The 235156-nt window shown below is 45.6% G+C and overlaps 1 protein-coding gene across 5 annotated transcripts; it reads right to left on the reverse strand.

Annotated features, from left to right (window-relative positions):
• Positions 1–18604: 18604 nt before the first annotated feature.
• On the reverse strand, positions 18605–153893 carry LOC114869440 (cell adhesion molecule 2-like). 5 transcript variants are annotated; one of them, XM_029173686.3, is made up of 11 exons: positions 153424–153893; positions 63361–63387; positions 55844–55993; positions 46091–46243; positions 43205–43342; positions 36008–36169; positions 35712–35802; positions 35448–35626; positions 33349–33462; positions 24396–24518; positions 18605–23795 (listed from the first exon to the last, which is right to left on the reverse strand). In XM_029173686.3, exons 1-11 carry the CDS (start codon positions 153482–153484, stop codon positions 23677–23679), a joined length of 1317 nt encoding a protein of 438 aa, XP_029029519.1. In that variant the 5' UTR covers positions 153485–153893; the 3' UTR covers positions 18605–23676. The 5 variants fall into 5 exon arrangements, with proteins under 5 accessions (XP_029029519.1, XP_029029522.1, XP_055370399.1 ...); XM_029173689.3 differs by lacking the exon at positions 153424–153893 and adding an exon at positions 132503–132604; XM_055514424.1 differs by lacking the exon at positions 153424–153893 and adding an exon at positions 124136–124157.
• Positions 153894–235156: the final 81263 nt, after the last annotated feature.

A 235156-nucleotide genomic window follows, 5' to 3' on the forward strand; every position in this document is an offset into this window, starting at 1 on the left:
CAACACTTCTGCACCACTGCTCTGCTAAGGCAATGGCTTTCAATTAGTGTGCGTGTACAGTTCCCCCACAGTGGATTTATCTACCTGCTTTACCTCCTCCATCCTTATGTGCCTTTCTTCCACGGTCCCCATCATATACTGCAGCTCATGGCATGAAATGACACAAAGTATACAATCAATATCTGAATCCGGATGTAATGCAGGAAATTTACCAGGTTCATCAGTCTTAAACCACGGTGGGGGATTTACAATTCTGGCAGAGACACTTCCCCAACTGGCCTTAGAGGTAAAACGATCCATTGTATTAACACCCAATGTTTTCTTCTAAAGGTGATAAACAATGAATATTGACCTCAATCTATTGGCTCTCAGACATGCATTTGTATGAGTCATTATGGCTGCGCAGGGCGGCCACAGCTTAAATCTACTGTTATTACTCTGTCATCGTGTGCAGGCCTTTTATGGTTTTCTATTACTGCTGCCATGTTACAGCAACAGTGGAAGACTGTGTGCTGAGATTCTGTCTGTCGTCCTGATTCACAGCGAGCAGATTTAAAGAGAAAAACCCTATGGAACTAAAAAACACAAGCAGCATCGTTTGTGTTGCACAATATTTATTCACAATAAACAGAAGCAGAGCAGTAAAGTCATTCAGACATTACTTTAGTAGTAATAGCTGTGCAGCTGTTGAATGATGGATTATAGGTGCTGCTCCCATCTACATTATGGCAGGAAAAGTAAAGAGAAAAGACCTGATTACTTTGGTAAATGAAGGTCAGCTAATCTGAGAAATCTCCAGCACTTTGAACGTATACCCCGGTGCAGATGCCAAAACCATCAAACTCTATGATGAAATTGGTTCTCATGAGGTCCGTCCCAGCAGAGAAAGAACAGAGCTACCTCCGCTGCTGAGGATAAGTTTATTATAATTACCAGCTTGGGAAAGCAGCGGTGTGCAGCCCGTCAGATTAAATGCCTCTCAGAGTTCACAGTTTGATAGAACAACACACAAGAAGTTTGGGATGAATACAATAAATATGTACATTTATAATTGCAGTGAAGCTACATATTCGCTCCCAGCTGACCTGAGTCTACCCTTGGGTGACATTCATCAGCCCAAGAGGCTGTTTAAGCATTCCAAAACGTTCTTCTAGTTCACAGTAGCAGCAGCTGCCTACAAACACCTCCGTACTTCATGTCCGACCAGAAAATCCTCCCCGCACGCGTCGTAACTCAGCCGACTCCAGGACCAGCTCTCCGCTCTACACGGAAAATACAGCGCACCGGGCCTGTAAAAGGAATGTGAGCGCGGCCAAATCCTTTTAGATGCAACTAGGACAAACACACACGAGTGGTGCTCGCTGAATATTTCAGCTGCAGTGTGTTAACCAGCGCACATAAGCTAAATACAGCCGAGGAGCAGAGGCAGCACGCTTTCACACTTATGGCTGTTTTAGAATTTATTTTGGGGCGTTATTGTCGTAGAGATTGACGTGGATGGATGTACTGTGCACTCTTCATGACCCACAGTGGGGCGGTGGCGATTAGGTGGAGGGGTTTGTGTATAGGATAGATCCCTATCACAACACATTCCCTTAATGTAGAGAGGCCCACTGGCGTGATCATATATTGCACAAACGCTCTATATATCGTGATGGACGCAAAGAAAATGGACTTCTGTTCCCTGTGGCAGAACTGGATTTACTGTTACTATTTAAATGGCCGCACTGTTTCAGAGGTTGGTGTTTCCACAGCTGAGCCCAAGGGTGTTAAGATTCATCACGCTGTAAAGTAACCAGACATTTAACATAAGCCGAAGCACAGGCGGCTCAGTGAGTGGAGGGAATCGCTGGACTCACTCTGCGTTTGAACTGTTTCAAAAGTTATGATTGTTGAGTTGTTGAGTTGATTTTGATCACAATTCAAATAGCAATTCATATAGTATGATACTTTTGTCGTAAAAAAACATTAAAAACACATAATATTATATATATTATATAATATTATTATTACATAATTAAGAGAACTGAAGCATAATAATAAAAAAACAAGATACTTTTACTTCAAATAATTCTGCCCGCGTACTGGCCCAATACTGGTGCATCTGGTGGCTTCACTGTGTGTGTGTGTGTGTGTTCAGGATATGATGAAATACAAATGAGGCCAATTAATTCAGCCTACCACATGCTTGCTGACACGAGGCATGGATGAGCACCTGTGATGAATCAGCTGCTTGTTGTTGCGGAGGCTGGTCTCAACAGGCCCAGAGGCTTAGTCAGGACCAGAGGCTATGACTGGATTAAGTTACCCATGAGTGTCGCCCAAGTAAAAGACAAGCTCAGGAAAAACTGTTCAGGGCCTCTCTCCGACTTCAAGGAAGCCTCCGTGTCTTCACTGCAGCCACAAATTCAGGTGTTATATTTGCAGTTTAGAAAAATCGTATCCAGGCTCGTTCAGCGTTTCCACATCCAAGCGGCTCAGCTGATAAACAGGGATGCGGCGTATCAAACAAAGGGAGATGGCATTAGATTCTAAATTCTCCCACAATTAGGCAAATCCTAATTGCCAGTCACTTTGATTTGTAATCCTAAATGTATTTAATGAGCTCATTTAATGGTGCCATGGAGCATGATAGAGTATGGTAATTGGTTTTTAGAAGCAGCGTAAAAATCAAGGTGGGCCTGTGAGTTGGCTGCTGCCATTTACTGTGTGATATTAGGAGAAAGTTTTCCACAAGAGAAGTTTAGGAAAGTGTCTCAAAATCCCAGCTGTAGTCCTTCAGTTAAAAATAGACACACATGGAGTTTTGAAGGGAGATGTTTTGGCGCTGGCAGCGCTCTTCTTAATGATCATCCCCCCGATGATGATGTGTTTATGTACATCCGTCTTCAAGGGGGAGAACGGAAAAGGTAGAAGCGCCTGTAAGAGAGGACGTCTCACTCTCCAGCCTTTAACAAGGTCGGCGCTGTCAGGAAAGAGTGAGGCCGCGGAGCCCGTAAACCGGGTCCCGGAGCCGGAATCATCCCTCACACACACACACACACACACACACACACACACACACGCACGCACACGCGAGAGGAGAGGGAGGACGGGGGAGAATGGAAAAGGACAGATTAGGACAAGTCAGACAGGGAGGACGGTGGAAAGAGGGGCAACGGGATATTAGAGAAGTGGAGCAGAGAGTGGAGGATGAAGAGTGGAGCGAAGCCCTAAAGCACTGTTGATATGACAGTTGTCTGAGGCCAAATCTGAGGCCAAGTCATTCTGCTGATAAACGCCCGTGGCGCTCCCGACCTTCACTCCGAGGGGAGGCGCGCGCGCCGCCGACACGCGGCCTCCACCGGCGAGCGCCGCGCTTTCATCAACCCTCCAGTTTCGATCTGATCCATCATTATGAGGGAGGCCATTAGCGGCGGCTCTGGAGCATAATTTATTCCGGCGCCGTGTTCTTGCTCAGCCTTTATCTGCGTGACATTAGCGTGACTCAGTCGCGCTGACACCGGGCGCCGGCACTCGTGCGCTCTCGCGTGGCCCGCTTATCATTTCTGTGTTGAACTGGATGTGTTTGGCTAATGGCTAATAAATACGAGTAATTAAGGCTATGATAATGGAATGATAATTTGACATCAATTACCCGCTCGCTGCACAACTAGGACGCCTGTATTTCAGCGAGTGAGTGGGGGGGCGGATACCTTCAACCGCGCCGCCTCTTGCCTGATATGCAAATGTTGTGGGCATTATCTCACTACGCAATGGCGCCATATCAAGGCCGGCGAAATAACAAGGTAATCAATTAAGTTAACCATGCAATTAAGTTAATTAATTGCTTGTATGCCCCACGGTTTCCCGGGGCCCGTGCCGTGGGCCGCATTGCGACGGTGGCCGGTGATTTGATCACAGAGCTGGTGATGCCATTTGAGGCGCGGGCGAGAGAGGCGCAGAGTGGATCACCCGCCGTCGAATGAACAGCGGGGGGCGCAACGCGCGACCGCACGAGCTGCGAATCCAGGCGAAGTTGACTGCTGCGGACGCGGGCTCCCGCGGAGGGAGACGCTCCGGAGTTGAATCTGCGACGTGATCTTCGTGAAAACGGCGTTGGCGTCGCTGCGTTGGTTTTATTTGCTGAGGACAGGTTGGATCTGGCGTCTAGAAACGCGCTTCAGACGGTTTGCTCGCTGTGCGCGGATAAACAGCGGACGACAACAACCCCAAGCAGCACGTGCTGTATGACTTTTTACAGCCGGATCCCTTTAAAACTGTCTCGACTTCCAAACTGCAACTTTACGATGATGTCGTTTGTGTTGAACAAACAGATTAATTTTCCCTTCACCGCTCCTCCGTTTCCGCCGCTCCTACGCAGGCTTTGAGCAATTTGGCGAAAAGCACCAGAACTACAGTAATATTAACATATTCAACACTGTTGTTTACTGTGTTTGTGCTTTTCTTAAATCATGTTGACATGAAAAAGCTCAGTAAGCTCGGTGATACTGCTGAGTATGCAAATCAGATGCGTAATTACTGAAAGCCAAGTAAACAATTACCCAGCATCCCCTTCTCTTTATCAATTTGCTTCACTGCCATGTTGGCTTATTCCAGACTGAGATTAGGTGTGACTGAGCATTAATGAAAGGATTCTGGGCTCACTCTGCTGTAGCAGAGTTAGACTCCATCCACAGAAGCTCGTTCCGTGGCTGCGGTTATAAAAGCTGAACCCTACACTCGCCTTTTACGCGCCTTTTACGCATTTTCTGGAGTGGACACGTTTCCTTTCAGCCCGGACACGCGTTCAACCTGACGCGCGCGAAACACAAACAATCGATTTGCGGTCCTCTCTGTTTGTCCCCGTCCACTTTCGCTGCCCCTGCGTCACCGCGCCGCGTCCGGCGCCGGACGCGGCGGGTGGGCTCGAGCGCGGCGCGGCGCGGCGCGGCGCGGCGCGGCGCAGCGCGGCGGAGCGGCGCGCGTCTGTCCGTCCGTATCATAACGAACAACGCTGACAGTCAAATTAACATGGTGTCAGCGCGGCTTCGCGGCCGCACAGCTGTGTGGCTGTGATAGCGCACCACACTGTTAAAGGATCACAGCGCCGGTGTGACACGAGGGTGTGATGGTATGTAGCGATGGGGGATGACTGCTCCTTCATTTAGATCCTATTATTGTGGGCCGCGGCTCGTTCTCGCAGCCTCCTTGTCCTTTTGAATCACTTGTTAACGCTTTAGGAGCTTCTTTCTTCAGCCACTTCAACCAGGAAACGCACGGACGGCGGCGGCGACTACATTTCAGTTCGCATCAGACTTTAATGGCTTGTAATGTTGATGCATAGAAAATCAATAATGCATTTGAGGTGCAGAAATGTGCAGTTATTTGCATTCAAAGGACAGCAGTCGCTCCTCGGTCTTCGTCTGGACACACACGGTACAGTACAAAATGTTCATTTTAATTCAATCCCCCCCAGAGTAAGTGTTCACCCGTCACTCACACATGGCTGCTATTTTTAAACACAAGCACGCACACAAAGCGTTGCACTCTTTAATAGGCTCCCCTGGGTCATAACGTTGTTTATTTTTATGCAGGAGACACAAAGACGTACATGATCAAATTCACATTGTACACACACACACACACACACACACACACACACACACACACACACACACACACGCTGGACACTGGCAGACCCACAAACAGGTGCTCCTCTCTCCAACACGCTCCTTCTCTGTTCAGACACATGTTCCACATCCGCAGTGTGTGGATTGCGTTGCACGAGTCTATTCAGAGCCTGACGAGTATTTAAGCTGTAACTGTATAAATCTTTACCTTTTGCTCTGCCAGAATGAAGCGAGTTATTAAAATACTCGAACGCTTTCAGGCACTTCGTCTTGTCCAGTCAGCATGCACTTAGCGAGGCAGTAAAAACCCGAGATGCTGTTAGTGTCTCATTTCTCCCCATCTGATTTATTGCAGGAGATTTGCTGAGGAAAAGTGCAGCTAGATTTCGCAAAGTTGTATCAATAAAATACTGAGTTGGGGCGACTGACTTTGAGCATTTTTGACACCAGTGGCCAGATGCATAAAAAAGATGCTGATTCATGGATGCATGAAACCAGAAGGACAGAAAAAAACGTTGCACAGTGTCTCAGCTTTGACGTCTTAGAAACTACGTTACCCACAGTGCAGCAGGTGTGAGTGTGTGTTTAGACTGTGTGGCCTTTTGAGGGCCTGGAGAGCTGTCCAGGCTGTTATTCCTGTTGTCATCCCTCATTCTAGCTACTACTGAAGGCACAGGCGTGTCGCACACCAATCAGTGCACACAAGTCCCCCTGTTGACTTTGCATTTGTTTCATACGGCACCTTAAGCCTTCCGTGTGTTCATTGGGATTAAGGCGAGCTGCATAAACACTGTGTAAAAGCCTTGTGTAACGTAGGGAGGAAACCTGAACTGTTAAAAGCTCTATCAGAGCCTGAGCTTAATGGTCTTAAATCATACAGTATTATAATGGACGGTGTGAAGAGCAGGCCACACGTGATCACGGGACACAATGGAAGCAGGACGGTTCCGCTTTCAGGCACCCCTTTGATCAACACTGGTTTCATTGTGAGTCTGTCTTTGAAGAAAATGTGTTTGGTGTTGCTGTTTTTAATGAACTGTTTTTTTGAAGTGTGTGTTTGTGATTTTGTGGATTTTACTGTATTCATTTTATTATTTTTGAATTGCTGTGGCTTTGTTGTCGCACTGATGAAGTTTGCATGTCCTCCCCTAAGACGTGATGCATGAACAGCTGATCTGCTGCTTTATCCTGTCGGGCCCTATACAGTATTCACATTCAGCTACTGTAGCTTCCAAACCGTGTTTACTAATAAATGCTGATGTAACGGTCTTTATTTGTCAACTGACCTCTGCCAGTAGTTGCCCCAGTGATGTGCATTTGGATCTGACTATTATGTGAATTGAATCCATACAAGAAGCTTCAGCTGTTTTTTCTAGCTGAGACAAGGTCACAGATTCCTCCACTTTATTATTGCACAATATTGTTGACCCCTGCTGTGACCCTTTCTAATTTGCATGTCCCTCAGACAGACGGACAGATGAGCTAATCATTTTTCTCTTTAACAGGCATCAGGAGGCCTATAAAACACATCTAAGACTAGGCTGCAGCCATTAACCATTAGTCATTACTATTCATTCTACTGACAGATTGGAAGAAGTAGTTTAGGCTGGAAAATAAAATTACCTTGAAGACTTTTTTCATTTCTTCTCTCTAGCAGAGTGTGTCTGCAGGGAAACCTGTGCACACTAGTCGCTAGTCAGGTGCTTAAGTGCAACACGTCATTATTTTCGCATAAAGCAGCAAAACGTAACATAACTGCAAAACCAACCTCATTACAGCTGGATGCTGAGTCTCAACGATTCTCAATGGGCTTTGGCTTTTGTAACAGTTTGTTATAAACAAAGCCACGGTGAAAAGCACTAACGTGTAGGTTTTAGTTGCAGCCATTTTTCAGTCGTGAAAAGTGTCATCGCTTTGGCTCGATGCCCATTTTCCTATGTGTTAATCATGTTTTCAGCACAGATTCTGGGATGATTCTCCCTGTTAAATATGATAGGTTGACGTCTCTCCACAAAACTGCCAAAATAAAAGTTCTTGATTAGGTAATTACTAGATTGTGCAGAAAATCAAGCCGCGGCGTCTTTCTAGTAGAAGAACAGGGTGCGAGACGCCATCTAATTTAACCATATGGCGCTTTAAAATTCATGCTTCACAACCACGGAGTCAAACGAGCTCAACTAGCACCGAAAAGAGAACAGGTTGTTAGTCTTTGCATACAAAGTACTATAAGTGCGACTGTAGTGCAGCTCTCAATTGAACCCTTGCTGACTTTACTTTTGATTGTTCTTGCTTCTTGATTTACATGCAGCCGTGTACGTGCTTGTACTGACATGACTGGAGCGTTTTCACCGCCCCGCGCTAATTATGCGTGTGGGGAAAAACATGGAAATCCCCTGCTTTACATTCATTTTGCACTTTACATCTTTTGCAAAGAGCCGTCATTACAGTTTGTCTAACCGTATATTTACATACTTGAGCTGGTATCTTCCCGCTGAAGACATGAAAATATAGTTTACACACACAAAACTTAAAGTAGAAATACAGAAACCTAATCAGGATGGAACTTAATATACAGGAGCATTGGGTGAACACAAACCACTGTGATGGTTGCTTGAAGTACTCAGATAAGGGTTTTTACCTAATCTGCATTTTTCTATAAGTTTTAAATTGCATTTTATAGATTATATAAAGGGGATGGAGCAGAAAGTCCAGCAGCCAAGTGGAAAAGTGGTTAAATATCCACGTTAAAGCTGGACAATATACATCCACTGGTGTTTACAGCTCTAAGTGTTGCACCTCTGTTTCATGAGGCTCTGGTTTTATTGCTAAACTCACGTCTTTCCTACCGAAACCTGAGGCTGTGACAGGCGACACGACCCTGCATGATGCTGGAGGAGAGCTTTAATATATTTGAACAGCACGTGTTTGCTTATGGTCTCATATGTGGTGCTTTTGGACCATTTTAATGTCACATCTATTAATAAATATTTCAGAAACGTGACATTTCCATGGCGACAGACACAGACGTGAGGGATGAAAACAAGCCAGGTATGAAGTACGTTTGGTACTTGCACACCGGCAGACGAATTTAGTGAGGACGCGTCTGATGGACGACTGGTACCTTTTTAAAGCCAATGAATGCAGCAAAGCTCAACACAAGGACCGTTACTTATGTAAGATCATTAACAATGCAAACAAAATGCTGGGGAGTGAGTGAGTGAGTGAGTCATGTTTCAGCTCTGACTCTGAACTAAATGCCTCCTCATTGTCGCCATTATTTGTTTATCCACATCCACATGACATTTTTTTAAATAGCTGCCTTTATTAAATTCTCTAAGAATGACACATCTGTATAGTGCAGTGTAAGTGGAGCCTGATGTGCTGCTAAGCATTAGGGGGCAGTCCAACTCTACTGAACTGAACGGAGCGCTGGGTAAAAGGAATCCCGACCGGATCACGTGCGCCCAGGGCTCAGAGGTGACTGGAGCAAACGCACAACTGGTGTCGAGCGCGGAGGACTGTTGACGTCGCTCTCAGATTTTGAACAAACCCCCCCCCCCCCGAAGAACCGTGGTCGCAGCTTTTCCACGTTTACGACAGCGAGTGCAGTAACACACTAACGCTGATGTCAAACCACACCCTTAACGAGACGCTGGATGTGATGTGCAGCGCTGAGCCGAGCGCAGCAGTATTGATGTGCGTGCTTCACACTTTTCCAGCTCCGTTCCTTTGGCAGCCTTGGCTCAGGACACTCTGTCCTCTTATAATGGAAAAAAGAAAGGCTTGGAACCCGGTGTGAGTCGCCACCATGGAAGTAGATAAGAACACAGCTGCTGTAATTCTTTAAACATGTTGCTATTTACTGGAAAAGGATCTGGTTGGTGAAACTATGGTTGTCTTTAAAGAAAGTAGTTCACCAGGAGAATTGGGTCAACAGGACTGATTAAAAAAAAAAAAAAAAAAAAAAGAGAAAGTACCCTGTGTCCTGTAGTATAACGCCCCTTCAAAATAAAGCGCTTCCTCATTTTATGAGCCCCATATTGTCCCATAATCCCACGTAGCTGCTTTAGCTGCTTTAGCGTTTTTCTGGTACCATTTAAAAGCCTTTATTATGACCCTGCAGGATTCATTAAAATTAACCTGCATCTCTGATTATTTTTAACATCTGGTTCATATTATAAGACGTGCTTCCCGGTCACAAACCGCTGGGGACGTTCTCCCCCGTGACGCTTAGATGACATTTGACCATGAAAGATATATTAATTAAGGCCTTTGCTGCACAACATCCAGGCTTATATGAAAGCTAATTTTCATAATTAGGGAGTTTAATATCCTGTCTGCAGTTTAGTGCTGGCAGGTGATGCACGCTTGTTCAGGTTCATGATTCCCAGGCTCTCCCAGTGGTTTCCCCCTTGGAGTTGTGCCTTATCTCCTTTTTATAATTTCACTCCTCTCTGGAGCCCATTGCTGAAGCAGTCCAAGTCCGCCGACCACCAGCCAATCATCATTTATGATACTTCCCAGTTTGCGCCTTCATTTTGTTGACGACATCTTGATTCTCATCCCTAAAAACATGTCGTGCAATTTCCGTTAAGAGGTTACTGTCATTGTCCAGGAGATCGCTCATAAATCTACTCGGTGCCGTTTGACGCGGGTGTGAGCGAGCTGATTGACAGAACCAGCCGTTTAATGTCTTATCTCCAACTTTCTGACGAGAGTTTCCACAGCCAATACATTTCTTTTTGCGGCGGATGATTCCGCTTGGCCATTAATCAAGTCATATCAGTGAAACGTCTCAAAAGTTTGCTGAAGCTAAATGCAATTCATCCATCACATTACTGAAAGGCTTCATATGCATGTGATGTAGACATTTTTCTTCTCTATTCCTTGTCAGCGGGGGATATGATCTATATGCAAAGTCTGGTTCTCCCACACTACATTAGTTTGTGGGGTCCTCCGGAAGGAGACGGGGTGAGAAGCCGATACGCGGGTGCAAGTGGAATGAAGGGAGCGAGAGGAACCGTAGAACCTTGAGGGGGGGAAAAAAGGAAGGTGGAGTGTGAGCGGGACATTGAAAGGAAGACGGATGAAGGGGCGAGAGGGAGATTGGGTTACTTGCAGATAACATCGCAGTGTGATAGATTCTTGTGGAGACTAAATTGGGCTCCTGGGCTGAGAGGGAATCAGTCTAAGTCCTGAGTGACAGGCAAGTGGAGCGCTTATCAATGACTAGTGGGGGGAAACTGGACATATCCTGAACGCTCTCATGATAAAGCTGCTCATTTCAATGGTACAACGTGTGCTAATCGATGGTTCCTGTAGATCAGCGCACAATTATTTCAGCCTCATCATCCGTAATGAGAGGCGTAGATGTTAGTCGTGCCCTTTGTGAAACGAACAGCGGCTTAAAGATACTAAATCCAGGCTGTAGCTGTTATTTTTGGACTGACTTCCTACAGTGCATCTCTGTTGAGTTGTACTGGTGTCAATAACGAGGCGACCACTGCTCTTCATGTGACTGTGACGGCTCTTTGTCTCTGCTGAGCCGCCGCTCTTGTCCCCACGTTCACCTTCTCCGCCGCCCTCCGTCTCTTTCCGTCACCGCTCACCGTCCCGCTGAACTGGCTTTAAAAGCTACGACCAGATGGCTGAAGAAAATGAATTGCCCGGCTGGCGTGTGTGTGTGTGTGTGTGTGTGTGTGTGTGTGTGTGTGTGTGTGTGTGTGTGTGTGTGCACGTAGTGACAGATTCAGGGTTAAGAGGGACATTAGTGCAAAGTGATTTTGACACCCCATCAGGGAAAGACATCTCTCAGTCCTTCACCTCATCCATTCATCTCTATCTTGGTATCTCTCCTTCACTCAGTCAGTCTTTGCCTTTGCTGTCTATATTTTGCATGAGCATCTATTTAGTTCTCAAACGGGGCTATTTGAAAAGTCAGCGCTGGGAAAAGCACGAAGGTCATAAACGCCTCATTTTACCAGCTTTTATTGAATAAGTCCGGCGTGGAGTTGCTCAAAAGGCAGGAAGACGGCAGCCGTGTTGTTGTGCGCGGTGTCGTCGTGAAGACATGAAGAAAGAGATTTGATTGATTTGATGGACGCGTCGCTCTGTCGCCTGATTAGGACAGAGCGCACGCGTCCTGTGCGCGTTTTGTGGCGCAGCCCGCTTTGATCGACTGTGTTCCACGAACACGCGGTGGATAAATGCTCAAGATAATTCATAATGCATAATTTTGACCGAGCGTTTTCCCGCTTCCGCTATGTCACAGACATATTAATCACCTCAGGGAGGAGGAGTGACAGCGTGATAGTGTCATGAATTAATAAAGCTCCCGCAATACAACAAAGCCTTCAGGTTCATCCAAATAAGGCCATAACTCACTTACATTTGTTTTCAAGCAGTCACACGTGTATGAAATGAACCCCCCCCCCCCCCCCACCACACACACTGCAGCATTATTCATTGAGGAGATGGCGCAAAGTTAATACTTATTATTCAGGAACAGTGGGGAGGTGTCGAGCTCAGCAGTCGGCCCCTTCCCTCAAACAGCAGCTCTGTGCTGAGCGAAACCATCTCGTAGCCGCCGCGTTTGTGTTTGTGTTTGCCTGAAAGCGAGGCGCCGCCGCCGCCAACCCGCCAGAACAGGGACGCGCCGTCGCTAATTAAAGTGCAAGAATCAAACGTTCTAATTGGTTCCACGTCGTGTCCTGGCGCCCTAAAAAAACGAGCCTTTCGCTTCTTCGCCTTTGAATCGTGAACACTGCGAACCGCCGACTTTCCGAGCGAGCGGCATGATGAAACACTTCATTTGCAATTGTTCCCGCAGACGGAGGCGCGGCGCCGAGCCGAGCAGCGAGGAGGTGAAACCGGGAGCTAATTCAGTCCGGAGCAAAAAAAAAAAAAAAAAAAAAAAAAGGGCACTTTTAGAGAACGTTCAACAACTGGAAAAGTATCGCAATGAGCTGCAGAGCCGGCGACGGCGCTCACTCTGGCCTCCACACACCACACGCAGCCACGCATCATTAGAGCAGGTGTCCGTCTTTAGGCTTCAGGCGTCCGAGGAAAGACATTGTCTGCCATTTTCACATCACTGGGGTCACATGATTAACTTTCCCTGCGATTGTCCTGTTGCCTTCTGCCTCTGAGAAGAACACCCGCAATGTAAATAAACTCCATCATCTCTGTGATCCACGCATGGAAAAAGCCCATCTTCTGTATAAGTCTGACACTCAATGTAAATCTGTTGAATATTCATGATCCGAAGTACCGATGACTTCCCGCAACGCTCCTGGTTAAAGGTGACATAGTCGGCAACAGACCAGTAGCATTTATAATTTATACAGACATTTTAAGACCTTAGTCTCTGGAGACAGAAGCTTATTATTTATTCAGGTGTTCATCAAGGACATTATGATACCTGCACATCGGAACCGCGGTTCTGGGGGGAGACGAGCGGTTCGCCTGTAAATATTTGCAGGAGAACGAGGCACCGAACCTCACAGTGCGAAGGCAAACACATTATAGTGAAAGTCATCCTGAGGTCGGGCGAGTGCTGCAGGGTGTGATTTAAAGTCGCGGCGGTGCCGGACGTTCGGGGCTCCGTGATTAGAAAAACTCTGTTTTCGTCTCTGTAACAAATCCGCTTCCCCAGAAGTCGAACATCGGGTTCTGGAGGTCTGTGCTCGCTTCAGTCGGGCAGGAGTTAAGAAGCGGAGGCGAGATAATAACGTTCATCTTTAATGAGCACGAGACAAGAGGCAGGTCCAAACGGACCCGGCTCAACATCAAACGTCATTTGCTAAATAGGTTTCGCCAGCAACGCGTCCGGTGTTAGTTAATGATCGACTTGGCAGCAGACAGTGTTTTTGTTTGATAATTGTATGATAATGTATCCTCCATTATTCCTTAGCAGCGGCGTAAAGCTGGACGCGTGCTGTCTGCGCCACCAGCAGGGGGTCCCAACAGAACCTGCAGCATTTAGTCAGCTCTGAGAGGATCCGACACGCGAATCCCTGCAGGTCTGCAGCATCTGCTCGACTCTGACCCGCGTCCCCGTCCGCCGGCGGCAGCCTTTGCCATAACATCTGTTTAAAGGTGACCCTGACCCCCGCGCCGCACCTGGGTGTGAAGCACAACCCCTCCCTCAACATGGACCGTTACCTCTGGCCAACCCGGAAGAATCCGTGTGCGGCGCGAGGAGCGTGTGGAGTCGGAGCGCAACATCTGGTTGACTGTGACCCCTTCGCTCTGACCGCTGACGGACTTTCTCAACTTTGCCATTCGTGCGGCAGATGAATGGTGGTTTGTGCCCATCGGATGCTGACGGGAGCTGACGTATATTCTAGTAGTGCGATATTCAGGAAGTTGGGTGACTTCACCGCTGTCATAACAACTTCATAACTCTGCAGGCTGCTTAAAGTGGGTTACAATTATTCCCATGACACCGGAATGAGAACTTAATAGTTCCCATTTCATGATGTTGGTGAAATGTGAAGCCACCTGCACGTTTCTTTCTCTGTGCTCCACTAAACTACAGGAACCCTCTGCACTCTTCAGCCTGTTAACATCAGCAGCACACCCTTGAAACAACAGTGAACACATGACTGTGAGGTTTATGTGTGAACTCTTCCTGGTATGAAGCCATGTTTCATCACGTCACTGAGATGTGGCCTTTTTCCTGAAGTGACTGAAGCAGAATGCGCTGAAAATGTATTTACACATAAAAGGCCACGCTCGTCCATTTCAAACACGCGAACAAAGCGCAGACGGAACCAGAGTGATTACTGCGGCGTGAAGGAAGGTTTGCTTTGTTTTTGGTTCTGCTTTGTACTTAAAGCTATGTGCTGTGTGTGTGTGTGTGCGTGCGCTTCTGCATAGCTTTTACACTGTATTCAGGGAAAACAGGCTAAAGCAGGAAGTGTAATGTGATCCACTGTAATAAACTGTAACTCCTTAATGAGCCATCACTGTTCAGAGCACACGAGCACGTGGACGCTCCAACTGCCACAGAATCCACATTCACCGCTGCCTCCGCATCATTTGGAGCTCCGCCGCAAACTGCATCGTCTGCAATGGACGAACCTGAGGCCTTTTTTACATCCTCCATTAGCTGTGCAGCAGAAATAAATTAGCGGTATCGCTGCAACCCCAGCAGTATCCAGCGAAAGTCCAACTAATAGTCTGCAATCCTCCATAAAGCTCACATTCTACCGTGATGCACTCACACACTGGTGTCTCAGATAAAATGAGCTTCATAGGCATTTGGACAGACATACAGTGAGGTTTGGCTCTGTGCCGTTATTACTTTAGATGTGAAACAGCACAGCTGCTATTACTTTCATACCCCGGCTGTCACCTTTAATGGATATGTTCTTCGACACAAAATGAGAAGCCGGAGAACTTCTGACACATTTTGTCCGTATTACGGCGCAGTGCAGCGGGGCTGAGAACAGACCATAAAGCACAGCCGCTGATGCGCCGGCTTTTTTGTGAGTGGAATACGTTTCTGTGCCTTAAACGTAGATTAAATACATTAAACCTACTTTTTTTGTCCTATTTGATGCTTTGATCATAGGCAGGAAGAGAAAATAAGAAAAAACGTCTAACCAACAGGAAACTGCTTTGATTGGTGTCAGATGAAGACAAACTGAACTGAATGGAACTAAACTGCTGCAGCACAAAGACAGTTACAGTATTGGTGTTTGATTGACAGGTTTCAGAACACAGTGAATCATCAGCTTTTTTTTACACAACACAAAGGTTTTTAGTGGTTCCATGGCTCCTGAAACATGGTTCTTAATCGGATTGTTTAACTTTGAATGAACATCAGAGAGGATGGATGAAAACTGGAGAAACTGTATAGATCAATTTGTCTCTCACGTGTGGAAGCGGAGCAACAGAAGTGAGGGTGATTTTCCTAGTTCCACTCATACTTATAGAAATAGAAAAGTTAAGGAAAGGAACATCGAAAGTCCAAACTGAGATTTGCTTTAGATGAACACATCACTTCAACATGGGGACATGCTCTTAGTGGACAACCTGATTTGGAGTCCTAGAAAAATAAAATATAGATATTAGGTGTTTGATATTTTCTATTCTATTTTATTGTCCAAATGTGATGCCACAAAATGCTGCTTTTTCCAGTGAGTCCAGACCTGCATCTCTGCCTTCATGTCTCCACACCACGTGGAAGAAGCCTGTATTTGCTGCGTGTCTCGGCGACATGTCCCTGTAAAACATCTTAACCGGAGGTCACCTGCATGATCACCTCTGGTCTTTGGCTGCGCTTCAAAAAAAAAAAAAAAAAAAGAAAAAGACGCGCCACAGAGCTCCAGCGTGAGCATCTCGACATGTCCGTGGGCTCATGTGGGGAAAATTCCCTCAAAGTAAAGCTTGTAGACATCAAAGCCTCTTTCTACACAAATTCCCTGTGATGGCATCTTGAGGCCCAGCAAACGGGTCACGGTGTGTGCGTGGGTGTTTGTGGCTGCACATGGTCAGCACAATTACTGGACATCAAAGGCTACTAACATCTCCGCTGTCATCCCCGGTCGATTCTTCCAAAGTGAATCCTCCTGCAAGGTAAACACAGACCTGGCTGCTCGGACGCCAGAGGAGGAAGACGAGGGGGGACATGAAGATGAGTTAAGAGGCCTTTTTGAAAGCAGGCCACATAATGGCGGAAAGTGGCTGAGGAGAAGATTAGGGTTGATAGAGGGATGCGGCGAAGTGGCTGCGGATGAAGGACGGAGGGAAGGGGTGAGCGGAGATGTGGGCAGAAGGAGCGTCATAAAGGAGCAGGGCCCATTTGCATACGGAGCAGCTCAGGCCTGCGAGACAGCTCCAGCTCTCACAGCTGGCAGAGTGACAGCGGCAGGCAGGTGTGTGTGTGTGTGTGTGTGTGTGTGTGTGTGTGTGAGCGCGTGTGCACCGGGAGCCATTCATCTTAAACAGCCCTTTGTGCCGCAGCCTTCAAAAAAATGGACGTATCGGTCTGCGTCCCTCTTCTTAATTGCCGTTTCCTTCTCTCCCCTGTTTTTCAAGGGGGCGGAAAAGCGCTCCATCGGCCGAACATTGAATATTCACTGGACGAAATCCGGACGTGTCTGCGCTCACCACGGATCCAGGTCCAGTTTCATTATCTCCGGATCTCGACATGTCCTTCATGAGCTCGCTTAAGCCGTCACTTTGTCGGAGGCGCTCGTCATCCGCAGACCGTCCTGCACGGACGGCCCTGAATGAATTGCATCCATCAGAATTCCCCGCGGCGTCCAGTCCGGCGTCTTTGTGCCGCGTCATTTCACTGATGGCGGCAGAACGGCCGAATCTAAACGGGCAGCGCAGATTGGGAGGAAATGGCAAAACATATTAGCCTTAAATTTGCCAATTTATTCCAATGTTTTGCGTTATGTTTTGAGTTATTGGAAATAGTCACATTTGACCATATTAACAAATCACTTCAAATTTCAGGACATGGTGTTTGAGTGTTTGAGCAAAATGAGCAATTATCTGTATAAATCGAGGATCTTTGTGACTCCAGCCTGTCGATGAGCCCCGGTTGTGATTGCGAGTTTCACATATTCCACAAAAGACAAGCGTGCTTGGATAATAAAGTTATGTGGTGTCACTATTCATATAGGATTTTCCATTACATTTAGGGTGTGATTGGCCGTGAAGCATCATGTTGACAAGGTGTTGAATATAGGTGTGTAAAACCCCAGTGGCTGGATTGGATTTTGTGACAGATCAGTGGACAATGATGTGTGGGTTTTTGTCACGTCCAGCGCTGCCTGTCCTCCCCCATGTCTCCTCCGTCTGGTCTGGAAATCTCCCACATTATCCACCAAAGATGGAAAAGCCTGACGGGAGCGTTGGTGGAAAAGTTAGGAAAACGCAGGAATTTCCTGACTTTAAAATCTGCCCTTTAGGAGAAGACATTTTAATAAGAAAACAACATTCATGCTAAACAGCGTTTGGCCAAAAAAAAAAAAAAAAATGCAATTTCTGCTTGGTCTTCCTTGACCTCCCTGTCCCAGCTCACAAAACTGCTCCTGATGGATTGAGAGGTAATTGAGTTTTTCACTGACCCCTCACTTTTCATCAGGAGAAGGATCACACCTCGGCTGAAGGAAAGCAAACCTCTCTGGGCCGTATTTATTCCAGACAGGTGCACTGATTGCGGCTGCTTTCTTCAGTCTAACATGACGTCTTATCTCTGTTGCTTAATTCCCCTCCAGTCGCCATGTTCTGACTCCGTCAGGAGGTCGGACCCGTCTCCCTCCTTTGCTGCATCCACGCCTTCCTGGCTTAGTTTTCTTACACGTTATGAGCTTCGTCCCGCGTTTGTGCACAGATTTGCGTCCCTGTTGCTGTTAGAAGTAAAGATTTAAACAGGATTTAAAGGATTCTCCCTTCAGCAAACTTCGCCGTGTCCTAAACTAAAGCCTTAAATCTGAAAGACAAAGAGTCTTTACGAGTTATTTTTGCTCTTGATAGTTTTGGATTATGAACAGATCATGATACATTTGTCAAAACAGAACGTTGTTTTATCATTGTATTACTGCGACTCACATTTCTTCCACATCATCCTTGGAAAAGGTTTGAGGAGTTCATTAAAACTTTTAAGTGTTTCCCCCTCTGTGCTTTTTAGGCTCCACAGTCTGTGACTGCATTCACGGCACCATGTACCTTCTTTGTTTTCCTCATTCGTTTTAATAACTTTACAGGCTGCTGAAAGACTCCACTTGGCAAATTGAATGGCATCATAACGCCGAGCGTAGAGGGGAGCTAAACACATGAATTATTCTGGTTAATGGAAACCCACAAACACGTGTTTGTTGGCAGTGTTTGCACGGAGCCTCGTGAATTTAAATGTTTTCAGAACTGCGGTGTTTTTTTATTATTTTGCATCATCGGTGTTTATCACTCGGTTCAGAAAAGCTGAGGCAAGAAAAAACTACGAATAAGGAATAGAATCAGGCTTATACACATGTTTTGGCAACTATTTATTCAACAATTTTCATTTCATACATGGGAACAAACTAAATTAAATAGAATAAATCCCACAGACAATGGGGGAAAACACCTCCATTATGGTGCTAGGTATTGAATCAAGCTCCGCCAGTGCTGCTTGATATGAAACCCCTTATTTCACCATTGTACACCAGACGCCGAACTAACTCCGCTAGCGCTAATCCTGATCTTTAATGTGAATATTTAGGTTTTAGTGATGGTGCATCACAACCTCTTCCATCTAAAGACTGATATACATAAAGATGTGTGTTGCTACGAGAAAACCAAGAAGCTTTAAAGTGTTTACATACATAAGCTAAAATTAGATGATATTGTGTATAAACACAACTTCTATCGTTATTGAAACCCATGATTATTTGCAGCATTTTTTTTTTTCTAAATTCAGTATTTCAAGTCAGTGATCATATAAAAAAAACATCTTACAGCGAGATGACGGAATTACTGAAGAATCACTGAATAAGTTTTATTAACATCGTGATAGTCTTGAACTCATCAGATACATGGTGTCAGCGCACGGGGACAGAGTGCAAAGTGCTCACAGGTCCCCGCGTAAGACAGAAAACAGCTAAATGAAAAATATACCTGAGATGCAAAAGAAAAGAGACTCAAATGAAAAGCAAAGCGTCGCCATGCGACGGCGTCACACGTCGTCATTGTGACTTTGCAAACTGGGCTGATTGAGTCGAGTGTCAGTATTGCAGAGAAACAAAGAAGTGCACTGGATCCGAGACTGTGCAACACGGACGTACGCACGTATGAACAAACCAGAGGAGGAGCGGAACAACTGGACCGGGTCACGGGTCAACGAAAGCCAATGCAAACAGTTAAAAGTGCGGCCATGGGCTCGTTTCAGTCGGGGGGTGAGGGTTGGTTACTGAGGGCCTCTAATTTCTCCACGCTGGCGACGAGTGCAGTTGATAGTGCAAAGATGGGGCCAGGTGTTTTGTGACTGGAGGTGATTCAGGTGCAGCGCGGTGCAAAGGACGACCGACGGCGGCAGCGGAGTTGCAAGGCACGAAAAGTGGCTGTGGATGCAGTCGGTGGCGTTCTCCCGTCGCATCTTGTTTTATCAGATGCACTTAGTCAAAACTCACAGCAGCTTCGACTATAATACAGTTTGCTTTTAATTATGGTTCTTAGCCTGAAGCGCACACACATACGTTGGCTGCGTGATGCCTTCAGGTTCTCTGGATACAAGTTGTTAGACAGCCTGGTAATTTGTGTCTTTAAAACAACTTTTAAATGCAGTTGAAGCCATTAAGAGGCAGAACTTAGTAGTTTTGTAACTTTATACTGTACTTTTGCCTTGGCCAACATAAAATTAGTTCATGTTTATTCTATAACTCCTCTGCAGCTGCTCAGACGAGGACGGGGAGTTTACTTTGAGCCAAGAAGTTAGAAGCAGAGACGAGTCTAAATAAATTGACTGCAGGGCGACGGCGGTCTTGTCACTGGGATGAAATTAGAGGCCCGCGATGCTGGAGACGCTAACTGTTGTTAATATGTTGGAAAGCAAAGAGGCAACAAGTTTAAAGCTTTGTGTCAGCCGACAGAAGGAACGACGACTAAAAAGTGAGCCCGAGATGCAACGGAGCTAACGTTGATTAAGAAAGCGGAGCTTGATGGCGCCAGGCTGTTAGAAAACAAATTAACAAAAGATTTGTTTGGTCGAACTATTATAAAAAGCCATTTGCAGCAAATTAGCTCATTACTATCATGTCAAAACAAATATTTACATGAAATAAAAAAAAGACAAAAAAAACAACAACATTTCATTACTTACTAAGAAAAATCCATCAAATTAATCAGAGTGCATAATTCACTAAATGGCACCTGTTTCATTTCTAATGCAAACAGTAATTCATCACTGTAGACCTGCTTATTTATGAGTGCTCGTCTAATTTAAATCAGCCTTTCTCCAACTTTAGAACCAACAAACCCATTGGACCGGCTCCCTTGTTTCTAATGTGGATACACAGGCATGACGTGATTGACACTATCACCCAAGACAATGAAAAGACATTTAAACAAACAAAAGGATCACCTCACTGTGGTTAATGTCTCTCCTCACACATGATCCACAAGGGTTCTAAAGCCCAGAGCCAGTCTAGAACATCACACGTGTGTGGTGAGGCCCTAGTTTGTGTATTGATTGAAGTGAAACTGTAAAATATGGAAATTGTGGCTTCTGCTTAAAAAAAAAAGACATTTAAAATGTAACGTGTCGCTAAATCCTACAAATGAAAGAAACCAAGGTGATCGATCGTATGATTCCCACCTTGTGATTCACTCCAGCAGTGAAAGACTTTACTGTGTGACCCTATTTGCATAATGTTGTAAATTGGCCACTGAACTGAAGGCAGCTGGGCCCAATGTTTTATTGCCCTTGGTAATAATTTTCTTGCTATTAGCAGATTAGTTGCCTTTAGGTCCTTTCCTGCCAGAAGCCACAGTGTTGACTGCTCTGTTACGGGAGAAGAGATCAGAAAAATCCTTCAAACTGAAGAAAGATCAACATCGGGGACGTATGACAAGAAGCACATGTTCTGTGGTGTGACGTTTGTCTCAGTGGGTAAAACTTTCTTTGCCTCCAGGATAAAGGTGATGTTTTCAATTCCAACTCGCATTATAAGGATCTAGTGAAGACAGATGCACATTTTCTTGCATTTTTAAAACAAAAGGACACTTTACAGGACGCCATCATTCGTTTAACTGGGTTTTGTTCGGGTTTCTTTCCTGTTCATTGTATTTTAAAAATACTATATTTTCATGTCAAATCCTTCAGAGATGCGGGTTTAAAAACACGCCGCAAACACTGTTCTTTAAAATGAAGCTACAAACACACTTTCATCTTTGTTCCCTCCAAAACTTCAAGTAAATGAAACGTGAAAATGAATGGGGGAAAAAAAAAGATGCTAATGTGTTTTACCAAAGTTTAGTTCTTATAGATTATATACATGCCTTGTGCCAAAAGAAAGATCTCTAAGAACTGTAATGAAAGATGATTGAATTAAATAAAATGGCTAATATACAAATTTGAAGGAATACGGGAATCCAGAATTTAACAGCAATTTTCACAATCAACCACATTTTAGCAGACACGATATACATCTTAGGGAGCTTAGAACCGTTTAAACCAAAAATATTAGAAACATTTATTTTTATATAAAAAAGATGATTCAGCTTACATTTGCAAAAAGATGCACTGTGTTTTTTTTTCTCCAGGATGGAATCAAAGCCTCGTCATCTTTCCCTTGTTTGAATAGAGGAACTATTCCCAAGGCGATCTAGTTGTTGGCAAAGGAACACACTTAGTCATTCACAAATGTTTGTGCTTCTCTGTTTGTCTTCAGTTTTTAGTTTTGGAAAGGAGGCCCCTGCAGATTTATGACCCACACACACACACACACACACACACACACACACACACACACACACACACACACACACACACACACACACACACACACACACACACACGCACACACACACACACACTTTCCTTTTTCTTTTCTTTTTTTTTCCTTTTTGCTTGAAGACCCCATGAAATGGAAATCAAAGTGCTGCTCACGGAGAGCGACTGTGACAAAACTGAAATGAGACGAGCAGTTATGCAGCTGTAGAAGGGGAAGCGCTGCCGTTATCTTCTTCTGTCATTGGGAAACTGTTAGCATCATTATCAGCAAGTGAGAATATGATTGATTACCCATCAGAAACAGAAATTCTCATAGAAAGCACTGTGGAGAGCTGCCTGGGCCTCACGCTTACACGAGGCATCAAAAGGACTTCCTGACGTTCCTGTACATGCGACTGCGGAGCCGTGCACTCGTTTCGTCCGCGGTGACTCCTAATGGTTTGCTTTGCATTTCACAGGGTCGTTGAACCTTTAAAATGATTTCAATGCGACATAAATACAAAGAAAAACAAAATCTTCAAAGTTAAAAGCTAAACTTCACTTCAATACAATTTATACAGCTTTTAGAGAGAGGAGCTCTTTCTGTACACCTGGACCCTTGGACTACGGGAGCTGTAACGGTCAGGACACTGAAGGTGTTGGTGTTTTGCTAAACTGCAGCCTGGATAGTGCAGGAATATACAGACAAAGGTGACGGCAGGTTTAGCAAAAGAGTTTATGATGCGTTGGGTTGGACTCATCGTATGGAATGCTTCTTCTAGCGTCTTTGATATATTTTTGGTGTGTATTCTCTGCTCTAAACAACACCGCACTACCCTTTATTACCCCTACCCTAATAATGAAAACCATACACTTATCTTATCTCGTTACAGTGTCACACAAAACCTTCTGCTTATCTTACACAGGTCGACTGTTTAATTACAAGTCTATTTGGAGGGGATGGGGAGGTGGCGCTCAAAGTACCATATTCAGTGTGATAGGCATGTATAAGGCGTAAACAGCACAGATCTTCATTCAAATAAAAGTATGCGATGCATAATCAAAAGCTGTGAACTAAGCGACGGAATCATGGTCCTTGAACCACCTACGAAGCATTTACATTGCTACAGACAGACGATACATGAAGGCATTGACAGAAGTTCAATGGCGTCTGTATTTTTAGGCACCGTGTTGATGTGAGTTATGATATGTGGTCGCGGACGTGCGTGAACGAAGGGGACATCGAATGCGCTTCGCGTGTCTGGCCGATGGGGAGACGGGGGCTCGTGTACCGTACGAAGCAGTCATGGCAGATATACAGATTTATCAAAGGGGGGGAGGGGGGGGGGGGGGCATTTGGCAGCGACGGCGAGCTGCCTGTGAAAACCGGCTGCCGGAGAAGAAACAACACAAAAAAAAAGAAAAAAGCAAAGGAAACTACGAGATGTGTGTGACAGAAAGAGGCTCAACAAAGGCAGGAACAGGGAAACTCTTGGGGAACCGCTCTGTCTGTGGGTTCCTCATTGTCATGACGGTGGCAGGGGGTCCCGGGGGGGGGAGGAGGGGGGAGGAGGGGGACGAGAAGAGAGACGCACGGATGGGGAGGCGAAGGAGCGGCGCGGCTCCCCCCGCAGTCTATATGAAGTACTCCTTCTTCTCCTCCGCGTGCGCGTGGTTGCCCTCGGCGTTGATGATGGCGGTGTCGGCGTCGGGCGCGTCGTCCGCTCCTTTGGCCTCGTTCGTCAAGTACGTTCCTGAGGATACGAGGAAGAAAAACACACCTATGTCACAGGAACGGAGACGCGAGGCGGCCCCGCGTGACACCCGCGGGCGCGACGCGCGCGAAGCCAACAGCCGCCAGCGGCGCCACTCATCTGTGGGTTCGTGTTTTTAACACTCACGGCATCGGCGGCGGAGGGTTCGTACCTCCAGCTGACATTTCAATTTTTATACGAAAAGACCACAAAAACTAGCAGCAATCCCAAGCTACAGTATTAATTAGCAGACAGCTTTCTTTTAACCGGGGGTCTCGGCTGTTGCCGTGGATCCCAGCGTTTGAAGCTGCTGAGACACAGCCGTGGTGCCGACAACTCCTCTTCTGGGCTCAGTCTGGCCCACAAAGTTTTCAGGGAGCGGGCCAATTATGACGGGGGATCGGGGGGTTCAGATGAGCAGCAAACGGCAGCATCGCATTGCTCATGCTTTCTTTTTCTTTGTCTCTCAATCAGAGCCATTAAAACCAATATGCAGTTAGAGCACACGTATGTTTTCTAATGATCACACACACCCTGGATGGAAGCTTAGGTCAGGATTTGGGTCCTGAGAGTCCTGATCCGCGGGTCTGGGGGTCTTACCTTTATGCCTGGCCAGGTATCTTCCCAGAACGATGATTAAACACAAGGTGACAAAGACCACCACAGCCACCACCCCTCCGATCAAGGCGTGGTCGGTGCTGTGCTGCCCCAAAGCGTTAGGATCTGAGGAAACACAAGGAAGTCAGATGAAGGCAGAGGAACGGCTGAAGGCAACGTCTGCTTTACTGATTGTTCTAAGCTGCCGTTATTGGACCGAGCTCTCGGAGAAGATGGAGGGGAAAGGGGGCGGCGGGCGCCGGACTGACACAAAGAGCAGCTACAGGCAGACACGCTCGCCCTGCAAAGCGAGGGGAAAAGAGCATGAAAGAGGGACCGGGGGAAGAAAAAAAAGGCGTGAATAATTCAGGACCACCCCTGCGGTGCTGCAGGAGTCCCCAACATGCAAACCAGGGCAGCAGTGGAGGAGCAGCACGCAGTAAATAAATCATCAGACACAAACTAAAATGGAAAGATTAATCTCTTTCTGCTCCTCGGCGAGGAAGGATTGTTGTTAGGAAAATGAATTAGGTGTTAGAGACTGGCTACAGGTCCCCAGCTGTTGGAGACGCTGCAGGAGCGATGATCCAGTCACGGAAGAGGGGAGGTTCTGAGAAACCCATTAAAGGTTTCGCTCTCCTTTAACGATAGCTGATTGGCTCTTATCAAATCATTTTTGATCCGACTCCCATTTGTACGAAAACAAAATGCGGGAATTACGTGACTCAGGCAAACTGTATGTGAGTGTGTGAAACCAGTGACAGCAGTGCCTGTATTATTATTCATATCGGTCCGTGACACCTGAGGAATTAGCACGCGGTGACTGTCAGGGCCCATACGAGCCCGTCGCCGTGTGCACGTGGGCTCTGAACAGCGGCGATGGGATGGACGGACGTGTGTGCTCTCTGACGTTGTGCGTTTCCCCTCAGCATCACCCCCCCCCCCCCCCCCCCATCGCATCCACCCGTGTGGCCAGATTGAACAGCTGGTTCGCTCTCGCTCCATAACTCTCCACGGTCTGAGTGACCGGGCCGCCACACTCCACCGCCTCCCAGCGGACACACACACACACACACACACACACACACACACACACACACACACGCACACACACACACACACACCGCTGTTCTGCTTGGTCGGTGGAGCAGAGAGCGGAGGAATGTTCCCCCGGTGCGGCCCAGACGACCGAGGACTCTGCCGTCCAGCTACACACACAGCCGTGTCTCCTGACCTCTATCTGTCAGGACGGTGAACGCTCTCTCGCCATCGTACACACATTGTCTGATTGCCGAGCCTCATGCCCCCTCGTTTCGCGACCTCGGTCCGACGCGCGGCTGCGGCTGCTAGCTCCGGTGGACGACACTGATGCGAGCTACTACACTGTAGATGGGACTCGTGGCTTCGAGGCGCAGCGTATTCCATTTCTGTTTCACTGTTAACGGGGAGGAGGAGAAATTGAATTATCCCCGCCTGATATGTAGAGTTTGGAAACCGCATTTATTGTGAATGATCGTTACATGAAGCGATGGGCGGAGGGAGGGGGCGAGAGGCCTGGGTGGAGCCGACGGGATTGATTCTGGAATCTGATATACTGCTATCTTAGGCTGCACATGGCCCCTTCAGCTTATTTATGATGGTCAAGATAAGTGTTAACTTGAGTACATTGGCTCCTACAGTGTGTTCATGGCTTGTCACAACGTTGCAGAGATGGAGGGGGGAAATGGAAAAATGTACAGATTGAAGGACAGCTGCGATTTCAAAATAATGGGCCTAAAAGCGGGACGGGCTCTGGAGCGGCGGCTTATACATTTTCGTAGCTCCAGAACACATTATCTTTTCATGAGGGCACATACATTCTTCTCTGTGTGATTTAATGTGATGGAGAAAAGTCTTCTTTTAATATTCACCCCGCTCTCCTTGTCGTCTGGCCCCCGTGAGTCGGGCTTGTTTAATAAATGAAAAGCAGTCCGGCGGCGCTGTGAGCCGCTGTCTGGCCAAACTGAAGCCCGAGCGTTGCCTTAAACTGCCCCAATAATTCCTCATCCGATCTGTTTCGCTGATGCTGCCTCCGTATGAGGTCACTGTGAACGGATATGCGATAGGGACACGCTGTGGGTTTATTGAGGATGTGTAGGGGCTGAAAATAGAATATGATCACACTATCTGCTCAGATTAGGTGCCCAGAGACATGATCACGTTTCAAGCGAACTGCACATTGAAACAGAATCCTGCGAGGAATTTTTATTTCAGCCTTTAGGTCGAAGAGCTTGAAAGTTCCCCCCCCGTTCGTCGGACTTACAGTAACTAAACAGTCATTAACCGGGAAGAGGTGACGCGCGGATTAGAAAAGGATGTGCAAAGAGACGTTATTAGTCGAAACGAGAGCTCAAATATTTCATCAAGGGCTCGGCTGGAGCGCGGTGATGAGCACACAACAAAGGAGCGCGCTCATTTCCATTTTATGCTAACCTCATGTGCGAAGTCGTGCATTAAGTGGGGGAATGCGAAGAGAAACGTTAAACACAAGACGGGGGCGTCGCCTTGAAGCCGATCCCGCTGTTAAACGGGCAGCTCACCGTATGTACTGTACGGTGCGTCGTGCGCGCACTTATCGCTCTCCTCGAGCGCCGCGTTCGCCGTCAGTGTCTGAGGAACTTCAGAGGAGCGTGTTTTCCACTCTGTGACGTCTTGTTACAGCGGATCTCCGGCCCAGCGGTGGCGCCGTCCTCCTCCCTGCCTTTAATCTAAACCCGCCTTTTACATGAACAATCTCCGCTGATCAGACGCAGTGCCCTTGAACGCATCACATCAGCACGCTTGTCAAAGGCTGTTTACACACTGTAAACCCCGTGTCTCCCGCTCTATTCCCTTTGCTACTCTATTTTTAATATTCAAATTCGTGCCCTACAGGCATCTTTGCTCGTCTTCGGATTGTGCTTTTTCCCTCTCTCCGCCTTCGATAGAGGTCTGTGAAGCAGTGGCACGGGATGCTCGGATCAATAAAGCACTGGCCAGCTTCCGCTCGGGCTTGTGGAGTTGCAGTGTCCTTGTGTCTCTGCTGTGGGTCAGGGAATCTTTGAGAGTGCATCATTACACTTAATTACTTCTACGTCAGCTATAGCCCAGTCATCTGAAATGGAAGCAACCACGCTTTACCCCAAACACCCCCTAAACAGATGCATTCACCCTCCACCTCACTGCCAAAGCGTCCAGAGTTTGTTCATTAAAGCGTAATACACCTTTAAATACGGAACTAACGTCTCTCCATGCAGTGATGCTGTTATCTACAGATTTTGCACTCTTGATGAGTCAATTCTGCCCAACTTTTTTTTTTTTTTTTGGCTGAGCCTGGAAATTCACCAATCTGCATCTAACACTGGCTCGACTGCCAAGATGAAAGAATCCCTGGAGGCGGGAGCGGAGGGCCGGAGTGCACGTGTGCGCACGCGTCCGAATGCACGCGCCCGCGGGACCTGGACAGACAGCACAGGGGAGACATTACGGAGACACGCGTGCATTTGCGTGCGTCCTTGCACGTTATTACTCGCTGGGTCAGGATGGATTAATTAGATTCCGAAAACAAATTACTTCTGCTAATCATTCAATAAAGCCCACATGTGGACTTGGACACTATCTTGAATATTCAACCGCCCTCTCTGCACGCAGACTTAAAAGAAATTGTGGTCAGCGGGGTAACGGAATGAAGTTACAGGCAAAGCGAGATAATTAATCATGCGAATTCATTAAGTCACACGGAGGAATCAATCTATCAAAGCAGATCCGCGTCCCGCAAAATGCATAACCTCCTCAAAACCGCAATAAAATCCGACAAAGGGACGAGGCAGGTGGATACCGGCGCTCTGACACCTGTGCTAATTCAATCAGGCCCGTGCTGCTGTTTTCCTGAGCTCGTGTCAGCTCACGCGGAAATGAGTGAGATCGGAGGAAGCAGGTGACCACAAGCAAATAAAAGCTTCATGCCTGCAGGTTGGTGTGCGTCTTCGAGCCCGGCTGAAGACCGGAAGGGCTATTACATGTAATTCATAACACAACCTCCAGGATGGAACCATTTTCTTTTTTTTTTGCTCCGCACTTTATTCCAAATTGTTGCTATAACTCTTTCCTAAAGCCAGTTAATGCGGCAGGTCATCAATAAGCTCACCCTGCAATAAGTGGGAAGACCTTTGCATTATGTTTTAATTTTTCCTGTGTGGCTTGGCTGTGTCGAGGGTGGAGGGGAAAATGGAGAGAAGACGGTCAGCTGTTCAATATTTAACCGTTTTCCCCTCTAGGGTGCTGACTTTCTGTTTAAGCGCAGCAACCATCCGGCTCCCTGAGTCAAGGAAATATGTCTTTTGCTCATCACATGGCCTAAACGGTGCCCTCCATTTAAGACGGGATCAATAAGAATGGAATAAAGCAGGGACAGATCCCTCGATGGAATGAAATCACAGGTCTGTCCTCAGCCTGAAGCGGCTCAGGTCGGTGGATGTGGTGGTTACGTTCTAATAATTTCACACACCAACATCATCATTATCCAAATATGTCAACATTGAAACATCCGCAATTATATTTAGGCGACGATTACTTTACAGGTTGTTTATGGCAAAGGTCTCATTGGTAATAATTGCAAGGGACGTCTCAGTTGGGTCATTTTCCAAGAGCAGACAGCTGATTTAACATTACTGGCATGATACAGTACTTGAGAGTCCGGGCTCTGGAAACCACACAGAGTAAGGCTGGACCTGCTTTAATGTTACTATTCCACTGCAGCTTTTTGGGCAGCGCTCACTTGAAAAGAGAGAAAGCTTAGACTAATCCCAACTTTTGAACCCTGACCAATCCCTCGCCTTCACTTTAAAATTCCCCTTGAGTGTGTAGTCCCTGCTATCAACTTCAAGAGCAGAGGAAAGATCCTTTGCATTTTGCATTAGAGGACTAATCATAAAAAAAGACTATGATTATAGCTTGTCATGGTCGACTCCCTGCCCCGCTCACGAGCCCCTTTTAAACTCACAGTCAAGGCGGGTTTACAGCATTGATCTGGTGCCTCAGTGTGGTGTATGAAATGCACCAGGCGAGTGTCAGGAGCAGGGAGGGTCTGCGTGAAAAGGCCAGAGGTGGCGTCGTGTGCTGGTGGAAACGGTGTGAAACCTACTGACGGTCATTGTTAGAACATCTACTGGGGAAACTCAGAAGGGCTTTGATGTAAACTCCAGTACAGTCGTCATGCATCGTGCTGAACACAACACACATATGTAAATAATTACTGGGTTCTACAGCTTCCTCAGGTATGTCATAAATAAATGAATGGCAGACTTTACAGATGAGAAAAAGCCCTGGTGTGACAGAAGGCTGGGAGCCGTCGTTCTGGGGGAGGATGCTTCATGCTTTGCCGAGTGGCAGCGACGTGTTACGAGCTGAGAGAGACACTCGAGACCTATTTAAACGTGCAGATAAGGGCGATCATATGGTTACCTTTGGCCACCAGACTATGGGACAGCTTAAACAAATTGTTTAAGCATCTCCAGGCTTGTTTATTTCACATTTTTCTCTCCTATCTCGTAAAATTAAAGGAGGTGGGTGAGGATCGTTTGAGTTTTTCTGTATTTCCCGCAGAGACACTCGGCATGAATAATTGCTGTCTTCTGGGCAGCGGGCTCCTTTTCTACGGGAGTATCAGGCTACAGGGGCCGGGGTTGGCCACACAAATGCTCCTTATTAGAAGTGAATGGTAAATATTTTAAACACTAAAAGAATCCGCGTGCGCGATTCAACCTTTCTGCTGCACAAGGTCAAAGCTAATTTGCAAGCCATAAAGAAAAGCATTGGGGCGAATTTGAGAGAACTCTAGTGTTGGTAGGGTGTGTGTATGTGTGTGTGTGTGTGTGTGTGGCGGGGGGATGTTAGGTCGAGTGTGTGTGTGTGTATGTAGGATTGTGAAAAGGGGGCCTGATGACATTGCACAGACCTCTGATACTTAGCGAAAGAGTTATTATAGCCATTAAGGCTGGCTAGGCTATTACCAGTATGAGTGTTGAGCATATACTACCTGCCAGCACTTCATTAATATAGTGAATCACTGACCATGGTTATGCATCAGTGGTGGCATCATGCTGCATGGATGAAAACAAAGGGGCTTCAAGCACATCTGTACCCCAGCTATACTCCAAAGGTCAACTGCAGTTATAATTAAAGACATGACTTACTGTCAATTTTACATCTCCCATTAGAACCAGAGCAGAGATCTGCACTATGAAATATTCATCCTGTAATATTCCTGCAAGGTTAAATAAATGCTCCCATTAAATGTTACATTATTGTCTTTGCAGAGCTTAATGCTGACTGTTATCAGGCCTCCAGAATCAAACACATCACTATATGAAATGCACTGAATAGATTCATCCTAGAATATAAAGTAGTTTGCTTATTAATAGAGAAGAACTTTTGCCGTGTGGAGAAAGGAAAAGTGTGGGCAGTCATTTTCAGCTCTGTAGCCAATTTACGTCTGTCTGTCGCCTTCCAGTTGTGGATTCTGCAGGATGATGCCTCGCTGTATGTGACATACCTGTAAACAAGCACCCAAACCTACACTTCTTCCACCTGGACCTTAAAATCCACTAAAAAAAGCGTAAGTGAGTAATGTGACAGAATCACAAGTTACGTAATTGTGCACTATATTTTGTATAGCTCCCCAAAACTTCCCTGAACCAACTAATGATGGATGTGCCTCTTACTGTACAGTGTGTCCTTGCTTTATCGCTGGCCCGAGGTAGTCCTGGTAGTTAACACAGCCTTCTACAGATAAGATCCATAACACCTTCCTCCAGGCTCCCAAAAACACTAATACCAGGAGAGCTTACAATAATTAAAGCTAAGAACTCAACGCTGAAGGTCTGTAAAGCACATGATCTGTTAAAGAGAGAAGGAGAAGAAGAAGAGGAAAGAGAAGAAAAAGAAAAAGATGAAAAAGAAAAAAAAACAGAAGAAGAAAAAGAAAAAGAAGAAGAAGAAGAAAAAGAAGAAGAAGAAGAAGAAGAAAAAGAAAAAGAAAGAAGAAGAAAAGGAAGATTTTGTTTTTTTCTTTCTTTTTTTTAAATCCTCAAATCAGAAGCAGACTTAAATCACACTTTCCAGGGTTTTAGTGGGGGCACATACAGTAAATCTGACACACATGCATCATTAGACCCAACCTGAAGACCTCAGTGTGGGGAGCAGCTGTCCAGGGAGACTGTGTTGGGAACATATTGAACATCCTCCAAGCACTTTAGGAAGTGTTTGGTTTCTTAATCAGATTAGGCTCAATGCAGAGTCTTTCTGGCTGGAGGTGGGTCGCCTTGTTGGGTGATACTTGTGTAGTGTATTTATTTATGCTGCTTTTTAAATTTCTTCTATCTGAACATGCAGACAAAATGTAAAATAATCCTCTACATTATGAGCTAATATTCTGCACTAGAGCTGAAGCTGCAGTGAGTGTTTCCTCTACAAGACAGCTTTATTAAAAAGACAAAATGCCACGAGGCTGGTGCGGCTCCACAGTTGTTCGGTTTCATCCAGAGCCTGTGAAAAGCGTAGTAATAAATCAAGCAGACGCCTGAAAGTAGATAACGTAGTATCCTGTGACTGGAGACGCACTCAAGGAGTCCGATATTTAGATTCCCTGATGATACGCTGAGCAACTCTCCCTGTCTGTGCCCTACGCAAACATACATCAGAGGAGGACTGATGAGGAAAATCCAGCAATGTGTGCAAGGCGGCTCTTTAATAGGGTCTTCAGAGAGATGCGCGGGTAGATGAAGAAGTGGGTGAGGAGGAATTAAAACAACATCTTAGAGAGCAACAAAAGCAGATACTGTAGGTGGGTGTGGAGTGAGGAGCCACAGCTAACTTTACTGTATATGAATGTTAAGTATAGATTTGACTATAAAAGACAAATAGGCTGTACTTATTTATGGTAAATGCTTTATGGAGAATAATGCTCTGTATAAACTGCACTACATCGTTTTTTTCCCATTCTCCACAGAAACCTGAAGACCTGTCACCCACAGACCACAATGCTCAGAAAGTTCACCATTAGGCTCAGCATCACATGCATCACTTCAAGCAGCGGTCGCACGGTGTCAGTACCTCCACCTTCGCCTTCCACCCAACTGCTAACACGCCAAACTACTACGCCTAAAAAAATATTTTGGCAAGAATTCCCAAATTGGTCAGAATGCTGCTTTTTTAACACTACAAATCAATGACTTTAAAGTCAAATTCATAACTTCTCTTTGTATTTTCAGCAAGAATTTTGGGTTGACCTCAGCATTTCATGCCTCCCCAACATTTTTCTTTCTCCGGCTTATTATAGATGACATTCCATTATTCATATTTTACAATATAATGCTAATAGGACAACAACATTCACGCTCCTCAGAGACAGATTCTCTAAAAACACAGAATGTGCAGTGTTGGCAGGAAAGCGTGGAGGCTTCTGTGTTAATGCTGAAAGAGAGCTTGTCAATTTATAATTCTCTAAGATTTAATACATGATGAGGCGTCTCCAGTGGCCAGACATTTTCAGTTCAGGACATGACATTTGCTTCTTTGAGGTTTCAGGGCGCAGAAGTACTGAAGTCTTTGAAATGCCAAGGGGAAAGTGGACGTAGAATTTGAACAGCCAGACTCGCTCTGAATGTAAAGAATTGGAGTTTATGCGTGCGACAAATCTCCGTCCTTGTGAAATACTGTATGAGCCATTGTCCACGCACCCTCTATGTTTACAACCCCGAGGTGATGAAAAGTTAAAGGACTCGGCTAATCACAGCATCAGAATCCTGCAGTTTTCTACACGGGACAGGAATCCGGATCGCTCAGGTGGTGACGAAGCAGGATGGAGGCGACAGAGGGGAAGTGGGAATAAACAGCGGCGCAGTGAGAGAGTGAGGAGATGCGTGGGGTGGTACCGTACCTCTGCTGCCAGTGACTGTGGGGTCTGACACGTGGCTGCCTAATAAAGCAGTGGGATCTGGAGGGATGGGATGTGAGGGGGGAGTGGTGGATGGTGGCAGGGTGGTGGGGTCGTCTGGTGGGGGGGGGGGGGGGACAGACACACACAGAGCAACAGAAAAGTCACATTGAGCCAATAATAAACACAACACAAGGATACGTATTATATGATGGTGGAAATGAAAAAGGTACAGTTATGACAGTTCAGATTCTAAACACTTGATGATTAAAAACAGGCTTTTTGTATCGGGATCCAGGTTTTATTCTAAAGGAGAAAGAAGTTATTCGAAGTTATCAAAGTAATTTGAATTTCCCGTCGCTACGCAAACATCCTCATGTTCCGCCCTCGTGGTTATATTTAACTGATCTGGTCTATTTCTACAGCCAGATAATAAGGTGCTCAAGCAGGTCTGACGCCTGTGAGAACAGAAACCAGGCGATCACATGCAACAGACAGATGCGCAGTGTAACAGTAACTACGAGGAGACTGGTCTGAGCCACGAGTTGTGGCTCCCACTCTGTTTCACTCCAGGGAAACTGTACGGGGCTCTCGTCACCGTCACGTCGGCGCGTCAGGAGAACGGGAAACCAAGACGTTGCGTGGCAAAGTTAATGAGGTCACAGCGTCACCTTGGTTTTTATGTTTATGTCACACGGCCTTTTTTCCCCAGCAAACTAGAGGCTTTTAATTGGCTTGGTACTCGGGGCCAACTGTCCTGTGCGTCTCGGTGACATTTCAGTCTCCGTGTGAATCACTAAGCAGCTAAGTGCATGTCTTCGGGAAAGAGGGAGGAGAGAAAATGTCTCCTCTTCGGAGGAGAACCATTAAAAAGGTATTTTCCAAGAATTATGGTGGCAATTGTGAAAGGCTAAAAGGTGCGCTAATCACTAATGAAGGCTCGAAACAGGCCGGGTGCCATTTCAGAAAGAACAAGTAATGAATCTGGATGGGACTCTTTGACCCACCCATACCCAATTACCTTTTTGTGGTGGAGAATTTGTCAGTTTAATAACATCACTGTCATTACATGCATTGGTTATTCTTTTTGGTACATGTGGCATTTTAAGGAATCGTTAGCTCTGTCTGGAGAGAGGAACACACTAATTAAACCCGAGCGCCGAGGTACGGAGGTCACCGAGGGGTTAACATGCAGGAAGTGCCAGATGAAACATTTAAAGGGATGATCTGGAATGAATGGATCCTCATCAAAACGCTGCGCTCTGGTCCAACATGGCACGTTCTGGCTGTAAAGCGACACGGAGGCCATAAATGCAAAACATCTCATTAATACGTCTGTAAATGTTCTGGGAAAACAGAGCCGGGAGCCGTTCACCTGATGACAGGTGGAGCTCCCTTGCTTTTCATTAGGCTACATCTGCTTTTAGACACGGGTGAGGGCCTCACGGTGCGTGTACGCTCGTGTAATGTGATATTTTATTGATACACTTAGGGAAATTCTCCGCTCCCTCCAGGTTGTGAGGCCTCTCGCTCCCAAAATACATCTACCTGCCTTTTTTTTTTTTTTTTTTTTCTTGCCCCTCATCAAGCACAGCTCCCAAAACGGAAGGAAGACGCGCGTCACCGCTCGACTCTCTTATGAGCATTATTACTTAATGCCATGAGACGAATGGTCGCCGAGGAGACGGGAGAGAGGAGGAGAGATCCGTTCTCCCTGACGCCGAGTCCCTTTATCCTGCGACTCCTCTGGCGTTACTAGGAATGACTTATCCTTCCCGGTGATATTCCTGACAACGCAGCACTAAAATTTGCCTCCCTCACACATTCCTCTCCCGGTGTGTGTGTGTGTGTGTGTGTGTGTGAGTGTGTGTGCAGGATCTGGGGCGCTGGTTTATTTAAGGAAAGGCGTTGGTGGCGTTTGCGTCACCTGAGGCCCTTGTTCCCCGCGTGAGCGACGCTACCACTAATCACTCTCAGCAGTGATAAAGTATGCAGATGAGAAAGTATAATAATCCCCGTTTTTGGAGCACGCGGCTTCATTAGTGCTGCTTTAGAGTCTGGGCGGTCGCCGGGCCCGTGGAGCGCTCGCCCCCTGAACTCACCGTAGACGTAGAGCACATACTGGGCGCTGCTGGTCCCCAGGTGGTTGGTGGCGTCGCAGCGGTAGGTGCCGTTGTCCGTCTTGTTGAGCGAAGTGAAGGTGAGCTCCCTCCCCTCCACTATCACCCGGTCCAGGTCGGGGAGGTCGGTCCCGTCCTTCGTCCACATCACAGGATCGGGCCTGCGGGGCGGGAGACGGCGGCGGGTTACGTGCACGGTTACATAAAGGCGTTGACGCGGAGCGAGGCGGGATTCGAACGACTCACGAAGGGTTCCCTTTGGAGACGCACTCCAGCTTTAAGTACTGGCCCTCCTGAGGAACGGCGGGGGAGTGGATGATCTCCACGTGAGGGGCATCTAGGACACACAATGGGCACAAGTGAAGTTACTGCAAGAATGAATAATGAAAGATACAAACATGAAATAGTGGAATTCTTCTAAACGTGGGTCATATTAATCTGAATGGAAGCTAACAGGTCTCTGTGGAGGTGAAGGCTTAAAAAGCCATTTCCGACCCTTTCCTCCCCCGCCTGCGCCCCCGCGTATGTGTGTGTGCACTCACAGTGGACCTCCAGCACTTCGGTGGCCTGCTGCGGCGCCTGTGCCAGCGCCACGTGGTCCACTCTGCAGGTGTAGGCCACTCCGTCGTCGTTCCGGTCCACGTGCAGCTGCAGGGAGCTGCGCACCGTGAACGTCTTGCCGCTCGCGTTCACCTCCTTGGCGCCTTTTTTGGGGGGAGAGAGATGCACACGGTCACGCGCCGCCCCGATGCCTCCCCCGCTCAAATGGAACGGTCCGACTTACAGTAGATTCATGCTCGGGCAGCTTTTCCTGCTGTAATGACGCACCAACCTCTCCTTCAGATTTTTTCACCCAATTATTTTTGGCCTTTTTGACACCAAAAAAAAAAAAATGTACGAGGGCCAATCGAGTGTTTGCAGCATCACTGTGAACCCAGTGTCCTCAGTTCTCCCTGCGTCACCCGCCATCCAGCTGCAACTCTCACGCTCCTCCAACTTATCTGCTTGTTGTCCTCAGATTTGGCCTGTGATCACATCACTGTAGCTCCTGCTTCAACCGCCTCCTGACTGATATGGGCCCTCGATAAGCCAATAGCACATGACATTTACAAGTCCAACTTCTGATGAAGCGCCGGCCCACGCGCGCCTCATCAATGCTCCAATGGATTCTCAAACTCCCTCATGGATTTTATCCACCCGTTCGGGCTTTTCGCGGCTAATTCGAAATAACATCAGGCTTTTCTGCGATCGCCTCGGTCCCTTCATCACGTGGGACGCTCATCCCCCCGCATCCTTCTCGTCTTCTCCGCCCTGGAATACGCTTCCTAAGCATCCCGCCCCGCTGTCTCCTCTCTCCCCCCGTCCTGCCAATCAAATCCTCTGTTCCGCCGCTTCCCCCGGCCGCGGCGGCGAGCCCGCCTCCCCTGGAGATGAGAGAGTGACAGCTCTGCAGCGCTAGTAGCATCCGTCCAGGGAGCGGGAGAGAGGAACCATGGCTGGATTCCCTCACACGGAGAAAAAGAAAGAGCGAGGGAGGAAGCTGCAATTCTAGTACAACACGCTTTAGTTAGCAGTTGCAAACATTTTCTTCGCGTCCTTATTAGTTTTGCCAGACTCTCAAACCTGCCTCTCTCTCTCTCTCTCTCTCTCTCTCTCTCTCTCTCTCTCTCTCCCTCGCTTGTCTTTCTCCTCAGCGCTTTAAAGAAGATCCTCCCTGTGTTTGTCTCTTTCGCTCTTTGCTGTGAATGTTTCTTGTTGTTGACGTTGAAGTTGGTCATTTAACACTTTTAATTAACCCAACATGACAGATGCGTCTTATTTTTACAAAGCCTCAGTCAAACCCTACAGCGGTTTTGCTGTAGTACAAACATGAACCGAGAATAATAAGTGAGGCATAGATCGGTTTAAAATATTCAAAAGGCTTCTATCAGAATAAGCTGAATGAATCACAGTTTGATTGTACTCGTGTGCTGCTCAACAGAATGTGGGCACTTCCATCAGTGTGATGAGCACTCAACAATGCCCCTGTAGCAACTCGCCCAATGTTCCGCCTCTCCTTAAACTCTTCCTTTTAGTATTCCAGGCTGTTAGACAGGACAAAACAAACAAAAAAAGAGTTTCTCCTCAAAGTTAGTTCAGAAAAATCTTAATAATATTTAGATCTTAGATGATCTTGACTGTGAATGTGCTCTGTGCTTGACGTCAGAGGTCGAGAAACCCGCTCTTTATATATTTCAGCTGTTTGATACGAGTGTCCAAACCTGCCTTGGTGATTTGAATGGACTCTGATTGCCTCAGCGTGATTCAGCTCAAGAGCCCTACAAAGTTCATTAATGTCTTTATTCGATCTAAAGTCTTCAAAGATCCACTTTGAGGACATAATAACAGTTGTTTAATCGCAAGTTATATTTCGCCATTCTGTCATTTTGGCTTCTGCACTGTGTGTGTGTGTGTGTGTGTGTGTGTGTGTGTGTGTGTGTGTGTGTGTGTGTGTGTGTGTGTGTGTGTGTGTGTGTGTGTGTATGTGAGTAGATATAATTGGTCTATAAATATCCTTTAACATTTTAGGGACAGCTGAAATGAGCCGCTGACATGGAGCTGCCATTAAAGCTGAGGCCTGTCAATCAAAAAGCTCATCTACCCATAAAACTCCATCCGCTCATTTGAAAGTTGCACGTTTCTGTTGGCGATAAATAAAAATGAACCGAAGCCTCTGCGTGTGATTTAAAGCAACAATGGAATGATATATTAGCAGTAAATAGTGCTTCTGCCTCCCATTAGTGCGCACTGTAACGCATTTACATGCGCACATCGCAGCGGAACAGCATCAAGGCGGCGAAAACCTGCCCGACTTTTCTGCGTGATGATTTCATTCCAACCGACACGCGAGCAAAACAGCGCATCCTCCTCCTCGCGCGAGATGCTGCCTGTCGTGATGAATCCAGTATTACGATGAATATGCTTCGAATCCAGCCTTGTGTATCGTCTGAACCTGCCCTCTCGCATTACACTGTCATCACATCTCTTTCTTCTCCTGCACAGCTTTTTTTATCCGTGTGCTCATTGTTGAACTGGAGTTTGCCAAAGCTTCACCCGCGCCGGCAGTGACGGACACTCAGCTCCTAAATGCTCAGACAGGTGCTGCTCCTTAACCAGAATCCAGCCACTCGATTGTGGGCGGCCGCTCGGGGCTCTGCGGCAGCGGCGCGAGCCAAGACGGAGCCGCGGAGGATCAGAAATGCAAATGACAGGCACCAAAATGCACAGATCTGACCCTTTAATGCCATTTCATCAGAGAGCGAGGAGACGAGGAGGTGCGACGGAGGGAACCGAGCTGACTGATGCCGCAGGGGTCTAGACCTCACGTTCCCCGTGCCATGAAACGAGAGAACCGTCCAAGCGAGGACAATGTCAATTTGTCTCCTCATGAATAATCAAAATATATAGTGGAAGTAAAACTCATTTAAATACCCTAGGATTCCGGATGCAAACAGAAGGACGCTGTGTGTTTTCCTGGGCTCGTTCGCTGAGGTGAGCTGCATAGCAATGAGCTGCAGCGTCCGCCGCCATCTTCTCACTTCCCCCGCGCCGCCCTAATGGAGCCGGGTTTCACAGGCGGCCTCCTGGCACCCTCCACCCCCCCCACCCCCACCCGTCTGACCCGCCTCGCCGGCCCCACTCCGCGCGCCTCACGGGAGACGGTGACCGGGGGAGAAATGTGAGGAGAGTTGCTATCGGCGCCCGGCAGACACGTGCGATAATGTCCTTTATGGCACGGAGCTCCCCGAGCGTTCGCGGCGGAGCAGGGGGTTCTTCTGTGGATTCACAATGGCGGCGCCCCGGCTCCGAGAGGAGCGCTCGGAACGCTGGCATTTACAGCCGGACGGGTGCTCTGCCCCCGGACTGCTGCTCTTAATAGGCACAGACAGGAGGTGACCCCCCCCCACACACACACACACACACACACTTTTATTCCACGACCACGTCGCTGAAGTCTCACCCGGTTAACCTGATCACACACTTTTGTGCTGTCAGACGCACAAAAAGAAAGAGAGAACACCAGATATCCGTCCTAGGCGCCGCTTTTCATTCTAAAAACCAAATAGACCAAAGCGAGAATGAACTCCACAAAAGGGACGTGAAGGCCTTGATGTTAATTAACGCACTAATCCAACTCATCAGCACAGATCACATTTCAGGCATGTGTCCGTGTGTGCATGCGTTTATGTTTGTGCTATGCATACATAGAGGAGGGGAAAGTAAAAGTGTGAGTGTGAGTGTGTGTGTGTGTGTGTGTGTGTGTGTGTGTGTGTGTGTGTGTGTGTGTGTGTAGCAGAGAGACTTGTCCATGTTTTATTCATGCCACTGGGACTGCAGGAGCCATCTTGAAATTACATCTTTAATGGTCATTGATCCACCCCACCCCAGGGAGCTGGCTAGTATAAATGTAGTCCCAACACTGACTTTTTAAGTAGCGTGTGTGAGGTTGTCTAACACCGCCGAATTGACCGAAAATGTATTTTCTTTTAACCAGAAAACTTTTTATAAATTCCTCAACTTGATTCTTCTCCTCTTGGAAACGGGCCCCTCTCCCCTCCCTCTTCCCTTTCCTTCCAGAGCCAACCTTGCCGGTAATGACGGCCACCTCGGCCTCCCGTCCTCAAGCACAATTACCCACCAATGGAAAAAAAAAACAAAAAAAAACTCGCCAGCGCTGCGCGAAAGGTTGTTCGGCCGCGGCGGCGGCTTGACTGACAGCATATTAAAAACTCCACCTAAAATAGTGGAAGGCGCTGCAGCGATATCTCCTTGTCCTTGACCAACAAGTTTGACAATAGAATAGGGACGTGACCGCGGGCGAATTTGAATCAAATCTCTGTGTTTTTTTCCTTAAGCCCCCTTGGAATTGAGCTATCGCATAACATGATGAAGCAATAACCTCCACAGTTTAGGTCAGAGAGTATGATAATACTAGTCTGATGGAGAACATCCCCACCCTTATTTGAAATAAATATTCATTTCATCTCTGCCTCGCTCGGTCTCCACGCAGCTCCCTCTGGTTTGCCGGTGTGTAAACAAGTGCTACATGTGGTGATATTGGCAGAGGTCTCTCTGGGTTGTGGTGTGTAACTGAGATAGAAATATATCATTACTGGGTGGGGACTGAGGGGGATCTGAGGGACAAAGAGACTGAGAAATAAGAATATTGGATTCCGTTCCACACACGCGAGCTTATGTCCTTACATGCAGGCTGTCTTCTCCATCTGTCTGTTTTGCCCGCGCACACACACAGGCGCGCATGCATTTAGCATAGGGGGCCTGTGAACTGAATGCGAATGGGTGATGGACTGCTCCGGTGGCTCTGCCGGTAATATAATCTTCTCTATACCCCCCAGATCCCACACCAATATGTCGCAATTGTCATTTATACGCGGCTCGGTCGCCCACAATCAGATGGCTTTTCACAGCCAACGCACCCCCGAACCTTTCGGGGTGATGAGCGTCGCAAGTGCGCCCGCATACGCTGTGTATTAACATGTGTTGCCCTTTGTGTTGGCTGGTTTCATGTTTATTTATTGTGTCCTTTTTAAACGCGGCGCTGCCGGAGAGTCACTTGCCGGAGTTCCTCCACTTTTTCCTCCCATTAAAATGCAAGGCGCGGCCTCACATACATTCACAGGCAAACTGTCTGGCAGTGTCGCATATAACGAGTCAGACCGACTGCATCCAAGTAATGATTCACACCTCCTTATTACTATTACTGTAGAAGTCAGCCAATTAGTGGCAGAAATGCATTTATGGGGTGACGAAGCAGAATAAAATGTGTAAATGTGCATGTGTCAATCACAAGCGTGAGAACAGACTCTTTCTTGAACCAAACATGTCCTGAATATGGCTGACAAACGCATCGCACCGAGGAAAGTGCTAATTAAAAGCAGACACCTACTTGTCAAGGAAGATGAGACATCATCAGGAGATCGATGTTTGCTTCACTTTGGGAACGGACGGACATTTTAGCGTCCGTGTCGACCCTGTTGTTGTGTTTCTATGGATGCGTGTTCACCAATCGGGTTTGTTCGGGGTTAACTTTCCGTCCGATCGGGAATTCGAATATGTTTTTCGAGAAGTCTGAGTGAACCTGAGGACACGGATTGGGCTAATTAAATGAAAGGATCACCGTGATACCTGCTTAAACCTGCGTGGGGGACTAGCATTGATTTGGACCTATCTGTTTGCTAATCTGGACCCTGGGAAACCCTAATGTGAGATACCGGGCGGAGCTGTCAGGGCTTTAGATCCGTCCGGAAAAGATATAATGACAAGGGCTGAGAGCTTCGCAGTGAATGAGGGGGCCGAACATCACCCGCGATTGATTGTGCAGCAGCAGATCTGACGAGGATCTGCTAATCTGACATTAGTATAAAGTCTGAAGGTTCTGCTTTGTGTTCTAGGACAATGTTGTCGCGGTTTGCTTTTACACAGACAAAATAACTAGTATTATTACACTATTATTTCAGACACAGAACACACTGACGTCATCAGAGCCCTTAATCCACTAACAGACTTGTACAAGGCCCAAATTAAAGATGGTCATATGCCAATTTAGTGAGAGAATTATAGCATGTGACCTTAATGAGAAGCCATATCCTCGGAGACCATCTACACTCGAAGCCGCCAGTGATCGCTCCGACTACCTGTTAAGTTTCTGTGGTAAATTAATAGCACATTATGTCCTGGCTAAGTTTCCATTCGCCTTCCAGGGAGCTTTTCCCTCAGTAGTGGGCCGCTGGGACACACAATTATCACCCACAGAGACGCAGTGAGCCTGCGAGGGACGCACTCGCGCTGCTAATTAGTGCATGTGCACCATCCATACGCTTTACTGTACGTTACCCAGCTCGGAAGGAGGAATATATTGTGCATCGAGATCTACTCTCCAATACGTCATTTAAGAGAAAGGTTCAAGCAGCGCGCATGCGAGGCAGCGTTAACGAGCACGCGTCGAGAAGGGGAATAAATGTGCAGCAGATGGATAAGAGAGAGCGAGTGGCTGCTGCCGGAGCCACGGCGCCGGCCAAAAACCCGCGTAAAGACGGGCATTAATATGCACGGATCATGCGCGCCTTGGCAAAAATCGTTTTTTGTGCTTTATTAATCCTTTGTCTAAGCAGCGAAATGAACTCTGAAGCGTGTGTGTTTGTGCCGCGCATCCTAAACGCGCCTCATAATGTGAAGTTTACTTCCTTTAATTGGCCATTTAGGATGTGCAACACCTGGCTGCTTGGGATTCTCATTACAGAGACTTAGTGATCTGTTGGGTTAAACAAAGGTTTTGCGATCTTGACAGTGTCTTTCCAATCATTTGCTTTGTTTTTTGCCAGTTAAATAAAGAAAAAAAAGGAACCCGTGATTTCCAATCCCGACTCTTTGCTTACACTTGCATTCATTTAAATGACAAAAGGGTGATTTGCATTTTGCTATTTGCCTTTAATCTGCTTTGTGGAACAGCCCGGAGACGGGTGGAAGTTCTGCTCCTGTGCTGATGATCTCGGACAGCCCGTCCCGCTGGGCTGTGAGCTTTGCTCGATACAGAACCCTCATCCCATCCTCTCCTCCTCACAAACCTTATTTTGTCCCCACCTCTAGTTTCTTCAAAATTCTCCCTCAAATCTCCATTTTGAATAATTACAAGGCGGCTGGAGCTCTGCCAGATGTGTGCCGGTCCAGATGTGGCCTACCTTTGACCTCCTTCTCGTTCCTGAACCAGCGCAGGTCGGCGGCGGGCTTGCTGCCCTGGGTCATGCAGGTCAGGGTGATGTAGTCTCCCTCCTTGGCCGGCTTCGTCAGCCCGTCGATCTCCGGCCTCTCGGGTACGCCTGCAGGTCGGGACGGGAAACCACAGCCATGGGCCCATTTTGCACACAGCGGCGCGTCATTATGCAACAATAATCTAATTACGCCTGAGCGAGAATCCTCCTGCAGTGAGATGAGAGCCGGCTCTAGACAGCAGCAGCGGCAGCGGCGGCAGCGTGAACGCGCCAGGGAGGCCGTTCTTCCCTTTAAGGGTTAGTTCCAGTCTCGAGGATTCTCTAGGTGCAGTCTCTTACTGTGCGCTGAGAAACGCTCCATTTGACACGTACGTATGTTTAGAATAACAAGTTGCTTGTTTCATGTGTGTGTGTGTGTGTGTGTGCGCGCAGACTCCCAGGCTTCAGCTCACACTAATGCTCACGAGGTCGTACAGAAAATGTTAATTACTGGCTTCTCCTGTAATGAGTGGTTTAAGTGTGTCTGCCCTTCTAATGCCACTGAGCAATAAGTCTGCCTGAGGCTGAGTGACTGAAAGGTCTGTCAGTCAATGCCATTGACTGGCCCCGGCCTTGTCTGCCTTAGCACCTCCTCTACTCTTCAGCACAAGTACAGACCTTCATCCTCCTCCTCCTCTCCGCTGACTACCTGCCCTTTTTATATACACATTGATGGAGGAATAGCTTTAAATGACCTTGGAATCATTACACATAGGGTTGTATGCATTTACATCCTCATTATCTTAATAGGTAGCTCTACTTAGCTTTACTGACCTCACAGTAACATCTCGGGACCCAACTGTGCTTTCAGAGTCTCCAAGGCATTTCTATGTACATTTTGCTAACACTCATTATTTGTACATCAGCTGTTGCTCAAGATGCCGCCGTTGCTTTTGTTGAACACTATAATTTTAAGATTAGCAGCACCTCATTAACATCCAGATTAGTCCAAAGTGGCAACTCGTTCATTTGCACATTGTTTGCAGGAGCCAAACACACATTTGTGCTTCATTAATTTCTCAACTTATTAGCATCATTCACCAGGAGAAAAAACAGTATGATAACTTGGGGAAAAAAAGATCACAGATGTTTTCAGAAATTCATGTTTAAAAAAATGATACTATGTCTTCTTTTGTTGACATTAAAAACATTTATAACTTTAATATGTAATTTTTAAAAAGTGTCTTGTGCTGCGATTTATTTCAATGACTGTAAGCAGTTTTTTTCCGTCCTGTTTCAGTTCCCCGGAGTTGTCGGTAAACCTGTTTAATTGGACACCCAACGCTGAGCCGCGCGGCCCTGTTGGAACACGGCCTCCTGAGATGAACCGTTCACCTTAGCTTGTAACAATCACTTTGCCCCGGACGTGTGCGAGCGTTCGCTGTGTTCCGCCTAATTCTACTGCGTGTGCTTTAACCTCGTTTGCCAGTATCACTGAAGTAAAACTTCTCCTTTTAGGTTTTGCCTCCGCGCTTTGCGCCGCTCCTCCTGAGCTAATTGGCCACCGTGCTGTTTGTTTCAGTGTGTGTGTGTGTGTTGAGGCAGCAGGGTTCCCTTTATGCACTAGTTTTGTGTCTTTTGGAATAATAATTCATGTGACATTGCAGCCACCGTGCTGCTGTGTAGCTGCTGCGTGTCCTACGTTGTGGGGTTATAACTTATATGCTGATGATTAAGTTTGGCTCGACTGATGCGTGGTGGTTTTTGCCCGCGCTGAATGGGAGCAGATCAGATATCAGCGTTCCCTTGGGCGGCTGAAGGCTGCCGAGCTTTAATCCTTCCCTCTGTTTGTGTGCGCGTCTTCGCTCGCTTGCGTGTTTTTGCACGTGTGTGCGACCGTTGAATCGTGACCGACAGCGTTTTCAGCACATGAAAGATCCCGCTGGTCATTAGCTCTGTGAGGAGATGAGTCGAGCCAAAATCCAAATTTTCCTGTTTTGTTTGTATTCAGAGAGGACACTTAGCCGCTGTGCATTTTGCGGCGTCGCTCTCTCTCTTTGCTCTATTGCAAACTGAAATAACTATCGATTGGACTGCTGTGAAATTATGTGCACACTCATGACACTGGACGACGTCTAATGATTCTCATATTCTCCTGACTTTCCCCCTGCAGCCGCCGCCATGTTCACTTCAGCGCTGATGAGTCCTTCCAGGAGCACAACCTGTAATGTACTGTTGAATCGCGCGTTTATTATCATTTTCAGTTGTATTCCTCTAGTAGATAAACTCATCTGGAGAATCCCATTACACTACTCATGCATTTAAAGTTTTTATTTTTAGTGCCTTTGTCCAAATTGTTTTCAATTTCACTTATGCCCATTCCCAGTGGCCACTGTCCTGATGCTGTGGGTAAACCAGTGCGTCCCCAGACCATTTGTCTGCTTATTAAATCTCCCGCTGTATTTCCTGGCCTGCACCATTAACTATTGTTCAGCATTGCAAAATAATTTTCTCCATATCCTTATTGAGCAGCAGCCTTTAATGTCTCTAATTCTCAGCTTGCTTGTTAACACGGAGAGTCTGCTAATGGTCCTGGAGTGCTCTTGCATATCTATTAACATTAGTGAAAACTAATTGGCAAGATAATAAGCCCAGTGACAGGAAATGAGACAATGTTTGTGTGAGCAGATGATCACAACACAAACAGTACTAATAGGAGAGAGGGTGTAACAGTAGTATTCATTTGTCTGTATTTAATTTTATTTGTGTGGGCTTTAGAGGATCGGTCGAGCTCCAAGCAACAGATGAGAAACCCTGCAGTTATTGGTGGTGCTTCAGTACATACATGTAGAGGTGGCGTAGGTGGAGGCTACTCACCTAGAACGGTCAGGTAGGCTTTGGCCGTTCTGACGGGCATGGTGAAGAGGGAGCAGGTGTACATGCCCTCGTCCGACAGAGTGACGTCGCTGATGCTGATGGTGAGCTCCGACCACGACGCACGCACCAGCTCGATCCTGTTGTCCCTTAAAGCTGAGCAGAGACGCGTCGCAGTTGTTATTTCAGTACCGTAAGAGTGAAATCTGCACAGTGCATGTCCAAAAACAATAAAATCATTAGAAAACGCTCTTGGCGTTATTTCTAATCAGGCCTTTTCTTATCCACATCTTCTGCCACCCAGGATTAGCAAATCTGCCCATTACGCCTGCAATGATGGACCCGGTATGGTTATTGCTCAGTCAAAACAAGATGTGAATTGTAAATAATGCATGAATAAATTTAAATGGATAAACAATCTGAAATCCTATCAAAAGTGACCTCTGGGCTGAACCATCCGTTGAAACAGAAAATGTATTAATCAGTACCATACAGATATGGTCTCCACCACTGGAAACCCATCATAGACATTTTACTTATATGAAAATGTAATCTTCCAAAAGACATAACGGGAATGGAAATCAATACTGCAATAACAAGCTGAGAGAGAGAGGCCTAATGAGTTTGGCAACATGTGAGAGTTAAAATGGATTTGCTGATACCGATATATCCCACAGTCCTCAAACCAGACTCCAGAACTGTGTCAGATTCAGAACTTTGGGGATATGACAAAAATGATAATTGCAAAATGAATGTCTTTGTGTGAGCGGCGCATGGTGGGAGCCAAGCGCGCGCTACAGGCCGGTTCTGTGCAAACAAATCATTTCATCCATCGATGATGAAGCCGATCTGATGAGGAAGAGTGAAGACAACCGTCAAGCATATTTTTGTCATGCAATCAATTTAACCTGCAAAAGAAACTCCCAATATATAATATATATATATATATATAGAATATGAACAGTCAGTTAAGCTTTTTGGAGCTGGTTCAGACATGATCGCTTCAATATGTCCCTTAATTGTTTTGCCACAGTGCGAGTCTTATACCAGGGCCCAGCGCTGCAGTATTAGCAGTGTTTTTAAGCCACTTACAGTTGTAATTTGTCATTCACGGGTAAATGTGTCTCCCTTGGTGACCGCATGCCGCTTCTGTGTGTGCGTGATCACAGCGCTGACAAACATGGAGAAATGTCAGCGAGCGCACCGTCGGCGGAGGGACGGAGGGCTCTGCTTTGCTGCTTCCGAGCTGAGCACCTACAGTAAATGGCGGCGGAGTCGTAATCAGTTTGGCTAAATGACAGCTGCTCGCTCTCATTTATTTGTGGATTTGTTCTCCCCCCGTCTCCCCCCCCGTCTCCCGCTACACCGGTTATCTCAGCACGCCGTGTGCCGGGCCTGAGCAGCCATGACGCCTTGATACGAGCATGACATATCTTTAGGCTGGATACTGCTGACACCTTCTTCCTGTTTGTGTATTTAGGAGCAGACATGGCCGTCGGTGCAGGACCACTGAACCCAGTTTGCTGCCAGTTCTAATGCTGGGAGTGTTTCACATGTATACGTACGGCCCGTCTCGTCACAGGAGAAGGAGACGACGTCGTTCATACTGAACGGGACGCGTGCATTCGCTGTTGTTGTCGGCAGCTCATTGTGGGGGAGCTGGAGCTGGCGATATGAAACCCTCACCTGTGTTCTACACCGGTGGATAAAGATAAGGAGATTAGAATCCAGACACCCGCTTGTTCTTCATCTGCTCATTTTCTCCTCTCGCGCTCATTTAGATGCCAAAGACAGAGTCGTTCCCTCGTTCTGTGTCCAGTGAAAGGTTGGACATCGACACAGAGGAACGCATCTCTCTCTATTTGTGTTCAAAGAGGCTGCAGTCGTCTGGCGTCCATTAGAGGCCATTAGCGTGTGTTGGTGGTGTCAGACGCATTTGTTTTGTGCAGTAACTACTTATAGAACAATCATATGTTTCGTTTTTCTGTTTCTTCCCTTGAATAAAGATGCACAGGAAGCAAAGCAGTGCTCGTCGGCGTCAAAGTGATCTGGAGCTGCAACAAATGGTCAATACAGCTGATTCAGAGGGAGAGAGAGGCTGCATCCTATGTATGATTGTCTAAACCTGACACAGAAGCGCAGCGTTTGCCGAAGCAGATGCGATGTGAACCCAGCGGGGGCTCCGAGGTCTTTCATCTAATTACAAGTGCTGATGACCGTTGGCTCAGAGGAGCAGGTTGGTGCCGAGGCCCCCGAGGACACGGCCAATCAGATAACACAGAGTCAACTGCCATAACAGCAAAGGCGGAACGCGCTTTGTTCCCAAACGGTGCATTCAGAAAGCAGGAGATCAGAGTGATAAATGTCAGCGACGTCTTCAAAAATAAAAAAAAATCTAAAATCTGCAGAGGCACATCTGTGAAAAGGGAAACTGAGACACGGCGCGGCACAAAGAGAGAAGGTCAAAAATGTCTTGTTACTTTTAAATTGGAAGTGACATTTTTATTCTGAGGGAAGACGCTCAGTCAGAACCGTCTCATTACAACTGACTGAATCGATAAAAATACGCCTCGTGTGATGTTAACGCTCGTCATCATCGTCTCTGACCCCTTAATGAGCAACAGGTTAATATTAACAAAGCGTGTGCAGCCGTTCCATCAGATTCCTTCCTTTCATTTTTATCTTTTAAACCGTCTCGCATTAGCAATAAAACACAGATTACCAAGTCATCCACATGCATTAGAGTGGCTCCAAAGCAGTAACATTCTAATTTATTGGTCCATAATTTCCAACACATTTCTCAGATAGAACTGTGTAATTTAAAACTAATTATAGAGCAAAATGACACTTTTTAATTGGTACTTGCCCAATTAATTACATAACCTAGACTGTTTGAGTCAGTGCACAGCAGGTGGGCCGAGCACACTTTAATAAACGTAAGTTTTTATTTAAAGGCAAGGACGAAGTCATGGTACGAGTCACATGTACATGGATGAGTACGTTTTACAGTGAAGTTTTCAAGCAGATCCCTGTTTCTCTACAAATGTATATACACAAATACAAACATCACATTATTAAAGTGATAGATATTTGCCCTCAACATTACCTGATTAATACCCATTTGTACTACTGATAATCATCTACTGTATCATCTACTATGACAGTGTCATCTGAAGAGAGCGGCGACTTTCTGCTCTTTTTCCTTTCGGTCTTGAGCTCATCTGTGCATTAGACACGCACATTTGCATGCTCGCTGCTGCATTTGAAGCGAGGAGCCAGCTCCGGGACGCCCTCGGCTCTGTGGCTGCTCTGCTAAATCTGCTGATGCGCCGCGCTGCGTCGTGGCTGACCTCATGTGAACCCGGGGTGCAGCAGCAGCAGCAGCAGCGGCAGCTTCTTCTCTCACTTCATAGCTCAACAGTCATGATGCTATGAGAGTAATAATGTACAAAACACACAACCTAGTGGTTCTGAAGCACGTGGGCCGCTAAGTCCTCTTTAAATGCAGCATACTGTGTCCAGAGGGCAAAGCCAGTTATCCAGGGTCCTCATCGTTCATCAGTAAATATATTGCATCTAGACGTGGAATATCTGCGTGTGGAGCGACGTTAATTGCATTTGTAGATTAAGGACGCGTGTTGTGCAAGTGAGTCGTGATTCCCTCCTTTCGCCCCGCCCCCTCCTGCCCTTTCCCTCTCCCGCGCGCCTCCCACTCCGCTCGTCTCTCCCCAGACACCGTGTGTTAGTATAGAACCTTTGCAGGTGTTTGCTCATTCGAGTGACAGAGTTTTATAATGAGAAAAGTGCAAATTTCAGAATATACATTCAACCGCCTGCGTCTGGATGTGACTGTTCTCTTTTCCTTGTCAACAACCCATCTGGGGACTTGAGTTTGACTCTGTGTGTGTGTGTGTGAGTGAGAGAGAGAGAGAGAGAGAGAGAGAGAGGGGGGGAGACTCAAGCAAACAGAATGCAATGTTTATTGAATAGCTTAATGTATATTCTGTATCTCAGCCGTCTCTCAAGCTTCATTACCCGCTGTACCTTCTTCGAGGCTCGCCGGCTTTTAAAAATGTAAAATGTGCCAAACTCCATATAATTATTGGCTCATGGACGTTTGCAGCGGTGACAGAAAGGCTTTTCTTTCATGGGTTCCTACCTGCCACGGCGGGTTCAGTGGGACACCTCCACCAGCCTTACTTCATTAAGTCCTTGTAGAAAGCTGGTCAGTGAGAATACGTCTGCTGCCTGTGAACCACGCTGTGCCGTGCAAAGAGGTGCATTTTCCTCCCACAGCCTGCGAGCGAATAAGAGAAGCTTTCCTTTCTTCCAGGGCGCCGCTATAGCCATCCTTCAAAATGACTTCTGACGGGAAGGGGCCGCCGTTGGCAGAATCCCATTATCATTTTGATAACAGTCAATAATCCCTGCAAACAAATCTTTATTTTCTAATTCTGTTAGAAAATACGACTGCTTTTTCAAGGCTCCCGAACTTTCTTTTGCATGAGAGAAATAATAAGTCTGTCGCCAAGTGTGAGCTAATTATTCCCATTTGCCTCAGGTATGTTTGTTTTTTCTGCACCTTGCAAATGATAAGTAGCTCCACTAATAAAGGCAGTAATAACAGGATCTATTGCTCATTTGACGCTATACGTCGTCTCCTCGTCACTTTTTGACTCCACAGCGAGCGGCGCGAAGCTGACATTTGTCTTACACGGGCTTCGCTGATCTGTAAGCAACACAGTCAATAATAACCACGTACTGTACAGTGTGCAGATCCCTGCTTTTAATCACACGACTCCTCTAAATACAATGCAAACACGCGTAGGTGGAGGAGGATTTTTCTGTCTGATTGAAGCAGAATGAGAACGAAGATGCTTAACGCTCAAGGTCAAAAACAAAGTTGTCTGTGTCTTTGAGAGGTGATAACTGCATCTGAGAGCTCTCATAAAATGCCTCCTTAATTCCTCTCCTTTATCCCACCAAGGCCTACATTCTGTCTCCTTTTTCCGCTATTTCTTCCTCATGTTTTATGGTCCTTGTCTAGGAGAGAGGGGACTTGTTAGGGATCTTTGGAGATTTACAGTCAAGTTTTTTTTCTATCACAGGGAACATCGTACCAATCTTCAGGCCGACATGAAAGGATGTTTCATAGAGGCACTCTTCCAGGAAAAAAAAAAAAAAGAAAAAACGACAGCTGTCTCAAAAGTTTAACTTTCCTGCTAAGATTAAGTTTTGAGAGAAAGTTCTGCTATCTGTTTAATAAAAAGTCTGTCAGGCATTTCTTATTTTGTTATTTACTTTGGAAAACTTTTAAAAGCCTATCCCCTAAATTGCTCAGGCACAGATACTCTGAATGCATCAAAGCTTTCATGGTTGCATACTGGGGAGGTGGGATGCTTGGCATTCCACAGGCACACACACACACACACACACACACACACACACACACACACACACACACACACACACACACACACACACACACACACACACACACACACGTATATGTTCACTTACGAACGTACACGCACCAACACGCTCACACAGCCCCAAACAGCCAGCAAATTGATTCAGACAGCTGAATATTTGACATCTGAGGACCCAAATAGTTTCATATTTAGCGGCTCCAGAGCCTAAAAATGAGCAGTTGGCTCTTAGCTGTTCACCCATAACACTAATCTTAATGTTTAAACAGATTCAATCAATCTGTGGATGGGGACGGGGCAGGCAGACGTGTCCACTGCTGGTGCAGCACCAGCTCAGCAACACACATGTATTATTGCTTGGCATAAACAAGACACAGTACATGTAGAGACACATAGTTCATACTAATGTATGGCTACATACAGTGTGTGTGTGTGTGTGTGTGTGTGTGTGTATGTGTGTGTGTGGGTCCAGGTTGCCGGTTAATAGACGGAATCACTTTGAGCTTTTCGCTGAAACATCGTGAATCATCATCGATTCAACTCGCACCATACTGTAAATGTGGCCTCATATTTTCATTTGTCTGGCAGCGTTTTAAAAAATTGATGTGGTACAGTTAGAGGGATGTTAGACGCTGCAACGGCAGTGGTTCAAGCTATGCTAAGTGAGAGTTTATGCAGTTTTTCATAAAGTTGCTGAAAACAGGATGGTTACAGGCCATCACAGTCTTCTGCCAGCAGCCTCTAGTTTGTTCTGAATTAATACAGTTCAGTGAGGGATTTATTTTTAATGACCTCTGCCAAAGCTATATAAAAACAAGCAAGTGTGCATGATTATTAATGTAAATGCACTGAGTTATATTCATTTGAAAGCACTTCTTTCAACTCATTATGGTGATTAGTTGATTGTCGGTAAAAAAAGAAGAAAAACAACATAAATGAGAAGAAGGATGAACAGCTCTGCAGCTGTAAACAGATGTTTTTAACAGTAGCTCAGCGCCAATTAGTTGTAGGAACACCATGTACAAGTACAGTATGTTAGCTCACACGCTAAACTAGAACACCTTGAAGTGAGCCAGACTGTTGTTGGAACACAATCCGTTCAAATAGTTTCCAGATGTCAGAGAGCGTGAGTTGCACTGAATGAAAATGCAATCAATTCTAAAACAAACCTCTTAAAAAAAAAAAGACTTGACCTTGAAGAGCTGACTAGCATGGCCCCATGAAGCGCGGCATGTCATTGTTTAGCCTGTGGAACCGCTAGATTCTCTCCAGTACGACAAAATGATCTACATCCTAATCGCACGTCCACCCGCTGACACCGGGCGCGAGAACCCCACACCGGCGCTCCCACGCAGCCGCTACCTGCTGCATTGGCCACGTTTGGAGCCCGGCGACGGCGCATTCAGTTCCGCTAAACGCGCGCTACGGGCAAATAGCGTCTGATGCTCACGAGGACGGGCAAGGCGTGATCCTAGCGGGCGCGGACAGATAAATATAAAAGAAGGGGATAAAAAGCTGCTGGAGGTCAGAAATGACAGTGCACGTGGGTGTTGGAGAAGAAATGTGACGAGGACGGGTGAGCAAATTACAGGAGCCGCGTTGAAGAGAGGATTTTCATGTCGTACCTTAGCCAGCGTTCACACATGATGGGTCCTCTTAATAAGCCTGCACATTTAGCCTGGAAAGTAATTACATATACTGTAGGTTCTCTGTAGTATGGGGGGAAAAGGAATAAATTGTAATTATTCCCCACTGCAATATTTCTCCATCCAGGAAATAAAGCAATTACCAAGTCTTGAATAACGTGAAACCAAAAGAGCAATTTGTAAAAAGATATTAGCCTCTTTTGATTCTTATAAAAGAGAGAATCCCTCTTGCTCAGTGCTCATCTGTCTCCCTGTAGCTGTTGAAGCACAGCTTAAGTCCCTCTGTGGTAAGTGATGGAAAGGACAAAATTGGCTACTTTTGGGACAATGACTTATTTGAAATTCAAACAACTCTTCACAGTCCTCGCAGCACCTTGGAGAGTTCCGCAGACAAGAGGAGTCTCTTTCGTCCGACTAAACGTCTCGAGGTGAGCCTCGGCCCTGACATTAAACAACAGCCGGCGTGGAAGCGGCACCACTCCAAGGACTTAATGGAGTCAGACGCCGCGTTTGTCTCCGGCAAGAAATGCGTTTATGCTAATGCCGCGACACACGCGCGCACGCGGCCACGTGCGCGGGCGCGATCGCCTCAATTGGATTTGACCCGTTTCGCCTTGAAAAATCCAAACGTGGAATCTCCCCGCGCGTTGGCATTAGGAGCAAAAACAAGATGTTTTCCAGCTAATTGTAACAAAGCAGAGTGAGCACAAACTCGGTGAGCCGAGACTATTTTTCAGCAACTGTGCGCTCGCCCTAATCCCCGTCCCCTTCTTCCCAACAGGCAGCAGGGAAAATTAATCTGAAACCCACTGTGCTCAAAGGCGTTTGCAGCTGAGACATCTTTCCTTTCTCTCGCTGCCAGTGGCACTTTGGAAACACTCACCATCTCAGCGCTCCCATCAGCATGTGCATCTGAATTTGCCACGTTCAGCAAGACAACTCCCAAAACGCACATACAGACACGCACACACACACAAACCCAAACAGCAATGTAGTTCTGCGGCCTCGGTAGTATCCTTTTTTTTTTGATAATAAGTGAGTCCTTGGCTGCTTTTTCATTTCCAATCTCAGAGCTCTGCACTGGAAATGCCATGAAATAGACCCCCGAGCTCAGCCCCTGGTGTGATATGGAATAACCTGCAGAGAACATCGGCTGTTGAATTTAATGTTCAATGCAGCTTTTTACTGCTGCGTTTCGGAGAAAAACAGGGCTAAGTGAAAACGCGACGGGTCGAAAAAACGACACGCATGCATGTATTCAAGCACCCGGCGTATGAAAAAAAAAACACACACACACACGTGTGCGTGGACCAGAGAAGGAACACACAAATGGACGAGGCAGTCTGGAGGGAGGAGGGATAACGGAAGTCTGCGTAAATCCCATATGTGCTTAATCCAGACACTTACAAGAGAGTGTGATTCATACTCTATTACGCTGCACTAATACAGCAGAGAGACGCACAGGGCGCAATCATTTCAGCAGAGATCAACCAACAAAATAACACCTGTGAATCCTCTTTATGGGGAAATTTACTGAAGAGGCTTTGGAAGGTCAAGAATGAAGCCTGTGTAATTATTAGCCATTAAAGCCTGTGCTCCACCCACCACGTATGTGTGTGTTTAGTGTCTGTGCATGCAAAGATAACAAGGGGCTGCATTAGTTTAATGGGAGGAATTTCTCTGCAGGGCTTCGCAGGTCTCCAGTATATAAACTGTTTATCATACAGAGTTTGGAGCCCTTTTGTCTTATCACATTATTCTCAGGCTTTTCCTTCTCGAGAAGCAGGGTGTGAAGTTCATAAATAATTGTTCTGCAGTACATCACCAAAGTTTCCTTATTTATTTTGCATAATAGCATTTAATAATTAATAGACACAATATTTTACTTTCATTTATGCTGCATCTGTTATCCCTGCAAATCACCAGCTTGAACCTATTGGTTTAAGTAAACGCATTTAATAAAAAGCCAAATCTGATCTCAGGTTTTGTTCCCATGCAGTGCTTCCCAGGGTTCATACACATGAGATGTCCTTTGATTAGAAATCCAACCAGTTACTCCTAGATTGAGCCATTTTTACTTTATGACCGTGCAACAAATAACAAATCCAATGTTTACAGTAATATTGAGTCCACACGAACCCATTGCTTATGGCGCCGTACATGATGCTCACTACTGCTTCAGTTTTGGATTAGCCGTCATATCATCTCTCACTGCCACTACTAACTGTTTACCTATGCAGACTGGTTTGTGTGCGTACTGTATCTTAACTGTGTTCATATTTGTCTGAGTGTGGGGGATGAAGTACAGAGAAGTAATAATAGCCACGCTCTATCCATCCCCAGAGGACTGGCTTTAAAGACCATATGAAGACAGGCTTGGGGATGTGTGTGTCTCTTCCTCTGTACCGTGAATACACTTGCTGTGAAAACAGAGCCCTGACAGGAAAACACAGACACATGAAATGTGGGACAGAAACTATGACATAACAAAGACAGCAGCTTATTCAAGTGACAAACACACAGGAATATGGAAGGTTTCTCAGGTTGCTCTCCAGCTTAAAAAAAAAAACCCTGTTTGTGTGTTTTGTGCATTTCTCATCCTCCAACAACCTAAGACAGGGAATATGTTGTAAGACTCCATCTGTCGTGTGGCGGCTGCAGACTGTCAATCTCAAACTCACCTTTCTTGTCCCCAAAAAACAGGGTCTGCTGTGCTGGGTTCGACCACTGGAGGGAGGTGTTGTCATTATATTCCACACGGCAGGTGAGGTTCGCCGTCCCGCCCTCTGTCACCGTCACGTTCTGAACCAAAGGGTGCTGACCGCTGGCGCCTGCACCGTGACACAAGAGAGAAACGTCTGTGAGGAGACCAGGAAGCATCAGGTGGGTGCAGCTCGCAAGGACAACCTGGGACGTGCACTGTAAACGTGTGTGACCTCTAATTGTAAGGGAGAAGTAGATTTCAGCACCACGGACAGCTCCGTTCTGCAACTGAGTCAACGATGGTGACCAGCCAGTTTTAGCACATTGTGTAGTGGGACCAAGTAAATAATACTACAATATAATCCCTACCGTTGTCCCACAGCACAGTGTGAATAAAGATTTAGGTAGGAAGAGTATCCGTCCCCATGTAACCTGCTACAAGCTAACCACAGATCTGCACAAATGAAATAATTATAGTAACAGACAGGACACACACAAAGAATTAGCAGCCAATTTAGCGTTTTCTTTATTTCAGTTAGTGCCCAGAAAAGATAAACCCATTTCAAAAAAGAGGTTGTCTGCTGGGACTAGCAGGTGAGAGCACCCCCCACCCTCATCACAGACAGACCTGTGGTGAAGGACATGTTGAGTGCAGGCAAGATGAGGTGAAGGAGGGAGGGAGAGGTAAGTCAAGGAGCACGGGTCATTTCCAGTGTTGATTAAGGCCTCCTGAGGTTAATCATGCGTGTGAGAGATGGAGAAGGAAGAGCAGGGAAACGGAGGAAAGATGGATTTGAGCTATGAGAAGCCAGGACTATGTTTTATTCATGCACGTTTTGCATGAGGCACCATCTACCAGAGCTTACCGTTCTCCTGCTCCTGCTCCTGTCCTGGCTTTTCATTTTTTAAATAATTCCCACTTTTACAATCATTCACTTTCTCTTGTTTTTATCACTTACACCGTTGAGCAACATGCACCACGGTACAATGCATTATGCTGGGTTACAAAGGGAAGGCCATGCCCTGACTATAAATGGAAGGAAACGTTTGAAATGACGTATATTATACTGCGTCGCACGTGTCTCTGAAGTCTCACCTGTTGTGTTGTCGAGCAGATGATGAGACGTGCTTTCAAATTACTCAGCGTTTATTGCAGACTGGACACGCATAACGTCAGCATTTGAACTGTCTCACAATAATTAAGACGTATGACGAGGGGGCCGTGTGAGGAAAGGTTTCGATCACCTGCGTTTATGCGGCGTTTAGCGTTTAGCTGAAAACCGACAGAGCGAATCATTTGGGGACAGACTAAGGATGTGATGTTTGCATGCGTTTGTACGACACGGTCGCTTATCAAGGCAGAAGAAGAAACAACATTATACGTACAGTATATCAACACTCCTCTGTCTCTTTTCTCCCTCTTTCTTCTCCCGCTGTATTACAGAAACTACACCAGGCTGGGGATCCCTTTGCTTAAGCCCTGTGTCAGTGTCTGGCGCTACACGTCCAGTGGGATTGAAATGACCACAGGGGCCACCCTGATGGTTATATTAGAACAGTGCAGTGCGCTATGAGTCTAATTGGCCGGTGGAGTAGGTTCTTCTATTCTCCCCTCTGGCCACCCAGGCCTGATTTAAATGTATCTCCTGAGGGAAGGAGGCAGCTGTTCTCTCCTGATTTCCATGTCTAAATTTAGATCCTTCCCTCACTTCAACTCCACTCTTTCTCCTACTTTTGGTTTCTCGCTCTATCTTTTCCAGTTCACATCCATTCTACTCGATTCCCCTCTCTCTGTTCTGCTCTATCTGTCGCGCTTCCTCCTCTGGTTGATCCCTGAAGGTTGGCATTTCCACCGTCTTTGTCTCTCATTTTCATATCCTCCCTGTATCTCCCAGTGCTCCCGAGCCGTTCGAAATTCATCTCCATCCAATCCCCTCTCCTATGCTCAATTGTGCACTGCCTCTTATAGAGAGCGGGGTCAGACTAATTGCCATTCACTTTGACTGACACGCCGAGGCTAAGCCGGGTCAATGTATAGCTTCAAAGTCAATATTTGCCATAGGTTGTTCATTCATGTTGACAACGAGCCACACCCTTCATCCTAAATGAACGGCTGGCGACCTCCAGCTCCAAACAAATAGCAGACCATCGTTGTCCCCAGAGGCTAAACCAGCAGCTCATTCCTATGCTATGCAGCTGCCTCCTACTGTAAGTCTTAATGTGACCGCTTAGTACCCTTCATATTAAGGCTGGTTGAGAAGTTTCCCCACACTATTTTGGACTTACAGTACACCTTCGCATGCGTAGTGTGTTTCACAAGGGATCAAACTAGTACTTACTCCTCAAGCAGGCAGTAGAAATATTCACAGAACACAAAGTCACCTTCAGGAACACAGTGCCAAAGCTAACGACTGAACAAATAACAGTGATAAGACTATCCTGGATGCATTCCGCCCGCTTTCTGACATGACCTTTCAAGCAAGAGCAGCTGAGTCTACCAACCTTTCTTATTTAGGCATTCAAGGAACAGAGAAAAAGAGAGTGATGCAGGCAGACAGACGGACAGCCCGGAGCTACTGACCTTTACACCAGAACCGGAGCTCAACTGAGCTGTAGAGCCGCGATGTACGGTCGGGAATACGCGAGCGCGAAAGCGGACGGAGGCGGCGCGCACTTGATTAGCTGAGTCACCTTTTAAGCCACTTGAGCATAAATGATGAACGCAGACACCGCGGTGAGCTTAAACGCTCAGAGTGGTTCCAGTTAACGCGCTGCGAGCCTTCACAGGTCGCTTCTCCGCGTTCTGATCCGGTGGCGTAGTGACGCAAAATGCTAGAATGAAGCACAAAGGACAGTTTAGCTCCAACCTCGAGGTTTGACTGGCTGCACTGCACAAATTCCTCCTAGTGATGGGAGTTATATGAAAAAAGTAAAGGTTTATACTGTGGAATTGTACTAATAACGACTCGTGCTGCATGTTAACACATCATATCGTGGACCTACTCTAGTACTGGATGCAGTACAGCACTGCAGCGAGAGGAACCCAAATGAGAAGCAGAGGGAACATAGGACGTGGCAGCTTTGCCATGAGCAGTTAGTGTCTGTATGGTCACACAGGTGGCTACACAGCTGGATAGACAGGCGGCTGGCGGTGAGTGATTCCCAGCGTCAGGCAGCAGGGTGGTCTGGTGATTGGACGGACACTTCAAGGTCAAGAGTTTGATCATCTCAGGAGCTGGTGTCAGTCCGTAACCTCGCCACGCAGCGTGTCAGCGTCCCCCGAGGAACGCAACAGCAAAACACAATCGTAACTTCCAGGTGTTTTTTTTTTTTTTTTTTTTTTCATTTTTGTTTTTGTCTGGACAAGAACCAATTATATTTGATACCAGGGAACACAAAATGTTGTTGTTAACTTCCTGCAACAGAAGCCAACATATTTGAGCAGTGCATCATCACTCCTCGCCCTCGCCGTGTGACAGCTTTCACACAAACCCCTTGCCGTTTCTCAGGGAACATGTCACACACACACACACGCACACACAGTCTTGTTTCTTTCTCTTCTGCTTCGACCTATCTCACACTTCCCTCTATCAACATGCATCGCAAGTCCATGTTGCATGGGAAACGTGATTTATCAACATTTTATAACGTTGATACACCTGGCATGAAAAATGAGACTCCTGTATTCACTTTTTTATTAGACTGTAAGTTTGTGTGGAAGAAAAAACACTGTATAGCAGCCAGCAACATTTAAAGGCACAGTCTATGTCCAATCTAACCAGTAGACCCCCCACCCCCATCCTTAACAGGCTGCAATCTAAGATTGAGAAAGACATATTTTAATTGTCATCATTTACTCAGTTGAAGCATGAGGTGATGGAACCTCCGCTCTGTCTTAGGAATTAAATTTGTGTGTGTGTTTTCCAACGTGCTCCTCTGACAGTGATAAGACTCCTGCTGTGAGCAAATTGAATGCAACCCCTGCAGAGGGTGGAGCTACCTTTGTATTCATGGCTGGCATACAACCACCCCAGGACTGTAATTTCTGATCTGCAGATATGAAATTAATTATCCGGCATCAGAGGGGCTGGCTATGGCAGCGCCGCTGTCATTTACATACAGTAATTAGACTGGACAGCTGTTGGTGCTGCCATCGTCCCAACTTAACCCCTGGAGTCACACCAGCAAAGCGCCGCCTGCTTTTTGGTGGAGACGCTAGGTGTTATGTTTAGAAGACAGCTCGGCCTGGAGACGGGAGGAACCGAGGGTGTCTCCAGTGGCGTCTCAGGCGTGAAAGGTGTGAACAGACGTTGTTGAGCTAGTGACAAGGAGAGACGTCGTCCTCTGATGCCGCCTCATTGTGCGTCCGAAACGCTGCAAGAAGCAAACGCGCCACGGCGCGGACACGCTTCTATTTCTAGTAGCGGAGGTAAAATTGCAAACCATGAACTTTTTCCTTTTTCTTTTTTTCCGGTGTGTCACCTTTTATACAAGCCCGCTCACTAATTTCAAATGGGTGACCAGACCCTCTCCTGGACACCAGCATCATGCCCAGTATCCCTGACCTTGAATCAGCCACATCAATTTAAAGGGCAAAGATATAAACCTCTGCCCATTCTCTGTGTGTAAGCCCAGTTCAAGCTCGCTCAGTCCAAAATGGCCAGGGATCTCACTATCCTCTCTAAGCCAGGCCAGAAATCTCATGGTTTTATGACAGAGGTAAACCTGGCCTTCATAAATACTTAATACACTGCTTTCTTCCATCTGCCAAAGGGAGCAGAAGGAGCTGGGAGCAAAAGCGAGTCGGGGAAGGACAGAAGTAGATATTTTTGACAGATAAGTGAAAATAGGGTAAGAGGGATCGGAGTAAACAATGGAGGCAAGTGCAAAATAAATAAAGAAACATCTGAAATGCCTCCTCCACGCGAAAGAGCATGTGTTTTTCACATGGCTGCAGAGGTTAAATGGACGTTTAAACGATGCTCTAAACGATGCACGCGGCCTGTTCCAGCCACTACGTGCATGCGGCGGGTACTGTAAGTAAAGCGAGCTGCGTGTTCTCATCGGTCGCCTTTGCAGAGTATATGTAGCGTAGAATCAAAGCATAATCCCTCTTTAAATAGAAAGCCAGTCAATGGTGATGCCGGATTAGCAGTCGCGTGCTCCTTTTAAGTTCAATGTCGTGAAAGCGGAGGGTCTGAGAAATCGGACTTTTTCGGCTGCCATCCGGCTGATTTGCAGGAGAAACGCACCTGACTTCCTTTTATTTTCAACGGCAGGAAATTCATTTCACATGCTTTCATACAGGCTGAGAGCGGAATGATCTCAGGCTAAGGCGGTATTCATGAGGGAAATCAGAGTAATCATCGCTGCCACCGAAAACCCCCCAAATTCCCCGTATCAACATGACACAGTGTGATTTTCTAATGTGTGCTGATGTCTTGACAGATACTATTCATTTAAGAGTGATTTGGGAAACGGCGCCTCGCCCCCCCGGGGTGGTGGTGGTGGGGGGGGTCTGCAAGACTCACCGAGCAGAAAGTGCCGGCTTTAAAAACAGCTCTCATCGTTCGGCACGTCACGTTTACTTTGCTGATTTGCTCTTTCACCGCAGCTTCCAGTCGGCGGCGTTGACGCTGAAGATCTCGCCTCGGAGCCGCGCTCCGACCGCTCTGACGTCTGAGCGCGTGCGTTTGAAGGAGCCCTAAAACGCGTGTGACAGCTCAGAGTGATGAAAGCGTGGACCGGGTATTTTAGCTGACACGCAGTCACGTCTTTAAAACGGTTTAGGGTTATGTGGGAAAAAATAGATACAACCTCTGTATGAGCAGACATATATTCAGATATATGCGGATATAGTTTGCAGGATTTCAAACTTCATATCACTGTCAGATGTGCAGGGAGATTTCTTACAGATGATCTGTGATGGTTATCTGTTTTTGGTCTGATCATTGAGACTGTAGTTCTTAGAGTTCTCCTTTCGCCGTTTAAGTAAATAAGCAATAGTTGGTTTGGCAAAATGCAAAAGCATAGAACGAGGCTCAGCTCGTAGCCGGCAGCAGAGCTCGGTGAATCCATGGCAACATTATACTTCAGGCACAATAACGCTGAATAAAGTAGAATCAATTCAGAGCAATTTCAAAGTGCACTTTAAGGTTGTGCAAACACACACACACACGCACACGCACACACACGCACACACACACACACACACACACGCACACACACACTGGCGCTGCCATTCGTCTGCGCGCCGTGTTTAATGAGCTCCTTTTTCATGCTCGTTTGCATCTCTGACAGTGATGCCATTATGTTGTCACCTTTTCCAAAAATAACCCCCGACTTAATCTTTTATCAATAAGAAAGAGGAACAGACGGGGAGAGGCAGGGCCGTTAATCCTAGGTGCTGTTACAGTAATTGGCTACAATATGCTTTATATACATTTACAAATGGAGAAATGTGTGCGGCACCATTAGCTGCTCTCAGTCCTTCAGCTCCACAGTAATAGTGTATATCTTTCTTCCTCATGCGAGCACCTATTGATGAACAGGTTCTTTGAGGTGCACCGAGTCTTTATCTGCCCACTGATCAGCATGAATCTTATCTGCCTTGTTATGTTTTCCTACCAATAGCCTCATTATAATGGCGAGAGGCAGGGATGAGACATGTGCTCCAGTGTGATCTACACGTCCTCTGTTCCCTATTAAGAGTGCGATGGATTTCCTATAGCGTCACATTAAGATAGAAAAGGACGCGAGCCCGGTTTGGATGGCGCTTAGAGGGAGGATGTGGCTGATGCAGCCGGATGGGGAGGCGGTCAAAATGAATGACGCATCCACGCACAGGAGGGTGTGGCGTTGATACGTCAGCTGCTGCCGAGGGGGAGGAAATGGAGACAGCGGTGGAAGGAGAGAACTCTGAGTCGACCTCGGGGTTTTATTGAAAAAAGGAGAAATAGGCCTTTAGACACATTGGTTTGTCTTTTAGCGTATATATATGGTTTCATCATGTGCACTTTTATTTTTATTATTATAATTTTTTTGCTCAAGAAATAATTTTGTTCAACACTGGCCTTTCTGATGGTTTTGATTGTAATTTACTGGTGCTGTAGCTCGTCGGCGGCTAAAGGTGACATCACAGGTGACGTCACAGGTGAACAGTGATCTGCTGCTTTTACGTCACTCGAGCGCCTCTGGGTTCATGAGCAACAGCAACGCACTGGCAGCGGCGATTGAAATTCCAAGCAAAGCGTTTTAATGAGCGTTGTTTTCCGTGTGTGGGGTGAAGCGAGTTGTGTACTTCACCGTGTTTACCAGAACACAAAGAAAACCGCGCGTTTGAAAACCGAAATTACTGCTTTTCAGAATCGCACAGAAACATAAACAGACACATTATTTTGTAAATGAAAAAAAAAAATAAAAAAGCTGATTCATCTCTTCCCTCTTCTCTTGTTACTGCACCTTCACAACACTGAGACGTACGCGGACAACTCACCTCGAACTTTGCCTTTTGATGCCATCACTGGAATCCCAGAGCGGACGAGAGGTCAGATGGACGGACGGACGGATGGAGGGAGGCGGATGTCGGAGCCCGGACAGGAAGCGGGACAAAAACACAAGACAGAGCGTCTGATTAGATCAGTGTGGGGCAGCAGTGTGTCTGTATCTGTCACCCACGTGCAGAAACCAGAGGCCTGATCGCTCTACCCTGAAGAGCGTTTGTCACGACTCAGCAAAAAGGACTTTACACAGTTGCATCATTTCATTAGAAGCTTCACATGGTGCACATCATGCAAAGTACTGTAGCTCATTGGTTCTTAATGAGCGAGCAGGAGCCATGAGGACGTGGACATATTGCAGGTATCGTGCTGTTGAGGAATATGAGCTGTGCTTCACTGGGTTTTAACTGAAAAGTCCAGACTTGGAGTTTACAAGGTGTGTTTTCTGTGTGCGCACCAGACGTGGTGACGTGTGTGTTCTGAGTCCCAGGCCACATTACGCTGTGAATGACAGCACTTTAATCAGCGCGGAGGCGTGTGTGCGGACAGCGCCGTCGCGACGTGGCCGTGGACGGAAACAAAAGGGAGCCGCAGCACGCGGCCGCACGGGCGTCTCCGGGGAGCGACTCTTGCGCTTCACACGCGCTGCTTTGCCAAATTGATGGATCTATTGGAACGCCTCCAGTGAGAGGAGCAACGGCGGAGGAGGAACAAAGGGGATCTGTCCGCAGGTGCCGGCTGCGGAAATGATTGTGTTTTCCTTTCCATTACAGATGTGTAAACGGCAGAGCGGTACAGATGTTTCCATTTTGGCCGGTTAGCGCAATGTAAATGGGTTCGTCCGTCAGAGAGAGAGAGAGAGAGAGAAAGAGCGAGAGAGAGACGACTTCCGCCGCCTTCAGCTTCGCTCGTGTCGTTTTGGAAGGAAGCGAGAGGCAGACGAGTCCCTACGATCGCTGTACATTTTCTAACTCCATCTTCTCACGCGGGGCCCGCTGATGTCACATCTCCACCAGCGCCGCCTCCTACATGATACTGATGGCTTTGTGAAACATTCCCTCAGCAACGTCTGACCTCGCTCTATTCTTACCTTTCATCCCTGCTGTCAAGGTACGAGCTTCCTGTCACAACCGCAGCTGTGATCTCTCTCAGTCAATAGCCGTGGAAAGAAAGACACGCGGGAGAAGAAAGGAAGAAATACATCTATATATATATATATGTGTGTTATGAACCACCGTTTACACATAACAACAGCTGAGCGTATATATGGGGGTGGGGGGGAGATACTGTAAAAGACAAGCAGTGGAGAAAAGAGTAAAAAGTGGTGGGAGTCTTATTCACTCCACTCGCTCCACTTGTATTTCTGAGCATTACAGTTACCAGGCAACCAACACAACAGTTGGGTAAGTCCTGGCAAGCTTAAATTGAATAAAACACTTTGGAGTGTGCTCTCCTATTTCCCCATTTTGCCATGCCATGAGCAGAGTATTCCTAATCAATTACACAATGGCCACCTATCACTCGCCGTCAATAGTCCTGATTGGACCGAATTCACTGCATGCAAACTGGATCCTGGACAGAGTCCGGTTCCACGTTTTTTTTTTTTTGTTTTTTTTTGTGAACTCGGCAGCTTCTGCGTCCGCATCGACAACGCGCTAGTGTTTCCGCCCCGCAACTCGGGTCTCTCCTCCCAGAGAGCACTTCGCCCGGCGTCGGCTGAACCTGGTGCGATCTGGAGAGTGCGATGAATGTCATCTCCACCTTGACTTTAACAGCCCGCGTCCTACTGGCATTTTGGAGGGAGACTTCTCTGAGTCAGCTGAAGCCGGATTCGTCCCGTGGGCTGAAAATAGAGGAGCGCTACAGGAAGCGAACGCACCCTCACCCGGAACCCGTGTGACATTTAAACACCAGCTCAAACACCTGCTTGGTGAAGCGTCTTTAAGCTTGAGGCTATTAGGATGAGCATTGTATGCACACACACGCACACACACACACACACACACGCACACACACGCACACACACACACACACACTGACTGTACCCTACGAAAAGCCGTGACTTGCATGTTCTCCGTCTCTGCGACTGTCAATGGGGAGCCGTCATAAATAGGCTGTGTGATAGTTCATACAGACACCACCTACTGTTGACACACTCACACACCCGCAGACACACAAACAGTCGCAGTGATCATAGTATTTCCTTAGGGTGTGAGTCTCCTGGGAGGACATGTGTTCCCTTTGCAACATCCTTCCTGTTTACCTCTCCTTCCCCCGTCTCCGTTCTCCTTTCAACACGCGCTCCTTTCAGGAGTTTGTCTCACCTGCCTTTTCCAATTCACAGTCCTCCACTATTAACCATTCCTTCACCCCCCCCCCCCCCCCCCCCCCGCTCCCCCGCCTCCCCCGGGCTACCTTTTTTTTTTTCGCAGCGGCAGATATATTCAGCGTTTGACATGCAGTAAAAAAGCCTATGGAGATCGATGTGTGCAGCGCGGCTCTCTGAGCTGTCACATGGCATGATGGAGAGTTTAGCTTATCTGTCGTACGGCAGCAGCTGTTTTGCCGTATGTCTGATGTACTCCGGGCCCTTGGAAGCGAACCAATATTCCGCCGGTGAGCAGATTGCTGTAAAACCTTACCACGCGCTTCGTCACCTCATGACTTGTCTGTACAGGGAGGCATGGACCGGTGCAGACACGCGTGAGCATGCGGGATACTTCAAAAAGTCCTTTGTTATTTGTATTCACGCGGGGGAAAAAGATGGCACCAAAAGAGTTCCGAATGAATTCAAAGAAATGTTTGGAAATCTGTTTTGATTTAGCCGCAAATGCATTTAAATCTCATTTGATTTAGCATAGCTCTTGCTAAGGGCCGCAATTCATCTCATGGTAATAAAGGGGCTGGTAAACAGTGTTAATAGATGGAATCAGGCTTACTTATTGCCACCACACTGCCTGCTTTATTAGATCTGTCTGCCACGTCCTTGTTTTCTCATATTACGGGGGGGGGGGGGCACACATCTGTTTGTTTTGTCATTTAATCTAGCATATTTGATTTCCACTCCTTAACACAATTACCCGCGCGCACACACACCCCGTCCGCGGCACAATCATCTGCTCGGAAAAGCCGAACACCCACGGAGACGGGGGGCGCGTGCGCGGCCGCGCGCGCTCAGTAACAGTTGGCTTGTCTCGCTTTCCTGGGCCGTGCTTTTATTTAGAAAATAGCCAAATCTTCTTAGATCTGTTCCCCAGAGCTTAGTTTACTGGTTTGGAGGCGGCAGACGCAGATTCGCCGGGTTTATCGGACGGCAGATCAGCCCCGGATACGGCGGCGTCTCGTGGCTCCTTTGAATGTTATCGCCTCATTAATCAGGACCAGAGATGTGGATTAGCAGGTCCCGTCTCCACCTTGTAATGGGGTCAGTGGGCCGCCATCATGGCCCAGATGTTTGGCTGGGTTTAGACAGCGATACTCGCTTTCAAACAGCCTTTTGAGACCTTTGTGTAACACTGTACGTCCCCTCTGCTTCCTTACGGTGATTATTATTATTAACGTCATCCTTCAGGAGACTATGGGCAGTTCAACTATGCGACTCACTAACTAATGTCAGCCTCTAATGGAAAAGCAACACTCACAGCAAATGATCAAACAATGAACAACAATGTCACATTCTCCCGTGCTTCAGCACTGAAACGCATTTGGTCTGAACATCTGCTACACAATTAGAAGCTAGTCTGTTCTGTAGAGGTGGCAGGTGTGAATCATTAATTATTTATAATAAGTTTTAGCAGGGAACGTAAAACACTTTGTTCTTTTGTTATTATCTGAGAGTCACTGTCTGCTCTGACACTGCGTGTACAGTACGACGGCGTTAACACAACACACAGGTAATATATCCAATACATCAGATGGAGGGTTCGCTGACAGTGGCCCGGTGCTTTTAATGTCAGGACATTTTGTTTTACACCCCCTCCGTCACTTGACTTCACAGCCGCTCCGAGAAAGGTCACAGCGCCGCACAATAGCACAACAACTCCGCGACCTTTCCGTACACAAAATACCGCAACGCGCGCGATTCCACCGAGCGCCATTAGCATACATGTCACGGGTCTAATTTACAGAATGCACACCCGCGCTGCCATACATCACAGCAGCCCACACATCCAGCACGGCTCATCAGAAACAAGTGACACTATGCAGCAAGTGCTCCACAAAATCCTGTACTGATCTTATCCCCACGGTTAGAGGAGTTTCATATATCACTTTAATTAACTGGGACACTGCTAGACAAATGGTGAGCGCGGAACTATCAGTTTTATCTGGATGAAGAGCAGTTCTGAGATATTAAACATCAAAGATTTGACATCCCGCGTGGCAAAAAAACACATTTTATTAAACGGCTTGCGTTTAAACCTGTGGGCTCCCGAGGACGGCGAAGAACCCGAATGCCTCACTCGCACCCGGTTTAAGTGGTAATTGTTTCTACAGCAGATGCGAATGGGACTGAAATGAATAATCATATATCTGTGATTACAAGTTACAACGGTTCTATTCTGAAAAACTGGGAAATCTATTTTAAGACCAGACGAATCTACTGTGACTGTAATTAGTCAACCTTCAAATTGAAGTTCAACTGCTGAGGTCATGACAGGGAAGCTGATACACATCCAAAGCCTCCTCATGCGCAATGGAAGCGCCAACAATTGTGTATTCAAATAATCTATATTCAAACAGTCCAAACGTATATTTGACGAGTGTTTCCCCGCTTAAAAGCTGACACCAAACACATCTCATTAATCCCTCTAAGTCGATAACGACGGCGGCGAGGAATCGCCGGTCCGCTCTCCTCTCATGTTCCTGGGAGTGATGTAGTATGCAATGTTTTTATTCATCACAGCGCCGGGGAAAATCGCGGGACGAGGAGGATGAGAGCAGAAGACAGAAGATAAAAGGCAAGTATAGGCTTGTCTGGGGTGATCTCATAAAAACTGCCCTTTGACTGCAAAAAGCAAACACGGGAACACGCACACGGACGCACCGGCACACACATCCAATAAAGTTTTGCCATTTAAAGCCTTAGAGAAATTCCCCGCGGTCTCGGGAAGCACATTTCAATTTCCACAGAACCACCCGAGGGATATCGAAATAATGAATCTCAGCAACGGGGAAAAACGTCTAACAGGAATTGCTATAGGATAATGGACGCACCTGAATGCAAACACACGCTCACACACACACACACACACACACGCTCGCATGTCAAACAGGTGGTGCCGTTAGATGATGGACAGTCTGGGTCCAGCCTATAACTCAGCAGATGCCTTTTTGTTTCCACTGCTTCTTCAAATGAATAGTTTATAAGGCAAAGTTACATTGTGATAGATGCCTCCAGGGTAACAAATGGCTTCCTTCAGACAGAGCTTTGAAGGGGATGTGTTTGCCCGGTGACCAGCCTGTAATCTGCAGCCATTCGTCACGGGGCGAAGGGACAGGAGATTTCTAAGGAAAACTTTCAGATAACGCAATCTTCATTTTTTACCTTGTTCAGAGGTCAAATCCCTGCAGGATAAGGAGTCGTGTGGCAGCGGTGTGTTCCTCTGCACTGTTTAAGTCTGTGCTGTGACTGTGGACCGGGCTTTATTTCTGAGGGGTTTCCTGCTTTCTGGCTTCAGCCTCAGCGTTAGCTTAGCGCGGCGTCGAGGAGGGAAGCTTTTATTCTGGCGGGAAGGCAACGCTCGGCGTCTGGAAAATGCCTCCTCCCCTCGATGATGAGACTTTGATCAAAAATGTGTCATAGCACTTTGCTCGAGTTGAATTATTCAAAGGTCAGTGAACAAAGGCGTGTTTGTGCTGTGTTGCATTACAAAGGCTGGAATGATAGTAAATTGGCAAAGTGTGCGGCGCGTCTCCGCAGGAGAGCTGACCATTGAGCCCCAACCTCAAGGGACCATTTGGCATCAAACGGGGCAAACTCCCTGTGATTGTTAGCGCCTCAGTCGTCCAAAGGCTGTTACCTTATATTTTCAAGCCATCACCTTTAAATCCCCTTTCTATTTGGGCCATTGTGTTTCTGTGGATTTCCAGCAGCTTGAAGAGAGAATAGACTCCTGACCTGCTGGACTGAAAGACTGAGACTTGTTTATGCTGTGTGTGCGTGTGTGTGTGTGCGTGTGTGTGTGTGTGTGAAGTGTTTAGAAGCAGAACAGTCTTTGCTCCCTTGCACATTTGTATGCAGTGTGTGAGTGTGTGTGCTTTGTAATGACGGCATTAGTCAACCTCTGAGGGGAAAGTGTAGCAGCTGGTCTCAGCGGGCCGCAGGTCCCTTGATATAAAGGATAAGCGAATGAAGAAAGGCCTCTGAGGGGCACAGGTACACCCGACTCTCCACCGGCGCCACTACACTTTCTCGGGTCTTGTCGGTTTCTCCAGACAATCAAGAGTTCTTTGGTGTCGGCCGCTGCTGCAGCACGGGGCTCCTGTGGGAATGGACTCGGCTTCAGCTGAGCAGCTCCTGCGCTCTCGCGCCTCCTGCTGCTGCTTCGTACCGTAGCTCCTGTTGTGATTTCATCTCCTTCTGCCTAAAAAGTACAGTATGGGACTACTCCACTGCTCTTTCCGGCGCCCGTTGCTGATGTTGGGCGGCGCTCGGTGCCGTCGACTCTTCCCCATCGCCGCCGCTCGGTGCCGTCCATCTGTTTTGTCCTTCATTTTGTGTGGGTGTGTTCGCCTCATGCCAAGGTTGCCTGGCGGGAGTCCTGTCAGGTCGTCCTTGTAGTAAGAATTAGCTTGCATTTGTTCCCTGCCGCCCGACCAGTCTGTTTACATCAATAACAGATGTGATAAATACAAACAAAGATTTGCTACAATATAATTATTGCTCTCACTCTTGTGAAAAAACGCTTCTGTTTACGGAATAAAGGCTGAACTCTGTTCAGTTACCAAACAGACATCTGACCTCATCTGGAGCACTTTGAGCAAATTGAACCGGAACTCGTTGCTTTTCAGTGTTACAAGTCAACTAATAAATAAATGAAATTGCAACTTGTTTGCTTTTTTTTCTCCACTAAGTTAACCTCAACATGCTCCAATTATCTCAGATTCAGACTTGAGGTGAGAATCCACATCAGCCATCGTATTAAATTAGAGAAAGGAAAGTCCGTCTGTCTGTCTTTGCTTTGCTCTGTATCACCTCGCTTTCCCTTCTTCTCTTTCTCACCCATTACAAAGCCGTAGATTGGACACAGAAAATTGAACATTACTATCCTGGGATGTAGCTGCCGCCATCTGTTAAATGTCCACCCCCAGCATCACAGTGCACCACACAATGCAGCCATACATCCCAATGCACAATGCTGCACATTTGTGTGGGCGCGGACGTGTTGCAGTGTCTTTTCTCTGTCTGCCTCGCTTCACAGTCTGAGTACAGGTACAGTACTGCATTATTCTGGCTCCTCTGGTCGCTGTGTAGGAAGTGAATCAGGAGGTCTGGCAGCGTTAGATGTACGTGGTTTGTAGCGCTGTGTATTAGAATATTATTACAGGGAATTACAATAACTATACAACTAAACACCTCCCACACGTACAGTAAACAGTCGCTGCAGCAGAACAAGTGAGGTGAGCAGACTGTGGTACTACAGCATGCACAGTCAGACACCTGTTGTGTGGCTATTATACTTCTAACCACCGTTATTGTTCATATACTGTAAGTTGCACCACATCTAGTCACGCCCATGCATCTGCTGGATTTCATCGGATTCCCAAGAAAAAAAAACTCCATTACTGTCCGAGGCAGAATCAGGACGGGTTCCACACAAATAATTTTCCATGTGAGTTTCTGAAAAGCTTTAATGGTCTGCCTCTCTCTCTCTAACAAACACACACACACACACACGCACGCACACACATGTGGCTGATTAGCAGTTGGCATTTTGTCTTGGCTACGTGCTAAATGAGAGCAGCAACATTACCATCTCAAAGATGCTCTCCTCGCCCAGTTAATGGTCAGGACACAATGGCTCCTCAAACACTTGATGGATCATTGAAGAATTATGCCATTTGGCTTCATGCCTTTATGCTCACTGTGTGTGCTTAAACGTGTGTGTGTGTGTGTGAGTGTGGAGGAGAGAAGCACAGACATCCTGTATCCTGTAGGTGTGGACTCCTGCAGCGCTCTCAGCGGGAGCAATAATGTCAAGGAACTGCAATGTCATATCCATCAGAGCTGACTTTCTGTCAGGGCCAGACAAAGGTGTTGACACCACACGGTGAGTGAGGAGGCCATTCAAATGTCAGTTACCGGGCACACAGCCATGCTCTCATAGCTGGGTGGTAACCAGTGATTGTCAGCTGGTAACTCAGGAAAAAGGCCACTGCATGCATAAAGCTCAGGAGGAGCGCTCCACTGGGATTTAATGAATGAATATGTTTTCATCCTGCGAGGGAAGTATTCACTTAGTACAATCACACCTGTCAGCGGCTGCAGATCGGCCCCTCGCGGAGACGATGCCGCCATCGCCACGGCGACGCGGTCGCCGGGAGGCTGACAGCACCTCACGGCTGTCTCGTGAAAGTCAGGTCTCGGCTCCAGCAGCGAGCCCCGAACCCAAAGAACCCTCGTCTCCTACCGTAGATGCAGGGTCCGCTGCGATTTAGCCCGAGAACACGCGAATAAGCTGGAAACCACATGATCAATGTGTGCAACAGCATTAAATTGCCCACGCTGACATACGTGACCTGAATCTGAAGGTCAAGCAAAAAACAAACAGAAACAATAAAATCAGTGCCACTAAATGGAGCCTCTGCTCTTCCGGACCACGTTCCCGTCCCCTCCATCATGTCTAGGGAGCCGTCCACCCAGGTGATGGTCAAGTTTTATTTGTTGTCCATCTAATATAGCAACACCTTCATGCCGGGCTCTTGAAGTGATGTCTTCAGCTCCACTGCCTCCAAGGATATTCTTGTCTTTCATCATAAAATAAAATTCATGTCTGCAAGAAATACTCAGACATGGTTTTACTGCAACCCTTGAATCATGTTGCTGCAGTATACAATCTCTCTGGTTGCTCACAGGTTCCTTATTGTGTGGGATCTGGCTTAAAGCGTCTCTCTCATTGTTCTGCTAGAGTGCCTTCACACTATTCACATTTAAAAGAAATGGCATTTTTACGTATTCTGTTCTGAGCTAATGGACAAACTGTCATGACCGTTCCACATCTGGAGGTTTTGATGGCGCTGACATTTGTGTATATGTAGAAATACTATTGCATATTCACTTAAATACTCATTGTATCTTTTGTCACACATGCTCATACAACTGTTGCGAGTCTGTGTGAACACAAGCACAATGCTGGCGGCCTTGACAGTATGCGAGGGCGGTGTTTTGTTAGGAGGAAATGAAACGGACATACAGAGGAAAACCTCAGGTCCATAAAAATACATGATGATGCTTTAAGCCTTTATCGCGAGCGTGTCTGATGCGTTTGAATGAAACAGCAGACGACCGAGCGGCGCATGAAGCAGCTTCTGACCTGAAACAGGCGCACGTGTGCTGTTTCCATGTGAACCTAACCCGGCGATTTAGACAAAGGCACTGGAAGGAAATGACCAGGAAATCATGTGTTTAATGTAGGCAAATGTCGCATTTTGTTGACATTTCCCTGCGCTCCCCTTAAATGTCTTGCCGCCAAATGAGATTATAATGCCGGGGAAACAAAGAGCAAATTAAATAACGTAAATGATTGTCTGACTAAGTGAGCTGTAACAATATGAAACATGGCTGCAGCTTTTTGAACGTTTTCCAAGGTGAAAAAGGCAAAGAGCTGAAGGTGCATGGAGAATATTCAGCGAATGCAGGAGAGGTCCTGTTTTCACCAATCAAGCAGATGCAACGTTTGCTCGTACCGTGTTGCAACACGGTGATACAAAGCCTTCGAGATGAGAATGAGAACACTGTTGCCATGTTTTCAATACAGAACAATGCATGTCAGCTTTTATTCTAATTATTCACTATAGAATAGCTGAAATATTTCAAGTACACCTGAATGATTCCACTTAGGGCAATAATTTGAACAAAATACTTATTTTGACACTGAGACACTTGTACTGTCTTCTGCTCTGGTTCTCCCTTAAACATATTACATTATTGACAATGTGATCAGTCCATCAGCTGCATTAAGACAGCAGTTTGATTGCGAATCAATTAAGTGTTTCTAAACCAACCAGAGACACAATTAATGTCTTGTTTGTCGTCCATCTTCTGTTTGAAGCAACTTTAAACACAAGTGTAACACTTTTAAAGGCCCATCCGTTGTGTTGAAGTTCTTCTCTAGTCACATGTTTCAGAAACTCAAGGCGTCAGAACTCCACTGGTTCTCCATCGCTGGACAGACAAATAGGCTACCTGTGGACACGCCAACGCCGCCTGCACCGGCAATCAACATTTATGGCACTGCTGTCTCGAAAGAAGGACAACTGGAGGCCATGATCAAATATCGTTCCCGTTTTAATGGGAATGTAGTAACATCCTACATCAGCACACTTCCACTTAGAACCATCAGCACACTTCCACTTAGACTCGCCTGTTAGTCTCACTTGGCTGCTCCTTCCTCCCCCAGGAGAAACTGGGTAAAACACAGGACATTTAGTCAGGGGAGCACACGCATGCATGTGCATCCATGCATGCCCAAAGACACACACACACACACACACACACACACACACACACACACACACACACACACACACACACACACACACGGACAGGACCTAGTGATCCCTGAACTCATTTTTGTCAGAGTGAGACAGTGTTGTTTTAAAAACAACACAACGTCATTCGACGCCCGTCGCCAAATTCTTCACCGTCGTGAAGCGGTGTTTTGAAAGGGAGATGCTGATCAAATATCAGGCCCCGCGCTGCGCTTTGGAGCCCAGATGAACACGGGGAACTCAGGCGCGGGTTAGAGGTGACGCTGCAAAGTATCTGAGTGTCTGACATGAGACTGTACAAATGTGCGAAAACGCTAACAACTGCAAACAGCTCCGTCTTTCTTTTTTTTATCTCTTACACAAAATGTTGGGTGCCAGATTGTCTCGAGCATGCATTGTAAATGCTGGGGAAAATCCTGCCTCTGAGTTGTATTGATTCCAGCACTCCGGTCCACCGTGTGCAGATGATTGCACCAGTGGGTGTTTGTGTGGAAATGTGATTATTTATATTGTCTGTGCGCGTGTGTATGTGTGCGACCTCTGTATTGATCCCCCACTTTGTTCCAATTATCAGTAAGGGTATGTGGCCTAATACTGCTATTCACACAAGCATTAGAGCAACAGAGGCAACTGCATCTGGGAATGGAGACTTAAAGGAGGAGGGGGGGTCAGGATTCAGACCTGATGCAAAGGAGGGGATGTACATGTTTATTATGCTCCGATTTTTGGAGCATGAGCGTCGATTCAGGAATGTTTTCAGTGAGAAGTCTTAGTTCCTTGTGTCAGGGAGCAAAGATGAATTGCTTCTAGTTTTAGAGGTTACGGTGACCACAGGACGACACCAGTGTGTACAGCAACACTGCTGACATTTCCTTAAAGTTACTTTTATATTCTTGCCACCAGACATTAGATTGCTGTGTTTATGTGCATGTTCTCATGCTGACTGGCCTTTTTTCTCTAGCCTGCCCACCCACAGTGTGGATTAAAAGATTTAACGTTGTTACACATTGATTTTGTTATTCCCTTTATATACACAGTCTATCTGTCTAAGTGTGTGTGTGTGTGTGTGTGTGTGTGTGTTGCTGAAGTGACAAGCAGCTTCTCAGCACTCAAGTATAACCCATAAACTTGGAGGTTGGAGGTCATCATTGCTGACACATCGAGCTCATATCGATCCATCCTGTTACTTCAGTGGTTCAGAACAACATGCAGGGCTTCGGAAACTCATACGGAATCTTAAGCTGAGTTACAGTATTATTGCAGCCTTTCACTTGTGGCCTGTATCATCTATCGTGTGCGCTATAATGGAATGGGTAGGGGAGAATGCAAAGAATGGGGAGAAACCCAACACTAGGGAAGGAGAAAATGAGATGCATTTGAGGCAATGAGTGTGTGTGCATGCGTGTGTGTGTGTGTTTGCTAGTGTGGATGAAAATCCCTCTTGCGGTTTGAGCCGCATTGTTTGATTCCACTGATTCCACAGTAAGAGTCGCCGGGGGCTTGTTGCCAAGGTTCAGCCAATTGAATTAGGGATTTGCCATTCCCTCCTCAGTCCAACCCTCCTGACCATTTCCTGTTTCTAGGAATCCCTGAGGACCCTTCCTCTCCATTCAGCTGTGGACTGTAATTGTATTTAGGATGCCTGCGCCGAGCCCGGTGGAATACACCACAACGAGGGAGGGAGCGAGAAGGGGAGAGGGAGAGGGATAGAAAAATGGTCAGAGGACGACTAAACATGACGAGGGAAATAAATAAAAGGAATGAAATGAATGAAGAAAGGAGGAAATCCACAAAGATGGATGTCCATAGAGGGTAGGCATGCTGGTGGTGGTGAGGGAGGGGGAGAAAGACAGACTATCCACCCATCCACATGGAACACAAGGTCATTGTTCTCATTAGGTTTCCAAGCCTGAATAACTTAGGCTGGTTGGAGACAGTTTGGTGTAAGTACTGCAGTACTCATGCTATAAAGAAGGAATCTAATAGGCTATTATATCCACAGACATTAGGGTGGTAGCAAAATGATTTTCCTTCACCCTCTACCCAATTTAGAAGCAGCCATGGTATTATATCTCATAGTAACTATTATATTTCAAGTGCATAGCATTGGAACAGCCTTGGTGTGCTATTAGGGCGCATGCATTGTACTGTGTATGGGCTAAGCCTCATTTCAGTATCAATAGACCCATTTGGTCCAGTTCATGGATGAACTTTGTTATTTCTGTTTGGAAAAAAACAATAATATCATGGTGTTAATAAATCGAGTGGAAGTAATTCACAACATGGGTGCGTTCATCAATATGAATTAAAATACCAATATTTAATATTAACAGCAGGTGTGCTACCTTCAGTTAAATATCACCCAGCTGCTTAAAGGCTTTTTGCTCTGAAGCCCCGGGAGGTGGCCCATGACCACCTACAGGTGTCCACTCCGCATCCAGATGCTGGACACAGGCCATGCTATTAATTCAGTCAATGCACTTCACCAGAACAAACTGCCTTTGTTAATGGCATTGACGTGCAAAATGGAGTTGCTGCTGCTTTGCCACACGTACAGTAATTCTGCAGCTTAGAGACCTAATGCCGCTGCCCACCCTGCTTTGACTGACATATCTGCCAGACAATGAGGCCGAGTGCATTTTGATGAGCTCACATTGCTCAGCTCCATCTCAGACTGTCACCTCCCAGCTCCGGCTGGGGAGGAGATCCGGCTCGACAGACTAAGAGACAGAAGTTCACACTTGCATCAAATAATTTATTCAAAACTTAAGGTGTAAACAGCCCTCGACACAATCGCTGCATTGTATCGCAGTCGCACATTTAATCACACGTTTTTGTTCACACCGCGGAATTTGTAACTCTTCACATTAAACCATTGCAGTTGTGTGTTTCCGTCCGTAATTCATTTATGTGAAGGTGGTGCCCAACAGTTTTGTCTGACATGTGTTGGTCAGGGTCTGTCCTTCTGTTACACCACTTAGATCAAAGGGGGAAGCTACTCCACCCATCTGTGTCACATTGAATTTATCGCCGACCCAACGGGCTCTTAAATGACGCTGAGGGCGACGGGCGAGGCGGCGATGTAAGGTAGCAGGAGACGCCGCCGCGTGCTGATTCAGGTAAACGGATGATCACTAAAGAGAAGCTTCTCCACGCTAGAGCCTGAGCGGCCAAAGGTGAAAGCATATGTCATTAGCGCCTGTCCACTCCTCTCTCCTTTGCTCTAATTCCTTCTCTCTCATCCAAAGATGAGAGCCCTCTTGGTCCTGCTTTGATGACCAGGTGCTCGGCAGGTGGTGTGCGGTGACAGGAGGTAGCTCTGCGTGTGCATGTGTGTGTTTGTTTGTGTGCCTGTATACGGTACGTGTGCGTTGGTGTGATAGAGGAAAATCCATCGCCACAGTAATGAGAGAGCTGCCAACTGCTCTTCCATCTGGCATTGAGAAAACTTTCTCCTGCTCTCTCTTCCCGCCTTCCTTTCTCACCCCCTACACTTCTCATCATCTGTTCATTTGCGTCTAGTTCAGCATCGTCCGATTTGACATTTTAAGATGATGTAAACACTCGACTGCCCACACACTCTTCATCCAAGCTCGACACATTAGACCTGAGAAATTCAAGCTACACCTCCCACTGAATTGGAGATTTGTACACTGGCTACCTACACATGGGGCCAATTGGCAAAAACATCTGGTTACGAAATATATGTGTTGGTAAAATGTGCTATACTGTTGGACTATACTTTCACTAAATAACCAAAGTAAGTAAAATGTTGTTGTTTCAGCCACCTGACAACCTGCCAGTTCCAGTAGGATCTAATGCAGTGGCAGAAGTGTCCAGATCGACAACAAGTTCAGCTGGGTTAGAGGTGGAACACCCACAAAGATGAGTACTAGAGGCCGAAAGGCCGTTCTCTCCACCAAAAGTGCTTCCAGGCAGCGCCAAGCCTTTTCCTGTCAGAACACTTGAGTCCCTACAGCTAACCAAAGGCTGCGCTAAAGCAGAGCATCATTACGCATGCTGATGCAGCGGGATTACAGTGCATTTGTTGAACTCTTCCGCAAACAAAACCAAGAGGCTACAAAATAAATACACAGACTTTGGGCTAAACCAGACTTGTTGGTTGGAATTGTAGTATTCTGCCAGTTTACACGATCACTGCCCAGTGACTCCTATGGGTTTGTGTGAATGACTTACTACATACAACGTCTCGCCCGGACCGGCTAACACAATCACGTAAGACCCCCTGAAAGGAATCTGCACCATTCAACTACTTCAGACTGACTGAAGGGTAGTTTTAACCCATTTTTATTTTTTTTTTAACCCAACATAGCATAGACTATATATATAGACCAGCTACTGTACTGTACAAGGACAGTACCTTGATATCCCATAAATCAGAACCATGAGACAGAAGCAAGAAAGACAGCAACACCCCAGTAGCTTCATATCATGTGACAGGTCCTGTAGAGCCTGCTCACTGCGAGGAGTGAGATCCAAGCCACAAACACATGGGCCCTGCCAATCATACGACGCTCACCCGGATTGTGAGCTGGCCAAAGGACATGGAAGCTGCTGTGAGGACTTGAAAACTGCTTACAATGAATGGAGGCTTCCCTCCCAAACCTGAAGCCTAGAATGTGGGAATGGCCCAGTTAATCTCAAGGTCAATGACAAGGATAAAAGCCAGAGCATCAGTCAGATCAGTCAGGGCATGACAGGTCACACATGGAATATACCATCGATAGACATGTGAAGACTGTGACGCTGGATCTTCACAGACAGTACTGTAGGATGCAGGGTTTCAATGGGGTTTGATGGAAGCCAACTAGAACCAGAACAATGGGTACTAGACAACCAGAAGCTATGATAGATGAGCTCTGAGAGGCTGTAAGAGGAACTGGACAGGTAGTGGCAGGACTCCTCTGACTCGCTCCCACCCCAAGATAGTGGTCAGTTCTAGGAACATGTACCATGAAGACTCTAACTCCCAGGCGTCTGGTTGATCCGACATTAGTGTTGGACCAAAGCTAGAGACAACAGCACATTCACCCACAGTAATGAATCCTTACCACTCACCCAGACACTATTTACTCCACACATACCTAGTCTCTTGCTGTATCACTGTCTCGCTCACACACACACAGATGGGCAGACCGACACGCTTGCATACAACACACATTAATTGACTTTCCAGCTTCTTCCCCGGCATTTTGAGTGACAGGGGCTGCCAGGGGAGATGGGTAATGATGAGGCAGCTGGCAAATGGGCTGACGGGTAATGAGGGACCCGGCGCTAGCAGCTGACGGTTAGATGCTGAATTAAACAGTGTCTACTGTGTGCTAACCATGCTATATACATTCAATATGCCATTCTCTAAATGTGACAATATCAATAGTAAAACAGAGAACATCAAAAAAAAAATCTGCCACTTGTCACGCTGCTGTTTTAAATGAATGCTTAATCAGGATTCCTCCGTTCAGCAGAACTGTCCTTTAAGGCGCGTTCCGCTCAACGTAGGACATCACGGCTCATTCAAAACAGAATCCATGCATTAAGCTGCCACATATACCATTGTGCAAATGCAATAATAGGAGCAGTGCTGATGCAACGCAAGGCACAGCTCTGCCTTCATCTGCTGAAGCCTCTAGTCGAGTCGACTGAGGACGTCCGTTTGCTTCATTTGAACGCAGACTCAAAACAGCATTTATTCTTCAGTGGTCGTTGCACATGCGCATATCCATAAATGTCATATCAGTTCTACTGTATGTTGCAGACCTAAGTGCTGAGAAAAGGAAATAAATACTGCATGAACTCTCCTAAGGTCACAGTGTTTAGTCAGCACAAGCCAGACAGAAGACAGAAAACCTCAGAGCATTTAAAGAAGGTTAGGGTTAATTTTGAGCTACAACCAGTAAAGACTTAGACCTAGACCTTAATGCTTACATGATTCTCCCATACATACTGTACTGCATACAGACTCGGATGCATGTGTACAAACCTGCAGTCAGTAAATGCACCAAAGCAGCTGGGGCATTTACTGCTTAGTCTAATCTAACACTACTGCAAACTAGTTAAACCTCCAGCTCTGGACTTATACTAGACCTTTTCATATGACTCAACTTTATAGTTGTAGATGGTCAGATCTTATAAGACACCACCAGGCGTATTTCTCAAGGCCGCGGGCAGTTAAAGAGATGAAGAAGTGGTGTTTGTTCCTGCCGTGTGTTCTTGGAGGGAGAGTGGCACACACTGTCCATTTGTGATGCCATTAGATGTGATGTATAGGACCATGTTTTCTGCTGACAATAGCAGAGACCTTATATGTTTTCTGTTTATTATTAGCCATTACAGATATTTACTGCAGACACCATCAGTGGCTTAACCCCTGAAAGCTTCCCAATAACCTCTAACTTCTAACTAACTAAGGGCCTGTCTCTGCAGAAAACCTCTGTCAAGACACTGCTGTTAAACTCATTCTTGGCTTTCTGCTGTTTTTCCTTTGAGACTAGTCGCATAGTGTTGGGAAAAAAATGACAATTTATGCCTAAAGGTCCACAGTTTTAATTGCTTGTTTTTGACATTCGGTGCTTACTTACAGTGTGGGCTTAGTCTTTAGCCCCATCAGATGTAGTTAACTGTGATTTCTTTCCTTGCTCATTTCATGCATTGCTTAAATAGCTTAAAAAGCCTGGATATAATGAGCAAACAGCTTTGTGTTTATTTATATTCATAAATACTGTGTTGACGGAAATGTCATCCTGATGCTTCTTTGTGTGTTTGATTTTTAATTGCATTTTATTGATGCAAGTTTGTGTTGCCTAAAAACTACACTGCAGTGCATCTCCAGGACCAGATAATACAATGAACTACAAGCTCACCAGCAGATCCTAGAGCTGAAGGGAGCAAGGGCTCGTTTGCAGTATATTATATTATATTTATACCAGCCTGAACGACTACAGAGCTGTCCCCCTGACGTCTGTGGTCATAAAGTCGTTAGAGAGGCTGGTGCTGAACCTGCTGAAGGACATCACAGACCCCCTGCTGGGCCCCCTGCAGTTCTCCTACAGGAACAACAGGTCGGCTGATGATGCTGTTAATCTAGGTCTCCACTGCATCCTGCAGGGCCTGAATCTCTCCAGCGCACATGTCAGGATCCTGTTCGTGGACTTCAGCTCAGCCTTCAGCACCATCATCCCTGAATACTGCCCCCTCTCCCCCTCACCATCCATAATAACACAGTATTGACCATGGACATATTCAGGTTCTAGGAGTGGTCCCCCCCACACTGTCTGCAAAAAGTCCCACCAGAGGCTATACTTCCTGAGACAACTCAGGAAGTTCATTCCTCCCCAGGAGCTGCTGAGTATATTCTCACAGCCACCATCCATGCAGTCTGTCCTCTGCACCTCCATCACTGTGTGGTTTGGTTCCGCCACCATGCAGGACAGACACAGACTGCAGCGGGAGGTGGATGATCAGGACTGAGCTTCCTTCCATCTAACACCTGTACCGGTCCAGACTCAGGAAATGGGCAGCAGGTACTGTATTACTGCTGACCCCACACACCCTGCACACAAACTGTTTATGCTCCTCCCCTTTGGCAGCCGTCACTGAGCTACAGTACTGTACTGTATTTCCACCACAGCCACCAGACCCCAGGCTGTGTCTGAGCCACACTCACACTCACTCATACAGAATAATGAGTCAGTGCAATGACCGTATGTGACAAAGTGTGCTGTATATTATGTAAATAATCATAATTAAATATGTAAAAAAATTATGTTTCATGCCACCAGAGAGTACAAACTGCATGCAATTCTGTGCAAATTTGGCCAATAAAGCTGATTTTGATACTAAATGGTACCGCGTCTGGTTGACAGTTACCGCATTAGGCAGAGAGTAAAGATGCACATATTGATATTGTCAGGGTAGTTCAGTGCTTCAGTTTCAGACCTCATGACTGCATGCAAGCTAAGAAGCACCGCTGACGTCTGACTACCTGTCAGGGAAAAAAAATGCCCTGATCAAGTGGGGGACAAATGGATATGTTCAAGGGGTTTGAGTGCAACCAAGTCCGATAACAGACCCGTGTCAGAGGACAGGAAATTGTGCACTTACCTGTTGATGAAACAACAGTGGTCAGGTAACAGTCAGGCCAGCAGGGAGAGGAAATGAGAGAAGGAATGAGTATGGATTATTGTTCCCAAAACATCTCAAGAGTAATGAAATTCTATGTTTAGCAAAATGAAAAGGACCAGTGAGGCAGTGAAGCATGTTTAGGGAAGTACACTCAGCGCAGTGATGCTGCCGCTGGTGAAGATGACGACTCTGCTGTCACACAAATGCTGGTCAGAGCGCTCGCTGTGCCATTGGCTTTCGCCTCTGCAATGAATTAGTCACCGAGGTAAAAGCCAAAATACGTCACACGTCAGCGAGGGACGTGGGAATAGACACAGGAGGACACAGCACAGGAACTGGACCCGTCTCTCATTAGAGTGACGTTTAGTGAAGCTCGGTGCTGGAGAAAAAGCACCAATACTAGAAACCAACCTGTGACAACATCAACCTGATTGGTTGCTTTAACTGACTGGAGTGTGTCATATGCTGGCAGCAGCTGTTGTGTTTAAGTCCATTAGTTTTTGGGGAATAATACATCTTAAATGAATTATGTTGTGTAAATGACTCGCTGATCTCCCCCGGATTCAAGAGGAGAAGGATGATAATCCACTCCGCCTCCCCCTTTCTTCACTTTCTCTCCCTTTGTTTACACTAAGCTGTGCCCCCAGAGGAAGGATAAGAGGGTTTAGCGAGGGGTTGCTGCGTGTGATGTCACCAGTGCGGGCGCAGGCTCGCTGCGTGTGCGGAGACACGCGTTTGTTAAAGCGGGGCTGAATTATCGTGTTTGCGTGTTAAAAGAAAAATGGAAACAAATTAATCGCGTGGAAGTGTGGCTAGGCTGGCAGTTACACTACAGGTGATGGCAATTAACACATTTTTATGTGTACATCCTGTTAGGTCCTATTAGCGAGTATTTCTGTGTGCTGCCAGAGCTACAGTAGTAACGGCGACCTTCGGGGCTGTCCACCTTAACCCTGCCCTTTTCCTGTGAGAAATAACACAACTTAGCAGAAAAAGTCATTTCCTTGAGTCTCCCAGGACTATTGTCAGCCTGAGTGGTCACAGCCGGTCTCCTGAAGGCATCGCAGCACCCCTTGTTATGGTAAAATCACGCTGTGTGACTTTCAAGCCAGCGTGAGCCACCATCAGTGTCAAAGTATAAGGAGGCGGGCTACATACGAATGAGCCAGTGCACCAGTCGTCAGGGAGATTATTGACTATTGATTAGGTTTGACCGCTCAAGTCGGGCATCGCTTGGAAACCCAGCGACGTTTGAACGCACCACTAGGCAAACCTCGGTAGCGTCGGTCCCGTGCGTCAGAGGGAAAGAGGAGCTGACACGCAGACACGTTGCCCAAAGGGACAGCGCGGCTCTCATTAGGGACCCTCTGCAGGGCGAACAGCAGGGGCCGGGACGTGACTCGAGCCCCCTCGGCTGAAACATTACTTTGAACCTGAGGCATGTTTAATAGCTGTCAGAGCCTGTAAATCAACATCCAACTTCAAAAGCAGCGTGCTGCAGTGGATTCTACTTCACTCAGACCATAGTGTCCCGGTCGGATGTTCTTAAACTCACAATGCAAGTGTCATATTTGCTATACTGTGACTTATAACTAACCTGGAACCGCAGCACCTGCACCTCAGTAACGGAACGGGCTGATGATTACATTTGGAAAAAGGGTAATAAAGCTAAGTGAAAATATGGCATTCATACAATAATGACTCTCATATTGATTTTTGGAAACATCTGCTGTGTTTGCTCATCGGGCCTAAAGTGGAAGTTTGGTATTGAGTGTAATCAATAGCTTTCTAATTAGAAATCAACCAGGGACAGCTGTTAGTCACTTAAAACGCAAATACAATAAAACCACCAGATGCTTTATCGAGTAGACGCGCGTGTGCGAGCATCTGCGCGTCCATTAGCCGGTGCGGTTCTTCAGCTCTGCTCGGTGCTCGTCGCTTCGCCAGCGTGTAACGTGGCAGGTTTGTTGTTTCGCAGGTGGGAAAATAAAGATGTCGTACAGTAAGAACACAAATAGTGTTTTTCCGGATAAGTGCACCTAGAATATGATGGTGAGGACCGCACACTGTCTGCAGCCAAGAATGAGGATCATTCCCTTTGATTGCCTCTTAGCGCTAAAGGTTCACATGTGGTAGAAAGGTAGAATGTAAGTAATTATCACACACAAAATGCTAACAGTCACAGATCATCTTGTTTTTCGATTATTGGTTTTCCTTGTTTCATGTCTGACTCGAGACGCGCCGCAGCCGCCGCTCTGTGAACAATTAGCAAACAAGCTATTGGCCAGCAATTCCGCCGCGCCGCGCCGCCGCGAAGATAGGAATGCCTCCGCTAGCTGTAGCGCTGAGGTAATGACGGCCGAAGAAAGAAAAGCACATTAAAATCGTCATTCCCGAACGCCGCCGCTTCTCGACCGAGCGAGACTCGAATTAGCGGCTGCTTTAGAAACCCGCGCGTCCCCAATGCGCCAGCGCTCAATACGCAACGAAGAGGAAGGTTCTGAGCAACGGGCTTTGTTTGATTTGCACATTTTTGGCACTTTATCTCTATTGGAGCAGTAAATAACACACTGGGATGCTGTGGCGGGTCGTCCCCGCGCAACAAAACTCAACGCAGCCAATCAGTGTTCAGTCCTTACATTAGTTAAGTCAGAATGATGTGTGAATCAAACGCCGCCTCAGTGTGTGGGACGCTGCCTCAACAGACTAAATGTGTACCAACAAAGAATTCATGAGCACTTTTCCATTCTTGGACCTGCTTTGCTGTACAGATGGTCCGCCTGTTGGATTCCTCATTCATGCTCTCGGTGACTTTCAGGAGAGCGACCTGCCAATATCTGAGCCGAGCTAAAGAGAATCAATTAAATCGAAGATTTGTTGTTCTACATTTAGAATGCGGCGCGGCGAGTGCCACATGCTAAATTTAAGTCCCCTCAAAAGGAAGCCTGTTCGGGAATAGCCAGCCATTCGCCATTAAAGTCACAGCTCCCACCGACGTCAGAAATAATGAGAGCAGTTGAGACGGCGACGGCTCCGTCCCGTTCAGCTCGCTTCCTCTGTTTCACCTCAGTTAACTACTCCTAACGCCAAATGGATGGAATGAGTCCATTAATTCTCTAATTCATGTCCTTCTGTCTGACAGCATAAAATCTAGTACCATTACATCCCATTACAGCCAGTGCTGACATTAGTATCTCGTATACAGTGTACGGCTGCTATAATCGCATTTACAGTTGATGTAATTACAGCTCTAAAAGACTTGATCTAATAGAGGTGTGAGGGAGACAGGATTTACACTGACAAAGGAGATGGAACTTGCAATCATTCATGCTCTAAACAGACCCAGTAGTTGTAAATACCATAATAAATATTTGGGTTCTTGCTGTGTGTGCATGTATTATAGAATTATTACAGAAGCTGATGTCATGCTATAAAACTAGGAATCACTCCTACTTTCCATGTGTGTGTCGGGGACGGTCTCAGGGGACGGGCCGCACTCACACCTAGGCTTCAGAATGATAACTGATGTGGTAATTGCCAATTACGCTGCAAATCGATTGATTTATTCGTTCATCAGACTAAAATGTCAAACAGCGAATGCGAGCGCTCCTCTGTCGTCCGCGGCGACGGGAACCCGACGACGCCGGTTAATGGCCGACACCAACGGGAAGCAAACGCGTGTTTGCTTTGACATTTGCTTTGGACTGTTTTGCCTCTCTGCACGTGATCAGCCGTTGAATAATTCCCAAGGAGCGGTACACGGCGTGCACGTGAGAGTGCACACGGGCAACATGCGGGCCTGAAGGCTGGATGTGCTTACGCCGCGGTGCCGATTTGCCCGGTGCATGACCTGCGTTTATCACAGCGGGCACGTGCATTCAGGTGCACCTTCTCCTGAAGATAAAACTGACATGCACCTTTACACCAGGACATACGGTACCTCAACAGTACAAACCAACAGTGAGCCAAGCTCTCACACACACACACACACACACACACACACACACACACACACACACACACACACACACACACACACACAAACACACACACACACACACACACACACACACACACACACACACACACACACACACACACACACACAGTGTTCATTCATACTGTTCTTCTTTTCCCTACAGTATATAACTTGAAAAAATGCCTCTAACACCCAGTCAGGAAATGTTTTACTGTTGGTTCTATACGAGTGACAATCAAAATAATGGGCACGTCTGATTTGAGGTTTGTTATTGGTGCGGGTTTCCTTTGTGATTCAAAGCTGAGTGTATTAAGTAGTGTCTGTATTGCTGCCGTGGTGCTCAGGAAGCAGAAGTATGGATTGAGACACAGCAGGGAACCCGCAACATTACAGAATGACGTTGGCTGCTGAGGGTGAACACAGAGCATGTAGATTCTCAAACTGAGGCACCTACAGCCTTTTATATCGCTATGGTCATTTCCTTGCTAGCTTTTTATTGGCTTGATGGTCGCGGCGCGTGTGCCGCTGTGAGCCGTTTAGAGACGGCGACTGCGGGCGCACAAAAAAAAAAAAAAAAAAAAAAACGAGTCAGCCAGTCAGACAGTCATCACGGGCTGGAAATGCACCGTGACCCGCTGTCACCTGAGCGCTTGTGCCATTTGTAGGCACAAAATGGGGAAGGAAGCAGGAAGATGGAGCAGTCCTGCCTGGAGTCCATTATCAGTTTCCATTTCTCCCCCATCATTCTTGTCTCTTAGTAGCATTTCTTCCAACTGGTTTCTCTGTGGTGATGTGCTTTCACCCATATCTTCCCTGTGTTTCACCCAAACCGTAGTGCTTTTTCCTCTCAATTTTCTGCATCCACAACCCCTCTGGCCCTCTACTCCCCTACCTCATACAAGACGAGCATCTCAGTGCCTTCTGTTCAATATTTCACCACTGGTGGGAGGATGTTTTATTTACCACGTCTGGGACACCTGTAGTGACTCACGCACGACAGAGAGGCAGCGTGAGAGGGTGGAAGTCAAGGGGTTACAGCGCGGTTGGAGCTCCAGCGCCGTGAATGACAAGCGACGTCGAATATGGAATATTACAGACGGAGTAAAGATGAATTAAACCCCCGTGAAACCGCTCCCAGCGTAGAGGGGCGTGCTGCTACACTTGCCAGCTGGGGATCCTCCGTGTTTGGGGTGGGGTCAGCCTCACGCAGACATTACTAGTAATTGGTGGCATTTACAGTAAGTGGCACCTTTCCGACAAAGGAAGAGGGATTTTATTTTTTTCCCTGAAATCACCACATTTGTTACTATAGTTACGGTAACTCTAAAAACACTGAGACTGCGAAAAGTGTCTGATTTGCTCCCGGCGGATACACAGTGTTTACTCAAACAATTGTGAAGGCAACAAATCAAATGTAAGGGATCAGTGTGTGACGCGGAAAGCAACCGACTGTAATAGTAGTCTTTAAATGTAAAAAGACAACGATGGGAGGAACGACAGCGCTCCATTTTGGGGTTGTAAAAGCCTAAACATACATAAAGCTGCTGATTGTTGTACCTGCTTGAATATAGTTACATAGTTGTTGATGTTGTTACTTCACAAACCTCATAATTAGGCGATTTGTCCATCTTTCTCCAAACACACACTGTGATTTGTTCTTTTCTGCTCGTTTCATACCGTCCCGACCACCTCCCCGCCATTCGCTTCCCATTAATCAATTTAGCGCTTCATTTATTACCTCGCATCACAACATAATTGCAACACAATTACGTTTGCTACGAAATCCCATTTTGAGTTCAGATCCATATAATTGGGAGCAGGCAGGACATCTTTTCACTGCTGCAGCGGGGCCAGAGATGAAAGTGTTTCTATGGTCACACATACAGTAGGCAGCCGGGCCTTTGTGCGCTTTCCCCTGCTCACACGCACTCTGGCAACTAATTCCAGAGCCTATTGAGCCCGGCGTGAAGGAATGACAAAACCTGTGTCATCTGGCTGAAGACATTTACTGCAACTCACCAACGCTCAACGCGCCGACAATAACAAGTGGGCCAAAATTACACAGCGAGTGTGAGGCTGAGAACTGATTAGAAATACTTGCAAGTGCTCGAGCACTTCAGAGCAGCCCACAATGTTTTCCACATTTGTAGGAGAGTCACTGAAGTGGACCATTAATCAACAAATGTGTTATTTTTTGCACTTTCCTGATTGTGGGAAATAAATAAGACTACAACTGTGCTAGTGAAACTATGTCAGCTTTAGAAATTGACCTGTTGATGGCGTCTCATTGCAACAACAAATACTTGTACTGTACTGTATGAGGAGTGTAGGAAAGCAGCACTATGTGGAAGGAAACAGCCATAATATGGACGCGATCAGAATAACAGCATGTCTCCAGGTAAATAATGCTGGCAATGAGCACAGACAATCAGAGTCAGTAGCTTAGCATCCTCCTCTCTTTTATAGCGCTGATCAACAGTGAGTCCAGCTCCAAATGTGCAACAGGAAGCAAAGTGGAACAAAGGCTGCTAATGAGATCAAAGTGGAGAGATGTTTCCTCCCAGCTTGATTCATTCATGACACCCAACAGTCTATGTGTGATATGGTTTCAAAGCGCTAGCCACATGTCACAAATTAGCTAGTGACATGCCTCAAATTAGCCTTTGTTCTGCACTGAACCACAATGACTCGGAGTAATTGGGCGACGGCGATGCAGCGCGAGGGAAGTGCCGGTGCTGTGCATGTGAGACAAAGGCAAGAAAGAGAGAGAGAGGCCATTCACAATTTTTGGTCTTAATCATCAGCCAGCGCTTGGTGGAAACAGCACAAGAAAAAAATACAGATTATTTAGCATTTATCATTCACATTTTAAAATGAAATTTATTTTTCTGTCCAAACCTTAATGTGCAATAGAAGAATAGGAATGGCTGAGGCAGAGGAGAGGCCGAGGAGCAAATGGTTTATTATTAGGACCTAAGCCTGAAGATATGAACTGATGAGAGATCAGAGCTCAGAGGGTGAGGGAAGAATAAAAGTCCTCCAGGTTGTAAATATCACTGACATGTTCAAGAACTGCCCAAATAAAGTCCACAGCCGAGAAGCGATGTTGACCTCATACTAATACAGTGTGTGCAGCTCTCCAAGCTGTGTTTGAAGTCCGGAGGGAGCGAACACTGCACCGACTCCGCTGGATTCTGTCTTCAATCCATTTAACGAAACACAGTGTTGCGTTTTTTAGCCTTTGGATCATTGCATTTAATCAGGTGTCGTCTGATCAGGCACGAGCCCCAAAACCACAATGTTAATCCCACGACCTACAAATGCAAGAGAAAGCCCGTCTGGGCTCGGACCCTGCGCCGCAGCCCGGACCTCGCACCAGCGAATGGACAACATGTCTGCAGAAAAGAGCCGAACGACAGGGAACACAGTCACAACAAACAGGCTTTGGGTTCCTGCTGCGACCCCGACTGGGCTTTTATCGAAACCACAACAATGGCCCAAACGAACGGGGAATCAACAGGAAACGTGGATCTCAACATGAGACCAGGCTATTCTGTCATCTCGTATAACCATAAAGTTGCGGCCGTAGAAAACGCCGACGAGTAAATATGTCGCGCTGTGTGATTTCGTTTTGGTTCCTGCTGCACTTTGAGCCTTTAAAAAGATGATCAGTGGCTCCTCCTGCTCCATTTTCTACCTCTCCATCACCTCTTGGCACTTTCAGCCGACAGCTCAGAGCCCCTTTCGCAAGCGTTGTTTATTCGATTAAACGCAACGAGGTTCTCGGTCCAATTTCTAAAGTCGCATTGAACGAGTGAAACAACACACGTCTCCTGCCAAATCCTCCGACCACCGTTAGCAACGCATTGGCTCACTTGTGCCGCATTTGCTAACGTGAACTGAGCTATTGAGGGAGAATTTCCAGCTAAATGCACACTCATCCATTCGTGACTGCATTCCTTTGCTGCGACAGAGGTGGAGTGAGCTGGGGTCGCCGGTTTTGAGAGGGATTTTAGCAGGGCTGCAGGCAAGAGAGGGATGCTGTGAGAGGACTGATGGGGGCACAGAGCCCCTAATGCACTTCCTTTTAAATATGAAGCTGCACATTAAGCTTTCATAGGTTTCCCACTGCTCCTCTTATCTGGCAAACTAGTGAGCCAAGCTGCATGCACACACACACACACACACACACACACACACACACACACACACACACACACACACACACACACACACACACACACACACTACAATCTTAGTGGCTAATATATGAGGCTTGTTTGACCCACTGTTGTACAATAGACAGATTATTGATGTTTTGGAAAATGTGGTTCCGTGAATATTACGAAAATGACAGGATTCAGTGAGTTTAGCTTGATAACATATTTTTGGAAACTGAATTAAACCTGAATGTTAACCCGTGAAAGCGTTTCTTTCAGCCAGACGGTTTATTTTCTTTTCGTCCAGCGGCCGCGCTTTCAGAATAGGCGTCGCTCTGAATGGTGGCGATCTCATTTTGAAATGAGACTCTTCTTTCAGACCTTCTGAGAATAGAGGTCATTCGGGAGAATCAAATATTAAAAGCGTTGAAAGGCATTGGATTTTATCACATTCCCCATTCCATTTGTTTACTGAAGACTGAAATAACACAGTGGCAGTATTCATTTCTTTTTAGTGGGCACTTTTAAGGGTCAGAGGTTCAGTCAGCTGAGCCTTCAGAATTCATAACTGCTTCACTAGAAAACCCCAGAGATTTAGAGATTTTGAAATATTGATTGTGAGACCAGCTAAAAGAGAAGTGGATAGAAACAAACACAGACGCCCAGTTTTAGACCGGCGCTGATGTCAATAATGGAGGGATGACGCACAAAATCATTTATGATTTATATACAAATACAATCTGTTGCTCTTTGCAGAAAGCTCTATAGCGACTGACCTGCGGACCTGCGGTGACACCGGAGTCACAAAATACAACACATTTGTTCTGAGATGTGTTTCATTTTGTTTGTCTCATTTCCTGCGAGTGTTTGAAGTAGAAATGGGTCTGGGCTTAAATGGGTTAATTTAACTAACAGGTATATGCTGGACTGAACTAATAATGACTGAACTGGTAAATTAGTGTAAAGCTCATTTACTGTATAAACATCTATCTTTAAAAAAAAAAAGATTTATGCCAGAAATGTGTGTTATAGAAGTGAAACTGATAACTGCATACTGTATGCGCGTGCACGTGTTCGTTAGCACGTCATCCAAGAGAAGCTAATCCCGTACGTCCACACATGGAGATCGTGGCACGAAGAAGAAGAAATGTCTCCCGCCGCCTCTCACTGAGTGTCCGCGCTCCTGTTTTATTCATGCTCCTTCTGGAAGGCTCAAACACAACATCAGGTGTCTGGGCGCGAGCGCGCACGTGTGCACGTGTGTGCGCGCGCGCGTGTGTTCAAGCTTGTGTGTATCACCAAAGGGCTGAATTCAGCTTCTTCCAACAGTCCAGGATATAAAAAAATAAACGCGGGGTTTTGCAGGTTTACATTTGTGTTTCCCCAACCAACATGCTGTATAGTGAACAACCCCGGCCCAGATCTCTACCGGGCCACAGAACCCGCCACTTTCCACATCTCATAGCTGTGCTGCAAAGCTCCCCTAACGCCACACAAAAGGCACAGTGACGGCTGCATGTCTCAGCCCGTGTCTCGGCTTTAAAATGGCCGAAACGCACTCGCTGGGTGTGGGACGCTGTGCCTTTATGCTATTTCAAGGCCGACTGTTGTTAATTGGAAGTCCAAATTGATTTTATCGCAGTGTGTCCACTTGAGAGGTTCAAGAGGTTGTTAATGTTAGTTAGCTTCACTACTGTCTCCCTGCAGGACGTTGTGCTCGCTGCGCCAATCGTTTTTATAATTTTTTTTCCAACTCTGGCGTTGAGTCATACAGTAGAATTGGCTGCTTATCCATCAAACGCAGTCAAAAGCATCCTCCAGTTACTGCACGTTTCACCAACGCGCAAGGAACAGACTTGTTAAGTGGACGAAGGAAGGGGGAGGAGTGAGTGGGTGTGAAAGTGTCACCCGCCGTGACTCCTCCTTCCATCATTACAGGGTTGTTAAGTGTGGCCTTCTGGGGGAAGTGGCCTTGATCTTTCTGGGGACGGACGAAAGGGCAGCGCGATAAATTGGAGGCGGGTTTCGGTGCAGTGTACGTCTGAGGCGGGATATTTACTGTTTGTATGTGTGTACAGCTCTCAGACCTGTGTGTACTGCTCCTCCTGGTGTTGGCAGTATACTGTACGCGGTGCTCCTCGAAGCACGAGGAGGAAGCGCCTCGACGCCCGTCTTCCTTCTCCTCGGCGTCCGTGGGAGTGGGCTCGTGTTCCGCTCTCTGGTTCAGAGTCCTGATGTCTCGCGGTTTTGTGCTGCAGCGGATTCCTTCTAGTCTGCCATCTGATGACCAACCTGGAGGAAACGCGCGCGGCCTCCAGTCAGATTCACAACGACTCTCCAGGGTTTTCATCGAAAAAGTGGCTGCTCACGTTTGATTTAAAGCAGCCAGTGACCTACATCTAAATGCTGATGAAGCTGGAGTCATTTCTAGGCGTTGCTTGTTTTAATTAGGCTCAAGCAGTCCGGCCCTCCACTCTATTCTTACTTAGTGATGACTATGATGCCGTCTCTTCAATGACCCCTCTGATGCTTCTCCCTGAGGCTCTGTCCTGCTACTGCGTATTGTCACGACATGAGTCAACACAACATCTGCAAATGAAATATTAATTATCGTTGTGATGCAGGCAACACCACGACCGTGGCAATCAGTGAAGTTCTCACTATACAGTATTAATAGCCTCTCAATAAAAAAATAGAGGTGCAAACGACTGCATTTCAAAAATCATCTCTGTTTTTATGACGTATAATAAATATTCATAAGAAAAAGTAAACTTTTTCCAAGCGATAAGTTGAATGGCCTTTCTTATATAAACCTTTGTAACTCTTACTTAAATTTAGTTTGGTATCATTGTTAACCACAACAAATGTCATTGTTTCAGCAACGCTCTGCCTCCAGCCCACCCCCGTCTCCCATGGCGACGGGTGATTGCTCTTGTGTTAAACCAAAGTGTTGCTGCAACAATTTGAGGAACGCGAGAAGCAGCAAGGCCACGGTGCGGCGCGCGGCGCGACGCTAAGTCATGGAGACAGAGAGACAGCGCAGAAGAAATGAAGACAGAAAAAGACGCGGGGACGGAATGGAAGAGTCAGAGGGCGGCGGAGGGAGATGTGGAAGGAGAATGAGCAAGCGAGCCGGGGAGGGAGAGCGAGGTCCCCACTGAGCTGTGGCTGCTGAGTGCATTTATTTGAGCTGTGGCCTCTCAAGTGAATCCCATGAATGGGAGTAAATAGACAGAAGGCACTACAAGGCAGCCTCGCCTCACATCAGCTGCTGAATGTGGGAGAGGAGGAGGATGGCAACAATGCAAGAGAGCTAACAGGTTCACAGGGAGCCCAGACTTAACAGCACAGCACCACAACAACATGGCAGCGGGCCGCGCGCAAGCGCCAGTGTTTTCGCCGCGGCGACAGCGAGCGGACCGGAGTCGGACGCGGAGGCCCAGGCAAACGCGGCTGTTTGTGACGGCACCGCTGTGTTGGGCCCCCGTCCGCCCTTGCTGTCTCCCCGTCCTTGTCTCCTCGCTGTATAGAAACGTCCTGTGTACAAGGTGGCTGTCCACGCCTCTGTGCCCAAGTGAGTGGCAGTGACAGGCGACAGCTCCCCTCAGTGTGTGTGTGTGTGTGTGTGTGTGTGTGTGTGTGTGTGTGTGTGTGTGTGTGTGTGTGTGTACCTTTGGCCCTCTCTCTCTCTCTCTCTCTCTCTCTCTCTCTCTCTCTCTCTCTCTCTCTCTCTCTCTCTCTGTCTTTGCTTCCTTTTTTATGTGTCCACATTTCAACATCCCCCCAAAAAAAAACAACAACCCTAAAATGATGGCGACAAACAAGCGACGCCCACGAGTCCTCATTCTTTCACTCTTCATAACCGCACATATCTAAACACATCTTAAGCCTGTGGTGTGAGCTGAGGGACGGCCACTGGATGACACCGCGGCTGACGGGAGCAAAGAGAGAGAGGGAGAAATCCAATGAATATGTTATCTGTCAGGAAATACAGAAGGTGAGGCTACCGCCGAGTGTGTGCGTTTGTGTAAACACTGTGTGTTTGTGTCAGCGAGAGCCTGGTCCTGTGTCAGCTGGCACAGACAAGCGTGGCATTAGGCTTTTCAGATTTAGCTAATCTCAGAGCGGTCGCTCTTTTTAGTTGCCAGTTCAGCAGCGCGGCGGCACAGTGGAGCCCCGCAGCTGCCTGTTGAAGACGCTGCCGGTTCCTCCGTGTGCGGACAGGGTTCCACGCGGCCGCGGCGCGTACGCCGGCGCTGGACGGCGCCTTGTGCAGCCATCGCATCCATCTTCGTCAGAGTCATTGTCTCAGACAGCTGTTTCACAGCCCAACACTCACAGAGCACGCCGCTCACCCACCTGCTCTCACACACACACACACACACACACACACACACACACACACACACACACACACACACACACACACACACACACACACACACACACACACACACACACACACGCGTCTTCTCCACTATCGCTGCACCAGCCTCGCTGAGCCAACAGTCCTCCTGACCTCGTCCTAGCTCTCCTCGTTTCGTAGCATCTGCGTGCTACAGCAGGTTTTTTCCAAAAAGCCTGCTCAGTTATCGCTGCCGCACTCGCTGCTCATTTTATTTTTGTTTCACTTACTTGCATTTCCGAGCCTAATCTTAAAAACGTTTGCGTGGCTGCGGAAGGAGAAATGACTTGTTCTTGTTCTATTTTTTTATGGCCCATTACAGAAACATACTTTATCACCATGTGTCATAATAAATTCATCTTGACTTTTGACTATGCAAAATATTGCAGGAAACAATTCATTCAGAGAGAAAGGAATTAGGAAAGTGTTAAATATGTGCCAGAGAAAAAGTGAAGCAGAGTAAGAGTAGACATGGAACTATATAACATTTGTCGGATAAAGATTAGTGTGCGTCTTTAAGTAAGAATAAAGAGATTGAATAAAGAATAAAGAGAGTCAGTGGATTAAGGCCCAGCTGCCAGACGGGCAAACTGAGATTAGCCCATGCTTAAAGGTCACATAGCTTTACAGGAAGCAGGGACAATTCTTAGGAGGGATGCATTGCTCTCACTTCTAGAGCCGAGTAAGTGAAGGAAGTGTCAAGTGAACTCTCCTCATGCCCAGGTAGAAGGTCTGCCTGCTGAAATAATGACTGTTAAACCACATAACCTGCTCAAATTGGTGATACGGGCAGCTGAGACTGCAGTTTTGCAACGCTGGTCACTGACTTAAAGGAAAACATTCAGTTTAGTTATGGACATTTCTTTCTCTCTGACAGATGCCTCACTGCTCATATTTATTTTATTGCCCTTATCTAGATTGAAATTTTTTTTTTTTCATCATCCCTTAGTGGTTTTAAAGTCACCTTTGGAAACAGAGATGTTGAGTAGCGTTTAACAATTCCAGATGTGCACAGATGTGAGACGTCTGCATCTCCTGCATGCAGAGAAACTGCCTGCAGCGTTGCCGCCTTTCTCCAACTATGGGTCCCATCAATCAAATATATACAATTTAAAATATGAGAAAGCCAGACCAGCTCATACGCTCCTCACTAACAGCGTTGGACATTTCCACTCCTATATTCCCTTAGGATGCCCCCGTTTTTCAATAACACAGACATTAGAGTATTAAAAAAGCAGGAGTCTCATGTAGAAGGGAACATTTCTGAGGTTTGCTTCAATAAAAGCAGCTGTTCCGTGACTATTTATAAAACAAATGTTACAAAATCGAAATGAGAAAAGGGGAATTTGACATACAGAGAATTAAGCTAATTCTCACGTCAAAGTTTAGGCTTTGACCTTAATACAGTATGAACTCTGTTGTTGATGTGTGTACTGTACATCTGTCTCTAGTATCAGTGTATTTGTGTGACCTTTTTGCCTAAATCTTTGCACAAATACCTTCTGCCACCCTCCCCAACCACCTCCTTGAGACGCTGTCTCTATAAGAAATGCTCTCCTTTATTCTCTCAAAAAGGAAAAACAAAAACGCTGCATTGGAACATGTGCGTTACATTCCTCTAAAGCATAAATGTGTTGAGCTGAATAGGAGTGTCAAGTTTAGGTCACATGCTTGGATAGAAAATGCGTGGCGTGATTGTTCTACCTTAATTACTTTTAACAGTAGAATTTATGAAATGAAGCATAAGGCAATAAGTCCTCCAGCTCCTGCAAATGAAAAACTAACACAATATACAGAGTGTATAAAGTTGATCTACTTGGAGCTTTCAGTTTTCAGCATGGAATCAGAAAATGATTTGATATGTTGTACATCAAAATGAAAACGGACAATATAAATTGAATTACACTGAACAAAGCCCATACTGAATGTATAGAATTTGGAATAAAATAAATTCCCTCATTAAAAATGACTGATGCAACAGGTGTCGACTGGGTGCTCGACTTGTGCAGTGGTCTGAAGGCTTAAACGTGACCTCGTCAGTCCCTCACTCCATTAAAACAAGTCAATCGTGTACAGGTTCCTACAGATGTTCAGCGTGTTCTGCAGATTGGCTGCTACAATGACCGTGAGGCGACTGTCAGAACCAGGATGCAGAACAATAAGGAGAGGATTATTTCCTATAAGAGACGAGAGAAACGCGCTTCAAGCGTGAAAGAGGACAGAGAATGAAACACAGCTGAAGTGCAGCACTTGGAGAACTGAGTATAAATAATTATACATAATGTATGTTAACGTAAAGAGTACTGAGTACGCACTCAGATGCCCATTGAAAGGTCTGACGACATTAAAAGCTACCATGCAGAATAGACCACATTCTAGTAGCATGGGTTATTTTCTCTGCTCTATAATGTACTGCAATTACTGCATACAGTAGATACTGCAGTGATGGACAACCTGTGTCTGTATACACACACACACACACACACACACACACACTCACACACACACACACACACACACACACACACACACACACACACACACACACACACACACACACACACACACACACACACACGGTTGGGAGGTCCCCGGTGGATCTAATTGAAGAGATTAGATGTTATCCTGATATATCCCAGCCAATTTCAGCCCATAGCCAAACATAATGCCTGAGAATTCAAGGGTTACAGCAACCTTCACACACAGCATCGCCGTTCCCTTGGAAACAACAGCAAGACAGCCCATAACAACATGACTAATAAACTTCCTCTCCTTCCCTGACTCTCTCTTAGCTCCTTAAACCCTTTCTCTGTCCATTTCTCATGTCTGCGGAACTTTAATTCATTTATCTTTTTGTTGTCTGGAAAGGAAAAAAGTTTTAAATCGGCCATTTCTTTTTTACTTTTTGCTTCTAGAAAACACAGTTGTCAGAAAACGCACCCTGCAAAGAACAAACACGGCGGACGCGACTCGAGGAAAAGCTGACGACACCTTTTTTGGGGAAAACGCAGCGCGGGTGCGTCTCCCTGTGAGCGGCGGCCACGCACCCGCTCATCGACGGCCGTGCACCACGCTGTGCTCTCTCTGCAGGACCAATATTTAATTAGAGTCCAAAAATGAGTCCACTCGTAACGATCACCTTGTGTTTGCCTCTGACGACTCTGCGGAGGCAAACACGGAGACGTCTCTGTTGCACACGACGAGCACAGCCTCGCTCTGCGTACGCACACATGCCAATGACCTCTGCACAGGGAGATGCTCTGATTGAATGCAAACAAAGAAAGAGCCGGCGCTCTGGTGGGCTGCGTGTGCTCCTATTGTAAATTATATATTAATATTCATAACTTACATAAGTACAGTATAAGCTTTGCATGTATATTGCAGCTCACTCCCACTCATCACAGCGCGACCTGAGTTTTATCCCACGTGCCTCGTAGAAGGTTAAATTTAATCTGTGCACATAATCTGGGAATAAAGGGAACCAAATGACCAATTAGGGTAATTTTGCACCCTAATGCTCTTATCTGCGTGCTGCAATAACAAAGGTTACAATACCCTTGACACTTCAGACACACACACACAATCAACAACAATAACACTGCCTGCAGGGTTGTGTTTGTTTGCCCGACAGTTTATCTCAACCTTCAGATATGTTCCTTGTACTTTTTGAAGCTGCTAATCAGCTCCTGCCTCTGGCTACGAATGTATCGTATGTTTTCTTTAACGTCTTGGCTTGTGATATTATAAATTAGTAGCTAAGCGAGTTTAACTGATTGCCCCTATGCATTCCTCAAACTGCCCTTTGTTAATGTGATTGTAATTATGGTGAGACTGTGCTTGTTTTCTGTTATATACATACATTTAAGAAATAAATATAAACACTGTTGGAGTTATATAATCAGCTGATGCACAAATTAACACTACCGACTATGGCAATAAATACGTGTTCCCATTTAGGAGTTAAGCTAAGTAGATATGTGTCCAGATAAGCTACAGTACCAGACTGGACTGTAATGAGGGCAAAAAGGCATAAAAATCCATCACCGTCATGGAAAATTCTATGATTACTATTGATGCTGCTCATCAGGGATCTCATTGCCTCACCCAGAATGATATGGTCTGTCTGGCAGGGAGCAGCATGTATGTGGCTGCAGCCTACTGTTATAATAATGTGTGTGCGTGTGTGTGTGTATGGGGGAGAGATAGTGCTGGTCATGTTGCCTTGTGATTAATACTCCTATTTCCTGCTGCTTCTCCCTCCTCAGCCCTTTCTCAGTCCAAGGTTAGTTGGAAATACCTTATGTGGTTCTTTAGGGATATTGGAAGCATAATGCAAAAAAAAATACTGGTGCCTACGTTTAAAGTGACACAAAGTCTAAAATTTTAATTCGGTTCTCTTCAGTATCTTACGCGTTGGTTGGAAATCCCCGTCTTTTTTTGTGTCTAACGCTAAAACGCAGCAGACACACACATTCCCGCACCGTCCGCACATTTAATAGCCTCTAACCCATTTCACCTACGCTGTCGCGCATGAGCATCTCAAGGTTAATTGTTGTAGCATGTGTCAGTTCCCGATAAGCTGCGGCTAATAAATAAGATAATAAGCAACGCTTGATTATGAAGCAGGTGTATAAGAAAAGGCACATTTGCCCTGACATTGTTATTTTTACACAGTTTTCTCAGTATTAATACATTACTGTAAGTACTTGTTGAAGAGAGCTGACGAGAACAATCATCATACAGTAGTCATAATAAAATAGTAAGATGTCCTACATCTATATTAACTAATTTGTAAAGTCCAGTCCCTGAAAATAAACCTTTTTCAAAATGATAGACAGATTATTTTTATTATTATTACATTATTTTCAACACAGTGATGGAAACTGTTAATGACAGATGTACAGTGCACCTACAGTTCGTATCAAGATCAAAACAGTCTTTCTACAACCTAATCAGGAATTTCATCTAAATCCGACTGCAACATCCCACAAAAGGCTGCCACTCGCATTAATTATCCAGCAATTAAGTTGCCTATCATCATCTGTCATCTGTCACACAGGGATGTATTTTTTTCCGCCACATTATCATGTAAATTAACGACTCTTCAATCAATTAACACACTGATCCTTCTCAGTTAGTGCTTTAGATAATCAGAGATAATAAGAATGATCAGAAACCACAATACGCCGCTGTCGTATTTTTACAGCAGGGGCATTTAAACGTTCTCTCCCAGATGGGTTTTAGATTTTTCTTAATAGTATAAACCCATTGTCTAAACTATCTATTTTTAATATCTGCCTGTAATCAGTGTACACACACACACACACACACACACACACACACACACACACACACACACACACACACACACACACACACACACACACACACACACACACTTTTAATACTTTTCAAACTCCTGACAGACTCCATACAGTGTCACACTCAGCAGCACTGCAGAGCGCGTTGAAGAGAGACATTCTCCCTGAGGTTTCAACTGTGTTTATTTCTTTTTTTTTCCCTTCCTCCCTATCTCTATATTTCTTCCTGGTGACAGCTTGATTATGCAGAAACTGGAGGAAAGAGGAGACGTTGGGAATAAATTGATATTAATAACTGTGATTTGGCTGGCAGCATCTTGCCCGGCTATTTTCACATTTTGTTTATATTTGTGACATCAATCAGAAGAATGAACACTTGCTGACTTTAAGAGAAAGGAGATCCACGGATGGAATTACAGGTCTGAATCATATTCAGGACTAATTTCTACAGCAATTCAAATCTGAACAGTGATTTAAATGATTACATACCAATACAGCAATGACTTGAACGGGTTCCATGCCATGCCTCACATGCAGACATTTGAAGGAAGCCTGACTTCTGATCCCTATTAAAATAATCAGCTTCATGCTGGGGCTGTGTTCTTCACCTCCACTAGGCTACACTTTATCAGCATTTCAACCAATGGAGTGATCTGAAGAAGCAGATCCTCCTGACCTCATACAGATCATTGTGATTTTGCCTCAAAGGATCAGGTTCAATTAATAGGACACATCATCATTTAGCTGTGCGTTGGTACTGTACAGTACCAGGATGCACACAACAGCTTCAATCATGCACATACAGCAACAAAGGCACACATTTCACACAATAAGACCGGTCATAATACACTCAATCAATCACAGAAACGGCAAACCAGAACTCACCGAGCAGGGCCTCAACGCCGAGGTAACCGGGAGCTTTGTGCACAGCAGGTAATTAAGAAAACAAATGAGTTTAACAGCATGTCCCATTTCCAAGGCATCTCACTTCATTTCAGTAGTAGTAGTGTGCCAACAGTCACCCAGCACCGAAAACATGAACCCAGGACGCAAACAAGCTGTCGCACACGTGTATTATCCTTGCACTCACATAATACAGTATCTCCATATCAGTAGATATGAATGATAAACACAGGGAGAATGAAGGCGCCATTAATCTTTGAGGAGATGAGGTTTGTTGTAATTAAGGTTGCTGACACACAGCAGACTCCCACAGGGGGGGAGACGGGGGAGCGGCCAGACCCTCCAGCCGAGCCCAACGCCCTCTTAGTGGGGCGCCGGGGTGAACCTTCGCTGTCTGGCACGTCCCCCCCCCCCCCCCACCCCCCCACCCCTCACCTCCCCCCTCCCGTCGTCACCCGCCATCCTGCAACCCTTTCATAACCTACTTTCCCTTTCTCTCTCCCCTCACGCCGGTTACTGTCACTTCCCCAGTTCTTCAAAGACAACACAGGCTTAACAAAGGCGCAGGCAACCTTTAAATATGCAACACTATTGTTATGTTACGAGGAACTAATGTAGCCCACGGGGCAATAAAACAAGCGGTGGCACTTGACAAATGACATAATAAAGATATATGGATCGCTTCCGGAGACAAAGCCTGAAGCGATGAAGGAGCATATTGTATGTGTTCCTCAGACTTTACAGCCCACAACTGGGAAAAAAAAAAAAAAAAAGTTGATCGGAAATGTGCTTTGACAGAAGTTGAACACAGACGATTGAGCCTTGTAGAAACAAGAGGTCTTGAGTGGAATGATCGTCACTCCTCCCATGAATATTCACATGATCCGATCCGCCAGCATGACACAAGACAAGCGCTGTGGATTTTAGCTTATTTTATGAAGCGCCTCTGACAAAAAAAAAAAGCAAAATACAATTTTTACAATCACAAAAAACGTAACTCTCCTGTAATTGCGCGTGTGTTTTCATGGTCAGAAGGTCCCCAGGCGATATGATAATTCGCCCGCCGCGCTGCAAATCAGCGCACTTTGAGGAGCAGGTTGGAACGCGGCGCCAACGCCGCCTCCACCGGACGCGTGTGATTGACACATGAAATGTGATTTGCCGTTCTTACAAACTAAACAAGTGTGACTTGTTTTTTCCGCTGGATAAACGCGCGCGCGGCATCAAAAGTGCCTGCTGGAGTCCACTCAAACAGGGGAAATAATCTGCATGTTTTCACTGGCGCTACTGTGTGTTGATTGGCAAACGCTTTGCTTGAGTTACTCAGTGATGTTTGCCTGTCAGCACAGGAAACGCTGCTTTTTGTTGTTGTTGTTGTTGTTTTGGTTGTTGTTGTATTATCAAACTCAACAGTTTGCGGCTTTGTAGAGGTTTAAATTCGCGTTGTCGCGTCGAACTCAGGCGCGTGGATTCCTTCGCATCCATAAATATGACGAAGCGTCGGCTGTGCTTATGTTCGACGCGGGTCTCGTTTCCTAGGGTGCTGCCGTGAGGATGATTTGTCGTATTCATTGCCTCCTCGTGATCTGGAGAGAGTCCTTATGACCAGCAGCTCCTCTGTGCTACTGAAAGCCTTCACATTGTGTTAATACAATCCAGCCAAACACTTGTCACTGACACCTCTGCTCTTCCATCACTGGCTTCTACGTTATTTTAACACTTCTTTTTATTGCTCCTGATGAGACGACGCCGTCACACAACCTCTCCAGTGTCCTCTCGACCCCTCAGGTCGTTGGAAGTACAATAAAGCCTTTGGCTCCTCCAAGGTCTGAAAGGGCGCACGGGGAGGACGGTGCCTTTGCTGAAGTGTCTCTGAGTCCGTGGAACCGCCCGCAGCGTTAAAGAACCTCCTAAAACCCTCATCCAGGAGCTGGGAAACGCGACCCGGTATTCCACCAGGAGCTTGTGAGGCCACCTGCAGCTTTATTATTCCTCTAGGTTGCTGTTAGCATAAGCAGCCAGCTGTTCGGCAGCAGGCGCCGGTTACCTACAGTGTAAGCTAGAAGCTGCATCACCGAGACTGTGTTTGTTGTGACTCTGTAATATCTGGCTGCAGTGTTTGTGACAGAGGAAAGTCATTTTTCACTTTTGTGCCTTGTGTTTATTGTCGTAACCATGGCAACAAAGGTCCAGGGAAACATAATGACCTGTTGAGCACACTACAAGCAAAGTGCTGTACGGGCCTTATAACCCACACTTATCCTGTCTATAATAACGATTGTTGCAATGATACAGATGTTTGCATCTTCCCTGTTAACGTAAGAATTGCTACTTTTACTTTTAGTATTTATTTTGCAGTGTCTTTTAAATGGAAAGAGGGTTTCTTAGTTCTTAAGTCACTATCTGTGAGAATACATGAATAGAAATTCATACATGTACATGTCATTTGTGTTTTGTTTTGCAATTAAATAGAAATTGGAAATAGTATTCTTCTATTGGCAAAGACGCAACAAAACAGAATATGTTCTAATATATTCCAACCGCGTTGCATAAAGGTTTAGTAGATGCACTGGAGACTCTCCACTGACTAGCATGGATAATGTAAAAACACTCTGTCTAATAAGGACAGACCTTCCATCCCACTAAACATGTCACGATCCCCCTGCCGCAAGTCACTAGTTTCATGTTTAGAGAAATCCGATCTATCTTAATTACATGCATGTCTGACTATATTGATCACATGTTAGTCGGGCAAGACTGACAGCGGGCAGCGAAATTAAAATAGATGTGTGAGCAGCACGTATGAGCTGAGGGACTCCTGCTCCACTTTGGCTGAGCAGCTCACGGGTGCGGGAGCCTTTAAGTGTCATTTTGATAGATCTCTTTACCACGCTCTCTCTTCCATGCACGGTCTGACTCGCAGGAATATGTAACCTCACGTACACCACAGATGTGGTACATAATGCATATGGTGGTGTCGCACGCGGATTTATTGATTTATATCCGCGCGTGCTGCATCTGTAGCGCAGTGAGACCTCATTGTTGGTGAACAGAAGACACACTGCCTGAGACAAATGAGACGGTTGACCAGTCGGGGGCTTGAAAGTCATGCATTATGTGTTACAACAGGAGATGCATGTACTGTACTCTCCACGCCTACACACACAAAATATTATCACACGTTGGAGTGTTTACCGTTCTCACCCTCTACTTACTGTACTGTAGCTTCATCACCATTCCGATTCTCATCCTGTTATTTACTGACTAATTCATCACCTTATACTGCACTGTATCTGATGCAGTGGAGACAAACAGGAGCAGACAGGATGATTGAAAGAGGCTGATACCAGAGTCTGTGGAAATGACCAGGCAAAACATCCAAAAGCTGTTAAAAGTGAGTTTTTGCAGCCACGTTCGGCTACGCTGCTTCTGCACAACAGCCGGCAGGAGACAGGAGCCACTTGTTGTTCCCCAAGTGTTAATGTGTTACCATCCAAACAAGCAGATAGGCGACAGCCAGCTGGCCAGTCATGGCGGGATCATTACACCCAGCTTTCACCTCAGCAGCATATTGATGGCTGAGTGAGACAAACATAGTGTAAATACACCAGGTGTATGCGTGATCACACGTGCGTGCCGGCCAAAAGTGCACACACACACATAGAAGCACACACATACACACGCACACACACACAGGTGCACCCTGTTCCCATGCAGGCACGCAGATGAAGATGCGCCTCCTCAAAATAAACTGTCCGATGATTTGTGTATTTATCATCGGCCGGGCAGCGAAATTGAAAGACGCCACAGAGAGGACGGAGTGGAGAAGAGGGTTAAGGCTCGCCTCTGCCCATCTTTCATCTCCGTTACCAGCAAACAGTGTTTCCAGCGTGTACTTAGTATGGGAGTCACACACAGGCATAGTCAGGGAGCGAACAGGGAGAAAGAAAAGGGTCTATTTTTTGAAATTGCTACTGGGTAGGGTTCAGCGGCAGTGTTGTAAACCCAGCAAGATTTTATAACTAGGTATCATGAAATAATAGGGTTTGAAAATGAGAAAAACAAAGAGAACAGGAGCAGGAGAGTTAAACTACGACGAGTGGATAAAAAAAGAAAAGGGCTGTGGATTCAGCACAGTCTTTTCTCCCCACATACATCACAGGAACTGGGTCAATACGAGCCCATTTGAATGTGGAATGCCGCGCACAAAGGTGCACGTACGGAACATGGAGCGGGGGGGGGTAATGAAAATGTTTCTAGATGAGGTGAGAACTGGTCGGCTCAGTCGCACACTCCCAGACGCGCGGTGGATGAAGGTGAGAGGGTGAATGAAAAAGAGAGGGCTGGAAAAAAAGAAAAAGCTCCTGACAAATTCAATTTGCAGGGGTTCGAGCCGGTGGATGCAGACAGGCTACATTAGGATTACTCATATGATAGAGCAGCCCATCCATCATGCATACAGGCCAATGTAAATGGGGGCAGAGGGGAGGGAGGAGGAACAGTGCATCTAAATAGCCACGACCGTCGAGCCAACTGCGACTTTCAGTCTATTACTTCTGCTCTGAAGCCCGTTTCCTTTAATCTGTTCCTCTTCAAACCATTTTTGTATGCAAATACGTGGGTTTGTGTCAGCATGACAGAGTGTGTTTGTTACCACTGACCTCAGGGGAGAGCGAGATTATTAGAGCTATTGTTTTGTGAAGGACAAACCCGAAGGTTGGAATCCAGTTTGCCTCCACTTCCTCATCCCTTCTGGGGAAGCCGGTGACGTAATGAGCAAGGATGGATGCCGACTCAAATGCATTTTACTGTATATTGCCATGTAGGTCACTATTCCCCAGACAAGCTTCCTTTTCTATTCCTTCTTCTCTCCTTCACACAAAACGCCTCGATCATAAGTCGGGTTACGGCGGAGGAAATGTGTGGTAAATGTGCTTCACCTTAATACCTGAAAATGCAGTAGAGCCAGAAACTGAATACTGGGGAATTGTAAAGGCCAACACACACACACACACACACACACACACACACACACACACACACACACACACACACACACACACACACACACACACACACACACACACACACACACACACACACACACTGCTGACTGAAACATTGTTTTATGGATGCAGTTGTAGGGGGCTGGGAGCATGTTTGACCTTTTTAAAGCATGTGCAGATTTGTAAACATGGAGGATTTGGCCTGTGTGTGTTCCCATAACAGCAAAAGATGGGCACTAACAAAGCGGAAAATGGTTTTATGGTAAAAATAAATATAGGAATAATAAACATAGGTGAATCCTTAAGTAACGCAGATACGGGGAAATGCTGCCTCCGTTTTTATGTTCGGGCTCCACCTTTTATTTTTGCGCATTACTCTGAATTGAATCTATGCAACCGTTAAACACGAAGGAACATCAGCAGATTAAAAAAATGAGAGCTCTTACTAATATGATAAAATATAAAACAAGAAATAATAAAGGGAATAAAAATAATGCCTGGGAAATTGCTCTATTTTAAACTAAGGTCTAAATCGCAGCAGCCGCAGTAAATAAAAGCAGATTTTACGTATGACTTGTGCTGCAGTTGTTTCTTAACATCTCTTGACCTCTTACCGCGCATCCATGCTTAGGATGATGCGTGCTGTCGTCATGGCTACCTAACGCTCTAGTTCACACTGAGCGCCCCCGGGGTGTGTCTGTGTGCATTTACATTCATCCTATATGTGTATTCGTGTATATGTGTGTGTGTGTGTGTGTGTGTGTGTGTGTGTGTGTGTGTGTGTGTGTGTGTGTGTGTGTGTGTGTGTGTGTGTGTGTATAGTTTCTTGACCTCCTCTTTACTATGATCCTCAAAATCCCCATTTTTTATACCTCCCACTCAACTCTATTACCAGTCATCCTGCTTATTCTAGACATTATTGGTTTACTTTCACTGAATAGAAACTGTTCATGCATCTTGCACAAAGACAACTGTGGACTGTCCTATAGAATCCACACATGTCAACACATACTGGATTCCCATGGGCCAGATTGCCTGGACACCAAAATGTCAAGGCCCTCACAGTTCAAAAACTATCACTTTGTGTCTAAACCAGTCTTCAAACGAATCCTGATAGAAGTCACTAATGCAATCAACCTTTTAGCCTCAATCCCAAACCTCCAATCTCCATGCGGGGCGATGCGGGCCCTGATGGGGCAAAGGACAGTATCATCGTCCTTTAACGATTCATGAGGCCGGGGGAACGATAAAAATCAATAGGGAATCCATGTACGCCACCGCGCACCCCTGCGCTGTTATAGTTGAGGACAATTGTTAAACTTTCGATCATTTTCCACCCGCAACACTTTCCTTAACCTCAACCATTAAATCCTTTCTGTTCAACCTATCTCTAACCCTATCAGACTGCTGGCTCTTTTTTACATCAAAGGCTGGTAAATGGTGCTCAGAAGTGCCAATTTCTGGGTTCTCTGATCTTGTCAGCGTGTCACAGGATACTTTGGACCCACAGTGAGATGGAGCGTTGCTCTGTTTGAATGGAGTGTTTCTGACTCTCACTTGGCCCACAATAAATTCTCCCCAGAGAGGCCCAGCCTCCTTCAGGTCAAATTCATATCAGCTCTGTGTTTGATGTCTGGAGACCAGTGCTGCTTGTGGGTTCGTGCTACCCTCCAGATACTCCACAGTTGTCTTTGTGTTTAAGACTGAACTCACCCAGATCTGGGCGTAGGTTTGTGGCAAACAAGCTTATTAGAACCAGAGTCGCGTGGCTTGGTTTTATAGCACATCACAACATCAGGGAGTCATATAACAGACCTACTGATAAGATGCTAGACCACATGTTAAGTCAGTCCAGATGATAATATACTAGTTCTCCTCCAAAGCAACAAACCTCAGTCAATCCTTGTCCTCAGTGCCCTGTAAGATCTCCTCAAAGGGAATCTTTTTTATTTTTAAGGCATGTGCGTGTTGGAAAGAGAGGGAGAGGAATAAAAAAAAACAAAGTTTCTGTGTGTGTGTACATAGTGTGTTCTGTCATTAATGTGTTTTTGTACCAGCGGGCCCCAGAGTGATCTAATACAGAGGCTGGGTTCTCAATTTGTGGTGTTTCTCAAGCCTATATTTAACAGCAACAAAGCCAAGACCCCAGACCACAGTTCCCTCCCACTCAATCTAACTCCATTTTACATCCACCAAAAGGCTCTACTTTTATCTCCAGCAATTCATCTGGGACACATATGGGGACCTTTCTGGAAAATAAATGAGTAGCGAAATAGGCTCTGTACCACTCCCTCTCTGTCTCTGGTACACAATGATTTTATATCCAAAGATATAAAATCTCTGATTTTATATCCAGAGAAATGAAGCGGCCGAGCTCTTTTTCATAACAACCGCAGAGTAAAAATAGAAGCTAAACCAACCTTAAACCGCAATCGCTGCTCTGCGCTTCAATTTAAGATAACTGAGTTCACAGACGCAACGTGCTTTCTGGCTTATCGTGTGGCCAGTGTTCCTGTTTACACAACTGTAAACATCAGCGCTGGCAAATGAAGGTTGATACAGCGTCTATGTATGTCCTTGATGCTGTTACATACAAAAAAGAATTGAATCACTTATTTATTTCTCATTATTCATATCTTTAGGATGAATACATATATGCTCATGATATGCAACACATTCTACAGGCAACAGTGGTGGTTTGGAAGGAGCAACAGTGTGTGTGTCTGTTGTTTTCACCATATAGTGAGGACCAAAAACTGATTTTCCTCACCAAGTGAGGACATTACTGTATTTTGGATTTGTGGGTCCTACATTTTTAACGTTGGGTCAGGTGAGGGTTAAGCATCCAGCAGGCCATGCGCTCCCATAGTTTGGACTTCGCACATTGCACAGACACACTTCCTTCCCGGCTTCCTCCACTTCTACACGCAGCTCACGCCTTCCCGGCGCACAGCATCTAAACACGCTACCAATTAGCCTAAGGAAACAAGAATTCAATTACGCTGTGTTCATAACATGCGTTAATTCAGTGTGCTGATTTACATACTGATTTAAGCACAGGCCACTACACCTAATGAGCTGATGTGAATTTGCATGTGGCTGCACGCAGGCCGCTACTCAACCGTTAACCCTGACTCAACGTGACTATGTTTGTCATATGTTAGGGAACATATGAGTCAAATTTTCTGCTGTTTCCAACAGCTATGGAACAATAAAGCTGCTTGTCTATGTAGTCCCAGATTCTGGTCCGTTTGATGTGTTTTTGGTGCTTGTGGTGGAGGCCAGACCAGTCAACTGCTCCATTCCCATGACCTGCGGGTTGCGCGCTCGTGTGTTGCGACGTCTGCCTGAGCGTGTGTATGTTTGCGCTAAGCTAGCCCCAGCCAGTATGGAGGCTGTTTACACCCCGAGATGTGACGCGTCGCACACCAGCGAAAGGAAGGAAAGTGGAAATGGCACAGAGGATAATGAGGCCGGACACCTTTCGAGACTGTTCTTTGTTTGTGTGATTATATCCCCTGTTCACAAAATGTGCAGCTGTTCCTTGACTTTTGACTTTTGACTGCAAACAGTCTGAAAACTTTTCAGATTTTTTTTTTTAATTAATTGACCAACTTAGAAGACTCCAGTAACCACTGAATGAAAGAGAAACCCAACAAGGTGCTCCCCATTAGAGGGGCAGCCGTGTATCCAGATGAGTAATGCTATGCTAATGCCCAGCAGATGCTAGTGTTTTTCCCTGCACCGCAGCCTTTTTGTGGACGGTGGTTTTGTCTGGCGCACGAGCCAATCAAAGCAAGTCGAGGTGGGACAACAGTTTCACTTTTGCCGAGGCTTCATTTGTTGCTATTCCTGTAGCCCGGCTTACTCTGCATGATCAAAAGTCTGGGTGCTTAATGTTTTAGCAGAGACAGCTGGGAGGTTGTCTGTGCATGTTTGTGTGTGTGTGTGTGTGTGTGTGTGTGTGTGTGTGTGTGTGTGTGTGTGTGTGTGTGTGTGTGTGTGTGTGTGTGTGTGCGAGTGCTTGGTTCTGTATAAGGAGAGTCTGCGAGAGCCTGCTCTATTAATGTGCTGGGGAAGAATGAGGTTGGTTAGGTTCAGTCCAGCAGCTTCATTAAACAGGGTTCGGGGGCGAGAGAGGAGGATGAGAAGAACAACAGAAGTGTGCGGTTCAAGTAGAAAGGGAGGTGAGACTAACTAAACGTATGGTGATTTGAGGTACGGGGCATTGCCAGTGCACGTTTCTTCCCACGCTCTAATCAAGCAGCTGGACATTACTTGTATTTTCTACAGTACATTGACGAGCAGGGGATGCATATTTATTATTAGGTTTTACTGTCCCATGAATCGTGAACTTATTCAAGGGAAGTTCAAACAGCCGCAGAAAGTTAATAAGCATCCGCTGCTGTGAGTTCAGAGAGACCCGGAGTCACTGCCGGTGGGTGAGGAGCGAACCTCAATAATAAGACAACAGGCATCGCCAGCAACTTCTTTATTATCGGCTGACCGGAGCGCAGCAATCAGCATCTGCTGTGGATAAAATTAAATTCTCTTTCAAGCTAAGAACTCGACTAAACAAACACGAGTGGAAAGAGTTTATGCTGGGGACCGGGAGGCTGCGCTGCTACTGCTGTTACAGTAGGAGCTTTAGCTCGAAGCCTGGGGTTTTGGAGGGCTCCCATCGATGCGGTGTCATCACGTCATCGATTAACTCTGCACATGATGAAAAAGCCAATTCTCACATGTGCTGTCGTATTGTGCCGCCCGTCTGAAATCATGCTGGACATAATCTAAATGTCACTGACAACCGGGTTATGATTCAAATCATATTTTCTGCCATTAGGGTAGAATTTACAGTGGTTACTGTGGGACAAGATGCTGTTAACCATAAAAGACACAAAAACAACCACAGTAGGTTTTCTCTGGAATCCAAACACAGATTCAATAAATATATTTCCCCATGTGGCTTCTACATTAGTTACTACAAATGGTTGGTTTTGCCAAGACATTATTTAACTAAAAACAGAAAGAAATACAAGCGGCACCTTTTTTAGGTCATTTAAGAAAGTCTGGTGATAAACAGCCTTTTTGTTTGCCCATAAGAAGGCAGGAAGTCCACCAATAAATCAATACCCGGCCAAGAAAATAGATTTTGGAAAACTGATGCGTGAAGCATCTCCACAAAAGTAAAAGAGCCAAGAGGCAGAGCGGAGCTGCAGTAAGAGGTTACAAGAGCCACATGGCTCCATGTAGAGCCAGTTATTTATGAAGGAATGCAGGGCTTAATATTGTTGACTTAATATCTACAAATATATGCAGTTTAGCGCTTAATTGATTATATTATGTAAAATGGTGCAACTCAAATAGTCTCAAACGTCTCAAACCAACACATTTACTAATGGGCCGTCCTTCATCACATCACATCGCTTCACAAAGGCCCAATTTAATAATTAAATCTCTTACTTAAACAAATAGACGATGTTATCTTGCATTTTAATACCAACATTTTCAGCAACCTGTGTCCTGCTATTATCAAAGAATTTAAATTAGGAAACATGCTCCGAGTTGTACTGTGAGCTCAAGGCGTTTTATTCAAATGTAACTGTATTACGCTGCCATAAATTTCTTGATTACATCACCGGCCGCATTCAAAGTTTAATGAGTTTTTCTCCGTGTCTGCTGTTAAATCCTTTGAGCCAAAGAGCAAAGTTTTCTACTTTTAGAGAAGAACATCAGCAAACAGAGGTGTTTAATGAGGCTGATACTGTAGCAGTCGTGCAGTGCGATATTTAACTTAAATCATAGCTCCAGGTTGAAACCTCTGGACATCGTTCCTACTGTATGTGCATTTTGAACTTGATAGGTTCGATTTTAAGCGCAGCACCCATGACAAGGGCCTGGGCAGAACAAGTTTAGCTGCAGGAGGATGTAAATTGATTCTTGGAAACATAAGGAAGCTGAAGGGAAGGCAGTGCTGCGTCCTGCTTGCTTTTGGGGAGATATCATTGGCAGGAAGAGATGCAGGAAGGGCCTCTTAGGCTATACAAGGGTTTATTTGCTGCTGAGATGTCAAGCTGTGTGCTATAAAATATTGCTCGGTGATCTCCCCTGGTTAACCCATGTTCAAAGAACTGTAATGGTCTCTCCCATGTCTACTAAAAATGTATCTGTGCTGGCTCTGGGCTAGAAAACCTGGCAGAACGACCAGAACTTTACAAAAAACTTGGTGCCAACAAATTCGGTTTATGTTTTCATAGCAATCAAAAATAAAAAAGTCCAACCTGGTTTCAGACTTTGTCCGTGTAAATTAAGAAGAGGCACTAAACCCGTAATTATTTAACTCGCTCATCTTCCAGCGCTTAGTCACCATAATGTCATATTGGTAATGATTGTAAACCAGGCTCCTTACTGCACAATGTGAAATGGGCTGCCATCACTCACAAATCCATATCACTCCAGAGCAGAAGGTTTAGCCATTTATTATTGACTCACCTAGAAAGAGAGAGAGAGAGACAAAGAAGAACAGCAAGGCCAGAGTTAGTGCATCCAATTTCAGATCATTTCACAGAATCAATTTCTCCTATGGAATTACTGCACATTTGCTGTTTTAATTTGTCCGTATTGTATTTCAAAATAAATAAAAACGTTACTGGTAACGTTACAAAGTGCTGAGGCATTCTGTCGGCGAGGCATCGATAAACGCAGGCGCATTCACACACGACAATCAGCTCTTCTTTCCGCCATAATGGAGAGTAAACAGCGAAGGAGGATCAGAGGAAAGACTATCTGTCGTTTCCTGCTGAGTGACTGATAATAGAGGGGGTGGAAAGTGTGTTTATTGGGAAGAAAGGATGCATGTGTGTATATTTCTGTACGCGCGCTTCCAAGTATGTGTGCAAGTAGTGCAAGTGGGCGGATGAGATCTTGGCATCTTGTGAAATGTTGAGAAATGTGCTTCAGTGTCAGCCATCACTGGCAACTCGCTTTTTCCGCTTTTATTCAATGTCATTGTATTTGACTGTATTTCCATCTATTGATGACGAACTGCGAGATGATGACAAGTCTAATAAATCCATTAGTGACATTTCTTGAAAGCCCGGTTCCACTAGCTGAATAAGTGGCAGATGTGTATGTGGCTACGAGGGAGTTGAAGAAAGGGAAAGGAGGGGAAGATCAGCGTTGGACGGAGAGCGAGTGAAAAGGTAATGAGCCCTGGTCTGAAGTCAAAAGCAAAGTGGAGGCTCATCTCCTCCAATCAGATGATGGCAGAGCCAATGAGGCGCGATGAGGGATCAGTAAGAAACCTCAGTGAGGCAGGAGCTCGCACATTAGCTCGGGTCACCGACATAAAACCCGACATTAGACAGTCTGACTCAAGCCGGCGAACGCGGCGCTCCTCAGCAGGTGGACAGCAGTTACTTCTGTTCAGTAAACACATTAACGCGTCTGTGGATCATCAGGACAAACAACAACTCCCAGCTCCCCCTGCAGCTCTCACATTTGTGGGCCCCCGTTAAAGACACGGATGAAGACGCGCCAATGCGTTAATGGTGTCTCCGCCCGTCCAGAACCATCTGGAGCCGGTGCTGACGAGGGGAGAGTGAACGCGTGCGCCGCTCGTGGCACCGGACTAAAAGCAGGCAGCCGGAGTCAGAACCGGCGCCGACGGATGGGGTGAGAGGCGCACACACAGGCGCCCACCGGGCTTCTCCAGATTTGCCCTGTTAAATAGCAGCATTTACACGGCGGGTCTCTGATGGAGAGCGGCTCCCTGCGTTTGCCCGGGTGTGAAGACGATGGATCCGAGGGCCGCTCAGAGGCCTCGGACGCCGTCGCTGCTGTCAAACGCGCGCACGCCCTCGTCTGCTCGTGAAGGAACGATAAATACCTGGACGCCTGCGAGCGGAATAGCTCAGCTGACTGATTGTAAATCTCCCGGATCATTACGTCTTCCAACACGGATCCAGAGTGAGAGAAGGAACCCGATCCAGCTTAAACCACTGTTATTACACAGTAACAGCTCCACCAGTATTTGTTTTCTTCCAGTATATTGTTGGTAATTTAACCGCTCTGCAAGGACATCGGTGTTAATAACGCTCTGCTCTTCGCTTGAAGATGCTCTATTAATACTGGAGGGGCTAATAGACAGCGGCAGAGTAATGGCGTAATTGTCCAGTGGAGTGTGTGCAAGGCTCAGGAGAGCGAAGGGGAATGTCGGCCTCGCGCGCCGCTTCCGATGAAATACGTCGCCCCGGACGAAAGCGGAGGCGTAAAACCGCGGGACGCTTTCGCGGGGGCCGATTTTCTCACCTCTCCCTCCCACGGCTGTTAAGAATAGAGTGGACGTAAAAAAGGCCCCCGGAGACGGCGACGTGCCGAAGCGCAGTTCACACCGCGCGTAGAGTCAAAGCGACTCCGCTCCGCTGGAAGAGCCTTGTTGGATGTCACTCCTCAAGCTGTTTTACCGAACCAGCACATCTTAAGGGTTTTCATTTCAAGCCTTTGATGCAACACAGAACTGTGAAGTAACGCAATGTTAGTGTGTTGCTCTGGTGCTGTTTTGTAAGAGGAATCTATTAGTTCTTCGTTATTATTGGTCCTCTAGGAATTATCTGGCATTTGGGCCTCATCCATCTCCAAATACCTGTATTTAGTCTAAACCAGTTGGATCTTTCTGTGGGCAGTTGCAGGAGCCAGTATTTTATTCGGGATTGTAATAATCAAGAATGTCTTCGGTGCATCTGCTTTTATCCTTCATTGACCGTTTGAGGCGCCGAAGCCTGCGTTTTGCTATTCAGCGGTTTGACTGAAGGTCTGTACAGGTGGCTTCAGGATTACACTCATGCATGTGGAAACTGTCCCCCGCATTTATTTATGTTACACTTTAAAATTGCGTGTCGGCCTCTTACTTACTGAAGCTTGAATGGGCCTTTAGGAGAATCCAAGCACGAGTAAAGAGGAAAAAGAATGACACATTTTAATTGCATTCCTGGTTTAGAAAAAGAAAAACTAACTCTAAAGCCGTCGAAAGATTGATTCCAGGCTGAGAATCAGCGAGTCACAGTAGCGGTAACATATCAAGGAGATATTGGTGAGACAAGCTCACTGGAGGAAAGACTTGCTACACATTACGATCAGCCAAGACTCAATAAGCTCCTTGCGCCACGTAAAGAAGGCTGTGAAATAGATTAGCTTAAACGACTGCTAAACGCTTGTTCGCGAGTTTTTATAGAGTTTTGAGAGGTGGGAAATCTTGCCAAAGCCATTTGTGCCGCTAGACTCCAGTGATTCTTGGCGGATGCTAATGTACCAAACGTTACACAACTACTGTACAACAGTGTGGAGGCGCCGATGCAGCAGATACGTGACGCGTCTTCGCTAGCTAGAGAGTTCGAGTCAGTAGGAACCATCCACCTTACAGTCGTTATAGGCATGTTTACTTCATATTAGCTGAAATGCTGCGATGCCGTTTGTGGAGCTTTCATTCCCACTGGCAGGAAGTGCGTTCCGTGAGCGCGTCCCTGCTCTCTCGTCCGCGCACACCCACGTGGCGTGTGTTAGCCATGTGCACATATGCAGCGCGCTGCTCCGTCTGAAAGTCTTGGTTAATTTAGACCTCGCTGTCTGTGGAGGCAGCCTGAAAACCTCGGCGCTGTTCCAATCAACTCTGTCAGCAGCCAAAGACTAAATTCTTTCAATTTCCACACTTTGTAGTTCGCTGAGTGTTTCTCTGCTCCTCGCCACAAAGGCCTCGTCCCTTTATGCCCTGACACATAAACACTGCAGAAAAACCCGAGACCCTGTTTGCAGAAAATGGGGCAGTGAAGCGAGCGGTTTTGGTTACATTTGATGTATTTTTCTTGCTAAATGTTGTACTGGTAATGACGAGGGATGAAACAACCTGCTGCTGTAGTCGCTTTTGAGCCTCCCTGGTTGATTTCAGTTTGGTGGGTTACATACAGAACCAGCCTCCTGCTGGAACACCAGTGCTACTGGGATTAGTGCTTGTTTCTACAGCTGCACATCAGCCCTGTTCTCCATAAAAACCTGCACCCCAGCTCTGATTTCAGAGGTCAAATAGAACTAATTTACCAGTGTAAATTACAATGTTTGTTCATGTTCTTTTTATGTGTTACTTGCAAAATTGCACATACTAAAAAGCCCCAGTTCAAGCTTTGCATAAACAATACAGTAAATATGGAATTGCATGAAAAAGTTCATATTTGCTCCCAGCATTTTTTAAACAATTTGAGAGAATAAGAAAAGTGAACATAAAGAGGGGCAATGTTAAAGCGGTGCAGTGGATATACAGCAGCGGCACGTTTACTTTCCCCATGTGGGTGGAATTTATTTATTGGCTTATGATTATGGTCGTATTTAGAGTTTTTTCCAGTGCCTTTAGGATTTGCATCCTATTATCAGCGAACGCCGTGCAGAGCAAAACAGGAAATCGCACACTGATAAATCATGGGAATTCCAGGGTCATACTGAGCAGACAGGACCTTAAATGTCATGTCAATGGGTTGTAGTGAGGTTAAAACCCAGCAAAGCCTCCACACACCACTTCCTATCCCATGCATTGCCAAGCGAGCCTTAATGCAGCTGCATTAAAGCGCTTAAGCCATAGTTTCCCGGCTAAAAACGCATATGCCGCTGAAGTGCTTATTGTGCGTTTCAAGGCATACAGCGCATAATTCATATGCTTATATAACAATCTGGAAGGTGTTAGAATCTTAAATTAGCTGGGAAATAAACAGGAAAAAACACCATCTGTGGTGACTTGACTATTGAAAGATTTTCACCAAAGCGGAGTGATGCAATCAGTCAGTTTGCTCGTATTGCTTCAGATACAGCAGACCCTCAGCCACTACAATACTGCTACTACTATTGTCAGGCTGCTACTGTATCAACATGCTGTGACTCTGTGTAGCTGTACTGTTGTATTACACTGTGTATTATCAAGATAAGCATCAGCGTTTTAAAAATCACATAAAATAGTTTAAAATTAATCAGCTCCATGTTGATATTTGCCGTCAATTCGGAGTCGCGGTTTGTTTAAAACCTCCGTTTCGGGACACTTTAAACCTCACCTCACATGCACACAGGTGCCTGAGAGGCACTTCAAACCCAAAATAAATCTGGGGTCTGGAAATCAGCACATTCGGTTCCTGTGTCAAATCACTGCTGCGCTGAATTAATTCAGCTCCAATTAAACCGCTGGCACATAAACACACATGCAACCGGTCCTTTTCTCCACTCGTCTCTGACACACAAGCGCACACACACACGAGCACAGCTATAGACATTTAAACAGAGAGTGTTGGGTTACTGATAACTGCTCTAATATATTTCTAATGAGGCACCTGCCAGGCTGTAGAGCTGCTAATTTACTAGTAGATTCAGCTGAACAGCTAGACTCTCTTCAGCTCAGCAGGAGACACAGACACATGGTGAGACGGGGAGGTTGAGAGAGGATTTATGGAATTTTTGCATGTCAAAAACTAACAGATGATAAAAAAACAATAATTAGGTTCAACATAAAGAACAAAAGGAATGGTTTGTTCTGAGATGCGCTTCCTGGGAGCGTGGCCGGCTGCGAACGCAGTGAGGACGGACATGAAAAACAGGCTGCTCCGAGCCGCCTTTGTGTTGGATATTAAAACATGACATCGGCGCTTAGATTCCTCTCAGATAATAAAAAATTCATCACCTTCCTTGGATTTATTCACAGGTTTTATAAGTATCCTTTTCGTGATTTAACGTCATTTTTCATGTGAAGTAAGCAAAGCGCTGGAGCAGGTGGGGAGCTAGCACAGTCAATAAAAACATATGGCAGGTGCAGTCACAGCCTGTATTTACTTTTCAGCTTAAATGAGTGAACAACATCTTCTTTAATGGCTGTTCCGTCGGATGCATCACATGCCGCAGCAGGATGGTTTTTTTTTTCCAACCTTTAAAGGTGCAGATTAATGAGCAGGAGAAGCGATGACATGTGGGCGGAGATGGGGCTTCTTCACCGCGTCTCGGCCACGTGAGCGCTTGTTTGACTCTTTACCTGCACCTGGATGACTCTGGCTGCCATCCAATGGCAATTTAAGCCCAACTTCACCCGGAGGTGATGTGGCAGACGCAATCACGTTGGCATCACGGCGTGTGTTGATTCCCTGCATTAAAGTGTATGTTTTTTTTTTTTTTTTTTTAAACGTCCCATTTTAAGATGCTCAGCCTTGTTGGTCTCATGGTGATGCTGGGCAGCCCTTCAGTCTTGAGTCATACTCTTGATCCCTATGAGGTCAATGACATGGAACAAAACTTTTTCTACTCTTTCCTCAACACGTTTAAACCATCATAAAGTACCTCAGACACATGTTCCAGCTTCCAGTGCCTTGTATCTAATGATCATGTATGTACAGTAGGACACATCTAATCACATCACCAAGGGCATGGCTGAGAATGAATGTGTTTTTGGAGAGACAGAGAGAGAGAGAGAGAGAGAGAGAGAGAGAGAGAGAGAGAGAGAGAGAGAGAGAGAGAGAGAGAGAGAGCATGTGCAGAAACAGCAAGGGCAGGAGATGTCGCTGTAGCCAGAAGTGTGAGGAGACAGCAGGTTGCTAAAGAATTGATGAGGAGAGTTGGGACATGTTTCACCTAAGACACTTCCTGCTGAGATACACGTCCTCCATGAGGACTTCCTGTCATCAGTATCATTACGTCCCGCTGAGGTGAGTAGACCAAAGGTACGGGATCTGCTCTGTATCCGTACCTCCCGGCTTGTGCATGGATCCGATAAATGGGAATTCTGTGTTTTTAGAAGGCAAGATTTTGACTTTTGAATCTAATATTACAGTATGTTAATATGAATGATCCCAACAAGTTGCCCATTACTGTACATTACAGTTAGAGCAGTTCTAGTCTGTAAATTTCAATACCACACATGCAACAACAAAAGCTCCTGACAGTAAAACAGAGAATAAAAACAATGCAAACTCCAAAAACCTGCAGGTGGAACGCTTCTTTGTTGGCCCTGGAGAAAAATCTACTGTTGTGTAAACCTCCCTGCAATCTGTCACAACATCACATCAGCAGGTGTTTTGTGATGCAGCAAATCATATTTCAAGGAGAGCTTTTTTTTTTTTTTCCTCTTCTCCAGTAGCCGCACTGCTGTCCTGTCAAATCACAGAACGCTCAGCGGTGACAAGAGCCTATCGGCTGGACACCGGCTCCGATTTAATACTACAGACACAAACTTAATCATGGCGGAATAAAAGGAGCCCATTGAGGAGGCTGTGCAGGCAGCCTGTGTAAAGGAGGCATATGTCTGCCAGCCGCTCCGAGTCCACGAGGCCTATCTGATAATAACAACTGTGGAGGAAATGATAATAAGTGAAGATAAGTGGCGTGAGAAATAACAATACTGTAGCATAGTTTGAAGAGGCAGCGGGAAAAGATTTGACATCATCCCACTCTGATCCTCATTGTCACCACTGTAGCCCTCACAAATGTAACAGCTTCTCATTAAAGGATATAAAATATTATAGAGACAAGAGACTTGACATAAATCAAGGCAACATCAGGCAAACAAAATTAATAAGGCGCTGCAGTGTATGCTAATGAGCGCGATAGACTCACGCGTTTGATCGGAGGGAACTTTTGTTTGCACGACCACTTGTAAAGTGCAAAAACTGAATAAAGTCCTCACTGTAACGGGTCATGAATGCATCTGTCTCCCGGCACAGTGCAATACCTGAGGAAAGGGAAGCATGTACTGAGTCCAACGCTAGCCGGAGCGCTCATGCAAACCGCGTCTACTGTGAGCGCCCCGTGAACAAGGCGGCCGCACTGATCGGATGCTTCGCTGCAGCATCCGTACCAGAAACCGTTTTTTAATATTATTATTGTGACAGAAAACAACCAGGATGAGCTCAAAAGCAGTGGCTGTGACAGTGAAAACGCATCTCTAACAGCACTGTATGGCTGCAGCCAGACCACTTAAGGCTATTTAAACAGAGGACGATACTGTTAAGGACACTGAGCCTGACACTGTGAAATGGCAAGTCTAAATAGTTAAGAGACTCAAAGTGTATATTCAACCCTCACCTGCAGCTTACTTTTTTAGTAACCATGGAAACAAGAGGTTTGACAGTAAAGAAGTAGGACGGGTGAACCGCTGTATGAAGACCAAAGTGTTGTATATTACACATAGATGGATGAAGAGATCAATCTAATTATTAAAGTACAGGGTTCAACACAATCACGCCCCTCACGGCTGTAGAGGCCTCACTGACGACACTCAAGGACCAGGCAGAACTCTTGACAAGCCCAAATATGTTATACAGCGACAACTGGAAAATGTCACCCACTGATAGTGATTCACTTGTGTTAATTCAAGGAAGATAAATGGCTTAAAAGATGAAAAATAATATGTGGATTTGACAGCGGCGGGCGTTTGGCTTGGCCTTTAAATGCCATTCCTCTCAGTATTACCTTTATTTTTAAAGGGACAGACACAGTTATTGATATGTCACATGCTGCAGGAAAGGCAGATCTGAAACTGTGGCAATCTGATATTTGAGCTGATTCTGAATTAAGCGTCTGAAGGGGGGGAAACACACACTGAGCTCATTCTTTTACCCTCATCTAAAAACCATCTGTGCACGTTTGTTCTAATTCGTATATTTATGTGGAATTGACCTGATACATCCGCTGCTGATGTGAAATCGCTCACACCGTCAAGGCTGTTGTTTTGCTTCATCAGAGGCGACAATGCCTCCATTTACATTCGTCTTACGTCGGCTTTGTTCTCATCCCAAGCAATTAAAACGAGTGCGGCGGTATTTACCAGTAAACAGGATGTAATGCGACGACCGCCGGTGCCGCAACCTCCAATCAGACACCTCATTTGGACGTCGAAGACAACGAGGCGGCGTCTCGCGAATGATTAGCGGCGAGAACAAGGAGCGCGCATCATCAAAGAGCAGCTCCGGAGCGCGATGCGACGCGGCGGCGCCGGCGAGCAGCGAGGAGGCATGTTATTTACAGACGCTTTTATTAAAGCCTCTGATCTCCCAGATAGGGAAAATGATTTCCATCTGACCGGGTGACCCTCCAGCCCAGAATCAACAGCGCGCTGCTTAGCAGCCTCTCAGACAACCTAACGCGGTGGTTGGCAGCGCTTTCAAGCCGCGGACACCGCGACGCCGGCTCATCAAGCGCGCATAAAAGAGAGGTGAACTATTTGACTGGGGGAGAAGAAGAAGGAGCCGCGACCAAAGAGTGGAGTCGATGTGCGCGTGAGGAATGTGTTCTGTCAGTGAGCAACCGCCCACGTCTGTCCTGGGAAGGCCGGGCCGCACGCTATTAACCCCATCACTTACAGCGGAGTTGTTGAAACTGAGTATCGATAGAGGTCATTGATTGAATAAACACACCAGTGAGATCGCTTATCTCCCCCCCGGCCTGTTCTGACGCTACCTGTAAATACAGACGCAGGCACAGGTAGAAGCTGTAAATGTTCACACCTCAAGGTTTTGCTGGTCATTGTTGTTTGCCTGGTTCTGCCTTGGACAACTGGTATTTACTTTCCCATGCATGCACTGTACTATGACTGTACATCCACTGCTTTTCTGCTCTTGAACAATGTCGGTGCTGGAAAATGTGCCTTTACTTTCCTGCTAAGTCTGTGGAGAATGATGATCTGAGGTGTTGAATTATCAAGGAGACTGAAGAGTCTTGAAAGTCTTTTATTCTCTAACCTCCCTTTAAGGGTCCAATAACATCAGAGTTTTACTTTCCTGAACTTGAACATTAAAACAGGGTTTTGGTGCCTATCCGAGCTCGACGTGTAGCTTGGAGTCACATGAGCTACTGCCTTGCAACTTAGTGCTGCATACAGTATGTGTGTGTGTGCGTGTGTGTGTGTGTGTTTGTGTGACGAAGCCAAATTCCATTTCAGAGTTGTGCTTTCCAAACGGTTTGCTGATTAAGGCATTTAAAGAAAATTAGCCCCGCAGCCACCATAAATCTCTTAGCTTTTCTTTAATGAATACTGCGCATCTCACATTTCATTTCTCATTTGCATATGAAAAGCATCACCTTCACTTCCACTGTCTCTCCACCCCCTAAACTGAATAGCAAGTCGGTAAATCGACGAGCGAAAACATTTAAGTTCTGATATGCGGCGCCGTTTGTGTCAGCATTTGCATATCAATTTGTACCCGACTCGGAGACTCAAGTGGGCCGACTCGTCGGAACCTCGGTGACCTCTTCCTCCTGATTACAAAGTTATTATGCATCTGCAGATGGCAGATAGTCATGATGCTCTATCATCTCAGATGATCCGCATGAACTTAGCACTATCATTCATCTCTTCGGAGGCTAACTAAATATGATTCTAAATGAGAATAGGAAGAGATGATAAACGCAGCCGGTGTTTCAGTTTGATGAATATTTGGCTTTTTGGGTGTAAACAATCAGGCCTCGGAAGGCTGCGGAGGAGACGGGAGGAATAGAGCAACTTCTGTACGGCCCTAACTTAATGGAAGTTTGAATTACCATTTAAATGGGATTTCTTTTGGGGGAAGGGGAGGCGTCATAGGGAAAGATAAATTACATTGTAAACAATGTCAAAACAGTTTAATGACACATATGAAATCAAAGTACACAGCCTGTACTTTCTTAGCTACTGAGTGATATAAAGAGTGGACTACATAAATAACAAGGCAGCCCCGAGGAAAAATGTGACTATGCAGCCTTGTTTTGTGTCTGGCTGGCCTGCACTTTTAATTGACTTGAATAAAAAACTCAATTACAGCACTCTGGCCACCGGAGGGAGAGAGGGGAAGCAACGGGGAGAGCGAGAGAGAGGAGGATAAGAGGGAGGGAAGGAAGCAGAAAGAGGAGTGAATGAAGCATGAGAGGAATGAAGGAGTTATTGGGTCAGAATGGCACCTCAGGGGGGAATCAGGACAGCAGACAAGCTTTTATACAGGCCAGTCTGTCTAGGGGAATTACACCTCACAGAGAGGTAGAAGAAAGGCGGCTAAAAAGAAAGGCGACAAAGGTAAAGTGCTTTGTCAGTGCCTTCTAAGGCTTTTTATGCATTTATTGTCATTTATCCTCTGTTATTCCACAGAGGCCGACCGAGATACTGATTGAAGGTGAGGGGCATTGAATCAAGTGAAATCAGTAAGCACTCCCACTCAGCTGAGACGCTGATTTAGCTTCCACAGAAGTCGACAGGCTTGTACGAGGAGAGTATTAAAGAGAGGAACACGAATAGATAAGAAGGCAACAGAACAAATGGCGAGTGTGATGCAAGGAGAAAGAAACTGGAGATTCTTTGTAAAAAGAAACATCCTCAGCACCGCACATTGAAACTGTCAGCCCGATAAAGCATGACTGATGATGGTTCTATTGGCACGCTGGTGTGTGTGTGTGTGCGTGTGCATTCATTTTTTATGTGAAGGTGTGTTGTGTGGTGCTGAGGAAGTGTGAGTTTTCCAGATATCCTGAAATCAGAAAACAACAGATTCTTTGTCAGCCCACAGCAGTCAATGCATTGTTTGCGGACAGTGAGCCAATATTTCCGCCTTGTGTGTATGTACTTGTGAGTGCGTGTGTGTGTGAGTGTGTGCGCATGTGTGTGTAGACAGCAAGCTGTTGTTCCCATGGTTGTGTGTTATTGATTAGTCATCTCTGTGGGCAATAGGAGCTGTTATCAGGCCTGACATGGAGACAGACGGGGGTGGATGATGCATGGGACGGGAAAACTGCTCAGACGCAAAGATAATGGAGCTACACACACGCGCTGATACATACACACACGGTGCGAAGATGAACGGCCGCACACTGGCACATGTTACCGCAGATTCTTGCGCACACAATGGGCCTATTACACAACTGAGTGCAAATGTATTGGCAGCAATAGATTTGTTTTCAGCACCATGGACAGCACACTAAATCTTAAGCAATGCCTGTGCCCAGTGCATATGCCTAATGATTATCTATTCTAGCACCCGCAACTACATAAAATCAGCCATTACTCGTGGAAGTTAAGTGCAGATGCCCTCAAGAATTGTACTAAATTTACCAAGTGGAACTAAGAAGTGGAGACAAAACTGAATGTTAAATGAGGTAAAGTCCATACTGTGCTGATCAACCCAGTGCTGCTCATAACCATGTCAGGAGGCTGGCACTCACCTACAAGAGAAAAAGAGAAAGAGAGAAAGGTCAGAGTCAAAGAATCACATACAGTATATACTTTATCCCAGTAGCATCACACTACTGCTATCATGACCAAACAGCATAACATCAAATATTCACACAGCGCAGAGAACTCTGCCGGGGTCATTACAACCTGAAAGACATTTATCTATTTAGGTTCACGCAAGATATCTCTCATATCTGTTCGCCGTTTTTCTATCCGTCCTCTTCCTCCAAACTAAGTGAGTTGTGTGTAAATGTCAGCGGCTGAACTGACTGGCCACGGGGGGCCGACCATGAGCACACAGGGAATAGATTGTCATGGCCTGCACTCTACAATCCTTCTCTTCTCCAGAGGGACAGGTAGACTCGGGTTTTTGTCAGTCAACCGTGAAAATACACAGGGGTCAAGCTTCCCACCATGTCCTCCACTATCTGCAATGGCACGGGCAGGGTTAGCTGCAGCCACGGACCAGATACAGAGAAAGTGATCCATGGAAAGGCATTTCCATAGCAAACGCTCGAAGGCTTTTGGTGTTAGTAGAGTACGGCACAATTTGCACTGAAGCTGTTGTGAAAATGGCTGGATATTAAGTTTTACAAAGACAAGACGAGCCCGATAATAAAAATGATTACACCTCATCTTACATTATAAAAATGCCAATAAAGCAGCTTGCTGTATCAGAACTACATGTAGAATTAGTTACCATTTTAATCTCAGCATCTGGAGGAGCGTCATCATCAGGTCGCATTTCCTTGGACATTTGTTTTTCTCTGTTTTGTGCCAAAGCTCCACAGGCGGATAGGTCATTGCTCAAACCAATACAACAAGCTCCGACTACCAATTAAACCAAGAAGCCACGCCAGCTTATTGTGCAAAACAAAGACTGTCTGCTGCCCATTGTCTAGTTTAAAGAGATAATTGCGAATTACTAGTGGATTCTGTGAAAGCCCCATTAAAATAAACAGAAGAATGCCGTCTCCTGACCAGCACAACTTTCCACCTTCCTTGGCTCGCTGTGATCGATGCGACCTGATAGAAAAGTCTGCTAATAACACAAAGCCCAGCTGAGCCAGAGCTCACCTCATTAAAACCACAAAACCAAAACCAATTACACACATTCTGTATAAACAGGTCCTATTCCAACTTTTTCTGTGATAAATTCCCTCAGAAAAGTAGTTGCAACACGGGCCTTAACTGAGCATCTCACTGAATGTTGTTACAGTCGTTTTTTAAAACAGGCTTGTTATTACTGGAGGCAAAATGACACCAATAACTGCAGAATTTCTGAACTCTCTGTGCACATGATTAACTCTGATTTTCCTAATAATCCCTGTTACAAAACAAATCGATCTGAGAACCAGTGCACTAAACGTGATTTATTACATTAGGAAAGGACAAATGAAAAGCAGGAAGCCGTGTCTGCAGGTCCGCTTCTCAGCCTGCTAGCGCCAGTGACATGTACAGCACCCATGGACAACCTCTAACCGGCCTAATGAACACACACCGCAGCTTCCAGGACGGACATTATGGTCTGTCGTGTCCTCACCTAGAGCAAAATGAATGTAGACATCAACGGAGAGTGCTTCTTATTGGACTGTAGTTATGGCACCTGTCCAGGTCATAATGTAACATCACTAATAATCTCGTGTCAACATTATTTTCTTGCAGAACTATTGAGCCTCTTTTTGCTGTCACTGCGATCTAGCCTGCAGTCCAACATTCCCTCTTCCTTATCAGAGAAGAAAAATACATCTTCTCTGTCATCATATTTATAGCCTGCAGATTTGGACTTCCTGTTTGGCGGATGGATCATGTTTACTGTGCATTGCTGCATTACGTTGCTTCTTTCACACCCCGAAACTAAAAAGACGCAATTTAAATCAGACGGAAGAAATAATAATAAGAATAATAATCCAGAAACGTCCACGTCCTGTGCTAAATACTCTGTTTCTAGAACATTATTAAGCATTTATTGTGGAAGTCTGATATGTAATCCACACAAAAGCAGCAGACCTGCTGTGATCCGCTGTCTATTGAGTCCTCGTCTTGTTATTTAACTGTGTTTCTCTCCAAATTCCAATTAGGGGAGAAAGCTGGAAAGTGCCAGCGCACATTACTGTAGGAGAGAGGCAGAAAAGACGTGGTAACAAAGAAAAGGCTGTGGGGGCATAAACATAAATGTGGACTGACACTGAACTGACCCCGCTGTCTCCTCATATACCAAAAAACAACACAGAACTAAGGCAAATCAAAAGGCATTGTTGCTAAAAACAATGGGGGTTATGTAAGAATCTTATTTGAATATTTACTCAATACAAAGGTTATTGAAATGGTATCAAACCTCTAGCGCTCTACTAATAAATATATATGCATTGATTCCTTGAATACGTAAGTGCTTGCATGCGTATGCACACGTGCCAGATTCTGCTGGTGGCTAAATTAAGAGAATAATTAGTTGTAATGGCGGAAGATGGAGGGAGATATTGCATAATCCACTTTGAATCAATAGAGCCTGTTGTGGCTGCTCTGTTTGTGCCAAGCCTCCCTCGAAAATGTTGACTCGCTCATGTGTCTGACCGGAGCAGGGTGGACTCCCTCCACAGCCAGCGTTTGTCCATCAAAAGGAGCAATGAGCAGAAATGCGGGGAGGACGCGATCTGAGAGGCGCGTGTCTTGTTGTCCCTAACGAGCCACGGCGCCCACCAATGGGAGCCCACGAAAGCGTTTGAGTGACAGGTGGGGTCGGGCCCAGATGCCGCGGGGCAGCGGGTCGTGAGCCCGGCCACCTCCGCGGACAGTAGACGCGGCGCCTGTGCCGGCTGCTTAGCAATGACCCTGAACCCTGACTGGTACAGCAAACGGTGGGTGACCCCGTGGCCCCTGACAGCTCTGAAGCTAATGGGACAGACTGTGGTAGTCTAAATACATTAGCGGGGGCACGGAGGTCAAAAAGTCGCCGGCTGAAAGAAGTTGTTATGTGTCTCTACTGTCCTTTCATGGGCAGTGACACCTCAGTGTTTAGAGAGACCTCGCAGAGAAGTGCTGCTGTTATTATATAGAGGTAAATGGCTGCTTTGTACGTAGGGCCCATCCATAAAACATGCCTCTCATTGTGTGTGTGCATGTGTTTGTGTGTCCACATATGCGTGCATGAGTGTATTGATTTTTCTTTGCGCCTCTTTTCTCATCTTTACTTCGCTGGCATACCTGTATTTTTCTATTTGTTTGTGGACATGTTCTCAGAATTCACTCTGATGGAAAATGCAATCCCGTCCTCATCCCCTTACTTTCTTGCTTTTTTTCTAACTAATAGAAATTCTGTTAGTATGTTTGTACGGGGATGAGAGATGAAAATGATTTTGTGGAGAGGAAGAAAGATGGCGGTGGGAAAGGGAGGGAGTGGGCGATAAAAAAAAAAGAAAAAAAGGCAGAGGATAGAAAATCGATGAGAGATGAAATATATCAGAACTCCTGGAGCAAGGTCAAGAGGATATGATCTCTCACGACGCACAGTTGTGCCTCACTGAGCCGGAGGGAGCCGGCGAGATGGAGAGAGAGCGGAGCGAGACAAAGAGAGGGAGGACGAGGGAAGGAAGGAGTCACGGAGAGAGGGAGACGAAGGCGGGGGGGCAGGACAGGCACTACTCTCCCTGAGAGAAGCCACTGTCCATTTATCAAAACCAGCATCCCACTCAAAGCCCGCGTTTGTCCACGAGGTCACGGGTTCTGTTACCACAAGCGGCCGACACGGAGCCCGCTCACGTTCACACAAAAGGACCCGCTCCAAAATGTGGGAATTAATCTTTCTTCAGTCGACTTCCTTCCCACGCCGACTGATCCAGTAGCAAAGTGGCCACAGGGCCCGGATGCTGATGCGCAGGCAGCATCTCCAGCGCGGTTCTGGGCCCGGGTTTCCATACGAGACCATTAGAGCCCGGCTCTCGCCTCCTACGGAGAGCAGAGCTGCATCGCATCTGTCTGCAGCTGCCTCCCCGCAAACACTCAACCAATTAAAGAGCCATTAGTCCTCATACGTGGTGGGTGGTGAGTGGGTCAGCATTACCATTTGTTTCTTGCACTTATTGTCTAGATTGATGCAGGTCTTTCAGGGCACGTGAACTCATTCGTTTACGCGTTTGCCCGCGCCAGGAAACGTCCACCGTGACCTCCGCTTTTCCTCGTGGCCCCGCTCCCCCCTCTATGTAACATTCATTAGCCGCTCCAGTCGCCGTCATACAATTTTAATTCCTAATAAGGATAGAAGTAGGTCATTCGACAAACATGTCACATCTGCTCCATCAAGGCCGCGGCTCCTTTTAGCATCAATGTTTCATTAGCGCCTAACACGAGAACAGAGGCTGGAGGTAGCAACGCGTGAACCGCGCCCGAAACGCAGCTAAACGCACCGCCGGCGCCTCGCGGCCTCGCCGCCGCTTCCGAACGCTACGCGCGCAGGCAGCGAGTACGACATGAGACGCGTGCATCATCACAGCGGCGGCGGTTTCATCTTTTTCGTGGAAGTGCACAAACAAATACCTCCAGCGGCGCTGCGTTACATAAAAGCCCTCCTCTGCGCCGCTCGGCTTCCGCGCTCGGCGTCGAAACGCGAGACAAAGGGACCAGATGAGCCGCAGACGCTCTCAGAGCTAGCCAGGTGTCGACGGCCCCCTGTGGGGTCCTCTGTCCCCCATGGCCGACCCGGGGGAGGCGGCGGGTCCCCAGAGTGGCCCGTGTCTGTCCACCAACTGGCGGAGTAATTGCACAGTTAATGATGATCACACACACACATGCACGTCTGCACAGGCAGTTGTCCTTTCAAGATGTATTTCACAGTTCATTAGCAGATACAGTAAAGCAGAAGCCAGAGGCCCTGGGTTGTATTTATATTGTCTGTGCCTATGTTGTATTTATAATTTAGTGTAACACATTCAGTGCTGTGTTTCCCTATGTATAATGTATTTGCGTTCATGGGTATTTAGTTGTGTATTTCTGTTTGTATTTCTCCCTGTGGAGCCTCGTAGCCCGTAGCTACTCGGCTTTGTCTGCATCCGCTGCTGGAGACGACACGCTGGCTTTTTAAATCTCCATGTCCAACAGCAGCCGCTCGCTGCTCCCGCGCCGCTCGCAGCCATTCGTTTTGGGCCCGGCGGGTCCACAGCGGCGGCGCATATTCAGATTGTCAGTGAACGCAGCACCTACTGTGCAGAGACTGAATACTGTGAAGTTTGAGGGTTGTTTAGAAAGGTTTTCTATTGATATTCAGCTATCCACTCCATTGTTCAATACAGTTAAAGATGCACCGAGCAAAATGCACTTGAGCAGTTACTCTGACTGTGGCTCTGTGCTGCTCAAGGTTGAAACATGAAGAGAAGCCTTAAAGCACAATCTAAGCAAACGCGTCCATCTGAACGACACTCACAGCTATGACTAAACAAAAAAAGTACGTTTCCCAGCAGACTCGCTTTTTGCAAACAACAGAGCTTGATCCAGATGGGGAGCAGAGGAGAAGGGGGGGGGGCACTCAGACAACCGCTGTCTCTTCCACTTACTGTTACAAGTAGAATATTTATACATGCCTCAGTGCCCAACACAAAAACACTGGAAGTCATTCTCTCTGCCCCCTCTCTCTCTCTCTCTGTCTCTCGCCCTCTCGCTCTCTCTCTATCTCTCTCCTGCCTCGCTCTTCCCCTCACTCACTTGCTCTTATGCGTGCGCGCTTGTGAGCAAGTAATGTTGTCCACTTAGGCAAAAACAAAGTAAGCAAGATACTGGCCCTCCACGACACAGCATGTCAAATATTCCTCTCAGAGGATGAATGCATGCCTGCGTTAATTGAGAGGTAAGAGCTTTTGAAAGTGACACAGTCTTCCACTCTCACAGAAACTTCCTTATCAACAGCCTCGGATGCAAAAAAACAAAACAATTACTGCTTCAATTGGTGACAGGAACCAGGATTATGAGTGCTAATGAGCGCAATCAACAACACTTGAACTGTCTGCAAGTGTTGGTGCACATGACTGCTTCTGAGCGTATGCGCCTCTGGATTTCTTCTCTGCTTCTCCACCAGTGACACATTCTAAGCTGGGAGCAAATGTGGATGTGTTGCACAGTGGCCGCTGCAGTGTGTATAGATATGTGAGTGCAATAATGTGTTGCTAAGCGTGCGTGTGAGGGACCTGCACAGACAGTATATTCTCATATATAGGACATATAGAAAAAGATAGAAGTCAGCCAACTTTCTGCACAACCTTTAGCATCAGCCCATTTGGACGATGCTACAAAACAATGTGTTAAAATGCAAGCACCATTCTAACAACATGTATCTCTTGCAAACAAGAGCAACCCAGTCCCTTAGCTGCTCCCGCCTTTGTTCCCCTTTTAGTAGTGACAAGCCCAGACGGCGGTGGATGTGGATACAGGAAGGGGAGCTGCCTGCCTGTGTCCTATTTGTAGCGGTTGCCAGACTCCATAAAATCCCCCTCTAGTTGTGAAGAATATGTCGCCCACCCACTGACAGCCTCCTCAGCTTGACACACTCTGCATAGCCAGTGGGAGATAGTGGAAAGAGATACGCAGCCCAGCTGGGTTAATCCTGTTACACAGTGATACGCAGACCACAGTCTCACCTAGAGACACATACAGAAAGCACGCAATACCTTAAAGAGGAGAACAGATGCAGTTACATCACCTGGAATTGTACAGTTCATGCATTTCAGTTTCCATGGGGTTGCTCAAACACGGGCGGAGGATGTGCGTTATTACCAAATACACATTCATCACCCAGAAAGATTCCAGTCCGAACGCATCAATCTCTTTAAAATGATGTCGACTTGATTAATAAAAATTCAGGAACAGTCTTTTCCAAAGGCCGTGATGTATTCAGCCTCTTAAAACACGCTGCAAGTTACACATTAATATTCTTCAAGCACATGCTTTTATATTGAAAAAGAATGAAGTCTATTTAGAAAAGCAAGTGAGATGGAAACAAAAATTAATGGGGAGAAAGTGACCATACGCATACAATGAATTTCAATTACGTGCGTTTGCGGCTGAGCTTGAACAGCGGCTCTGCGCGGAGGCTGTGGCACCCGGGAGGAGCGTTCAGCTACGAAATTCTATTTACATGCTAGCAAGAGTGTGATGAAGGGTTGTGGTGTTATTTAAGGAGGGTCAGTGCAAGAACCAGACTCGCTCGTGTTGGACCTGCGGCCCAGATGTGTGACCTTTGGGACCACATTTAGAACACAGAACTCATCTTCTTCCTGTTCTATGACTCACTGTTGCAGCGCGTGATCCGACGCCACCGAACCTTCACAACGGGAGCAACGCGGCGGCGGCGGCGACTGCACGTGAGGGAACACGCAGTCAAACCTAAAGCTAGCGAACGGGAAGTGCACTTCAATCGCGCTTCCATTAGTCACATAGCAACGGCGGCCTCCGTCGCCAGCGCTTCCCGAAAGCATCTGTTAAAAGAAGGGGTCGCTGCGGTGGGAGAAACCCACAAATCCCCCTCCGCCGCCGAGTAAAACGGCTCCTGTGTTTTGCTTTGCCTTGACATTTCAGCGTCAGTCAGTATTTACTGTAACTCCGCGCCTCAGCTCTATTATTACATCATTTACCCATTAACACTCGCGTGAGGGGGGGGGTTCATTCAGCCGCACGCGCTCGCCTCCCCGACGTCCCGCTTCGGGGTTTCAAGCAGCGGTGGAGGTGCGGCCCGGCCGCTTCCTGTCACTCCGTCAGCCGGTCCGCTGTCCCGCTCTGTGTTAACATGCGAGTCGCTCTCCGGCAGGCATTAACATGCAGGGCCAGCAGCCACTAGGTGGGCCTGAGCAGAGCCCAAGGCAGGTGGCAGATAGTCAATGTGCACGCTCCTAAATCATTCATGTGACTGGGTGGAGTGTTTGTAGGGAAAGAAAAGCCAGGCTTATATTGATGTTACATTATCAGGATAGAAGAAGCGGAGTGAAACGCCGCGGAAGGCGGCGGCGGCTATAACTCATTTGTGTATTCCTTCTCGCCATATGGGTCCTGTCGGTGGAGCGAGAGAGGGAGAGAGAGAGGGGAGCTAAACAAATGTGGGAAAAAGAAAAAGGGGGCGAGGATGGCGAGCGCGGGGGGGAGGGAGGGGGGGAGGATGGAGAGATGAGAGCGAGGAAGGAAAGGTGAAGCTGACATTCTTGAGAAGGGGCCAGGGTTTGTTAATGAATTAGTATGCATGGCTGGTACCGCACAATGACCTCCAGCGAGCAGCTGACACGGCGCAGACACTAGACTGAAACTAACACTAACACCGCGAATTATTACCTTTTCATTATGGAAATTAGCCTTTCCTTCTCATTCCTCCCACTCTGTCTCCGTCTCGCCGCTCGCACCTCCTCGTTCTCCCGCTCCTCGCGTCGCCTCGCTCGCTCTGCTATACTGAAGGAAGAGTGGTGTTGACTCTGAAAAGCAATTACCTGTCATTTACCTGTCTTTCTCTCCCTCTGATAATGAATTTCAAGTGAAAGGTGAAATCATTATCTTTTCACTCACAGAATCAAAGCTGTGGGAGGGGACAGCCCCTGTCACAATATGTGCGGTGCCATATGGGATTAAAGGATCCTCAGTGGCACATGTGCCCACGTACAGTGTGCGCACTAACACACACGGCGCTAAGTTGCTTTTTGAACTGCATTTGCATGAAGAACACCTCGACATGAGCAGAACTGTCACAGCGGCGGGTCTTCGTGCAACCTGTTGGTGCGCGTGATGCTAAAAGTCAGCTTTAGGTCCGTCGGAGAAACTTATCGGGTCGAGCAGCTAATCACATAGTCAAACACAGGGCCTGTAGTATGAAATCGGTGCCACAGAACAATGAAAAGTATGCAAACGCTTGACCACAAGAAGCATCAAAAAGCAAACACGTAATATACGTTACAGTTCCATTGCTTCATATTAGTTCACAACACAATTATGGTTAGTGTGAGTCAAAGGAAAAACAAATCATGCTTCTCTTGTTTTCTTTGCACTGTTCGTTACACTTAGTCAGTCAGCGTGTGAATGCAAAGTGTGTGTGTGTGTGTGTGTGTGTGTGTGTGTGTGTGTGTGTGTGTGTGTGTTGAGGGATGTTGCTCGAGCTCTCACCGCAGGCAGTAGCTCAATGTGAAAATAGAACGGGCAGTCAGTTGGGGGGGGGGGGGGGGGGGGGGGGGGGACAATTAGACGGAAGGTGGGAAGTGGGTGCGTTTTGGGAGAAAGCGGCCGCTGCTTGTTGCCGCTTCCTCCCTGTGGCGCTTCGAGGGAACAGCCTCGTGCTGCAGGCGACGAGAGAAGGGCTTTAAAAGGCAAACTGTGGCATACGCGCGAGCACCTGCCCCTCAGACTGCAGCGCCGCAGACTGAGTGATGAGAATGAAACACTAAGCAATAGAAATGATTGTTATAATAAATGACTTCTATATTGACCTACATACAGATCTTTGACTATTTGCACATGCATATTTAATCTAGTTCATTTCTTTAATTCTTCCATTCATGCTTGTGCAGTCTAATATCCTACTGCATCAGTGATGCTGGCATCCTTTACTCGTCCCACTGGATTAATACCACTCAGAACTAATGAGCACAGGAGGAATGTTTGTTTTATTCATCAACAGAAATAGAGACTCCAACGGCCTGCAGCAATGCAGCTTATACAGAGAGTGAAGCTGATGGAGCACCAGCGACACAGACCCACAGGTAAAGAGTTGCACGCTGGCATCTGAATATCAGGAACCACAACGAGAGCGACTTAACATTAGACTGATGAGAGGACTCCACGTTGGACTCATAAAAACACGCAGGAAAAGACATATTTACACTCATATACTGTATATAAAGAACTGAAAACATAACCTATTTTGCACGTTGGGCCAATTATGACTCAACACAGTGACTGTCTGCTAGACACCGCACGTTAGAGAGAACTTTACCTTTGTGTTTATCTAATAAAGTATCAGTAGGAAAACAGTCAAAGCCAACTCTTACCCCTGATACTTCCTGGTGTTGAAAAAAATAAAGGAGAAACAAGAAGACTTTCTTTTGAAATCCAAATTCTTGCCACCTCTCTCTCCCTCTCTCTCTCTCGCTCTCATGGCCTATTTTTCCACCAGCAAAAGTTGGTATTATGCAAATGATCAGCAATGCTAATGTTTGAAGGCTGGCACAGGCCTCATTTGCATATGGCAGCACACTCACCCAGTGAAGCAGCGTGACACGCTGACCCTGGTCAGGTTGCCAGGGGAACCCCCCCCTCACCACACACACACACACACACACACACACACGCTCCTTTAGCCTGACTACAGAAATGTTGGTCATCTCCACTGTACTGTACTCCACTAATTCCCAACGAAGGGTTAACGAGCCGGTCCAGCGTAGCATGTGAAGGCCGACCCTCGGTCCCGGGGCAGCCATGATGCCGTGATCCAACAGGCACAACATGTCAGCAGCGCTCGCCGGCTTCTGCGGCTCCCACAGCCACTCAGCTCCCATTTTAAAAACCAAAGCCTTGTAGCTGGATTATCCACAACAACGGACTCAGTCGAGCTTTTGGTTCATTTTACAGTGGAATGAGACGGGGGCTCCGCTCCTCTTGCCGCCGTCTAAACAAACACGCGTTTCCATGTTACTATTCTCCTCCCAGCGACGTACGGACGCAGACGGAGAAGTTCGCGGTGATAGATTCAGGCGAACGCACTAACGCGATCCGTTTCCCCCAACAGAACAATGGCTGACAGGGATGGATGTTCTGGATCGGAGCTGCTTAAGGATTACGTGAATGGGTGTTCTCAGCATACGATAAGCCAATAAGACCTTTTCTTGGACAGCGCATTTGGGCTGCCGGGATGTCACTTTGGAGAATCCTCTTTGCGTCAGAACGTCTACGCACGTATCAAAAGTGACACTTGCGCAAATTTGCTGAGAAAATAAAGAGAGAGAATGAAAGAGTTATAATATGGATGGAGAAAAGGGAGGAGACGAGGGAGCGAGGCGAAGGGAGGAGCCGGTTGCGGATGTCTGACTCCACGGGTCTGTTCTGTTTATTTATCTGCTTCTATATGCCCACACAAACAGGAACCGGCACTCTTTGTAATAGCTTGACACCGTGTACAGTGTATTTTCACCCGGGTTATCATTCATTCAGTCCTTCTCCATCTCTTCACTCCCACGTCGTTTCTGGTTCACCGCCGTTGCCTGACACGTCTCCCTCTATTCCGCTTCTCTTTTGGCAAGAGGCCCGGCGAACGATCGCGACTGGTTGCGACCCAAGTCCACGCCGTCGGTGTTCAGGTTGATTTAAGGATGTGATTCGGTGTTAATGTGGACTGAACCAAGTCTCTGACTTTGACGCAGAGGGTTCGGAAATTGGGCTAATGAAGAAGGATTGATTGCAATCGGAGGCAAGCAGCAAGAACGTGCTTATTGTTTCATAAATTTCTCCATCGTAAAATCAAAATGCAGAGATGAAAAATGGGATGGATGCATGAAGATGAATGTCTTGACTAGAAGAAGTCCCTAAAGAGACAATGTAGAAAGAAATCATCAGCTTCATAACAACATCCATATTATAATTATCACTAATCTGAGCATTGACGTGATAAATAAGTAACTGAAACAATTATTATATTGCATTAGTGGATCAGATAAGTTCTTTTGCCAATCTGTACTGTGAACTCTTATCTGAACTGACTTTTTGACTTGTATATTCATGATGTAAGTGTATGTGTGTGAGAAACGGAGGTGAAGGACCTCGCTTTACAAGGAGCAGTAGCCACGTTCAGCCCACGGGCCTCCCCTGCCCTTCATCACAGTAGATGCCCTTAAGTCCTGCTCGTCCACCCCATGTAAATGAATTTCACAGATTCATTAGCCCTGGAAACCAAGGTTAATCAGAGCATCATCTGGTTAAGAAAGCGGGAGAGAAGCAGCGTCGAGGGACTTCTCCAGTACTTTAGGAGTCAGATGCAGGAAGTCTTCCAGTAAAAACTCTGCCGAGTTACTTTGGACTTTAAAAACAATTGGAATCCGGCTCCTGCATTAGATCTCCACCGTGAGATGTTGATGGCGGCTCTAATTCAGTTTTGTGATGAGGCTCTGGGGAGATGCATAAAGCTTCCGTTATGGCGGCTATGGCTGGAGGCGTGGAGAGTCACAGTCGGCGCTGATGTGCTGCAAAGAACATCCATTTGTTTGTCTCATGTCTTATTGGAGTCTGCAGCACATGCACTTTTTCCATTCTTTCACCCATATTTCTTGTTTATGACTTTTCTTTCATTAGAGTGGCTTTTTAATTACTGTTCCCTGTCTCTTTATGGCCTTGTTTTTTTCTGCTTTTATCGAAGTACTTCTTTGATAGTTTTATAAGTTGCACCAGTGGCTGTGTGGTAAGCAGATTAATAGGAGAGTAATGTCATTAAAATGGTAATGTGCAGACTTGGGCGAGGTGCTGAAAACAATAATACTCCACTTGATTAATGACACTCTAAAGCACAGGCATGCACAACACATCTACACACAGTCAGACACACTAAGTGTTGTCATGACTTTACTTTTTCAAACAACTTATTCCATTTACAAACACTGTTAGGATCAAGTAAGCACCTCAGGATGGTTCCGCTATAGTGTTACAGCACAGGCCGCATTCACAGTCCATTTATCCAAAGCAGAAGCAGATATTGTACTTTAACTGCTACATTGATTTGATAATCCACCTGGAGGTAGAATCATGAAACCTGATCGATCCCTGGAGTGAAATTCACAGGCTCCCCAGCAGCACGTAGGTCATATAAAGTATAAATATTAAATAAACAGATACGCTGTGTTAAAATAAGAACCATCGATGGCTGCTGCAGCCTCACAATGATACACACATTAATGCATTAGTACTGTATGATCCAATGTCATCCACTGATGTGAAATGGCTCATTGTGAGTATTGTGTAACAAGGACGTGCACTTTAAATGCAGGATGTTTACTTTTAGTATTTTTACTCTTACTTTTACTTTACTTGTAGTATTTCCACCACAAAACGTGCACCTTTTGTACTTTTCAATACTTTTAAAAGATTCAGTCTCACTTTATAAAGTCAGTGCGTCAGTTTCACTGAATGCACAGAGAAAAAGAAGAGCGATCACATGTACACAAACGGCACAATGGGCCTGAGATGGCATTATGCAGTGTTGTTGTGGATGGTTGTCTAATGAAATCTGGAGCTGTCTGTCTGCCATAAACAACTCATGGTTTCCAACCACAAAGACAGAGTGGGTGAAAACAAAACAAAATGAAGACAGAAAGCCAGTAGAGAATAAAGCGCTGGGAAATGTTTTGATATATAAAACATGGACAAATCACTGGCTCCTGGCTTTAGTTTGTTTTCCACACTATGGTAGAGAATTACAGTTTGAAATAATAATAAGTTCGAAATGTTTTAGCTTTTGCAACATTAAAAACAATTGCCTGTGTGATGAGTTGAATGTGCTGTTTACACGCCGAGATTGCAAAAATCCTAAGTCGCGAGAGCCACAAGAAAGGAAACCGCTGCAGCTCCAGTTACTGTACGACCCCAGGGTTTAGCAGAAATGTGGTTCAGAGTCCCAGGGTCAAACCGGGTCATGGGAGTTGTGTTTAGAGGCAAAGTGACAGCTTAGAAGCGGTAAACAGCTTTCGATCCGGTGAACTGCACAGTTTGTTGGAGTCGTCGTCTCTATGATTCACTGTGTCTGTATGTTTTCGTAGCAAATGGTCGAATAATGAGTCGCGCTGACAGGAACGGTCTGAATTCATTGTCTCGCTCAGGCTCTCAGCATGCAAAGACATTTTCACAGCCATGTGTGTTGACGGTGGCTCTGTAGGAATAAATCAAGCTCCCGGGTTACTGTACAGCACAACACCCCGTGGTCCACTCCTCTGTAACACACATTTAAGATGAGGACGCATGTGTGACGCCGCTCGTTAACTGAGATTTAACACTTTATGGCTCTATGTGGAATACAAGCATTTCAGAAAGCAATTGGAAGTGGAAGTCGAACATGATCAAATATCCGCTTTCCATGCACACACACTCACACACACACACACCCACCTCTGGGCCAGCCTCCAGGAGGGAGTTGAGGCCCTTCAGCCAGAGTGGCGTCGGGGGAACGCAGCCTCTGATCATGTAATAGGCCTGGTCCCTGACAGACAGCGGCTGCTTCGTCAGCCTGTCAGGGGGCCAAGCTGACCCTGCAGAGCTGCTCTGGCTCAGGCTGGCTGCACGCTGAGCGGCTAAAACAGCAACGCAGCCTCTGGAGCCTCACGACTTCTGTCTCTGTCACTACTGTGCATTATTTAACCATTCATTAGCGGTTTTCATATCAAACGCACACTCGGAGGCAACAAACACATCCAGGGGACCGACAGCGAGAGAGTTAAATCCATTAGGGCTCTGCCTGCACTGAATCATTTATTTATACATCTTGTGCAGCAGTGGGTTCTCACTGATTGGAGACACAGACATATCAACAAACATAAACAAAGACCCAACACAAATCCTGTGCGCAGGCATTCTGCTACGTTGCACCGTGCGGTGCCATAGGCTAAAAAGTCACGCTGCATCTGAGGCACAACAAAAATAGCAAGGAGAGAGAGAGAACGGCTCCTGTAGCCATGAAAAAGGACAGCAAGTCTGAGCGTTTACACACACACACACACACACACACAGGCGAACGCACAATAATGTGTGCAAAATCCCAACACGCTAAAACCAACCGTGAGAACGGGGAGACGGAGGGGGGCAGAAAAAAGAGCGATGCGGCATCAGCAAACGCACCTCAGCATGCTGGATGAGCTCCACACGACCTTGGTTAAAGGTGCGTGTCTGCGGGTGTGAGAGCGACACGCTGATTACATCTGACCTGCGTGTGCCTGAGACACTGACACGGGCTGAAATCAGACACACACCAGGACCTGTGCGTGTGAAACCTCCAGTCAGCTGAGGGTGGGATTAGCATTAAAAACCCTCCGCTTGTGGAAAAACGGTTGATTTTATTTTTATTTTGGTCGGATCTCGTGTTGTTCACACCTTCCATCCTCAACTGAATCCATTTGTTACTGCAAATTTCAGGTGGATGGCGTTTAAAGCAAGGACATCTGTATTTACAGGACTGTCTCTCTCCACTGGTACTGTCCACTTCAACATCCTGTCCACGTTGGGCCGCTTCCATTTCTGCTGATGAGCATCAATGCGCGTTTGCGCTGCAGTACGTGACGTCGGCAGAAGTTGGGGAGAAGAGAGGCTCGGAGCTCAAATTGCTTCAAAGAAAATCCATCTCCTTTTATTAGAAATTGAATAAAACACAGAGCGAGAGCCTGTATTTTACACCCATACAATGCTACATTTGATTTCATTAAAAGCCATACTGTACATGACTGTTGTACCAATTTTCTGCACCGACACGTGTTATGCATTGAAAACTAAATATGGCTCAGCTTTCAAGGCTTTGCCAAAATACACTGGACCAAATCAAACATGATACGAGTCAAACCAATCCAAATGACAATCTGACATATGGGCCGTTCATCTCCTGCTTTGCTAGATCAACACAGATTGGACTAATGTATCACCATAATCCTCGTAGCAGCGAAGCCGAACCGCCGTCTCGTCCAACAGCAAAATGATCCCATTCTGGTGTGTTGAAAATTGTCACATCCTGATTCTCTCTAAAAAGAGTCAGGTTTGTCTCCGCTCGCGCTGCTGGCGACAACCTGTTCCCGTACGGAATATGAAAACTTACAGGCGGATCATGCCTGGAAATTCAGGTGGGGGGGGGGGCAACAGGATGCTGGAGGATGGCGTGGGCGTGTTCATTACAGTCAATGGCAGAAGCAAGTTGTAATGAACACTGAGGTGCTTTATTTGTGCATATACTGTAGTGTGTGAGTAGGAGGAAGAGCGAGCGCACGTGCAATAACTGGAGTAGAGGGCCACTTAGGGCCACCGCATAATAACTATGTTTCCATGAAGGAGAACAGTAGAGAAAATACACACAGACTCAGATTGAGGGGCCCCTCGTTACTCATGCATGACTGGCCCATAATGCTCCACTGTGCTTTCACTCACCGTTGGCAGGACAACAGATTTACTGAGCAAAGGATTTAGAAAGGCAGGATTTGCCAAGACTGTGGGAACAGCCAGATTCCTTCCTATACCACAAAAGATAGAGGCGACGGAGCTCAGCTCGCTCGCACTCACAGCGCACGTTTGCGAGCAGTTTAAGTTTTATTCTCGATCGTATCACCTTCTCCCTCCGCTGCACTGAACGCATCGTCCTGCTTAGATCGTCGGCGTAGCGCTGGCACAGAGAAGAAGCTCGGCTGGAATTTACAAAAAAAAGTATTTTGGCCACAGAACAGACAAAAAGAGATGCTAAATTACTGCATCTGCCAAGTTGTATACCTCGAACTGTGTGTGTGTGTGTGTGTGTGTGTGTGTGTGTGTGTGTGTGTGTGTGTGTGTGTGTGTGTGTGTGTGTGTGTGTGTGTGTCTGCACCTACACAAGTATCCAACTCTGGCTAAGCATTGATCGGTCTGGCTCCCTACAAAGAAGATGTGAGCAGATAACTAATGGAGGAGCTAACCTCAATTAGCCCACTGACTGATGGGAAATGTGATTTCATTTAGTTGTCGCTACAGACACTGTAAACAAGTCATGTTACCACTGCAGGAGACTGAGTGGACGCGCGTTCGCCGAAGGACGCGTGATCATGGAGGGTCGTATGACGCCAACCGTACTCAGATCATGGAGGGTCGTATGACGCCAACCGTACTCAGATCATGGAGGGTCGTATGACGCCAACCGTACTCAGATCATGGAGGGTCGTATGACGCCAACCGCGTCTCTCCCGCTCCGCATCCTAATGCAAAATACAATAAGAGCAACAAGTCCCCCGAACCTGCGACTGACCTCTGTTACAGCAAGTGTCCTCTCTTGTACCATCCAGCAAACACTGGTTACTGCGTATGTCAGCTGTTTTACAATGCTCTTGCTCCCCATTACATTAAATCAGATATTTTGAGTTCAACATCTAAAAGCTGGTGAGTTCAGGTTCGATCAACCTGGACGCATGGATTCTCTAGTTCAACCAATCACATTTGGCATTTCATCCACAGTAGTTGTCATTACCGTTTTGCTGTCTCACACTCACCCACCTCCTCTATTACTCATCATAAGGCAGCCCTCAGACCGGGATTCAGCTCCAAGTCAATATTAAAGCTGCAGTAACTAACAGTTTCACTTTTTATAGGAAACATTTTATGAAGAGGCGGCAGTAACAGCGAGCGGTAGCTATGGATACGTGGAAGCAGGCAATGAAGGTGTGGATATGGTGTCTCTGTGGCTTTTTATTTACCTTTGCAAACTCATCTAAGTGCCTGAAAAGATTCTGTACCCATCTGTCAATCTGTGTCCTGCCATGGTAATGTTGCAAGATAACGTCTGCAAGTGATCTCGACTCCATCAGGGGAATTTATAACATTGAGACATTTTAATACAGGGAGGAACCTAAAATACTCAGACCAGAACTGACGCGGGCCTCAGACAGAGGCTAATTATGAATGCCGTTCGGATGCACGTAACCTTTGTGCTGCTGAATTACCCTCGGTGAGATAAAGCTGAAGCCTCACTTCATTCACAGATAGACAGAGAGGAAGAGAGCGGAGAGGACGCGGAGAGTTAAATCGCGGTTCCATCAGAGGAGCCTGGGTGCGATGCGATGGAAACACAGCACTGTATGTATCCTTCTGAAGACAGGAAATTATATGTCATGCTCTATAAAGCAAGCACTTCATATATTTTCAGAGACAGTATCCTCGCGGCTTAGATCATTGCACGGGGGATGTACAACACTCAGTAATGATGACATCACCTCATTTTAAGCCATTTACTTTCGCTGCCGTAGGAGACGACAGAGGAGGAAGCCACAGTTTATCAAACCGCGCTCAACAAAGTAGAACCCCACCAACGTGATGACAGATCCTTACACGCGCCTTTATTTATCTCACTCATGTCTAATCCTGATGTGATATTTTCCAGACTTGCCGTGAGAGATGAGGCACAATGAGGCCTCGGTAATGATACATTTATGTCGGTGTCAAGCCGACTGTGATCACTGTGCTCTGACATAAATAACAGTAGTATTGCTCAACATATTGCACATTTAACGTAAGACCAGCCTCAACAGCAGAATTCTACCATGAAGGACAGATTCTGAACCAGCTCAAAGCATGTAATTCAGAAAATATGATAAGTCAGTGGGTTACTTAACTTCACTTCAGTGTCTCTGCGTCTATATTCTCCACAGGTACTGTATCAGCAAAGCAATGCAAACGCTTAGTCACTACCTGGGGGCCGACGCAGTGAAAGTTTCATGTCTGACAAGGACATCAACATAACTGTCTCCAAACTTCACTACTTCTTTAATTTGGTCACAGAGTCTGCCTCGCCATTGGTATGCAGTTTCCGCTGCACCACAAACTCAGTGGTGCTTGTTAAAACACTTTTCATATCTATGCAAGTGCGATGAATGGTGTCTGACAAGGGCGCTTGTCTGCCAATTGGAGTATTCTCATAAAGGAAGCGCCCTGCCAAGATGAAAGCTCTGGGTGACGCTGGTGAGTGAGGTGTTGGGGGGAGGAGGGGGGAGGGAGCGAGTGAGAGAGAGTGGAGAAAGTGGAAAAAACTGAGAGGCAAGTAGGAATGAAAACCCCGACTTCCTCTTCACACTAGAGAAATGTAGATAAAGACAGTGTTTTTGACAGCAGGCATTTGCATTTCTATCTGGACGCCAATTCAATCAAGGAGAAACGGGAGAGAAAAGTTGGTATCAGAAGCGTTTTTATGCTATTATGCATCATCCAAAATCAAAAATGTTTACAGGCAGGTTAATTTCCATCTTGTGCCTTTTCATCTTTGTTTACTTTCATATGCCTTTTTTAAATTCTCTGTGGGAATCTGTCGCCAATCTGTCCAATTTCCGGTGTGTGAGCAGACGTGACACAGGAATTCCTGTATCATGGCCCGTCCGCCCCTTTAATTCCCTGACCCTCCCTCACCTCCAATCCATTTGTAGCACACATCCCCAACAATGTTTTGATGCTACCTCCATCCCTGTCTCATCTCATCTTATCACAGCGAGGCCAGGAAGGCACTGGCACAGCAGTGGCCAGTAAGATGTCACTCAGGATCCCAGTCAAGCCACAGATACAACATACACTCACACGATATTTCAAAACAACCCATCACCTCCCCCCGGTGCATTTTCTGCTGCCTTTGTCATCTCTTTCCCTCTTACCTTTCACTTTCCTCTTATCGCTCCTATCAAAAGGTGTTCTCCTTTGAATGACAAGTACCCACAGGGTATCAGGAGAACTGCTGACACTTCAAGGATTACGCTATTAATTTAGCTCATCAAGCTGAGGAAGGGATGGAAGCCGTTGAGGTAACATTACTGTTTGATATAGTAACATTGTATAAAGGCCTAATTTGGTGCAATTTAGCAAATACATGGCTGGTGGAAGTATATTCTGTAATAGTCTCTTTTTTTTGCTTTAGTCTTCTTTAATAGCTGATAAAACATCTGTGGTACAAATTACAATGGAGCATGTCAGTCATTTTAGCTCTTTGCTTATTTTAAGCTGGAGTGTCATTTATTTCAGTGCCGTCGGGGACAGACCCAGAATGTAAAAGCAGCGATATCTCCCTGCAGACGTAATAAACCTTAAGAGCAAGAATCCAAGTCCAACAGCGAGATTATTAAGAGTATTAATGAGAGAACACTGTAATTAATTAAATTCTTTATCTTTTACAGAATATGTTCCAGTTTACTTGTGAGTGGAACTGAATTCTCTAAGATGGTCAAATCTTTCTATGAAACACATCTCTAACAGGAAGCTCTTTCCATGAGATTGTAATGGTTATACTGTAGCTAGATTGTGTATTATTACTTATTATCTTCTTACTATTTGGAGAAGTACATATATATTTTATATCATATCACAGTTAAATATGGATAAATACTAAAATGCTCCATGTCCAACAGAGAAGCCAAGACGCAGTCATGAGTATTAGTCCTTTCTGCTGCAGTTTTCACAGGATTAATTCCCTTCTTTCTAAATAATAATAACAAATTCAGCTCTGAAGCAACCTGAGCTCTCTGATCATTATGCTTATGTGGGTAAAAGGTGGCTACAGGATTAAGGCGTGTGAAGGTCACCTCGTCTCAAACAGGCTCCAGTAGGACCAGCTGTATGGAGGATCTGCTACAGTCTAAAGATATGGCTCCTTTTTGGTTAGAGGCTCACTTTTAATAAGGTCAGGATTAGGGTGACCAGTGTATTACGACAAGGGCTTAGGATCAATGCTTAGTCCGGGAGAGAAGGCTACAATTTACCAGCTCAGTGCAACTGTGCTTAACACTGTCTCATTATGACTGCCGTGCCTGGAGATTTTGGGTTTGACTCTTCAATAATAGCTCATGTCGGCAGCTCCGTGTGTGTGTGTGTGTGTGTGTGTGTGTGTGTGTGTGGGCAGAGGAGCGGGTGTTGGAAGGTGACCACTGCTGGGAGGATTAATGCGTGTCAGCGCTTCTGATTTAATATTTGCGATGTCTTCATTTAGCGTTTTCTTGTGCTCGCTCCGCCGCTATCTCGGTGACAGAGTCGCATGATAATGTCGCAGTGACGCCGCTTCGCAGAGGATTAGCGGCGATTAGCATTAGCGGGTCCATTTGAAGTGGATGCACCTACAGTAGCATTAGCATGTTGGCAAACTAGAATGAAAGACAAAGTGAAATGTATGAAAGCAACATCAACGAAATTCATTTACTGACAAGTAAACAAGTCTTGTTTGTGAAATTGTGTTTAAATTTTTGAGCCTTTGGCACTCTGCAGTTGTAGTAAAGGTAGTAATTTAAGAATCTTATGTGATAAGTGGCCAGAAGGAGAAACAATTTCTTAAAAACAATGATTTCGACACATTTTGTAGAAGCTAAATATGATACAGTCCAATACTAACCGACTGCTGCCAGGAGCCAGAACATGAAGTCAGGATTAGACATGAAATTCAATCTATCAAAACTAATCTAGCTGCGCCTGGTTCAAATCGAAGGTTTAAAATGCTGAAGTTCCACAGCAGCCTAAGAGCTATGTAAGCAAAAAGATGGAAGACCAGGCTGCCGACTGATGAAGCCTAATTATGGCAAAATACAGAAGCAGTGCTGCAAGAGCCCATATCATTTCAAAATGTTTATGTTAAGCACATGAAGGCCCAATTTTAGTCCCTAATGAGTCTTAACTCATTTCAGCCAGTGGAGGCTTCTGACTTGTGGGTATAGCAGAATGATGGACTGAGTAATTGAGTGCACTGTGAGACAAACACTAATGAGGAAGATAAAGGAGGAATTGAGTTAACAGTGTTTCTCTTTTCTAATGATAAGAGATGAGAAGAGACAGAGAGAGCAGAGCGAAGAATGGAGGCCATTCTGCTTCCCAGCACAATGCATCTGCCGTACGTCCAACTTGTCTGCTTGTTGTTGTGCAAAACACAGTGCTCGCTCTACCCAGCCAGAGCGAAGTGAGAGAAAAGCAAATAGCTTTAAGATAGACAGAGAAATTACCCATAATTGGAGACCATTTAAAAACATAATAACTTCTTTGTTTCCTCAGCAGGAGGTTCAGGGCCGGGGAAGCTTTTTGATTAGAGCTGGAGATGAGTTCGCTATAAAACTACTGAGCCAAACCTAAGCCAGGCTCATGCAGCGCGCATGCACGCGGGTTAAACCTGCCCGGCCGGACGCAAAAATTAATCTAGAGGAGGCAGGATTAAGAGGGTCCAGGGCGAGGGACCACGGGGACCAGCTGAAATTACCGTATTCCCTCTCCAAGCAGCCCGAACAAGCAAATGGGCTTGTAAAATCTCAAAGCATCAATGCTAAACACCAACTTACAAAAAATCCAAATGGAGCGTGAAAATATGTATTAAAATCCAGCTGGAAACGTGCCACGGCATCTTTAACAAAGATGTGTGTGCGGTAGCAAATTGTCACCGTTCCACTGAGGAGGATAGTGGAAGTAAGCTTAGGGGTGTGTGCCACTTAGGGTGGGGGGAATAATGTTGTGAAGCATATAATGGATTTGCAATGTGGCAAACAGAGACAGATGGTGCAGAGGGCTGTGTATTTCTCTGTGCTACGTGCTAGCTTGGACACACACACACACACACACACACACACACACACACACACACACACACACACACACACACACACACACACACACACACACACACACACACACACACACACACACACACACACACACACACACAGAAGAAATCCCTAAGGCGCATTATGAATGCTGCCGCTCGCTCACCCAAGCCAAGGGTCTCAGTTCATTTGGTTTTTAACTGTTATAAATTGTCTCACTTGACTCCATCTTCCCTCCCCTCTACAACAGGCCCGGAGCAATCTCCACACAAAGGGAGGGCCAGAATCCAGAGTTAGAACCAATATAGATATTTGGAATATTTATGAAGAGGATCCATGATGGCGTGAAGCTACAGACGACGTAATCCCAACGACAGAGACCTTCGCCATCGTCACCCTCATCTACTTGGATTCCCGTGTTTACAACATACAACAAGGAAACGCTGCTTCCTGCCTGCGTTTGTTTACAGGCCTGCGTGTAAAAACCTTTTTTCAGCAGGATGAAATTTCACACCTGTAGTTCTCCAAAGTAATCATTTAATTACAGCCTTCAAATATAATGTGTGCTCTCTGGTTTCGCTCACAGGAACACCCGCGTGGTCTTCTAAAGATATTGCACGCAGCTCCTATCTAAAGCCTTATTGTTCCTTACATTACCGCTTGCCTGGGAAATAAGAGGCGAGACAACACAGCGGTAAAGACTGCTTTGATTTACGGCGCGCACTAACCGCAGTGGAAGGCCCGGTTTGATTCGGGTTTAGGACAACATCAGTGGATTCTTACTGCATAATTTCACTGCATTAGATGCGTTTATGTGCTCATGCAAAAGGGTGTCTAATAGCTTTCAAAGACCAAATTAAGATGTGGGGGGACCCTCGAGCTGATGATTAGACAAGGGACTAGAAAGTGACTTCTGGCAATAATATGAATACAGAAAAACACACACACGCATACACACTCATGCTCACACAAACACCGGCTCACACAGAAAGTCAATTAACATGAACATGTGTCTTTGGGGAATTATATTTCAATTAGCTTTAGCTACTTCTAGGCATCCTTTGAGACCATTACGCTGAAGCGTGTGTATTTGTGGATGCAGTAAATCCTGCTTTTCAATTAGTATCATACTATAATTCCATATTGTTATTGTATAAATGCATGTTAAGCAGTTAAGCACTAAATCAATCTTTTTTTCGTTTGCGCGATTTCAAATGAGCATTTAAAATGAGGTTTATACGTAAATATCTTAAGTAGATACAGTGAAACAAAAGGGAATCGGCGTGTGAAATGTGTGGACGTGAGCGCAGAGGTATGTGTTTTATGGCACAAAAGTAGTAACTTGGACTAAATATGAACAGTAACTTTGTGGAGCAGTGAAGGCCTTAAAAATATCCGCTCATCAGCCTCATCTTTTTTCCTCCCGTCTTCATTCTGGTTTTGCTCTGTTTCCAGCCTTTCTCAGCATGTTCCCTCACAATTCCCCATCCTGTCAACCGCAATTTGACAACAGAAATAACCCTGTGTGTCGACGTGAACACAAACTTTTCTGGGTGATTAAAAGCAGCAGCAGGAACGTCACAATTTCTAACCGTCCCGCAGTTTTCAGTCCACATTATCAATGCAAATACAGTCTGAGGGAACAACAGACGGGCCTGATGTTTTCTCTGCCTTCTTTACTCTGCTGGGTTTTGTGTGTTCCTGTGTTTGTGTGTTTTTGGTTACGCATACATACAGATGTCGCTCCGTGTGTGGGAACGCTTCAGCGCCAACTATAAGAGCTCCTTTGCTTCGACTGGATGCATTTCTGTCAGGGAACGGACACAGGGTCCCCAAACAATATAACAGTTGGCGCAACAGAGTTGAGGGAGTGGGCAGAGTCACGGCTGTCCATATCTTCACCTCGCTCCGAGAAAATGATTACTGTAACGCGTAGTAGCGAGTCTCCAGACTCGGTCCCAGAGGGAACGGCATGAAAAGGAGCTGTCATGTGAAAGGCCACGCAACATAAAGAGAACATTATCAAGGCTAAGAGTTGTTAAGAGAGGAGAGTGAAAGTGAGCGCAGAGCACATTGGGTTAAATGAAACCACCTCACTGCTTCGTTTTTTAATATTAGTACATGTGTGACAGAGAAAGTGCATAAAATAGAGTCATTATTTTTCTTTTCTGTGTTTGGACCTTTGGCCTTTTCTTCGGCTGGAGCCAACGATTAGCGCAGTTAATTTTGCTAAACTTGATTGTGTTTGTGTCGCTTTATTCCAGAGTGTTTGAGATTAGTGACACATGGCTTGTCAAAGACTGCAGCTTCAGATTAGTCGCTGGCTAATCCTTTGGAATTCAATGCTAATACAGACATCACATATACATGTACATGCACACGTACATGCGTACGCGCAGACATGGCGCCCGCGACTCCTAGCTTGCGCTCGCGCCGCGCCGCTACATGCGCTCGTGTTTCATTTGTATGGGCAGATTAGATCTAAGCGCTTAAGTCGGAGCACAAACAAAAGAAGCTCAGGAAGTCTGCTTGTCACTCAAGATGCTCCAGATACACTGACCAATCCCGGGATTCCCTGTGCTTAGGAATGCCGTGCGACATATGTGCTGCTCTTAGCGCTGCCCAACATGTTTTCCTGTGCGTGCGTTTTCTCATCAGAGCTAATTGTGGCCCAGTGGCCTCGTCAGGGTTGCGGGGCCGACCCCAGCTGCCATTTAGCATTTAACAGTACACTTATTATAACAATAATGCAGCTAAGAAGACAAAACAGGCGAAAAAAGCTCATTTTGGAGCCCTGCTTTTCTCTCTACTCTCGATTCGCCGTGTCTCATTACATGTCTGCTTTCGTTAAATGCATATTAGCTGGTTTCCTGCCTTGCAGACGCACACAGCTGTGTTGAAGCCCCATCAGCTGATCTGCTCGCTGAGCTTGCATACTTACAGTATCCTACCTACTGGGGGGTCTATTTAAGGTGCAAACCCACTGTCTGCTGCTGCAGCCAAATCCACCTGAGGGCCTGTATTCTCAGCATCCTCCATGGGAGGCTGCACGTGATCCCGCTCCTCTGGCTTTGGGCTGCATTTAAACGATGCGTTGCATAAGAGTTTAAACAGGGTCTTTTATGCAAAACTATGAATCTACATTCGTTTTACATGGATAGCATTTAGAACCATGTGGTTCCTTGACCAGGACGCTGCCAGCTCACAGTACCACCACTGAAGGATTCCATTAGCTACAACACCCATTAGCTCAAACACAACATTTATTACTACCGTTCATGAAATGTGACATGTCCATGAATTTCATTTTGTCAGCATAACTGCGTTTTGATTGTGCAAGCACCTGTGCTCGTGTTTGAGACACCCAGCGACTGCATTTATTCTATTTCCAGCAGATACTTGCCAGGATCAGTGGAAGCCGACACTGTGGAGTTCAGTAAACCGAGCGGCTGCTTTAAAGTTCAGGTGACGCGTTTGTGCCCGCACAATGAGCCGAGCTGGAAACCTCAGCGTTACGTGTGAGATCTCAGCAGATGGCATATTGTAAGGCAAAACTCTCGGGAGACACAGTCTTTGTATCAGTGTGTTCAGACTGCGCGGCAGACTCTCAGTGAATCTGTGACTTTCAGGGGTATTTAACAATGAGGACATATTGTAAACACTGAGCTCTTTGGCAGATGTTTTGTATCTGCTGTGCGGGGGGAGCGCATCATCAGCCAAAGGTGAGGCTAGATCTGCTGCGACACCCAATGCACGTCCCCTATTCCCATTCTCAGCGACTGGCTTCCAACCCCCCCCCTCGAGCCTCACTCGTCATGGTCGTGCATCTCCAAGAATCTAATGTGTAGGAGAGTCGAAGGAGGTAATCAATTTGTTTTACTGGGGCAATTGTGGGGACGCGCATTTCCACCGTGCCATGAAGAGCTTGTAAGCTGTGAATCCTACCATGTTCCCCTCCAGCTGCCTCCTCCTTTCTGTTTTAACTTTTTAACACCTGGACTAACAAAAGACTGGCTTTGATCATGGGAAATCCCTTGGCAGAGCAGCAATGAGCCCACAGCTGAGCCCGGTGTGTGTGTGTGTCTGAGTATCTGTGTGATGCACATGGAGCCAGTGATGCCCTATGCTGAGGATTCGCATTCTGAGGCTTCGTGGCGTCGCTATACGCTACGCAACGCCTCGCGCGCGCGCCACTCATCAAAGCGCAGCCATGAACATGAACACATCGCTAACGTACACGAGAGGGAGGGAGAGTGCAAGTGAGCAGGAAAAAGGGAACATCTTGTTTTTTCCCGTGTAATCAGTGGCTCTGCAAGCAAACACACACACACACACACACACACACACACACACACACACACACACACACACACACACACACACACACACACACACACACACACACACACACACACACACACACACACACACACACACACACACACACACACACACACACACACACACACACACACACACACACACAGGCCGCTTGTTATCAGAAGCTTTCCCACGCCGCTGTGGTACAAAGCTCCACACCAGGATGGGAGGATGAAGCGGGGGAGGAATGGACGGAAGTACAGAGGGATGGAGGGTCGGCCTTCGGCAGCTTAGACTCACTGTGGGGATAAACACATCCCTCAGCAGGGGTTTGTATTTAGGCTATAGCAAGATCAGGGTTCAATACGGACGGAGTGACAGAAAACAGACGCAGCGGCTGAGATAAACAGGCATCCAGCACAACAACAAGCAGCGCACATATCAAACACACTGTGGTTGGAGCGGCACAATCCTCCTCCGTGCTTCTCCTCCCACATTACTCTTACATCGACTCCCCTCCTGCAGAACATCTCCCTCTCCCTCCGTCACTCTCCACCTCTATCTCCCTCAGCCCCGAGCCTCTTACGTAACAGGCCCATTTGCATAACGGGCTGTTTTCTCTGGATCGCACGGGCCCGTGATGCGCGCCGGCTAATATGTTAACAGCTCAGCCCTGTTGGCAAACAACAAGCGCCATCCGCTCGTCACATTTGCACTGCACACGGCGCAGGTCTCGCCGGCGGCGGAGCCTCGGCGTCTCCGGGCGTCTTGACGCCAGCTGGCACCAGGACAGAGGGGCTGAAACAGCTGCCATTTACAGCGCGCGCGCGCGCAGACGTGGCTTCAGCGAGACAGACTTCATTCAGGAGGAGGCTGACCTGCCTGCTGTGTGGAACCTATACAATAATAGGTCTTGCACTGAGAGATGACTGTTGAAATCAAGCAGCCTAGCATTATCCTCTTCAGGGTTAGGGAGAGAGAGGAAGCGAGGGAGGGAGACTGATGTGAGCGCGTGCCGTGGACGGAAGCGGCCCCCGCTGATGCCGGCATCCTCGCGCGTTTGCCTCTTCAAACAGGGCACATATTTGCAGGAATATATGCAAACACACACACACACACACACTCATAATGAGTGCGCTGGCCTTAGCACAACACAGAGGATGAGAGAGGCTCGGCGGCGTCAATCAATGTTACAGTGCGAGCTGTCAGATATAACGGATACCCAAAGATGCCTCATTATGCACCACTGAAGAATGGCCTCAATCGCGTCGGGTTATTACGGAAAGAGCTCCCACTCTCACATGTGCAAACACACACGCACTTCAAAGAGGCAGAACAACAAATGATCAAGGGAATCGCACGCAAATCATCTCTTTCTGGATTTAGTCCTGTTTAAAGCAGCAGCCGGAGTCAAGATGACGCTTTTGTCTTCCCTGTTAATGCAACGGTTTTCCGTAGGGTGGGATCCTGTTCGGACCGGACCGGACCGGGCCGGCGTGGACTATGGGGCTCTGCTGTAGCGCTGGAAGTCTCCCCGCCCTGTCGCCGCTGCCACATACAGCGTGGATGCACCGCTCCGAGAGCCACAGACCCAACAAACACACGATTGCTGCACACTCAAGTAGAAATCGAAGTCATGCAGTACAAGTACTTCGGTTGGAAACCCAAACATCACCTCTATTGTTTATTCACTCATTGTTCAGAGTTGTTAATCTATTCCAGAATCCCCTCGAACGCAACAAACTGACCTTGACCCCCAAAGTCAACGCACTGTGTGTTTACAATCGACTCCTCTGTCACAAACACGTCACTTCCAGCTGTTTGTCATATAATTAATACAGACTGACGCTATGATCGTCACATCCACAGTGAGCTTCATCTGTGATCTTCTAAGCTGGACCACATGTTATACATAGGAGCAATTAGTCTCACCCCGAGGATAGGATCTGTCTTTACATTAGCTGGTCTAAAGTTGGAATAGAGGATCCAGTCATTCCTCCCTGTTGTTTCCACAACTCATTTGACAGGAGCCTTTTGCAGCCTCACACAACATACAGTAGCGGAGTAGCGTCTCCACACAACACGCGTAGGTCAAAATTCTGAGAGAAAAGGGTGAAAAGCCAACTGGCACCGACGTGTTCTGCATGTGAGCCGTCTACTCGCGTCGCTGCAATCGACGGCACCACACAGATCCGTGCGTAAAATGTTCCCCGCGTCTCCGTGACTCATCCAAGTGCTGCCAAGTCAAACCGTGCCGGTCGTTTGGTGAGGCGTGTCTTCGGCGGCGCAACACGAGACCACGGACGCAAGTCCGCGTGCGTGCGTGCGCGCGCGCGCGTTCTTGACTTTACAGACGCTCGCGTCACATTCTGAGCGTACAGTTATCCCTCATTATTAACCTAACGCTCTCCTCTCCAGCCGCCCCCCCCCCGTCACGCACATTTGCAGGGACACACGCGCACATCCAACGCACGTACACACATGCGCGGGCACAATTAATGCGCATGAGAATGAAAAAAAAAAAAAACTAGAGGGATCTTTTCTGTGAGAGCGCGCGTTCTGCCCCGCCGCTGGCCTGTAACATGCGCGTAACACACATTATTACGCACAAACACATGCGCACACACGCGCCGCTCGTCCCAGACTCACCTTTCGAAAGAATCCCATAAATAGTGTAGAGGCTGAAAATCAAATGACAGTTGAGGTTCATCCTGTCTTCAGGGTTTCTTGCTCTCGCCTTTCCGCGCTTATTTCTCCTGGCCGTCTCCCCACTGGACCTCGAACCGGACCGGACAGCTCTGTCGGCTATCCAGGTGGACTTGAGAGTGCGCCTTTAAAACGGCGTTCGGACGAGCGACTTCCCGACCGGCTTCTCTCGTGTTTCTGCTCGAATGGGAAAAGCTCGTCTCCGCTAAGAAGCGGCGTTCGGGGTATTTGGATGGGTTCGGAGATGGAGCGGCGGAGAGACGCGAGTCCGGTTCACCGGAGTGTGGACAACAGCAGTCAGCCTCAGACTGAGCGCAGTCCGCCTGTGACAGAGTAGACGCTGCCGTCGCTGTACTATGTGCCCCGCGTTCGCTGTGGCGCACAGTTCACCGTGCGAGGAACACGAGTGGATTGTTTGAGTCCCGCCCATACGCGCTTGACGGACGTAAAGCGGTGGCCAATCAGGGGCCCGAGCCTGAGCCGCGCGGGGGGGTGAACAGGAGGAGGAGGGTGTTAAGGGAATGAGATACACACTGCAAAAATATTACATCCATCTAGTTTATAGATTTTATTAGCTTTATACATTATTAATTATATAACACAGATAAAGGAAAACATTTTTAATTTTTAGGTTTGAAAAGAAGTAAATTGGATCCTCGCAATTTTTATTTTATGCTATTTAAATTGCACATTAACACAATGTATAACATCAAAATATAATACATTCTCAGAGCACAGAAAACACGCTTTAACTGAGTTCTCACATATCACAATCAAAGTAAACGTTCTCATTGGTTGAACTGGGAGACAACCTGATGGGTTTTTGCAGTGTACACAGATGGGTTCAGAATTCAAAACAGAATAAGTTTGTTGTCTGACTTGAGGGACAGACATTTCTGGTTATTAACAGATTGTAAGCCTTTATTGTTTTGCATTAACCTCTTCTATAACAAAATAAAGTTAATCCTAAAATAGCATTGTTTTAATAATTTGTGTAGGACTAAGATGTTTGTGCAGTCCTCATTTGCTGTGTTGATGCTTATGTAAGTATTTAAATTACACAATTAACTGTGTTACTTTACAAAAGCATTCAGCTCCTGTCATAAATAAACAAGGCATGTGCTGTGGAGACATGGTGTCTTCTAGGGACGTAAATCTCCCTCTTTGCGAGATACGAGTTCAATACTATTCATATACATGCACTCTCCCAACTAGATCCATAGGAGGCAAGGTCAAAATCAGTAAGTCGCCCCTTTTGTGTTAACAAGTGCCTGAGCGCTGAGGATTGTCATGCAGGGGACAATCAGACGAGTGGAGTCGTGAGGTGGGACATGATGAGACCGGGCGGCGTTTAGGTGTAGGAGACACAGGGCTCAGCCCTTTATAGAGGACGGTCAGGACTGGAATAGAGGCAAATTCTACGCTCTGGGTCCATGACTTAAATGCCAATAACTGTGTCCAGCAACTTCCTTTTATTTTTCCTTTTAACAAAACTGAAGGAGAAGATCAGAAAACATTCATTTCATTCATTTAACGCATTACTGTATCAGTGAGCATCCTAGAGCCAGATGTGGATGGATTTATACAGTATTTTACTTTTAGTCATTCCTTCACTTCCTTCTTGCGCTGTCATAAAAACACAGTGTCCATCACATGCAAGCTGTACATGCGACACACAGGGTGTCCTTTGTTTTCAGTCAAACCTTTTCATCTGTTAGCGGAAGGCGTTCTATAAATAAACTTGGCTTGTTCTGCCGATCTTATTTCTGGTCAATCCACCCTAAGAGGGGGGTGCAGCACACCTTGTAATGGCTCATTTCACACTCTCCGAATTGGTGTGTGTCACTCCTGAAGGCGCAACGCGGAGCCATGGGGTCTTCTCCAAAGAAGTACTCGGATCCAGGAGGGAGAGAAGTCAGTGGGCTGATAGAAGCAGCGCATTCAAGTTTCTGCTTCACCTGGGACAGTCGGGTTGCTCCAGATGGCAGACGGACAAGTCGCACACACACGCACACACACACACACAAACACACACACACACGCACACACACACACACACACACACACACACACACACACACACACACACACGCACACGCACACGCACACGCACACACACACACACGCACTGTGTCACTAATGCATGCTCTCCTCTCGGAGTTTCGAGTAACCACCACCTGCTCTTGGCTGAGACCATTGTTCCGTGGGCCACCTGATGTAGTCTGACACATGTTGCCGGGTTGTGGGCTGAGCACTTTGATTTGGACAGGAGAGGGCGGGGCACAAAGCACTCACCTCACCTTTCTGCCAAAAAATAGATTCCCAACCATTCATCTCCGTGTATTTGGGAAAGAATTATGCAACTTAGTCACATTAACATTCTACTATCACCACAGTAAAGTGAAAGGAAGACAGAAGAAAGTGCTTTGAATGTTGCCTGCACACATGTGTTTGGAGGTTTGTGGTGAAGCATCTGGACGTGCGTGGGTGTTGCCAGGAGCGCTCCCTCCTCTGCAGCCATTCTCTGGAGTGGAACAAGGACGAGCAGAGCACCACGTCTAATAGGACGGTTCCCGCAGCGTCATTAAATGAGAGGCCGGAGCTCGTCGGCACCGGCACCGGCGAGACGAGACTTTGGGCCGAATGCGAGGAGCGGATCCAAAGCTCAGCGGCAGCGTCCCGATTAGAGTGGCACACCAATTGTTTCACCAGCACTCATTCGGAAAGTGTTTCTAGAGCAGACCCTGAATACAAAGACGGCTGGAGCTGCCCCCTGGTTAATGGGAATGGCATCCGTCCACGTCCATGCGGAGCGCGTAAACGCTGTGTGGACGCTCCGTCTGGATAATATTCATTTCATAATTACATCCTTAAAAATGGCACGCCGATACGCGTGCGTTTCCGAGCATCCGGCGATGGAGCGGAAACCTGTGGCGTTGCCTGGTAACTGGGGTCAAGTTCATACCTGGGCACGGTCGCTCAGCGTCGGCGGCTGCTGTTCGGCCGCGGCCTTTGAAAGGAGCGCGCCGGTGGCTTTGTGCGCTCTCGCCCGTTAACCAGGGCTGTGACTGCTTTGCCTTTTGCTCGGGTTCGCTCCTGCGCCGCTGGCGGACGTGACGGGGGTTTCATAATGGGTTTGTGGGTAATTGCGACAACATCGGCCATTCGGGTGAAGAACTTTGTGATTCTACTTCAAATAAATTTTCAGTTTAAGCAACACATCAGGTCCAATATTGCGTTGCTGCTCAATTCCTTGCGAGGTCTGAATATTGATGTTTCTCGTAGCTGTGACAGGCAAACGTGTGTGTGTGTGTGTGTGTGTGTGTGTGTGTGTGTGTGTGTTTGTTTGCGCTCAGGTTTCACTTTGACTCGTGAAATTAAACTTTAAAAGGTCAAAATGCTCTCCCCGTGTGTTTCGTTGCCTGTGAAATGTCACATTATGTCTTGCTGGTGGTTGAACATAGCACAGCAACACGCGCTTCATTCCGGATTCTGCATATTTAAGCTGGATTTCAAGCGGCTCTGAGAGACGTAGTGAGTCGCGTTGACAAAATGCCAGAAAATTCTAGGCATAAGTCTCAATCTGTCATTCGTATTATTAGTATACAACTAAAATGGAGAATACCAATGTTGGTGAAACCAGACCAGACTTCTTGCATCTAATGGAGAAGTCTCAGCTTTTTGTTTCCTTCCCTTCTATTTGTGATTTCTCAATCTGTCCCCGAGCTTGGACACAATATATATTATAATTCGGTGTGATCCAGCAGTGGTCTGAGGGGAAGTAGCCAGAGCTGAATGCGCCACATCCTGGCAGTCAGATGTGAATTATTAGCCAGCCCATTTAAGTGCATTTCCATGTTTGATTGCCATATTCAGCGGGCCAGTGCCAGCAAAGCCAAAACAGTGGGAGGAAAGCTAAGATCAAGTACTAAAAACAGGCTCCTGATGCTTCCATTTTTCAACCACCCTCTGTTGACGGCAGAAAAAAAGCGATTAAGGCAGTTAAAAGAGGAAATTCTGAATGTAACGCGATGAATAGTGGTCACAATAAATGAATAGTATTTATATGAAATAAATTAATAGAGACAGCCCTCTGATGCATTATCTATGTGTGACAAAGACAGGACAGTTTACAAAATAGACATGTATAAGCAATTACTATATGGAGTCACTGAGCAACTCTATGTATAATTCAAATAAAGGATATGACAAAATTATGGCTTAATATGTATGTAATGAGCCATCGCAGGGAATTTAAACACACACTCACTCACATTTAGACAATATTAATCACATACTGACATCACAAGTAAAATGGAAGACAAAAATATAGATTTATATTAAGATATTTAACTTTCTGAGTCCACACACACACGCATGCACGCAGAGTAAGATGCTCCAACGTGTGTCATTTCTATGTAATATGAGTGTGACCATCCCCAGCTGAGGTATCTAGCTGGGCCAGAGACCCCTCACTCATGCAGAACCGCACTCACACGCCGCACGCGCGCAAACATGCCCACAAGTGCTCTACACACCTGGACGTACACCGAGCCCAAGTGTGGACCCAAACCCAACAGAGCAGAACCTGCACAGATTTCGGGATGATTCACTGGAGGAGTGGGCTCTCGCTCGGCCTCTCGCTCACCGGCGCCGGCCCCCAGGTAAGGGAAGGCTCGCGAAATTGAGTTCACGGTGGTCGCTTAGCAATGTTGAGCAGAGGGTGCGCTATCAGGCCAAATTGTTCCGGTTCCTCTTGGCTCCCCTCAATTCCGTTTGAGTGTTCAGCGGTGGAACGACGGCGCGGTGATCTGGCGGCACTGACATTTAGAGAGGATGAAGGGGAAAATAAAAGGCCAAAAGTGAGGATTTATCAGCTTCTCGCATAAGAGAAGCGGCAACACGGACAAAAGGGAACGCGGCCAAATCGCTCCCCCCTTCAAATGACGTGGAATTAGTTTGGTTTGACAAGTACACCCCTCACGCACCTCCGGATAAACCGGAGAACAGGACGTTTGGTTTGAAACAGATAAACAGGGAAGATGTAACCTTTGAGTTTCTGTTTGTTTTACAGAACATTCCGTCATTCGTCTTGTGTCTGAACCTGTCGAGTGAAACCTGGATTCGGGACTTGGTCACATATGGCTGCATGCTTGCATACACACTTTTAAAGCCTCAGGGTGTGTGTGACTAATTAGCAGATTATTTTCTAAACCTCACTCTCAGCACTTTTCTTCCATTTCCATATTTTAAATAATTTGACCTAACGGCTACAGAGGTAAATATAGCAAAATGGGTAATTTGGCACCTGATCCATCCCTACATCAGAGTAAAGGGAAACAACCTGTACAGGAGCACTTAGACTTTTCAGCTCGTGGGGCAAAGCTGGGTATACAGCTGCTAAACTCTTGGCTAGATGTAAAAATCTTCTCTAAATTACCTTTCACTCCCTAATGTCACCTTCGTGCACTGCCAAAAGGAAATTATACGTGGAGAGCAATTAAACGTGTAGCTTTTACAGATACACAGATGCTTGTGTACGTGTGTGCGCTTTTATTACTGCTGGAGGCAGCTGGAGAACGCGGCTGCTAGTTGAGCCAGATGTTTCGCTCCTCTTGTACCTGTCTGATGCTTGAACGACATGATGCAACGCGTCATGCAACAACGTGGTGCGAAAAAACAAGGCCTCGTTGTTGCATGTGCTGCCAAGTTGAATGTCCAGTAAATCCAGACGTTTTGCCCGACTGATGCCTTTTCAAATAGTTTTTTTTCGCCAATACATATTAATTTGGTTTTCTTTTTTTTTGTATCGTGGGAGTTGGTGGGTAATCACCAGCAGCCGCAATTACAGTAGAGAATATCTCTCTTGATGAGGGTCACATTGTGCTGTTATTGCTGGTACATTAACTGTTAATCTGCTTTAAAAATAAGACCAGAATAATCAAATGCAAGTCATAGACTGAATCAAAATATTAAATATATTTAAAACATTTAGTATGTTACTGTAAGTAACTCAAAAATCATTTTAGACCACTGTTCATAAACGATAGGCTTAGTCAGACAACGTGAGAAGTGACAATGACTGAATAATCTCAAAAGACACGTTCAACAGACCGTCAAATACAGTTGTTTACAATGGTCTCAGAGTTAGACATAATTTTAATATGGTTAATATTTCAATATGCATGTATGATGTTAGGATTCAGTGTAGACAAAGTGTAAAAAATGTTACAGCTTCTGTTAGTTTAGTTGACTTGCTGCAGTTTTTTGTGGCTTCAGATTAGAGACCAGCCCCATCCAGTACAGACCAGCAGCCAGCTACTCACATTAAACTGGAAAGAAATATGTGGGCTGGTCCTTTCACTAGTTTTCAAAATAAAACGTTCACTGACAAAAAGAAAAAAACTTGACTTTAACATTGCAGCCTGTGAATCATTGCAGCGTGTGTTGGATGTTGGATGTTGATCTGAGAGGACACTGAGCTGCAGCGTTTCTATTGATGGGCAAAAATCACTGGCTGCCTGGGACATATAAAGTCATCTTTAAATTAGCCACTGCAGGAAGGAGCTGTACGACTCAGTGCGAACATGAACACTAACAGAAGGTCTAACTGTTGTTTTTACTTCGGGAATAATTAGAGAAAACTGTCATTTACTGCAGTAACGCGACGTGTCACGATGAAAACAAGAGACCAAGTGAAGCATCACGTCACCACATCTTAAGCTGCTGACAAGTGCTCTCACCTCACTCTCAGTTTCACGATGTGATTATGTGACAGCTTCAGTGGCTGCTTTCATTACTCGGACTAACTGTCAAATAATCTCGTGGCGAATGAAAGAACTTTTAACAGAACGGCAGTTATTAAAATGCGAGGCTCCTGATAAATCAGGATCAGATTTACAGGACAGACATTTACACATTTGCATGCGGCCGTTTGTACAGTGGCTCTTAGGAACGTTACATACGTTCACAGGTAAACAAAAGGACACACTACGTGAGAACCAGTCCCAGGTTCTTGTGACTCTTAGGTGCAGTGTAGTTGTTTAGGCCTCGTGTGTGGCTGTAGTAGTTGGTTCATATGACATAAACAAGGGTTAAATACCAAATAAAGAGTCTCTCTGGCTCATTTTATTTTTAAGAAATGTGCTGTCATCATTTAAAAAGTCTTTATTTTGCTTCTCTTTCTATCACATCCTGAACTTTGAGAAGCTGCCAGATGTTCTCCCTCCTCTCTAAGCTGTCAGGGCCTTGTTACTGTACCTTTGCAAGCCACTGTATTGAATCCAAACCCTTAAAACTACTCTCCGCTGCCATTGTTTGTGATGTTGATGCAACCGATCTGGGTACACGTGTGCACCACAGCCAGCTGGTCCACACCATTCGGCTGCCTACACAGGCTGCACAGGGAGCTTATCCAAAACCCATTCAGTGACCTTTTGTCAGAGCGCTAAGCGTTAAAATGCACAGCGTGAGTTGTCACTTAAAGATGCTAGAGCTGTTTTTTTTTTTTTTTTTGCGTGGGTGTTATCACCTTATCAGAGTGAATACGCTGCCAATCCGTGTCCTGCTGTGCTGCAGAACTCATGTTCCTCAACAAAAGCAGCAGTATTGTCACTGTTTGATGACAGTGAGGCAATCACTTGGTAAATTCTTTGCGCGCTTAGAAACATGACTCTCTTCCAAGACTGCATTTGTTACCAGTGTAGTTCTGCCTTAAATAAATACTTTAATATTTAGCTTATCTAGTGATAAGAATCTCCCATTCTCATTCATTCATTCAAAATGATGTATGTACTGTGTATTAAAGTCTGAATGATCCCATAATAAATAGTTTCATTAAATAATCTTACTTTTCCTCAGTATTAAATAATCACTAAAGTTTATTTGTCAATTCCAAAATTCACCTGTTGTGTGTAAAATTAAAATACTGAAATCTAAAATGTACCTTGTGAAACTACAATGTCAAAAATCATCATATTTGTTACACTATGTCAGTAAAACATCATGAAGAATTTGACTTGTCTCATGTGCAGCTTCATCTGCTTCCTCTCCTATGAAAATAAAGGCTATGTAAAACCCACGTGGCCTCAGAGCACAGGAAGGAGAGTGGAAGCAAAGGATGCTCAACATGTGTTTAATATTTTGCAGTTTCTGCCTGATATTGTTGCTAAGGTTCTTCCTGGGTTTGGACTTCCCTCATTCAGTTTCATTACAGTTCTCCGGCTCCATTTACACTGTAGGCTGTTGAAAGTCAAGGTTGTTTTGTCACGTTAAGGTCAGATGTGCTTCCTCTGTGGACTAATTACCATATTAACGAATCACTTCTTTCTAGGTTACATTAAAATAGCTGCTCGTGGGATTGTGTGTCAGGCCGCTGCGTGTTCTTTCGCACGAGTTGTGCTTCCTCATACTCCATTGTCTCTGCTAATTTACAGATTCGTAGAAGTCACAGGCTCCTCACAAACACGCCGACGGGTTGAAGCTGTGCTGCTAAAACTGGTGTATATTCAGGACGTGTGCTTCCGATTAAACATTAAGGTCAAGTACATTAAACAGAATAATCCCCTGTGCTGCTCCAGGCACCTTCCTCCATGTTTCCTGATGCGGGAATCCTTAGAATTGTGTAAACCGGCGTCTCCGTCAACCCGGGACTGCTTTGAATGTCAATGATCGTCCAGCGGCTGCTGCTCAGTGAAAGACGCCTGACTGTAGAGTGAGTTTTGTGCATCATCTCCATCACACCCCCGACCCACACTCCCCGTCTTCATCCAGTAGCCTTCTTTCATGTCGTCTTGATAATTATTCCCACCGATGCCTTTGATGTATGGTTTTATTTCCTGTTTGTTCATCATTCGGCTGTTAGTGCTTCAGCTGCACAGTATTCTTGCCAAGTGACTCAAATTAATGATAGAGCACTTTTACCTTAAAGTGAGTATTTGCCTGCAATGCTATGGCCGTCTCTCATGACGCGGGACCGAACGGACCCGTTCAGCCCGTCTCCCTCTCATCATGCAGCAGAGTGTCTACAGGCCACCATCAAGGCTGATGCTCAGACAAACCATAGAAAAAGCCCCATTTCCTGTAGCTGTAATTTATGAAGACTGAACTGGATAAACGAGGCCGCGCATCCATTCATTCAGTCGTCCAAACACGAGCAGCGGGAAGCATAGCGGCGCCGCGCTGGAGGAGCTGCTCGTGCCGCTGCCGGGTTTGTTATTCTGTAGCCTGCTCATCTGACTCATGTAAACCCGCTGCAGCCTGCGCTCCTGGCGTGGGTTCACTAATTAGCAGGGGCTCTGTTAGCAGCCGCTTTGTGAGGAGGGAACCTCTGCTGCATTCTCTCACTAGGGCAGCGTCTTTATAATTTACAGTAGGTATCAACTCCATTTGTTGGTAATGCTGCCTTAATAATGTATGTGCTTTTGGTTCCTGCTGGAAATTCACACCTCTCTCACACACACACACATGTTTGCGCTTATGTTCCACCTGGATTATTGATAAATGATGTGATCTGAGACGAGTCACAGGCTTAAAGAGCTGTAGGTTAGCAGCTGAAGCTAACAGTGAGGCGAACAGGTGGCCTCTCCTTCTTCTTCTCTGACAATAACGTTGCCCGTGTTCCTCGCTGTAATGGGCGTGGGTGAATCAGTTGCTTCACTGAGGCTGGGGATGAAATGAGGGATATCATAATGCTAATATTATTTAAAGTGTGCCGGTAGATGTAATTTAATTGTGTGATGGTTAATTTTTAATTGTGCATATAAATTGATTATTGTTTAATGGGGTACAGTCCTCTGAGAGGCTACATGCGTGAAAAAAGAGCCACCTCTCCCGTTTCTTGGTTCGACTCCACCGCGTTCATCACTTATTTACCCGTTCTTTCCCTCCCTATATGTCTTGATCTGCCGTTTGTCCGTCTCGGGCTGCGGGTACGTGACACGTAAAGTTCCGCTGTAACCGAGAGGCAGATTAAATGAATGAGGGCTTGTGTCTCAAGTTGAATGTGAGAAGGTGAAAGAGAAGGGCGGGACGTGTTAAACCTCGCTCTCCTCTCTGGGGTCTCTGGTGAAAATGAAATAAGCTCTTCCTTCAATATCACCAATCTGACTCAGCACCACCTTATTGTTCTTTCCCCTTCCTTCCTATGGCTCTCCAGTCACCTATTAGTATTATCCTTTGCCTCCTCTTTTGCCGCAGTGCTGTGCATAGCCAAGGAACTCAATGCAAGGTCCCAGGTTTATCTGTTATTTTCTACTCCCTGAGCCGCTCCCCCCACGCTCCGCCGCTTATGTTTTCTCCCCACGTGTTCCGTGCCGCTGATGGGCCACAGAGAAGTCATTAATTCCCAACACAGTGTGAGTGAGAGCGCACACCAGAGGAGCGCGGGACTGAAGCATTCACAGCTCCGCATCCGTCTGATCCTTCAGCCAAAAGAAAAATATCCCCACGGGCCGCGGTTGTGGCGCGGGCGCGGGCGCGTGCTCGCGGGCGCGTGCGAGAGCCGAGCGACGGCCAACCTGAATCACAGGTATTGTTCCAGAGTGAACTCCTTTGGGGGGAACTGACAGCTATCTCAACACACTTGATAAGAGTGATGCTGGAGATTTTGGGACGTCTAAAGATGTCATAGATCCTGAAAATCCCAAAAAGGCCTGTTCTCAGGAGAAAGGAGGTGTTTTAGTTTGTGATGTGGCCCAGCATAAATACAGACTCACAGTCTATGTGCAGCAAAGTATCTGATACTCATCTTAATTTTCAGCTTTGTGTTGTTGTTGTTTTTTTTTTATAACTTGGCAACTAAGTCTACAAGCGTGTTTTTATCTTTTCATTAGGAGTGCTTTAGTGAGGATTTCCGGTCAGGGTCATTACAAATTAAAAAAATGAGATGGAAAACAAACATTTCACAGTAATAGTCATTGTATGTTTTCCAAAACCTGGAGACAAACTGCGATGCTGGCTGAGTTTCTAACAGTAACGGTTAAACTAATGCAAACTAATCCAGTGCCAGCAGGTAGTGGAGTCAGTGAGAAGCAAACACACACCCAACACATGGCTTTAAAATCCCACACTGACCTTATATGAAATGTTCTAAGAGTAAAAACGACACATGCAGCTGAGATGTGTGAGCCGGCATTTGAACCTTCATTCTGCTGCTTTCATTCCTAATCATCCTTGATCATCTTGTCTCCTCCACTCCTGTTACAGGACCTGCCTCTGTACATGTGTCCTCTAGATGCCCCATGGCTTTAAAAACCTCTGAATATGGATTATATTTTGAAAAGGATTTGCGGTCTGCACATCACCGTCACCATTGGACGTGGATTGAGCTGTGACCGTTCTCCACTAGATCCCTTTAGAGCCTTCTCTCCACCTCCACCTGGTGCTTGTTGTAGTGGGATTTCTTGGCTTGGTCTCCGTGAATCTCTAAGGTCGTGGTTCTTTAAGCCTGTGCCGGCCTCAGGCTGCCTTTTGGACCATTTACAAATCAGATAATAATCTCACAACACAACTTCATTTTCAGCGGCTCTCAGCTCGCTCCAGACTTTATTTACTTGCTCTGTCCATGTCCATGCATAATCTTATTTGCAATTGTTTCCTTATCTCTTGGTTTAACAAGCTAATACAGATCATATTTCTCTGTGTGCTGCTGCTTCCTTGTTATTCACAGCCATGCAGTTCATGAACTGTTTCGAATTTTCTGTCTTGTTGCATGAATGTGACCTAAAACAGAAAAGATTTGGCCAAAGTTTTGAAAGTAGAGATAAGATGACAGTGGCTCCCTTAAAAAAAAAAAAAAAAAACATAATTAACTTTTACATTAGAGTTTGGAAAAAGTGCAACATAGCAACAGCAGCAAGGAATATTACAGTTTTGGTGAGAGACGTGTGTGTGAGCAGCGGAGGCTTCATTTTCCTCATAAACACAATTTGCAAAAATAAGATAATAAAAAATGTCATAATAAATCCCAATAAAATCGGTCATATATGAGCAGAATGAAGGGGCATTAAAATGCAAATGGGAAGGTTTTTGATGGAAATTTAAATATTCTCTCCCAACCACTGATTAGAGGTTGTGGCAGTGGCTTAATTCAGTGTGAAACACGACGTAGTTATTAAAAAGTGCAAAACATTTTAGCAATTTGGTGACTTTATGTTGCAAAATCTGATATTTGGTTTTAGACAAAATAGAAGTTATTACCTCTGAGGAGATTTGGGCTTTTCTCTGTAGGCCAGAACAGAACGTACCCAATTTCAGCGCCGAGCTCAGTTCCACCTCCCAAACCCACACGACTGCTTTGTAGCCATGAATGCAACATGAGAACCTCTGCTCAGCACGATCTTAAGGCAGACCTTGCATTTCAGTATCACTTATCACCACTGGGTTTTATGGTCCATGACCCTGGAAACCACAAACAATGGAGGGTTTTCCTGCTTAAAACACAATGAGGTAACACAGTAGATCCATAATCACAAGCTTTTCCCTTCTCTCAACCCAAAATGCTTTCATCCCATAGATATTATCCTGACTGCTAACTGTTGTATGTTTTCCTAACACATGCACGCTATAATTGTGTTTTATGTAATATTTAATAAAACCCAGACTTATAGTGTTGAATCAGTTTGCATATCACATTTTATAAATATATTAGAAGGTGTTAAAAATGCATTTATCCTCCTTGGTCTCATTTTAATTTATGTAATCTCAGCATTTCACATTTGCATTCTGCATAATGCAATAATTATCAGTTGTGTCATTTCATAAAGTGGTTTAAAGGATCGTGTAAAGGCATCCGGCATAAATTCCGCGTGCAGGGAATGTGTGCAGGAGACTGGCACTGTTGTGTGCTGAGCCAACAAGTGTCCGGTGTGTTGTTCTTCAGTGATTGCTGTCCAGATACAGCCCCCCGTTCCTCGTGATTGGAGATCCACTTTGCATTTTTCACCAAATTCACGAGCGGAAACAAATACGGTGCTTAAATGCAGCGTCTCCTTCTCCATTGTTTTCCTGCCTCCCTACAGAGCCGCTAAGTGCTACAGGAGGCTGGTCGCATATATTATAATAGCGTTCATGTGAGATTTGAGAAACACCAGCTTGCATTTTTCAGTCATGGCTTTTGTCATAACTGTGGGAGCACATGCAAATAACTCTCTGCCGTATGAAACTCATAGAAAGCTACAGTCCAACGATGCATGTGATTTCTGATAGTTTAGCTACTGGTTGGTTGCTGGTTCAGATCCAGTAGAATGGCACTGCGGTACTTTACATCCAATGACTTCATAGCATCAGGGCTGCGACCTTTGACTCTGAAGTAATCTCCTTACTAAATCCTTCAACATTACCGCCTCATCAAACTGCTTCTATTATTTAGGACAGAGATTTCGCTGAGCACTTCTAGGCCCAAGTGCACAATAAACCTTGTCTTTATGACAGAGGTCCAGATGATGATGGGCTTGAAGGGTTTCTGGATGCTGACAAACTCTCTGGTCATCAGGCTCACTGGGTTTACAGGTCCTCCCTGTGCTGTTACCACACACACACACACACACACACACACACACACACACACACACACACACACACACACACACACACACACACACATACAGAGGGTTAGGTAAAAGGACAAATGCAGTTTTTCTAAAAGTTGTTGAAGGATTCATAGACATTTCATTTGTGTTGTGCAAATGATTTATTCATAGTTTCTCAGTGTCTCATTCAACATTATTATGACCCAACCTGTTGCTGTGACGCGTGCGACGTTTGACCTAGCAGGCAAAGACAAATCAAGCAATAGGCCGATACAAATCAGCATGAAATTATAGGTTGCTGTACCTTTATCATTAGGCGTCCCAGCCACGACGCGCTCACGGCTGATTCTAAATCCAGCATCTCGCCCTACAAAAGACAATGTTTTACGTTCATTTACCTCCAACGGCTCAGCAGAAGGATCCGCGGTCTAATAATATCTCGGCGTAGAGCGTAGACAGGCAGAGTGACATCTATTTTTGAAACGTTTATTTAGTCACAAACATTTGAACGCCGCATTGATCACAGAACGCTCAGGCTGGAATATTTAAAACAATCAGCGTTCACTGTAAACAAAGAGTTCACACCTTTAAATGCATTCAGTAAAGAGTCTGGAGAGTCAGGCTATAAAATGGAACATTGTGACACAGCACGGCTGCAGTGATAATGTGGTTGTGGGGTGCAAGGCGACTTTCGGGTTTGGAATAGCTCAACTTTGAGAATGTGCAGCGAGGGCCACCTGTTTAACCACAACAGGGAACCCAATTATTGGCACGCAGTCCAGGGAAAACGAGCTGTAGCCCGGCGCCGTTCACTCTGAGCTCTCCTCAGTCACTGCAGCAGCACTGTCACAGTACAGTAGCAGCGGCGCACACGTTGTCAGGCGGTTCCTCCACCTACATTACGCCAGGGTTCCTTTGGCTCCAGTACTGGACTTCAGTTTTGGGTAAAGCTGTGGGGAAATCAGCAACTCATTACAGCTCCACAGATGTGGTTCTTCACCTAAAGCTATGACTTAGCGTGACGTTTTACCTTTATTGTCAGTCTTAATAGCAGCAAACTAGAGACAATAAAGATGCAAGTGCTTATTACAACAATTGTGCATTGCAGCAGTTTTGACTTCTCCTGTTCCCACCGCTGCTACTTCTGCACCTTAGGCTACGGTAGCCACACTGCAGATGCAGTTCATATCCAGGTGAGTACACCTGCTGGTTTGTTACAGTGTATTATAGTAGGTTATTCAGGTAAATGGAAAAAAGCCATATGTTGATGAATTGCATCATGTCACAAGGTGTCACAAACAGTAATCTATGTTTTTTATTATATAGCAAGTCAAAATTAGAAATCATCACTCCCCAAGATGGGTGAAAAAATTGATTTGATAGATTCAAAAAGAATAATGAGATGGCAGTGAGCGTTGAATTGGAGGCCAAAGGAAAGGGCAGAGCTTGGAAGAATCTTCTATAAAGTCACGCCTGCTTCAGTGTTTAATGGCAGCGAACAGAGATGTAACTGATTACTGTTATCAGTGGACAGGCAGTTACTTTAGCACAGATAATGGCAGCCGTAATACACTTCCCAGCAACAAACTGCTGGAACTGATGGGAACAGACTGATGGAAAACGAAGGAGGAAGGCAAAGAAAGAGAGAGAGAGAGAGAGATTAGTGTTAAATGAGTACAGAGGAGTGGAGACGGAGACAGAGAGCAATGAGGAGGTTCTAATAATATAATGGTGTATTCATATATCAGTGTTGTCCGTTGCGGAGAGGTTGGATCTTTCCTCACATCCTCCCTCTTATCTATATTTCCACACCAGCACACTTTCATCTTATACGGTTTGTTTACAGTATCCACCTAATCCACCTGTGTCACATCTATTCATCGTTCACCTGTTCTCCACCTGTCCCCTCACCTCCTAAATCAAGCTCCCCTCATCTATTACCTCTGTCGTCACCGGCCTCGCCTCCTTCGGCGCTCGCCCTCATCCATTCTCCGCCGCGCCGCTAAGCCCCTCTGTCTTGGGCTGAGCAGAACAGATCAGAGCGGCACCGTGGCTGCGGCGGTCACAGGCTAACGACGAGACGCCGCACGCCGGCCAAGAGCCCATTACTGGTAGAGGAAGAAAGAGGCGACCGCATCCATGAGTGGAGATACACACGAGCATCCATGCAGCCTAAAATGGACACTTGAGCATGGGTACAAATAGTCACTGCCATGCTGCGGGTGTGTGTGTGTGTGTGGGGGGGGGGGTCGGAGCGAGAACCCCCACACAGTCACAGGAAGCCAGACAGTGCTGCAATATTTAATGTTCCGGTGTGACTCATGCCTCGCCTGTAAATCCTTGGACGTTTTGCAGCTCTCTGTTTTGTTTAGTGGTCATCGGGGAGCAAACACAAGCACACACACACACACACACACACACACACACACACACACACACACACACACACACACACACACACACACACACACACACACACACACACACACACACACTCACCGGCTCATAAACCTTTATAGTTATTATGCTGGAAATTGCAGTGACGTCGGCGTCAGTATTCACAATACAGAGTTTAACTTTCATTTGGTGTTTTTCCGCAGGGACCAAAGTTTTGCCAGGGAACTCTAGGAGCATTGGCGACGTGTCATCGTCACAGCCTTGAGAGGCAGCAACCAGCTGGACCTTAAAGTGTGCCATAGAGTAGCAGGGGTTCCATGGAGCTTAAGTAGTTACTGTATCGTTTTGTTGATGATTATATTTCCCTGCTGCCGTGAGTAAAGTAATAAACTGAAGCTTTTAGCCCACTTGTTGCGAGACACACACAGATCAAGCAGTCTGTCAGCACAAAAAGTACACAATCCATACAATACAGTCTCTTGTGTTTTCGTGAGCGATGTAACTTTTATTCGTGGTGAAAAAATACGCTGAAAACCTAAAAAAAGAATACATTTACACTGTGTCTCTGGTGCGTCAAACACAGAAGAGCATGAAACACAAATGCGGGGGATCGCGGGGGCCGGAGCTGGCAGCTCATCACTTCACACACCTGGCCGCCTTCCCGGCCTGTTAGCAGCGCTAGCAAGGGGCCGCTGCAATCAAATTACGGAGAACACACACAGGTAGCATGGGTCCCCCAGCGGCTTCTGCTCCCCGCGTCCCATGATGCTGCAGAACCTCCTCGTTTCCAGCATCAGCACCCAAGCGTCTGGAGTCAGCACACGTCCGGAGCCCAAAATGAATAGACAGACACTGACTATTAAAGTGACTATCATAATGTCACTTTAGTGCAGCCTCTTCTAAATTGTTCCTTAACTCAAATTAGCCTAAATTGTTTCTTAACGGGAGCGCTGGCTGCTCCATCACACCGAGGTTTGAGCAGAGAAGGTGCGTGAATGAACTATAAAATCTGTGAACCCTGGGTCTGTTTGTAAAAATCTCTTTTTGGAAACATGACATGTTATTTAGCAACCGCTGACATTCCTTTTATCTACGTGTTGTATGAAATTTAAATTTAGACAACATTATTAGCCTGAATGCATTTAAACATGATTATACCTCAGCCTTCTTTCCCCACACGTCTTCTCATTGGCTGCAGGACTCAAACAAATGGCAGATGTGATTTATATGTTATAGTGCAGGTTTATGTATAACTTCCATGAACAAATTTGATTAGGTAAATGAACAAAACATAGAAAACTAGAAAAGTAATTACTCGGACTGGTTTCTTCAAAGGGTAATAGCAGGAATTTCAATTAAATTTACCTGGATGCTAATGTTGGCTATGAGGCTCAGGGTGTTGATAATTACTGGTCTGTCTATAAACCGGAAGAAGGTGTTTGTGTGCATGTGTGTAGCATGGCTCACATTTTGTAGCTCGCTACAGTCTAGTGTGTGTGTGTGTGTGTGTGTGTGTGTGTGTGTGTGTGTGTGTGTGTGTGTGTGTGTGTGTGTGTGTGTGTGTGTGCAGCTCCCAGCTGTCTTTGGGAGCAGGATTGACTCCATTGTGCGCCGCTTTCCCGGCCATGGTTGAGGTAGCCGGAGCTAAGCTGGCTCAGTGTAAATTGATAGGAGAGCAGAAGAGAGGTTTACTAAATTTCTACAAGTAAACACTGTGATAATTTCCATGTATCACTTCAAACCAAAATGAACTGGGAGTGCTGAAGATCATTAGGCTCTACTCAGTCGTAGCTTGTGGATTCTGACAGTACATTCAACAAAACAAGCGGCGCGGTGATTGGTAAATACACAACCCAATGCTCCCGAGTGCAGGATATCAAACCTATTTGGCTCAGAGTTGGAGCTTTTTAATCGTCTCTCAGAACTTTGCTACCCGAGCTCCTCTTGGCTGGAAATTCTCCACACAAATTGCTTTTGTGCGCGTGCCAATGGATTCTTGTCGACGCGCAAAGTCTTTAATGTTAAGGGAGCGGAGAGGAGGCAGGATGCGGAGTCTGATTAGGGTTTGGGAGCTGTCTGTCTCTTCAACAACTGATGCACCTGAAATGAATGATGGTCTATAATTTAAATTGGTCGTGAGGATTTGAAAATAAATATACAGTAGCTGTAGCTAGTTATGGGAACAATATTCAGATAACCAACAGTTTTATTAACTTCATCAAAAATGATGTGATGCCGTCATTGGTTGCTTGCATCAGTCCCCTTAAACTTCCCCCTGACTGATTCATTTGGGGTATTTTTATTTCTTGACGGCTTCATAAATCTGCAGCGTGTGCTGCTCTGAGCTCTGCTGTGAGAGTAGCCTTACGTGGACTTGAAACCAAGGTTATGGTGTTGAGAAGGTATTCCAATTTTCTCCAAATGAATTACGCCGCTTAATCGCGTGGTAACAAAGCATCTGACTCCCAGAGGGAGATCCTGTAAGAACAGCAAGGTCTGAGTGCAATCTGGCTCCTCTCACATCCCAGACTTTCTCCCTCCCCGCTGGACCGGAGAGCTTTTGTTTCATAATTAATGCTGACATGTACATTTTCTCACAGGATGAGTGTTATTATCCCGCCTCTCGTCCTGAGCGATCATCGCGCTCTTCCTCATTGTTCAGTGTTAAACGTCTGTAATGAAGCCAAAGCAGAGGCCCTCGTGCTCGAATGGAAATCAGAGTGAACGCTGGAGCATCATGGCTGGAACGCGCTTCGCGGATGCTTTTCTTCTGCCCGTGGCTCTTAGAATCTCACCTTCTGATCCCTGCCATGATTTGTTGTTATGTCTCATTTGTTTATACAGGAATTTCTCTATCTGCCTTGCAGGGGCCCAGAGGTTTTAAATAAGTTGTGTTGTACTTACCTAATTCTGAGTCTTATGGAAAATTGACCTTTTTGAATGATCTCTTCAGTGTTTTGACAATGGCCTGATTTTAGGAAACCCACCAGTGCTTCAGACACATATCACAATTAATTATACAAAACGGCTCTTGAAGGTTTTCTCGTTTGGCCTCAGACAGAAATGAGGCTGATGATAAACAAAATGGCGACAAAGGCGACGCCGCTGCAACAACAGCATCAGCCGACCAGGCAGATGACAGATGACAGAGGGGGCGGGGCTTATTTAATACCTGACAGGACAGAGATGATTGGATCGCGGAGAGCGATTGGACAGAAAGGTGATCCACCCTCAGGCAGCTGCCAGTTTGATAAGATGAGGGTAAAGAGAGAGGGAGAGAGAGAGAGAGAGAGAGAGAGAGAGAGAGAGGAGCAGTATGGAAGAGAACAGAGGAGGTGAATAAACGTCTTCCTGATTAAGCCTCATTAGTTGGAAAAATATTCAAACAAAGCTGCTAATGAGTAGCAACCACTGTTTTTCATAGCAGACACCTCCAGCCTTTAAGAGCCCTCACGCTGGAACATGCAAAACGATGCTGTGGTACTTTCACTATAGTAACTAAGAAAAGACAATATTATAGAAACTTTTTCGCAGAGGTTATTAAATGTTAAGAGTCTACACAATGTATGCAAACTGCAGCTAGTCATCAGCAAACACTAACCTTGTGCCTTAATCATATTCCATTTGTACCGTAGCCTTGTGTTCAGCTAGAAATTCATCTCTCAGTGCGAGTGTTTTGCATCAGTCTGGTTTTTGTTTGATCAAAGAAAATCAGTTTAATTATCCTGCAAGCACAAAGTGTCTGGGATGGGCTGGGAAGCGCTTACTGTGGATCCTTTCCGCGCACATGTGCGGCCAGAAGCTCGAGATGGTGCTATTTGTGTTTGTGGTTCAAGTGACACATTGTTGTGTTAGTTAATTATTCCTTCATCCAGAGTTTAGAGAGAAGAGGCTGCCGCCTAACAAGAAACAATATGTCTCTGCACTAATGGAACGATGTGTGCTTTTGTAATTTCACCTCTCTGAGTTTCTCCCCAGACAAGACTCCACCGATCCCCTGTCCGTCTCCTGCAGAGACTCACTTGGCCTCAGTGGGAATGTGACACTCGAACCCCACAGTGAGGCAGGAATTAGCTTTACCATCTCACAAGTGCTGAATAACAAAAGAGAAATGCATGTAGTTAATTACCAACACGGTGACAGATTATCATGGTGCGGTTTGCTCATTGATGTGCTTGTTTGTGTGTTTGAAGGCAGCTCCTATCGCACAGATGATGGTCTATTTTTATCAGTTCCATCAGCCAGTACTGGCCAACCTCAGGCACGTGGGACAATGCTTCATCTACACTGTATATTGTTATGGCTATAAATCAATTTCAGCCCTTCGGTCCAATGTGCATACGTAATGACAGACATTCACGGGTGTAGACGCATTGTTTATGTCTCATATAAGCACGTACACACACACACACACACACACACACACACACACGCTCAGGACATTAGACAGACTCAGCCCGGGCCCGTGCTATAAATTACAAAATGCAACTCCTGCTTATCTCAGCATTGATTAAAAAGGCAAACTGGCTGTGAATACCATCTAAAGCCCAAAATGTTTAGAAATGAATAAATCATAGCTCTTATCCCAAACAGCAGAAGGAGAAAATGAGCAATATCCTAGAAAGCTTTAATTTTTTTCTCCCCAGCATAAATATGAGGGGTTGTTTAGCGAATTCTAAGCAGATGCTTACCTGATTGGAATTTGATGCGCAGCAGTAAAGATGAAGTTATGGGGGATCCGTAGAGAAAGCACAGCCTGGAACTCCAGCATGAAGCTGGAGCTGAAAGGACCAAAGGCAGTGTGAAGTTAAGATGCGTGTGTTCACCTCATATTTAAAGATCAAAGGTTCGTATAAATGCACAAATACTAATAGATTGTCTGGAAACGAGGCTTTATGACACATTAACACTGCTCCATATAACAAGTGTACTGCGCTTATCGTAGTATTTCTTGAAGTAGGCTAGTTGAAGCAGTTAATCAGCCCAGAATATAGAATGACTTATTTTTATCTCACTCATTTGCAGGCATGAATTGGACAAATGGCTCTTTCTGTTTCTCGAAATGATGGAATGAATCGCCCTATTTAAAATGTAGGTTATAGCCATTGCTCTGATTAATGAATTCAAGGTAAAAAAAAAAAAAAAAACTTAAATCCATGTACACACCCCAGAACCTGAGCCGAGTGTTTTCCCCTCCTCGGGTTTCCACCTCAAAGAGCAGAGCTTTGCCGTTTGAAATGTGAAAAGCTCAAATAAACAAGCTCAAGCATCACATGAGCTCACACTGATGTTCTTTGATTCCCAGTAGTATTAGGTGTGCGAGACAATCTTTCACACCGCTGCACTTTTATCTTTTTTGTCTGTACAACAAGTATGACCGAGGAAGAGGATTGATAGAATGCACTAAACCAAATATAATAAGTCCCCAAGGACACATTGTATTGGCTGAGGAGGCGGCGTGTGATCAGCTCCTTGGTATTATTCATCGCTGCTAGTTGTCTCATTTGAAACGAGTCTTTCCTACAATCCATCAGAGGATCACTTCTTGAATGCAACCAGTCCAAACCCCCCCTTTATTCACGCTCCGTGCATGTAAACATTTCGTTAGCCCGAGGAACGAGCGATCGGTGGCAGACGTCACTGCAGGATCCAGAGGTGCCGTTTCTTTCATCACCAGAACATGATGCAGCCTGACTCTTCCCACTGTGCACCGCTCTCCGCCGCTGCTGGGCTTTTTCCAATGCGCTCTCTGTAGCATCCACTTCTCCATCAGTCAAAATTATTCTCCTACTCCTCTTCAGCATGGATGTCATTTCCTCTGTATCGTGGCTGTGCCGTTCTCCAGAGTTATTAACTTTCACTTTGACTTTTTTTATTTTTTGGTGGAAGAAGGTTTTTTAACCAGTAAAGACGACTTGGATAAAGACGATCGCAAGAAGCCTTAAACTCATCTTCAGTCGTACCTTTAAGGAGTAGTCAATCAAAGCTGCCACCGTGTTGAATTACACATTTGCAAAAGCAACAGAGAGGAGCGGACGCACGCTGTGCCCAGGGTCCCTGTGACGGCACAGTCTTGCTGCTTCTGGGTAACAGCTGCAAACTAAACTCTGCCATCATCCTGAATTTCATATATAGAATGTGACGTTTTGTGGCAAACTAAATGTGGCTGGGAAGATTACAAGTAAACTGAAAGGTTGAAAAGTCATTTTGCTCACAAATAGAAGGGGTTTCTGTTTCTTTGAATTACAAAAAAAAAAAGTAGAGTTGATCAGAGTCAAAAACTTCACAAAGCTTTTGGAAACTCCCAGAAGCCTGGTTAGCAATGGGCCTTTTAAACCACAGCTGTCGCCTCACTGGAAGCTCCACAACTATTAACACGTCACTTGTTTAGTCTTTTCTTCCAAATCTACGACCAGGAGAATTCCTTGAGCTATTTTTAACATTTGCGTATTTCATTCGACTTTGATTTGGAATTTACAATGGGTGTCTCTCTAAGTTATTAGGTGCATTTTCTGCAGTTCACTCATGTCTCCATTCAATCTGAGAGCACATCCTCTTGCACCGGAATTGCCAGATTGAGGCAGGTTTTCATCCAATCAAAGTCTCAACCATTTGCTTCACGGATCGACGTACGAGAGAGAGAGAGAGAGAGAGAGAGAGAGAGAGAGAGAGAGAGAGAGAGAGAGAGATACATGTGAGTGTTTGGATGATTAGGAAATCAGAGAATACTCCCAACAAGCTCCTTTAAAGGGCGTACCTAGTGAACGCACAGGGAATCTTAAAGGGGCCGTGATTGCATTCAAGGTCAATTAAAAGATGCGAGTGCACACAGACGGATGGACGAAAAGACGGCTGGGAAAAACAGCAAAAGGTTTTAAATAGCAGTCACGTTCACCCACGTCACGTCGCATCCACTTACACAGCTATTAAACAGGGATTGCGAAAAAAAATCCCTTCTGTGAATTATTTAAATGCAATAATCGTGTTTATGAGCCATGTTTACCCCTGGTATTTGTGTCCTGATGGATTTTTTAGTCTGAAGATACAGACAGTGTGTTTTCTAAGCAATCGAGGTCATCTTATAGTTTATCTTCTGCCTTGAACCCTGAATCCTGGCCTGTCCCGCTCAGGGCCACTCATCGAAACCCCCGACATCACGCAGATCTGCAGGGATTCGTTCCTCCTTTGTCCGTTTCTTCTTTTCCTTAACTACATTTAGGCGTTTATGTCCACGTCCGTGTGTCTTTACCTGCCACGCAGTAAAAACACGGGAGGGTCGTAGCGGGCTGTTGACCACCTGGTGCTTGACTGGCGGGTTTGCTGCACAGCAGGCAGCGAACACATCTCCAGAGGCATCATTACACAACCTTCGGGTTTTTTCATATTTTACACTAAGATTAGTTGCTATGTTGAGTTAGTGTGTTTTAACAATCTCAAAGAACTAACATTAATCAGCGCTCCCATCAGTGATGCCTCACGTGTTTCCATTAAGACCTGCAGAGATAAATTTGTAGTTGTGTTAATTAGTGGTTAGTATGAAGAACATTGTAGTTCTTTTTTTTAGCTGACAGCAACTGAATATATTTGCTTCCAGTCTGAATGAACATCCCTCAAAGGTGCAATGCCAGTGGTGCCACTGGGTCACGATGTCAGGAGAAGGACACATTTCAGATCACCATTATTTTACATCTGTGCAAAGTAATCAAACATATTTCCATGTTCAGGGCAACAGAAGAAATACAGCAAACAGCACTCACTCGTCTATTTATCCAGACTTGTACGTAAGTCAGATAATGTGACACATGCTTTCAGCTCTGCAGGCTGCGCACATCAGTTAATTTATCATGGTGAAAACGCAAAGAGCAGCTCAGAGCGTCGCTCTGTTATTAATGTGTTCAGTTAAACACCCGGACGTGGTGTTAAAAAGCTGACATGCTGTTAATGTCTCTGCGTAAAGTGGCCACAAACTGCAGTAATCTTGCGTGTGCGACAAACCGTGCGCGTGAACTGAGGCGCTGTCTGTCACTGAGTACAGTGAGACGCGTTGTGCTGAAAGGGACCAGCGTTCACACGACAGACAAACGCAGCCGTGCTTGTGCGTCTAATACCTGGAGAGCCTAATTGTGCAACAACTCCGTTGTGTTTTCTTTCTCATTAGGACACAATATTCTACACGTGTGCGTCTCATTTCCAGGGCGGAAACAGTGAGTGAGACGTGTTTGTCCCTCTGTGTGTGTGTGTGTGTGTGTGTGTGTGTGTGTGTGTGTGTGTGTGTGTGTGTGTGTGTGTGTGTGTGTGTGTGTAAACCCTTAAGCCTTGAGAGCTTATAGCTTTGAGGGCCCAGCCCCTCCAATTAAAGCACGTTAAAGGCAGAATTCTCCTTACTTCTCTCCACAGGGAAGCAACAGAGAAGGCTTGTCAAGTTTCTCACTCTACCCAGAGTAATAATTACCCGAGATAATTACTTTCCTTTCTCAAGCAATTAATGCCCATTCCAAGGGAGATGGTTTGGGACTCGGGCAGGTGCTGAGGTTGTGCACAGGCTTAGAAACTGACAGCAGGGAGGTTTTTTTTTATTTATGTATTTATTTCTTTATTTTTTGCTAACCACTTTGAGAAATTAGACCGTGAGGCGTGTGAGCCATGGCGCGCTGCACTGAACCGTAAAACAGGGGAAGCACAGCAGCACAGGTAAACCCAAACAGAATGAAGGTAATTGAAACAGATGTTGGTGTGATGGAGTTTTCTTTCCAGCCTCCTTGGATCCGGATTCGACTCCTCGTCTGCTTATCCTGTTAGGCGGCCTGGGTGGAGGGACTAATTGCAAAGTCGAAGAAAGCCTCAGTAAAATAAGTAAATAAGTAAAGGTATTTTTAACGTTATAGCATATACAGCATCTAGCGGGAGCTACAGCATCACATGGAGCGACATTCAATTTGAGTGGGATCAGGATCAAAACCGCGTGTGTGTGTGTGTGTGTGTGTGTGTGTGTGTGTGTGTGTGTGTGTGTGTGTGTGTGTGTGTGTGTGGCTGGCATACGTGCACACATGTGAATAAGCAAAGCTGATAGCCGTCACAGGCAGCTGCCACCCTAGGCTGAGTGCCCGTACGCCGGTGCCAGTGTCTCATCATGGGGTATGTAGAACATTGTGAGCAAGTGACCCACGCTCTTCTCTTAGAATTATGCCGCTCCGGAGATAAAAAAGACACACAGCGGGGAGAGACGAACACTCAGCCCGCTGCAGAGTAACGCACGTGAATGCAACTCTGCCGTAAGTCTACGATTGTGATTAATAGCAATCAACATGACCGTTACGACGACCTGATGTCTGCTGCACATCACAGCATCCTGGGCTCAAGATGCTCATTCACAATATCATTTTTTAATATTAATTGGAAATGAAAAACTAATACGCACGCTAATTCATATGTTTGCCCTCTAATGTTCTGTTGGATAATGTACATGTATGTACTGTATTGACGTCATTACTGATGCAAACAGCAAAACCTGGCTTTGCTTTTTACTTGCTGAGAGGTTGTCGTTCACCGCTGACCTTGGGATGAAACCAGAAATACAAGTACTGTATCAGCTGCAAACAAACATGCAGATGCACTAAATGTGTGCTGTGGTCCTGTCAAATTAAAACGGCAGCGTGCGCTAACAAGCAACGCCCTCAAAGTAGAGAGACGTAAGAAATGCTTAAAAAAGCAGCGTGATGGAACGAGATGGCATTTCAAATGTACAGTTGCCGTTTCCGCCTGCTTCCCATGCGAAATGACGACACTGTTTCATCAATAGTGAGGAAACGGCGGTGAGCGGAATAGTGCCTTTGGCGTCAGCTAGAAACAATACCTGTAATGGCTCATTGTGTCCACGAAGAACACAATGAAGCCTCTTTTTTGGCTGTCACGCGCAGATAATGGGCTTATTAAATATTCATCTAATTACTATAGATGAGGAGCCTTTCTTGCGCCGTGAGGTGACATTTCAAATGCCATTCAATAAATCCTCGAGTCGAACCGGTGCCTTTTCAGTTTGGGTTCAAATAGATCAGCTGAGGAATGGATCACGTCCGCTGTAAAACAGAGACGGCGCAGTAAAAAGCAGTGAGGACTGAAATATAGACCAGCTACATGGTTTTTCTTTAAAAACTGTGTATCTGATTAAACCGAGCAAACTGAACAGTCGCTGAACGTCCTGCACAGCGGGAGGAACCGGGGTTAGAGATTCGAGACGTGACCCCGGTTTAAAAGCTGCTAAATAATGACGCCAGTCAGTCACGGCACCACCAGGTGGTGTTAATGTTGTGGTGGACGGGCTTTACAGTAGCTGCCTGCACAGACAGAGCAGACAGGCACAGCTAAACACAACAAGCATGACTTCACCGCAGAGCCTTTGGTTCTTTTAAAGCCGTTTTGTGGTGGTGCTACTCGTGTGATTTGACTATTCAAACACACAGAATTCGCTGCACACCTGTTATTTGACACATTCGAGCTTGAAGGCATCTAATACTCGACAGAAGATGAATGAGGAGGATGAAACCCATGACAGTGGTCAGCGATGCCCCCTCCAACGCGTCCTTCCCAGTGTTTTGTGTGGGGCTGTTCTCGCAGCTAACGGCCTGTTATTAGCACTGCACCACCCAGTGGCTCTGCAGCCTCGGGCTTCCAGCATGAGGCGGCCTCGTTATCCATTTCTGCTCTATGATCGCTGTTTTCACCGTCGTAAACAGCACTCCGGACTGAAATGTAGTTTGAAAGACTCCGCATTTTCTGACTATCCAGTCAGGTCCTTATTTAAATTCAGCCCACTTTTGAGCCACCGCCCTCTTTCAGATGCTGACATTTCTCTCCATAAATCTCTGTGATTTTTTTTGGTCCTGTGGTGTTGTTTCCATTAGCTGGTTTCATCTGCATACGGGCAGTAAATTGCGTTGCTCACCGCTGCCTGACTTTCGGAAAAATGTCGCATTCAAGAGGTGTTCCTTCTTTCAAAACAACGCAAAGGAGCTTCCTTCATCTGGCAAGAACAACTGCTTGTACGGGTGAACGCACACGTAAACTGCTGAAATGGATATGAGCCCTCGCTGAAGATATTTAATCTGTCAGATTAGACATGTTTGCATGCATGAAAACAAACACACGCACACCTTCTAGTAACGCGTGTGTGTCGTTCACTGGCTTTAAACCTGAGAGGATTGGCTCCTTTCTTTGAAGCCCGGTCTGTTTCCTTCTCATTCTATTAATACACAGGAAGCGATGAGGCAGAGGAAAGTCATGCGCGAGGGATACTGATGGTCAACAATTGATGTGCCAATCCCATCTAGACAGCAGCACTTCATCCAATTATGTTGAAAATACAAACACGATCCCAACAACAATGGCAGGATTACCAGCACCATAAAGAGGAGAGGAAGGAGTGGAGGAAGACAGGTGATGAGGCCGGAACTGACAAAGGAAGATGAATAACGACAATCCCGGACGGCGCAGGACGCGATGGTATCAATAGTGAGAGTTATGGATTTTGTTTGGCAAGAGGAACAAAACACACATAAATGCACCGCGTTGTTATAGAGCGGCTGAGTGGGGATCAGCGAGAGGGAGGCTGTGACGGAGCTCATGTGTGTAGCAGAGGGATTGTCAATAAGAGGCCATAACACACACACACACACACACACACACACACACACACACACACACACACACACACACACACATGTAAACACACACGCGCGCACACACACAGACATGCACACACACGCACACACACACACACACACACACGCACGCACGCACGCACACAAAGTTTGTCAGTGTTCACAGCATATGAAGCAGAAGCTGAATTTAGTTTACTCTGAATTTTGACCAGCCGTCTTTGATCAGCATCACCATCTTTTGAATCACAGCTCTACGTCAGGGTAACGGAGCCACATCTCACTGTCATTTGTGTCAAACTTCAAAACAGGCTCGTCAGTGTTCTGTGAAGGAGGAACTTCCTGCTAACACCCAGCACTGTTGTTTGTCTTCAGTGTTTGATTTTCTCCTCAAAAGCACGAATGAATGGAACTAAAACTAAAAAATACCGTCTTGAATCAAAGGATGTTGATATGATATATTTAAAGCAGATAATAGAGAGAAAAACATAATTCTCATTACAGTAGGCTGTAAAAAAGCGAATGTACTGTAGATGTTTCCACTTGTATCTGAATGCAGCCTGGTCCTTCCTTCAGTTTGAGTGGCTAAATAAGCATATTGTGTTAAAATATGCATGAGTGCATTTGCCTGGTACCACTGTGGGTGGACTTGACTTCGTTGGACCTCTGGACATGTCTGACTGTGAGTTTGTTCTGACCTGTATTTGCACATGTTTCCCTGGATGTGAGTGCACATTCAGAGGTGGCTCCGCAGTAACCGTGCACTCTGTCTCATTCATGTGCTTCGGTGCCATGTTTCTCTTGCCAGGTTTTTGTGCAATTTCTTTTCAAAATGAAAGCTGCAGGAACCCTGAAGTAATTATGTTCTGTGTGGCAATTAATTTTCCCAGGGTACATATGCATAAATTTAATGGGAGATTAGTTATTGTTGCAGTTAAATGTATGAATTGCAATTAGAATTTGAATGTTTTGATAATCGGCTGATTGAATGAGTAGTTTGAGTGTTTTGTGTGCAGGAGCGCTGTGCTTCTGTGGTGGACATGCTTTCATTTGCCAAAATATGGTTGACACTGATTTCTAATATATTTAAATTGGTTTTGTTTTTTGTGCAACTTCAGTGTCAACACCTGTGAAAATGAAAATTCGGTAGGATTTATAATATTATTACTTGTATAATTATGCCATTTATTAGCAGGAAAACCTAAAGATGTAATTGGCCTAAGTGATGTTGAGTGACAAGAAAGGAGCAAATGTGTTGATGTGAAATGTATAACTTGCTCTTAGTCTAATTACTTTTCTTTCTCCAGTCGTGGTCTAATGAATAAAATGCACTAGAGTTCACAGTGGTTACATTTCCAAGCTATTGTACAGCAGCCTGGTGTGGTTTACATTCATTTAATAATCCAAGTCCTTTAGGTGGAGGTGGTAGAAATAATAACACATTGATTTTTCATTTGACATTCTGGGAAAAGTCTGGTCTGAGATGTATGAATGCAGCCAAAAGGTTCGAGTGTTAGTATTTCATTTTTATTTTTGTTTTGGTCTTGACAATATAAAATATGTTGACATATTGTCTTTGTTTAGTTTTTCTGTCAGAGGACTCTATGAATCCATTTGTGACCAATATTGTTTATATCTTTGTTATTAAAGCAAAGGCGCTCTTACTTTTGTTTGATGCGTAGATTAAAATAATTGGACTCATTGTTTTAGACACGTTCACATTTTCTTTCTTAAATTAGAGACATTTATTCATGATAATAATTAGGTGAAGCTTAGTAGTTACAGATAAACAGCCTAAATATAAGAATGCAGTGTTTATGATACAGTGTGAGTTGAGCTCTGTGGTCATATTAATGTTAATGTGTTAACATTAATATGTTAATGTAGGCAGATTTTGACATACTCCTACTTATTCTAAATTAACTTTCATTTCCTTGCTCCAAAAAGCAGAAGGCTGCTTCACAAGGGTAAAGGCACTAGAATTTGGGAAAGATCAGCATGCCAATAAAGTCTTTCAGCATTTTAATTAGAACCAGATCATTAATGAGTCATCTGAAACTGCTCACTCCGAATGAGCAACTCCTTTTTAAAATGTGGCGTTGGCTGCCTCTGAGGCCAGCGTGCTAATAGAAAAGTTAATTACATCAGGGGCATTCATGTTAATGTATGTACTTTGACAGAAGCGATATAATAAAAGGTTAGACTGGTGTGTTCCAGTCCCCTGATAGCAGACACATTTAATTGCTTTGTCTTGGGTTCTGCAGTCAGTCAACTTGACAATGTTGTAAAATACAGTTGTATGTTAATCAGGAGAACTTTGATTCAAACAGAAAGCTTAGATTTGAAAGAGGTTGTGTGGTTAATTACAGCTTTGTTTCAAATACTTGCAAATATTTCCACATCATGGATTCTAGGAAGCGGCAACAACAACCTCTGCTCTCACAAAATACTACGTGTATTACATGTAAAATAATTCAGCTCTAAACTGAGATGAGTAACACCGCTTTTTAATGGTGATGCTGTTTGCACAACCTGCGATTGAGAAGCGGCGGCAGAAATTTGGCACGTGCACTCACACGCATGTAATTAAGCTGGTGCTTTAATCACCTCACTGTTGGGGTGAAAAGTGTTGTAAAAGTGGAGCGATATCATCTACATATCTGGTGTTGAAGTCATAAAAACAGCAATGAGGTGAAAGGCGCTTCTCTTTTTTTGGTTTTCTTTCTGTCTATGAGGAAGACAGGCAGCAGGAAACACTTGGTGAAACGTTTGCTAATACTGATCCTTGAAGAAATGTCTGCATCAGAGTGAAGTGTGGGATAGAATCACCTCTAATATTAAAACCCAAACTTAGTCCTAACTTACACCCACTCTATATTAATGTAGTTGCATTTTTAAGTCAAATATAATAGTACAGTACAATATTTCCATATAAACTGTGGAGTATTACTTAGTCATCAATAATCATTTCAGAATGATTAATTCTAGCTATTTATCTTTTCCTTTATATATTTCTGCATAAGCTCGTCTGAAGCTGTTAAAAGGAAAGGAACCATTGAAATGAAATGTAAACAACATTCAAAATCAAACATGAAAGCGCCAGAAGACGAGGGTTCATGCAGCGGTGGGTGGAAGCGGAGCGGGTTCCCCCGACCACGGCGCCACCTGCCTGGAGATGTTCTGGGATTAAGGGGTGAACTTCAAAGAGGGGGGCGGCTCCCAGTTTATGCTGCTGGTGCCACTGGTGTGACAGAGAACAATGCCCATAAGCCTCAAAGCAGCAACCTGTGCTCACGAACACGGCCAAAGGCTGGGGCGATGCTGGATTTCCATGCATTCTGGTCCAGCCGGTGCTTTCCTGCATCCGATGTGTTGAATCTGAAACAGGACCAGCACCAGTCTCACTAAAGCGGCACCACAGAGTCATAAAAGCCTAATAAAAGACTAAAAGCCTATACAGTATGTTAGTGTGTATGAGCCTGTGAGTGGCATTAGGCTGGACTGGGTCCCAGCAGAACGCCTTCACTGCTGAGCAGGGCCACATACAGTAGAGCAGGACAGATGGATGGGTACAGTGGACCGCTAGAAGGACATAAACCAGATTAATCATCTCATCATGTGTGATTAATTTGAAACTGGGCACCATTGGCAAGTAACACAATGAACCAGACACCACACTGACAGGTCAATATGTTTACACTGATGGATGTGCTCCCATACTGTACATGATCACGTGGAGGAGCACACACTGAATCACTGGAGTCAAGCGTTGTCAATAGAAAAGCACACCCTGGATAAACAGGCTCATATTTTCATGAGGCCGACTGCACAAAGCAAACAGCGTGGCCGGTGTTTTATCTGGGGCTGGATGGCGCTCAGCCGGTGATCATGCAGCAGATGATCCTGATCATTTTAACCCCTGATCCTCCCTGTGAGGAGTTTCACAATATGCCCAGGGATCAAGGATTAAATATCTAATATTAAATATAATTTAACACAGTGTCCGTCCAACCCGTCGGCTAATAAAAGATTTTTTTCAACATTTGTACAATATTTTCAAATGAAATTCACTCACAGTAGACACACACACACACACACACACACACACACACACACACACACACACACACACATGCACACGCATTCATATCCAGGATATGTATTGTTCTGACCCCATTCATAACAGAGATGGATTAAAGAGAAGAAGAATTTAAAACCAAAGCTTCAGAATGTTTTGATGAGAGCAAAATATTTTTTAAAATTGAATCTACAACAAAGTAATGTTTGCCAAGAGCGGAGAGGTTTGACAGGACTTCAATCCTGCACGGAGAGCGAGAGCATATTTTGTAAAAGTTTACTTGCATGAAGGACAGCACATCAGTAGAATGCCTTTCACAGTAGAATGATGACCAGCTCAGTATCTAATGGCCTCCCTCATACAGCACTTCAATGGGCCCGTCCTTTCTCTGTCAGGAATCAAAATGCACAGGGGAGGAATCCAGGGGAAAACAATGGCGTGTCACCTCGTGGCTCCAGCATGAAAAAAGGGAGACGCTTTGTGTTGCTCTCTTTTTCAAACACACAGGTGTTCTGGCAAATAACTCAAAGCCGTGTGTGTGTGTGTGTGTGTGTGTGTGTGTGTGTGTGTGTGTGTGTGTGTGTGTGTGTTTTACCCGCTCACCTTTACTGTCTTCTTCTGAACTGCCCTTGATCACCGCAACGCACTGCGTCATCAAAAACCAGGCACATCAAAACGGAGTGTTTGCAAAGTTGTGAGAAACGCTCTCTGGGGATCTGGTGACTTTAGTGTTGTTCAGGGTCCTGTGGAAAAAAAGGCAGAGAGATGGCAGGAGCGCTCCGCTGTCAGCGGCGAGGACACAGAGCGAGGGCTTTGTGGTGGGATGTGCTCCGCGGAGGACGTCCGCCTGCTCCGAAGCCGCTTCTATATTCAGTGGGAACTGAAGGGGCCCCCGTCCGCCTGAGTCGACTCTAAGTGCTCGATTTGTGACCCACAACAGCGTGTGAGCGTATTGAGCGATGACCTCGTCCAGGTGTTGTTGACACTGTACAGATCCAAGGTCCTCCAGGCATGAGCTTAGTGGCTCCGCAGCCAAAGCCGGGCTTCAGAAGGTCAGGGGTCATGGTGTAGATTCAGATCCTGGAACCACTAGGATCAAACACACAATGGAAATGACAGTTTAATCCATTTCTTCACTTACACAGAAAGGCGTCCTGATTGAAAACATCAACTGCGACTAGGATCGCTGCTGTAAAGCAGCATATCTATCATCTAACCCCAAATCTTTAATAAAGTAATTTTGTAATAACAGTGGCCGGCTACGTGGTTGGCATTAGGACAAATTGACTGAGATAGGATTCGTGTAGATTCCCATTCAGGATTAACAAATGTGAGGAAATTGTGGGCTATTATTGAGCATAAAAGGCAAAAAGAGTTCATTTATCAGCAGGAATCATCGTTCCAAATTTCCGTCACCAGCAAAGTAGCTACAAAACCTCCCATATTTGTCCGTGTGTACGCGGATATGCAGCATCTGTGTATACGCCGCTGTGTCGCTCATTCAGATGCGTCGGAGCGTTATTTTTAAGGAAACGATCTATTCAATCAGCCGCTGCTATGATCATCGCTCACGCGGCAATCAACTGGAATTAGGCTGATTTCAGGGAGGTTTGCGGTACAACTCCGTCAGACTTCCTGCTAGCACCGAGCACAACCACCAGCAGAGGTAAAAACAAGCCGGCAGCCTGTAATTAACTCGGCTTCTGCCAGGTTGCAGTTACTGGGCCAGTCATTCCACACACGCGCCACGGTGGCCGGGTTAAATACATTTTATTGATCTATTGTTTGGTAAAGAGATATTAAATTTCGCAAAGTTGAATTCTCCTGTTGTACATTGAGGCCTTCGGGCTCCTCGTGTGCTATTTAAAGGCTCATCAAGCCGCTGATACATTTAACAGCGTCTCCAAAGTGCTTGACTTAAGTCAGGCCTTCAGTTTCCTTGCTCAGAAATCAAGGATTTCTACAGTACATGCTGTATTTGATTAAGCATTGCACAGAAGTATACAGTATGTAACGCACTGCATTGATAATGTTAATGATATATGTTAATGATACATCTTCAATATAAAGTGTTAGAGACGCCAACTGCCTGAGGCGCCTGCAGCCCTCAGCATTATTTGACCCAACTCACCTCCAGCAGACGCACAAATTACACATTTATTTGTCCGTTTACACCCAGATGATCACTATGAATTTGTCTCATTGGTCTAATTTGTTATCATAGTTACTAATGTAAAGTAGTAGCCGGTGGCTGTGATCACAGTGGACACGCTGTTGTTCTGTAGCACTAGAATTCACATACATATATCGACGTTATGGCCGACGGCTAAACCTCATTAGCGATGAGTTTATTTGAGTGTTCATGTTACAACATTACATGCGACCAAAACATTCAATTATTTATATTTTGCATGTAAAGGACTTTATGTTTGGCCTGTTTTTATCAAGTGCCCCAAGATTTCATTATTGCATTTCAGTATTCCAGCCACAGTTAGTGGAGCTTTGAAGCAAAGCCAAAAAGATAAAAATGAAAGAAAGTAAAAAAAAAAAATTCATGAGTCTTCTCGGGGAAGGTAAACCTTTTTTCAGAGCTTCTGTAATTTCCATGTCAATAGCGTGCCTCTTAGCAAGGTGAGCCATCGTACAAAGTAAAGAGGTCTAGAGTGCTTCAAGGTTGACGCTGAATTGAAACATACTGTATATTGCAGTATTTTAAAAGGCACTTACATAAATGTTCCATCCCTGTGGGTGCTCTAAAACCCTATGAGTTCTGGTTCTTTAAAGCCATAAAGCGCTTGAGAGGGTTTCTGTTCTCAGGAAGTCATCAGTTCCAATTTCAGACACAAAGTAGTGAGTGTGTTGTGTATGGATTGGTTCTGTCTCTTCTCTGAACTCCAGACGCCCGTACGAGTATTGGATGTTCTTGCACTTTTAGAAAGAAAACCACAGGTTTATAAAATATTCATCACCAATTTTACCGACGACATGTCACTTTTATAAGAACTTTACATCCGCAAATCAATTATGTAATTAAGAAGAGATATGCACAGAGATGCAGACATATCGTTTTAGGGTGCAAAGGTTAAAGTCTACTGTATGAAAAACCAAGGCGGTTTATTCATTACCATCTGTAACAACCAGCTGGTGAACAAACACTATGCTTCATGTGGACAACCTATGGACGAGCCACAGATCTCACATCCCAGACTCAACCTGCAACATGTTGGCCAGTCCAAAATGCCCGGACAGTTGCAGTTGAGGGTCAGAATATTAAATGTGACGGTGGATGCGTTTGTTTGCTGTGAGCGTCGGCCACGTCAATAACAGCCCACTCGGCTTTTTGTGTCACGTCAACAGCCGCGCTCCCGAGCGCCTGTTTATTCTTGAGACAATGCGGTCACCACCCAGGGAAATAAATAAGACATTAGTTCGAGTGATGCTAAACTGGCCTCTCTGGTCCCAGAGATATTTGTTTCTGTTTGGCCATATTGTGTGCGCACTTGCAGGCGTGTGCATGTGCTGTGTTTGTATATTTGTATATGTGTGTTAGTGTGTGACTGATCTGATGATTTGGAGTGGAACCCGAGCAGACAGGGATGGCATTTGTTGCATGAGAGGGGGGTTGTACTGCTTCTGTCAGCTACGCTGTTGAGCCCCACACACACACACACACACACACACACACACACACGCACACACACACACGCACACACACACACACTCAGCCCCAGTCTAACAGACACGCGCATACACACTCAGTATGTAAACTACATTGCCTGTGGCTTTTCAGATGCCTCCTGGGCTTTTCCTGTCCATCTGTGGCGACAGAATGACCACTCTGCCCCCCGCGAGCCGAGCAGAGCCGCGCAGAACCACACACGTGCACGAACAGTGTACAGAAGCTCGACAGAGAGCCGCCACTTCCCTGCAGAAAAGCAGCATGAGTCTTGTTTGTCTAATTGACAGCATTCCAGGCAGGCAAACAAACAAGCCTTGTTGCGGCAAACCCAGTGACACGTTTAGCTTGCAACGCTCGTGCCCTTCTGTATAATTGATGTGGAAACATACAAAGTGAACTTTCGGGGAAGGGTGCCGCCGACAACGAGCTCTGATATTTCCATGTTTTCGCCAGCGCTGCCTGCAACAGATGGGCTCATGCAAATCTGGTTGTTGATGATGATGGAGAGACAAATGTCGGCGAAGGTACAGTAGTGTGGTATGTTAGTGGAGATGCTGTGGAAAGCAAATGAATGAGGTAATAATATGGTTTCACGCTTCTTAAGGCTAATAAACCTTTTAACCTTTAACCATTTTATGATCATACTTTTTTTTCATTTTTAGCAATTGTTGCAATGTATGAACTTATTAAAATCCTAATAGTTTTAAAGTTATACAAGGCAAGGATGCATCACCTTAATGCTACAGTATAAACGGGTGAAGCTTTCCTGTTACTAACAAAGCTGTACTTGTTAAATGGCTTGTTTTTGTGAATGAATATGTTTGTGTGCTTCCCTGAAAGCTATTTTAGCTGATCTCCGATGTCCTGAGCTTTAGGTTGAATGAGCGCGGCCCAGCGGAAGTTTTAGTAGATTCTTAATGGATCTAAAAGGTTTTTGTTGAGCGGACTCTGTTCCGCTGTGTGAGAAAATATGGACATCAAGGATGCATGATACGTAACCGAAAAGGGGAAACGGGGTGCAAAACCACGAAGAAATATGACAGTGAATGCATGTTGGTGATGGATGTCATTGATCTTCACCTGTCACTTCAAAATGAAATGACATTCATTGCAGGACAGACAAGTTGGCAAAGGTGTACATGTGTTCGGACTCCACTGATCAAACCGAAATCTGAAAACATGTTTCGAAACTCTGCAATATACATGAGAGTGAATAATTTATCCTGCTGTACAGCTTCAATCAAGGAAATGAGATGAGCAAAGCCCTGATCATTACGCGGATGGCTTTCATCAAAGCCTCATAATGTGTGTGTATGTGTCTCAGTCTTTGTACGTGATTGACCTAGAGATTAGCGCAAAGAAAATTGTACGCTTGAATTTCATGAAGCTAACGATTAGAGAGTGAGTGTGTGTAAACCCAGGGAAGTGTTTAACTTGTTCCCTACAATAACTTTGAGGCCTCCCGTCCAGAATTTTATCGTAAATATTTTAAAGCTACTTTAAACAGGACCAGACGATTTGTAGGTTTGCGGTGGTAAATTAGGAAGGAGACGGGAATAAATGTCACAAAGGTGTGGGTCTGCTCTCATTAAACTGGTGCAGGGAGGTAATTGAACGCATAACCTTCAAACAAATGCCGTTGAATTTAAATTCAATTGGCATTCAGGTGCAGTGACTCAAGCATTTAGGTGCACAGTCCTGTTCTCCACGTGTTCTGTGCATCCTATACAGGTTCTTGTAGCCCTCATGCTTAGCAGCCCTTTAATGTCCACACTTCACCGCTGCTTTGCTTCATTTTACCTGTCCAAAGAAATCAGACGCATCCTTGACTGTATCTGTGATCCTATTCATCTTTTTTGAGTGTGCCTTTCTCTTTCTACTGTATGTGAGCTACTTGTTTTAGAATAAACTGTTTATTTTATTTATTCGCTTTTAAAAGGCCACAAACCCACGGTCCTGGAGTGGCCCTGCCACAGTCTACTGTAGACTTCAATCCTATTAAGGATCTATGGCTGCAGCTTAAGTCCCAGTGCTGCGGGAAATCATTACAGTCTGATGTACAGAGCGCTCGAGGTGGTGGAAGCCAGGACATTATGCTGGAATGGGTTTGGCTCTTAAACTGGGGAGTTACTGGATGAACAGGTCAAGGTGAAGCTGGAGCCGAGAGCCGATGACTGAGTTACTGTGTGATTGACTGTGTGACATCAGCTCTGTCACAGTAAGTGTAACTGGTAATTTAAGACGTCAGGCTTTCACCTCTACCTACATCAGACATGCATCTCAACACAATATACACTTGCAGGTCACATATTTTTTTCTTTTCTGGTCATTTGTACACATTCAATTCAATTCACTCTGCTAAACATTTTTGTTAAACCGCAGCTTTTCTTCATTTACCGACTTGTATATTTACACAGATCATTCACCGAGTTTAAATTCAGGGCAATGAGTGTCACAAAAGCACCTCTTGTGACCATTTACTGTATACATGCCTTTTGAACTATCACTTGATAAGAAAATTAAATGTTAGTGGGAATCAGAGAGATGTTTAACTTGAGAGCAGCTAAATGCATCCTCCGCCTGCTGCTGCCTCTTTACCTGAAATTAGGGTCATGCTCCTTTTTTTTGAATCGTCTCAGAAAGCAGAGTTTCCTTGACCTGATTCAACTAGAAGCGTACAAGTGTCCTAAAAACATTTCACCTCTCATGCAATCACCGATGTTAAACAGCACCTCGAGGGTTGAAACGTGATCTAACGCTGCTTATGTATAGGCTAAATATGTGCACTGCTGTGAAACAAAAGGAGATGAATGAGGACTAATCAAGCTCGAGCTGTTTATCAGCACTTAGCTGTCACTGTATTTATGGGCCTGATCAGCCATAATGAAGTGTGTAGGCAAAGCAAATGAGGATTTTCTCATTCTCCTCTTTCCACTTCCTCCTCACTGCTTTCTGCTCGTCTCCCTCCTATTATCTCCGTATCCCTCCCCTCAGCCGTGTGAAGAGTCACATTAAATATAAATAGAGAGAAATGATGGGCAGAGAAATCTAATTGTTTAGACACCATATTGAATTTTAGAGGTCTCTATTGAATTAATAGGGTATGATTTCATCGTTAAAAATTCATGATGAGATTTGAGGATGTTGGTTTTAATTCCGTGCGAGCCGTCGGGCCAGACTGGTGACGGCACAGAGGGACGGAATAAAATGCAGATACACAGATAAAACATTCCTGACCTCATTTAGCTTTCGAACAAGCTTTCTCGAGGGACTATTAAATTTCAAACCAGGACAGCGCAGGGGGGCATTCGAAGCCAATCCATCGACGTGGGCTTTAAACCACTGCTCCCACACTGAGGGACGACAAGCGCTGCGACAGGCGTAAAAAGATCAGCTCCTATCGTCCGATCGGCCGCGTCTCCGCACGAGCCCACGCGCAAACATTCACCCGGACTCAAGCGTGAGGGACGCCCGCACCCTTTCTTCTGTTCCTTCTGGAAAGGATTGCAGGCTGCAGTTCTTATTTATCAGACTGCCAGCCATCTGAAATCAAATTTCCCCTGAAGACACCATGAAATTACAGATATTTTCTCTCCCAGTCCACCTCCCTGCCAGAGCCCACTGGATAAATATCACAAGTCTAAGCCTTTCAAGCTGCTATAAGCTGGCATGCTGATGACATTTTGACCAGGCCTGTGTTTCTCCCCAAAGCCTCACTCTGAGTCACACATGCACACGCACACTGGCTCACATACACTGTGTCCTGAGTTTGTCCCTCCTCTGTCTCCCTCCAGCCCCTCTCGCAGTGACAGGCTTAGCAGTGCAGTGATCCATGGTACTAGCCGCCTGTTTATCCAGGCTAAGTGCTCTTTGCTGTGCCACTCCACTTTTCTTTGTTGTCTCAGACCTGTTTGATTGATAAATATTGCAGCCGGCAGGCGGTGCCAGCCTCTGACCTTAAGATAATGGAAACAGTATGAGAAGTATGAGACAAAAGGCTAACGGCCAAAACTTCCAACACAATCATGTTCAGTGTGTTTTGGTGAAGACAGGTGAAATGGACGGGATCAGGGAGACTCACGCTTTATTCGTGTTCTTACAGTAAAAGGATTGTGGCTCACTGACAGATGCAGAAAAACATCTGTGTATGCATGTTTGTGTGCTTCTGCAAAGCCCAGGCCCCGTTAAAGCATCTTCTGTGAGGACACGGTGGATTTTATCAGTCTGTACAACAACTTTAAATCAGTTACGAGTCTATAAAGGGATTATCTTGTAGCTGTGGTACTTGGAATAAAGTTGGAATTAAATGCAAACAGCATGTACAGAATATAATGTCTGACTTGGCTGGCTACATGGAATTTGTTGTGTGTTTGTGTGTGTTTATACGACTTCACAATGTAAGTTTTAACTTTATTCTTCAGTTTTATGAACAAAACAGTCTTGTGTTACTTGTGTATTTTGATCATCGTTATTAGCTGGGCTAGAATATCTCCCAAAAACAACAAAAATCCCTACAGTGTATCTCATAATAAGGAGGTTTTTATTGTATCATCTAACAAATACAGTATAAAGTGCTGTGAAAACATGAACAGTGCAACTCAACCGATTCTTATGAATGGGTGTTCATTTTGGATGTGCTTCTAATGTTTTGGCCACCATTTCAAAAATGAATAATAATCACCCCTTCATATACAGTAATGCCCTCTAATTTACCAAAAAAAAAACATGTGCTGAGAGGCAAACAAGAAGCCCTTCAGTTTATCATACAGTGGAAAATCCATGCTGAGGCAGCCTGGAGTGACACAGCAGGCACACACACAGTGATGGAAAGACTTTGAATGCTTCCCAACCGTCTTTACTGCCAGAGACCTTCACTGTGCTGGCTGCAGAACAGAGGCTTGTGGAGCCCACTGAAGGTGACAATGCAAAAAAAAAAAAAAAGAGATCTGCATAATATATGTTTGATGGATTGGCGCTAAGGTAAGCTAACGTTTTACTGGGTAAAGATTCAAGATGAGATTAGGAAATATTTATTTAACTTCCTCTTTCTGCCTTGCATCACACTTACATACACTATTGCCCATGCATTAGATGATCATCGGTTCCGCTGCCATGGCAACAGCTGAAGCTCTCCATACTGTAACACATTTCATTTTGTGATGCAATTAGACGAGGCTGTGTATTATTAAAAAGCCAAATGACTTGAACTCCTCACTACGTTAAAAACAAAGATAATGATTAGTAGCTACTCGCGCGTCGCTGTGTTCAAAAAGTGGCCAAGTGAAGCAACGTTTGCTGGTGGAATCGAGCCGAGGTCACCGCTGCTGCTCGCTCACCTGACGCCGCGCCCTGGTACCCGTTGGCCCGGCGCCCGGGTTCCCCGGCGGGACCCGGTCGTCGTCACGCTTTAATTGCTGCTTTGTTGAGCGCGGCGTATCCTTGTGGGAAGCGATAAGGACGTGCGAAAAGTTTCCAAGACGAGTAATTGACGGGCATCAAGCGACGCGGGGCGGCGAATGCCTTTGATACGAGGGGAGAAGATACTCGCTTCGTGGAGCCATTCGTTTGGATGGAGCCTCGTGCGCGCGGCTCCTGCCTGACTCATCAAAAATAACCAGCGGAATGAGTTCACAGAGTGAAGGTAGGAAGGTGAACCAGTTCTATCACATTTCTCAACAGGAGAGATGGGACTAAGTTCCAGTTATATAGGACACACTTGATCTGCAATCTCATCCCATATTCTGTTATATAATATCTCAGAGACACACACCGAGCTTTAGTAACTGGTTGCTCTGCTCCCCAGTCTCTTGTCCATTTATTTCACTGTCTCCTTCCTTCCAGCTGAGCCCACAGGGGCAGTGACCTCATCTAAACCCAAACTCTGTGACCGCTGGGCTTCCTGTGAGTCTGGGAGGAGATGAGGGTGCCAGACACCTCTCTTATTAAACCTCTGTTTGGCTATCAAGCCACGAGGTGCAAGGCAGAGGGGGGGTGGGCCGGGTCGAGCCCACTGTCTTTTGTCATCCCCCACATTAAAGTCTAATTGGCTCCCAAAGGTCTCGAACCCTCTCAGAGAAGGAATGTGCACGCACAGCACACACACTTACAGTAATCTGGAATCTACAAATATTTATATCCCTGAGCATGTTCATTAACCCAACATTTTAATCAGGCTCGTCGTTTCATTTAACAGCTTGATGATTAAGTGCATCACGATGTGCAGGAGCTCCCCCGTTAAAAGGCAAAAAGGAGCGAGGCGCTTGACTCCGTTTTGGTTTGATTTCAGCGAGCTGCACTGATGACGTCCTGTGGACAAATCTATGACTCCATCACATTGACTCCTCCAGCCTGTACGTCCTGATGCCAGGGCTCAAACCCAGGAAAACCCCATTGTTAATGCATGCCAGCGTTGGAGAGAAAGTTAGTCTCCAGCAGCATGTGACCCCGCGCGCTCCCCCGTCAGATCATAAAAGCAGACACCCGCAGTCATGGCCGTGTGTTTTCGCTCGCCCCGTTCTCGGTGACTTCCTTTGTTCCGCCGTGTTCTTTGTGACCTTCCTCGCTCCATCAAAATGACACCCATCCCTGAAAAATGAATAAAGTGGCATCATTTAGAAACCTTGCAAATTATGCTCTATTTCTGCTCAGCGTCGACGGAGTCTCCCAGGTTTTATATGACCGGCCTCGTCAGCTAAATCATCCTCTCTCTAACACAGCCTGCCATCAACCGTATCCTGATGGCACATTCACAGACTATAGATTAATTCACTTTCTCATATAACAATGTTTAATTACACAGCCTTCAGAGGAGCACCATCACAGGCGGAGATTTATGTGTGTTTGTCTGCAGATATGAAGTCTATATAACAGTACGCTGTCATATTCATCATCCCAATAGATGAAACTGGGTTTAATTCCTCCCTCTGTTAGGATGTAATTACTGAGGTTTACTGAGATGGAGGAGAATTCTGACAGAAGTACCACACACACACACACACACACACACACAAACACACACACACACACAAACACACACACACACACACACACACACACACACACACACACACACACACAAAGAGGAGAATTTTGCTCTCTATTGTGCTGCATTCATGAACCTTTTTCTGCCAGAAACCCGTGCCCAAAATAAGTCCCCACCTCTCTCGTGGATTCTCACAGGAATAAATTCTTGTAATTGCGGTTCAGGAAAAGGAGATTTGTATCTACCTAATCCTATTTACATCGCTGCAAGTCTTTCTTTTTTGACTATTTTGGGTGCAAGTGTCAGATTAGCGCGAGTAAACAGCCAACATGGATGGAACCGGTTCTCACAGTCTCTCACAGGCACTCTTAGAATAAATGATGATTGCTGTTATTACTTCTCTTACTGGTGCCAATCTTTAATGGCCATCTGAACCCTTAGTGGTGTTTGAGCACACTCCTCTGCAGCTCCAGCCTTTTCCTTGGCTAATTGATGTAAGTGTTGCCATTGATTGTAGATGAGAGGCCGCTGCTCATATCCAGACACAAAGGGGGAAGCTCGGGCGATTGTGATTGGATGGGCCGCAGAGGATGCAGAGGATGCAGAGCGGAGACTGAGGAACAGCAGAGAGACACTGGGACTGTTTTTTATTAGTTATTACATGTATGAGAATGGGATCTCTGTCTGCCTGTGTGCGTGCATGACGTTGTGCGAATGGGTCAGCAGGGAAATAGAGTGAGCAGACAGTCGTGCTGTACTTCTGACTTATTGTCGGGCTAGCCCCCACCCCCACACCCCCCCACCACCAGCACCACCGAGCTGTCACAGCTATCAGTTGCATTTTTTATGCCTCTCACTCACTGGCGCTCCCATGCCAATCACTCCACATCTATCTGCGGATGTGTGCCAGTCCTTTGCTTCTCTTTTCCCTCATCCTTTCTGATGCTCTCTCTTTTCCCCGTAAATCCTACGCGGGGTCATTTTCTGTCGTTCATAATGTCCCATCTCAATCCTCTAAATACAGGCGTGATCAAAAAAGAGGACATTTGCAACAGTCCGTCACTATTTCAGCCGGAGTCTGTCCTGTCATGAATCGATTTCTTTGAGTCTACCTCCGCGAAACTTAGATATTCTGGATCCACAGGACGGGTTTGGACCTTCTATAAAATTAGTGTGGCCACAAACTACAACTTTGAGGTGAGGACATTGCTGTGTGTTTGGCTACTGAGTACGAGAACAGTTTTCATCCACTCTTCCTGAAAAACAATAATAACGAATAGGATGATCGCTGAGCTGTAACAGAGGCAGGACCCAACGGGATGAACCGACTCACCTTGAAGCATGTACACACAGAATTTATATGCACGCAGATAAGCAGCTGTGTTTTTTAGCCCTGTTGGAGGACAAAGCCTGTGCGAATGCAACTCTTAATCTACTAATTATTTGCCCGCGCTGCCAAAGGTGATTGGCTTGCATGCATGTATCAGAGTGGGCGCACGCACGCACGTGCGAGGGTGCAGGGGGGTGGAAAGAGGCTATGCACGCTGATGGCGGTGCGAGCTCCTTTGTGAGCGGTGGAGGCTGATGGATACGGGAAAAAGAAGGACTTTCATTTGTCTCCTGCTATGGGCTAATGTGTACGTGCGTATGCATATGAGACGAGGCCTTGAGCGGTGCAGCGGCAGATTCGCAGTGAATCAGAGGCAGAATAACAAAAAAGGTTCAGGTAGAGAATGCTGGTAAGTTGACTGCATCCGTAACAACCATGTTGTGGAGGCTGTGATCCACACAAAACAGGTCAAACTTGACATGAGGCGAGCTTAATTGGGATAACTTCAAAAAACTCACACCACTGTGTCCCACACACGCACAGCGCTCCCTCCATAACTTTCTGACGTGGCTTAGAATGACTTGCTTCACACAGAAATAGAAACATGGGAACGCTGACAGGGTGCGTTGAGAGAGCCACTAACTGCAAATGTCACAGATCTCTCACGAGGGCCGTTTAATTGATTTGTATTGGAAGGCACTTTTGTAGTGTCTGTCTAAAAGGGCAGGGAGAAGTGTGCTATGTATGTATGTGTGTGTGTGTGGAGTGTATTAAAAAATAATGAGACAAAAGAAAGTTATTATTACCGTGACACTTTCTCCTAATTTAAACTAAATTAGCGGGCGTTAATTTAATACTCCTCGTGTGTGTTTGTTTTACAGCACAGCGCCGCTGTCAGTGTGTGTGTACTCGCTCTTACCCTTTAAAGATATACTCTGCGAGATCAATTTCTGTTTGTTTGCCTGGTGAATTATTAATTAGCTGCTAGGCATGTGAGGTATTCTTCTTTGAAGCTCAGCTACCCAACCTTGCAGATTCTCTCTAATGATAGAAGCAAAGCCTCAAACCTTCAAAGTCCCTTTGAGTCCCAGGACTTTACATATGGCTACAACCCAACCAGGCCTGAACTGTTTAGAATGTGTTCAAATATTGAACGAGATAAACACCTTGTGGAGGAGGCACACTTTCCTTATCATCGTTAGTTACTGTTGGTTTTAGCTACTGGAAGTGTGTCTAGTGTAAGTGCTCAGGTTGAGCCTCCCGTTTGGCATGTGAATGAAGCATGGGGAGGGGGGGGGCATCTGACGGTAGACTGAGCATCAGATTATTCCATCCCATCCCGCTCCTTGGACAGACACGAGCCCCACTGTGCAGACCTGTGCTAGACGAGAGACAACAGAAGGTGGATAGGTTGAAGAGAGGACAAAATGAGGTCTTAACATCATAGGAAGCAGGGCAGTGGATCTAGAGGACAGAAAGCTCAGGGGATGCGTGTGTGTGTGTGTGTGTGTGTGTGTGTGTGTGTGTGTGTGTGTGTGTGTGTGTGTGTGTGTGTGTGTGTGTGTGTGGATGCATACGACCAGCGGCAGCTCAGAGCCGCTCCAAGTCTCCACCGGGGCTGCAGGGTGGGGGACGCTGGGGTCCTTCCCCCCACATTACGCAGGGCTTGTGGCCCCGGGCAGCCATCTGCACGAGGTGACCTGTGGAATCGTGCTTCAGACATTCACAGCGTGACGGCGGAAAACAGACGGAGGCGCTCAGCGGCTCCTTCCTAAACCACACACATGCGCGTACGTGTGCCTAAACGAGCCCCGCGCTCAAAGACGAGGACACACACTTTCCGAGGCCTGCGTCTGTCATCTCGCTACGGAGCAACACGACACAGTCGCCAGACGGCAAAAGAATTTATTTGCCTTGATTATCTTGTGGCTCCAGAATGACAGGTTGTATGTTCAGCTGAAAATCATCTGAAATGTTTGCTCAGACAAACGCTGGGGAATGATGGATGTGTGTGTGTGTGTGTGTGTGTGTGTGTGTGTGTGTGTGTGTGTGTGTGTGTGTGTGTGTGTGTGTGTGTGTGCGTGTGTGTGTGTGTGTGACTGTGTGGGAGAGTAGCAAACCAAAACTCTGACAGACTAAATGAACACATACAGGACTGCACACACTCTAAAACCTTAATAACTTATGTCTTATTTACAAAATGTAGTGCATTTATTTTGGCTAAATCCACCATTTAAAAATGAGAAAAAACATTGTTTGTACAATCTGTTTGCTTTAAGCTTGGTTTGGACCAAAATAGTGTGTGTGGTAAAACCTACAGTACTAACATCCCCTTTTATCACAGACACAACACATCTACACTACTATTACATAAAATGCTCTGTATGAAATATTTAAAAAAATATTTATTCTCTTGGAATAGGCAGAGCAGCATTGTGAGTGCTCTGTTTATGGTCCCACACTGTAGTCTCCAGCTTTGTGATCCTTGTTTAAGGAGGATGACAGTTTAATGTAGAACTAGTTTTCTTTTATTGTTACACCCTGTACATGTAATAGAGGTTAAAAAGTTATAATGTTAGTAATACATCTAATCATTGACTGCTATAATGGCTTATTGCACTCTAAGCACATTAGTAAATATTATATATAACATAAGCAAAGGTCAGGTTCTTCGTTTAGACCTGAGTAACTGCTGGTGTCTGGGCTCTAAATAAGGTCCAGCCATTGGATCAGCAGGAATCCCAGAGCAAATGGCATAATGGTGTTCAGCCAGTGTTTCTCCCCTTCTGCTGTGGCCGATATAAAAGCATCCACGGAGGCACTGGAGTCTGTAAACCACACGGGCAGCATTACAGTTCGCAACACCTCGCTGAAGTGATTGCCTGGAGAAAAGCACTGTTTTTAACCTTATTGCCTCGATAGTTACTGCTGTTAGCGTTACTGATCCAGGTGTCATTTCGCAGTAAACAGCTCAAAACCAGTTTGTGTTTACATGTGGATAAAAGTATGAAACTTAAGCCCCACTCAGCAAAATACCCCTTCTGCTTTTATAATATATATTTTTTAGCTGACCTAAGGGAATTTTATATTACTTTCTCACCAGTGTAAGGGCGAGATTATGAGCCTTTACACCGACTCGAGCTCCTTAACCTCATATTTGACTCAATGCTGCATATTAATCAGTAATAATCAGAGTCACAGATCATATGAGTAACTTTAAACTTGTGCCATTTGACAGTTCATTTTATCTATTATTACACACCTACACAACCGTATACATAGGAGAGTACTAGGAGTACTGTTTAATGGTGCATGTACAGCACCTGTGGGCAAAGTAAAGCACAGGTGGTTATTCTTAGCGTTCATAAATATTTACACTTTAGCAACTGGGAACCACCTCGAAGATGTGCCGTGTTCAGGATGTCAGCCTGAGACGGCGTTCACAGGGTCACGTTCACGGTGCAGGAGTCACACGAGACATCAGTACGAGCAGCTTTTCAGAGCTCCAAGTTCCCACTGTACGTCATACAGTAAGAGGAGTAGAGATGCATGAAAAGCAGGATGCTGGGTTTTCATCACTGGCCCGGTGCTCGTCTGAGCTAAATCACCAGCACCCCCAAAGAACAGTCTCTGAACTGCATGAAGTGGCTTCTCGTGATTTATTTTTCTGATTAAGAGCTAATATTGTAGCTGCTAAACTCAGACATGGCACAGCTGAGGGGTTAACAGGCGGAATGAGAGAAGGGGAGCACAGACTGAGAGGAACAATGCTTTTAGAGACACCGCTGCGGTTCACGTTGGTCATTCACTTAACAATTAATGAACTGTTAATATTTTACTACAATGGACGGAGGCAACATATTCGTCAGCAGTTGAGGTGTAGCCTGCTCCACTTGAAGACTGTGATGATTAAAGTGACTCAGAATAACAACAGCGACAACATAACATTCAGTTATTCATGGGTAATTCAGGTAAGAGGGATCAGACTATGGCCTGAGCTCTTCTCATTACGCCCTCACTTCAAGGTTTGGGAGCACAAAATGAAGCGCACGCACCCGCAACGTCGCTCTATTTGCTCTGTTTGCTAATTCACGCCGGTCCTGCAGCTTGACCAGCCATGTGTCTCACCGCCTCTTTGCGCCATTAAATCATCGCGACCGCGCCGCTCGGCAAATGAATGGAGTTCAAACATGTCGTATGCTTGTAAATATTTCTCACGTGAGCGTTTTATTCATAAACGCACGAAAATCCCCTCAAGATGGAGCAACAGGCACGCGCGCGCACCTCCTGCTCATTCCTATGAATACATTACAACACAGAGAGGTGAGTGAATGCAGGCGCGCCACGAGGGGTTAATCCATATTTAACAGGGTGTTTAGGCTCCTCCATCCGACCGGCCCCCGTCAGCATTGCTCCTTTTGTGTTCTGTGCTGGAAGCAGGTGATGCTATAGGGACGCGTGGACATGTGCGATTGCAGGTGTTTGTGCACGCGGGGTCCTGTTTGTGTGTGTGGTCTACCAAACTGGAGTATTAATTATGTGATAATGGTGCACTTCACATTGAGCACAAGAGGTCTTTGTGATCTTGGATCCCCACACTTCTCCTGAACAACACTTCAGAGGCAAAGATTATCCACCATGTTGTCCTTCCCCTTTAAAGCCCCTGCATTAAATCATATAAATATTATCATCGTGTCTCTCCTTCACCTCTGTCATTTCAACAGCCCCTTTCATTGTGTGTGTGTGTGTGTGTGTGCGTGCGTGCGTGTGTGTGTGTGTGTGTGTGTGTGTGTGTGTGTGTGTGTGTGTGTGTGTGTGTGTGTGAAAACAGCCTTGAATAAAGCGTATAACTATGCATGGGTTTAACCCAGACACATTATCATTCACTGACTGTTGGTGAAAGGTGGGGTATTGCTGTCACCTTCCACACTCCAGGACAAGGGACCGACATAGAAGCAGAGAAAAGCGGAGGCTCGTCCACACATCTGTCTGTCTGTTTGTCCATTGGCCCCTCTTACCTATGTGCTTTGTGTTCATCTTAATATAATGCAACACAAGCAAACTTTATGATCTTGTGAATCTTATCTGACTTTAACTAAATAGGGAAGTTACATGTCATTAGTGTGGAGGTGTCCTGTACACATCTATTAGGTCATGTTCAGCATTATTTTAATATTTGTTTCATTCACAGCTTTACTGTAGCTGAATGTTTGTGTTTCAAGTGAAATATTTTTTCCCATTGTTAAATGCTCTGTCTGATAATATATCAAACGCCTAACAATGCTTACCCTATCTGCATTACTGAAGTACTGCAGTACTGAAGCTGCTCTACTCTAAATAGTTGTTGACCTTGAATTATACATAAACTCAAAAATATTTTAGCTAAAGCTGTCAATCAATTAAAGGCCTTAATCAGGTTAATCACAGTCTTGAACTGTAATCAATCATGATTAATCACTATTTTAGCATTATTTTAAACTGACTGTTGACGTCCCATTGACATGTTTGCTCCAGCTGCACTGCGTCTTGCTGAACACAGCTTGCTGACCCTGTCTCAGCGCTAGCAGCTTTGTTAAAACCACATCCACATCACTTGAAATTTTTGTCATTCAACAATTGTTTTTTAGTGTCAAAATTGCATTACACTAAATTTAAAAAAAACACAGGATCTTCTGCTGGATGTGCATAGTGAGTAAAGGCTGTCCATGGAAACAACAACAATAATACTGTGATAATACATATTATAACACATGATTTATTTTATTTCTAGTACCAACAGTAATTGTTGCCTACTCTGTTACCTCTGGCATAATACAGTATTTACATAGATGTGGAAATGCACAGGTCACATTCAACACCCACACAGACCATTTTAATAGCAAAGTAGCCATATTTGCATGAATCATTGTGTCAATTAAGCTAAATAAGAAAACTAAATAAAGCTTTTATAGCATTTTAGGAGCTGAAGTCTCCACAGCCTGGGAACTTGATCCCAATCCCCCTAATCTTTTATTATGCGTTTTTAAGGAACATTGTTCTTGCAAAAAAAAATGATCTGCTTGAAAATGTCATTATAGTTATCAGAGGTTTTTACAGCACCATGCTGATAATACGGTTTTAGCTTCACATACCGATAAACTTGAATGTGCTCATCACTGATCCTCGTTTACTTTGAAATATCAGCGCTTGAACATGATACGTATGCACTAAAAGACCAGATGCAGCGTTTAAAGTTACCTGCCTCGTTTTGTCTCTGGAAGGTTCATTTCATGCATCATTTTTTGTAAAATAGTCATTGTTTATGCATCAGGCACAGCTGCTGTAATATGCTCAGTAGCTGTGTTTATAAGCTTTAATGGTGGAATTGGATAAATTGGATAAATTACATGAATCAATATAAAAATTGTACTGATTTGTAATGATTTTTCATTCAAACTTTGCTTTTGTTGTGCTTTATATAGTATAGATAAGCCAATTAGCAACAACTGTGGCTCCTCATTGCATTTCCATCATATCAACATGAGAAAGAGGATGCTGAAGAAACACGAGCGCGTCCAACGCTTTTCAGAGCCACGAGTTGGTAGAAATGCTGCAGCACAAGGAAAGATGCTTCTGTCTTTAGGCGTGTCTCCAATAAAGAGAATTTATTACATGGCTTTATTTGTTGTTGTTTACCGTAAACCACTGTACCACAGCATCCCTTGACACATTTCAGTCAATATCACTGTATAGAAATGTATAAAGGCTCCTACTGTAGAGCTATGCTAGACCTTTGAATGCAGGTCCACTTCAGTCTGACTACAGTTTGAACAAAAACAAAATCACATTAATACTGACCAAGTGGCAGAAGACTCGTGAACCGGGTTTGGGAGATTCTAACGAGTGTATAAACAGTGCTCAACCAGCCGGTGGAGGAGAAGGCAGCGCTGGCTGTTGACTCGCAGCAGCAGCTTACTGTTGACCTTTCCACAATGGATGAGAAGTTGTGTAACACTGAATGAATACTGAGCAGCGGGGCTTTATGAAACATTCATTTCCCGTGTTAAGTTATAAAGATGAAGTAATATTTAATTCATTGTTTGGGAAAAAATCGCTTTTTACACTGTGTTTCGTTTTGTGTGTGCAGTTCGCACACATCCGTCACCAGTATATATTGTACATCATAAAAAAACAAAAAAAACACTAGCATTGGAGTTTGTTTAAATAGTGTGTGTTCTGTGCGAAGAACTCCAGTGCCTGTGGTGCAGATTACTGCAGCTCTCAGGTCTAAATGCTGTGTAATCCCGGCTCCAGATACTGTGTCAACCGTGCTGTTTTGTCAGCACGCCTGACCTTTCACTTTCACCCACAGCTGCACAGTCTGTCTTGCAGGCCCATGAATTAGCGCGCCATTTCTCGGGAGTTGCTGAGATAAAAAATCTTGGGACATCTAACCTATATCCCAGTTCAGACAGAAGACGACAGACCAAAGGTCACCGAGCTGAAAATAGGCTCCGTCGCGCATTCTGAGCATGCATGGCCGAAAGTGACTGCCTGGAGCGGTGGCGTCACCGTTTTCCAACCGGCACCTGTCCTGGAGGGCGCCACGAGATCCGAATGCTAAAGCTACGGCGTGCGCTGAATATATCAGGAAAAGGCTCCCGATTTAAATAAGCGTGCTAAATCACAAACCTCGCAGAATTCACCGGAGCTTCCTGTTTTTTATGTTCTTCTTTCGGTGTCACCGGTTTTTCACAGCGAGGCTTTCGAAGCCTCGCCGTATTTTATGGCCCTTGACCCTGCCTTGCTGCCTGAATAATATCCTATTAAATTTGCAATGACAATTGAACTAAATCATGACCCGGCTTTAACTAAGCCATCGACAAGTAAGAAGGCTAAGTTCTTACAATTTTCTGGGGCCAGATGGCAGCTGATGGAGTGTGAAGCACTTAGGAAGCAAAACAAGGCCCCCCTTTTACCTTCGGCAGTAATTCAGCGGGGTCTTTAATGCAGACGTCGGACGGCTGCAGCAGCTTTAGAAAGGAAAGGTTATGTGCAGAAATTCTGTCTTGTCTGTCATATCTGGTGGTTTCTGCTGAATCGCAGTTCAGCAGTCTACCGTACCCTGCCTTTAAATGGAGAGACATTGCAGATTTGTCTTGGCCTTTTGCTGTTTACTACATGAATACTACGTGCATATACTGTAGCTATACATATATTCCGCTGGGTCAGTGAGAGCAAGCGATCTTCAACGAGCTGCCAAGTCCCCGCGCGCCCGCTGTTTTTGCCCGCGCTGCCTGACAACCAGGACAGGTGCACAGCCTCTGAAGGATCCGGGGAGCTCAGAGCCAGACAGGAGTCCTAGGACCAACCGGTGATTATACATAATTACTGCTGCAGGGCCCCAGGTAGTTTCTAGCCGTACCCGTCAGTGAGTTAAAATGCAGTCTCTACCCCCTGTTTTTTTTTCTGTCACCACTGCAGTATTTTACCAATCACCAGTAAACAACCCACTTTCTACTTTCTACCTTATGAGCCAGCTTCCAGTGCTTCGGCTCGTATGTGCACCCACTGTACTGGTGGAGCGTGTCTCTCAGCAATACAACAGAGGCAGGAGGAGTCTACAGGGATTTTACTCCCTCTCTGTCTTATGACTACACTCTGCTAGTTGGTGCACAGACTGTTTGGAAACTGTGTGTGTTTGTGTCTATTTGGGGATGTTTTTGTTGATAATATGAATACTTGTAATAGTATAAATAATAATGATATTAATTGACAAGCTACTAAATGATAAAACATTTTCATTGCTGCTTTCAAGTTCAATTCATAGCAAATACCCACCAAGTGTGTTTGTGTTTGGCCTCAACCTAAGTTAACTTGTCGCTTACAACGAGTCGCCCAGATGATTTGCTTTGTGGAGTCAGTGGAGAGTTTGTGTTTCTGGAGCGTGATGGCTGGTGGGGCTTTGGGAGAGCAGGGAGCTGACAGGTGGGACGGCGGCGTTAGAAGCAGCTGCTGGCGGAGGCGAGCCTCCTGCAGCAAGGCATGAAGCAGCAGGAAAAGAGCAGCTAAAGGACCTTGAGAGTGTGCGTTAACGGATTCACATGTGACATGTGACAAGGACGGCGTCGAGTCATAATGAAACAGAGGCAGCGGAAAGAAATGGGACTGAGACGAGTGTAGGTTTACACTTCGCCTCTAACCAGTGTGTGTATGTGTGTGTGTGTGTTTGTGTGTGTGTTTACATATACTGTATATTCATAGATATTCACATGCGTTCGTAAACACTCCCACGCAGTCCCAGCAGGAGGTCTGCTCCTCCACTCTAATAAGCAGGGCAGCTTACAGGCCTGCTCCAAATCCACGTGTACTTTATTCACTTTGCTTTTGTTTGTGTATTAGGAAAATATGTCGGCTTTCCATTTAGTAGCGATGCGTCCGCGGTACTTTGGGAGTAAGAGAAAAGGGCAGCGGAGACTCCGCAGGCTCATTGCAGTAAACGCTGCACGGGACTGCGTGTAGGTGTGTTTGTCATGCCTGCTGCCAGATTTAGCCTGTCAGACGCTAATGTGACAATGGCTTGTTAAGATCTGGAGGCCTCCAGCACACAACTCCTCTGTTCTATAAAACCTGGGAACACTGGGATCCAGCATCTTGTAAAAAGTGTCTGTGACACATTATGCCGTCAACGGCACAGCAGCAATGTTACAGTGTAGAGGTTTTCACCACTCCGCTTCCCGAGTAACGGATCTATTAAATCAAATCACGTTGTCCCTGAAACTTCACATGAATTACTGTAAACTGAGAAGCACTTTACACTTTGGGCTTTTATTTTCACATTGAGTTTTTACTTTCGCTTCTTCTGCTTTGGTCCACAGGAATCAGTTTCCCCTCAGACAGAGATCAGTTAAAACATAAATGTAAGAAGCCGGGTTGATGATCCCAGAACAATTTACAGCTGAAAGACTTTATATAAGATGATGCAACCTTAAGCTGGTCCCTCGTTTTCTCTCTCTCTTTCTCTCTGGTGCTGGGTGGAGAATTGTCACATATTTATAACATGGATTTGACTTATTTTACTGCAGCGGTGGAAAGGAGCTTGACTCAAGCAAAAATGAGAGGCAGTGCATTAAGTGGCAGCTGATTCACTCAAACCTGCCTGCACATCCACAGTAACCAGTTAACCCAGTCTTAAAATGCTGTAATACTTAAATTTATTGTTTGCACTACAGAGAGATTGTATGAATTTAAAGCTGCAGGAAGGAGGCAGAGTTTCAGATGTAATTTAGGAATAAAATGTGATTCCAGGAAACCTGACTTCTTACATGATCCGATCATGACGGAAACGATGTTCACAGTGAGAAGACTGTTCCTCTCTGTTCCAGAAGAAAACCTCCCCTCACACGAGAGGCCTTCTGATTGAAGTAAATGAACGATAATGTGGCTTGTAATTGGGGTTAGACAAAGGTTTTGACATAAACGGTCTTGTCACAGCCCCTAATATCTTCGTGTCATGGCTGATTATTAATAGGTGGGGATAATTTAAGCCACACCACATATCACCAGATTCTATTTCACTGCTTTGACAGTGATTAGATGATAACAGTGTCTCCGCTTTTGTGCGAGGAAATCAGATTTGTGTGCTGCAAACTTATGGACATACTGGGAGCCGTGCGCGATGCTGGTAGATTAATGTGCGAAAACAACAAATAAAAGATTTCGCCCATGTTTTCACTCAACACGCAGCTCGATTTGAGATTCGGTGGCGCCGTGAGAACATGCGAACATGCGTGTTGTTTCAAGCTTGTTAAGAGACACCATCTCTCACCCAAAGTCAGCCTGAGACAAGGTAGTGGGGGAGCGAGAGTGTGCGAGTGTGTGTTTGTGTGCTTTAGTCGCGCATTGTCAGCACGAGTGTACCCGACCTGCCATCGGGGAGCTGATGCTATGCTTTTCTTCAGTATTACCTCAACATGGTCCCTCATGAATGTGAAATTTATGTATTTCGAACTTTTAAAGAAAGTTCTCGACAGTCAAAGAAGCCTCACACACACATACAGTTAAACTTAAGACTCTAAGAAACTATTTAAAAGTGAAGACGAGCAGCGTATTAGCGCCTTTAAAAGCGTTTAAGTCGGCCTTTTGGTTCGTTGGCAGCTAAATGTAAGCGCACTCCTCTGTTTTCACACTTCTCCCCTGTAATGCTTTTGCATCTGCATCACCTTCCCCTGCAACCTCATCCGCTGACAGATGTGACAAAAAAAAAAAAAAAAACAACCATTTACATGTGAGTGGCTGACTTAGGACGGGGACGGGCGCTCCACAGCACTTCTGATTCATTCCTATTGATGGAGACATTACTCAGAGGACGGCGTTTTCGGCTCCGATATCATCGTTCCCCGTGCGTCTCATTTGTGGCAGGAATTATGTCTGTTCATCGCTCCCCTGTCCTCGGCCTTAACAACCCTGTCAAGGTATCTTAGCAACATGTCGATCCTTAATCCAAACAGCGGGTGCTTTTGTAGGTTTGGGCTGAGCATCTCACAGGCTGTGGCTTGAGCTGATTGTCTGCTTTTCTAAATGTTCCGTGGCTAAAATAGGATCCCCTCTTGCAGAAAGGGGCTAATTCAGAGTAAGCATATGGCCGCATGTGATGTTTTTAAGGCTCTCCTCCTCTTAGATGTGCCTCATAGGAGGATCTGTGTAGCAGAAAGCCGTGCTGAGGTAAATGGCAGAACAGAGCAGGGCCCGTTTCCTCTGTGCTCGCGGACACGGTGAATGGATGCAGTTAGAGCGCTAACACTGTGATCATTCTTCCTCCATCTCTACCCCAAAGCAGTCTTACATTAAATCCAGCCTTCACCTATTTCCTGAATCCATTATGAGTTTTGCTCTATTCATCTTCTCCACACCCTGTGGTTGCAGGATGAAGCTGTTTCACATTCAGACTCCGGTGGGTGCTCTGAAACCTTGCACCTTAGAGCATGGAGGTCACCTCCAATCTACCAAACCGCTCCTGAAATCTCTAATTATTTTGGGCTCCCGATGTGAGCCAGATCACAAACATATACGAGTGGGTTTGTGGGATTGGGTGAGATTTCTCAATTTTGTGTTTCTAATTGAGCGTCCACCCGTCATCCTCCGCCTGGAGCCATCTGTGATCACTGTCACACAGCAACACACGTTGCAGCTACTGTATAGCTTCAGTTTTTGGTTTTTGGTTTTTGGTTTTTTAAATCTAGTATTTCCACATTACGTCTCATCCAGTACTTAAGCCTAAATTGAACATGCTGGGGTTGCTGGTTCAAATACGCCATTAATATGCAGATGAAAATAGGATTAAATTAGATTAAATGTTGGTTCAGGTCCAATAGGTGTTTGTAACAATTCAATAAACTACAATACAAAGCTTAAACGTCTCCAAACTGTTGTTAGTGGTGATGTCATTGTAAGAAACTGATTTGAAAGGCCCTCGTTAGTATTCCGCTCTCAGCCCGTGGGTTTGATAAGGTGCGTTGCCATTCAAGGGTCCCGTCTCAGGGGCTTGTTTCAAGACACAAGTTTAATGGCCTGGAGGAAGAAAAACAGCGTAATGATATTTAGAATATGAATTTAAATAAAGATGGAACAAGCCAATTAAAGATGTGCTGCGTCTCCGCAGTCATGCACAAGCGGCTCCGACTGAAAGGAAAGTGAAATGGGAAAAATACATGTTTTTCATGTTTAGATTACATATAAAGCTGCCAGTTGTGCGGCCACAGTGAGGTGTGTAGTGTGTAGTGGGAAGTGTAGCACAGCGTTGTAGTGCGAGTCACAGGATGCTGGAGTGAGTTTACAGCATGTTTAAATAAGAGTTTACTGTAGTTTGTCTTCAGTTTGTTAGTACAAAGGGTCTCAACCTTATTCATGCATTATTAATTCTACTTTATGTATGAACTGTTCTGTACTAGCCCAAAGTCATATCGGTGAGCATTTAGGACTCAAAGTTTGTATTAGCGAGAGAATGAGTTCTGGACGTGCTGCTGTTTTTTTGCCTCCTGTGCTGTACTAACCCAGAATAGTCCTTTTTGTCAGCACTCTGTTGAACAACTTCATTAATGTACAGTAACGGCACACACTGGTGCAGTAAATAGTGCAATAATAGTGTGTGTGTGTGTGTGTGTGTGTGTGTGTGTGTGTGTGTGTGTGTGTGTGTGTGTGTGTGTGTGTGTGTGTGTGTGTGTGTGTGTGTGTGTGTGTGCGTGTGTGTGTGGGAGTCAATGGGCTTGTGTGAGGCCAAGTGACTCGGGTCCCCTTTGGCTGCTTTAACAGGAAAAGCTTCCAGCTTATTAGTGTCAAATAAAAGAAGGGGAGAAGATGCGATGGAGCACCACCACCTCTGAGGTGAGAGCTGGGGGTGTGGGTGGAAGTCATTTTCATTTTCGGCTCTTACATATTCAGCATGAAGGGGTGGGCCGGCGTCGGCGTAGCGTGCGCTCCACTCGGTGTGAATAATGAAATAAAATGAGGGTATTGGTGAGAAGAAGTAATGGAAGACGTGAAAAGAAGAAACAGCAGGAAGGAGAATGAATCAGTTCAAACCGATGCCAGTTTAGCCGCGATTATTTATTATCACAAAGATTATTGGGGTTAGATGATCCATGTTTTATTGAAGGAGGAGCTTTGGGGAGAATGGGAAAAGGCATGGAGCAGAGTCGGAGCAGTAGAACCGGGACAAACAGGGAGCTGCTTGAATAGGTGAGGTGAGGCCAGAGAGAGAGAGAGAGAGAGAGAGGTAGAGCTCCCCTACCTGCCACTGCTTCTCCTCCTCCTGCCCCTTATGCTCAACCTCAGGCCCATTAAATTCACTTTAACGTTTGCTACATCTGTAATGTGGCATCTCGGCACCCCTTCCACCCTCCCCTGGGACACTGGGATAATCTCTGTTAAGCCTTGAGGAGAGAGGGATTTTATCCTTCCACTGACAGATAGAGAGGGACAGAAGAGAGGGAGAGGGGAAAGAGTTGGCTACCGGAGGATAACGACACAGATAATGAGTTAGCTGTCAAAAGATTTTTTCCTCCTCTTCCCTCTCATCTCTGTTCTTCTCCCAGCTGCTTAATAATTTTAGAGTTGCTTTTGTACTTGGTTAATATTGTATTAAATGGACGGAACCTCATGAAAAGTAGAAATGATAGTGATAACCGACTGTGCTGTGTGTGTTAGGGGATGATCATTCTCCCCTGGCCCATGTTTCACCACCGTTAAACTGCAGATAATTCCCAAGGTTTTCTAGGGAAATATTATCATTGACACAAACTGTGAAAGTGATCAAAGGGTGACCAGTGTTTGATCCATGGTTTGAAATGGTTTGGTACATTGAAATATAACAAATCCCAAAGAGCTGCATCATAGAGTTCCAGTTTATGTGTAGAAAACACAACTTTTCATTTTTTTTTCTTTTTTTATAATTGTTGCAAACTGTCATTAGAAGAATACACTGACAGGTCTCAGGTCTGTAAAGTAAACATAAAAACTGAGTCTGTTGTGTTTTTTAGCTGAGCATCAAAGCACAAACGAGTAAACATATGACTTAGATTTAATGAAATCTGCCTACATCACAATCACATTGTACTGTATCTCAGCAAATAACATGTTTACACAGAGTGTTTCTTAGGAGGTTCATTGTTTCTATAAGTATAAAGAGGTCACACATCTAACACGCTGCTACTTCAGTGTCAACTTAGACATAAACCCAAATAACTTCTGATGAGAGGAAGAAACTTTTCTGACAAAAACAAGCTCTCGAGCCTAGTTAGGAATATATATACATACATAGACAGACATATATATATATATATATATATATATATATATATATATATATATATATATATATATATATATATATATATATATATATATATATATATATATATATATATATATATATATATATATATATATATATGGCTGTCTCTCTTCACGCATGGACACCTCAGACATAAGCAGAGGCTCAGCAAGAAGAAGAAGCGTGAGGTACAGCGATAACGGTTACGAGAATGATTTGTAGCAGTGAGAAAGGACCTTTCTGACCTCAGCTAATGAGCATCACGCTCCGAGCTAAAGGAACATCACAGAGGATAGCGTTCAAAATGTCGGGAGAATGGATGTGTTAACGCGTAACTATGTACAGTGGAGGATATAAGGAAGCCGGGACTTTTGCCCAAACGTAGGCGTTACTGATGTGCTACATGCTTGGATTCATTTTCTGACAATTCCATTTGAGGCTGCTGATTTAAGTTACATTTAAGGCTGCATTGACAACGTATTGTGTATTTTCTCAGGGTCTAAGAAATAGGTAAGAAAATAAAGGTTACGACGTGCTTTTATTTTGGTTTTGCGTTCGCTGCGTCCACAGTCCATGTTAGAGAGCCCACCTGTTTGTTTTTTTTCTGATGATGCTTTATGTCACTCAAGGAATCGCATGTGTCCTCACACACACGCATACCAGCATTGCGAGCGCATCGCACACATTCCAGCGACTGATGAGCATAAAAAGGAAAAAAGGACGGCGGAAATAGAGAAGAGAAAAACAAGCAGGACGAGTAATGTTTTGCATGAGACCTTGCATAGTTGTTATGCAAGAGCCGCGTCTGTGCATATTTCCTTGAAAAGAAGACCATGGTCGGGTCAGCGTCGGGTCGACACAGCAGCTGTTTGATGTTGACAACTTCTACAAAGACACAGCTCTTGCGAGTGAGCAACGTGTCACCAGTGGAGACGCCTTCAGCGCCGTGGGACGAAGGCCCCGACACGGCGGCCGAACGGGCGAGTGACGGCGGACGCTGACGGCGGCGGCGCTAGGAGCTGGTGTGACAGGTGCGAGTGCACAGAGCCCAATTACAGGCAGCACAAGGAACGCACACATTTTGTCCGTCCCTCGTCCGCAAGCTTTGTGGGAATTGTTGTCAGATAAAGATCAGGAAAATGAACCAGAAAGAGGACTTTGGGTGTTTGAGCCGGGAGGACGCGAGCGGAGGAGGATGTGGATCCTAACAGAGGATCGGTTGCATCACCGTTCACAAAGTGGAAAGTCCCACTCGATGAGAGCGCCTTTTTACTCTGACTGCATATACTTGTTTTGCATCCCTTCCTCAACTTCTTGAGCGGCTGGAAACTTTCAGCTCATCTTCCAGCAAACAAAAAAAGTGCACACTTTGCATTATTATGATTATGGAAAAAGATGGATATTTACTGTAACTTCACCCAGGCTGGTTGTGTGCTCCCTGAAATGGGGCCTGCATGAAATCTAAATGAGATCTTCTAAACTGCTAAACGTCATGTAGTTTATTTACAAATGCCATATTGAGAGGTTTGGTGGTAATTCCTTAAGACAGATAGACATAAACCTCTAAACAGATACTACATTTTCCCCCCACATACTTGTGACTGAGTTATTTTCTTCCTTTTTCTTTAAGCTGGATGTTGTCGGTGTTGAGGAGGGAGGACTTTTCTCGCAATATGATCAACTCCTAAGATCCGTCTGGCTGTGGAAGATAGCTGCCATGGTCTGGTTGGCCAAAACATTCAGCGCTGTAAGAATTCAGCCTACACGGGATGAAAATGCGACTTTATTAGAATTCACAACAACCCGTGTGTGTAAGATAGAATTTCTCCGACCTCATTTAGGAGCAGGGTTTTCCATTAGTCAAGTGTTGTTGCTGCTTGCTTAACCAAGGGGAAAATGGGTTTTTAAAACTTCAACTCCTGAATATGTTCAGTGTGTGTGTGTGTGTGTGTGTGTGTGTGTGTGTGTGTGTGTGTGTGTGTGTGTGTGTGTGTGTGTGTGTGTGTGTGTGTGTGTGTGCTGTACTGTACATCTTTGAGATGACTGTAGAGTGTATGTGCTACATGTATATCTGTCTAATGGATCTCATGCTCACAAGCGGTTTGACAGCCATCTGATTCCTATTTCAGGTCAGGGCAATAGTCTGAGGTACTGAGGGATAATTATTTTCTATCTATTGTTCCTTTGTTATGTGGCAGACTCTACTGTATATGGTGACAGTCTGACATTTATATGCTTCCTGTACCAGATGCAGCAGGGTCAGTAAATGGGATGACTCCAAACATGGAAACATGGGCAAAGCTCAACTAACACAGGAACCTTCTACTGGGGAATCAGGTGACGAGAACACAGCGGGGATCTTTACAGCAGGAACACAGGACCACAAGGAGCTGGATTGAAAAATGGTTCAAAAAATCCTTTCTCTTTTTTGGGATTTAATTGAATTTTATTGAATATTTAGTCGGTGTCCTGTACCAACAGGTGACAGATCCACTTGGGAGCTGAACTTCTAAGAGGTTCAGCTACATTCTAGGATGCTGAAACTTTCATAAGAAGATGTGATGGACGCATGGTGCAACCGATGGCGTGACAGTTTCAGTTTCTCTCTCTATCAGTGAGAGAGACAGCGACATGACCACCCTTCACTGCGACCAGTCTTCCTGAGGCTGATTTTATGCTTTTGTGTCACAGTCAATCAAGTAACGTTAGACTCGGGCTTCACGGCCATGAGCTAAAAAAAAAAAAAAATCGTCGTGAATTAGCAATATGTAGCAAGCAACCGTGCACAGGACCGGGCTGGAACAAAGGATCACGGCGAGAATGAGACAGGAACACGGCTGTCAGGACGGACCGGCCCGCTAAGAGAAGCTCACGCACCCTCCATGATGAGCATCACTGCGAGCCTCAGTCTCACTGGAACAATTAGTGTAAAGGAAGGCTGAGTCCCTGTCAGCGCGTCTTCACTGAGGATTAATTAATTCCTCCGTCGTCTGTAAGGACTGCATGGAAATGAGGATGGGGCGTGAATGAGCAAAATGTTTTTGTCACAACTTTACACGACTTTAATCAACTTTGAACATGTGGGGGGAAGCGTGATGCTGTACAGCTGCTCCCCTTTGGCCCATTTAAGGCATTTAAAAAGTCCATAAATACTTCCCTTCATGTTCTTTGTAGCTGACTGCATACTGGAGAAAAGTTGAGGCCACCAGTCACTTTCTCACACCCTTTCTACCACATCGGAGCCTTACACAGAGTTACGTAAGCAAAGAGTGACTGTGCAGCACAAATACTCCCTCATTCCAGCGGTGAGGGAGACGGATGCTGTTACAGGTTGGTGATTCTTCACATTTCACTATCATCCTGAGTCACACACAAAAAAATAAAAGGCTTTCTTTTATGTCTGATTCCATTCATTTCCCTTTGCATGCGTGAAACAAGTGGGCGAGGACGTGTTCGCTCGTTTAAACCCAGATGAGGGTCAGACGGAGCTGCCGGTGCTGAGCGGGTTCCTAATGTGATCAGCGGCGATCTTCTTCATCACAAGCTCACAGATGAAGTCTGTTGCCGTTTCCAATACATGCGTGACTTGCAAAGCGCATGCACTGTACAAATAGAGCGGCGTTTGATTTTTGGCTCTGCCACAATCTAGAGAAAGAAATATAATTTCAATCAATCTACCCTCATGTGAAAAGTTCACATGCTGTAGCTTATGCAGTGGAGCTTCTTGTCTTTTGCCTTAGGCTTTCAGCAAAGTTTGCTCAACTTTTTTCTTCTGTCTCTTTATATCTGAAATGAAAGCAAGTGCAGACTTGGATTTTCTCAAAGTATCATGGGATTGTCTGTGCAAGTCTTTTGTACTTTTCAAGCACCCCTCGTTGTCTCCATCTTTCTCCCCTCTAAAACCCCCCCGTGGCTTGTGTTCAGACTGCTGGAAGAGGTGTGTGTGTGTGTGTGTGTGTGTGTGTGTGTGTGTGTGTGTGTGTGTGTGTGTGTGTGTGTGTGTGTGTGTGTGTGTGTGTGTGTGTGTGCGTGCATACATGGGATTTTCAGGTAGTACACACCATGTGTAATTTGGCATTAAATAGCAGAAGCACAAGGTCTCATTGAACTTTGTGTTTGGGATTTCCTCCATTTTCTTCCTGTTTGGATTTTTTCTTTTGTACTGTGCACTTTAGACTAGCACACATTTACATTCAAATGTAAAGCTGGTCAACAGTCGGCAGCGCACTGACGAATGTCTAGTCCCATAGATGAGTTGACTGTGGCGTCTGTGTCTTTAGACCAACATCCATTTCCTACTAAAATGCACAGGAAGCATGCAGGCTTTCCATTTAACTCTGTGCAGCCCAGCCTGTACCGTGGCTGTTTCTTGTCTTGGGAACAGGGTGCACTTTAAGTGAATATAAATCCTGATTTTTATTTTAGTTCTCTGATTTAAGGTCAAACGTTTTTGATTAAGACCAGATGTGTTTGCTATTTTGGGGTATTTTCATTATTTCCTGGTATCGCTCTCTTTTGAGCTCTAATTTGGCTCAGTGTGATCAGCTAGGACTTGTCCTATGGCTTAATGGAGTTCATTGAGCTGAACCCCAGAACAGGCTGGCAGATGGAGACCTACTTATTGCTCATTTTCAACTGAAGTATTTTGACACTGATAGGAATGGTGGTCTTTCCCATTAAGGAGATGAATTCATTTTGATGGCTCATTTTTTGTGTAATAGAAAATTGGTCCATTTCAGCCTCTGTCTCCTTCAGTCTGTAAGTCTGTACGTTTTGTTCATGCATAGAGACCGAAGGCACAAACACAACTGCTGTATAGCAACCAAAGACACTGTACTTTGGACAAAAAGTTTGTCTTCACAAAACCCCAGATGCACAAAGTTCATTTCACTGGAGACCTGTATTCATGTTCACATATGTTTCAGACATTATGCACATGCAAATGCACATCTGCACGACGCCTGGGAGCCAACACGTACTGTACAGCATGAATATTCTCATCCTGTGCTCCAGAATCCCCACATTATTTTGCCTTTATATTATATAGCTCACCTACCATTGTTGCCATAGAAACAGATTGGTAGTGATGGCAGAGGTCATAAATAAAAGTATTTATCAATGGGATTTTAATTCTATTTTAAAATATTGTAGATGTAATTTCCTCCAGGCACTAGGGGAGCTCTATATTACTTGCATCTGCTCTGTCTATTCATTCCTTTACTTTGTGTCCTAGTGAAAGGATGGAACTTCATATACTTTGGAGCTGGCTGAACAAATGCTGAAAGCCAGCAAAAAATTTGAGTCAAAGTCTGTTTGATCACAGAAAAAAAAAACGGAAAGGCTTCAATAGATTTATGGAAGGGTTGAAAGGAAAGACAAAGTCAAGAGGTGAGAAGCTCCTGGCATCAGTGGCGAGAGGCTGTTGGCTTGGTTACGGGATCGCAGCTAAATAATGGAAGGCAAAGGAAGTGGGCCACAGGAGGAGGATGACGTTTAACGATAGATGGGGAGAGGCTGAGCGGTGGATGATGAAGCAGTGTTTCAGCAGGTTAACAATGTATAAAGCCACGCTTAGGAGCCCATCACCATCCCAGGAAGGAGGAGCCGTAGTCTGGCTCTGTCTGTAATCTGAATAGCAGAGAGTGAATGAACCACCTGAACCAAATATCATGACAAAATGCTCCTCTGAACACCTATGTGCTGACTCATTACTGTTTTTGCTTTCTGGTTATTTTAATATGGCAAATCCAGTATTTAATGTCTCCTTGTGGTTACTTGGCTTCTTTACACTGGTCAAAAGAAAAATTGCCATCATATGTTTAAATCTGGAGAATGTAGAGTATTTAGTTTTATTTGCAGATTATTCTAAATAATCATACGATTGGTATCTTTCTGCCCCATGTATCATCAAAATCATGCACCTTTTGTAGGAAACCAACAACAATCCTGAAAAACCCCTCTAATTCTGTTTCAAAGTGGACCAGTTTAATTGTTAATGATATTGATGGTTGCTCACCATGACAGCTCATCTTTGTTAGAGCATTCATTCCCTCCTCTCTTTGTTGCTTGACATAAGGGTGAGAGAGAGAGAGAGAGAGAGAGAGAGAGAGAGAGAGAAAGAGAGCGAGAGAGACACACACGCACACACACACACACAGAAGAGAGTGACACGCAGACAGCTTGCAACTCTGTGCCTCTATGTGTGTGTGTGTGTGTGTGTGTGTGTGTGTGTGTGTGTGTGTGTGTGTGTGTGTGTGTGTGTGTGTGTGTGTGTGTGTGTGTGTGTGTGTGTGCATTCACGTCTGCGTGTTTAGCGACTAGTGTTGTTAGGATGACGCCCCGGGCAGGTTATTAAGCAGCAATCCTTGTGCCTCAGGCCACAGTAAGACCTTTACTGTCTCCAAACGCAGCCAGGGGACCGCGCGTGTGTGTGTGTGTGTGTGTGTGTGTGTGTGTGTGTGTGTGTGTGTGTGTCTGAATCTTTGTACAAGTGAGCTGTGGCAACTCTGTGTCATTTTATTTGTGCATGTCTGGCGAGCGGTCCCTCAATGCGACGTGTTATACACGTCGGGGGAAAAGGGGAAGTGGAGAAAAGGCACGAACAATGAAATCTGTGTTTGTGGCGGCGCAAACGGAGAATCCTCGGGAGGGAGCGGCGTCTCGGCTGGTGGCGGCTCGTCCTTATCGGGGGGGAATACCTTGCCCCTCCCCCACCTCGAATGGCAGTTCGCTTAGGTTTACGGAGCGTTTGAGGCGAGCAGCAGATAAGTCTCCTCTATCGCAGTATTTCAGCGATGTGCCCATTGTGTGCCAGGCCGCTGCTGGCACATCAAACCTATTCCCGTGCCCTGAAGCTATGTTAACGAGTTAGTGAAGTGAAAGGGCTTGAGGAGGGGATGTACATGTGAAGAGGAGGCGCGCATGTGTGCGTGTGCGTGTGTGCGTGCGTGCCATCCACACACTGTTCCATAGCTAAATGTTATTGCTCGAGCCACAGATTACACTCTTTATATCCCTATTACCAGCTGCTCGCTCTCTTTCGCCGCCTCTCTCTCCACCTCATATTCATTTTGGTCTCTCCATCCTCTGTCTGCTTTCATATGTCTTCCTCTTTCACTACGTATTGCTTTCCCTTTTTAATTCTCTGCTTCTCCTGGGAAGCACTGGAGTCAGGGAAGGGCTTAAACATCAGGGTAAACGGGGTGATATTGCATTTTGACACGCCTCATATTATTTCCCCTTCAATTTCACTGCCTGGCGAGGAATGTGCGACTTTCTCCTCTCTCCCCTCCGTATCTCCTCTTCTCACCCTTCCTCCTTATCTTCCTGTCATAATGTGTTGCAGGTGGCGAAGGCATTGTTGGCTGAACAGATTGCACTATACCTTCACATTTCCTCATTTTCCATTCACTCATTGACTGTTCTCTGTGCGACAGAAGTGAGCCACAGCGCGGCGGCGTGAGGGAACAGGGGGGGACGGCTTGAGGAAAAGGAGACAGTGAGAGACTATTCATTAAAAACAGATGCTGTAGCGCAAGTGAGAAAATGGTCAAGCAATCTCATTTTCCACATTAAACCCCAGCTTGCTTCTGCATTGGCGCCAGCTACAAATGGATTCAGTAGCTATTGATCATTACGCTTTTCCTCAGCCTGGGAAGCACATGCGCACTGAGACATGAACAATTATAGTAGAGTTTGGAAAACAGAACTTTAATACAGCGGTTTTATCGCAGGGTTTTTATTTTTTGGTGGTAGTGGAGGTTAATTCATTCTTACAGTAAAAGCACAGTTATTAATATTTTTAAAGTCTACATAAGCAGGAAGCAATAGTAATGAACTTATGAACAATAAAACACATTATTTATAGTTTTACATTCTGGAACATTATCTGTTCAGTTTATTTATATGGCACTAAATCTCAACAAGCAGGCGTGAACTGAAGCTTCCTTCCTCACCCGAAGCGTCCATTAGAGCAGACGTCTCTCTATTATCTCATATGTGCTGTGGGGTCAGGTTCAGGTTCTCTGTGAGGCGCGAGTGCGAGAGCGGTGCTCGAACGAGGTCCATTTAAACACCACTCACTGCCTCATTACAGATCTTAATAGCCAATCAGAGCGAGGCTGTTGTTGTCGGAGCACTTTGCCCTCTGGACAATATGAACACAACCTGCACGTGGCGCTGGCAGCCTCGCCCCGATTAGCATCGGCGACTCCTTGCGTCGCTATTCGTCGTCGTGGCAGCGGCTCCCTGTAATTTTGTGACTCATTTGCGGACGTCATCGGATTTGACAGCCAACAACTCCGAGCGCAAACAGTGGAGCGCGGGAGGCCGACGCCGCCGCTGCTGCTGCTGCTGCTGCTGCTGCTGCTGCTGCTGCTGCTGCTGCCTTCCTCTGACCACCGCGCGCTGTACCTGCCTCCCTTGACTGTCTGACAGGCAGATGTTTGGGCTGTGAGGTGAGGAGGTGACTCCGCTGGGAGTCCTCTCCCCAGTAATTGGCTGTCACACACAGCTTCCCAAAGTTGGCAAATCGGATTTCTTGGCATCTGCGAGCACAGAGGGGGTGAGGCCAGGGATAATATGGCAGGGTGAAGGCTTTAACTGCAGGTGTAAGTGTGTGTGCTTAACCTCTTAGTCGCACTCAGCGCCCCCCCCCCCCCCCCCACTTATCTACCTCCTCACCCGTCTTTCTCTTACTGTTACTCTCTAACCTTCTTCTGCTCTGGTCCGACTGTGTCCACGCGTTGTTATTCCTCAATCTCTGCTTTCCGTCCAGTGGCCACCTCACCGGTCGCTGTCGACGACCATCTTCAAACCCCTCTCTGTCGCATGTCTGCTTTTATCTCAGTCAAACACACCGTTGATCTTCCTCGGGACGCTCTGAGGAGCGCGTTCCTCTGCGGGAGCAAAAACGCGTGTGGCTGGAAGTTAAAAGGACAATGAGGAGGCAGATAATGCCGCCTTAAGCTGGAGCTCCTGAACACCAACGTGCCCGGCTAATTAGTACACAATGGGCTGACCACACAGGGACATTGGTTCTGTAATGAGATGTTTCATGCGACTAAAGTGCGGTGGTTGTGTTATAAGGTATAAAGTGTGTGACAGTGACCCAGCTTCCTCCTGCAGGTTTCTCTCTCTTTTACAGTTTACAGTCTCACTTTGTAGGACAACAAGTATCTTTAGATAACCCCCACTTCTTTATTTTATTCTAATCTAAGAGCCTCCTTGTAGCAAATGCTACGATGCTAATCAGCCACAGGCCTTAACAGTAACTAGATCATGAGTTCACAGCTTCTACCAAAAGCCTGTTTGTCGGAAGGTAATAAAAACTCACCTGGAGAAATGACAAAACCGCCGGAACATTCTGCTCAGAGCACAGAGCACTCATTAATTTGTACAGTGTCATTTGGAGGCTGCACGTGTTGGATGCATGGGCTGAACGCAAGCTGGAAATTTTTAATGAAAGAAAAAGTGTCAGCGCTGCGGGACGCGCGCGATATCAGTGGCGGGGAGTTTTGACGCAGCGTACAGGAATAATTTCTTTATTTATTTGAAAAGTGTCCACATAGACTTTAAAAAGCATTTCAAAGCCATAATTAAGACAAGAGGAGCAGAGAGAGAGAAGCAGCGCTGTCGTCCAACTTACATGAAAAGACTCCAACGGGCTGTCCTGCCGGCTCCTCTTCAGATCTAATGAATCCTACTAAGCACACGCTGCTGGTCAGAGGCTCACCTCCAGCACTAACAATGTGTAAATTCATACATTGAGAAAAAAAAGGTAAGGTTTGATGCTATTTTGATGATCAGAAAATCCATAGCTACAAAGCTATACAATATATTTTATCATGAGCTTGTTACACAACTTTTAGCTGTCTATGCTGGTGAAGTCATTCAAAACATTTGGGACAATACTGTATCTCTAGGTGTTTGTGTGTGTGTGTGTGTGTGTGTGTGTGTGTGTGTGTGTGTGTGTGTGTGTGTGTGTGTGTGTGTGTGTGTGTGTGTGTGTGTGTGTGTGTGTGCGTATCTTACATCTCTCTACCCCATCATTCCCTGCAGTAGCGTCTCTTTGCAGCAGGAAGCCATCTGCCATTAGTTGTAGTTGGATTTCATGCATTCTGTTGTGTTACACCTCTTTAGCAAAGACTCAGTGAGGACTTTTCTTTTTCTTCACTTTCCTGTCCAGAGAGGATAAGAGCCAAATCTCTTTTGATTTTCCTCGTGCTCCTCTGTCGGGACTCGTGGGCTATCTGCTGCTCCGGGGCAACAGAAATAGGGTTTCATGGATAAAGACTAAAGATGATTAAAGGCTGTGCCAATGGAACGGTGTGACAAAAATCTAGAATGGTGTGAAATATGTCTCGGTGGCTTTGATAAACACTTCACAAGGTCAAGTACACAAACCTTTATTTATTTATTTATTTCATAAAAACTTTATTTACAGGATATTGTAGCCCACCCAGTAGGTCACAGTCTCTGTATCAATGGACCTGTGCAAATAGCAACATGCAAATATTAGCGGTAGACTAACCAGAAGATATTAATGACAATCATAGCTTAGACTGCACAATAACAACATCATCAGAATTATAATTCATTGTTCATCGTAACAAGACAAAGTAATTAATATTATTATTTTGGAACAGATCTATCAGTGTTTCTCAGAGTGAAAACCCTCTAAAATGAGAACAAATTGCAGTAAAGTGCGAGCCAGTAAATAAATCACACTGTTCAAAAGAAAATGAACTGGCTGCTTTCCTGATCTATTCCCTGTGGAACGGCTTCATGTTTTACATGTTGATGACAATCCTATTGTAGCTATTGGTCTTTTGGTAGCGCTTACCTGCAAGCTGTGATACACAATAACAACAATAAATATCCAACGCCACATACTGCGTGTCCACATCATTCATTTGAAATAGTCAGACATCTACAACGGTCAACGATGATGATGCTGTTTGTTCTTCTGGTTTGATTACAATATTATTAAATATTGTATGTTATTACCTATAATTGCTACTTGTCAGCAGACAAGCAGCAATTATGACTTGTCTCTTTCCTGTTGTATCATATTTATATTTGTCATATTCGCCATCAGACCCTTTGGAGTCTGATATTGAAGCTTCTGCTATGAGATGTGCAATGTCTACTGTACATGAACTACTTACAGTCTATGAGCAAAGCTGGATACCAGCAGAGCTCTAATTACTGCTGCGACTCTCATTTGTATCTGATGTTGAGATACAGTCCGCTCTGACCAGCACAGCATTTTTTTTTCTGTGATCAAATAAATATTCTTTATTTGGGAAGATTAAAGGAAGGAAGTTGAACTGGTGTGATAAGACCAAAGGACCCAGCAGCAGACAGCGTCAGTGTGGGAATCCTTTCGCCCGAGGCTGTTCTGGAAACATGAATGCACCCAAATGGTAGCGCACTGTTCAAGTGTGAGATAACCTGATGCAACACAGCCCAGTAAGCCTTATTCTCTGCCATGGGTCACCCAAAGCTCACGCTCTTTTGCATTGCACAGAAGTTAGCGCGGCGTGAGAGATTGTGTAAATGGTCTTCACTGGTTCCACGCAGGGAACGAGTACAGGTGTGTTCAGGGTGGAGGAGAAGAAACAGTACCAAGTTACATGATGAAATGTAAAACACCCATGCTAATGATCCATGTTTATATGGTGCATTTGTTGAAAATTGGGAAAATAATATGTACTGTATATACAGACCCCTGCACTGAAAATGTTACTCTACGTAACGTAAGTATGCGCATGATGGAATAATGTGTAAATGCTTGAACTACAGATCAAACTTCACATCCAATGCCCTGCTACTGTAACTTGAATGCATCTTAAAAATGCACCAGGTCTGCAGGTTAATAATTAATAGGACGTACAGTACGTGAGGCTCCTACTATAGCCGCACTTGAGGGTTGCCAGGAGGCCTCAGCAATGTACATGCAGCCGCGAACACAAAACTGTCAGTTCATAAGCAGCAAGGCTCCGAGGAATTGGGACTCAGCCAGAGACTCACATGAATTCTTCTTTTCTATCATCCTTCTGCAAAAAAAAAAAAAAAACATAATCCCCAGTAGTGGTTCTAGAAGCGCATGCACGGTGTCAGCCTCGAAAAATGAAATTCTCTAGATTGCTTTTAGTTGGTGCAAGGGACAAATAGAGATAAACGTTTGAGTAGTCATGACTGAAGGTTTATGATCTTTGATTAGAAATGGGATTTTATTTTCCACCGTGTTTCGTTAGCTCTTCTACCTGACTGTTTAGCCTAAATCTTTTTCTGTTATGATTTAAAGCTAGATTTTTATTTTTTTTTTGCTATTGAGTGAATTCTCAATAAGAGAAAATAAAAGGTTTTTCTTAATATTTTGCATTATAATACAGACGGCGCCCACAGGGAGCCACTGGCAGGAGTGAAAACACTGTAAAACCACCAACGAACCTAAATAAGTCAGCGAGAGTTCTCAAACTTGAAGACGGGCAAAAGGCATGACAGCCTGCAGGGCATAGCAGCAGAACAAACTGGTGAGACGTCTGAAAGGCGGAAGATGGAAATGTATACACCATATATAAGCAGACAGACGGGAAGCATGCTTTGGAAATGAAAATGTTCTGGAAGAAAGCAGAGAACAGCACAGTGACCATCAGGAGCACCGTCTAATTGGCAAAACACAAGTGCTTCATCATTATCATCATTTTCAGAAAGATCTTCTTGTGATAATGTGATAATGCTTCACATTGTTGATGTACCGTGTCTTACATCATCCCATAGGCCTATATGGTAAAATGATGTAGAGAGGAGCGCAGAGGAGACGCGTCCAGCGTGTGCAGGCGTTGGGCTGGTTCTGAACATGCAGACAGTTCACCGGCCAAAGGCTGGAGCTGTGTGTGAAAGTTGCATGCTCATCTTCATCAGTTCTGCTCCCACTGGACTTTCAGCATTGCACCCGAGGGCAAATCACCTTGTTGCATCATCCAGAGCAGCAGCAACAACTTACTAAGTGTCTGCAGGCCCGGCATCGAGCGCGCCCGTAGGGGGGAGAGGTGAATTATTAAAATGTTTTGTGAAAAACACGAGAATGCATCATTCCGAGCTGTTGTCCATCAGAGTCTCTGCTTTGGGCCCACGCTCTTCAATTTTACACAGCTTAAACGGCACTTACGCTGCTGTCAAAGGAAGGGAGGGAAGAAAGCAGGAAGAAAACCTATTTGTCGGCCCGGTTGGTGTGTTTCTGTTCAAAATTAAATCAAGGCCAAGTCTCCATCAATATGTGGAGTCAGCGTCTATGATTGGAGCATCAACTGCCATGATTCTTCAGACAAGGGAGTTTCTGTCTGGCAAAAGAAGGAGAAAAGTTAGCAGTAATATTCTGACGGTTTGTACAAAGCAGCGTGTTTCAGTTATGGAAGTGAAGCCAGAGTCATTTTTTGATGTTTTCTATGTGTGGGAACACGTTTTATCACTTTTTTTTTTATAACGAGAGCGAGTCTTTCTGATGGGTCGTCCCTCTGCTGCTCTTTATCTGAACTTTCACAGCTGCTGACCTTTAACACAACACGAGCCACGTAGTGTCTGAAATCACCATGTGCATTGATATACTGTACAGAAGGACTGTATTTAAATTTGGATTCGCACATGAAACTTTACAATCTTGTTTAGTGTATTTCAAAATCACGCTAAATGCACTAATTCAACCAGCTGATAAGTGAATCCGGAGGATGAAAGAAACTCTGGACAGAAGCTGTTCGCTCCTCAAATATAATCCTTTTAAAGCGTGGACAACCTATAAACAAAGATATACATGTCCTTTTGGTAATATTTGGAATATTTATAGAGCTCCTGGTCTCTTATATAGATTCAAAGGTATGAAGCCAGTGGTGGAAACATATTAAAGCCGCTGTCAATGCTGCAGACAATTTCAATAAATTGTGAGCCCGTTTACAGTGTCACAAAAGCAGACTCCCGGTCTCACGGTGTCCCACCTGGTGATAAGCCTGTTATCTGTGCCTCCCTGCTCTGCAACTGGCTCACGCTCCTCAATATTTTGGCCGACCAATCAGACAGGCAGCCACCGCAGACTTAGCCAGGGACGCAGAGAGCCCTGCTGAGGGGACATGTTGACTGTCACTTCAAATCACCAAGCAAATAGGAAAATACCGGTCCTTTCTTAGCGGAACCTTGCCTAAGAAATCCTGCCACATGCCTATGTTGCTTGCGTGATTCGAAAACCGCTTCCGACCAAGGCAGATTCAGACACTGTATTTTTAACGTCGACGATCGGAAACTTTTGGAAGCCACTCAGCACCTGGAGTTAAGCAAGTGGACGATGGTCCTCATACGGTTCACTTAAGGCGTCAAAAAGTCCGACAAATGGAGGCTAATGGAGGCTAATGCGACTTTGCCAGCCTAATGATTTAGCTTCTCCTATTTATCTGTATATTTATCTGGCATATTTCATCCTAGATTTACAGGGGACAACACATCTGAACTCCAATTAGTTTAAATTAACTCTCTTCTTTACATTATCTCAGCTCCATCCCTGTGCTGCTCATGCACGTGGACAGTGACTTTATTTTAAAGAGTCAGTTTATATACTATAACAACCCACGGTGTCACACTCAGTGCTGGTCAGAGCGACTGAGACTGTGTTTCTATGTCCATCGATGTAAACTGAGCAGCGACGGCAGATCAGAGCACTCAAAACACACTGAACCCCTTTGCCTGGGCGGCTTTTAAGCTTTGCCTGCGAATGATTTTTCATTGTCTTTCTTCGTGTTGAACACATAAAGAGAAGAGCTGCTCTGTTTCTCTACCGGGGCCAAATATGTTAACAAGGCACCGGACTGCAGCTCTCTGGGATCTCCTCCAAACCGTTCTTGGGATCTGTCCAGTGTTTGGCTGCATATGTACTCTATACCTCGCTTGCAGGTGGGAGAGAGGAGACAGATGCTGGACCTTTGCTTTCCCCCTTGTTAATTCTGTCTGTCGGGGCTTGATTTTATTTATTTAATTTTGCAGTTTGGTTGCAAGAGTCTTAGCTACTCACAGACAGACAGACATGAGCAACTATATCTGTTTTTACTTCATTTAAAATACCCAACATTAAGGAAAACCATGAAGTACAGCTTCTTCTACATTCATACATCAGTTTTTCTCCTCCGATCTCTTCTACTGTCCTCAAGCAGACTTCACTTTCTCCCCTGCGCCTCCTTTCGTCCACACTCTAACCTGCAGTACTGCTTTACATTCACTCTCTCTTAATACCTTCTTGTCTCACTGTTTTTCCCTCCGACCTGAATCACAATGTGGTTGGAATGATGTAAGATTACTGGAGGTGTGAAATACAAACAAAGGCGCTTATATTATCCAGGGTTCTCCTGGTGTGCTGTGTAACTGTGTTCTTCAGCTTACTGGCCGTATAATGGTTTGAGGGTAACCTTCCCTGTCTTCGCCCTCCTGTTCACGCCTGCCTCGCCGCAAACTCTGACTCATCCGTTCAGCCTTTCCCCCCCGTCTCTCCAAAGCGCCTTGCATTTCGCTTCTCTTCTCCCTCCCCACCTCCAGCTCTCCTAAAAGTGTGAGCTCAGTCATCCGACGTGTCCTGAGGCCCATATCGGCACAGAGACAAAGATTACCACCTACAAGCGCTTCAGCGTTAATGTCTTACCACGCGTTGAGGATGTGGGTGAGCAGCTGTCTATGGACACGCTGGGAGTAAGAGAAAAACAACAATTATTCCTACTTTACTGCAGAACCATAGGTAAAAAGTGACAGGAAAAAGGTGCAATAGCATGCAGTCATACAGTAAAGCTTTCAATTACATAAAGTTTGTCCAGTGTGAATTGAATACATTTTTGTGTGGAAGTCTTCTTATTATTTTAATTTTTTTAATTAACTGAGACTAATTCTCTGTTAACAGATTTCTTTTAATTACAGAACAAATGGAGCCAATATTTCAAAGGGCGAGGATTATATACAGTACGTTGTTAATATATATTTCAGTAATAACTCAAACAATGAAGGGTAGGCTTTCACTGATATATTGTCTTGTGTCATTGTTACAATGAAACAGCTACATAATGTAGAGCTAGTAATTTTGATAAATTACTTTTATTTGAGTGTAACATATTAACATTTTATTCCATTTTTACTGAAACAAAGTTAAACTCCCTAAATAAAAAAAAATATTATTAACTGTGTCTAATCAATAATAAATACATAGGCTGCTGTGTGTTCCCACAGTAGGTAACATCTAAATATAGTTATAGTTAATACCAATCGATGTTACCAGGATACAATGTAGCTTTCACAGCATTAGGCTCTTACAACTAAGCTGTGAATTAAACTTATATTGTAGGTTTAAGCGGTAGATTTGTAACATTGCACAGGAGTTCATCAAGCAGTTCTAACAAACGTTCAGTAGTGTGGCTGTAGCGTGGGCTCTGGAGAGCACGGCTTTAATTTAATATTCTTGTAAACTGACGCCCCATGGAAAAGTGCATTTGGCCAAAATAAACCTAAGGTAGCAAGAGCAGCAGGAAAACTGCTGAGACCACACCTCCGTAACGCGGCCGAGGGAACCCAGCGTATATGTCTGCTTTGCTCTTTTAGGGCGCCGGCTACTCAGTATGGAAGGTCAGTCATGCAGAAGGTCATTTGCAATCCATACTGTTGATATATAAAACATGTATTGAGAAATTAAATTGTAAATTGGCTGTAAGTTATGAATTTTTACTCAAAATAGAAGATTTTCCTCCGTCAGGTTTTTAGTTATATACTTTCTTTTTGTCTTACTGCTTAAAAACGAGCCTCAAACAAAACGTTTGAAAAACATCAAGCGATTTCCCAGTAGCCCGACATTACTTATACAACACCAGAGCTCAAGGAAGGAGCAGTCAAACATTTACTAGTCTGCACTGTCAGCTTATGTAATAGGAATTTAAGGTTTTGGAGTTCTGAACCCATGCATGGAGAACTGGACTGTGTGAGAGTTGGGGTTTGTGAGTCTTGCAGGACACATCTTAAAAAATGAGGCAATAAAGAGTGGGAGAATGCCCAGCTCCATTTTACTGTGACCTCCTTTGCTCCGAGTCCTGCTGAGCTCTGACCTCTCTGTGTTTCCTGTCAAATTAGGACCAATTAACAGTGGATACAGTTAAAAAAGCATCTCTATTGAACATGGTACAGTAAGAGCCGAGGCTGCTTGAAGCTACTGGAAGATTCTCAATAACATTGAGGAGCAAAAAGAATGGGGGGGGGGCATCGGGGGACAAAGCAAGCAGAAAGCAGACGGTACAGCGGCAGAGAGGTGGATTTGAACTCCAGGCTGTGTACAGTGCAATCAAGTCTCCGGTGAGGTGAGCTAGAGGACACCGGCCTCAAACCCTCGCCCGGAGAGACGGGAGGAGGAGGAGTATAATCAGCGAGGTTGCGAGAGTTTGTGGGAGAGTAGAGGAGGATCGAGGTGCTCGCGGTGTCATCCACCTTCTCCTCAGAAAAAACAAGTAGATACTGTGCAAAAGAGAGCCCCGAGTTGTTTAGGTGGAGGCAGATGACTGGATGTCTTTACTGTCTAATTAAAAGTAGATTATTTATAGAAAAGTGTATTTTATCCATAATTCTGAGTAGTTTGTACTGTACAGCCTGTTCTGTGTACTCTCAGAGTACTCTGAGACTGAGACTAAAAGTTAGAATATAGAAATTTTATTTTATTGTTTAGTGCATCAGAGGCTTCATGTCCTGTTTCTGGTCACGCAAGGTCCTAAACATTTAGTGGCTCAGATAAACAAGCAGCTCACATAACAATCAGGTTTGAGTCTTTTATTAGCTCTAAAGCTATTTACATTCATTCTTTGCCTTGACACATCTGACGTGACTTCCTTTATGGTGCAAATACAGTGACTCACTTCAGTGCATTTCCCACCATATTTAAGCGATGATATTACATGAGCCGCCTTATCTCCAAACACAGAGGGGTCAAAACTGAATGAATTTCAGACGTATTTCTTTAGGTTACAGAAAAATCACAAAAAAAAATAATTTCACATCTGAGGGACGTTAACGTAATAAATGGAAGCAGCAGTCATTACATTTACATGCAGCATTATGAAAGCTCACTTTTTTGAATAATAATAAGCATGATAGTTAAACATAATGTCTCATATCTGTATTAGGTTTTCATTATGGCACTCAATATGAAAAGCTGCTGATTTAGTGAGGCAGAATACAATGACTACTTTACCTGTTGAGTATATTCTTGAGATATCATCACAACCCGCTAAGGCGGCTGCTGTAAAGGCTCCTGAATGCGTCAAAGGATGTGAGCGCATGTGAGAGAGATGGGACTTTGAATCATAAAGTAAACACTAAAATTATCATTTGTCAAAAGAGGCCGTACCAGGTAGAGAGAGAGAGAGAGAGAGAGAGAGAGAGAGAGAGAGAGAGAGAGAGAGAGAGAGAGAGTGTGTGTGTGTGTGTGTGTGTGTGTGTGTGTGTGTGTGTGTGTGTGTGTGTGTGTGTGTGTGTGTGTGTGTGACAGAAAAGCTAAGTCCAGGGTGGATACACCACCAAGCGATTCAGGTCTACACTGTGCATTTTCATCTCTGGTCCTGGGGATTCATGCTTCGAAGTTGGATGTGGCAGTTGCGCTTTTATTAGTGGAACCCTGACCATTTTTGGCACAAGCTAAGCCGTATCCTCTGGCCCGTTTCTCCAAACCGAGTGCTGAGAGGTTCATGGACTGTCCAGAGGGGCCTTCTGACAGTGTGTGGGGAGTAGAGGGAGTGGGGAGGTTGATAGGAGACTAGACTGACACCAGAGGCTGATAGCAAGACTAAAATCACTGACTCTGTACCTGTCACGCACGCACACACACACACACACACACACACACACACACACACACACACACACACACACACACACGCACCCACGCACACACACACACACACACACACAAAAGGGAATGAAAGAAGGACAAAGCCTGAGGCTCTCAGTAGGGAACCCATCCTTGGAAAGATGGATTTCAAAGTAGAGGCACCTTGCTCTCTCTTCCTTTGCCTGCCCTCCTCTCCTCGCTGCGAGATAAAAAATGAACAGCTGCAATCAGGAAAAGTGTCAGGTTCAAATACATACACATGAACATACACACGGAGGAGTCATACGAATGTAGTTTCCCACTATGTTCTTTTGCTAACCTTTCTATATAGAACAGAGAGGTTTAGCCAGATGCTTGTTATAAAAAGTATAACAATCACATGAGCCACATAAATCACATTAATAACGTGTGCTGACTTCCTGTCCTTCCTGACAGAAGAGTCGCCGCTCTGCTGCTCTCCCTAAGGGTTCTCTGTTCTGCTGAACGAACCATTATCTGACTACTACAACCACTTTTATGCTATTAATTAGTACATGCTATGCTGTCTTTTATAGTTTTACGCATCCCTTGTAAAAGTCGCGCATGTTAAAATAAAGATCTTTATAGATTGGTGCGTTGGCGCCATAGAAAAGTGATGGCAGTTTATTTAAACGTCTGCTGTTGCCATGACAAGAGGAGAAGTAAGAGCAGGCTAATGGGAGACACAGATGACCGCAAACAAACAGGGTCACATAAGAGACTGGAAACTGACCCTTTATATATGAACATGTCATAAAAAAAAAAAAAACTGGCACAGGCACAAAAACACATTCATGTGGGAGATTCCTATTTATAGCCTTTGACAATAATGCTGGCAGCTCTCTAATTGCCAATTAACTCAGGGTCACTGCTGTTATCTCTCCATCGCGGTAGCCTCTCTGCTTTGCCCCCTACTCTTCCAGGAAAAGAGGGCGTGAGGCTTCCCTTTGTTCTCCCTCCTTGTGTGTGCAGACCCAAACCAAAGCGTGGCTCCTTTGAAAAGCGGTGCAACAGGGGACATGACAATAACCAAATGGTTGTAGTCAACACTACAGGAATGTCAGAGTCCTGCTTCCCCTGGCTGCTCTGAATCCTGAATAACTGCCTCTAAATCACCTTAACCCTCTCCCAAGAACAAAAACACACCACAGCCCATTACTAACACACACACACACACACACACACACGCACACACGCACACACGCACACACACACACACACACACACGCACACACACAGAGTAAGCCACTAAATCACACAGAGCAAGTGTGACAGGAGAGCTAATCTAACTGTAAACACATTTCCAGTTAATCCTGGAACAGAAAAGGCCTTTAAAAATACATAATAGTAATGGGAAGAATAAACAAATGAATCTCTGTGGACGCGGGGATGTTTAGTTGGAATCAAAATAACCCGAGCCTGCGTTTTCACTTGCGGAGACACACTCCTGGCCGGTCGGCCTTATCACCAGCACAGCCCAGTTCACACCGCAGATATAGAGTTGTTAGTGGAAGTGCACACAACAACTCTACAGTGAGCCATTAGGAACGGGTTGTGTTACTGTCATGTCAACCCAATATGGATTCAGGAAGTGACAGCAAGGAGGAAAAGTCTAGTCTATGGAAATGAAACACAGAACAGCCAGGGTTTGTCACATCTGCAATTACAACACGTGTCCATTTGTTCCCTACTGTTCCGCGCGCGTGGGTTTTTATTGTGTCCAATGAGGGCACAGTTGGAGTCAAATATAAATCCAGCACTGGCTCCAAGGAGGAAAATAATGCGTCTCCTTTGAGTTGGCTGCTTAGTATTTTAGAGGAGTTTCCTCTATAAAAAAAGAAAGAAGAGGCAGGGTGGTGATGGGGGGGGGCGCACAGGTGACTGAGCAAGTAAACCCGCACGGGTGGAGAATTGGAGTGGACAGGAAAAAGGAGGTATTAAGAGCAGTTATATGGTGAAACGGTTTGACAGGTGCTAGCAGGGAGGGGTAATGAGTAAATAGCTCTGTCTATATTCATTTTTCTCAACCTGTTTCTTTTTAAATGCGTAAGCACATACTCTTTTCCTTTGATCAATGTTATTTGCCAGAGATGGGAAAGGTTAAAAGGATCAATGGTTTTATAGCTATAGCGGCTCCTTTCCATTACGCCTGCTGCATTCACTATTATCCCGACCAGACAAATCATAGTGAATATTCGGAGCTGTAATGTCATCGTTTATGAACTATATTCACGCAGCATCAAAGTAACATCTCCAGATCAGTGAGATGGTATCAGTTAGTCTGTGGCATTAGCCTCACCGACCTTCAGATCAAGTGTAGAGTGAATGAAAACAAAGGGCGCGTGTTATGTCGGAACATTAGTTTAACTGTGCCCAACTCTGGAGGAGAGAAACTCCGACAGGACACTAGTGCTCGAAGGTGCACGTAGAAAATAAAATTGCATTGGTTTATTTTTAAAGTCATTGTGTCCTGCATTTGTTGCCATTAGAATGATGAAATTGCTGATGTTGTGTAAGAAAAAGGAAATCTTAGGCGTGTGAATAGGCTCGTGTTGAAGCCATGTGAGGGTTCAGTGAAAGTGTAGAATGAACTGGATCAGGAAATTTAGACACAAGCTTAGGAAAGTTTCTTCTTTCTTTTCCTCTTCCAAGAAAAGGATAGAACTCTAACCCGGTGGTCAGCAGCAGCTTTAGGAGCTTCTGAAATCCAGCTGTGCAACCTCACGCTCACTCCTCCATTTACATATTCGCATTACTATGCCCGTCTTTACATAAAACGTAATGCCGGTATGTACAGTCTGATGCTCTTCATTGAGCTTTCATTCATTTAAAACATAATTCACATTAGGAATAATCTGTGTTTATGCAGCTACTGTAACAGACATCGATACTGTGCCTCGTTCATCTCACATGGACACGTTCCCAAACAAACTCTAAAGAGCATTTAGTTTTCTAAAAAAAAAATACGATGTGATCCAAACTGACGCAGGCTGTTGCTCGGGATCGTCGTCGTCGGAAACAACCGCTTGATCCGCTCGCGCCGCTGCCAGAATAAATAGTTTGGGTAATATTTGTTTGCGCTCCCAAGTCCAACATTAGGCTGTAGCTGGAGCGAGCACGCAGGAAACAGCTGCTTCTCGCGGCCCGAGGAGGGCTTCACGTGCAGTCGTTGAAAATAGGACTTGAAAGAGGCATAATCCGGTTTACATAGGAAAATCTGATTTGATTTCTTTAAAGGAAATTCATAAAAACGTGTGTACCTGTATGGAAACTTGAGGATTGAGAATTACTATTCCTGTGGTTTTCTGTCTAGTTCAGCACATACAACATCCTGCAATTACAAGGAAAACTGCTGACTTGACAGTTGTCCAGCAGACGATCTTTGACACCCTCGCCGTCGCAGGAGGTCATCGCTGAAAGGGCCGGCTGTTCACCGAGTGCTGTCCTCAGACGTATTAACAGGAGGCGGGAGGGGGGGGGGGGACAGGCCGCCGCCTTAAGGAGATTACTGAGCAAAGCCTGTTTAAGAAGTCTGGAGCAGGATTCAAGTTGTGATGTCTTCGCGCTCAGCGATGGAGCCGCGTTGGAGCTGACGCGCCTCATGGAGACGCTGGTTTCCTGTATCTACCTACCAGTGACACCAGTACCTCCTCGTCCTCCGAGACGCCGCTCCATGGCATCGCTCTGCCCTTTCATAAAGACGCAGACCGCAGTATTTGTGCAGCACAGACAAGGATTTCATGTTTATTTATGGGCTTGTGTCTTCATGGGGCCCAAAGAGAGAAGGCATCACTCTCACAGGAAATTAGATCACAACAGCACAACGCTGCTCTTTGTTTTTGGTTTATTTCCTTATGTTCCGCTCAAAAATAGACTTGGTCATATACACGGTGTGGAGTCTGCTTTGCTTCAAAGATTCTACTGTACTTGAAGCTTTAAAGCGCTTTCAGATGAATGAGGCTCGAGCTTGAGGTTAATCGTGAACATGTGCCAGTGGTCTTCAGTATTATCTGCATATTGGTAAATGGTAATGAATAAATGCGTTTCTGGTTTTAACGGGAACCTGTTTGTTTCCTGAGTTGAACTGGTTTTAATAATAAGCACAATTAAGTCAATCAGTCACTTTGTATAAAGACATGGAGGCTATAATCCGACAACATCTCCCTGTCACTCATAATCATACAGTAACTACACTGCTGCTGGTAATGTCTGGTACCTACATCCTGGCATGCACCACTATGTCCATTTATTTCCAGCTCTGCTACTGAATTTCTTTCTTGTCCTTGTTTGACTGCGATATTTGTCAAA

This window comes from Betta splendens, chromosome 14 (genome assembly GCF_900634795.4).
Source record: "Betta splendens chromosome 14, fBetSpl5.4, whole genome shotgun sequence".
Taxonomy (NCBI): Eukaryota; Metazoa; Chordata; class Actinopteri; order Anabantiformes; family Osphronemidae; genus Betta; species Betta splendens.

Bases quoted from the DNA above. Each gene is read 5' to 3' on its own strand.
- LOC114869440 (XM_029173686.3), bottom strand. From the start codon at position 153,484: ATGAACCTCAACTGTCATTTGATTTTCAGCCTCTACACTATTTATGGG. The intron at 36,170-43,204 runs GTAGGCCACATC...CCCCCAAAAAAG, and splicing joins GAACGAGAAGGAGGTCAAAG to GCGCCAAGGAGGTGAACGCG. The intron at 33,463-35,447 runs GTGAGTTCAGGG...CCCCCCCACCAG, and splicing joins GTATGTGCTCTACGTCTACG to ACGACCCCACCACCCTGCCA.